This window comes from Molothrus aeneus, chromosome 6, assembly GCF_037042795.1.
Source record: "Molothrus aeneus isolate 106 chromosome 6, BPBGC_Maene_1.0, whole genome shotgun sequence".
In the NCBI taxonomy this organism is placed as follows: Eukaryota; Metazoa; Chordata; class Aves; order Passeriformes; family Icteridae; genus Molothrus; species Molothrus aeneus.
In genome coordinates, this window is record NC_089651.1 from 39193776 (window position 1) to 39428162 (window position 234387).

The 234387-nt window shown below is 40.5% G+C and overlaps 11 protein-coding genes across 20 annotated transcripts; 6 read left to right on the forward strand and 5 right to left on the reverse strand.

The window, feature by feature from the left end:
- The first annotated feature begins 1374 nt into the window (after positions 1 to 1374).
- GEMIN2 (gem nuclear organelle associated protein 2) lies at positions 1375 to 9530 on the forward strand. Its single transcript, XM_066551882.1, has 10 exons — positions 1375 to 1519; positions 2044 to 2128; positions 3314 to 3403; positions 5346 to 5405; positions 5564 to 5674; positions 6255 to 6299; positions 6988 to 7056; positions 8370 to 8480; positions 8688 to 8746; positions 9069 to 9530. The coding sequence occupies exons 1-10, from the start codon at positions 1398 to 1400 to the stop codon at positions 9106 to 9108; spliced, it is 792 nt and encodes a 263-aa protein (XP_066407979.1). The 5' UTR covers positions 1375 to 1397; the 3' UTR covers positions 9109 to 9530.
- Positions 9531 to 10392: 862 nt separating this feature from the next.
- On the reverse strand, positions 10393 to 15747 carry TRAPPC6B (trafficking protein particle complex subunit 6B). Its single transcript, XM_066551883.1, has 6 exons — positions 15203 to 15747; positions 15055 to 15122; positions 13898 to 14015; positions 12381 to 12464; positions 11259 to 11352; positions 10393 to 10575 (listed from the first exon to the last, which is right to left on the reverse strand). Exons 1-6 carry the CDS (start codon positions 15281 to 15283, stop codon positions 10544 to 10546), a joined length of 477 nt encoding a protein of 158 aa, XP_066407980.1. The 5' UTR covers positions 15284 to 15747; the 3' UTR covers positions 10393 to 10543.
- Positions 15748 to 16219: 472 nt separating this feature from the next.
- Positions 16220 to 26196, forward strand: PNN (pinin, desmosome associated protein). Its single transcript, XM_066551997.1, has 9 exons — positions 16220 to 16377; positions 16675 to 16746; positions 17411 to 17479; positions 18607 to 18679; positions 18762 to 18856; positions 20707 to 20788; positions 22395 to 22550; positions 22633 to 22771; positions 23800 to 26196. The coding sequence occupies exons 1-9, from the start codon at positions 16265 to 16267 to the stop codon at positions 25083 to 25085; spliced, it is 2085 nt and encodes a 694-aa protein (XP_066408094.1). The 5' UTR covers positions 16220 to 16264; the 3' UTR covers positions 25086 to 26196.
- A 6912-nt stretch (positions 26197 to 33108) lies between these two features.
- MIA2 (MIA SH3 domain ER export factor 2) lies at positions 33109 to 69600 on the forward strand. Of its 4 annotated transcripts, XM_066552391.1 has the most exons (29): positions 33109 to 33223; positions 34764 to 34897; positions 36168 to 36254; positions 36569 to 37721; positions 40840 to 41043; positions 41198 to 41298; positions 44481 to 44612; positions 47047 to 47068; positions 47186 to 47274; positions 47657 to 47728; positions 48412 to 48522; positions 48857 to 48928; positions 49338 to 49442; positions 52952 to 53074; positions 53606 to 53729; positions 54548 to 54594; positions 54779 to 54869; positions 56082 to 56220; positions 57804 to 57905; positions 59230 to 59290; positions 59611 to 59646; positions 60561 to 60628; positions 61280 to 61362; positions 61717 to 61848; positions 63378 to 63530; positions 64858 to 64989; positions 67513 to 67589; positions 67988 to 68243; positions 69036 to 69600. In XM_066552391.1, exons 1-29 carry the CDS (start codon positions 33109 to 33111, stop codon positions 69182 to 69184), a joined length of 4170 nt encoding a protein of 1389 aa, XP_066408488.1. In that variant the 3' UTR covers positions 69185 to 69600. The 4 variants fall into 4 exon arrangements, with proteins under 4 accessions (XP_066408488.1, XP_066408489.1, XP_066408491.1 ...); XM_066552392.1 differs by lacking the exons at positions 33109 to 33223; positions 34764 to 34897; positions 36168 to 36254; ... (1 more) ...; positions 40840 to 41043; positions 41198 to 41298 and adding an exon at positions 42980 to 43087 and having other exon boundaries at positions 54545 to 54594; XM_066552393.1 differs by lacking the exons at positions 33109 to 33223; positions 34764 to 34897; positions 36168 to 36254; ... (1 more) ...; positions 40840 to 41043; positions 41198 to 41298 and adding an exon at positions 43404 to 43494 and having other exon boundaries at positions 54545 to 54594.
- Positions 69601 to 72770: 3170 nt separating this feature from the next.
- FBXO33 (F-box protein 33) lies at positions 72771 to 92401 on the reverse strand. Its single transcript, XM_066552395.1, has 4 exons — positions 91893 to 92401; positions 85396 to 85506; positions 79164 to 79849; positions 72771 to 75172 (listed from the first exon to the last, which is right to left on the reverse strand). The coding sequence occupies exons 1-4, from the start codon at positions 92399 to 92401 to the stop codon at positions 74901 to 74903; spliced, it is 1578 nt and encodes a 525-aa protein (XP_066408492.1). The 3' UTR covers positions 72771 to 74900.
- Positions 92402 to 96222: 3821 nt separating this feature from the next.
- Positions 96223 to 114148, forward strand: ZNF410 (zinc finger protein 410). Of its 2 annotated transcripts, XM_066551222.1 has the most exons (10): positions 96229 to 96254; positions 97432 to 97641; positions 106350 to 106485; positions 106776 to 107009; positions 107296 to 107487; positions 108332 to 108491; positions 108810 to 108991; positions 111654 to 111743; positions 112851 to 112976; positions 113525 to 114148. In XM_066551222.1, exons 2-10 carry the CDS (start codon positions 97609 to 97611, stop codon positions 113707 to 113709), a joined length of 1338 nt encoding a protein of 445 aa, XP_066407319.1. In that variant the 5' UTR covers positions 96229 to 96254; positions 97432 to 97608; the 3' UTR covers positions 113710 to 114148. The 2 variants fall into 2 exon arrangements, with proteins under 2 accessions (XP_066407321.1, XP_066407319.1); XM_066551224.1 differs by lacking the exon at positions 97432 to 97641 and having other exon boundaries at positions 96223 to 96254.
- A 474-nt stretch (positions 114149 to 114622) lies between these two features.
- FAM161B (FAM161 centrosomal protein B) lies at positions 114623 to 124044 on the reverse strand. Its single transcript, XM_066551221.1, has 8 exons — positions 123732 to 124044; positions 122004 to 122566; positions 119959 to 120296; positions 119439 to 119566; positions 118986 to 119153; positions 118398 to 118497; positions 116867 to 116997; positions 114623 to 116648 (listed from the first exon to the last, which is right to left on the reverse strand). Exons 1-8 carry the CDS (start codon positions 123878 to 123880, stop codon positions 116558 to 116560), a joined length of 1668 nt encoding a protein of 555 aa, XP_066407318.1. The 5' UTR covers positions 123881 to 124044; the 3' UTR covers positions 114623 to 116557.
- A 180-nt stretch (positions 124045 to 124224) lies between these two features.
- COQ6 (coenzyme Q6, monooxygenase) lies at positions 124225 to 133549 on the forward strand. 2 transcript variants are annotated; one of them, XM_066552827.1, is made up of 12 exons: positions 124225 to 124384; positions 126172 to 126306; positions 127007 to 127065; positions 128172 to 128295; positions 128728 to 128858; positions 129225 to 129332; positions 129422 to 129484; positions 129802 to 129909; positions 130306 to 130508; positions 131635 to 131750; positions 132115 to 132281; positions 133393 to 133549. In XM_066552827.1, the coding sequence occupies exons 1-12, from the start codon at positions 124225 to 124227 to the stop codon at positions 133420 to 133422; spliced, it is 1404 nt and encodes a 467-aa protein (XP_066408924.1). In that variant the 3' UTR covers positions 133423 to 133549. The 2 variants fall into 2 exon arrangements, with proteins under 2 accessions (XP_066408924.1, XP_066408925.1); XM_066552828.1 differs by having other exon boundaries at positions 130306 to 130478.
- Positions 128297 to 156758, reverse strand: ENTPD5 (ectonucleoside triphosphate diphosphohydrolase 5 (inactive)). Of its 5 annotated transcripts, none has more exons than XR_010783879.1 (15): positions 151721 to 153337; positions 151340 to 151617; positions 150059 to 150138; positions 148651 to 148794; positions 148221 to 148296; positions 146600 to 146635; positions 145667 to 145755; positions 143020 to 143099; positions 141756 to 141817; positions 140271 to 140372; positions 139285 to 139425; positions 138890 to 138946; positions 137305 to 137420; positions 136988 to 137139; positions 128297 to 129264 (listed from the first exon to the last, which is right to left on the reverse strand). XR_010783879.1 is itself a non-coding variant. In XM_066552830.1 (14 exons), the coding sequence occupies exons 2-14, from the start codon at positions 151554 to 151556 to the stop codon at positions 137053 to 137055; spliced, it is 1287 nt and encodes a 428-aa protein (XP_066408927.1). In that variant the 5' UTR covers positions 151557 to 151617; positions 156397 to 156758; the 3' UTR covers positions 134072 to 137052. The 5 variants fall into 5 exon arrangements, 3 of the variants coding, with proteins under 3 accessions (XP_066408927.1, XP_066408928.1, XP_066408926.1); XR_010783880.1 differs by lacking the exon at positions 128297 to 129264 and adding an exon at positions 132967 to 133144 and having other exon boundaries at positions 151721 to 153338; XM_066552830.1 differs by lacking the exons at positions 128297 to 129264; positions 151721 to 153337 and adding an exon at positions 156397 to 156758 and having other exon boundaries at positions 134072 to 137139.
- A 5771-nt stretch (positions 156759 to 162529) lies between these two features.
- Positions 162530 to 172991, reverse strand: ALDH6A1 (aldehyde dehydrogenase 6 family member A1). Its single transcript, XM_066551685.1, has 12 exons — positions 172916 to 172991; positions 172683 to 172745; positions 170539 to 170613; positions 169036 to 169197; positions 168377 to 168455; positions 167527 to 167829; positions 166699 to 166820; positions 166262 to 166451; positions 165401 to 165582; positions 164810 to 164989; positions 164522 to 164620; positions 162530 to 164057 (listed from the first exon to the last, which is right to left on the reverse strand). Exons 1-12 carry the CDS (start codon positions 172973 to 172975, stop codon positions 163953 to 163955), a joined length of 1620 nt encoding a protein of 539 aa, XP_066407782.1. The 5' UTR covers positions 172976 to 172991; the 3' UTR covers positions 162530 to 163952.
- A 229-nt stretch (positions 172992 to 173220) lies between these two features.
- LIN52 (lin-52 DREAM MuvB core complex component) lies at positions 173221 to 213886 on the forward strand. Its single transcript, XM_066551584.1, has 6 exons — positions 173221 to 173315; positions 173398 to 173472; positions 173658 to 173695; positions 174160 to 174226; positions 175573 to 175656; positions 210934 to 213886. The coding sequence occupies exons 1-6, from the start codon at positions 173297 to 173299 to the stop codon at positions 210987 to 210989; spliced, it is 339 nt and encodes a 112-aa protein (XP_066407681.1). The 5' UTR covers positions 173221 to 173296; the 3' UTR covers positions 210990 to 213886.
- Positions 213887 to 234387: the final 20501 nt, after the last annotated feature.

Consider the following 234387-nt stretch of genomic DNA (forward strand, 5'->3'; position numbering starts at 1 on the left):
ATATATGGATTTCCAGTTTCACTTTCCTCTTTCTCCACTGAGTCATATTTGCTAGCCATTGCATCAGCATTGTTGGTAAGACGTGTTAGGAACAATTTTATTACCTGTGGAAGACTATCTGCAATAATTAAAAATATGTTGCTTTGCTTAACAAGTATCAATTGGAAGTTCCAGAAAAAGTAATCTAAAGATAGAAAGTATATTTAAAGTGGATTTATATCTGTGGATTCTCTTTTAGTTCATAGTTCTGGACTTTACAACACATAGGAAAAATAAGTTCTGAATATTACTAAAGTATTAGAAAAGAACTTTATATAGCTGGACTCACCAAAGTTTTTGTCTTGATCATCAGCCTTCCCAGAGTTAGCACTGTGGGCTTAAGTAGGAAGTTTTATTTTAGTGGTGACTGCAATTGCTGCATACTCAACTAGGATGTTAGATCCGGGTTTGAGGAAAAAAACTCCCTGGTACACGTAGGTGCTTTTGGAAACACCTTAAAACAAACAAAAGCCATTGGAGAGGAGGAGTTAAGGTAGATGTTTATTTAGAACTACTGAAATACAGACTTGCAGGGGATTTAAAAAAAAATTTTGATTTTTTTTTAAACTTATGTCAGAAGTATCTAAAACTACTCTGAAATATTAGATCTAAATAGACTTTGCATGCAGAAGTAATTGGAGAGGTAATATACTGATGGACATTTTGTGTAACAGGAATTTCATAATACACAATGTAAACAATTACAGCATCATCCTTCTGCTTTTTATTTTACCCGGGAAACAATGCCCCTTTCTGCAAATGCTACCTTGCTTTCTGCCATGAGGATGCTCCTGCATTATAATCTTCAGAAAAACTCACACAGCAGCAACTCAGGCATTGACCCTTCCAGAAAGGGAACTCTGTGTAAATTTATAATCGTTAACTTCTATGTAACTGACTTTAACCACAGATCTCAAAGCATTTCAAGGAAGGGACAATTATGAATACTGGATGTTCACAGGTAAAATAAGAGCGTACTAATGGGTGAGCTTTAAAGAACCTTTGGCAAAAACTACAGTGTATTAGAATAATGGCACAGAGCCTAATGAAGGACGTTATTAAAGGTTTACACCTATTCACCACAAAAATAGGCCTAGTTTGGTGGGCAGTGAATTGGCAAACCCCTTTCTCCCACTGCTCTTTGGCTGTATTTCCTTTATTCCCCTCCGGTGGTTTCCAGGGCGCCCAAGACGCCCGGAGCAGACCGTGACCCATCAGCGCGCACGGCCGAGGCTCCCGAGCGGGGCCGTCCCGCCCCGAAGGCCCCGCGGCAGCACCGCCGCCCCGGCCGGGCCCGCCCCGCCGCTCTCGCGAGAGCAGCGGCACCGGGCGGGCTCTGCCGCCGGGGCGGCGCGGCCATGGAGCCGGGCATGGAGGAGCTGATGCCGCGGCTGCTGCCCGTGGGCGACTGTGACCTGGCCGAGGACTTCGACCCCACCGTGCCTCCCAGGACGCCCCAGGAGTATCTGAAGCGTGTCCAGTGAGTGGTGGCGCGGACGGGCCGGGGTCGGGGTCGGGGCCGGGCCCGTCACCTCTCCGCGGGAGCGGCGCGGCAGCCGGTGCTGCCCGGGCCGGGCTCCGTGTCCGGGCGCGCCAGGGCGGCCGTGGGGAGCTGCCCTTCGCCGGCATAATCGGTGTTTTACACACCTGCAGGAGGGGCGGGTACCGATCTCTTCCCTCTCATGACCGGCGACACGAATCGAGGAAACGACATGGAGCCGTGTCAGGGGAGGTTTGGGCTGCATATGAGGAAAAGGTTCTTCACCCAGAGGTGGTTGAGCATTGGAACAGGCTCCCCAGCGCAGTAATCACAGAACCAGGCGTGACAGAGTTCGAGAAACATTTGGACAGCGCCCTGGAGCACAGGCTGTGATTTCTGGGCTGTCCTGGAGTTCGACTCAATGATCTTGATTGGTCCTTCCATGCTTTTATGAGTATTTCAAAGACATCCGGTATGTATCAACCTGTTACAGGAAAGAAAAAATGCAGCCTACTGTTTTGTAGGATTGAAGCAGCTCGATGTCCTGACGTGGTCGTGGCGCAAATAGATCCCAGAAAATTGAAAAAGAAGCCGACAGTGAACATTTCAGTAAGCTTGAGAGCTTTTACGTGTTTTGAGAGGAAAAAAAAAGGGGGAAGATGCTACTATAATGATGTTGTATTAATTTGGGGGGGGGGGGTCATTGGCATAACTAAATAGCACTGCTAGATTCTAAAAGCATCTACAGAATTAAATGTCTGTGTTTGAAGAAACCCCTGCTCAACTGCTGGGTAACAGCAGTCTTACTAACGGATTAAACTGATAATCCCCATACTAGTCAATATGCAACAGACTATTTTACTGTCTGAGGAAGTCAAATGTTGCATTAAATTTTACAATTATTTAATCATAAAACCTGCATACATTTTAGAAGAAAAATATATCCATACCTGTCTTTGGGTTTAAGTCTATATCTAGCATAACCGTAGTAAGTACAGCTAAGCTTTACTAAAGTTAGATGAAATTCTAGCACCACTTCTTTCCTTTTGGGAAGAATATTTTATTGGAACTTCTCCTTACTTTTCCAACAAATCTGTTGAAGCAGATTTTTCCGTTGTTGCATTGCCTGCCAGCTTGGGTTTTAATCTATTTTCAAATAGTTTGCCTTTCTCCAATGACAATGATGTAATCTGAAATTTCACTATTAGATTTCTCAGAGAAAGTTTCTAATACTGATCTGACCTTGTAACTTTTGTAGCCATTCTCTTCATCTGTCTCATCTGTGTGTAGTGACATTCTTAAACACTTGTAGAAAGATTTTGTTTAATAACCCTTTCATGATAAGCTTTAAAGAGGTTATATCTACCTAACTATCAAACAATTTTCTAGATGGTTTTATGGTCTTCTGTCTTCCTCAACTTACTATCTTGACAGGCAGAATGCCTAAGATTGATACTATCTGTCGCAGATAAGGAAACAGTGTCATGTTTTTTATGAGCAGGGAGATTAAAGCAGAACAATTGCTGAAAGGAAGACATTAAGTAATTCTTTGACAATGTATTTTGAACACTTAGTTTTCCTCCTCATGTACATACAAGAAGAGTCAAACAAAAAAAATTTCTCTAAACCAAAATCTTAACTCGGCCTTGGATATGGTTATGAAATTACCTTTCTTAGATGAAGATTTCAAGGATATTATTTACCTGACAGTAAACATTTACTGATTCTCTTGTTCTTAAGGATTCTTCTTATAAAGCTCTCTTTACATTATAATTATTGCCAGTGTTTTCTCAGATTTCTGGATGTCAGCCTGCTCCTGAAGGATACTCTCCAACGCTCAAGTGGCAGCAGCAGCAAGTGGCCAATTTCTCAGCTGTTCGTCAGGTACAAGATAGTCTGTGAGGAGTCTTGCACTGTCTGGATAGAACATTTCTGTGCTTTACAGGGGATAACTTTATATCTAGTATAGAAGTGTTGTGATTTTGTAGCAGGATAGATGTTTATTGGCAAGAGTTTTAAGTTCTTGAAAGCTAATTGAGCATATACTGTGTGGCTTTTAAACCTCTGATAAAACTCTTGAGAGTCACATTTAAGAAATCCTCCTTCAACAAAAATATGTCTGTATTTAGGTTAAATGCTATGGTGTAGTTGAGGAAGGACAAAAACCCCTATAATGTTATGCAGTTATATTAAAACACAGTACTAGCAGGAAATGTTCTGCAGAACTCAACATGAACTAAGAACCAAGTGGATTCTAACCCATCAGGAGATTCATAAAGTCCCTTCATACAGTCAATTTAGGGACCTGTTGACGGACGTGGCAACCCATTATGAGGAGACATACTGATTTGGTAAAACGTATTTGTAAGGTTGTAGAGTTAGCACAGACTTTAATCTTTCCTGATACATTTGCACCCTGCTCGAAGTAACAGAAGAAGAATAGAAAATTAAGCAGTCTCAAAGGGTAAAGGTTCTAAGTTCAGCTAAGCTTTACTAAAGTTTTAAACTGAAGGAGGGTTGATTTGGATTAGATATAAGGATTTTTTTACAATGAGGGTGGTGAAACACTGGCACAGGTTTCATCCATCCCACAGATAGGGATGGATGCCCCATCTCTCAAAACACTAAAGGTCAGATTGGATGGGGTTCTGAGCCTGATCTAGTTAAGATGTCCCTGCCAATGGAAGAGGGGTTGGACTAGATGGCCTGTGAAGGTCCCTTCCAACCCAAATCTATGATTCTTCTATTCTCTATGCACAGTTCAAACAGAGTGAAATGGAAAATATAATAAAATGTAGGTAGAGGTCATTTGTGACTCCAGTGCTGCAGACAGCATGTTTACAGTGCATTGATGCTGCATTGTAGGAGTACCTCAGGTACTGAGGTGTGACCAGCCATGAGCTCATCACTAGCACTGAACTCTGCAGGAGCTCATGTACCATGTCTTTTGCAGGAAGGAAAATTTAGTGAAGGAGGAGATCTGTACTACTGCATCTACATTGTAAACAGTAACTGAGCTACCCCTCTTTCTGTAAGGGATCACACTGCATTCTGTATATTAGGCTTAGTCTAAGGTTTTAACAGAACTAAGGAGACTGACATCTAAAGGCTTATTCACTGAATAGGTATTTCTTTTATGCTCAAATCAATTGTCTTATCTGTGCCAGAATTAACACTGTAAAATATGAGACTACCCTAAAAAGTATTTTAAAAAGAGCATCAGAATTCACTTGTTCAACCACTGCATCAGCTGCTGTTACTTTGAGCATTTTTAGTGGTCTTTTGTACAGCTACAGGAACAACCAGAGTGGGAGACAAATTCCTTCTGCTACAGAACATTTACAGCTCTCTACAAGTAACTGTTAAGCAGGCCAGTTTGTCTAGCCAGGTAGAAGAAATGTGCTAAGAAAGCACACTTGCCTTCTTTCATACAATTCTGTAGACCTCTGATACAGATACAGACCACTGTTAGGAAACAGGATATTGGCTTTATGTGTGCTTTTGGATTAAATCAAAGTGGGTTTTTTCTTAAGATTGTTCTAACAAGAAAAGTCTACAAGACTGTTTAAGCTTACTATGTCAGCTTAACCTTCTGTAATAGACTTCAAAATGCCTTCAGCTTTAAGGTTACTTCCAAAATCCCAGCATGAGATTCTTAATTACATTTCTGCTAAGAGGCGTGGGAATTATTTAGCCAGTTGTGCTGGCTACATATACATATTCTACTGATTTATAGAAAGTCATAAAATATACTTTTCATACATTTGTGACTAGGATAAAATATTGCAGAGTTAAACTGGGATTTGACTTTGTTTTAATTACTCAGAGCCTGAACAAGCACAGGAATCACTGGCGGTCACAACATTTGGACAGCAATGTTACTATGGTGAGTAGAATTAATAACACTGCTCTGTGGTTTGTTTTCCCGGTTATTGAAGCCACAATTAATCTTGCTTTATAGTTGCATGCAACAATTTAAGTATTTTCTCCAGTGTCTTCAAGACACAGTATTACAAAGTTTTCATTTATTTTTATTTACTTCAGCCAAAATCAGAGGATGAGGAAGGCTGGAAGAAGTTCTGCCTCGGGGAAAGAGTATACTCAGAAATAGATGCACTATCTGATAATGAAAATTTAGGAATTGATTACTTGAAGGTAAGTATAGGACTTCTAGTTAGTTTTCAGCAGCTATTTTCTAGACTAACTGCCAGAAACAATCCTACTGTTTATTACCACTTTGTGCCAAGTAGAAAGTAAGCTGTGGTGAGCCCATAAAGTGCCAGTGTACATTCTTCTTATGCAGAAACCAAGTGAAGCAGGAATTGAGTCGATGTTTTCAGTCAAAATTTGAAACTTCCTTCATCTCTTATCAGCTAAAGTCATTACTTTGTTCTCACTGAACAGAATGGAAGCTTTCTTCATAGTCTGCTTTAGTGTTTTGTTGCATAGTGATATGCAGTTACCCTCCTCATATGTGATATCCTACAAATATGTTCTTTACTATGTCATTTTGTCAAACCAAAACTTTAACAAGTAACAGTAGACGCAAGGTGCTCTGATACTTCACTGGACCTTCAACTTTCTTGAAGATACTTTTTTAATAAATTTCAAAGCTCAGAACAGACTTTCAAATCACTACCATTGTCTGAACATCAAATTAAAATATTAGTATGTTCTAAATTAGAACAAAGATGTTTGTGATAATGTTTGCATTTTCCAACTTGCTTTTTTTCAGGTGGGCTTTCCCCCTTTGCTAAGTATTGTAAGCAGGATGAATCAGGTAAGCCTACCTCTTAGAATCATATAGTGACATTGCCTAAATCATTATGTCTCATGTTCTGTAGCAGAAGGCTTACCTATTTTTCTTTGCCTAAAGTAGGCATTTGTTTGTTACAAATTCTATTAACTGTACACTCAGAAGGAATGTATTCGTTTTCTCACAATCAGTTACAAATAACTTTACAAGCAAAGATTTTTCATGACTAGTTCTGAAAGTATTTTGTTGTGTAGTTTCTCTATAGCACATTTAATGTTTGAATTTTTGCTGAATACCCCAATAGTTGCTTTACAATGTTTTTAAATTTCTCAGTGTTTTAAGTGCAGTTCTTCCATTTGATTGTGAACTTTTATGTACATTGCAAGGCTAGAAGAATCACACTTATCTTTCCTTTACTACATTTCCCACTTGCCACCATTATACGCAACCAACCAACCGGTCAGTGTGATGCTTCTTTCCTAATCTGTAGCTACTTACCCATAACTTTTCATTAACACAATTAATTCATTTCATACAAAGTTCTTTCCAAATGTGGTACTTTAACACTTACTTTAGCCTTACACGTAACTTCAAACTGGAATAAATACTGTGGAGTAGAAATACTTTTTATATAATAAATCCTTCAGGTAGAAGAGCAGCAAAACAAAACATTGCAGATACTATATTGTCTCTTTCTGTTCCTCTTTTGAAGGCAACAGTAACCAGTGTCTTAGAATACCTGATAAGCTGGTTTGGAGAGAAAAAATTTACTCCAGAACTGGTAATTTTTAATTTATTCTAACTACTTGCACATGAATGCATTAAACAAAGAATAAATTGTTTGCAGTTTTCTATTAAATTATTTTAATTTTCTAAAGAGTTCTGTAGATGGTTGTATCATATTGTTACTTTCAAAACTTTCTTGATTAGATACTAAAATGAGTATTCACATTTGTTCTAGGAAGGCTAAAATTACAAAACTTAACAGATACAGACATAAAAAGTACTACCCAAGCTCCCTCTGTATCCCTCCCTTTGTATCACTCACCCCATAACTTCAGCCACGAGGCTCAGTGAACATCAAGCTTTAGGAGAGGAGAGAGATCCCAGCTGCTTTGGTTCTGTCAGGGTGCTGCACATTATTTACCAATACCTCCAGTTTAGTTTGGAGGCACATTACAGTGTGCTGACAAAGACACATTTAATTTTTGCACATTAAGCACAGACCAGAAGGCTTAGCTGCATTCATGTGGTGACAAATCAAACCTAAGAACTCCTGATTGACAGGCTACATTTGGCCACAACTAGATTGACCAGCAGTGTAAGGGCACCATATCTACAGAAGACCTTGGTGGATGCTTCTCATTCCTTCAGTACCACAAAGAAAAAGAGTAATGAAAAATTACATGATGCTTAGCATAATTTCACTGGTTTTTTTCAGTCAACTAAAGACCTTTCATGTTCTGTCCTTTCCTGTAGAAGACTGTTTTCTTTTTAACCAGTATGTACGTGGCAGAGAATGTGCACAATGACTTTTAGGTTAGGTCCCAGAATGAAGGCCACTAAACACTGTGATTAAATTATGAAGTTAGACTGGTACCAGAAATTAGGTTTGTAAGAATGCAGTAGAATTCAGAGATGTAAAACTCAAAGGACATCTTTTCACAGTGGTGCAAATCTTAAAGCAGATCTAAACACTAATTCCATAAAGATCTGAGTTCATGCAGTCTGTCTTCAGGAATGTTTTTTTCACAGATTGTGAAGTTAAACATTAATAGCCAAGTAATAGTTAAGATATTATTAAAATAATCCTTCTTTCAGACTATAATAGCATCAGCTGTAATAATTTATATCTTAGCCAGCATTAAAAAAAATGCTAGGAAACCCAGGAGTAGGGCTCACAAGAATCTTATCTAGAGACACAGAACTCTCTACCATGTAGTGTCTAATGTGGTTTTGAAAATTTAATTATTGCATATAGCACTTCAATGCAGTTTTGAGACATACACTTCAGTCCTGCTCTATATAACATGAATTGCTTGAATCTTCAAGGAAACACTTAGAATTCAAACTCTGTTATTTGAATCCTCACAGGGTAGATGGCTTTATGCACTGTTGGCATGCCTTGAAAAACCTTTGCTACCTGAAGCTCACTCCCTTATTCGACAGCTGGCGAGACGATGTTCAGAAGTCAGGGCACTGGAGGTAAGATTTAATATAACTGCACAGAGGACTTGGTGAATTTAGCAGGTAAGGAGGATCACTTTTCAGAAGTCTTAATAATTAATTTTTCATGTCTAAAGTTTGCTTGAGAATGTAGGGAAGACTACAAATACACATAGCATGGCTTGTAACAGCTTCTCTATTTGACACAGCTAACAAAAGAATTGCTGTAATATTTCTCTTTTCCAGGAGAGCAAGAATGAAGAACAAATATCAGCTCTGAACTTGATAATCTGCTTAGTTAGTAGGTAATGCAACTTATACACCTCAACCAGTAATCTATGTCCAGCATAAATGCATGATTATTTGTACTAACCTAAACCCATTTAAAAGTGAAAGTAAATAAAAGTACCCTGGGCCAAAGCAGCAAATATACTTAGCTGAAAGGATTTAAGATACACCTAAGAACAAAGTAAGCTTATTCCTGTCTTCAGATGAGCCCCCTGAACCATGAAGCCATAATTATGATAGAAACACTAGAAGAAGAGCTAGAAAGCAATGGGTCGGACAACTTCAAGTAAGGTCTGTGTTGCATTGGAGGTTTCTTACCATATTCCACTTCATTCCTAGGTACTTTGATCAACGTGACCTGGCTGACGAGCCTTCCTAGGCTGTTTTGAGAACATCAAGTATTTTGCATTGCCACAGTACAGAGAGCATTATCAGAGTTAACAGCAAGACACTGCACTGTTCAGACCTCGAGTATTACACAATCCCTTCAGGACACCCTCACACTAATGCATTTGGGACAGCTGTGAATAACTTCAGCTGAGTTTTAGCTGAGATTGTCAGTGTCTCCAATACCATCATCACCATCATTGTAAAGTGGTAACTGAAGTGTCCAGCATCATCTCTCAAGCTCCTGTCTTTGTAAACTACATTCTTGGTTAGAAATTTCTACAATCTGAGTAATCTATGGACACTGCTATTAGGTGAAGTCTGAGGTTACATTACAAATTATTATTCTTTTTCTAACAGACTTATTGAGGACTTTTTTAATAAAACGAAAGGATTTTAAAGACTGTTCTTAAACATTGTGGGTTTTCTTACTCCATATTATTTAACAGCAGCCTTACTGTAGAAATCTAGAGTTAGGGCTGAATGTGTTTTTTCAAGTTTTGGTGCCTGAGCTCTAGCACTGTGTAGCAGTTGAACAATAGCCAGCATGTTACTGAAACAATTGTTTCAGTAAAACATAAACATTACTATTTTTTGAGTAGTACATTACAGAAGTAAACCGTAGCTAGCAATTAAAAACAATTACATTAATATTGAATTTATACACAAGAAGATAGAATACATTTCCTTCTTTAGCCAGTATAGACAACCTTAGGTATAAAACATTCTGACACAAGGAACAGTTGCTAATTTAAGGGACAGGAGAAACTCCTGAACTATGCAAAAACAAGTTTTCTTCTACTGCCCCAAACTACAACCCTACAAAGGTCTCCACCTAGTATCTTTAATGATGTGTGAGCTGTTGGCTCACATGTTAGCAGGCTCCATCAAAGAAATACAAAAGCTGTCTTAAAAACAAAGCAGGGATGCCCATGTCTCGTGACTAGCCAAGTTTTTGAGCCACAGTGGTACAAGTCCAAACCCCACAGTGAGAGGTTTGTGTCACCCATTTTGCAGCCCTCCTTCCAGGGCTGCCTCCCAGAGTGAATGGGGAAAGGTAGCACTTGGGCATTCAAGTCAGGCAACACCACACACATTCATTTCTTACTCAAATTTAGTCTTGGTCAGGATTTTTCTCTATTCTCAAACTCTGTCTCTGGTCTTCCAGGCTCTTTTGGTAATTGAAAGGTTTTGCTGAATATGTAGAGTACATGGTTTTTACCATGTATAAATTATTACTTTAGTATAGAATAAATTTCATACCAAGACACAAGCGTAGTGTTAATTTATTTCTATGAGCATTTATTATATATTTTGGAATTGTGCTGCACACTGCTATAATTTACATGTTATATACAAGACTAAGCCAAGATATTGAATCCACATACAAAGGCTTTTTAAAGTAGATACCCAGATTTGAATGTGCTCTACATCTTCTGTATCATCACCTGAAATTTACCTGCAGGAAAAGCAGAGTCAGATCATGTTATTACCATTAGAATTATTTCTCCAAGTAATTATTTTCTTGTAAATTTTTTTCAAAGAAATAGTAAGGAACATTTCAGTCTTAAATTACAGTTTAATTGTAAGCAGTTGAGCCATTATTTAAATTTAGCATTAACTAATTGAGCCATTATTTAAATTTAGCATTTAAATTTTAATTCCATGCTGAACAGCTTCTCTCTTTTCTTTTTGTCTGTAAGTTGACCATGTCCCACACCAAAGAAGTTTTGTCAGCTAAACCTAAAATATGTGCTAAATCTGTGGAAACTTTTAATTGAGCAGCTTATATAGTTACAATGGTCTTTACTTATTAACATCCTAACATCCTTAATGAGTCCTACAGAGAAAGAGCTTGTGCAAATAACCTTCTGGACACACATCCTTAGACATTTGATGCTTCTAAATGTAAACACAACTTTTTAGTTTTACTTTTCATTCAACATCATGGAGGCTTATCCTCTACCAGTATTTTCTAAATACTAAGGGATATAGTAGCAAGCCATATCCTGAAGTTCACATGGACTCCTATGGCCCAGCAGCTTCAAACAAATCCCACCTTGAAAAATGATTATAACAGCAACACAGAATCAGGAAAGTTACCAAGTGAGCTAATAATTGAATACTCCAAGTACTACTTACATGCAGGCATTGATGAAACTTCAGCTGTTACAATACTCTTTATTCCCAGATTTGATAGGCCTCCTCTGATTAGTCCACAGGTGAATGCTAAATACTGAATAAAAAGTTGCACTTCAAGTGAGTGTCAACAGTGAAGCTTGTTGATAAAGATTGAAAACAAGTACTCAAGAACACAATACTTGGACAACAGAAAACCATGGAGGTTTTGAGAGACTGTCAGGTCTCTAATAGATGAAAGCTCCAATATTTGGCAGAGTGGAGCTCACTACACAGATTGTTCTCATTATTTTTTATTTTGAGTCACCTTCTCTTTCCATTCAACCTATAGGAACTTAATATCCTTAAAACAATTATTCCCAAGACTTGGCTGAAATTAGCAACTGGTATTGAAGTCAACAAAGGAGAAACAGTCCAAGACAGCATTCTTGTGCAGGCCATACCTTAGAATACAAACACCCGCAGATATTTAAAATACGTGTTGCAAAATAAAAGAAACATTTCACCAAACACAAAAAAAAATCCCAAGGACACAGCCAGCTGGGAGGACTAAGATCAAGAATTAAGAAACCATAAAACAGATCTGAATGCCCCATTTTTTAATCCACTTGAGCCAAAGTGCTCTATGATAGGTTTTGCAGAGGGACTGACTTTACCTGAACTATTACCATAACTCAGCATCTGCACTCTAAACTATTTTTAATTGGTAGAAGATCTTTCTGAACATTCACATCATCTCAGAACCTTGTTTTATGTAACAAATAGCATCTTCCAAGTGTGTTTTGGGAATTTTAAAGAAAGTTTCTGAAAACACATACTTCCTGAAGAGAAAGAATCTGTGTGACAGTGGCAGGTAGTGGCAGACAAGCACTTGCACCATGAAGTAACTCAAATGTAACAGCAGCAAGTTTCACAATAACCGAGACCATTTTCTGAACCATAAATCAAATCCACTGTTCTAAAACAGGATGCCTTTCTAAGAAGCACACAGCTTCTGAACGCATATCTTTAGGTGCCCTTCAGAAGAGTTTGTATCTATTTAATTACAAAATGTAAAGTTATTAACAGATGAAGGTAATTAAAATGAAATTGGTAGACCCTCCCCCACATAGAATCAAAGGGTACCTTTGGTGCATGTTCTAAATACTGCTTTCCTGCAGACATTTGTGTCAAGAGACGGAATTTATTGTCTTGAAGGACGTAAATACCCTGTTTAAAAAGAAAAAATTGAGGGGTTTAGTTAAATGTGCAGTAATATAAAACCCATATTTTCTGTGAATGGATTTGATTTGTAGATAAAATATATATGATCTCAGGCTGAAAAATAAAATTGTAGATTAAGACATATGTGATTTAAGTTTAGATTGTATTATTTACTTACTTACTTTACTTAAGGAATATCAAAAGAAAATTTTCTTAATTGTGAGTATACCAAAAAAAACCTCTAGATAATAATATGATCAGTTACCCCTAAAAAATGTTTATGTACACTTCTTCTAGAAAGTCTTTGGTAACATATCAAATGCATATTGATTTTTACAATCAAATATCCATCTTCACTGGGTTTTGCACATCGCTATTCTTATTCTCAAATTCAGTGGGAATTATTTTCTTAATAGCAGTACAGGCAACTACATCCAGCAGACAGTCAAAGTAAAAGTGGTGTTTTCTACAATACAATTCAGTGCAACAATATGCATCTTAATAAATTAAGTATAAACACAGTATGGCTTTAGCTACACCTGCCATTTCCTTGCTACTGACTGTGCTACTTCAGAATTTCATAAGACTTGAACTTAAATTAAGGCTGCATATACAATTAAGACCCTTAAGCTCAATACTGCCGCTTTTTTGAATTTAAACCCCAGATTTCTAAAGTAATAATTATCTCTTATTACTTGATAAGTCACTGAAAAATATTTTACTTGGCACAATCCTAGTACAAATTCTCTTCTTCCTAATTTGACACAACAGGGAAATGGCCATAAGGAAACCAAGTGATTCAATTAGGAAAAAGATTTTTTACTCTAGTAAAATGGCTCCTTAAGTTATTTTGATCTGGCTTTAAGAACTGTGGCTGTTGATACAGGAAAGCACATGGATACAGCACAATGTCACCACCATGCAAATCTGAGAAGTTTCTCCACTGTTTCTTATACAAGTATTTTCAAAAGATTACAACTGTCTCAACTGCTGAAAACTCTTAACATTCTTCAAACTAAAAAAATCACTTCACTGCAGCTATTTTATTTAAATAGGTGTTTAGAGAATAACATCACTTTTTCACTATTTTTACTAACATTTATTAAGAGACAGATTAAAAAGTTCTTGTTTAAATGTTAATCAACTGTAATCATTACTGTCCTTTCTGTCACACTGCAACAGTGCTCATGAAATTCAAACCATTTAGTCTTTTCAAAGAGGGTGGCAATAAAAACATCATAGGCAATTATTAAATTGTACTCTAAAGTTACATGATAATATAAATTTTGAAAAACAAGCTTTTTAAACAAAACAAATATGGAACATTTTGGGTTTCTTATCTGGTGATTAATTTTAGACCAAGAAAAACAAAAAATGCACTAGCAACTCAAAACTCTCACCACCTTTCTAAGTTAAATCTTAATCTACAGCATTAGTACCTGGTGATTAGTCCTTAGGTTATCTATTTGTTTTTTGAATACCGTTGTCCAAAAGTCTTTGCAAATGAACTTCATAATATCTAATTCATCCTTGAATCTGGCAGTGTCTTTTGTAAACCTAAGAGAAAAGTGAGAAATATATCAATAATGATGGTACACATAACCTGACCAATTAAACATAGAAATATTTTTAATGGTACTATACAACATAATTTTTGAGGTTATTATAGAAATTAGTTTTCCAACCATTGCACAGTATCATTGTAGCCTCACTGTCCATTCATCAAGTATTTTAAGAGCAACACAGTGTTATCTTAGTATCTGCAATATGCTAGCACAATAAATTGTTTTAATTCCATGATTATCAAACATAGTTGACATACAGAAAGGTGGAAAGTGCTCCATTAGTTTTATCTTCAAAAAAGTATCTAAATAGAAGACAAATAAAATGCTCACACCTATACTACTTCTTGAAAGGTGTCCTTCAATTAGGCAAAAGAGCTCTAACATAGGACCAAGTATATAAAACTTGTTCCCGTTTCTCAGAAGGGACTTCTTTCTCTTGCTTATTTCGGATCCTCACTGAGGGTATTTATCTGGCACCAAAGGACCACTTTATTCAACAAAAGCATGATTCAGAAACCCAGGAGTCTGCACAAGACCTCGGAACGAGGGCGCTGGAGTTGCACCGCCGGTCCCCAAAGGGCCCGAGCTGCTCAGTCGTGGAGTCACAAGGGCTGAGGGCACTTTACAAAAATGAAATAGACTCAGGACCAATCATAAAATTATGCTCAAGAAGTAAATCAGAAAAAGAATGAAGTCACAAAACATACCAGAAGCAGGAAACATGCAAAAGTCTACACAAAGTAGAATTAAAGATAATTGTAAGTATTAAAAGTAACCATGTACCCTGACTCGGTTTTCATGACGGGAAGCACTAGGAAAACAACACACTTCAAAACTGTCCCGCGATACACAAACACAGGTCCTCACAAGAATGAGATACGAAAAGAGGAGATGCCAGAACGACTGCTGGTAAGAGGAACGCACTCTCCGTCCAGCCAAACCACCGCACCTTGCCCGGGCAGGTGTGCTTTACCGGCGAGGTGAAAGCCCCGAGAACGAGCAGCGGCTGCCAGGGCCCGGCGGGGACTCACCTCTCTATGAGCCCCTGCCCGACGCGGAAGCCCATGCTCTCCAGCTTGGTGGTGCAGCGCCCGTTCTCCTGCAAGACACAAGGGCCCGGCCACAGCGTCAGCCCCGGCCGCTGACGGCCGGCCCCGGGGCGGTCCCGGCCCCACTCACCCCTTCGCCCTGCTCGGCGGCGCGGTACAGCCCCGCCACCATCTCGCTGTGCAGCAGCAGGAACAGTGCCTCGTCCGCCATCGCCAGGGCCACCGCCCCTTCCGGGCGGGCCCGGACACCCGCTGGAGATCCCGGCCGAAGCCCAGCAGTACCGGCCGGGCCGGGGAAGCTCTGGGAAAGGGGCTGTCAGGTTAAGGCTATGTAGAGTGCGCAGACTCGGGCGCCCCCGGCAGCGCAGGGTCCTGAGCGAGGGCCGGAGCCGGGGATCAAACGCGCCCCTCCGGCGGAGCTGCCCCGCCCACCAAACTGCTGGAGCCAGGCGGAGCGCGCGTGTGTCACTGCCTCCGAGAGAGCGCCCGTGCCATCCCCTGCCCGCCGCGGGGAGCCGCAGAGCGACGTCGGCTGCAGCCGGGGAAGAGCGTGGTTTAACGCCTCGCCGCCGCCCCCGGCGCCACACCTGACGCGCAGCGCAGAGCTGCCCTGCCACGCCGCTCCGGGCGGGATGTGAGGGCAGCAGCGGCCCCGTCAGGCCGCCACCGCAGCCAGCGCCAAGTAACGGCCCCGTCTATTGGCTCGCCGGGCACAAGCGCCTCTGGTAGCTCAGCGCTGATTGGCTCTCGCCCGAGTCCCGAGCGTGCCGGCTCCTCGGCCCCATTGAGGAAAGCAGGATGTGTTCTGGGCGGGTGGGAACAAGCGGCCTCGAAGTGGTTTTCTGATTGGGCTACAAAGAAATGACGCTTGAGTTCTTATTAGCTCTGTGTCGTGTCACTCCGGCGGCCCCCTTCATTGATTCGTCGAGCTAGCAGGCAGAGCCTTCCACTAGTTGGGCGGCCGGGATGCCAGTCTGCCCCCGGGCTCTGTGATTGGTGGTCGCTTTTGGCGAGCCACCCTGGTGGGCGTGCCCCTTCCTCTCGTGCCCGGTGATTGGCGGTCAGAGGGGGCCACCGAGGTGCGATTGGCTGTGCCGTCCGGGCCCGCGGCCGCCGGAGTGGGCGGGGCCTGTCCCCCCTGTTTCCCAGCGCTGCCTCGCGCGGGGCCCGGCCAGGCCGCGCGGCAGGCGGGATGGCGGTGGCGGTGCGTGCGCTGCAGGAGCAGCTGGAGAAAGCCAAGGAAAGCCTCAAGCACGTGGACGAGAATATCCGCAAGCTCACGGGCCGGGACCCCAATGATGTGAGGTGAGCGAGGCGGGGAGCGCCCGGCACGCCGCTGTCCCGCCAAGGAAGGGCCGGGCGGCGGGGGGGGGCGCTCGTTGGGCCTGCAGGGCGGGTGGCGCGCAGATGGCCGCGGGTCCCCCGGTCTCTGCGCGGGCCGTGCCCGCCCCGTTCGTGCGGCGATGGGACAGCTCTGCCCCGCGGGGGTGGGCCGCGGCCGCGGAGCGCAGGACGGAACGGCCGCAGGCCCGTTGGGCCGGGCGGGCAGCAGCGCCCCGGGGTTGGGCAGGCAGCACTAACAGCGCTCACTGTCTCTTGCAGGCCCCCTCAAAACAGGCTGCTAGCCCTCGCAGGCCCCGGTGGAGGTAGAGGGCGTGGGAGCTTATTGCTAAGGTAAGGAGGCGCAGAACGGCCAGCGGAGTTTCATCCATCCTTTCCCTGACAGTGGTTCGTGCCATCGCGCTGAGTGTCGTGCGTTCCTCGTTTACATCCGCTGCTCGCTGCGGTACTGTTCGAATGAGCGCCAGAACTACCCTACCAGGCCTTGGGGGTTAAGTTTAAAACAGCTCTTCATTTTGAGTTGCAGCATGTCTAAATGGGTGGCTTTCCCCGACCTTCTCAGCTGTTAGGCTGAAAAATAAAGAGGAAACGTCAAAATGAAGGGTGATATTGTGTGGTGGCTGCGACCTTGTCTTTGAAATCGTTCAAAATCAGTCTCTTGCTGATTTAAAAACTGGTAGGTGTTTTAGGAGGGATTTTAAAACACATGTAGATAAAAGCACATCCTGAAAATTACTGCAGATAAGATTATTTGAACACAATGGGATGCTTGTTTCATTGTAGCTACTCAGTTCAATAAGTGCAGAAATTCAAGGTGAAATTAGATGCAACATGTTTGAACATTTCATTGCAGTGCTAACAGTAAATGGTGATAGAGCTGAGTAAAATTTATGTTTCATTGTGACTATAAAGCAAAATTATAGTTCAATTGTGCAGACTTGAAGTGGTCTAGGGATTAATTTAGCTTGTTCTAAGACCACAAGTGTTTTCTTTCTAGGCGTGGATTCTCGGATAGTGGAGGAGGACCCCCAGCCAAACAGAGGGATCTTGAAGGTGCATCCAGTAGGTGAGTGCAAAAACTAATGCAGCCAACTTGCTTTTCTGAATGAGAATTTGTAAGAGTAAACAAAAAACTGGTAATAACTGGGAACTTTCACAGTCTTCTTTGGAGATTACTTACTGAAGACTTGTTGGGAATAATTTGGGTGACAGCAAATCACTCCATGAAATCTTTTTCATACCTTAGAGCAACGTAAAGTTGGTAGCAATAATATAAAGATATAGCAATACAAAGGTATTTGTAATTTTTTGGTTTTATTTGGCGTACAGTCTGCTATATTACATTCTTCTTAGTTGTGACATTTGTTTGAAGTGAACACAAATTTCGTTATGACTGAGACCTGTTCAATAAATTGAATACAGGCAATGTGACAATGGACTCAGGTTTTGAGCTTTCACATTTGGTTGCAAATCCATCAGATGTGAGTGATAATTGTGAGTTTAAGTGCTGTGCACACTTAATGTGCAGTGGTAGTTCTCAACCAAAGCAAAGCTTGCTTTGGAATTTTTGAGTTAGCAGAAAACGAAGCTGGGAAACAGGAAAGTGCTGTGCCACAAATCTGAAAAGGAAGGCTGAAAATTACTTCAACTTTAATTATTTATTTTGGGATTTATTTGATTTAAATTATTTATTTTAAGTTGTTCTTTGTTAAAGCCTTAGTTCATACATGTCTCAAGTGGTAATCTGTCTGCCTCTCTCCCATAGGTATTTGGTAGGTAACTTGAACAGCATTTCCTGTTTAAGAAATTATACCAACCTTTCCATGTCAATGCATTTAAATCTGTCTAGTGAGCCCTTTATATCAGTAGACATTTTAGAGATTTCTGGAAATGCACAAACATTTAAAAGAATAAATTCCAAATGTATTTTTTTAAAGTCAAATATGGTATTTGTGGATTCTTCTGTTTTTATTGCTCTGCAAGTTGTATTAAAATTTAAACTGTTCTGTCTCACTGATTTTCATCAACAATAGATTCTTTCTGTAAAATGTTACTTACTGGTTGTTGGAACAGTGGGGAGATTTTCACCCAAGTGTTGGTTCTTATGACTAGACACACTTGTGTTTTTCTCATGCTGGAAGAGATTCCCTCCTAAATAAACATTCTCTAATGGCCACTGGCTTTCTTCCTCAGGCTGGGTGGAGAACGTCGGACAAGAAGAGAATCACGCCAAGAAAGCGACGCAGAGGATGATGATATTAAAAAGGTAATGTATAGTAAATGGAGCTGTGCAAGAGGAAACCTACCTGCAGCACGATGAACAAAGTAGTTTGTTTTCTGTCTTGTAGCCAGCCTTACCATCTTCTGTTGTTGCTACCTCCAAAGAGCGAACACGTCGAGACCTTATACAAGATCAAAATATGGATGAGAAAGGAAAACAAAGGTATGCAGAAATCTCTTTTACACTAACGTGGTACTTTTGAGTTCCAGAAAGTCATAGAAAGTAGCTTTAGATTTTAAAGATATTGCACACAAGCTGTTGTGTATCAAAGATTATGTTGAAGAGTTACCATTATGGTATAAAATTTAATTTAAAAAGTATTCTCTGAAAATACTTCACAAGCAGCAACCTGTGCATTGTTCACATAACTGACATGGATTCTACTTTTCAGGCTACCTACAGGAGCAGGTTTGCTAGTGCTAGTGTTTTAACATCATTTGAGTAAGACAGAAATATCTGTAGTTTCACTGGTTGCTTCATGTCTTGGATTATTACAGCTGTCTTGGCTCATCATTTATTTTGTTGGTTGAAGTAGGGTTTTGGGTATGGTTCCTCACTCCCTCTGCCTCTCTTTTTAAATGAAATGGGTCCATCATGTTTCTTTTCTCGTACTATTTTGATTTCTTGTTGTGTGTGCAGTCTTGCCTTCATTTCACCTACTGCTTTTTAGATTCCTCCTATGTATATCTCCTTTTTCCTATATTTTATTTTTCTCAGGGCTATTAAAATCCTAACTGAAATGCAGCTCTATTGGTAAGAGGTATTGGAAAATCAAATTTGCAGCCGTGTTTGACCTCCTGGACTCCGTCCATTTCAGATTGCAAGTCACCTGGTGCAGTAGTAATTATACACCAAATAAACAGAAGAATTAGAACCAGAATAAGGAACTATAGAAATCTTCTCTGATAAGTCCCCACAGATCAACTGGCATTTTGCTTATTTCTTTTAATTATGACCTCACTTAGGGTCTTCCTTTACTAGGTTCTAATTGTTTCCCATACAGGGAGACTTCAAAATTCTTAGTGAACTTCCTAGAGCTTCAGGCACTATAAGCTTGTTCCCTCAGAATTGTAGTTTTACTTCTTTTCAGTTTAGTAGTCTCTAGGGAGATGAGAAAACCAGTATTAGTCCCTATGAATTGTGGTGGAGGAAGGTTCTTTAAGAGGACAACATCCCCTGAACTCCTGATTTTGCTCAGTGTCTTCTGGGATGTCATTCATATACAAATGCACTTTCAGTGATCTCTGGCTTTCAATTTTTATCTGTTCCCGTTTCTATTACTTAATATACTTTTACCTTTCCATGTGAGGTTTGTGCCACTGTAATAGAGTGGTAATTAGGGAAGACAGTAGCATTTCCTTTCTCACTTTATCAGGTTCAAGGCAAATAAGAAGGTCTCCATCAGGTTGTAAAGACTTAATTTGGGATTGAATAAAAATAAATTGAAGGTGGAAGTCAAGAAAGTTCTTGCTCAGAAGAAGGGAATTTGTTGAAGAATTTTACTTATTTTTCTCAAAACAACACCTAATCAGATGAGAGCAGTTCTGTTTTCATCCCACAGTGCAGTGTCTCATTGTTGGGCAGCCCTGATAGATAAGTTTTCACTCCCCTATGGCTCCATTTCTCCTTAGTCTAAGCAGATTGTGGAGTGTGTTTACTTGACTTTTTTTCTTCAGTACTTTCTGCTTTAAGATTTTTTTTTTTAAATCTTATATTATTACTTCTAGATGAAAAATGTGCAGGCTTCCAGTTTTGCCAGTGCTAGCTGTTCTGTGTTGCACATAAGAGCTGTGTCTTACTCATAAGCAAAATGATCTGTCACTGTAAATTATATCCTGGACTGTTGGCACAGTCAGTATGTCTTCTGTTGCTAATGGCCTTGGGTACTATTGGGCCTTTAAAAATAAGTATCCTTGAGGTGGAAAGTTTCTCTGATTATTTATATAAATAAAAATCTTAGTACTTGAACTGAATCTCAAATTTCTTTTTGTTGTGGGTTTGTTTTTTTTCAGGAATCGACGTATATTTGGCTTGCTGATGGGCACTCTTCAAAAATTTAAACAGGAGTCCACAGTTGCTATTGCTACTGAGAGGGTACTTACTTTTAATTCTATCAGACTGTAAATAATAAAGCAAAATTGTTTGGTTAAGTTATTTCAAGTAAGAATGAAAGTTCCCTACAGTGTAGGTTGCAGGTGCAGCAAATTGTGAGATTGTGTGTAGGTTTTTTTTGGTCTCAGTTCAGGGGAATGAGGGAGGGAGGCAGGAAAGGCATTTTTACCATGACTTTGTAACCCTGTTTCTGACCTTCATGGAAACAAAAAGGCAATGTTAAATGGAATTTAATCAGGTAACTATTTAAGAAATCATAGGCTATTTCTGGAAATAAAAGTGATGCAGTATTGATGAAGCAGTGCCTACCCTTGTGTGTTCCAGATGTTTAAATTATAACCAAGTATACAGAAATCTATGCTTTATTATGCTATCTGTCTAGAAATCTCTTTTCTGTTCCAGTACAAATAACCAGAATTTTTGATGTAATAAATAAACGTGTGTTTGTACTGAAGCAAAGCCTTTGCGTAGCTTAGGGATTACTTCAAAAAACTTGTATATGGGATGGTGGTAACTTTATTCCCTTTTAATTTGTGAAGGCTATGGTATTTGTTTACTGTTGCACTAAATGAGTTATTTAGTTAACACTAATAACCTTTAAATTAAAAACAATGTTTTAAAGTTTGCATTTCAGCAGTCCAGTTGAAGCAGAAAGATTTAAACTTTAAACGTTTTCTGTATAATGACAGCAGAGCTGACTCACAGTGCTGGTATTGATTACTTTCAGATGCAGTATTTGGGTGGCTTACCTACCTTGTCATGTGGCACATAAGACCAAAGTTCACTTTTGCCTGCTTGCATTAGAACAAAAAGCTGTTTATCAGGATGGTCTAGAAACATGGAGTCCCTGTCTAATTTATAATAGTATGTGTTTGCACAAAGAGACTTGGAAGAATTACTGCTCCTTACAAAATTTTTCTGAGAGTACCTATGGAGATCTTTTTTTGTTCATACATATACACTTGCTATAAATCCAGGTCAAGGCCTGAGGAGTTTTACAACACAGCTATTTTGTTGTCCAGGCAGTAAATTCTATTTTTTAATGAACAGTTATTGTACGATCTGAGCACATGGCAGTCTAGGGTATACAAACAGCATTCCTGGATAGTAGTAATATATATAATTAGCAGTTAATATACTGGAAGTGTTCACAATCTAATTTTTGTTGGTCACAAACACCAGTCTGCAGTCCTTCATTTGTTTCTGGAGGAATTTAGTTCTTTCTCTCCCAAGTGGGAAATTTACCTGATTTCCCTGATAGCTCAAATACATTCCTTTTATTTTTCTGCCATTGGGGGAAAAAACCCAACTTATTTAAGCTTATATTGAAAATTTAAGTCGAAACTGAAAGATAGTAAAGCACACAGAAATTCACAGGACCCCATAACTAAATAGTTAAACCAACAAAAAATTAGGTGCCAGCAAGCAGTGACACTCCTTTCTTTCATTAGCTGCAGTTTAGGAGGTATTTCCTAATGTGTTTTTAGGAATGCCTTTAATGGTGTAAATAATTGAGGATTTTTAAGTGGATCAAACTGGAACACTTTCTCTTGATATAGAAAAAAATATTTTATTTCATTTATTTTAGCAAAAGAGACGACAAGAAATTGAGCAGAAACTTGAAGTGCAGGCAGAGGAAGAGAGAAAGCAAGTTGAAAATGAGAGGCGAGAACTGTTTGAAGAAAGACGTGCTAAACAGACAGAGCTGCGGTTATTGGAGCAAAAGGTTGAGCTTGCTCAGTTGGTGAGTTTTTGTTTCGTTCTTGATCTTTCTCTTGTTTAAACTATTCTTGTGTATCTCAGCATTATTTTCTTTCGTTTCTCAGCAAGAAGAATGGAATGAACATAATGCTAAAATAATCAAATACATAAGAACAAAGACAAAACCTCATTTATTCTACATACCTGGCAGAATGTGTCCTGCTACGCAGAAGCTGATGGACGAGTCACAGAAAAAGATGAATGGTAAGGCTCTTTGTGATACAAAGGTCCTTGTTCTTGCCTCCCTTTGTTTGCCATACAAATTTATTTTAAGTCTATGCTTAAATACATGAATTTCATGCTTAGGACAAACTATATTCTTACATGGGTGTTCATCATAAGTGGAAATTACTCTTTCAGTGACTTATTTTTATATTGAATGGGATTTGATTCTCTTTCAAGAAGTCAAAAGATGCGTATGCAGAATTTCAGAGGTATGTGTTTTAAACAGTCCTTTATATTGGCTTTTGTATCCAGATATTTCCAAGTGCAGCAACTTCATTTTTGAAAAGGCAGATTTTGTGAAGACACAAGGAATTGCAGGTGTTTACAAAGCATTTGAGAAGTACTTTCTTAAGCATACCATTCGAAATTTCTGATAATTTTTTTTACCTCAATGTGTGTTCATTTCTGTTTCACAGGATGACTATATTTTTCTTTTGGAGAACAATTTAAAATGCTCCGATTGATGGTAGTCTTACTGTTCTTTTTTTATTAAACTAAGAATGTACTGGGTTGGTTTGGTTTTTTTTATTAGGCGCTTTTCTTTATCTTGTGGGGTTGGGAGGCAAGAGAAGATAGCTCACCTGTCTGGATCGCCTACAGTAATTAAGCTTTCTTAATACCTAGCTAGCTTTTTGCTTTTTTTTGACTGTCTTTTGTTTGCCTTAGGAAGTATAACCTTAATAGGTAAATACTGAGAAATTAAGGTATTCTTTTGATATACTATTGGTTGGTTTGATTCTAATGAAGTCAAAAAGTTTTTGTTAGCTTAGATTTAGGGCTTTACTTTTCAAATTCTCAGCTGAGCTTACTCTTCCCTTTGCTTTGTTTTCTTAAGGTAACTAGCAGTCTCTTTCATTATGCATTAATGGCTTGCTACTCCAGAAAGGACAAGGTTGCAATATTTATGAGTTGAACAATTTGATAACTTACTAGCTCTTAGTTAAAGGGTAAGTAGACCTCAGTGTCTGTAGATTATCTTAACTATTATGTATGCATTTATTCCCTAGCGCTCTTTGAAAGCAGGAGAAATGAATTTGCAGAGCAGATTAACAAAATGGAGGCCAGACCCAGAAGACAATCTGTGAAGGAAAAAGAACATCAGGAGGTGCAGAATGAAGAAAAGAAGGAAGAACAGAACAAGGAGCAGGAAGAGGGTAAGGTGGCTCAGCAGGTGGAAGAGATGGAGACAGGTAATCAGCACAATGATGTAGAAATGGAGGAGGTAGGGGAGGAAAAGGGAAAAATAGGTTCAGGTTCAGGGCATAGCGATGCAGAAAAAGAACAGGAAGAGGATGAGCAGAAACATGACGTAGAGATGAAAGTAGAAGAGCCTACTGAGGTGAGGGAGAATGACAAACAACAGGATGGTCAGCATGAGGAGGTCACAGTTGTAAAAGACGAAAGTGAAAACATTCAGCCTGTGGATAATGATCAGGATGTGGCTGAAATGAATGAGGCAGATAGTGTAGAACCTGTAGAAAATGAAAATGGCAGAGAAATAGAACCAGAAACAGAGTGTGATGCTCAGCCAGAAAAAGTGTGTAATGTTCCTTCTCCCAAGAAGGAGAAAGGTATCAAAACAGAAAATAATGCTGAACTGGAAGAAACACAAGAGAAAACACCTGAAGCTCAGACAGAATCTGTGGCTGAGGCTCTGTCTCAGCCACAGTCTGTGCCACTAGCACAATCACCTCAGTTGTCTCAGTCCACTCAGGATACAGAGCCCCAGACAGACAAGGATGAAAATGCTGTGGTGTCTGTAAAGGTGGCTGAAGCCCAGGCAGAGCAGAATCAGACACCGAGTGCAGAAAGTAAGAGTAAGACTAGGAGTGGAAGCAGGGGTAGGGCAGGGAACAAAACTGGTCATACCCGTAGCAGCAGCAGCAGTAGCAGTAGCACATCCAGCAGTACTACCAGTGCAAGTAGTTCCAGCACTGGCAGCAGTTCCAGTCGGAGCAGTTCCACCAGCAGCAGCACTACAAGTGGGAGTACGAGCAGGGACAGTAGCAGCAGCAGCTCGAGCAGTAGTGAGAGCAGGAGTCGGAGCCGAGGCAGGGGCCATAACAGAGATAGAAAACGCAGAAGGAGCACAGACAGGAAGCGAAGGGATGCTTCAGGAGTAGATAGAAGTCACAAGTCCTCAAAAGGTGGTAGTAGAGATACTAAAAGCTCAAAGGATAAAAGTTCAAGGTCTGACAGAAAGAGATCTATATCAGAAAGTAGTCGGTCAGGCAAGAGAACTTCACGGAGTGAAAGAGACCGTAAATCAGACAGGAAAGACAAAAGGCGTTAACAGAAGAGACCAAGCTTCCCTAGCCTAATCTTTGCAGCAGAAGATTATTTGAGTGAAAGGATTCCTTGTAAGGAGGAAGAGAAGGCTGCCTTAAGAATTGCATGCTGTAAAAAATCTTTTGGAAAAATGCAGACTGTTTACCAGGCATTCTTGTACTTTTTACATAATTTTGTAAAAGGTTACTTACCAAAATTATGTGAAGTTCCTGAAAATGTAAAAATAAAAGATTAACACTCCTTTGCATCTTTTTTTTAAATATCCTGTACTCATTAAGATTCTCTGTATATTTTAATAGGTATACCTTTAAAGTAGATGTGATCATTTCTTCTGTATCATACACTTTTTTTTGTAGAAATAAATGTGCATTTTAAATAAATTGTTTGAGATGTCCTGTTGACAATTAAATTCCCCTTTTTAGATTATATGTAGGAAGGCAGCATTGCAGGAAATACAAAATTTTGTCTTTCCCCTCTATTCCTTGCAAGAATGAGAATTTTAAGACCTAGTAAAGCAAATAATCTCTCCAGTGCTGGGTAGGAAGGCAAAGTAATCGATTTGAATCTATAGTTTTTGTTTTCTTCTGTAACTGCAGGCTCTTAGTCAATTCTGTCTATCTTCCAGTTTTATAAAAATTTCTTATCCATAGGCAAGCAGTAATTAAATGGGAATGTTAACACTGGCCAAGGTAGCTCAAGTCAGTCTGGAAAATCACTCTTGCCTGCTTTCTGCAGGTGCTTTGGTAGTATTTACAGCTATGTTCTATATATAGATAATCTCTTCAATGATGATCCTTGTTTTGGTGGCCAGTGGAAGAAAGACTTCAGCTTGCTTCTCAACCAGGATTCCTTTGGTTTTAGTTGCAGACTAATCTTTGATCCCTTCATACCACTATGAATAATTACATTGCAGTGTTGGAGTTACATGGGACTACCCAATACTAATGTTGTGTGCGTGCAAGAATGCTTTCTGAATGTATTTAATAAACCTAAGGTGGTACAGTGTTATCTATGAAGGTGAATACTGTTTTTATATAATTTTGTATGGAAAACAATAACATCTGTTGCTTTGTTCTGTACATGTGCAAATAAATGTGGCTTTGTAGACTACTTAACTCTCTTGTTGCCTATCATCTTTTCTATTAACAGGTGTATTACCTTAGGCTTTCTGCATTTAAAGTATGAATTGTAATTGCAGGTGGCTGTACCTTACAAGCTCTGTATCCAGAGTTATTCTTAAAGCTTTTAATTGTCTGTTAACTGACTTTGAAACTGTAGTGCTCTAACCTATGTTGTCTTGACAGGAAGAGAATTGTGTTATCTGATCCACCAAATCACAAACCAGGAAGTCTTAGAAAGATTTCAGTATGGAAGGACACATAAGCTGGATTTAGTATACGAAATGCCATGTACACCCTGTTTTTCTGGAAGGTAGTTGCCAGGTTCTAGCTTGGAGTGTGTCAGTTTTCATCTGAACTCAACACTAGTGACAGATTTATGTGTTCTGAAATGCTCAATGTCATGACTTCAAGAAATGTGTCTAGTAAGGAATGGAGTGCAGCACAAATAGGCAGGGGGAAAACAGAGGCTTCCCCTTTCTCTAGGAGTTCAGATTCTTCGGTCCATTTGCTACTTCAATATCTTATCTGCCTCTGTCTCTCTACAACAGAGTAATTTTTATTCTTGTCACTATTTTCCAATGTTTTCTTCAGGGAATCTTGTGGTTTAATGTGGTGTCTTTTCTGAAGGACAAACAAAAGTTTGTAAGTTCAAATGCCTTATTGGAGATGTTAAACAACGTTCTACCAAAAAAAACCTTAATACTGAGTAACTGAGCAAAATGTAACTGGTCTACATATTTTGACTAATTTCAGGTTTCAGATTGCCTTTGGAAGCCATTGTAGTGTTTTCAGTTAATTACACTTTTTTTGTAACATTGAATAATTCTAATGTTTCTTATTTTGAGTTTGTGTGATTCACTGCTGTAGTGCATTTACAGGTTTAAATGGCTGGTACTGGAGTCAGTGTGCAAATCTTCTGACCTCTTGTTTCAGAGCAACACATTACCAGGGTTTATGAAAACAATAGGACAGTGGGTCTGGTTGCTGAACTAAGGACTGGATTGATCGCATTGTTTTAGGTTATATTCCCAGCTGCAATGTATTTTTGACTGTGAAAATGCAGGAGCTTTGTTGCTGCATAGGAAGCTGATGATGTTATTGTTAATTTAATGTTTGTTAGAAGAAACTTACTAACTACCATTGGCAAGCAGTGCCATTAATTGTTAGCATTCCTAGATCTAGGCAGCTCAGTGTAATGTGAACATCAGTGTGTGATAACTTTGAAGTTTTCTAAAAGATAAATACTCCAATGAATATTCCACTACAGAAATAGTGCAAGATGGTAATGTACTATTAGCACCATAAAGCAGTAGAGTGTATAGTAATTGTTACATTTTCCTTCAAGGTTCCCTCCTCTTATCCTGAAACAAAATCAGAGCTGTGGATAGGAATGAGACCATGAAAATAGCTGACAACTTTAAGACGTAATTTGATGGAACAGTTTGTGTTTTCTATGTGTTTAGTGCAGATAGCATAGAGGTAGGAAATGATTGAAACATTTTCTTATCCCTTCCCCACAATGGTGAGTGAAGATCAAAGGAAAAATGCCTTGTTCACTTTTCACTCAAGTAAAGTGGACAAAGCAACAATAGTTTTTCCCTTTTCTAAGAATGAGGAAGAGATGCTTTATGTGAGCAGGGAATATACCATACATGTTCTGTGCCTGTCTTTTGAAGTGTTTCCATCATGTGCTCCCTTGTAGCTTTCAGTATAGTTTAAGAAGGCAGTTGGTGGTTTGGTTGTTTTAGAACCTCTGCACTATGCACTGACTGTACTATAAGTTGCTGGGTTTTTCTTCAGTCCTGATGCACAGATAAGCTGGAATTCTCCAAGAATATATTTTTCCACAGTGCTCCAGTTGGAGTGCTTGTCAGAGTAGATGTTACACAGATTGTTCATTGAATATAAGCTGAAACATGACTTTAAGTAAAAGGCATACTTCTTCAAATTCCTGTTCCTCAGAATGATGTCTTTGTGCTTGGAACAGCTTCTTTATATTTTATTCAAAGGAAACCTGAACATAATTTTTCTGCAGACAGTAGGTATTAGAGAACTGAACAACCCCCCTCCAACAAAATTAATTTCAAAACCAGTAAATTTACAAATCGATTTCTGGAACATCTTTGATTCTCGGGAAAGTAATGGTCTTGTGATTAGGCCCCAGATATAAGATTCAGGTTCAGCTGCTGATTTTATAGCAATTGCTGTGGTACAACAGGGTAAACATACTCATTTAATGTATGTCAGAGATATTCAAAATTATTTGCCTGGTCAAAGAAGAATTTCTCTGAGAATATGTGTATTTATGATGGGATGAAATGCAGCAGCAGTGCTGCATTAGTAATGTATAGAGATCTGTGTTATGGAGGATGTTCAGTTTTGGGGTTTTTTTCTCCTGGTTCAGGCAGTTTTTATTACATGACAGTATTCTATTATATGGCAAAATGTGAGGCGTTCAAAGCTTGGAAATGTGTTCTCAAGATTCAAAGTAATAAAAGTCACAACTTCCATGACATTTTTGAAATGCGCTGTCAGTTGTCATGTTTGTAACTGTCTTTGTAATAGAGAAGTAACAGTGGCTTTTTCTTGCAACTTGTTGTTCTGATTGAAAAAGTTGGTTTGGGTCTGGGTGACGAATTACTGTTACCTGCTTAGATTTGTCTAACTGGAAGAGTGAATTAGTATTACTTCCTCTTGCTTATTTCTTAAAAGATACTTGTTTAAAGAAACAAAATTTTTTTGACATGACATTTTAAATGTAAAAGTCAATTTGTGTTTTAATTCAAATATCCAAAGTCAAGAGAACTATATTGTTAAACGTGTTTTACCCATGTACTATAATCTTCCACATATTATGCAATATTCTACACTGTGAAACTGCATTCTGTGTGGAGCCCTTTGGTGCTACCAAAACAGTATAGCCACAGATGTATATTCTGTTCTTAGTATGAAATAGATATTAGGATAACTTCTACCAACTTCTGATATGCTTTGGTCTTTATTATCAATGCAGATACTGAATAGTCTAGGAAATGTAATATCTTCACTTCTACAAAGCCATGTCTTAAAAGAGCCATCCAGTGTGCCATATTCCTCAGATTATTTCAATTACTCCATTAATTCTGATCCTTCTTTGAATTCTACTATGCTTTAAGAGATGTCTGCCTTTCTACTTCAGTAGTTACAGTTACTAAGGTGTCATTGCAAATAAAAATAGTTCAGTTCTAATGAAAGATATTGGAAATAGATCTTTTTCATTATTGTTGTTTGTTTTTGCATGTGCAATAGTACTCACATTCATTGCTTCAGTTCTCCAGAACAGAAATTAACTGAAGTCTCACTCAATCTGCTATAAAGCTTTCAACTTTGTCCTTTGGAATCTAGCTACAATAAACTCCATGAATCTTTGACTTCAGTTCAAAGGTGATTAGAAGTCATGCTTGATAGCCTATGCTATCTATAGGATTTGCACCCAAAAGATTTACAAGTAAAGTTGCTAGAGGAACAAATAACATAGAACAGAGATCAGAGCAGGGTTTGTCAGCGCTTAAGCCTTGAAGAATGCTTATAGACAGTAAGCAACACAATAAGCAGTGCCCAGAATAACTTGAAAATTTCAAATGCAGTTTTAACTGAGTAGCTGAGATTTTTACCTCCACGTAAACATTTGGACTAAGTTTGGCATCTATATGAAACTGAAGTCAGTGCCATTTTCAGAGGTATTTTCACAAATACAGTAATATTGTGCAGACCTCAAGGTGTGGGTCTGATTGTTCTCCCCCACAAACCTACTTAAGTACGTAAATTTAGATGTCAGAATACCTCACTTTTCTATTTTTGGGTGAATGGGCTCCATGTTGCCAGGCTTGAAAAGGGACTGTTAACCCTTCTAGGCCCATTGGTGTGTTTTGTTCCATGTTCTATGGTTGGTGTGCAACACAATGAAAGACTTCTGACCAGTTTGATAAAAATGTCCTTTTTTTCCTTTTTTTATTCTTTATTTAATTTGTACTACACTAAGCACATAGAAAGTCCTTTCAATATAAATTACTTGTATATTTCTCACCAATCTTTTTTGTAGAAACTTGGGAATGAAAAAAAAAGGGGCAGCATTAAGGTTAGTCAGGAGTGACAGGGGTGCTGATCTGCACTGTATTCCTTGGTGCTCTGCACTGGATTACCTAACAGCAGGGACAGCTGGTGTGACAGGTCATAGGATAGGCTGCCTGACTATCAGCTCATGTGGCAAAGGAAGGGCCAAAGTGTTAGATTGCAAGTGGGGGACATGTCGTTTCTGTGAAGTTCTGTTTGCAGGCCACTGCTGGTTAAGGTGACCCTGGCTCACTTTGTGCCCTTTTTTGCTGGCTCTGTAGATCAGGCTAAGCACCAGTGTCTGGCAGGTTTGAGCTGTGGAGCAGAAGCAAACTATGCTGCAAGTAGGATACAGCTTAGGTTTGTAGAAAGAGAATACAGTGACCTCTGCATGAGTCATACTCAGGACTGAAGGAGGGGCAGGCTTACTAGGAGCCATAATGACTGCAAAGATCAGGTTGGGAAGTAATGCAGATTCTTGGGGTGCTATCTATAAGGCAGGAAGAAGAGGCTCCCTCATGCAGGACAGTGGGAAAGGAAATGTGAAGTTTTTTTATAGGTTAATAAGATACTGTGTTTAGCTCACCAAAGAAGTCTGGGACAATTATATGAAACCTCTGAAGCAAAGCCTGCTTCTGATACAAACAAAGAAGGTGGAGACTTTTTCTTTTTACAAGTAGTCACATGTAAAAGATAATGAGAAGAAAATTCAGGGGAGATTCTGATTAGACAGAAGAGGAAAATATTTCACAGTGAGAGCAATTGGCCATGGGAACAATCTCCCCATAAAGTGGTGGATACCCTATGTTTTGACACTTCTAAGATTCACGTAGACTATCTTGTTTAGACCATGTTTTTACCAAGAAACGTTGGACCAGATAAACCTTAGGCCCCCTCCCAACCTGGTATTCTGATTCTCTGCAGGTTTTAATTTATAGCAAAACTTCATGCCTATATAACTATTGTACATCTCCCTGCATAATTACTACTTTAAAGTATAACAAATTTGAGAAAAAATATTTATAACTACATTTTGGATAATAGGTTGCTAAGAAACAGGCTATTCTTTAAAAAGCAGGGCTTGTCGTTTGCTTAGCTTTGCTGTATTGCTCTGTGATATATGATGCAGAGATAGCATATGGATTTTCTACTTGTCTTACAAGCCTGAAAACTGCCAGGCACCTTTAAGACTTTGGAGCCAAGTAAGTTCATAATTCCCCATTCTAAAGGATGGACTGTACTTAGATGTAGTGCATGAGAAAGCTCCAAAAGAATATGTGTAAAACATTGCTGTTCCAAGTTCCCAATGACCAACTATAAATTATCTAAAACATATCAGTAAACAGAAAAAAAATTAGTTTATTCTAGAAACAAACAAACAAACAAAAAAGCTAAAAGACTGTCAGTAGCTAGGTTAGTATTAATGCAAATCAATATAAGCATAAAATTGATAGTTCATCTATCATGCTAAGGATATAGAGATTGACAGAAAATCACAACCTCTGCATTCTAGCTGGACCTTAGAGATCAGAGGGTCTGAATGTGGCTGGGCTTGATTTATAATTATAATCAGTTTGGCACTATAGGTCTGGTTGTATTAAGTAAGAACTTTCACAAGCCCAGATTCACAAATTTACCATTTACCAATCCAAAACTGCAGGTCAAGCTGTGCTCAGTAAGAACCTTCACTGTCCCAGACTCACGTAGCACACAGAGTTTGGTTTACTGAAACAACAAAAACACAGACTTGGAATTGCTGTTGATAAACAGCACTAGATGTGACAGAGCTCTAACAATAACAATAATATTGTGTTAGCCTGGCTAATGACAATAATCCTATGCAGAATCTTACCAAGCAAGCATCTCTGCTTGTGAAGAGAGGAGAGTAACGCACCAAGATCTTACCAAGTTAGCAAGAGTAACTGACTCCAAGATCTTTTTGAGTCTTTCACTAACTACATGAAAATTCTATCCAGCTTACATACAGCCCCATCTTATTCTCCTCCTCCTTCTTTACATGTAGCATAATCTAGACAGAGGATTGAGTAGTATAGTCATGTATGTGGTAGCATGTACTTCAATAATCTTATTAGCATACTTAGGGTTGTGCTTTAATATTTAAATATTTAAACCCTTACTGAGGCAGAAGTTACTTTCTTGGCCATGGTGTCCTTCAAAGTTCCCGTAATATGATTTTGTTATTTTCTGTTCAGCTCTTCAGGGCCAAAACAGGACCATCCTATCTCCACCGGGCCTCCTCCAGCCCACTCATCCTTTCTTGACGTCAGCTATGCAGAAACACATCTGCAGAGATAAAGCAGAAGGAATGTGGTGTAGGCTGTAGATAGTAGGCTGTCTTAGACCTTGCCAGGTTTCTTGGTCATCACACTACAGCATCCTAAAATCACATGAAAGAGGTACATTAAAAATGCATTCATAATCCAGAAATAATCCTAATACAATTGCTGTTGAATTTCCCCCACCACAATCTTGTACAAACTCAGTACAGGAGAATCTATCTGAGAGAGGCTAAATTTTTATTTGACCAGAACTACTTTCTTTGTATTCAAAACATTAGCCTAGCTATCAGAACATAGTTAATTATTAATGCATGTGTATAATCAGGACACCTGACTCTGCAGATTGTTAGTAGGTTAGCACAGTGTACTTCTGTTTAAGCAGATCAGAGAAGGAAAACAGGATTGAAAGTTTACTTGCAATGCTTTGTTAGGCTAAGGAAAATGTAGAATATTCTTGCTAACTGCACATCCATGCAGTTTCCACAGTTTCAGTGCATTCTGGATTTAATCTAAAATGTCAAGGATCTTGGATCAGAGAATTCTGGTTTTAGTAATTTCATTTGCAGCAAGTGTGCAGAGCACAAAGATACTTTCAAAATGGAAGAAGTGTGGTGATCCGGAATGTGAGAGTAAGTAAAAATTTGTTTTTTTCAAAGGGAGTCTGTGGTGTATATGTAGCTATTGGGAATCATAATGTCGAAATTAGCAATGAAACAGACTGAAAATGAGTAGCCATAGCAAATGTTTGTGGTTAAGTTTAAGAGAAATAGGCTTAAAATTTTAAAAGAAAAAGAGGGAAAAAAAGACTTGCTGGATTGTTGTGTAAGGTTATACAGATCAAAGTTCAGTAAAAATATTTTTGAATAGCTCGTTTTCCTCAGGTGTCCCCAAAACGGGCAGTATAAAACAGCTTTAAAGTATTTTTAACTAATTCTTTACAGGTACAAAATAAAATAAACAAAATATAAATAAAATGGTAGGTTATAAACTGAGAAAGAAGACCCTTTATCATGTGTTTATAGTACATTCATAGCCCATCTGCAGAACTCTTGAGGTTTTTTTTCTACCGGCAAACTGGTTTGGGATTTCTTTTGTAATCCTTCTTACGAAACACCCTTTACAAAACACTGTTAATATTTACTCTTTACTTATTTTTTATTCTTTTACATGAAGTAAGTGCTGTAACTATTAATTGTGGTTCTCAAAGAGTAAATAACTCTGCAGGAGGCAGAGCCACTGAGTCACAAGTGGACAAATGTCCTGTTTACTAACCACTGATTACCATTGTGAAACCTGTCATAATCATAGTTGAAGCTGTTTCTAACCTGTTTTCATTTGTTTAGCAGACTTAGGTGTTGTATTTTCAATGTCTTTTCAATCTTCCATTTCCCCTGAAGTGGGAGAGACCTTAAATTTCCTCTGATAATGGATTTCTATTTTCTTGTGGGAGCCAACTTCAGTACCAACTCCAGTAGGTTTTGGATGTTCAGAAGGATGTTCCTCAATCTTTGTGAAAGAGCATGTGAAAGGGGCTCCAAACTGACCAGAGCACATTACTACTGAGTGGTTTCTGTGGGGAGACTGGGGTGGAGACAAAGAAAACTTAAAATAATTCAAACTGAACTGGAAACTTCAATTTTAACAACATGTGTAAGGTTTATATTCCTAAAATTTAAGTATTTTCATAATAAAATAAATGTATTCAAAAAAGAGGACAAAATCCCTAAAATAATTACCAGATCTAACTTAGAATTTCTGAAATATAAAATTACAAATATCCCTGGGAAATACTTTTTAGCTGTTTAGCCTAAATAAATGTTAATGTTAATTTAATTACTTTAGTAGATTAGTAATTGCTAATCCTGCATACATTCTTTCTATTTAAGCATTGAAACCTTGGCTAAAGAAGCACCTAAAAATGTCCATATAGGACAAAAGCTTTTCCCCTTGATGTCTGCAGTACATGGGAAAGAAAACAAGACAGGGCTGCTTTTTGCGTTAGTTGATTTCCACGTGATGATATAAATGGATTAATACTATAACAAAGCACATACATAAAAATGTTTGCTACTGCAATTCATCAGTATTTGATATATATCAGATTTCTTCAGTAAAGTGACTTCAGATAAAATGGATGCTGCAGTTGTTTATTTCTTTCCATTATTCCAGAGGCAATGAGCCGAGTTCAAGCCACTACCGACTACTTAGGGCCTGACTGCCGGTATCTTAACTTCAAAACAGGGGAGGAGATCATTGTATACTCCAAACTTTCAAGGGAAAATGAAAACTTGTGGACAGGAAGTGTAAGTAATTCAATCTGAAAGATTTTCCCCATAAATATTTTAGATATAGTAATAGCATAACAACCACAGTCTGCTTGCTTCTAAGGATCTTCTATCTCTTTTGGAATATTAACCAGCCATGGATGAATATAGTATTTGGGTCATTGTTACCATCTTTATACAGAAAGAGAAAATCCAAATCCTGGCAAAGATCACTCATAGAGAAACAAAGTCAAGATCCAAATACAAGTTTTCTGCTTCCTTCATCTTATCATTTGGCTGTAATTATTTAATCTGGTTCCCTTGAAAACACTCAGATCTATCAGGTCAGGTTCCTACCTATAGGTCTGTGGGTAAGACATCCAGTATTGGGACCTGACTTCATAGTTCAGTGGTTAAGGAAAGCTCCCAGAGAAGTTATCATGCATATTTAATAACTTGGAACAAGTGTCAATGAAATTAGAACAGTCATTTAAGAAGGAATGGATGCATTGATCCAAATCAAGTTTTATTGCTAGTAAAACTGCCTAAGTGCTTCAAAACTACCAGACATTAGTACATTTTTTGGGCAGGTTTTTTTTCTGTAAATAATCTGTCACATCTATTGTATAACAACGAAATTCTGTCTTCCTTTCTTTTTCATCCAAGTGTATCTTTGCAAGTACCTCACTATTCCTTGCTTGCCAAGATATATCCCTCCATTAAAGGCTACATGCAATGGTTTGATGTAAAGACAGCAGTGTTTTTTTGGCCAGAGGGACTTGATTCTTCTGGCCTCTATCATTAACTTATTTTCTGTAGTGTTGCCATCTTCTTTGTAATTTTCTCTTGAGCTGCAGCTAGTCTCATATCTGAATTTCATATCCTATTTTTCTTGTAACTCAATATGGGTCATGAGTTATTAAGGCATGACACTTTTCCCACTTGAGACAATGGGAAATTTGCAGCCAATTTTAGTAGGAGCTGGCTGTGACCCTTGGTGCACACAGCACGGTCTTCAGCTGTGTGCTTTAAGGCTACTGCTTTGGTACTGCACAAACACATGTTCATAAAAATAATACAGAATATAATAGCATGGAGTAATATCCTTCCTTTTGCTTTCTGAAATGGCAAGGGGAACACTTCCATGAAGGAAAAATAAACCAATTATTTGACAAAACAGAATTAAGGAGATAGGGGGCTGTTCTATAAGCTTATTGTTCGTCCATACTTTTCCAGCATAGGTGCAAATCCCTAACATATATATATCACTGAAGTTTAAATGCTCTTATTAGTTTTATATTTTTTACAGAAAGGAAAGGATTTTGGATATTTCCCAAGAGATGCTGTGAAGGTTGAAGAAGTTTTAATTGGAGAAGAAGTTGAAGTGCTCACTAAGGTAAATCAACATCACTAGATTTTCCAATGTAGTTTACAACAATTGAAAATCTAATATCCAGTTAGAAATTCAACTGTTGATGGATTATTTCAGATTATTCAAAATGTGTATTTATAATTGTTCCAGTTGCATCTTTATTGTTCTCTAAAATAATTTCTATAGATATAAATATATCTAGATCTAGATATATAACCTTTAGGAATAATACCATTAATTACAGTTCTTTGTGTAAAGTTATAACAGAAAGAACAATGATATATTTTGCTGTAGAATTGCACATTAGAACATTCTAAAAGTTAATATTATTCTTTTAGGAAACTGATTTCCTTTGTCTTCATGAAGATAAATACAATTTTGAAAATGAAGATAACACATTACATGATCACAGAAAAGAAAGTGAATATTCATTGTCTGATGCAGAATCAAAACTGCATGAAAACAAACTCTTAAAATATACAAGAGACCCCATACAAAATGAAGAAAGAACTGAATCAGTTTCTGAAAATGACTCAGAGGATTATCACATTCAGGAGTCTGTAAACAAAAAGTTGGTTAGAAAAGATGATACTGAAGAGCCACAAACGCAAAACAGTCTCCCAGTAGAACCTGTTCAAACTCAATCTAGTTGGATTTCAGGATGGTTCATCACAGAAAGTGAAAATGATGAAGAGCCCTTAAAACCTGCTACTGAATCTTCAGAAGCAAATAATTATCAAGGGAGAAAAACAGAGGCAGCAGCTGAAAATTACAGTTTCACAGATTTACATGAGTCAAGTGATAAGGAGGAACAAGAACCCCCTGCATCTGGTTGGTTTGAAGGTGGACTGACAAGCTTTCTGTATTTTGGTGAAAAGAATGAAGATGATGATTTGGCATCAGAAAAAAATGATCCACAAAACCATGATGTCTCTGGTGTGCCTGAGCACTCTAGTACTGAACAGGAAACAACAGTCACTGAGGTACTGCCAGAAGAAGAAAAGAGTGGAAGCCAAGAATCCAAATCAAATTGGTTTAATTTGGGTTTAAGTAATGTTCTTAATTTTGGCCATACTGAGGAAGCTACAATTGCTACAGAGGACCAGAGAAGCAGAGAAACAACAGATCAAGCAAATAAGAATGAGGAAGAGCAGAGTTTAGACCAGAAAGAATTACATATATGCACAGAATCAAAGGAAATAGTTAGTGCGGTGACAGATGAAGGAGATGAGAATATTGCACAAGAAATAAAAGATTCAAACAGTAACAGGCCATATCCTGGGGAGGTACCAGCATGTGCACATGCTCTTAATGACACCAAAAACACCTCAAATAGCAAAGAATCATCTTTTGATACACTAACACGTGACAAAGAGAAGCCAAATGAACTTAACAGTTCAGAAGAAGACTTGGTATCAGAAAGCCAACTGCTGAGAAATACTGAAGCTGAAAAGAAAAATCAGGAGTCAGAAAGCAGACATGGCAAATCAGGTTGGTATACAAATATCTATGATACTTTTATTAATTATAATATGGGCAAACATGATAATCAACAGGAACATGAATCAATTGCATGAGCCCCTCCAAATTGTGATCCCTCAGACATAAAAAATACAGGAGAAAAGCCTGAAATATCTGAAGAACAAAGCCATTGCTTCTCTTTTAGTCATTTTGAGGACATACTGAAGTTTCTGAGTTCAACAACCAAAGAAGGGCAAGTACAGCATTATGGGGAACTACCAAGAACTACAAATAATCATCTGGGCATCAAAAAGACCTCATGTGACAGTGAACCGAGTCTTAGTCTGAAAACATCCAAACTAGTCAAAGGTTATGGTGTACAAAAAATTCAGCATCCAAAAGCCATTTCAAAATGGATAGTGCTGTAAAAGATGAAATTCACAAATCAGAGAATAAAAGTGTCTCACAGAGTTTTTATGAAAACATCAAATATTTCAGTCAGGACATTTTTAATGATGAACATCATCAGAAATCTGGGGAGTCCCAAGAACTGACTCCAGACCACCCTCTCTCTCCTCACCTCTCATTGAATGGCCTCAGTTTAAAAGGTAACAAAATTTCCAAAGAAACTGGCCATTTGGAAAAATATGGAGTTTCAGAATGGAAGGTAAAAACTGATAGCTGAGAAGAATTAAGTTTCCATAATAAAGACAGAGTTTGGTAAGCCTTGGTAAAATACCACAGGGCAAAGAAACTGAAGGCACTTCAAATCAGAAGGTTAAACATAGCACATCAGGTTACAGTAACACAAATACCTCCACAGAGAATGATCTTTCCTGGTCAGCTGGCAGTGTGAAGTAATGAACAGGGCAGTGGAGAAAAAACTTCAACAAAATCTACCAAATGAGTAGAAGATTGGACAACTTTTGATGATCTTGCTAATAGCTTGTCAGAGAGAAACAATAAACTGAACAAATTCCTATAAATGTGCAACACCACCAGGAAGGTGGAGGAGAACTAAAAGAGGAAGATTCATGTTCCCTACATCAGTTTCTGGTAACAGAGAATGGACAGTCTTAATCTAGATCTCAGGAAGAAATATAAAAATTACCTGTGACATAGTAAAACAAAATATTACTCTACATCCTCAGATTTAGGCCAGTCAATTCAAATCACCATGACAGTGCAAGATACAAAAGCATAGAAAACTAATCTGAGTTTTGAAAGGCATACTACTTCAAAAGACAAAGTAATACTAGTCTTCAGCTGAATTCATGTCCAAAAAAGTATTTCTAAAGCAAACTTATTGAGAATAAAAGCAACAGTCATGTGATATAAGTCTGACCAAGTGTAAACTTTGACCCTTGGAGCTCTCTAAAATACAAGACATTTTTAAAGAAAAAAAATAGATAGCTAGTGTCTTCTAAAGCCATTTAACTAGAAAGTCAGACTGCTATTAAAAAACTGGATTAATTAAATCCTGGCAACCTGGGATTGCTCGTAAACCTGGCTGATAGAGTAGACATTGAAAAAGAAGATGATGGTGTAACTGAAAGGATGAGTAATGCTGAACAAAAAATTGCTGCTACTAAAACTAGTTAGGAGAAGAAAAAAGAAAGATTCTGAAAATAAGAGTCAAAATCCAGAAATACAAATAATAGCAATTATATTCTAACAAAAAGGATTTCAGTAGTATTTTTACTAGACAATCAGAGTTCTTTGAAAATACATTTAGTAAAACTAACAATTAACCCTGTCAAAAAAAGTCTAAGCATTTATGTTTGGTCAAAAGACCCAAATGAAAATAGAAGTGACATTAGGACCAGTACACTTGAATACTACACAGAAGAATGAGAGGAGGTTGAAAGGAATCTGATCAATGCAAGATACTATTACTAAATATAGATAAGATGCAGAAAAAACCAAAACCAGGCAAATATTGTATGATAAACAGATTTACCAACCCCATTAATTACATTTCAACAATTTTATTTGAATTAAAACAAGATGTTAAGCAACCCTTAGAGTATCTCTGTGATGGAAGCAAACTGCTGCAGCAGCACCAGCAATTTGAAAAGATTCACAGTGAAATCACAGCTTACTCACCTAAAGATAATGCTGTGTGGAGGGAACAGGTCATTGTGTCTGCACAAAAGGGGCACAATTTGGACACTGAGCAGGAAAATTATACAGAAAAAAGGAATGTTCTTCTAGAGCTGCCAGAGCTTTTGTCTGCTATAACAATTAAGTGTGCTGTCCAAACTGCAGCTCAAGTTACTAGAGTAATGTTTCACTAACAGTGATTTAGCAAGAACAAAATATCCTTTGTTGGCAAAAATAAAACCACAACAGATGGAACATTGTCTCCTTCTGGTGATTTAAAATGAAGAGGTAGTGAGCCTAACTCATAACAGTTATGGACTGATCTATGATATTTCGAGGATCTGATAACACAAGTTGAGTTAATATAATGGTAACAGTTTCAGAGCAAATTACTCCTCTTGAACTACTGGACTACTTCTGATGTGTATCTTTGGCCAGTACTGTCTTGAAGCACATGACTAAATTTAACAATCTGGAACTTTTTTTCTTTGTGGGTAAGCACGGTGTGGGGTTTTTTTTGCAAGCAGTATTTAATTGGCTTCAGGCATTTACTCCAAGTTACTAAAACTGAGGCAGCCAGGTGCCTTCAGTCATACTTCTACATGAACATGCCTGTGGTTTCTTGTATTTTGCAGGGAAGCTTGGTATCTTGGAATTTGTTCATTTTTAATCCGCCATGGTATTTTCAACTGTTCTCGCTCTAAAGCTTACCACCCCACTTGTATTTGGATATAAAAAAAGAGACCTATTAATCCTGACCAGGGAATCTACAGACTATCAAAACCAAACATATTTTTTCCTGAACACTTATTTTTTACTTACTTTACTACAATGTAAATTTTGCTTAAAGCTCTGTCCTTCAAATTCTGAGATCATTATTTGTATAGTTTCTTAAGTCATACATCTGTAGCCCATTTACTCTAGTGTTGGGCTTTGAGGAAAATAAAAACAAAACAAAAAAAAATCTCTGTAAAAGTTAATATCTTATAGGAGTAAGTTGAATCCTCTAAAAGTAACCATGATTTCCCTTCACAATTATGTGCAGGAGTAGGCAGAAGAAAGCTACTAGAAGAAACACCAGAGAAGGAGCATGAAATGTATGTAGCTGAAGACAGTGATCAAGATTCAAAAGCAACAGCCATTGCTTCAGTAAATTCTGAAACAAAAATGGACAGTTCAGCATTTGACTCTGAGGCTGATGTCAAAATGTCTTTCTCTGATGCCATCCAGAACTATGTTCCAAGTAATGGTAAGTGCTACGTTCCATAATTTTGAGGAAAATTAATTTGCAATCTTAAAAAAAAAAAAAAAGCAAAACAAAAATAAATTAATCCAGTTGGAATTACATGAAATTGACAATAGGAATGTAAAACCTCTTGTTTTATTCCTCATGATCTAACCAGAAGGAGGCTGGATACAACAGATACTTCTGTGCTTGAATGTTCTGGAGTTCAGAGAAACAATAAAATCTGCATCGTCGGCAGTGGTGATTATCATCCAAACGGTAAGAATTCTTTCAAGGTTATAACATCAACATTAGTGCAAATTTAAGCCAGCTACTAGTTATGTTCTGCAGTGAAACTCCTAAAAATTTTTTTTAAAAAATCCTTTTAAATAAACCCTCCACAGTTCCCTGCTTCCAGGGTTATCTGATGCCAAATGAGACAGAGCGCAATGTTAGGTCAGCTGCTCATCATCTGCCCTTTTGCAGGGCAGAATCTGATTAACTTAGGGTATGAGGATTTGGGGTTTTGTTTTGTGGGCTTTTTTAACAGGCAGGAAACACCTGAGTGGTGTTTTTAATTTTTTGTTTGGTTTTGTTTCTTTTTTTGTTTTTTTTTAATGAAACTAATAGCTCCCTCTAATAGTTTCATTAACATATGTTTCATAAAACTAATATATAGTTTCATAAAACTAATATATTAGTTTCATTTAAAATTCTCAGAACAGTACTCATTAAATTTGCTTAGACTTAAAAAACTGGGCTTATGATGAATAAAATAACCAGACAAGTTCCCTTTTTAAAGCGTATTTTCAAAACCTTGATTCACAAATCCTCCCTCATACGTAATTGCATTAAAGATACGTTTCTATGCAAAACATATATATAAAATAGAAATGGGGTTATTATTGCTATGGAGGTGTCTTAAACATCGAAATGTAGTGCAGAGTGAAGGTGAACCTTAAGGGTCACAACTGCACAAGAAACAACGCTGCCAGAGCACCGCGAGGAAAAGGCAGCTGTTCCTGCACTGTCTGCTCTAAATAAGAGAATGGTTGCCGGTGAAGTGCCATTTGGTAAACTTCACTGTGGTGCTTTGGTTGAATTTTGTTTAGATGGGGTAATTGAAGTTTAAGAACCACATAAATTTATTTCTGATTTCCAGTGTATGTATATAGAATACAGTTAATTTGTAGTTTAGGATGAGGAAAACGGAGGGGCTTTGTCCCTCCTGACTGACTGCAACTCACTGACAGGTCACTGCTATGGCCAAACTCGTTCTTGTACTATTTGATACAGATAAAAAGCTAGAAAAGGCACTTCCACCTTCCACCTATCCTGGTCCCTTAGGTTCTTTGCAGTCCAGTCACTCACCTTACATTGTAAAAGTCGCTAGCACACGGGGGTTTTTTTTGTTTGTGTTTGGGGGTTTTTGTGGGGTTTTTGGTTTTGCGTTTTTTTTGTATGTTGTTGCTGTTGGGGTTTTTTTTGTGGGTTTTTTTTGTTTGTTTGTTTTTTGGGGTTTTTTTTTGTTTGGTGATGGTGGTGGTTTTTTGTTTTGTGTTTTTTGTTTGTTTGTTTTTAAGTAGTTAAAAAACAAAACCCAAATCAAATTAGCGTTAATCTTAGTGAATGAGACGAAGAAGAATCCTTTGCTATGTGGCATTGCATCTCCCCATACACCTGCTACCAGCAGCCCGCTAGGGTCATTTTTAGCACAGGCACTCGGCAGAGCTCGGGCCCGCCCAGCCCTGCGCACCCGGGACCCACCTGCGGCGGGGCCGGCAGTGTCGGGCAGGGCCGGGCCGGGCTGGCAGTGCCGGCGGGGCGGGGCGGGGCGGGGCGGGGAGGGCAGGGCAGGGCAGGGCAGGGCCGGGCCGGGCCGGGCCGGGCCGGGCCGGCAGTGCCGGCGGGGCGGGGCGGGGAGGGGAGGGCAGGGCCGGCCCCGCCGCCCGGGCCGGGACACGCGCGGCGGGCGGCCCGCCGGGAGCCGGGCCTGCCCAGGGAGCTTTATTGCCGTGCCACGGCTGCCGCCCAGGCGGGCATGGAGGCGGCCAGCGCCGCACGGGAGGTGAGCTTCTCTGAGCGCAACTTCAGGGAGGAACAGGAGCAGGTTCCGCGGGGCCACGTCCGTGTTGGTGGGCGCACGCCGAGTGCAGCTGCCGGTGCCTCCGGCCGGCGGCCCCCGCGCCCGGGGAGGGTCTGCCGGCGGAGGTCGGGAGCGAGAGCCGGGCCCCGCGGCTGCCACCTGTGCCGTGCGCCCCCCGGTAGCAGTGGTTCCTCCCCGCCCCCCCGGCGGGCAGTGGTACGGGCCGGTTGTCAGGCGGCGGGCCGGAAGGGGCGCGCGCCGCCCGCGGGAAGATGGCGGCGGGCGGGCGGCGGGGGCCCGGGGCCGGCAGCGGCACGGCCGGGCTGTGGCCGGGGCTGCGGGACAGCGCCCGCCGCTACTGCGGGCTGGCCTGGGAAGGGCTGCGCTGGGTGAGTGACCGAGTGACGCGGGGCTCGGCGCAGCCCCCGCGAGGGCCCAGGTCTTGTGCAGCGCTGCTGCCGAGGGGCTCGGGCAGGGGAGAGACCGAAATTAAGGCTTAAGTGCACAGTACCGTGTCCTTAGGCACGGGTCACGTGTAGTAAATTGGAGCCACATGGAGCACGTCGTATCTTTGAGCAAATAGATCCGTTTACAAATGAAACGCGAGTGTATCGAAGTGTTTAAAATGTGTTAAATCACCGTTGTGTTGAGTATGTTATTTTAGCATGAGGTTGGTTGAACAGGTTTTTCTACCAAGCAAGTTTTCTAGGAGAGAGTTAAGAAGTACTTGCTATTGTTGATTCTAACAGCAGTGAAATGTGTAAGACAGCTCAAAGGAGAATTTTCCATAGTAAATTCTCAGTACCTGAAGAGGCCAACAAAAAGGCTGGAGAGGCACTTTTTACAAGGGGCACGTAGTGATAGGATAAGGGGGGATGGCTTTAAACTGGAGAAGATGACTTTAGGTTAGATAAGAGAAGGAAATTCTTTGCTGTGGGGGTGATGAGGCACTGGAGCAAGGTGTCCAGAGAAGCTGTGGATGCCCCATCTCTAGGAAGTGTTCATGAGCAGGCTGGATGGGTTTTGAGGAAGTAGGTCCAGTGGGAAGTGCTCTTGCCACTGGCAGAGGGATTGAAACTAGATGATCTTTTAGATCCCTTTCAACCCAAATAATTCTGTGATAATTGATAGTCACGGAAAGAAAAGGTTTCAGAGCTTTATCTGCTGGTTTTCATGTCTTGTGGGAACTTTCTTCCTTCACCTGGTAAATCTGTCATTTAAAAATCAAATGCTTCTGTTAACCATTTTCTCAGAGTTTTGGAAAAAAATAGATATACAAGCCTTGGAAGTAAACAATGTCAACATGTAATGTCTGTTTCTGTGGATAATATTAGCCTCTTTTCCTTTAGCTGAAGCTTTTTACTTTACTTTTCAGGCTGTGGCTTCACTGCCTGAAGATATGAGACCTGGGCCTGATCTGTATGGTTTCCCGTGGGAAATAGTGATTTGTGCTGGCATTGTTGGAGCCTTGACAATTCTGCTGTTCCTGTACAGAAGTTATCAATCAGTAAGTGTTGTGGTCTAACACCAGAGAGCAACTAAGCACCACACAGCCACTCTCTTGCTCCCTCTGTCAGGTTGGAAAGAGGGAGAGAATCAGAGGACTAAAAGTTAGAAAACTTGTGGGTTGAGATGAAGACAGTTTGATAGGAAAAGCAAAAGCAGTGCACGCTACAAAGCAAAACAGAGAATTGATTCACTGCTTCCCAAGGGCAGGCAGGTGTTCAGTTGTCTCCAAGAAAGCAGGGCTCCATCACATGTAGCAGTTACTCTAGAAGACAAACTCCATCACTCCACATACTCCCCCTTCCTCCTCCTCCCCTTAGCTTTTTATGCTGAGCATGATGTCAGCATGGTGTGGGTTATCCCTCTGGATAGCTGAGATCAGCTGCCCTGTGTCCCCTCCTAGCTTCTTGTGAACTTGCAGCCTCCTTGTGGGTGAGAAGCAGAAGAGGTCTTGACTCTGTGTGAACACTGCTCAGCAATATCTAAAACATCCATGTGTTTTCAGTGCTTTTCAGCACAAGTCCAAAATACAGTCCCATGCCAGCTACTGTGAAGAAAATTAACTCTATTCCAGACAAAACCAGCATGGAAAGTGTTCAAGTTACTTGCAGATACATAGAGTGCATTAATAGTTTGCATTGAAGTTGTTATCCTTCCTGTTCAAGATAGATAATGCTTCAGAGTTTTAAATCTATTGTGATTGAATTTAGAATTTCACTAAAACAGAAGTTGAAAAGTCTGTTTTGTCAAGATAATAAGTGTTTGAATATGTAGTGAGTGACTGTTGTAAGAGGAAATGCAATGAAACTCGCTGCAGTAAGGCTTCCTCTTTTCTTTTTAATTTCTACACTGGACTTTCAAAGTCAGCCCTTAAATTATTTTCACAGGATACAGATGTCTTCCCTAGGGTGTATGTATTGATATCTCTGTGACTAGCTTGACCATGGCCAGAGCAGCTCAGGTCTTTCAAGCAAAAGCAATCCATGTGGTTTCCTGTCAAGGGAGGCATTTTACAACTCTTTGAACAGTGATGCCTGGATTCTGTTTATTGCAACACTGGAACACTGAACCAATTTAACTGCGTGCTCTTTGTGAGCACTAATCTGATGACTTTGAGAGTTGCAGTACTGAAACCTTTCAATGCACAAATCAGATTATATTTTTGAGGTAATGCCTATCTTCTCTCGAGAATAAGTAAAGATCTGAGTAATAAAAGTTGCCTACCGTACTTTCCCTGCTACGGAAATGGGGTCAGTATCAGTAATTCAGTATTCTAAACTTCTTCCCATTTTTCACATACTCTGATACAGGCATTGTGATTTGGGTAGTAGGTGTAATGACACTCATGTTTTAAGACTGGTTTCATAGCTGGTTAGTTTTTCAGTTATGAGCAGCTGCATTTTTAGGGTTTTAACATGAACTAACCTTCTCTGTAAGGGGATCAGTGTTAATGTAAGTTAAGTAACTATAATTTGGTCACACCTTTTGTTCTCTAGAGGCATCCCTCTGGGTGATACATAAGGCATTTGAGCTGAAATCATGCAAACAAGCTAACCTGGTTATTGTTTTCCTCCTGCACACGCCACTTAAGGCAGGAGATATTACAGAAGTTATTGATAGCATTTTCAGTCATCCATACTTAGAACTGCACCGGCTGCTCCTTGAAGAATTGATGGTTACTGAAAAGTAATGGAGTAATTAGCCATCCATTGGGGATGATAGGATAAAAGCATACTTACAACTTTCTTAGGCTTTTTTCGTTATTTGGATTCCTTGGCTTTAAATTAGGAGGAAACAGGGAAGATCTGAGGGCCCCATTGTTACATTAGGCACATGACCCAGGCCCAGCCTGAGAGAAATGCTGTGTTGTAACAGTTCTGTGGGTTCAGCCAAGTTCTGCATCCTTGTAGAGGCCATTTGTGACAGATTTTGCCCTGCAGTTTGTTAGATTTTGATTCTAGTGCACTAGACCCTACATGGCAGCTGCTCACTTGGCACTTGAAGGATGCCCATCAGGTTGTACCTTACTGCAGCTTTTGCTGTTTTATGTTGTAATGTGTGGGAGATCTTTCCCAATAGGAAATCTGAGCTCACGTGTGGAGCTTCCCCCTCCCTTCCCTTTCCTACTCTTCTGACTATTTGTTATGTGGTGAATATACAGAGGTGTGTTGTTAAAGTGATCCAGGTGAAAACTAATCTCCTTTCCCCTCTTTTGTCTGATAAGAGTGGGAGAAGGACAGGGCAAACACACAGACATGGAGAGGGTGAGAGCAGCGGATATGATTGCCTGTTTTTAGTAGGAGCCATATTTATATTCCTTTTTTAAGTTCCATGGTTAAACTTGGCATGGAATCACAGCTTAAAAGATTAGTTTTCAGATATTCTGTGAGAGTAATTGATCAGACATTTTCAATATTTATTCTCTTTTTTTCCAGGTTAGAAGTCGACTTTATGTAGGTAAGCTTATTTTTGATACTTAATTCTTTATATTTCACTGGAATATGACTTTATTATTTCTTTTTTCACCTTTGATTATTTGGATGATGCAACATTTGCTTCTCTTTCACTTTTTAGGAAGGGAAAAACAGCTTGCCAATAAAGTTGCTGAACTAGTTGAAGAAAAATGCAAAATTCTTGAAAAACTCAGCCTCTGCAAAAAAGAGGTAAAAGTCCTCATTTATTGCTTTCAGATGTGTTGTAGAAATGGATTCTATCAAGTAAAGTATTAACTTTTCTAAAAGTAAGATGTTTTAAAGCTTTCAAAGGGATTCCTCAAATGTTTTTTTCTGTCAATGTCTTTAAGAGCAATTAAGGTGTTGGCAAGTTTTGACTTCAAACTCTCAGTACAATATATTTCACTGGAAGCAATTTCAAAATGTCTTTTTTTTGTTTATATAACTGGGATAGTGTAGTAGGGTTAAGGCTTTCCTGATTTCCAGCAAAGTGCATTTTGAATATTTAGGTGATGTATGTGTTTCAGACTAGAGCATTGCAAATTAATGCTGGTATTTACCCATATTCTGACATAAAGTAATTCCTTTTCAGTTTGAAGATTTACAATTGTCTCTGAAGGATGGTAACACAACGAAAGAATCAACAGACACATCTTTTTTTGAGGTAAACAGATGAATGGAAATTGTTACTTCTACAGTATAAGGCAGTATTTTAGGAAAAATGTGGCCCATATTAAAAAACACCCAAACAAACAGAGTAAAAACAGTAGCAAAAAAAGTAAGACAAACCCAAGAACTCCAACGCAATAGTTTTAATTGGGTTACTGAAAATGACTTAAAATCAAATCATTTAAATTAAGAAAAGCCTTTTTTTAACAATTGCATTGAGGATGAGTAATACTAGAACAAATGACATATTGGACAATATTTAAGAAGTAAATTGTTCACATTTCTAGGAGAGAGGGTAGTGCATGAATTATTTCTTTTCTCACATCTTATCTAATTCAAATAATGTCCACAGTCTACAGGTGCACAGTTTTAAAGAAAAATTCCCACTACTTTGTTTATATCCCCCAAACTGAGAATATATTTGTAAAAGAGTTCTGGATAAGTGAATCAAATACCTAATAGACTCTGTTAACTTCATGTTAAAAAAAAAGCAAGTAGGTTTATTTCATTTTGCACCTCAGATCCTGCAGAGCTAATTCTTAGGGCTTTTGTTCATGCAGGAGTCTCTAGAGTATTTGAGTGAAACATACTTTGCTGTCATATTTAAAATATATTTGTTGTCTTCATATGTAATTAATATCAACTGTTTTATTAACTCACAAACCAACTTGAATTTAGGAACTGCATGAAAAGCTGAACAAGTCAAACTTGAAACTCAACGAGGAAGTAGAAAATCTAGAAAAAGAGCTGGAAGAAGAAAAATCGAAGCAGTCGGAAAATGATACCTTGGTAGGAATAATTAGAATCCTGTCTTTCTTTCTATTCATTTAAGAAAAAATTCTCACAGAAAAAAATCTCTGCAGATAAGACACACTATTTTCTTTGTGTGTTCTGAAATAAAAACTACATTTTCCATTTTGTCTTCCCTGTAACATTAGAAAAATGATAAAGAAAATACTCAAAAGAAGAAAAGCGGGTTTTGTTGCAACATGTTTTTACACACATTTTTACTGACTCAGCAGTAGAACTTTCTCAGTTTAAAAATAAAAATAATTTTATCAATTGCCTAGACATTGTCAGTCAAATATGTGAAAGAAGGTGTATGACAACTAATAATTTTCAGGTGGCTGAAATTCAGGAGAAAGTGGAGTCTTTAGAGAATGAAGAAAAATCTATCCAGTCACAAATTGATGAGGTATGTCTAACCTTTGTAGTTTCTGTTTTCAAATCTTTGCAATTTCTATATTCGCCATGTAGTTACTGCTTTAATTTTTTTTTTCTATTAGGGGTGCAGAGATCATATGCTGTGTAAACCAAAAGAGTTTGTAAACTTAGTACTTTGGTGTGGGCAACTTTTAACTTCATATAGTGATTGGCATTTATTGAGAAGTAGTTACCTTGTCTTTTCTTAATTTTCTTACTCCTCAATGATACATAGTATTGTAAAACTACAATCAGCAAAAACTGTTGAAATTGTAGAGAAAATGTGAGAATATATATGTAGCACAGCCAGAAAACCTAAGACAAGTCCGGTAATACCATCATGACCCTGCCTATATCTTCACCAATACCATTTAAGCAACAGACTTTTTAATTTCATTTAGGCCAAGTCCACCCTAAAAGTGTATCAGATTAATACTGAGAGACTCAAGACATCTGTTCAAGATGCGGTAGATGAAAACAGCCATCTCCAGGAAAGTGAGAAACAGGTAGGTTCTTCCTAGTCATCCTTAGAAATACTGTTTTCCTATGATACTGATAAATATGATTTCTCCAAAGAGCTCATCTTCAATAAGTGTACTAACCTCTTGTGTGTTTTAGTAAATGGAATGAGGAAGAGGACATGGTTTTTAAAACAATTTTATGTTTGTCTAAAATAATTCTGTTTTAAAAGAAATGCAGTAGTTACAGTCTGTGGGGAATCATGCATGGAGCTCAGTGGAAGGAGAGCATGTGGTAATGTAAGTTTGGTAAGAACTTTGCTGAGACCTGTTGGAAAGCAGAAATACCTGAACAAGTCCACTGCTAAGATTTTCTACAGAGGCAGAGAGAAAATTCTTTTACTTGGTCTAGAAAACCAAAGAAATTGAGGAATTTCAGAGTATTCAGAAGGCAGGTAAAAAACATACTTTGGTACCACTGTACCACTGTATTAATTGAAAGTCAGGTACGTAATAGAGAGGAACAGAAAAGATTGTTACTTCCCAAATTTAATTGTCTATTTTCCTCAGTGCTGTAGCCAGATCACAAAGAACACTGAATATTTTAAAATATTTAGTATATGCAATAGTTGTCCTTTGCAATAGGTTGCTTTACAGTGTAGCTATTTCTTTTTTCCTAATAAATAGATATTTTCTATGAACATTTAATGTTCTGTGTAATGTTGGTTTGAGATGGTTTGTTGTGGTTTTAATGGATATGTGCTTATTTTCCTGACTGATTGGTGATCTGGGAGATATTATCACCCTGTTGTCTGAGGAATAATCTGATAAGATATTTGCATGGGGGAAAGAGTAGTGATGGGAGTGGAAGTACAGGCCTGTTGCTTTTTAGCATATTTAGTCTTATAAAAAGCTGGGGAGTGCTTTAGTCCTCTCTGTCAAAACATGGTGTATGTCAAACTTAGTGGTTCAGGAGAAAAGAAAGAGATACATGAAATATTTTTTTTTTCAGTTCTGCACAACTCTGTTAGTAAAACTTGGTCTTTTTCCCTAATTCTAGAAGCAGTCTATGTTTGTGATTGGCAAAAAAGGAAGACAGTTTTATTAAGAGCTGTGGGTGGAGTAGAAGTGGATTTGACTGTTACAATTGTGAGATTAAGTTACTTGAGAATTATATTCTTTCAAGAGTCTTTTTTTTTTTCTAATCTCTACATCCTCTTTGTTTTTGTGAGGAGGAAGGATCTGGTCTCAGTGCTATGTTTCAAATGTGACAGTATTCTTATGTAATAAATTTTGAGAAGCAATACATAAATTTTTAATAGAGAGGAGTTTTCTTTTTTCCCCCCCTATGGTCATTTCTTGGGTTCAAATAGAAATGATCTAATTATTTTTGTGTGACAAAAATCTTCACTTTCCTTCCTTTTTAATAAAGTAAAAAAAATAGTACTTAGAGAAAGATAATACAAAGTGCTGGCAATTGCCTATATTTCTTAGGGAATCATTTTACATCAAGGAAAACCAGGGGGGGGGAAAATCAGTAAAAACAATTTTCAGTGTTTAATTGCCATGTTCCTAGATGAAAAAAATTCTTTTGTATTCCTTCCAGACAAAACAAAATATAAGTATTTCCTTAACCACATTATTTAGGATTAATTGCTACACTTTGTTGTTAACTGAGGTTTGTTGCAGTTTTTAGTAGTTTGGGAATATTTTTGCATATTGTAGTTTGTTCTGCTTTTTAGTAGATAAATAACCTAATATTATTTGTTGCTGGAGCCTGATAAGGAAAAAAGAGAAAGTGTCTGCTTTATTTATTTGTGTTCTCATTTCTGAGGTGCTTTCTAACTGAGTGTTAGTTTACTGTATCAGAATATACATATCCTACTTTGTTTTTGTTTCTTACTTTTTTTTTTCAAAGATGGAATTTCACATATGCTCAAAAGGTAACAAAGGTGTTATTTGTTCACAGAAACTAGAGTCCTTTCTTCCTCTGTTCATTTGCATAAATGGGTCATAATCTTCTGGCACATCATAGCTTAAACTTTATAGGAGATGTGCTGTTTCAGGTTTGTTATGTGTCAGAGGATTGGGCCTTTTAGGTTGAACAAGGAAAGTGTTAATGAACTTCTCTGCTTTGCTGGTTTGTTTTTCTTCTTCAGGATCATTAGAAATACATATTGCTTTAGCTCATTGCAAATCCTTGCTGTTTCTCTTTATTGTAATTCTTACAGGTCTATAAAGTCATGTAAATTTATTTTCTCATTGGCTTCATGAAGAAGAAATCTCTTAAAAGTCATCTTTTGATGATGGAAATGATAAAAATAGTTGTCTGTGTATGTCTTCTAATCCCTATTATGTTGTTTGCATGATGCTGCAAATTCAAACGTGGCTTTTATGGCTTGGAAAGTGCAATTGTGTGCCAAGGGGCAATGTGTGTTAATTCAATTCTAGTCACATACCTTTTGTTCTGTGCTGTCTGGTTTCTCTTTGATAAGTGTTCAAGCTTGCTTGTCTATTTGCATGGCAGTTCCCCTGTTTAATTACCATTTTCTGGTTGTATTTTTAGTATAACTGCCTGTTATGTTCTTCTTGCTCAACTTAGTTATTCTTTTCTGTACTTTTACTACTCTTAAATTGATAGCCTGTTCTGCAACTTAGAGCAGTATTTTTTGACAGACTCTTAAGACAGTTTGGTTGTACTTTACCCCATGTTGTGGTAGCACGTGTTTTGTCTTAACAGAAATTTGCATCTGCTCAATTTTGTTCCCACAATGTCATGAGTTAATATGTTGCAGTCATTATTTTTAATAGCTGGTGATAAGGTGTTCTAATCCCTTTACTCAGTTAAATATTTTTGTGAAGTGAGATTTTACTAGGGAATATCTGTAAAATGTAACCTTGGAACCTACCTATCATTTTAGTTAAGCAGAGTCAATTGCAGAGATACATACTAGTAGGTGTTGATTACACACAGCTGTGACTTTCATTAATGGGGAAGCTTTCTTAAAATAATATTTTAAAACTATTTCAGGAGGTATGGAGGAAGAGAAATAGTACAGTATTGCAAGTCACATGACTATAAATAACTGCCTAAAAGCTTCCTGTTTTCCCTTACTTTTCTGACTGTTTCTAAGTTGAAAAGACACAGGCACCATTTCAGAAGTGTGTATTCCTGTTGGGGTGTGTTTTCCATCCATTCTCCAGTGTATGTCATTGTTAAATAAATTGTCACTATTTTATATTCATTGCTACTGTCACGTCAAGGTTTTTAAACTTCAGTGGAATAAACTAAACACGTGCTATAAATGCTTAAAATATCCTAACAACTAATTACAATGGACAGCTATAGCAGCTAAAGCAGCTGAACTAAACATAGAAGTCTTAATTTTCAACTCTATGGCTATAACTTTCTTGTACTCTTATCTCTGTTAATTCTTACTGGTGGGTGAGAGGTTTAAATCCCACTTATGTATAGCCAATACCTGTAACTCAGTACTATTCATCCTCAATTCTTGGTTTTGTAGACAGTCACACTAATCTGGTATTTCCCTTTTTAGCTTTTACAAGAAGCTGAAGGATGGGGTGAACAACTTAGTGAACTAAATGAACAAACAAAGATGTTTGAGTCTTCTAAAACAGATGTAGAAGAAGTTTTGAAAAATAAAGAGAGCCAAATTAAGGTAAATTAGGACATTTAGGATTTAATCAAATTATTCAGACTGATGCTAATCATAGAGTTCCAAGAAAGCCTGACAACCTCTCTTTGTCTCAATATGCCTTACACTGTTTGGGGCTTTTGTTTGCTGTCTCTATTCTCTAATGTAATGTTTCTGGCTAAGCAAAAAAAGGTTGCTTAGCACTACAATGGAGCTGTCTGGAAAAACTCTTTTAGTTCTGATAGAGTATTGGCTTTCCCCCCTGTCCCCAGTTTGTAGTGTGGAACTTGAGTGTATATTCCTCTAGTTGTGTACCTTACATATACAAGCCACACTAAAATCATCCATGCTTAGAGCTGTCTGAAAATTCTTCACAAGGATGTGCCTGTTGACCTGCAAATACATGCTTTGATAGAAAAAGTATTATCAGACATCTAGAATCTTGTATGTGGGCCTGACTTAATCTACTAAGGGACCTAAATAAAGAAATTGTAATGATAGCTACATTTTCATTGCTTTTATTTGTTTGTGAGGTTCTTGTGTGCTTTTTCTTAGTCACTGACACAATATATACTGAACATGAAAGACTGGAGTTCAGCAATACAAGAAGATGGTGACACTGAAGACAACCACTGGGACACAGATATAAAGGGGGAAACAGAGAATGGAGAGCACTTAGGTATGGTTTCCCTATTTAAATATTTAACAGATGTTTTAGAAATACAGAACTGACTAACTGCCAGAAAAGTTGCAAGATTAGCTTTATAGAAGTCAGATTTTTAAATCTCACCCAAGGTCATTCATGTTGGACAGTTAACTGATGCTTGGACATCTCTGGAATAGCAACCTATTTTCCTGTTCAGCACTGTGTGGCATACAGACTGTCATAGAGCAATGTAAAGACTCAGTGGCCAGTCTCTTGCAGAATTCTGCAATACATGTCTGTATATTAAGCAGTGACTTTGTGGCATTTCTAGGTGGAAATCCTGCTTTTATTTATTCTTCAAGTTCCTCCCAGCAGTAGTACTGAGGGTCCTTAGAGCCTAATTTTTTCTTCCTTATCCTTACAGAGGTGTTGCTTGTTGCAGGCAGTGTGGTAGCAGTGTCATCTAAGGGTGTAGATGTGAGTCCCCTTAAACAGCAACACAGAAAAGCTCTTCTTCCTCCTCTTTCTTGCTGCAGCTTCTTTTTGTGCTGGTACTTATGGTACCGCAGGGCACAAGCCCATCAGTCTCGGAGCGTGTATTCAGCATCTCGCTGTTAGCATGACCAGTCTGAGTTGTGACTGGCAAACAAAGCACTACAATGGCATATCTTCTACTCACACCCCTGCTTTGGTTTTGCTCCTTTATCCTCCAAGTATGCTGTGCCTGTTGTTAGCATACCTATGTTGTATGTTGGCATTGCTCTTGTATAAAAACCAAATAATAGCAGTAAGCTCTGTCACAAACCCTTTCATGCTTTTTATGTGATTTGTTGTTCTATTCCTTCAAGCAGATGATGAGCAAAAACGGACTGTAAAGAAATTGATCTATGCTGCAAAGGTATGTGATTTTAAGTAGCTTGTGGGTAGAAGAGGGGAAACTAACTAATATGTAGTTATTCTGGTAATACCAGTATCAGAGTTTAGCATATTTTAAAGTTTAATTAGATATTTTTGCATGCAAGCACTTTCTTAATCTTGTAATCTTATAATGTTCTCCTTTTTTTTTTCAATTTTGATTGTAGTTAAATGCTTGTTTAAAGACCATGGAAGCAGAAAGAGACCAAATGTATTCAAAACTGTCTGATGAAAATAAAGCTAAAGAGGAACTTATGGGTAATTAAATTCTTTTTTGGCTTTAAGATGCTGCTTTGGTAAAATGGTATTACAGGCTGCAAGTATTAATTCCAGTAAAAACTGAATTAAGTTTACAGTAATAACTACTTGATTTTTAAAATTAGTTTTTAAGTTGCTTGGCTATTTTAAATACATGATTTTAGATGTGGAGCAATCAAAGTTGTAATTTGATTGTACTCTGTTGAAATATTCTGTAACTATAAAGTTAGCTATAGAATCTTAAAATACAAGAGCAAAGTAGTGTTAATAAATACATAGTACGTTCTTTACATAATTTCTGGACATGAAACAGTGAAGTTTTATTCTAAATTTTAAAACCATCTATTAAAAGGGTGGCTTAATTATAGTTAGTTTGTAATGGGTGCAAGCTCAATCCTTAAAATATAAAGTACTGCATTTAGAGAATTGAGCTAAAAAACATCCTGCTCTGTTTCTTTTCCTCTGTTGTGTAGGACATAGTGAATTAAACCTTAGGAAATGAAAACAACTCAAGTTCAAATTAAAACCTGTAATTAGCTATTGCTTTCATAATCATAGCTGGCAGGGTAGCCAGCACTTGTGAATGTATGGCTTTGTTATTTGGGTGGTGAAATACTCTGTCAGACTGTATTTTTCAGTTTCTTTACAGTCCTTTAAACATGTTCCTTGCGCTGGTGTGTTCTCCAAATTGACTGTAGCTCTGTCCCATGGAGATGTTCAAACTTACTTGAAGCCTTGTTACATTTCTTGAGAAGAGACACAGGAATAGTAAATAGGAAAAGAAACATGAATTTGAATTCAATTTGGAAAGATAAAGGTAGTTTGACAAATCTGAGTTATCCATTCAGGCTGTTGAGGAGGACCTTGTATAGGTAAATCTGCAAGAGTGTATGGTGGTGCTAGTTGTACTCCTTTAGTGAAATAATTACAATAGTAAGAGCTCTAAATGAAAATTTAGATTCTGAATTACAAAACTGAGTTGTTTTCAAAGAAGTTAGGTGGTTTGGAGCAAAGGCCTGATACACAGGGCTGCACTTCATGGCAGGTAGAGAGTATAATTGCTGGTTTCTCATTTTGTGTCATATATTGAAATATGTTAACTTTGTATCTTATGTTACTAAATCAACATAGGATCAAAGGTTTTTACAGACTTTTGTATACTGAAATATTGCCAATGTGTTATCCCAGTATAATTATTTCTAATTTTGACAGAACGCATAGAAACCCTCCAAAGCCAGCAAGCTTCCTTGCAGTCTGAAAATGAATCTTTTGAAAGCGAAGTTCAAAAGCTTCAGCAGAAACTTAAAGTAATGACTGAGCTTTATCAAGAAAATGAAATTAAACTACACAGGTGCTGGTTCCTCTTCTTATCTTCAATGCTTGCTGTTGGATTTGAATGTCACTCTGATTTGGAAGAATGAAAATTATTGAAAGTTTGAATACTGCTTTCCAGAATTTTCTGCATTGTGAAGACAATTTATTATGCTTTCATGTACATTTGTGTTTACAGTAGTTTATAGAAGCTGTTGGCATGAAACAATTCATTTTAGGACTTTACCACAAGCAAGTACAGAAACAAAGAAGTAACAGATTTTTAATCTATGAAATAAGGCAATTAAAGTAGGACAGCTTGATTATTTTTTCTTTAATTGAATTATTATATGATGTAATACATGTATCAAAGTTGCTAAAAGAAAATAAGTTGGTGCTTTAACTGTGAGATATATTTTATATAATAGAGCAAGGAATGTCAGAGGAATGACAATACTTATATAAAACTAAAAGCATAGGCAAGCTCTTGGTGGTAAGCAATATAGAGCCCTTGTGAATCAGGCTTTCTTCACCAAGAAAACCAGAAGCTGAAGGGTGTACTATCTGCCTCACAGTCAGAATGTTAGTAGGGATTATGACCTAGTGATTGAAATCAGAAATATGTTTAGGACTAGAAATTAAATTTGGTCCAGGGCATATGGTAATCTTCAGGAGTGTGTGTGTGGGGCAGCAGGGCACATCACTTCAGGGCATGCATAAAATTACAGTTTTGCTAATCAGAGATTATTTCTTCAAAGGGTGGGCATAATCTTGAAGGCAGCAAGAGAATCAGCACAACACTAGATCCTGTACTGAGCAGTGTGCGGGACCTTTTTGAAGTATTACTTTCAGTAATCTGCTCTGTAGCATGTATATTTGTGTAGATGTTTAGCATCTTTGTAGATGCAATAAATCCTAGAAATCACTGCATTAGTATTTTGATTTTACAAAAAAGAGCAGGGAGGGAGTGGGAAGAAACCTGTTAAAAAAAAAGATACAATAAGCAGGCAGAAAGCAGACTGTGTGGATGATATTTAAAAATACCCTTGCTAAAACTCAGCAAATGTACAGTGCTTATCAAAGAATTTTAGAAAAGCCAAAAAGGAGTGGGGAGAAGCAGGTGGGGTGATGTAGCAGCACAAAAACCCCTTGGAATTAATTAAGGCAACATTTAAAAACTTGGTCCGTTCAAACAGGGAAAATGAAAAAGTAGGTAATGAAGATTGAGTAGAAAATAAATTTAAATCATGTTCATAAGATCCACAATTTAGACAGCTTGATAAGAGCTGCTGTTCACAGGAAAATGACTAGTTTATCCATTCAGGGCTGTACTCAGCAGTGTATCCATGTGTGTTCTGCAGAATCTTATGCATGAGTTTTTTCTTCTGTAATGACCAATAAGGCATTAGGACAAAAAAGCAGGACCTGGAAAGACTTCTTTTTCTTTAAATAGCTAGTAACAATCTTTTTTTTCCTCTAGAAAATTATTTTTAGAAAATACCAGAACAAATCTCTGACTGTTCGTGTAGTTTGGGTTTTAGTTTGTTTGATATGATTTGTGGCTGCTTTCAAGATTGTTGACTTGAAACAAAATTAACCATCGTTTTTGAATTTTGTTTAAAGGAAGTTGACAGTAGAAGAGAGGGAGCGTCTACAGAAGGAAGAAAAGCTTTCTAAAGTAGATGAAAAAATTATTCATGCTGCTGAAGAACTTAACAGCTACAGGTAATTGCAGATTTTAGTTGTTAATCACTTGTTCCAAAGTGAAGAAAGTGCAAATAGAGAATTTTAAAAAACCACAGTATATGCAAATGTATTTTCTTCCAGTTTCTTTGTGGTATATGTGTGTTAGACACTGGTTTGTGTGTAATAATACAGACTAATACAGGGTGGTTTTACTTTTAAAAAAAGTTAAAATGTTAAAACATTTGGGTGTTGAAGATTATGGCATCTGCTCTTCCATTAGAATCCTAATTGTACTGATACAGTAGCTTTAATGGTGTGGTAGAAGTGGGTCTCTAATCTAGTTCCTTTTACTGAACAAAGCTAAAAATAAAAAGTTAAGAGAATGTGAAATAAATGGTATGTTCAGTTTTCCTACTGAGCTAACATTTATGCTTTATAGTTATAGTATTCTATTTCTATTTCTCAAAGCTTTTCAGATAGTCCTGTTGCTTAGAAATTATTAACAAAAATATTGTCATGGGTGAATATTTGCTGTAGCTGTTTCCTAGCTGCTTTGCTCTGGTTTTTGTTACACTAGATGTGTACCTCTGGGTTTTTTCTGAATTTCCTCTAACTGTGCATAATTTTTCAATATGTAATGTGTATTTGCCATTTTACTTCATTTTTTATGGGGGTAGGGTTCAGTTAGTTAGGCCTAACTGAACAGTAGTGATCAATACTTCTTCTTTGTGGAAATTCTTCACTATCCATACAGGAAGACAGAATTCACTCTTCCTGATTTATCCAGAAAATGGATTTTGTAGGCATCCTAATTTTAACTATAATATTAATATTGCAAATTGAGTATAACCAAGCATTGTCTGTGTCTTTGGCCCACCTGCTGAGAAAGTGTAGAACCTAGAGAGGCTGTGCACAGGCAGCTGGCAGCAAAGGTGGCATCAGACATGAGGTCTTGAAGTAACTTCAGTGCAGGTGCTGCAGGGGCCTGTCCCTCGGGACTGACTGTGACAGTGTGGTGCTCCAGCCCCATCAGTTCCTGTGCTGAGCTGGGTGAGGCTGGCTGATAGGGCATGTGAGGAAGGACAGCCTTTATGCTGGAAACATCACAAACCACTGAAAACTTGGGGGTGTGCTGGGGTTTGGGTTCTGTTCTCTTGTTTGCATCCCTGTTTGCCTAGAATGTAAGGTCTAGAATGTCCACTGTTAGTATAACTTTTTGTATCCCATGGGCCTAAGTGACAATACTGTCTTTTGGATTTAAAAAAAAAAATAATTACACCTTGTGGCTATTGTTGAGTTTATTGTGTTCAAAACTTTCCCTGGCTGCTTCATTGCAATATCATAAATTCTCATTTTGTTACAGAGAGCGAGCAAAGGACCTGGAAGAAGAGCTGGAGAGAACCATTCGTTCTTATGAGAATCAGGTATTTTGTGCTGTGTGACAACATCTATGCCAGTAGGAGGGATTTACTGCAACTGGAATACCACTTGCTGTTAGCTTGTGAGCTGCATTTGGCTTGGCTTTGTTGGGTGTCTAATTTTGCCTCCCCCTCCCTCTTCTTAATGTCATCTGGTTTTGACTGACACGATTTCATAGCAGAGATCACTGGATAACTTTATTGAAAAGTTGAATTTTCAGTTTAGGCACCTCATTATAAATTACCTACACACATTAAATTTATAAAAAAGAGTATATAATCATAAGTTTTGGGGTTTCGGAGAATGATGAATGTCTCTTTCACAGATTACTTCACATGAGAAAAAAGCTCATGATAATTGGGTAAGTTCCAAATACTTAATTTTCTGTGTTTTCTGCATCTTCATTTTTCATTATTTGTAAAGTTTGCTTTATCACCTTTTGGTTCAGACTAAAAACAGATCATCAAAATTATCTCCAACCTTTCACTTTGAAACATATTTCTTGCATAAATACACAAAAGCATGTTGAAAACACTTCTATTATATAAAATAGTTGGAAAAATTAAACTGGATACTTATGAACACAGTAGAATGATAATCTTATATCATTTGTTATAGCAATAAATCTGCTGGAAGAACATGACACCATATAACAAATGTGCGACATTTTGCTAATAATGAAAGCTTTTGGCCTTGTTTCAATGCCATTTGGATATTTTCTTTGGGTATACTTCACTTCTTTTATCAACAAGTAGAACACATTATGTCCTGTGAGAACAGTATGTTCCATTGACAGCTTCCTAACAATGTTTCTACAAAATTTGTTTTTGCCTTTTTTTTTCCAAACAGGAAAATTTAAAATATCTCCTGACTAATGCATTCTTCACTTTCACAGAATGTCTGAAATAAAATCCTGCTAAAAGCTATGGTGCTTTGTGGTCATAATTCCAGAGATTTTATCTATCTGATTTTAAAATACAACATTCTTACATAGAATTTGAGACTTCAGATCTGTAGATGCTTCAAAGCAGGTATAACCAAAGAATTTAATTTCTGAAGTTTTAAGAACCTGCAGGAAAGCCTTATCATTCCTCCAAAATTTGAGTTTTAGAGCTGCTAATATAATTTGCTGACATATGTGAGGCTCTGTACATGAGTCATATCTTGTGAAAATATATACACTTCACATGTCTTGGACTTAGGACTTACCATATTTGTGAAGCATTTAATTAAAAAATAGCAGTATCTAAGCCTGGTTTTTGTCCTTTCCCAAAGCTGACAGCCCGAGCAGCTGAAAGACACCTCAATGATATAAAAAAAGAAAATGCACATAACAGACAAAAGTAAGTGCAGTTCTTCTCTACTCCTAAACAAATGCAGTTTGGCATGTGTTGGATTTAGGCAGATTGATGTTTTCTGTTAATGTATTGTGGCCCAAACACAGCAGAGTGATCACAGTGTTTGAGTTCTGAAAGAAGGGGAGTCTCTTGAGTTTTCCTGTAATTATGACATGCAAGAAAGTAAGAACTGAGGAACTATGTGAAGTACTGAAATACCTGAGGAAAGAGCAGAATGTAGTACTAGAACACAAATCTTGGAGGGGAGGGGGGGGGGATTGATTGTTTGTTTGTTTGTTTTAAGTGAGTAAAATGATTTCACAGCTTATCTTAGAAGTTAATGCTGAACTAACAGTTGGTGGTAATTGAGAGGAACTTTCAGGTGTGAGGTTAACTAATACTTGGAGGGCAATTAGAGTGATGTCATACTAGGAATGTGACATCTAAAATGCAACTTCAACTTCTGAATTACGGTTTAAACTCAGCAGCATAGAGAAATACTTCAGGCATAAGTTCAGAATACTGTGACAACCTTTGTCATATTTATTTACTTGCTTCATTAACCAGTTAGGTAGAAAGCCTGGCAGTAAACAGTGTAGTCTGGTAAAGCTTTTGTGTTTATTAGTTACTTACTACTTATTTGTTGTCTCTTTGCAGATTAACTGAAGCAGAATTTAAACTTGAACTTTTAGAAAAAGACCCTTATGCTCTTGATATTCCAATGAGACCATTTGGCAGAGGTACAGTATTGAATTGTAAAATAGAGCCTAATTCTTTTGGTTTATGGTTTTGTTTCCCAAGACCACACATATTTAATTGTTTGAAAACTATCTTAGCCATGTGTATGTACAATACCAGTCATTTAAAAAAATAATTGGGTCATAAGTGACTCTAGGTCACATCAAGTATTTTGTTGAAACTAAGAGCATTTATAGTATTGATGAGAGTAGACTGGGAATATGTTACACATGGTAATGAGAGCACAGTTTTCATTTTAGTTACACAGTTTAGTTTTTAACTTCACATGAGAAGTTATTTATACAGCTGTTAAACTAAGTATTGTGAACTTGAGTATTTTGTTTTAACTGTTCCAGAGCATTCCCCATATGGACCCTCACCAATGGGCCGGCCTTCATCTGAAACAAGAGCTTTTCTTTCCCCTCCAACTTTATTGGAGGGTCCTTTAAGGCTTTCACCTATGCTTCCAGGTGGAGGAGGAGGAAGAGGTACAATTCTTAACCTTGAAAATGTATCTATTCTGGATTTCTCTCTCCTCTCCTATAAACCTGTTACACCTTTTCCTCTTGTTAGTGACAAAAAGTATTAAAGCATCCAATTCAACATCAACAGTTAATTGAACAAACTCTTCCTGCTTTACAGCTTGCTTCTAAAGCTTTTTAATGTGTAACAATGCAATTGGAAATCTAGTTTTTATTGGTAGGTTGGTCAGTGGATTCATTTTAGAAGCATAAATTAAGAAAAGTAAAAAGCCAGACTTATCCCTTGTCTTTTCTTTCTTGGACAGATTGGGTTCTGCTGAAATAAATGTGATTGTAAAGTAAAAGGGAGTCAATTATTTTTCTGAAGAAAGAATACCACCCCTTCCATCTCATTGGTCTGTAGTCTGTGAGAGAATGTTGTCAAAACATGAGGCAGTTTTATTGGCGGTTGTGGTATTAGAAAGTTACTGGTTCAGTAATTTGTTTCCCTTCCCTTTGTTCTAAATATGAAGTAGCCATCATACATAGAGAGTGTTTCTTCCCTACTGATAGAAGGGACCAGGAAGTTTGTGTGTCAGGAGTACAATTCAGAAATTCCAGAATAGGTGAAAGTAAGCTGGGGTAGCATAGGTTGTAAGGGAAGAAAATTACCCTCCGTTCATATTTCTTATGCTGATGGAAGCAGTGTAGGTAAATGCTAGAGTGAAGTTCAGCATCTGTTGCAGGTAACAAAGAAGCTACTGTTTAATTTATTTTTACCATTGCACCCAGTGAAGCCTCTACTTAATTAGTGGGAAATACGTCTAAATTTCTATTCCATAAGGATTTCAGTACGTGCAATTATAGTACTTATCTCAGAGTGAACAAGACATACAATGGCTTCAAGTTTTAGGTTGAATTATAGCATGGAGAACTAGGGAATGATAGCAGAATTCAGTATTTTTGTAATTTTTCAGACTCAGTCTGTTTTAGAGAAAGCTTGCCATTTAAAATCACTCATTTTTATGGTTCTTAGTGTGCACTTGATTATGTGTTGACCTGGCCTTAGAGGATTTTTTTTTTATTATTTGGTTCGGATTTTTTTGGTTTGTTTTTTTTCCTTCTTCTTGAATAAAGAATTAGACCCAGAAGAGTGTTGAATGCAGATGGGTGTTTTATGATACCGTATTAACTCTCAGCCTGCTAATTGCTAGTTTGATTAGCAGCAGGTTTTTATCACTGAGAAGATTATTTATCATGAGGGTGCTGGTGTCTGGTTCACATTAACTGGAACTTGTACAATGATTAGTTTTTTAAAAGCATTGCAGGTCCTCTGTGCTGTGCTGTTACTGAGCTAAGACTTTTCACTGCACACCTTTGAACCCTTCTCGTGGTCGGTAGCAAACAGCCGGAGTGTCCCGTGGAGCCAGCACCTCCCGTGTCCTGGCAGTGCTGGCATTCCATGATCTGTTCCACTGTTTCCAGACTGAATGAGGAAAGCCATGGCAGGGGATTTAAAACACAAGGGTGAATAACTACTCCATTTCTTCAATTAGGATCCAGAGGACCAACTGCCATGTACGAAGCTGGAAGTGAAAGAGGAGAGCTGAATTCTGATAGATTAACTGATCCCCACAGACCACCATCAGATACTGGATCCCTCTCTCCTCCTTGGGAAAGAGAACGCAGGATAATTCTGCCTCCACCAGGTAAAAACTCTGCTTAGCTACTGTATCCATGGAACAGAGCATTTACTGACTTGCAGTCTATATATTTAACTATTTGGGTTTAAAAATATTAAGTGTTTTCTTGGACCTGCACGTGCAACTGAACTGGCTTTTTTTAATAGTAGTTTTTTCCTCTTCTTGAACAGTGTGATTCACTTGCACTTCTCTGCTATGTTTTAAATACATATTGGTATTATCAAGGGCCAATCAACTGTTTGGTTTCATCATTTTACTGGGAGTTTGTTCAGTGCATTAAAAGACCTGTCTGGGCTGGATAATTACTAAGAGATTTAAGAAGTAAAATTTATTTAAGTCTAATTTATTTAAATAAAAAATAGACAATGTAAAAAAACATTTTTTTTTAAAAAAACCCATTTATATTAATAGTACAGGAGTACCATGGTACATTCATCCTGTCTGGCATGTGTTTTCCTGTTGATATTGTCTCTTCAATGATTAACAGCAGCAAAATCAGTCTTCACTCTCACTTCTTCAGATAAATATCTGTTTTGCACTTAACCACTCAGGGAAAGCAGAGATGGGTTAATTCTGCTGATATTTCTCAAGGAAAAACTTGGGGGTATGGACAACCTTCCTGGATACCTGTAATAAAGAAGAAAAAATGTTACAAGTTTAGAAAAAAAAATTTAGGTAACCTCAGTTACTACTGCAGCAAGCAATACACATCTGTGTGAAAGCCTGGTAGAACTCAGGGTCCTCTCAGGCTGCAGTTTCTCATCTGGCAGGTGTGGTCTGTTGACAGGATCCTGTAGAGAGGTAGTTTGGTTTCCTTGGCCTTTCCTTCTTGTTCTTAGCCCACCTTTGCCCCTGGATCTCACTGATGCAGTTTGTCTTGTAGCTGCATGACAGATTGCTAGATCTGATGCTGGCAAGTTGGTGGAAACATATTACAGCACTATGAAACATAATGGAAAACAGTATTCTTACCTAAGAATGGCTTAAAACATACAGTTACTTATTTTGTCTTCCATCTTTGCTAGGTTGAACCTTTGTTTCAAGGCCCCATTGTTTATAACTTACAGCAGAATTTTGAAAGTTATGATTGCCCAAGTTAAACCAAAAATCAATGAACTTTTTCTTTTGCAGCTCTTTAGAAACATAAGCAATTGGATATACTTAGTGGGATTCCTCTGTATTATTTAAGATTTGTTTGCTCACCCTGATTAATAGACACTTTGTATATTTACAAGAGCTTAAGATACCCAGAGAACCTTTCTGGTCTAAAATTGTGTGGAATGGAAGGAATAAATCTTCACAGACCTGGTTTTTGTGATTTCTTCAATGTTAGGTGACCCTTACACTGATCCAGCTCTTCCTGCTCGAAGACAAGAAAGATTTTTCCCTAATCCTCCAAATACTGGAAGACTTTCTGGACCAGCAGAACTACGAGCTTACAATGTTCAGTCTTTTGATAAAACAGGTGGGAGTTGCTTCCATGACACTCTAGAATGGAAAATCCCAGTGTAAGCTGACTGTGCATGCTAAGCTGTGGCAAGAAGTCAGGTTTTTAGCTACCACAGACGTGAAGTTCCATTGTGTAAGAAACATTTGAACACCTGCTGGCCTTGATGCAGCCATTCCCTTTTGGAGCAATAGCCCTCCCTGCTGTCAGGTGGGCAGGATTCTGTCAATGGCACTCATCAGGTATTTTTGTGGTCTACCCTCACTGTTCTGTGTGTTAACCACTCATAATTGGTTGAGAGTCTGTTTTGGTCCCTCCCATGAGGCTCATCACAGCATTAAAACATCACAAACCCATACTTGCATTTCTGTACCACATCTGGTAAAGTTAGAAAGGCTTAGACTTACAGAGAGTGAAACAGAAACAGCCAAATGTTCAGGTGTCCACTGTCTTGGTGCACAGAGGCAGAAGGTCTGAGGCCTCTTCCTTCAAAGTGTTCACCATAGTGGCAGCTTCTTGTAGGTCACAGTGAATTGCCCCCAGTTTAATCACACCTTTCACTGGCCCACTAGTTTTGAATTTGCCAATTATGTACATTTTAGTTTGTGACGCTTGGCAGCTGCCAGAAGCTCATAGGTAAAGTTTGGTCACAGAGCTTCATACTTACTAAGCATTTTTCTTCTTTATGTAATGCCCTAGTAAGTCATATGTGTCTGATTCATCAGTGAAGTGAAGCCATTAAATTCCCAGCAGAAACTTCACCACCCAGGACTCAGTTCCTGACAGGATCCAGTAGGAAGTTTCTATCTCCCTTGCACCATTTCTGGCCAGAGGAGAGAGAACCTTTGCTACTCGGTGTCACAGTATGTGAGAACTGGGAATGCTGAATGTAGTTTCAAGTTGAAGGTTCAGGTTTCAAAGTGAGTTTTCTTTACTGGAAGACAGTTCTGTTCCTGTGCAGCTACTGACCTTCCCCCTTTCCCAACCTTCTGGCAGTTGCACTTCTGCTTTCTCGCTTCTGCCTTCTGATACTTCGTGTTCCACTGAGCTCGTTCTTCTAGCACCTGGCTGCTGACTGAAGGACAGCAGAGGTGCACTGTCTTTGTACTTATTAATGCATCCTTTTTTTACCCCTTTCTTCAGTCACTGCCAAGCAACAATTAATTTTTTTTAAACGTCGTAGTCAGTTCCTGGGCAATTCAGAGCTTCTTGAATGGAAACAGGGTTTTGGATAACTTTGTTGCAAGCATTTAACAGGTTATTAAGAATGTGTGAATGTTGCTTTTTAGAGACACATAATTTCACTAGAGTTGGCTGAGTATTTGTAAAAAACCCCAAAACCCCAAAAAAGCCCTTCAATTAAAAAACCAACCACCAAAAAATAGCCCATCCAGCATATCTGACTTCAGAACAGCAGAGTGTCTCACAGTACTGAAATCAAGGCTCCTACTCATTAGAGTTAACAGGTTACATTTCTTAAGAAGATAATCAAAATGTTATTTAAAGTGAAAAAAAGAATATGGATTTTCCTAAGATGGTGTGGTAAACTATGAAAACTTTTCACTTGAGGAGGTACCTGGAGCAGGAAACTTCTTGTCAGAAAGAAGAGTTAAAGGCTGACAGAGTTTGTGAGGAACTTCTAAGGATCTAAAATGTAAAGTGTTATGCAACATAAATATCAAGGCATGAGTATTCTCTTTGTCTGTGTGACATAGGAGTTGAAGTGTTTTAGATTAAGCAACAATATCATCAACAAGGCTGGGCCTGCTTGAAATGACAAGTAATTTAGAGTTTTTGAAAAGACCTGTCTGTCCATTGAGAAAAAAAGCTTTGTTTCCTTTCAAGGAGTAGAAATACAACATGGACATAAAAACTCTGTCACTAGTTAAAAGGCTTGTTTTGGTTTGTTCTTTTTCAGTATAATCATCTCTATTCAAGCTGAAGCATAAGAAAGCAATATTTTTCAAATCCCAGATTTGGGGGGTTGTTTGTTTGTTTAAAGAAAGTGTATTTAGTGTATATATTTAGTGTATTTCTATCCAGTCAGATTCTACTCTCTGACAATTCCCTTTAATAGTTTTCTCTAGTTGTTATTGAAAATAGTTGTTCCTAGCAAAGTTAAAAGTAAAAAGACTGAAGTTTCTATTTATCTCTTTACTTATAAAGTAAATAAGGCTAATGAGAGGAGGAGGAGGAGGATGATCATGATGATGGTTATTATTATAATTTCTTCTGACTACTCATCCAAAACTGATGTAGTTCTGGAAGTTTCCTTGATATTTGTGAGCCAAGGAGGAAATTGTTTTTAGTCATACTTGAATAGGATTGGTGTGAAGCTGTGTGCCAAAAGCATATCATAGCCCAGCCATTCCCAGCATGGGGCTTACCGAAGAAATAAACTATTAATGGGAGGGAGGGGGAAAATGGAACTGCTGCTTGCTGTTGGTTTTGTTGCCAGTCTATCCTGATTTCAGAAAAAAATACTGAAATCAGTGGAGAGAAAGAGATCAGCACTGAATAACTTTAAACTTTTGCATACAGATGGACAGACATCTTCAGAACATAGTCCACGAACAGAACCGAGTGGAGAGGGAATGAAGGATCATTCTAACCTTAGTGTAAGTAGCTATAGAGAGGCTTGATTTAAAGAAGCTTTAATTTTCTGCAAAAAACATAGAAACATTTGTCTGTAGTCCATTGGTCACATTATATTGCACTCTTCCGTGCAAATTATAAAATTATATGTATACTTTACCACAACAATTATTGTCTTTTGAATTACTTTGATGTGTTACTAATATAATCCCTGTTGAAAAGTAATTCTATCCCAAAAGACGAAACTATGCTCAAGCAGATGGTCAGTACATGTAGATAGCCTTGCTCAGGATCTTGCTGCAGCTAAGGCAGAGTTGGAACTAGCTCTTAGCTAGTGTCACAGCCACATGAAAGTGGGCCTGATGGCACTGGAGATGTTCCCTTTCCCTCCCCTAACTTCTCTGGTTTCCTTGTGTTGCAGAACTCGCTCCCTGATCAGTCGCTGGCACCTGAAAGTGAAGCTGTGGGTTCAGGGTTTGCACCCCCACCTTTCCCTCCAGTCAGACCCCCACTGATGCCTGTGGATCCCAGAGCACCACCAGTACCTTTCATGAGACGAGGCCCTCCTTTTCCTCCCCCTCCTCCTGCTGGCATCTACGGGCCACGGGAATGCTTTCCAGGACCACGGGAATGCTTTCCAGCACGAGACTTCGGGCCTCCACGCCCCCCGCTGCCAAGTACGTGCCTTTAGCCAGCCTTTGCTTCAAGCTGATGAGCATTTGTGCTTTGTGCAGGTAGTGAGGTACCATAGGGGGTAGATGTGTACATATTTGCACAACTGCTTCTCAGTTCAGCTAACAGGGAGCACCTTTTCTGATTAAGGTTCGTTGTGTTGTACACTTCCTTTTTCACAACAGCTCATCTTGATCTTGTAACAAATACTAACTTTGGCTGGAAAATATGGAACACGTACTGTTCAGCATCTAAAGGATTCTTTTTGGGGGGTAGGAAGGCAAGTTAGTAGGTTACCTTAATCATTTTCTTCCTATGAAATTGCATCTTCCATAAATCTTAAAAAGTTTGTGAAGTGTGCTGGTGCCCTGCAAAGGGACAGTTCCAAAACAACTGTTTTCCCTTGGAGTTTGCACGACTGGAGCAAGGTGTAAGTATCAGACTGCAGGACTTCTTTCAGACTCTTGCTGTTCTCTGAGTACATGTGAAGAACTAAGCAATTTATCTGTGAAAATATCTGTAAGGTATGGCATGTAAGGGTTGCTGTGGCAGACTGAAGGGGCAGCAGCAGCCCAGGAGCTGGCAGTGGCTAGCTGCTGCTTTGAGACTGTTGTGGGTAACTACTGAGAAAAGTGATGGTTTTGCCCTCCTCCTGCCTGGCATCTCTGTCTCTTTGGATCCTGACATGTGACTTCTAATTAGATGGGCCTAGCTGAACAATAAGCTAGCAAGAGGAGCAGGTGTACATGTTTACTGTCATGATTGATATTAACTGCATTACTCTGATTCTCTCACAGTAAGAAATCCATTTCCAATGAGACCTTATCCTCACTATCCACCTCAACGACCTGGATTTTTGCCTCCACCACCTCCTCCTGAAAATAGAGTTGAACCATCTCAGTCAAATCCATCAGCTGTAGAACCAGAACCACAGCAGGAGACTTGACAGTCATTTGGGGAATGTCCTGAACCAGTTTTGTGCTCTCCTACTGGCATTTTTCCTTATGTTAAGTAACCATTGTTACTTAGGTCTATACAAACTACTTCGCTCAAATTGAAGCTTAATAGGAAAAATTCTCAGGATAGTATTTTGTAAATAAAGAATTAAATACCTATGAATATTGTGAATAAGTGATTTCCACTGTACAATAGTCATTTAAAATTACACATTTCTAACTTGAGTAGTCTCTTCAGAGGTGTATAAAATTAAATCATGTGAACCTTATTGTAAAAGGCCAGCTGCTTTGTGCTGGTTGAGCTGTACAGGGAGTCTCTCTGCATGCCAAAAGTGATGCTTGCTGCTTTATGAATAGGATGTGAAAACAAATGGAAACAGTTAATAAAAATCTACAGAACATGAAAGCAATGTCACTGGTAACATGGTATAATAGATAGGTAAAGATGAATAACCATGATTCTCCACTCGAGTCCCCTCTGTTAGTGGCCTCCTGGGTGATCTTTCAGCTCTCAAGCTTTACACTGTGGCAGTTCTCCTGCCATGACACTGAGGGGGAAGAGGCAGCAGAAAAGCTGAGCAACTCTCCCATTACTCTTCAAAAGCTGGAGTGGAGTAGTGTTTATTGAAGATGCGTACAGGGGGTTTTTATGACCTGGGAGCAAGGAGTCAGAGCTAGGATGTGCTCCAGCACAGCCCAGCCCTTGCTTTTGAAGACATATGTCTGCAGCAAACCAGTAGGAGGGGTGTGTTTTTACTGTCTCAACATGAGGTTGGTTTATTAAGCTTCAGATTTTAGCACCAGTATTAGGAAAATGCTGGGCAGGGCAAAAGCAGAATTAAAAAGTACAAGAAGGAAGTGGCAAACTGCAGCATTAATAAGTCTTTGTCTTTGAAAGGAGTTGGTGTGGTACCTGGTTCACCTCCTCAGGTTCCTGTGTGGTGCTTCCCTGGCAGGAGTGGCTGTCCCAGCAGGCACAGTGCAGGGCGGGGCTGCCCCGTGCAGACTCAAGCTCAGCTTTCACTGGTGGCTGTACAATCTAAAGATTTCTGCTAGGAGCTGGTGGCTGTTCTGACAGTTTGGCTTCAACTTGAAAATAATGTAAGGACTCAGTTCAGTCATTTGGTAAGGGACTCCTCTAAGACAAAGAAGCAAACTGGTTTTAGCAAGCCCCAACTCAGCAGCAGTTCAACCACCAGCCTCCATTCTCTGCATGCACACACACATTACACACAGTTCAGGCTTTAATGTAAATGCAGCCACCACACCCCATAATTAGAAGTTACCAAAAAAACCTCCAGCCCACTTTTTTTGTAATTGCTTAGGTAGAGTCTGCCAGAAGAGCATTTTCTCTTGTAGCTCAGTCTTCCTGCTCCTACCATTGTTTCCACGTTGGCTTGTTTCAGCTGTAGAACTCTTCCATGGCTCACTCCTTTCTTTATCCCTTCTGCTTCTAGCACTCAAAGCATTTAGGTTAAGTATTTGTACTCCAGTGATTCAATGACAGATTCTGACAACAGACATTTTAAAGCATCATCCATGTTAAATTAACCATGTAGTTTAACGTGGCTGTTGCATCAGCTTTAGCCAATTATTTGATGGCTATGAGTTTGCCTGAGAGACTTCACAAGGATTCTTGAAGGAATTACTGAGTTTTACCCTTGTCCTTGTCATCAGCCCTAGGAGCAACCAGAACTGCCAAATACAGCCTTGCCCCTGCACAGAGAACCAGGGTATAGCACAGAAATCCTGGGCTGATAACACTGCCATAAACCTTTTTCATTCCTTGTCCAACTCACCTGGGAGGTGCAAAAACTATTTATGAATGTATCTCAGTTTTCTGAGCAAACACAGTATTTTCTCCACATGGGTTAAATATTTGTTCTACGTTAACTCTAAAAAATTCTTCCTCCACCAAAACAGTCTATGCCCACAATGGTACCCAAAGCTGCAGGCAAAAGGAAAGCTAGCTGAACTAAGAAAATGCAGGAAAAGCATGGATTGAATCATCCTGCAGAGAGAATGGCATAATTTGAGACATTTTTTCCCCTCCCTAGTAGCAGTCCACAATTTTATTTGCAAATTTGGAAGCAAGGTCAGGTTTATGTAATAGGAAGCAGGTAGATGGTAACCTGTCAAATGCAGAAAGGCCACACAAAAGTGTATGTGGGGAAGTCCCTGTTCTGCCCACCCCCAAAAGAATAAGCAAAAGAATAAGTTTTGACAGGTGAAGGCCTGAACCTAGCTGAACCTTGTGTTCCAACAGCTGAACCTAGAATGCAAAAGACTGACATTGCCATCTCTTCAGCAAATACAAAGAAACAACAAAAATAAAATTCCTTTTGGGATCGTGCAAGTTCAAAGCAATTTTGCAGTATTTTGTAAGGTCCCACTCCAAACGCAAGAGAATATTAAGATTATCTTAATTTCCTAACAATTACAGACCACTTCAGCTTGAATCCCTTCATCCTGGTATCACTAATAAAGATTACTGCTGAAAATACAGGCAGACAACAAACCTCACTTCTATCTATTCCTAAGAGAGGAGAAAAATCAGGGGTGCATTTCTCCACCACTGCTCAAGGTATGGCTTTCACCACACCCTCCTGCTTTAATGGAGTCCCTGAAATTTCCAAGATAGATTCCAGCCAGGAATCTGTTTTAGGTACAGTGATTTCATCCCTGAACACAAGCCACACCCAGTGAGCAGAGTCCAGGCTGTATGAAACAAATCAGACCTGGAGCATTCTAACAATGCACAGCCATTGCTAAGAGCCAGCTCTGGCTGCAGCTGCAGTGAGTGAAAGGGCTGCACACCCCCCTGCTGTAGTCAAGTGAGCTGCTTCCCCTGCTCCTCATCATATCTTTCAAGATTAAATTAATTAAAGCAGAAAATAGGTTAGACCAAACAGATTAAAAACACATTTATATAACAGAAAGGCAAACAGGTTACTTCCCAACTCTATTTAGTAGGGCAGTTGCCCATAAAATGCCATAGCTTGCAGAGATGAAATTACCATTCTGCAACTGTTTAAAGCAGAGGACACTGAATTTGCTTTATTTGTTTCTGTGTGACTTCCTGAAATCTTGAAACTTTCAAAACCAAACTTCACGTTCAGATGCTGCTGAGCAATCACCATGAGATTTATCTGCTACATAAACGTCCCTTCTCAGGCCAAGCCCTGAGAGGCACCAAAACAAGTCCCAATATTTCACTTTCCTGGAACATGAAAAGCTGTAACTGTATTTACCTTATCTTAATCCCCCACAGCGTCTCTTCAGTATATTGGCAAACGATCCTGCTTACCAAATCTGGATGATCCAGGAAACTGCTTGAACAAGCAGTGCACTTTTCACACTTGGCAGCAGTTTGGGCTATGGTAACATGAAGTTCAGAAGCTCAAATCAAGTCCGTGCTTGGCACGCACACACTGACCAGCCACTCCGACAAGCCTCACAGCACAGTCAGCCACTGCAGGGCACAGCAGCTCTCCAACAGCTGAGCAGACATTGCAGCTTTCATTCAGAAGGCACAGCTGTGTACTCTGAGTACGGATAAAACGTCAAACTGAAGCGTTGCAGGTATTCATAATCTATTTAATAGTGGGACACCAAAGAAGTACTACACATTTTTCTTGAGCACATTAGATTTTGATTTAAGCAATTGCAATTGATGAAGTAATTTCTCAAAAAATAGTCTTCTATATTCTACAGTCCACAGTTTACTGTATCAGTCTAATAGGTCATATAACGATATCCTGTTTGTGCTAACTGGTCTGATCTTTAGCAAAGCATCCTTCCCATTCCTCCACCACCCCAAAAAGTGTTGACAAAATTCAGCCAAATTTTAAAAAATTGTGTGACTTATTTTAGATTTTTCTGCTGTCCTAAACACAATGGGAGCTACTAGTTATACACATCTTATGAACGATGTTGCATTTTAATTCTAGAAATCTTCATGCTGATAACAATAAAGTATTTTATACAGCGATCAATTTTTAATGCTTTATTCATTGATTAAAAGAATATAACATTTAACATAAACCATACAACATCAGTCATCAATTCAAACATTCAGCTGGTTTCCTTACATTTTCTGTCAGGAGTTTTTTTTTAATCTGATCACATTTATAAGATAAAATCTCACCACATCTGGCATATACACACACTGTGCCAGTGGATTCACTCTACTGATGTACATATAAAATCCGCATGGTATGTGCTCACTGGAGACAAAACAGCGCACACCTGTCAAAAGGTCATTTTAATATAAGATGGTAAAACCATTTGTAAAACACATATAAACTTTTTCCATAAATAGAATCATATCTGGACATCTGTTGCATAAATTGTGTTTTCCAAAGCTTACAATATAGCAGCCAGGTCTCAGCACTGCTGGGCACCCACGTTGGCCACTTACTTTATTATTGCAGACTGTCCTTTAAACATTAAATGCACAACATTCGTACCACTTAAAACTGGGGTCAGGTGGAAGTCTCACAGAGACCACGTCTGTACCGCGGTTGCCCTGAAACAGTTACATCGGCTTCTAAAGCCTCTCAGATATAACAAGATTTTAAAACATACTTCATGGAATGTTCTTCATGCATCATAGCAGCTCATACCTGTGATAGAACAAGCTTTGTATTTGTTTCCTTTCCTTCCTTTACATTCACTATTCACAGTGAAACAGGTGCATGTTTGTTAAGAGTTCTGAGGTTGCTGACTGAGCCACAGCACAGCTGTGTACCACAGGTCGAAATTCGACCTTATATATTACAATCTAGCAGTATCTGGCTGGCCAAAAGTTGGCCTGCCCCTGCCAGCATGTGGGCACTTCTTCGTTTTTAATCTATTCTTTGGCAGCTGACACAGGCGCTGACAGAGAAAATCCAGTGACTTGGTTGTTAGGGATTTCACGACTAATGTTTGTTTGCAGGTGTAGACCTTTGTATTGAAATCTTCACTGTTATGCGTTTACCTCACCGGAGCGCACATTTCTTGCTTTCTCCTTTTAAACTTTGGCCCAAAGCTAACTTTTAAGGAAGATGACAGAACGTGAGAACAAACAAGGAGGAGCTTGCAAAGAATCCAAAAGACTACAGCTTTATGGAGTGGATGTGTAAGTGCAGGAACCTGAACCGCTAGTGTTTCACACCGCCGCTTAGCAGCTAAGGAAAGCCGAGAATGGAGTTAAGCCATGCTGCAGAATCCGCACGTGAAATCAAGCAAGGTAAGAGTCTTACAGTGAACAGCCCTGGACAGACTTCTCGTCCCTTAAGCCTATTAAGTAGCATGCTACTGGATTAAGCACACAATGACAGCATAGAGATCCACTGGGCTATGGATATGGGTATTAAAAACAGTTGGCTCCCAAGCACAGGACTCCAATAGAATAGCAAAAGAATTCAAAATGCAGTTACTCAATTAAAGTAAAGTTAGCCGGCAACCTCTGACAGCCTTTGGCTGTATCTTTGCAAGGTTTGGTAGACAAGTCCATTAACCGTGAAAACCCTAAACACTGCCACTTTCAGCTTCTAAACCAATACCCGACTACGTTCTTTGATCAAGAAGTAGAATACACATATATAATTCTATATAGCTAATACTGATTAAACACAGCACAAAAGGGGTTAATTCACACTACCGAAAAAACATAATAGGACCCTACTTGCATATGTAACCACAGGAATTGTAAATAAGGAGCTAAATGCCTTCACTGAAGCTTTGCATCTCTCTGTAAAAGTGACGGGTTGGCTCAGTGAAGACACTGAGCAGCTCTATGTCCATGACGGCGTGCCAAGGGCGACCCAATCCAAGAGATACTTGCTCAATGAAATTGTGTACTGGATCCACATCCTGATCAGCCAGTTCTCCTTGGTCGAATTCAATGCTTTCTTCTGTGACTTCCAGTACTTTCAGGTCAGAGCCACGAAGACGAGCAATTGCTATAAGATTATGAGCCCAGACTGTGTAACCTATGGGGAAAGAAAACAAAGTTGTTCTGTCATTTTCCTACAAGGTATTTTCTTACTCTAGTACTTAATACCAGACCAGTATCTCTCTGAACCTATTCCATCATGTTCCATCTGGCAGAATTCCCCTAGGGCATGGCGGGGGCTTTCTGGTTTCAAGTGGGGAAGCCCCCATTTTACACTCTGAATAAGTAAGTATAAAAATATTTCAGACAATTTAATCAACCTTTTCTAGATCTTTTTCTCCTACTTGCAGAGCAGTGGACTACTGTAAGTTTATATAAAACTTCAAACCTCCTGTGATTTACTGTGTAGTAAAATTAGAATGAAAAAAGCGAGTTATTAATTAACTGAATGCATAAAAGGAATGCTTTAAAACTCTGCTTATGCTAGAAAAATATTTGCTTTCATTGCTTTAGAAAGTAGACTTATTAAAAAAAACCAAGCCACCACCAAACAAACAAAGTCAGCACGCACACAAACCGAAAGCCTCTGCAGCATCTTCGTGTCACCCCAGTGTGTGTGTTTATCTACATATTATATATATATATATGTAAGATAAACTACATGTATCTTGTTATTCTGTCTGAGATAAAATATAATTACAAAGCTTCCCTCTCTTGACCCTGTATATTAGCATTTCTCTTTAAAAACTCCCACTCCCCCCCAGTTACCTGTAAGCTTTCTGCGCCCTGGCTAAGAGAAATGCAAAGTTCCTCCCTATTCAGATGCAAACCACAGATGGGAACGTCCCTTTTGGGGAGCTCTGCCAAATCAGCCCTTCCACTGCAAAATGCAAGGCTCATTTTTGCCATGATCATCATTCTTGCAGGTGCTAAACTTCTTGGTGAGATGCCCAAGTAGATTCCAAGTAAAGCTGCAGTCTGCACAATATTTGAACTGGGAAAGATGAAGTGCTGAGCAGTAAAACTAACTGTGGTTTGGTCCTCCAACAATGCAGTTAACATGCTCTACATCATAACATATCAAAATAGATTGTCAGAGAATGAAGAAAAGATGTCAAAGTAATAAATAAAAGAAATTTATGTTCTGTTTTCTTTTACTTTTTTCTATTGTGTCTCTGGAAGTATGTTGGTTAGGGTAGGTGTTCAACAAAGAAGCCTGCACATATCTGTAAGGCTCATTTCTGGTATATTAACCATTACAAATGCATGAATTCCCACAATCTTCATCTGCTGGATACTTCACCTCCAACACAACCGTCCACAGAAGATGAACCTGTTTTAATTCAGGCAGCTTAATTCAGCGTCCCTTCCTTAATAGGGACATTGAACTCAATGGAAAATTCCTCCCTGTATGATGACACACTCCTGTCAGGACATGGAGCTCACACCACCTTCCAGTTATCTCGACTGTAAAGGAACTTACCAAAGAAATCTTTGAAAGCAAGTGCAAGAATAAAGGGAAAAAAAAAAAAGAAAAAAAAGCCCAGTACACAAAACTCTTTACCATCATTTGGGCAGGTATATGGCTTTTGCTGTAACTTTTTATGGTGAGGTCCTCTATGCACCAGAACAACCATCTTATTCCCAACTTAATCTCATTTTAAATGAACTCTCCTTTCAAAAGCTCTGCCTGAAACTTCTTTGTGACCTCCCAGCTGCCAATAACTCTCTGTCCAGCTAAGTATTCAGAGGTAAGAGGAAATGATCACTTCACTACTGGTATCACTGAACAACAAATTTACTATGAGCACACTGTAATTTATTCTTCCTTGCTAGTAAAAATTTCAACTTTAGTTTTGCTCATGGACAGAATAAAACTTCACCATGACGTTTATAACACAGAGTCATAAAAATCCATGTGGAAGTATCCTTCCCTTAAGGAGGAAGAAAAAATAAAAAAGGCCTTTGTTCTCACAGATGGACCATGCTTTTTATTCACCGTGCCAGATCATACCACTATGATATCCTACTGTCTCCATCCCATCCCAAATGGTCACACACTCTTTACAACCCTTTCTTCATTCTGCAAGAATGTATTTAACATCTGCCTTCCTCTGGCTCCTGGACATTTCCACCATTTGTCAGTGGCAAGACAATGACTTCCCCCAAAATACAATCTTGAGGCAGCCCATAGAAGTGTCCTTAGCATATGTTTTCCCCTTTCAATCAATGACAAGTGGCAGCCACAAGTAGATGGAAATAAAAGCTTTTTCAGAAGTAAACTTATACCAGAAGAAGAAACATACATACACACACAAAAAACCCTGAGAAGCACTGGAAGCTGAAGAATAACCACTTCAGGAGACAGAAGAAGAAACCTGAGCGCTTCAAGCAAATTATGGCACCTTGAACAAAACCACCTTTTCCTGAAGGAAACTTCACAATATAATATGACAAGTGGAGCCAGAAAACATTATATGGTAAATATCAGGGAATCCAAGCATGAGGCTAAGATGCTGTACTGGATATTTCTTCCTAATAGTGTTCCATCTACAGCTACTACTCTCCAAGAATGATGCTTGCAGTACAGTACTAGAAAAGTTATGTCCACAACTTAGAAAAGATCAGGAGGCATTTAAAAGCAGCTTAGCCAGCTTCTGCTGCAAGGAGGGGGAAAAGAAGGGTAAAGAATGCAAACCCCAATGTAACAGCGAGGTGATATTTGGCCATTTTCTCACACAGGCAGACACAGCATCTCTCCAAAGAAAGGTGATGTAGCAACAACCATTTGCTAGACAGAAGCGTAAGGGATGTTTGCTTTCCCAATACTCTGCACAGACTAATAATTTCTACTGAATAGAGACACATGCTGATATGATACTTACACTAGCTTTTAAAGTTAGATAATATATTAGAGGGCTTTTCTGTAGCAGGAGGATAATTTAAGGTAACACAGTTTTAATTTTTTTTAAAGGTCCTCAAACATGTATCCAAATTCTAGAACAAACTGCTAAAAGCCACACCTAGATTGGCACAATCATGTACCAGCAACCAAAATCTGTCTCACCAGGAAACTATTAAGGAGAGACAGCCCAATTGATCATACCTTCCCTGCCCCCAGCAATGATTTTTCAGTAAAAGACCACAGGAAAAAAAAAAAAAACAAACAAAAGAGCAAATAGAGCAAATTCAGCAGGACCTTCTGACTTCAACTGATGGAAATCTAAATGTCCACCTCCTGGTGAAGGTTTCCTGTTTGCACTGAACAACTGGAGATTTACTCCCCCAAGCAGTCTGATGAAACACATTTATTCTTATGCAACACAATAGCCATTGCTTTAACTCCTTCATACATCAGCAAACTTGGTCTTGGTAAGCTGATTCCAGCACAAATAAAAAAACATTATTCTGCATTATTTCAGTTTTGGGTGCCTTAAAATTTGCCAGACTGCTGTAACTTCTACCACCAAGTTCTCTATTGATGACAGAGCTGAATAAATTCTAAAAGTTATTTGCTACTATATGGCAAATAAATAAGTGGGATAAACTTAGCTCTGGTATTACTGGTGAAACCAACACACTCAGTGAGGCAACCGCCTCTACATATTTTTCAGCCTTCATCTGCTGGTAGTCTTACCAAATTGGTAACACATTTCTTCTTCTCAGCTTTGGGGCACTTAACCAGTGTTATTTGCAAACAGGAAGCAAAATCATCTAATCTTGCCAGCATATGAGCTCACAGAAAAACAGCAAATGTTTTCAGTTCACGTACACGTAACCAGTCACTTAATGGAACTTGCACAGTGCAGACCACTTGCAGGATAAGCCTCCTGGAATGCTCACTTCTTAAGTTATCCTCATTTCTGTGAGGAGTTTAATAAAATCCTATGTGACTTCTCAACAGAAGTTAGTAAGACACAAGCAGGTTTAAAACTCATATATATTAAACACCTTCAACAACAGCATGTATAGCAACAGTGCAGCAGCCTTTTGTATAACATGCCACTAAAACACACTATGATTAGAAAGGCAGAAGGCTTGTAAGCATTTAAAAGTCACATACTATGCCCATGCAATGTGTTACCTACCATGAACAGCTAGGAGAGACAGTCTTGTGCACCTCCAGGCTAATAAGACAAGTGGATCTTCATTCCGGTTGTCACTGAGATCTGGGAAGGCAGACATATCTATCACATCATTCATTAGTATAAAATGAGTGAGGAACTTGTCATACTGCCTGGATATGAGATCAACAACAGCTCCTGAAACACAAGTGACATAGCTGTCAAAGTGAATCCTCTCTAGGGGGATACTGGGCTTAAGAATCCTTAACATATCATCACTCTTGACATCAAAAGCCATTATATAGACCCGAAGATTAGTGCTGTTGCGAGTCAGCGCCTGCCAATTCTCATCTTTTGGCATATTGTCCAATGACTTGTGCATTATGGAAACACTGTGGACCAGGAGAGACAGTCGATGCAAAGGCACATGGTTGCTGTCAGCCAGGACTCTTGCCATTTCAGCTGTAAAATCACAGAAATCCAAAGCGAGCGAACGCAGATTCACAAAACGCTCCAATTCGACCGCAGTGATAAGAGTGGTATTACCAGGGATGTGGTTGTCCAATAAGCTCAGATGTTCCATGGTGTTGGCTATGGGGTTTGATAAGGAGGACAATGATGTGGGAGTTACTATTTGCAGCATTAACCCACAAGACAGCCATTTCAATTGCCTGCTATTGCCTAATATCTCTTCAAACAGCTGTTGGATTCTGTAAGTAAACAAAACAGACAATGATCCTATTAAACATGGTTTAGTCTTACCAACTGCATACCATTCAATTGTTTCATTCAAGAATTACTCTTCCCTCATTTATAGCCTTATTCTGCAGGAAGATGCTATTATTATAGTTCTTATAAACTGCAACCAGATTGCAGACCTCCCAGAGCATTTCAACATCCACTGCACTAAAAAGGTTAAAATTGTAAACTAAAAGAAATAGGTACTTTGTCTTTCAAAAATGGTGACACACTATGAGCCTTCACTTCATGTATTTTCCAGCATGTATTTAACACCCTCCCACATACATTTTAAAGTTATGCAAATAAGAAAACCTGTAATGCTTTTCAAATGCAGCTCTTGTTTTTAAAAACAGCTTTTTGTATTTCCTAACTTCTCCAAAACTGCAAATTTAGTATGGAAAAAAAGTAATTTTCAATGAAAGGTGACAAACTTGGTTTTGAGAGTAAGTTAGAATGATGTGAAATTACCCGCTTGATTTGCTCATCAAAGGGTAAGGAACAAACATACAAGAAGATACTTTAAATAATTCCAAACGGACCAACTAACTGGATTTTCAAGAGCCAACAGGTTCATGTTTTACCAAAACAACTTGGACCTAGTAACATTTCAATCTCAAATTATCAGTGCCAGATTACTATGAACTTATTCTGATGCACTCACCTCTCCTACCCCTTTTTATAAGTGAATAGATGTTCTTTATGTTAAGATCTTTTGTTCGAGAATGCAACAGAAGTATTTTAATTTTTCAATATTAAATTCTAATAGTACAGTCACACTCTAAAAACTTTCTCCATGTAAGTATTTTTCCAGTCTCCATTCCAAAGCTGTAAAGGTCCAAAAGAGTCCTCCTGCCCAAATGACAAGTGTTCTTTTAGCATATTAGACACATCTGTAGGAAAGTATTTGATCTCAAGCCCTGGCCAGCATTACAGAGAAGCAGCTGAGCCAGGCTATGACATCAAGAAATAAGATGCCATAAAGCCATAAAATATCAAGAAATAAGATCCAGTATAAAAACAGCAGAAATTTTTGTTCCCCAAATCAGGTAATGGTTTTGCACAGAACACTTCTTTTACTGCTATGAGGATCTGTATAGTTTATACATCTAAGCAAAAAAAAAAAAGAAAAAATTTATTCTCATCCACATAACTTTAATAGAGATAATATCCAGGCAAAATTAAAGGTTTAGGCCAGTATCCTGACTGACAGCAGAGAATAGTTCTTAGCACCTTAGCACCTTAAGGTGACAGAACAAGGAAAGCACATGGGGCAACTTATCAAATACCTCTCTAGTTTCCAAAACTTTGTAACTCAGTTCTGAGAAGAAGTGGCTTTATGTATTTTGCAACTCTCAGAGACTTCACTTCTACAAATTCATCCAGGTTCCCCCCTTAGGGAAAAAAGAGTTTAGCAACCATAATAAAGAACTTTGCAGTGTGATTATCTCCTCTTCTTGCTTGCTCTGAACCTGTCACCTACTACCTTTGATGCCCCATAACCCTTCTGTTGTAATAAAGTTGAAAGATCAGTGCTCACTCATCCTCTCTCTTGGCAAATCCTTATTCATCCCCTCCCTTGCCTACATGTTCTTTCTTCCTTCTCCTATGAAGTTACTGGGTTTGCAAGGCCTGGCTTCACCCAAATGGAAAAGCTGGTGTGGTTACTGTATTTATTCTACACCTCAGTTCCCAAGGTTTTACCTAGGATAGTCATCAGGTAAAGAGACTTCTATATTTCCAGATTTCTCCAAATATTTTATTTAAAATTGAGGACTCACAACTGTGACACAAATGAAACTGTTTTAAACAACAGGTAAGACCCACAGAACAGTGCAGTTTTTCCATTTTATTCCTAGATTTATTTTGAATTAAGAAGAAACTTATTTGATCCTGGCAATGTTTGTTTCATCATTATTCTTGCCAATGTTCAATTGAAGGCAGATTATCTGACAATCCCCCAAAGAAAAAGATTCTACCACAGCAATCCCAAATTTCTTCCAAAGACTCTTCCCTCCCCCCATACACATCTACAAAAGGTGCTGTAATGGTTGCAGCAATGGTAGGATTTATTTTGTAATAGCCCAGGTAATCAATCTTAGTAGTGCTTTCAATATTTTACAGAACTGTCGATGACAAGTTAATTTTGAGGTGTTCAGTAGAATGCTACCACCTATATGCCTCACCGCACTAAAAATCTGTTTAAATTGGGGTTCTCATACACCTTAAACATCTGAGTTTAGAAAAATATTGTTTTAGTGCCAGCAAAATTTAATAAAGAGAAATATGACACAGAACTCTGCAACTCTAAGGTAGCTTTTTTCCCCAGTGGGAACTGCAGTAAAAAACTTTTTAAAAGAGAGAAAATGATTTAATGCAATCAACTTTTTATTGCAAGCATCACAGTATTTACACAAGTATGCAGATTTGCGCTGCTACTCTAATGACCTGTAGGTCCTAAGAAAACTTTCTCCAGTTTTTAGCCAGACAGAGATCAAACATGTCAATAGAGAACATTTAACAGCAATAATTTCTGAATTGTTTTTAATACCTACTTTTTAAAAAGGCCAGACAGAAAGCACTATATAAGATAGAAGTAATTAATTTTAACATATTTCAAATAATTTTTTTAACAGCCTAGCAGATTTGGTTTTTTTCTCCCCTGCAAATTCTTATGCACATTCTATTTTTCATAAACAGACTGCATCTAACTGGAGTTTGCAAAAAGAGCCTGAACTGCATTCTGAAAAATAGACACATGAATTCTTGGAAATTAACACCCACTCTATTACCACGTTAATTTTACCCCAACTGCCCAGCACGTACTACAACACTCATGCTAACTTAACACAATTATTTCAGAGCTCACTTATTAAACCGAAATTTCAGCATATAACAGAAAATCCAAGCAGAACTCACTCAGCACATGTCAAAAAGCAATGCAGCCTACTTATGTCTCAACAAGTGCCATCAGCCCCCTTTGCTCCCTGCAGGCAGCAATTATGGGAAGGTCACCATTGACCTGTAACCTACAAATTATTATACTGAAACAAACAACTTAAAAATATTTTTTTTTTTAAATATACTTTCACAGTTAATGTCCCAAATGATGCTTTCATCCAGAGGACAGACCAAAGCCTGACTAAACAGGCACAGTTAGTGTTTAAGCTCCCAAACCAGTCCTAACCAGGACTGAAGCACATCCATGGTCCTGGACAGGAAGCAGACAGATTACCAAGGTCCATATGGAGGCCATTTGTTTAATTAAATACTATCAATCAAAATATTTTGTTTAATAACAGAGGCTAAACTGGTTCTTTTGGAAACCAAACTATCTGAACCACATGGATCAATCATGAGAAGCAGATTTCAGAAAGCCAAAATTTCAGACAACTACCCTTTATTAAACTCAAGACAAATGAACTGTTTACACCGAGCATCCCAACACTAAGAAACAGAGTTGTAAAGAGAATTTTAGAAAGTAACCAGGGACACATATGGTGTATAGAAAAGGAATAAGCATCACAAACTTATGCAAACGTGTGTTTTTGAAAATATGCTCCAAAGCCTCCTCTGCCTCAGGAAAATCCTTAACCTAAAACCTGAGGAAGCATCCTAATGGCTCTGTAATAGCTGAGATTGCACCTACAGTCTGTTACACCCAGCTCAAAGTCAGATTTCGGGAATCAACTTTTTTTTCCCTGACTGCAGGAAGTTTCTGAAACAGCTAATAAGGTTCATCACCATACAGGTTCCAAAAATCCTTAACTACCAGTAACACTGTCTCCAAAGGTTGCTTACACCTTTCACTGTTAGTTATCAGCATTCACATTTTGCAGCTTACTGATGCAAACCCCACATGCACAAAACAAGGCTAAGAAGCCATAAAGATTTACTTTCTGAACTAAGTCTGCTACTAGCTCTCAGACTTCAGACAACTGAATAAAACACTGTCAGCTTTCCTTTAATTTATACAAGTATGGCAGGTCCAAATACACTGTTCTAGTCTAGAAAAAAAACCAACCTACTAACAATAACCCCCCCACCAAAAAAGAAACAACAAAAGAAAACACCACCCCCACCAAAAAAAAAAAAACAAAAAAAAACCAACCAACCAAAAACTCACAACAAGAAACAAACAAACACAAAAACCCAACACCAAAATTAACTAAACTAAAAAGAAGTAGCATTTATTATTTATTTGCTCATTCCAAAATGTGCAAAGGTTAGTATTAATCTAAAAGACAAACAAGTTAGATAATCAGTTTTGAATGGTTTATGGCTCCAAAATGTGAATACTGGTTTGAAGAAATGTTTGACCATGCACTCAGCTGAGCAAACATCTGCTTAGATGGCTCTCTTCAAGTCCCTTTGCAAAGATTTGATAATATATTTATATTTTCACAAAGGGTATCAAATAAAGGAGCTTTTACCAAATGAGCCTTTTACCTGCACACAGCACTACAGTACATATGTTAGACAGAATCACAAATTGCCCCAAGTTCTGCACTGGAAACATAACAGATGAAAAAGACACAGTATGTGACTCACAGCTCTATTTGCACTGGTTTGCAAATTTAGGTCAGGACCAAACATTCAGTTTGATGACTGTATTCACATACATACATTAATCTGATAATATACCTACATTGGTTCTAAAAATCACTCAAAACAAAAAATAGTAAAGACCTAGAGTGGCTGTACTTACTCTACTCCCAAGCTACTGGGTGAAAGATGCTTAAACTGACACAAATTAAAATTATGGTATTCAGGTTTTATTGTATCAGAAGTTTTAGCAGTACTGCTAAAATAGTTAAGTCAGCATCACTCCCTCTGTGGTAATTTATTCCAGAAGTCAGTAGCTGTTTATAGTGTATTTAACCTTTTCCAAAGAAGAACAAATAACTATTTGGATTATAAGCATTCAAGGACTGTCCTGTAATGTAATAATGGCAAGCTAAAATACACCTCTGAACTATACAAGCACACTAATATTCTGAAAATACATAACCTAGTTTTCAGATGCAGCTTGAAATAAGTTGTAGCAGTTCAACAGTTTCTCTGTTTCTCTCTCAAGTTTTGAGCAAACTTGAAAGAGAACATAACACAAATATGTTTTTAACTCTTGTGAAATACAACAGATTACTTCCTTTTCTAATTTTTTTCATGTACAGCAATAGTAAGAGGTGCTGGTAACAGCTCCTCACCCCTCCTCCCCTTCTGTGGCATTAATATAATATTGTTTCTAGAACACAATGAAAAGAGAAAAGAAAGGATTCTCATCCTACTGAGAATGGAGGGAAAAAAACCCAAAAAATACAACAGCCAAAAAACCAGACTACTTCATGTAAATATCAGGAACAAGAACTTAGATTTTCACCCTGGTAAAAAACTTAAAGCTTCTCAGTCACGTATTTCAGGAACTTCTGAAAGTCCTGTCATCTATTTTTTTTTATTTTCATTATTATTATTATTATTATTATTATCCTGTATTTGATAATTTACAAATATAACTTACTGCTTAATCTTCTTGCCATCAGGATCAACCTTTCCAAGGTAGGTATTTGATATGGTTCCATGTTGCTGCAGAATGCTTATATCCCCAAAGAGACTTAACTTCTGGAGGTTCCTAGGAAACAACAAAATAAAAAGGAATCTGTACACAAAACTAAAATGGTGTGGGAAATCATTCTGGATAAGACAAATGCAGGCAATAAACCCCAGTATTACGTGGAACACATAGCCTGTGTTGGGAAACTTATGCAGGCACATAGGGAACTACAGCAAATGAGACTAAAGGGGAAGAGGACTACACCAACTGCTGAAACCAGCTCTAAGATCAAATACTGCTTTTCAGTCAGCACTGGAGTATTTTCAGCAAGCCTGTGGCACCACAAAGAAAACTCAGGAGTGGTTTCACACAATTTTTAATCCTTGTAAAATGTGTGTTAAGTGTCACAATGAAAACATCAAATAGTTACTCCTTTCAACATTTAACACTGCATTTAATGCCCAAGTAGAATACAACCACAAACAACCCTGCCTGAGAACTTACGTCAGTTGGGTTACAAATGGGAGCCCAAACTTGACTCCATCAAGGCATCATAAACCTCAGACAGGAAAAGGAAAAGCTCCCCACACCCTAATCAAATGTCTAATTTCTGTTGTATCAAAGTAGGGGAAGCTTTTCTAATATTCCCCATCAGTAAGGAATAGTGCTCCACCATGACATATGATTTTAACCTTTAGAAGGGATACCTAAAAAGAAGTGAAAGAAGAACCTCTGAGTTGATGCTGAACATGACACAGTGCACTAGACAGTCACTTTTCCTTTCCCTACTTCAGTTTTCTGACTTGCATCTTTTCTATTCCTAAAACAGATCAAGAAAGAGGTATGCAAATGACTGCAGTTTTAAAGTAGCTGTGTAGCATTTACTATTATTATTTTTGTAGCTGACTAAGTTTTGGGTCAACATTTCTTTTATTTATATAGCCTATAAATTAGATTTACTCCTAACACACAAGGACTAGTCTGCAATTGATAATTAACAAGGCAGAAACTCCAGTTTCACCACAAATGGACACATAAATTAAATTAATCCTAAACAGTAGATGCCAATTAACCTGTAGCTCACAATTACATGGGTTACCATAAATCCTTATTTCTTCTGGCTCACAAAGCATATACTAGTATTTCAAATCAGCCTTGAGGAAAATGCAATATGATTACCATGCTCAAAGCATAGGGAAGCTCTGGTACAGTTCACTACCTCCACAGTACAACCTGATATTCTACCAAGAGAAGACCGGGGCAAAAAAGGATTAAGTAGCCAAGTTTTACATTTTTAGTAGGTATGAGTTGCAGTCTGTAATTGTTATCTACCATAAATCAAAATTTACCTGTTGAGAAGTTCCTGTATTCAAAAACAGCACCCTGATAGCCTCAAATCTATCCACTGTTGCACCTGCTACTTTTTTTCTATATGAGAACAACAACTTAATAGCGAGATCCATGAGCTCCATATAAAGTCTGACAAATACTGGAGTCAAATACCTAGAATTTACAACTGAAATTCCAAATATTTAATATTTTGTATTTTAAATACAGGCCTATTGTACTGATGATACACTAAAATAAACTAAGCCTTAAAATATGATCAATATTCTACATATCTCACTAAGACATTGCCTGACCATACTAAAGAATAAGTTTGGCAGGGAAACCCAAAACACTGGCACACCCAACTTGAGAGCATTTTGAGCTCTTTTTTCCTCAAAAGCTGTAAGAGATAATCTGGTATGATAGGGAAGTAGCAGAAACCTCCACCAGGTTTGAAAAGTAGTGTTCACAGACAATGCTGTAAGTAACCTTTATCTTTTGATCTTGGTGACTTATTTATGAGAGTCAAGAGCCAAAATGCAGTCTCAAGAACAGTTCTGAAACACCTCCATATTCACATCAAACACAGGTCTCAGTTTGTGCCACTCATACCACCAGCCAATGCTACAGTAGATGTAGGCAGGCATTAGGAGGACCAGTAAAGCATAGCACACATGGAACACTAATTGCTAGCACCCCACATATTTTTACTTCATCTTTTTGACTGCCATTTCATGCAGTACAGAGACAAATGGAAAAGTTCTCTGCCTGAAAACTTAACCAATGACAATATCCAATTATTTTTCCATTCACAGCACAGTTATTATCATCTACAAATCTGATCACAGTTCAACACAATGTTAGATTTTTGCTACTATTTTCACTTTTATACAACTCCATGACATTCAGCTCACTGCTCATCTTCATGTCAGAGAGTTCATAAAGTGATTGCTATTTAAAGAAAATTATTTTAAAGTTATTTATCTTTGGCTAAAAGTCATAATGGCATCTTAATCCTGTGTAGTATCCATACATACAGCTGGGGGTAAAACTTGTGTTTTGGAAGGATTTCTAAAACATTTATTTTCCGCTAGCTCAAATAGCATACTAGAAATAAAAAACTCCTTACTAGGCTCCATCTTCAGTTTTGGTCGGTCTTTTTTAATACCCAATTTAAAAAAAGCACAAAATGTCCTTGCTTACATTCAAGGCGAACAAAGTGGTAAGGCACATATTGTATTACTGCACTAGTTTCTGCCAGTTTCAGCTGCCTGTTTAGACCAATAGAAAACAGTCATTAGAAAACATCAAAACCAGATGCAGCCTACTGCTTTGAGCAATTCATCAATTTTTGGTAACTCCAAGAGATACCATACTTCAGCAAGACACCACAGCTTTATAGCAATCTGCATTTTTGTTCCCACAGCAAAGATCAAACAAGTCACACAATTTAACATGCTGCAGAGGAAAAGAGGGGTGTGTGTGTGTGTGTCACTACCTTCCTATCTTCCTTTGTAAGCAAGGAAGGAGGAGTAGACGAGACAATACTTTGGTATCTTAGAGTTACATAAAAGAACAGGATTTTCCTACTGAATGATCACAAAGTGCTTATTAGCTGTTGTATGCACATAAGTGCAAACAAAGTTTGTCACACTCCCACCCTGCCTTCTAGAACTCAGTTTTGAAAGATCAGATCAAGAAGGAGCAGATCATGAGGACTTAAGAAACATCATGCCCACCCACACCCTTTTTCTCAGTAGTAAGTAGAACATCAGCTTTTAAACAGTTATAAGCTTTGTTATTTTGCTACATTTGCTATCATAAACATAAAGGCTTATGGAAAAGTTACAGATCACTATAAGCACTATTTTAGTACCTTTTCATTAAATAAATGATAGATTCTTAGAGCTCATCAAGGTCCCAATCCTATTGCTTCATATGCTGCCACCCACAAAACAACTTGAGCTCTGCTTCAAATATAAGACAGACGTTGAACATACCTTTTTGGATGGTAACTGGCTGGCAGCAGGAATATTTGTCAAAAAATTTTCAGTTGTTTTTAAAACAAGTTGTAGACAAGTTGTTATTTCCTTAATTCCATCAGAACTAGCAAAGGTCACTCCAAAATATTTTTCTAGATACTTAACATACAGATTTGCTTAGAAACTAGCAATTTCATGTTGTACAGAAAATGCTCTTAGTAGCAAAACCATACATCATTCTCCTCTAGCCAAGAGAGCATTTAGAAATTTCATTATTTTTAGTAATTACTTTTCTTAGGTCCTGCAGTATTGTAAATCCTCAAGGAAATCTGTAGCCATTTAAAATACATGATTTTTCTTGCAAGGAGGAAGGTTGCTACTGCATTGCTTAATAATAAATTTAAAACTCCAAAACAACTCTACACAGTTAAGAAACAGCATCACAAAGGCAGATTTCTTCCTTTTCAGCTCTGAAGTGTAAAACGGAACATTTTTTGAACTTATCTGCCAAAAAGCTATCACAAGGGCTGACAGGAGTTTTGAAAGACTGTCCTGTTCTAAACTTAATTCCAAAAGGAATGCATTTACAGTGATTCAGCCACTGAAGAAGTTAAAAATTTCCATTTACATTATTTTGGAAATTACAATTGCTATCTTGCATACAGTGAAATACAGTGAAAACAAGAAGGAATTATTAACAGCCCTTGAGTTACAGATAAATAAAGAGAAGCAGAGAAATTAATTATGGACTGCAGTCCCTCCATAGACAAAACTAAGCATCAAGCAGGTGACAAGGTCTCTGGTTTAGACATTAGGTGGTCACAGTAAGAACTAAGCAGCAATTTGGCACATGGTAATACTCCTCCTCACCTCTTTTCAACCTCAAAAGTCTACTTAAAGAACTAAAACACAGTGTTCTACCTAAGAACTAATAATTTATAGGTAGTTACTTTGCAAGGAAAAAAAACCCTTAAACATCACAATAAACTAAAAACCTAGTCTGTTCAAGGAAAAAAAAAGAATCTATTCTGAAAGTAAAACTCAAAAAAGGTCAAGTACTTAATGTAAATTATGACACTCTTCCCCCAGTTTTTTAAATGCTCATTAAAAAAAGCCTGCTGTAATAATCAGGTACCCTGTGTTACCCAGTCATGCATCATTCATTTCAAGCCAAAAGAGCAGCATATAAACGATTTAGAGACAGCAAGAGAGTATGGCAATGCAAAATCCTATCAAAGTCGGTAACTTTTCTTCCCTGTTTTACCACCAAAATGATACTAATCTACCAGAGAACAGGTACTGGAGAAACAACTACTTCTGCACAGTGTTTTACTGCAGTCCTGAGTCCCACTGTGCATACAGAATCTGTAAAATGAGCTTCAGAAAGGAAGTATCCTTTTACAGATTTCAGATAAGGCTATGGAGAATTTTTCAAAAGAAAAAGTGTATCAAAAACCTTCTCACATCGCAGTTAATTTTGACAGTCTCGAACTTCAGTGAGGAAAAAAAGAAACAATTTAGTTTTCTAACAACATCCCCGTGGAACAGCTCCTATAGATACTACTTATTTTAAAATTCCAAGCCCATGTCATATCTGCCTCAGATCAGACAACCACCACAATCACCTCAACATTTTTTCCTCTTATAATACTAACTGGATTTCCCGCAGAGTCAACAGTTAAGTGAAAGCTCCTGAAATGCAAGAGGAGACCAATCAAGACAGACGATCACGATTCACACACCAAGGATTCACAGGGCAAGAAGTAAATTAAGATAAAGGTGAGCTGGACTAACGAGCTGTTTTCTGAAGTGAGGTCTGTAACTCTCAGCCATCGCAGCTGCACCACAGGAAGTACCTGCTGGGGGCAACAGAGCAGAGGAACTGAAAGCGAGACTTCACACACCACATTTGCATTCATCTCAAACCAACGAGGAACTGCATTTAAAGTTCTCTTGCTTCAATTCAAAATAAAGACAAGGAAGGCCTCAAGCTACTCTCTCATACCTCTGGAATCAAAGGAGGCGGTAACAAGATCATGACTCAGTTGCAGTTAGTTTTCTAAAGGCCATCTACAAGGTTTAATTCATCCTAAAGATGCCCTAAAACACTTGCAGCTTTTTTTCTTCCCTTGATAAGTGAAGCTACAGGCACACAGAGGGGAAATAATATTAACTATTTCCTATCCTAAAACCTACATGGCTTTCCAAACTCATCATAACCTAACTGTAATATCCTTGCTTTCCTTACATGCTGACTAGAGGCCATACATTAGGATATCTGATTATCATCTTATTATCTCTATCACACCCCCACACAGTGAAGAGAATGCAAGTATTTTTGTCTTAAGGACCTCAAAGCTGAGGAAATTAGCTAACCTGCCAAAGTAAGTGTGTGAAAAACACATCTTAACTACAAACCACACGAAAATATTTCTACCATTTAAATTCAATTGGGCCAAGAAAGTCCTACACGTGAACATATTTTTCAATAAACAAAAGAACATAAAACCTCCTCAAACCTCAGACAGCCTGTTAAAACGAGAGGTGGCATGAAAGCTCAGCTTTTCTACAGCAAAAGACCTCATAGTTGGAAAGGCAAAGGTATGTTATTGGGGCAGTAATTCAGCGTGCCAGAGCTGTAATTTTAACTCCCCCTTACTAGTTTCTCATACTTTTTTGCAAGCATACACAAGGTCTAAGCTCTGTCCGTAGTAAGGCTTATTTTAAGTGAGAAACCTGTCTTGGTATGCAGCAAATTCAGACTCCTGGCTCTCCACTTGCTCCGTTAGAGCTGCATTCCCCGCTTCCATCCAAAAGACGAAGAACTTTTTATTACTGCAGCTGTATTTGTTTTGCGAATCGATCAGCCCGCTCGCCGACTGGACGTCTGAGCGTCTATATTCCTCCTCAAGCCACATTATATGATAAAAATTAGGCAGCTTGAAGCGGCGCGTCCCCGTTCCTGCCCAACTCAGAGACTCTCTCACACACACACACAGAGCAGCTCCAAGCGCAGCCCCAGCACGAACCGGCCGCCGCCGGCTCGGGCGTTGTTTCCGCCCGCAGAAACCGGCGGGACGGCCGGACCGGGCCCCGCGCAGCTCGGGGGCTCCGTCTGGCCCCCCGCCCGGCACGCCGCTCCCCCGGCCGTACCTGTTGTTGCGGACGCTGCTCAGGACGCACAGCACCAGCTCCAGGTAAGTCCTCAGCAGGTCGAGCCAGCGCGGGCTCAGCGGCGGCGGCGCCTCCCCGTCCCCCGCCACCGCGGCGCCCTCGCCCGCCGCCGCCCCGCCGCCGCCGGTGGGGTAGTTGTCGGCGGCGAACTGTACGCGGAGCTCACGGACGAACCAGCCGCACTTGCGCATGAGGAACTCGAGGCGCGGGCGCTCGGCGGGCGAGACGCGGAGGCTGAGGCGGAGGCGCGGCCAGAGCGCCGGGTAGAAGAGGCACTCCCGCCAGTGCGAGCAGGCGGCCGAGGCCCGCAGCCGGTCGGGGGCCGCCAGGAAGGAGAAAATGTGGACCACCAGCTCGCTGGGCAGGGAGCCGGCGCCCACCGCCTCCCTGCACACCGACATCCCTGGCGCCGGCCCCAGCCCCGCGGCGGCGGCCCCGGGCGGCGGCCCCGGCCTGGCCTGCGGCTCCTGCGACACAAACAACAACATCAATGACACGGCGCAGGGGGGCGGGCGCCGGCCGGGACGCGCCTGCTGCCGGGACGCACCACCCGCGCCGCCGCCGGCGGGGGAGGCGAAGGGGCGGAGCGGCCGCTACCACTGGCCGGCACGGCAGGGAGAGGTGGGCCGGACCACTCAGACCTGAGGGCGGCGTGTGAAGGAAGACACCGCCGGCGCCGCGCTCTGTTTCTGCGGGGCGGCCGGAGGCCGCCGCGGCGGAGAGAGGAGGGTTCCCCCGCGGGGAAAATGGAACGTGCCGGCGGTGGGCTGGGAGGCGGAGCCGGCGCGCCCGCCCCGCGGGGGACGTTGGCCGTTCCCCCCGCCCCCCCCACCCCGTGCCGGCGGCGCGGCCCCCCCGCTCCCCGCCCCTCCGGCGGCTCCCAACGCAGTGCGGCGGAGGCTCTGCCCGGGGCGCGGCCCGGGACCACATTCCCTGCGGGCTCCACAGGGGGAGCGGCCGCCGCTGCCGGGGGGCAGACGCAGGACGGCCCCCGGTGTTTAGGAAAACTTGGGAAGGGTGTCTGGTGATGTCTGGTGGCGGCGGCGCCGAGGCCCGTACGGGACCGCACGTACGCCTCTGAGCCATCAAAATTACCTCAGCAGCATTCCTGCTGCTGCCGCGGGAAACGCGCTGACTACGCAGGAAAGGTGGAGCACGGCAGAGTCCGACATGTGACAGAACCGGGTGCGAGCCTGGGGCGATGCAGGAGAAAATGCTCCAAATCTTATCACTCTTCAGTTTCTTAAATCTCACACGCTTTTATAAAACCCGTGCCAACATCCGCTGTAGGTGTGTAAGGGTGACTTCTGTGCATACAGAGTTTTGAAAGAATTTAGGTCTGTTACGTGCTGATGCTGTAAAGGCTGAACAACAGTGCTGATAATTGCATACATTTTTATAATTGAAAAACAACTTATCGAAATAAAATTGAGTACTGCCAGTATCTTGGAATAATGGACACAGTTTATTTAACAACTTTATATCTGAGTTTTCAGAAATGTACGCACAAAATAATAAAAGATGTGCTAATAGAAATGAAGTCTAGACTCCCCTCTATACGGAGTAGGCAGGCATTATAACCAGATTCATTAACAACCAAATCTAAACCAGCTCTCTCCCTTTACTCCATGACTACCCTTTTCTGCTGTCTCACAACAGGGGTGAAAAAACAGCATCAGTTCTCTTTTCTTGAATCTGGTCCTGGGGGAAATGTGTCTTCCATTTCCCCCTGATTGGAGAGAAGGAGCCTGTAGAGGCAGATGTTGCTATGAAAGTAAAACTACAGAAAATTCCCAGGGCCAGTTCTCTCATCAGGGACCAGTGCTGCTTCACTCACCTGCACAAGTGACTTGAACCAGCATAAACAACTCGGGTAATTGCTGTGCTACTCCCACTGTGGATTCCACTAAAATTCCCCAGGCAGTCAAGGTGCAAGTTCTGCAGCAGCCAAATTCATCTGGCCTAGAAGGATGCAAATGAAAGGAACTTATGCGCCTACATGTCTCCATATTTTAATATCTACTCAACGACTCCCCATTGTTGAGCTGGTGATGATTCAAAGGACTTCCAAGATTACTGAGCATCTTAATGTAAAACAGCATCAAGCTTTATGACTCAGTTCCTTTGGATTACCAAAGTTGCATCAAGAAAAGTTGGTTTATGAAGTTAGTAGTTCTGCATTTGTTGTTAACTTTGTTGGATTGTATTGGATCTGTAATAAAATGGCATGCTGAGTTAGGGAAACTTTCCTGTCTGACCATCCAGGACCTACTCTGGCAGTCACACTCTCACCCACCTAAGCTGGGACTGAAATCCCTTCCCAGTGGGCAGCCCCAGTGAGCCTGACTCCCCACACACCCCCATACTCACACAGTCAGACAAGGTTTCCTTACCATCTCAAAGCCAGATTTCCCACAGCAGTCTCACTGGTCCCAATCCTTAAAATAATTCAATCATGATTAAATAACTAAACAGCTTGAGCTGGGATCCTGAACAAAGGAAACCCTAGGTTTTTTACCCTCACAGTCTAAGCAGGGAACATTTGGGGGCCCTTGGCTCCTGCCATGTCTCTGAGTGTCTGGTCACCTGGTTGGGCCACAGGTCCCTGAGCTTGTCAAAGGGTTGGCAGTTCACAGCCTCTTACCTCCAACTCCAGACATCCAGAGAACTCAATCTGCAGCTTATACTGCAGTGCAAACCAAGCTACCTGCACTGAATATATTCCTCAATATATTTCCACAGTACAGTGAAATGGTCTTTTACTGTTACTGCTGCGTAGCCATTTAATGAGCTCCAGCTTTTGGGGATTGTGTTAAAAAATTCAGTCTCAGAAGCTATTACTTTCATTTTGGTTAGCTTAAATAAATGAATCTGTCTAAAGCTTCAGGCCACCACAACTGTGGCTAAGTGGTCCAATATGATAAATGCCAGACTTTATAGATTCCCTGATAGAATCCATCTGCAGGGCCAGTATGGCACTGAGGCAGCCCAGTCTCTGAGGCTGTTGATTCTGGGTGTTGAATCACTTTTCCCTGCCTTGTACAACAGAAATGTGCTTCAGCTTGACTGAAAATTGATTTCACAGTGCAGGCTTTTGTTAATATTAATGCAATGCCTGCAAGCTGATGGGATAATTACCTCAGAAAAAGACATGCATCTAATTTGCTTGCAGACTTTATAGAGTGACCAGGTGGTTCCAGCAGGTAGCTGGTCAATAGTCTTTTTGCTGAAGCACTAGGCTGTCAGTATGACTCCTCCATTAAGCCACTCACTGCACATTTAAAGCTGAGGGAGATAACTGTGAATCTTTATGCTGCAAATCAAATTTTCAAATGTTCTGAAAGGCCGTGAAGCCATATTGCACATCTTGGAGGGACTGGAAAAAAGAAATCATTCCAAAGTAGTTCAAGGCAAGAGATGACAGACATTTACCAAGAAGTGACCACAGATTTTTTTCACGGTCCATTGTGGATCAGAAGAGGCAGTGTTCTGAGGGAGCCTCAGGAAACCTGATTTTGCTAGCCTTGACAGCTGCTGTTGGGTTACTTCCATAGCATGAGGGTTTTCACTGCCTATCAGCACCAGGAGTGTGCCACGAGCAGCTGTGCTGGCACGGGAGTCAGGAATCACACATGGCTCCAAAGCTATGGGTTAGCCATAACCAAGTTAAAGTTTACAGGGCCTGAAGGTCACTGATTCAGCTGCTAAGGTCAGGACCAGAGGCTGCCAGCTTCTTCAGGTGCCCTGTCCTGGTCATGTACAGATAACAAGCTAAAACCAAAGTGCAAGTTTTTTTAAAATTACTCAGTCCTTTATTGTTTTTTTAAGTACATTGCAAAGACATGTATGTTTCTGGAATTAGTAACTTGGTACATTTTTTTTGGTGAGCTACAGTGAACTCCAGGAGTTTTCCATCATTAGCAAGAAGAGACAGAGCAGCAAGTCAGAGCAAAGCCTAAACAGAAACAAAGTATTAATAGGAAACCGGTGTTTCCACGTGCGCTGTAACAACCTGGAATAATGTCTTCCGTATTGATTTATGTGGAAAAAAGGAGCTCAGCAGATTGAAGGTTTCCATAAGGTTCCGGCATAATGTTCACCGGTACGGTAGCAATCCATATAAAAAAGGTTTACTCGAAGAGAAACCAGGCTGCAGCTGAAGACTGCAGTCCTGGTAACAATCCCAAGGGAACGGGGGGATCCCAGGCACCGAGCTGTTCTTGTCTCTTTTCGGGGCGATGGGGGAGCAGCCGGCGGCAGCGTCGCCCCGCCCCGCGCTCGCCCCGAGCCCGCGCGGTGTTTCCGGCCGGGGCTCGTCACGTCCGGGCGGCGGAGATGCCGGTAAGGCGGGTGCTGGGGGTGGTCCGGCCGCTCCTGCGGGACTTGCCGACCCCCGAGGGGTGCGGGAGCCCAGCGAGCCGCGGGGCGCGGGGGGACGCCCCGGCCCTCCTGTTCTTCCTGTCCCCGCTGCCGGGGCCGCCCCTCACGGCTGCGGCCGGACCCCCGCCCTGGGGCGGGTGGCACCTGCCCCGCCGGGCCTCGGCGCTCCGCCCTGCCCCCGTTCCTCCCCGGGCCTCCGCAGGGCTCCTCCCGGCCGGGGCGTGGGCAGCCGGGCCAGGCAGCGCTGGCTCTGGTGCCCGTGGGTCGCTCGGGGCCCGCCCTGCCGGGCACGGGCTGGCAGGGGCAGCGGGCGGCCGCGGGGGTAGCGCCGGGCCCGCTGCGAGCGTAGGGCTGACTTACTCTGCGCTCGCTCGCTGTGTGCGGTGTCTTGCCCCTCCACGGCAAGTGAAGCTCCGTGCTGCAGTGCTGCTGTCAGGAGTGTGAGAGGGAGGCTTTTAGGTTCTCTTTTTAGCTGATCCAGTATTCTCGTTACTTTTTAACATAGTCGATAGACTGGTAGTTGTGTTGGAAAGGGGAAAAAACTGTATGTAGTTCACATTTTTCTCCCATCAGCAGTGTGTGAGTGTTTTCCTGGCAGGCAAGAAAAGCTTGTTCTCATGTTCCCCTTTTAGCACAAGCATCATATGTGTATTTGTGAAATAAGTTCTATTTATCTGGGCTCACCAAGAAATTAAATTTCTGATTCCGTGAAATATCTCGACTGACAGGAAGAACTGATGTTTCCTGCTGACAGGTTGTTTGTATATGGCTCCCTTTTATCAATAATTTGGGTAATTCCATTGTGTTGTGGACTGGGAATTCAGCTTCCTCATATCTTGCATACTTTATGTGATTTGCAGTTGATCCCATAAGTTTCCAGAACAAACAAGGCAATTATCCATTAAAAATTAGTGATTGCAAAGAAAATGTGGTAAATAACATCTTAACACCGTGAAATTAATTTTTAAAGGCTATTTTCTTGATTCAGTGAAAATAGAAATCCAGGAACCTCAGTTAATGAGTTTTACCAATACCTCAAAGTATATTTTACAGTTGCATCAACACATGTTCACTTCTTTTTGCTTTGCTCTTGTTTTTCAGTTCCTCTTTCTTTATGTTTCCTTTTTTGTTGTTTTAGGTTAAATTAATTATTTCCGCAGCAGAGCTTCTTGCAGAAGGACCACCACACTGGTTTGCACTTAGGAAAATATGAAAATAAGCAGGGAGTGTTGTTCTCTCTGAACTAAAAAAAAAAAATTTAAAAAAAAATCTGTGCCTTGCTGAGAACAGCTGCAGGAGTTGGACACTTGAATCAATGTTATCGGATGAGTTAGAATCCAAACCTGAGGTGAGCAATTATGAACTGAGTTTGGTTCCCAGGAATGTTTGTGGGCAACACTTAGAGTCAATGAGTTTACTCAGATTGCTGCTTACATACTAATTTTCCAAGTGTTTTCAGTGACATCTTCTAATGCTTCCATGCTTTGATTTAAATGGTAAAAAATTAGAAAATATTGCAAGTTTTTTTCACCTCCTTTCAAGTATCAGCCAATATTCTTGCCTGTTCTCAGGTTACATTTTTTTCTACTATTACAGCATTCTTTTGTTATGAGAATAAAATAAATTAACGAATTGACTATTTCTTTCCTTCAAACCAAATTGGCTCTACTTGGTTTTGGACAATCTGAATTATTCTATCAGCATCAGCCAGTCCTGTTCTTCAGAGTACTCCTGTTGCCATTCAGCAGTTGGCAGAAGTGGTAGGCAGCAGCACACGGGGGATCCCGGCTGCTCGGTGTGAGGCTGCTGGACTGTTCCAGGTTCAGCTGGGCATGAATTGCAGGGACATTTGTGCATAAACAGCTGGCCACAATCAGGTAAAGCATGAACATACAGATTATGACATGTGCAGGAAAAGCATGAACAGCCACGGTTTGCTGGTGGGTTATAGCTGCACCCTCATCACTCGACTCTTGTGCATACTCACATTCACATCTCTGCCAGGCCTATAGTCCTTCTGCCCAGAGCCAGGGCTTTTAAGCCAGTTTCTGGCTGGAATAGTTTTTGGTTTTTTTTCCAGACTGTGGGAGCCTCCTACTTGCATTAGTCAACTAGAAGCTCACTAGCAGTGGACTCACTTGTGGGTAGAATATTTAGGAATGTCTTTAGTAATTAGGTAGGAGGGGCTGCAGTGATCAGTCACAGCAAACATATGTTTGGAGTCTCTTCTCTCCCCCCTACCCCTGGTTCTTAATTTATCTACCTTGATTCCTCCTTTGATCTTCCCCCTAAATATAGCATAATAAGCTTAATACATCCTGATGTCTTTGTGGTATTGGATAGTAAGTTTGGTCTCTCATATGAGACCCATTCTGATAAGCCACAATAGCATTTCTTCTTACCAGTTAAAATTTCTGGTTGAACCTTTACAAGATGTCTCTCTGGCAGTGACTCACTAATCAGTTGCTGAGGAGTTCCGGGTTTTGTTACTCTTACCTTTAATGTGCTAGATACAAGTGTTTGCAATTTGTTACATTCAACACCACCACCACCACCTCCTGCCTCTCCTATTTCTTGCCCTTTTTTCAGGTTGAACGGCCATTAGCTGGCTCGCTGTGCTAGAGATCCCCACTTAAAGATGCAGGGGTTTTATCACTTGGTGTTCTTGCTTTTCCTGGTTCTCAGCTTTACCTCTGCAGATGGCTGAAGTCCTAGAGCAGAGGATATGGTACAGCTATGAAATACTTTTTGGGGAAGTTTGCAAGACATAATTGAATGGTTTTTGTTGAGTCTTCTGAACAAAAGTCTTGAGTTTCTATCCCTATGAACTATGCAGCATGTATCTTAAACTGGTACTCTAAAAAGAATGATGATTACATGCTGGTAATTCATTACAGCTCATGTGATATGTTAAGGCATTTGTTTCTAACAGAGCAGCCAAAGCCCTTCCAATTACACAGTTCAGGAAAAGTAGCTGCAAATTCCTAGCAACTCTGAGTAGTCTCAGCACGATCTGCAGAGTTCCTCTCTCTTGCCTTGTCACTGATATATCTCATACATTCTTTCAATTTCCTTCTGAGTTCTGAACCTTAAGGTGGGAGGACTTTGTTACTTTTGTCTGTGAATGGGTGGTTTCCCTTAGGTTATTTCTGACAGTCAAGGACCAGGACAGTTGGAATGCTCATTGCTCATTCCTCAAATAGGAGCTGTAACTGGGCCTTGTCTTTTCTCAACTTGAGTAAGGTCTTAGTTAATTAGGCCTGTTTACATAATAGTCCTATTTCCTCATGGCAGAGTTGCATTTCCTTCCCAGCAAGCCCATAATAAGAGTTAGCTGTTTATTCTCCAGAAGAAACAGGCCTGGTAAATAAAAAAAGTTACAGTGGTTGTTGCAGAGGGTATCCTTTCTGTAGATGCTGTCTTCTAAGTCATATTCCTCAATCTTGATTGAAGCTATTTTATACTAAAAATTTTGATTTATTTCCATGTATATATACCCTTTTTTTTTAGTCCTGATTATGAAACTTGGGTGTTAAGTTAGTACTATTTTCTATTGCTTTGATGTGAAACTGGTAGATATCCTTTTTACACTTTTCCCAAATAGCAGTTCAAATGTCTCTGAAAGTAAATAATGATTTTATATCCTCTAGTGAGCCATGGCACCACAATTCTTATAGCCACAGATGTTTTTTCATATACCCTACCATGTGAGAAGTATATTAATTAAGAGCTAGCTGTATTTCTGTGACATTTAGATGATAAGAATCAAAGCACTATGTCTCTATTGCATAGACTTCTTTGCTACTGGTTTTATCCCTAAAGAAGCCACCAACATACCATTAAATATTTAATGCTTGAGTAGAGGTGAATCCTCCTTTCATAAGAAGTTACAAAGTTGCTTGGAGACAATTGTATGAACAGATGGATCTGCTTTTTCCTCTGGACTCCCTGCCCCCAAAGCTATGTAACTATCATCCCTCAGGGAACTGCTAAGATTTGCATTTTGCATGCTTTAAGCCTTCGAGGTGATTTATCATATTTACACGTATTTCCAGTCACCTCCACCATACTGGTCCAGTACAGGGTTCTTTCTGCTCTTGGGGTAACTCCTAGCATAATCAAATGAATTACAACTCTGTTCTGTGAATTGAATTAGTTATTGAAAAGGGGACGAAGAGAGGTATTTTAGCCTCTCCTTTCTCTCCTCCTCAGCGCTGCACAAGGAGAGACACTTGTGATTTAATTAGTTCCCCAGAGGCTGTATGGGAGGAGGACATCCCGGTTTCTAGGTAACAAGCCTTCTGCCCTGCACACCCTTCAGCTCCAGCCCCTCCTTTCTCCTCTCTCTCCACTAAATTTTCTTTTGACCTCTCTATTTTGTTGTGGTTCACTGGTTAAATTTAGAACAGGAATGGCTTTGATTAAAGACATGGTCCCTGCTGCTCTGGCAATCTAGTCTAGCTCTCCAGCTGTCTAGTGGGAGGATAGATCTGAGGTTCTGGAGAACCTTCTTACTCTGTCCCTCCCAGCAATCCCCACTTCAGCCAAAGCAGCTGCCTGACACTTCTTGTCTTTTGAATCATCTATTATGGGACAAACTTATGACCCATCCCAGGTGGCCATGTCATCATTTGTTTCTGGTTTTGTTGGGTTGATTGGTTGTGGTTTTGGTTTGGTTTTGTTTTTGGTTTTTGGTTTTATTGTTTGTTTTTGGTGGTTTTTTTTTTGTTTGGGTTTTTGTTGTTGTTGTTTTTTGTTTTGTTTATCTGGTTTGATTTGGGGTATTTTGGATTTTATTTTGTTGTGTTTTTTGTTGTTGTTAAGGATTTCTAGTAGAAGTTCTCAATTATTTGAACAGTTTTTTGGTTGTTGTTTGTTGTGGTTTTTTTTTTCCCCTCTCAGGTCAGGGACATTATTTAAGTCTCTTGGTAACACAAGCATTCTACATTGCTTGTAGTGATAGACCCTGGCATAATCCTGTCCAACCATTTCATATTGACCAGCAGGGATAACAAGTATTTGCTTAGTGACCAGAGCCAAGAAATATTTTACATTTTTTAATACGTTCACTGTATTATTTACAGAATTTTCAGTTATGTGGCATTTCAGCTGAAGTAGTTAAAGGAGAGTATATTCAAGAAGGTGATATGGCAGAGCAAAAATAAAGTTCATCATATCAATATCATTCATTATATCATTCTATCATCATATGAACTTTGCCCTCCAAGGATTATAGATTCTCTCTGTATGATTCACATCTGTCCCATAAAGTTTCAGTCTCTTAAGGATGTCCTTTTGCAATATTAAAATTTATTTCAAATTCCAAGGGATGTCTTAGCTATAGAGTAAAGCCACCTCACACCTCTTATTGTTCCTTTGGTAATCTGTCAATATTCTGTACATTCAGTTTCCCTAACAATGCCTATTCTGGTGTCCCAAGATGACCTATCTGCTTTGTTTACTAATTCTAGCACTTTGGTCATAGTGGATCAGTCTCCTCCCTATGGAGGGATTCTACAGTGACCATCTCAGGAATATTTACAGCCCATTTGGGGCCTGTTTGTGACGCCAGATGTTATTTGGTTATGGGATCTGTCAAACTGTATCATCTAGGAGGCTCCTGCCTTCCTGGTCTTTCAGACATGAGACCACCAGAGTGTTCCCAGGTGCACACAGAAGTGCACCTGGGCCTGAACTGCAAAAATGTGCCTGTGCACACACAGACAGTACAGACATTATGGCTGTGTGGCAGGATAGGGCTTTTACCAGCACACTCAAACACAAATGGCATTCCCATGGAAAAGAAAGGCCACAAATGGCCTAATCCTGTCCCTTCTTATCAGGTAAAAAGGCTTGACATTTGCTAGCATATCACACGTGCCCTCCCTTGGCTGACATGCATGCTTGTGGTCATGCATCTGTCCACTCTTTGCCAAACCTTGAGTTCTTCCAGTATCCATCTCCAGGCCTTGGGCTTTTTAATTCAACCTCTGGCCAGGATCTTGGGTTTCCAGATGGTGTTTTTCTCTATTTCACAGGCTATGCCAAAGTGAATTTAATCAAATGAATGTACTCAGTAACCATTTAGGAGCAGAAAGCATTAGAGATGATGAGATAGACCCCAGTGGTGATGCAGAGCAGCAACCTGCAGCCTGCTAATGTGGTCAATCAGTATTGTCCCCAATCCCCTTTCTGTTCCCAATAGTTGTTTCTCACCTATGATCCCTCCATTTCTTTGCCTTTGGTCCTTCCCCTAAACATCCATAAGTTTTTCACAATCCCACAGTCTCCACTCAAGATACCTTGATATGTTTTACCCAGTCCCAGAATTTCCCCCATATCCCATAGGAAGTTTGCTCTTGCCAATGAGATATGGGTTCTGGTAACCCAAGATAGCATTGTTCCTCTTCCTTACAAAGTTTCTGGTTGAATTTTTTCAAGGTCACACTCAAGTTATTCCTGTACTGGCCTATCCACCAGTGTCCCAGGAGTTCTGGGTATTTTTACTCTCTCTTATCTGCAGTTTGCTGGAGTTTGTTAGTGTTTGTGTATCTGTGCATTTAATTTATCACCTGTCCTGTTCCTAGATTTCTATGCTGAATAGCCAATTACCAGATACCCTTATAATTTCCTATTTACTTGCAGCTACAAAACCATATTGCAAGAAGCTTAAGACAGCATGACACAATGTTTGTAATGATTTCTTTCCTGTATTCCACTTGCTGTGGTTGTTCACAAAGGTATTCAATGATTTTGAATAGGAAGGTTTAGGAAAAAATCTGACAAGATAGAACTAACATGAAAACTTTTTATTTTGTCCAAATTATTTGAGTTGATGATTGGTTTGCTTTAGTTTATATGCAGGGTTGAGGTTTTTTTATTCCACATTTTAATAATGGGCATGATTCATGTTGGTTTGTTTCCTTCTGCTTTTTTTTTTGCCCTCTCATAATTCTCTGTACTAGTTTGTCATTACTTTACAAAGCAAATTAAAAGGAATTTCTTTCTTTTGACCATCTGTTTGTGATTGCTACATTTTGCTTTTCTCTAGTGGCTTAATATTGCTATGTTGAAGTGGAGGGTTTGAAGCAAAGCTTTGTTCTTGTAGGAGGCAAGTTTCATTTAGGACTTTTTGTATAAAAATAGGCAAGTCCATAAAGTGGGTGTTTCATGGTGGTGTGAGAAGCGGTAGGGCTCATCAGTATAAAAGACAATCCAGTAATTTAAATCTTAGTGCTCACAGTTTTTAGTCTCTACTTCTTTTTTCTACTTGCCTTGCACATTATTCCTAACTTCTTTTTACTTCTCTTTCTCCTATTTTTTAATCCTTAATTAGAATGCATGGCCCTGGGTATGGGGGGGGGAGAGTGTCTCTTATTGCCTACATGTTTTTTTGACAACATAAAAATAGATTCATCTTCTTGCTAGGTCCTCTGGATACTCTAATATCTAAGATGAAACAATTCTAACCTTTCAAACTGCCATCTGGCTTGTGGCCTAGTTCAAATGGCACATTGCCATCTGAATGACTGCAGGACTTAATTTGTAGCTTCATAATTGTCAGTGATGACAGCCTGCTCCTAAGGGAGGGGTGAGCAGGGAGTCAAGGGTGATCCCAGCCCAGGCAGTGCCCTCACAGAGCAGGGCACAATACTGCAGCATCTGAGCATGGAAGGCAGAGGCAGGTGCTGGAATCCACAGCCCTCAGCCCTAGATAAGGCAAAGTGGTGAACCAGTCCAGGGTCTACCCAAAGGCCAGGTAGGAGCAGCAGAAGATGGAGCTGCAGACACAGATGCAGTAAAAATCTGAGGTTCATGCAGCAGACAGGGCTTGAGACAGGTAAACCTACAGAACAACTCAGGAAGGAAATGACTGGCCCAGGCTGAGCTTAAAAAGAGCCCCTAGGGAGACAGTGTGGGTGCAGGTCCCAGGGAGACCAATCAGGGCTCTTAAAGCTTCAGGGTTCCTACAGCAGCAGCAACTCTTTGATTAAAAGTGTTTGAGAAAGCATCAGTATTTCTAGTGTTTTTGTGAGAGGAAATGAACACAGAGAAATCAGAGCACAAAATACAATTTTGTTTGTTTTCTTTACAGTTTCTTTGATTTAACAGACTTTTTCTTGATGTAAGAGAGACTCAAAAGGCTGCTGTCTGCCACAGGAATAATTTGGAATTAGATGCCAATAGTTCTGAAAAGGAAGTACTAAGACAATCACAACATACAGAATAAGAATCAAATTATCTGTGACTGTTGGGTTTTAATCACAAATATACATTAGGAACATCAGGATTTTTTAGTCTTTTTCTTTTGACATTGATGAACTATCTCCCTGCATGGACAACTCTATCTGGGCTCTCTGTGACTGCATGTTAAAATGTGTCACAATGAGGGTAGTAGCTTTTGAATAACTATCTTGTACAATTTCCATCTAAATGCCAAAGGTAAAAATTTGCTACATACAGTTGTTTGCTAGACAGCAGCAGAATCCGCAGAATGCAGGATTTTTGTTAAGGAATTTTGTAGAGATAAGGAACTCGAGGTTAAACTTTTTAGTGTATTGTTACTGTCCATATTTCTTCATTCAGTGTTTTAAAAAAACCCTGAGAATGTGAGTATATGAGTTAATTTGTTTGACAGAAATTAAAGACAAACAAATAGGTCCTACGTGTGGGGTTTGAGCAGTATTTTCTCTGAAATGTGGAGTATGTGACTGGGTGTGTTACAACTGGCCCCCTTCTGTGCTTCTAAAGTGTAAATCCCTACAGGGGAGGGATTTGAGACAGTGTTTAAAAAAGCTCATGCAGTTCACAGAATTTGTTCAGTTTATTGCAAAAGTTAGACTGTGTTATCTCCTAACTCCCAGCAGCACTTCCTTTGTTAAATCAAAATGAATACAGGCTGAGTGCTTGTAGCTTTATCCTCAGAAACATGGGCGACACAAAGTACCTGGTTGTGTTCAAGTGTTGCTGCCTAAGGAAAACCTTCATGGATTTCTTTGGGATGTATCCCCACACTTCTCATTTCACTTGCTAACTAGGCTGGCTTGGGGTTCATTAGCATATGACACACACTAGAAATTAGTGTTTGCCACTGGAGACCCACTGGAGAGAGCAGGACCACACAGGAAGCAGGTAAGAATGGAGTTTAATAAGAAGACAGGATGGAGTGTAAGAGTTAGGCTGTGCCAGACAACTGAATTGACCAACTTCCTGCTTATGTGCAATGGGCCCCTTTTATCCTTCCCTCTCCATTTTCTTATGTTTGTTCTGCCCTGATCCATCTTGATCTTTTCCTTTTCCTGCCTTTGGCCTTTCCCTTAAACAATGCCCTATAAGTCCTGTACAAATCCCCCCAAATCTTTTGACCAGTCCCAAATTCCTCCCCAGGGAATGCATCTCAGTTTAAGTCCTGTACCTCTTTATGCAATAGTCCCCCTTGTTTTGTGTAGTATTTTGGAGAGGGTTTCTTCTGTTAATCCCCTTAGTGGGTGGGTTGGTTGTCCATCTTTCATGGTTTTAGGAGTAGTTGATTTGGATGGGTAAGGCTGTCTGTGTTCTTCCCTTTGTCATCCCAACCGTGTTTCTCTGACTGTTATCTGCTTTTGAATAGCCATATGATAGACATCTTTTTCTGATTGCTTTTTTTTAGTTTAGAAAAGGCCAGCTTTCAGTTAAGTATTTAAAGATAATGATGTAAAAAAATACCTGTACCAAAGGCTGAATGTGGAAAACATTACCTTGAAATGTTAGACCATAATAAAGTATCAAGTGGTAAAAAATTAAAAAGAAATATAGCCTACCTAGACTTACTTTGCAATGATCCAGAGCTGTTTTATTATATGTTGAATGAGAAGTTTGTAGGTATTTCAGAGATGACAAACAATTCTTTCCTTGTATTAATGTAAATTGAGAAGTTCACATTTATATCTGTGTGTATTCATGGTATTATATTCAATGTCTCCTACAAGACAGTAGGGACTACTGGATTGACTGGATTTAGTACCTTTTTAAATGATTTGTGCTGCTCTTGACCTAATCTTCAGTATGTTTTTTCAGCTGCTGGTTCAGTTTGTTCAAAATACTTCTATTCCACTGGGACAAGGACTGGTGGAGTCAGAACCAAAAGACATCACCTGTCTCTCTTTGCTTCCTGTTACTGAGACCTCAGAATGCAACAGACTCATGTTGCCAGGTAAGATCTATGTGGCAGATCTTTGTGACCCTGCCCTTCATACAACTGTCTTTACTTCACCACTTGGGCCCACTGTCTCTTGCTGATACGACATGCCAGGGATGGAGGAACAAGTCCAGCAGAGTGACTGAACTTTCTCATTTAATAGTGAAGTCTGACTAGTTAGAAACTTCCTCCTCCCTTCTCTCTCAAGTTCTGGGTTTTTTTTCTTAGAAAAATAATTTCATAGGTGTCCTTTAGTCACGGTGTATTTTTACTTTTATTTACTCTGGTTTCACTTTCCTCATTAGATGATGAAAGAGATCTCACTTCTCCAAGTCACACTAATTCTTCCAAAGATGTTTCTTCATCTGCTGTCTTGAGAAGTCTCCAGGTAAATGTAGGCCCTGATGGAGAGGAAACAAGGGCACAGAATGTACAGAAACCATCTGAACTTCTGTCAACTCCAGAAACTTCTAGTTTATTGCAAGACTTCCAGCCCAGCGACAGCACTTCATTCATTCTTCTCAACCTAACAAGAGCAGGTAATTGTCCTTCTGTTTATCATCTGGCTGGATATGTCTCAGCAGAATGCAGGAGATAGAAGTACAAATCTGTCCCTGCTGCTTATGAAGAGGAAAGATCATGAAATTTGCTGGGCATTATTGGACATTTTAGGGGCACTTAGTCATCAACATCTTTCTACAATGTAGAGGTCAGTGGAGACTTTTTCAGGGCAGCTATTTCATCCATGCTATGAGCACTGATCTCTGAGAAACAAAAGAAATTTCCCTCTGCTGCATTATTGTTTCACAAATTTGTCTTTTCTAGGGCTGGGGTCTCCCGCAGAGCACTTGGTGTTTGTTCAAGATGAAGCAGAAGATTCTGGCAATGACTTTCTCTCCCATGATAGCACAGACAGCAGTACCCCATGGTTCCTACGAGTGCAGGAATTGGCCCATGACAGTTTAATTGCTGCCACTCGGGCACAGCTCGCAAAGAATGCCAAAGCAAGCAATAATGGTAGGAGATCCACAGATTGTGGCTCAAAGTTGAATGTTCCGTACAAGACTCCTAGTTTCACATTGTCTCTTTCTCTATTTCTCTCTTGCTTTGAATCGCTTATGACATCTTCATCAGTGACAGAATTATACAGAACAATTATGCTTTTTTCTTCATTATAAATAGGCTTCTCATTTTTTCTTGGGGAATGAACTCTAGCGGAACCATCTGTTCATTGTAGCCTACTAGTTCTCCAGTACATGTAAAGAATATCTTGCTGACTGTATCTGCTTGATTTTCAACTTTCATTTTCATTTTTAAGAGCCTATTTTTAATACATACTGTGAATAATACTTTCTTTTTAGCTCCACTGAGCTTGGAGATCAGTTTTCTGGAGAATTCATAATTGGATTTAGTCGCAGGCTTCAGACTTAATTATTTTAATAAATAATTGCACGCAAATGCAATACCTCTTATTTTAGCTGAGGTGTTTTTAAAAGCAGCTTAGCTAATAGGTGAAATTGGCTGCTAGTTAAAATTGGTTGTTTGATATTGATATAGAGACCATTTTTACCATTTCTGGTGCATTGGCTTTCTATTCTTTTTGTGATAAGCCTTATCTGGTAGCAGCTGATCTGATCCAGATGGCTTGTTGGGAATAGTTTATGGACCTGGTAGGGTTTGCAAATCTGTGTCTGATCCCTGCTATAGGCTAGGCAGCAGCATGTAGGACATCCTAAACAGTTAGTAGCCAGACCCACACGTGATTTACAATCCTGTATCGTATATGATGCTGTTTTTTCTATTAAACTTGACCCATTATAGTGATCTTTTTTTTTTTTTTTGGTGGGCTTTTTTTTTCCAGGGGAAAATGTTCATCTTTGCACAGGAGATGGGCCACCAAAAGATTCAAGCCCCATTCCTCATTTATCTCGTGTGGAAAGAAAGCTGAAGTGCACAGTTGAGGGCTGTGATCGGACATTTGTATGGCCAGCTCACTTCAAGTATCATCTGAAAACACACCGGTGAGCAGAATGAAGCTATTTGTTGTTATGGCCTTGAAAAAATGCACTCTGTATTTGAGATAATGTTAGGTTTTGACATTAAGAAGCTGTGAAAGCCTGGCATTATTCATAGAAATATTAGGTCTGTTGAGTGCTTTAAGTCAATTATGCTGAAAAACTTGGATTAGATTTAGATAATTTTGCAGGTCCTTGTTATGTTTGGTTTAGAATTTTTGTATTTTAACAGGTACTCATATTTAATAAAAGAAAGAAGTCAAGTGTTCATGAAAAAATGTGTTGCAGTAGCTGGTAATGAAACAGCTTTTTGTTGCTTTGCAGTAACGACCGCTCCTTCACCTGCCCAGCAGAGGGTTGTGGGAAAAGTTTCTACGTCTTGCAGAGGCTGAAGGTGCACATGAGAACTCACAATGGTGAAAAACCCTTTGTGTGCACAGAACTGGGCTGTGGTAAACAGTTCACAACAGCTGGAAATCTGAAGAACCACCTACGAATTCACACTGGTGTGTTTTAGACCTCACCTATTTGTGATCTGCTGAGGTGGGGTCTTTCCTGAGGAATAAACCACTTCCTCCTCTGTCCTCAAACTATTGAAAGTATTACGTTGTTTACCTCTGCCCTCCATTAATGTCCCTTTTCTGTCAATTCACCTTGATCTGTAGGTCGGCCAAATCAAGTGCTAATCTCTTTTACTATCCTGTACAGTTTCACACAGGCTTTACCTTTCAAATGGTGTGTGGTGATGCTGTATTCTGCTCAGAACGTACTCTGAAGATTCCCTTCCAGTAGTGTGATGGAGGGATGGGTGTGTGAAACTAGACTGTTACCAAGGGAATAGTTAGTGAACATGACTTCTGAAATTGTGTTTTGTAAAGAGGTTATTTAAAATTCCTGAAAGGTTCAATAGCTTAGATAGTAGGGGCTGTGCTGACGTCTGCCTGACTGACTAGCTTGTGTTACCTATGCTGCTTCTAGAATGACTACATTTGGGACATATGGGGAAATGAGGAATGCAGTGGAATGAGTAGCAAAAATATAGGAGCAAAGAAAAGTAGAAAAAAGCGTTAATTAGAAGGTGTGCAAACTGCTGTTTGTGCCAATGCTATTTTGGGATGTTACTGTATACTGGAGCCTGTACACTCTCAATTCATGCTCAGCTTTTTATAGTAAATAAAATAAGAACTTTATTTCGTAGTGCTGTATTTTATACATGGTTTGTTTATGATGGCTCCTCTGGAGAATATGATCCTGCCTGTCAGTATTTTTAGAAGTTGGTATAGCAGCCAAAGTGCTTTAGGTATTTTTGTACTAGAAAGTTGTTTGAGAGAGGCACAAAAGTTACTGTTGAAATGACCAGCAATATAATAATGACCAGCAATTTAATTAATGACCTGCAAAGTTCATAGTGAATAATCTGGTGATTTTGTTTGTTTAGTTTTTTAAGCCTCAGGGTTATCGCAACACTCAAACAAATGGCCCTGTTCAGGCTTCTTGGAATATTGTTAGAGATTCCCTGATGGCCTTGCAAGCATTGTATTACAGTTGGTTAACATTTCAAAATAACCTTGACAAGTGTGAGAGAACAAGGCCTCCCTGCTAAAATGAAATTACAGATTATGTGGGTCGCCAGCAGCTGTTTGTGCCTTCTGCCTGCCTTAAACACGACCGTATGGTATGTGGTGTGTCGATGCACATAGGAAAAAGCTGCTATTTTAAAGTATGTGCAGTCTAGCTGGAACACATGGTCTGGGGGCAGATGTTGGGATGTAGTTAAAAATTGTGTATCCCAATAATAAAATTTTGAATGTGTAGTAACAGCAGCCATAGTTTTTGCAGTTTTCTTTTGCATTTACAGCTCCCAGCCAAGCTCCCAGATTAAGTTAATAGGCCCAGCTGATACATGCACAATCCTCCCTGATAAGAGAGCATTCTGCAACCAGCAGAGTAATAGCTTCTGGAGGAGTAAATAGTAGCTTTCTAAACTGCAAACGGATAAAGTGGAATCAAGAGTTTGATCAGACCAAAGGTGTTATCAAATTGCAGGTGTAAGTAGCTCCAGGGTGTCTTATAGATGGAACTGTGTGCTGTTGTTTAGGTCAATGGTAGTTTTTCCAAATTTTTAAAGATTTTTAGCAAGCCTGAAAGTACAATCAGTGTTTGAGACTCTGCTACATATTTCAGCTTTGTAACACCAATTGGAACATGCTGTGTTGATCCTTTTTGCTTACAGCTGTCAAATACTATTGTAGATAAGAGGCTAATAAATGAGGTGTTGGGAGAACAGTTCTAAAGGCAAAGTCACAGCAGAAATATCTTTAAAAACAAGTTTACTCTGAAAGAACTACATATATGTTGTACAATAAATTATTAAAATAGCTTGCTTAATCTCCTGTGGTCTTGCTATTACTCTTGTACAGGGGTCCAGTTAAAGACTTGAAATCATAGTGTTAAACATGGTATATTGAGTTCTTTAGTGGGATGTTGCAGGCAAACGTTATGTCTAGCTTTATTAAGAGAGTGTTCAAAACAGATTAATTTTATTGCACTGCATTAATGTAGTAACCTCCCAGTTTATCATAACTTAAATAAATCCAAAATAGCTGGGATATAAACTTCAGCCCATGAGAACAATTCGTGCCTTGAATTACAGTTCCTCCTCACATAGATATAAATGACTGACACATCTCTCACAGGATTTTGGCAAGTTCAGCCTGATCTGAAACAAAGTATAGAATCTGATATGAAGGGAAATACAGTTAATGGGGTTTTTGGCACTGAGAGGCAGAAAGGGAGTAGGACCCTGTGAGTGTGTGGAACAGAGAGCTGGTGGTTGAGAACTGCAAATAGAAGATACATCATAGATCAAGTAGTTTTATATTACTCTATTATTATTCATATACTTGGAAGATTATCTAGAAACAGTGCTTCAGTTTCGATGAATGATGGTCTAAGAATATTTTAAAATAATGCCTCTGTTTCCTCTGGTGAAGTGAATGCTGTAAAAGCCTTAGGAAACTTAGGAAGGATGTGCAATTTCCATGGAACTCTGATATACATAAGGCCAAATGGGAGAATGGAGTAGAGATGTCCAGGCTGTTCTCAGGGACTTGGGCAATCAGATTAAGTTGTGATCCCAAAATCTAAGAACTTACTTTTCCCTTGTAGGGGAAAAACCCTTTCTGTGTCAGGCACAGGGATGTGGTCGCTCCTTTGCTGAATACTCCAGTCTTCGGAAACATTTGGTTGTCCACTCAGGTAAGAGTCTTCATCTGATATTCTGTGATTTGTCTGAAAAAAGACCTTTATTGTAGGACTTTGATTAGATTTCCTTAGAAAAATCCTGGTTTCTACAGAACTTTTGGTCATAGTGTTTTTTGACTTCCCTTTTGTGGTGCCTGTAGCCTGTACATTTTAATTTTTTAGGTTGTATCTATTTTTAAACTGAAATTACATTCTAAAAATTTTTTCTAAAATGTCGTTAAGTTGAATATCTTTTTCATAGCTGCCATTTGGTTACTTAAAAGAGAGACTCTAGCATCTCTGTATATTAACCACAGCCATTTGAATCTGAAATCTCTTTAAATTGGGTAGGTTTTCCTTGGTAGAGTTTTCTAAATGGGTAGAGTTTTCAATTTTTTTTTCTACTACATGCTTGTAATTGGACAAAGATTTAGGTGGAAATGTATTTCACAAGTGTTTCAAAGCTTCTGCCTTCTGTTTTGATTGATCTGTCATAAATATCATCAGCACACAATGAAAATGGTATGTTTGGGGAATGGGAGATTTTATTGAGGTAATAACATTTGGGATTGAGTTCTCCATGCTCTTTCTGTCCTGTCTCCTTGGCTTCCATGCCATTGAGTCAAGAAGTATGGAGAGCATGCTTATATTGTGAAAATGATGAACTGCTCTGTAAAATGAAAATCCTTTCACAGTGACAAGTCATCATCAAGTCTCTGCTCAGTAATGTAAAGCAGATGCTGCAATTCATTGTGTGATGGCAGGAGACAGCTTCCTTGACTCTGGTCATTTTATTCTATATGTGGGACATCAAGTATTTCCATATCAATGAGTAAATGATTTGAAATAACTTGTTGCTTCTCATCAGTCTGACTTGAAGACTTTGTTACTCTTCAGACTTGAGTTATCCAACAACTGCCATTACTGATATCTAAACCTCTTCTATTCTAGAAGCTTATGGCCCTCCAGGAGATGGGAATACGTCTCATTTGGTTTTTACTGATAAATTACCACCAGTGGTATTAACAGCCATTTCAAAACTGTTATTAGTTTCCTAGTTGATGAGGTCTCTTCTCCCAGTTTGGTAATTCTTGGGATATTTCTTCCCCCTTTGACTCCAAGGAGTGAAGCCCCATCAGTGCCAAATTTGTGGGAAGACATTTTCCCAGAGTGGTAGCAGAAATGTGCATATGAGGAAACACCACTCCCGAATTGGAACAGCTGGCAGCAGGGAGCGAGAACAGCCAGGTAAAGAAGGGAGCACACTCACTCTGGGGGAAAAGTGCAGGAAAAAATTAGTGGTTGGTTGAAGAAGAGATGTTTGTCCTCATAATATGAGACCACAAGCCAGTAAGAAACAAAAGTCCTCTTGGAGATAAGGACTGTTTACCTTTCCCTTTTCTAGGACAGAAGACAAAGGTGTATTTTTGTATGGCGGTCAAGGGGCAGATATGTTTATTGTTTTCAAAATCAATGGGAATCTAGTTGGGGTTTTTTATGTGTATTTCTTCCCTTGGTTATGTTTTCTTGTTGCAAGCAGCCTGGGTTTTTACACAATGTGAATTATTTAAAGATAAAGACAATCCTGCATAAGATCCCACCATAGTAAGGTTCAAAACAATAAATATAGTATCTTCCATCCACTGGAGCACTGGCTGCCCAAAGAGTAGGAATGGATAAAGTAGGTGTCTAGGGAAGAATTCAGTACAACTTGAAATGGGGCAGGGATTGTAGCTTATATTGCAGTGTAATTGCATCATGGGAATTCTCTTTTGCCCTTTTTTTTTTCACAATAGAGTCACTGATGGGCAGCAGTTTGCTGGAAGAATCAACAGTGCATAGTAAGAATCTCATCTCCATGAACTCTCAGCCCAGCCTTGGCGTTGAGTCTCTGCACCTGCCAGACACTGAGTCAATTATTGGAGTAGAAGAGGGTGAGACCAGCTGCTCTTTTTTCCGCCCTCTTATATGTGGTGACTGAGATGGGATCCATCATTCCTCTTGAGGCTCACCATATTGCAGCGGGATGAATGAACATTGCTTTAACTGTGCACAGAGGGGTGGGTAGATAGTGGATGAATCCTAAAACTGGAGTTGGAGAAGATCTGCTGGACCAAGTTTCTCTCTTGCAAGGTTTGAAAGGTGAAGTCTGCTTAGGTGTCACTTAGCCCATGTTGTGGAACGCCATTTCAAAACTGCTTATGCAGTCCATCCCCCAAAGCCTAAAGTGTTTGTTTTGCTGGAGCACCTAGGAGCCCCAGCTAAGGACCAGGACCTCATTGTGCTAGGCACTGTTCAAATATTCAGTATCTTGAGCAACAGGCCTTCCTTCCACCCTTTACCTTCAGAGACTATATTCTAATACATCTCACTGTCGGAAGCTGACTTACTATATGAAATAAATGTACTACTTGATATCATTTGGTTACATTTCATGTGTTCTGTTCCTGCTTTTCCCAGTAATTTTTCTCCAAAATATTTTTGGTATATCAAGCTCTTTAAATGAGTCTTCCACATGGTGTTCTGAATATTTTGTTAACTTAAAGAGCCTTCATAACTGGTGTTACTGAGAATGCAGAGTTTTGCTAAGGTACTGTGTATCTGTAATAGCTTCTATGCAAAGGGAATGCCTAGAGTTTATATTGCTCCCTAGCTGAATGGAAAGGTAGTGCTGCTGCTGGTACAGGTATTGTAACCTGGAGGTTCCTGCAGAAGCTCCACCAGGTACCTGGGAATCAAAGTGATGCAGTTTGGCTGCCATCTCAGCAATTGATGGGAGATACTCCAGTGAGATGTCTTCTTTTCTACAGTATTTTTGTAGGTTAGCTGAACAGGCTGTAAATCTTGTAACTGAATATAACCAAATACTTTCATAAAATGCAAAAGTCCAGAACCATAGTTGAAACTCTTTATTTCCATACCATTTTTGAGACATATTAAGAGACTACAGCTCTCTTTTAGGATTACAGAAACGTAATCCTCCTTTCAGAACAAAACTTTGTTTAGCAAGAGAGATGTGAGTTTCAGTTACTTAGTTTGATGCTTTTACTTTTATCACATTTCTGCAATTTCAGTTTAGGGACCAATATGAAGGCTTTAATTTATTTGTTATTATATTCATGCATGTCACCTTAGTATTTTTTAAAAGGATATGGCATAATAATTTAAACTTTTGTTCCTCCTTTCTTAGGGTTTCCCTTTTCACATCACATACTTGGAAATTTCTTTTTTCAGCACCATTAACTATTATTATGGAAATCAGCAACCAATTTTAGTAAATACCCTTTAAAATGTATGTATTAAAATTTCAGTCCCACTGCTCCAAATATATCCATACAAAGAGGCTTTAAATCACAGACTTAGAGTATGGAAGTAATCTTCTTTCCTTCCTCCTTCAATGTGGCGAGGCACAGTGACAATATGGTTACATCACTGCTCCTTTCCAGGGGGTACCCAGAGAAAGAACAGCTTCTGGATGTCCTACACAATTACACCTGTGTAGGAACTGGTACACTGGTAACAGCCTTTCTGGAACCCTCCAAGGAGCTGAAGCCTGTTCTCAGTGTGGAGACTGAGTCACTAATGAGGATGTTGCAGTTTGGTGCATTCAGTCTGTAACGTAGCAGTGTGAAACCCCTGGGCCACAAATCCTTGGATTTAGTACTTTGTTATGATTAAAAATGTCATTATTTCAGTTTTATATCTTTGTCTAATGTGGTAGCTCTGACAGGTACTGTACTTCTGACTTGATGATAAGGCTGTGTTGTTACAGTGTAAGGAAAAAAGGATTAAGGTGATAAAAAGAGACACATCTTGTATTTAAGTAATTGAGGAAAAGATAACTGATGAGGAAAATTGAGCAATATGGAAACATTTTATCTGTTTGAAAATATTTTAATGTCAAAGTGCAAAATTCTCAGAAAACATTCCAGGTGGCACGGATTTTTATTTTTGAAATGGTTATTAGTGTCAAGCAAAGGAGGATCACTAAAGTGTGAAATACCCCTTTCAAGGTGCACTAGGCATTTGAGTGCAACGTCCTGGCAGGCAACACCTAATCTTTTTTCTTCCCAAATATATCTTTGATATCACAGTAATCATACAATTAGGACAACAATAATTCAGAGTGATGCATTCAAAGTGTTTAATTACAACCTTCTTCATAACTTTGGTTGTTTTTTGCGCCAAATTAATGACCTGAATTGGTAAGATGTTGAAACATTTTCGAATCATGAAACATGGGAGATTTTTTAATATAGGAAGATTATTGCTTCTTACTAATGGGGGGAAGAAGCCGAGCTGTAGTGGGTGAATGAAGAATTAACACCAGAGAAAGACTACCTTTTGAGTCTTCTCCCAAGATAACTCAAATCCTGATACTTGTTTTTGTAGAAGTACGTTGTTTGAAAGCATTCTACCACACGTGTCTAAAAAAAGCTTTAGCACAGTAGAAGGCATTCTCCCTTTCCTGTGTGCTTCTGTGGCATGAATGCAAGGAGCTGACAGTAGAGGATGCACCTCTTCAATCCTTCATATCTACTTTTATCCAAAGGGAGTGCTTCAACCTCTCTAACTTGTTTTGTTGCCCATTAAAGGGAAAGAGCTCACACAAGGGACACTTTTGAAGACTATGGGAGGCTGCAGGGCTTGCTGGGCTGAACAAGACATGCTCTAAACAGCAGTTGTTTTTTTCCCTTTACGAAATTCTCCCATCTCACCCCACAGCAATTCTTAGGTGTCAGCTTAAACTATTAAGTTCCTGAGGATGAACCTGGAGAATCTTGAACCAAAGAAGTCAAGAACTGATTGATGGATTCTTCTGCAAGCTTTTATGTTGCCACTCCCTTTGTGCTCAGTTCCTCCTGAGGTACTCCTTCCTGTTCAGTACAGTCATCCTTTTCACCTCGAGGCTCGGGCAGCCTGCAAAAATAGTGATGGGCTAATGGTAGAAATGGTTTGCCCTGTGCATATGAAATAGGGTGCAGTCATACGAATTCAGAGAGAGAAGCCACAATGCTTAATAAGAGCAGTGAAGTTAATTTAGTTTTTCCTACACTAGATTATAGAAATTGGAATGCATTCATGAACAAGGAAAATATTTTTAGTCACAGACAAAAGAGCTGTACTGCATTTAATACCTGTGAACATCAGAGTCTTCTTCCAGCAAGTCAGTGGCATCTTTTCCTTTTTTCCTTACAAATTCTTCGCTTAGGCCAACCTGCTGGAGGGTGTGTCTGTAGCGACGCTCTGCTCCTTGACGAGCATCATGCTGTGAAATCGAAACTTAAACAGTAAATGCAGAGAACTGGGGATTCCCCATAACAGTCAACTGGTTCTGAAGTGTACATTTGATGCTCCTGATGGGGACAAGAGGACAACACAACCTCCTGTCCAAAATTTTTGTAATCCATACAGTACAGTACCAAAACTGAACACTAGGACAGTATCTTACATCTCCCAAAGCCAGAGCTCACGTTTTCCTGCTTCAGTTCTTTTTTTTCTTCCTTCTTCTGTTCTCCTCCTTCTACCACATTCCAGTCTTACCAGACTGGTATACTTGTGTCTGAGTCCTAACTCTGACACTCATATCAAAAACCTGTGCAAAACCCAAGTTATGTGAAACTCTGTAAGCACATTTGCTTGTAAGTGGTAAGAACTAACAACAGTGAAGTTAATAAATAGAGACTGCCTGTGAAATAGCTTCGTATCAGCTCAATTGAAAAACAAGCATCTTGAGTCCTATATCCTCACTGTTTCCAAGTGAACCTTGCAAATCAATGTAGTCTTGAGATTAGGGTTTTCCAGAGGGACTGGCCAGTCCCTAAAGATTAAGGTGTTCTATATGGAAGGATAGAAACCTAGTATGGACATCAGTGAACACTATTGATAATGGTGAATTCTTACCAATCTGGTACATGGAAATATTACCAGTATTTATCACACATGTGTGTTCTCTGCTTCCATTATCAGAACAGAAAGCCTGATCCAGGAGGGTACTTTCTGTTGAGAAATTTTAAATCAGCATATTGTCAATGTATTGTCACTGTCTCTAACCAGCTGCAGTTCCTGCAAGGAAATAAAAGTGAAAGAGAAAACCCAGGGAAAAAGATACAGTACAGATTTTATCTACACCTCAGGTGCAATAGAGATTTGCAGCTGGTACTGTGTGATGGTTGAGATGTGCTGAATGCAGCCCCAGATTGCAAAGCCTACAGGTGATAAAAGCGACATAACCATCATTAATGTTCTTCTGCAGCAGTGGATGTACAAAGAAAAAGTGCTTAACTGGAGAGGGTTGTAAGAAAAAATTTTGCATCTCCTAAATGTACTCTGTGGTATTCAGGTGCAGAATAGGTATTTATTTAATTTCTGGTGTGATAAGGCCTTGATTTTCATCAGACCATATATTGTGATTGCAATATATACTAAGAACTGGCAAGCTCCTAGAAATAAGCCTGAATGTTTTTTTCAAGGAAAAAATAGGAAGGAATTTAAAGTACACTTCGGTGGGTTTTCCATGTATTATTTTGAGTGCACCCCAGAGACTATGAGACCGTTTGTACCTTCTCATCCATGAATTAATTTGAGACTAGATTTCTTAACGCCTGTCTTAAATGAAAGACAATTTATCCTATTGCCCAGAAATGTTCTGGGACTTTGACCACTTACCTTGGTGACCTGTTCAAAAAGGAATGGTCTGTTCTTGACTCGCAGCTTCATTTCTTCCAGCTCCTTTCTGTATTCTTTTGTTCTGTCTTGCATATTTTGCCTGAAATGGAAAAATTGCCTGTCTACTATAGGTTACCTCTGACTGTAGCTGATCAGGAATGATGAATTCTCAGTGAGTATTCCATTCTTTAAATCACTTTGGTAATTCTCTTGATTCTGAATGCTGGGAAAAAAAACCCTATTGCTGACAAGTTATGGACCTATTAGCAAAGCTCTTCTAAACTGCAAGAAAGAAACAGTGTTCACATTTTTAAAAAAACTTGTCTCATGTGTTCTTTACCAAGCTACACATTACAGTTTACTGGCTTGTACAAATTAGTTTCTACAAACGTTAATCTAAAGGAAACTGTTCTTTATGGAAGGAGAAGTGTGGAATTGTCAAGATATCCAAATGAATGTGGAATGGATACAATAACCAAAAAAGGTTAGGCTAGGAATGTTTTTATACCCAATCTGTCCTAAAGAATTATCTGATCATCTTCAGTTAGTAGAGCAAAAGGTTATTTTTGTGCAGAGTAGGATACTGACCTGTTCTGTTTTAACTTCTCCTTTTGTGTTTCCTCCAGACTTTTATGAGGATCCAGTGCTTTTGCTCGGCTGTTCACAGACTTTTGCATAGCTTGACATTTCATTTTCTGTTTCTCCAGCCAATAAATTCCTTCTTTGTCCCCTTCCTTTTTGTTATCTTGGGCATATCTGTATGGAAAAAAAGTTACTGATGAGCCCATGTGGACTGCCCGATGCTAGGTGGGAATTTCAGTTTTGTAGTCCTCCAAGGAGAAAAAGTAAAATTTCAGCTGTACAAGTGTGCATTTTCCAAAGCAACTGGGAGACAGAGCAACACTTAACAAAGAAAGAAGACAGAGAAACATTTCGGAAATGTATTGTTGATGTAGCTGATGTGATGAGGGAAAACACTGGGTTTTTTTCCTCCATATTGGTCAGTAGTGGTACAGTCTTGTAGACCAACTTTCTACCTACCTAATAGCTGATTCCCTCTTTCTAGTTGCATCTGTAATATGCACAGGAAGGGTGTTGGAAGAGAGAGAGGAAAGTCCAGGCAGAGAGTGACTTTTTTGCACTGAAACCTTGGAAAGCTTCTGAGAATCCTGAAAGAAATGAAACTTTATTGAGTGTATTTGTTCACAGACAGTTGCTAGTACAGAATCTCCTCTGTTATTTGCCTACCAAAGAGAACAACTGGGCTATGAGAATGCACTCACTCTTCTCTCTTCCATCAGCAGAGATTTACATGTGGATGGGCTAAGGGACAAGGGGAAGGAGACATGATTAGAGCTATGAAAGGGTGACTGAGCCTTAGCTGTCATAGCTCATTTTGTGTAGAATTTTGTTCTCTTGTTTGGCCTAGAATTCTGCAGTACTTTCAATACAGAGGCAGATGTCACAGGATGTTAACCATTAATAATTAAATGCTATAAACTTGAGAAGTTGGTATCTTGATAGGAGAAAGCAGTACCACAGAAATATCCAGCTATCTCACCTTTATCTTTTCATTAGCCTGCCTCTGCCTGGCATGGAGATTGGAGGTTCTCAGCTTGAATGGCTTATTACGAGTTGGCTCTTTGATTTCTTGTCTCCTTACTGTTTTCCTCTGAAACGCCCAGTAAAGTTCTTCAAAATCTGGTATTGCTGGATTAATCTGTGGTTTGAAGCTGAAACTTGTGTCCTGTAAGAAGCCAAGTTTTTCCTGCTTAGTTCTGGTGGCAGTTCGGGACTGAGGCTCCCTCCGACAGTTGCTGGTGTCTATAGGAGCTACAGAGCTCTCCAGCAAATCCTTTGCTCTCATTTGAATGCGGATTTCCCTGTAGAGTTCAGCTTCTAAAGGATCAAAAGGAAAGCAATGAGAACAGTGTGAGTGACATAAAAGGCTGTGAAATTGCCACTGCCCAAGTCTAAACTTTCCATTATTATGGCAGCTACAGATATAGGAGAGACCAAACATCCTGTGCTCTCCTTCCCCACTTTTTCAGCCCCTCTCTTCTCTGCCTCCCAGGGAAAAATAATTCAAAGATGCCAGTAAAACCATGGTAGGGTGTCTTTCTTAGGCATTCATTTCTATATATCTCTTTTACTTATTGGAGCAATAACTGAGCAGGACTTCTCCTATTCTTAAAGGTACCTGGTAACTTGTGTCCTTTGTCTCCTTTGTCTTGCAGAAATGTTAATCTTCCATACTAGTCCCATACTTTTTATATGGGACTTTCAGCCATATTGACTGTGTGATACAAATGTGTCATTCAAGTATACTTGTAACAGATGATGGCTTTTCTATGTAATCTATATTGGAAAAGTTTTTAAGTAAGGAATATTTGATGGATAGATCACGTTTTGTGACTTTTGTGACAAACTTTCATAGAATATGCTTTAGATTATAGCATCAAACTGAAGTCCTTCCCTGTGCAGCACTAAATATTTATAAAAATGCAGACAGTAGGCTGAGGGTTGGTTTTTTGCTTTTAGGGAAAAAAAAAATCAATACTGCTGTTTGCAAAATAAGATGGTTTTGAGTTAATTTATAGTTATTCATTGCCTGAAGTATGAAATGTTAATTTGTCCTCCCTTCTCATATGCCAGATAGAAATAGAACAATGGTTTGTCCTTTGCTGCTTTTTACCTTTCTAATCTATTTAGGTTAAAACAGAACATTTTCTGATGAAAACTGAACTGGTGTATCCTCAAGAAGAAATCACAGAAACAATAAAAAAGGAGAAAAGAATGAGAAAAGCCATGAGAATTATTAAGGACTGGCTTAGTTCCCACATTCAAGCATGAAGTCTGAATTGCTTACTTCAAACTTTCAACTGCGGTGGCTTAAGCCCTCTGAAAACATGCAAGCATCAGTAACATTTCCTTGGCTACCCTGACTAGAATGGTCCTGGCATCTACTTTCCCTGTTTTAGCAACTGAGCCAACTGAGTGCAAGTGGGAAGGCCACTGGAAACATCATAAAATGGCAGGAGAGACTGGACTACTACACCATCACTTAGAACCAAACTAATTGCCTGATTTGGGCTCAGGAAATACTTGTCTCCTCTCCTAGGGGTTCTGTGCAGAATGGATCACTTGGGTAGGAGTAAAATTGTCAGATCTAAGATACTGCATGGACCTTGGAGACCTATGGCACTACATCTGTCTTCATGTTTGTGCCACAAATCATCTCAGTCCCTTCAGTGTAACCAAAGGTATGGAATCCAGTGCAGGGAAAGATTCCCAGACTGTGACGATCGGCAGCAAAGTGGATATGGAAATCTGTCTGTAGAGCTCAATGTGCCCATGTTTTCTGGGGAGTGGAACAGAACTGCTGTTGCTGACACTCATATAGGACTACTGAACTTAGGGCACTCTACTGCAAGGGTATCTAAACAAAATGCAATGATCAGTGACACACAGGAGACTCAACAACACCAGGGGACACTGGCCTTAGGCTCAAGTGGTTCCCTACGAGCCATGATCTTACCTCCCAGCATGGAGACAGCAAGGGACAGGCAGGGAGGTGCTTTTACAGAAAGAGCCCTGGCATGTTACCTTTCAGTTTATCTCCAAGAAGTGAGTCATAAGTAGATTTAGGAACTTTTTTACTGGCTTGCTTCTGTTTGGAGCTCTCATTTGGGGTTGCTGCTGCCAGGAATTTTTGTCTGATAGCTTCTTTCTTTTTCTCTTCCTTCTCCAGAAAACTGAAGGGCCGCTGTGTTGAAAGTAGCAGCTCCTTTCTTTTCTGTGTTGCTGCTTGCCTGCGAATCTCATTCTGCTCCATTATTTCCTGATAAAGGGGCAGAAACACATGGGCAGGTACAGGCTGTGCCCGGAATTGTTTCTGACATTCAGCTTCATCCTGGCTTTGCCTTTTGTCTCTGTGTGTGTCTAGTTCAAGGAACATGTATGACTTCATCAACTCGGACTTTTTGCGAGCTTCCCGCAGGGTCATTTTGAAAGGCTGAGGGATGGTGATGGAAGGAATCCAGGGAGATGAAGCACTTTTTGGCCTCAAGCGGGACTTAGGAAACAAGTGAGGCTTTTGCTGATCCCAGGTACTGTCTGAGGTGAGGTCGGTCAAAGAACTGGACTGCCTTATGTTACCAGATGTGTGACTAAGACAAACACATTATGAAGGGGAAATTAGTGACATTATTAAAAAACAGAGTTAAAAGAAGGGAGACACTGATTAAGAGAAAGACACCGCAGGCTGAGCTGGTTGTTGAAAGACAGGCCTAGGGTTTGTCATTCTCAGGCTCTATATTTTGCTTTGCTACCGAAGTTTGTGAGCAGAGCTTTGCTTGTTTTGTTTTCCATGTATAAAATGGAAGTTAGGCCCACTTAGCTTTATCATGCAATTTATTATGCTGAGAGCACTCTATTGCCAGAAAGGCCACAAGCAAACCATAAAGCTCCAGCTTTAGGGTTATCTTGCCAATAGCTACTCAACAGACAAATGCAGGAGAGGCAATCAGGCACACAGATGCACAAATCCCAACAAACAGTACCAAACACTAGCATTCCTGGGATGATGATGGGAATGTCATTACAAGAAACTGCTTTAGTGTGATGTTTGAGAGGTTCAGCTAGAAACTTTGTACCTGAGAAGATGACCATATTATTGGTAATAAGAAAACCCATCTGAGACTATCCTGGGTCTCATTAAAATGGCAAACTTCTCATAGGATGTCTGAGGGTGATTGTGAAAGTGAGTGAAACTTAGGTTTTAGGGAAGGAATAAATGCAGGCAAAAGGAAGGATCAAGGTAAGTCAGAATGGACCAAGAACAGCAAAGGGGAAAAAAGTGGAGGGAGACAGAAGGTGCAGATCATGTGTGAACAGACTCCTGGTCAATACACTTGCTGGTAATTGCTGCAGTCTCTTCTTCTTCATAAACTATTTCCTTTGTAAGAGTGCACGTGTGACCTGCTAGTGAATGCAAAGCTAGATTAACCACAAGGAAAGTCATCTGAGAGCTCGACCTTGGAAAGCCCACAGCTCTGAAGACTGGATACTGGATAAGAATGTGTGTCATCTGCTGGCACATTGTAAGCATGATTAGCTGATGAGTGAGGCGGGGGTTTGTGCTGTTCGTGTTTTAGGTGAAAGCTGCTTACGTGGGCACCTACTGACCCATCCTCCCTGCTGTGACTACACCTGTGGCCAGTGTTCTGGCACTATACACCCGCATTTTGGGACATCATGCTCCGCCTCCTCCCTGGCCAGAGGGAGAGGGAATCCTGCACCCCATCCTGCCATCCGTACCAGGTATCGTCCTACCTGAGAGCCTCCCTCAGCTTCTCACGCAGAACTTCCGCCTCCCTCCTGAAACCCTCCAGCTCCTCATCTTCTTCGAACACGCCGAGGTCACCCCATAACTCTGCCTGGCACGGTACGCCCGGTTCTAACGGAGACCGCCGGCCCCCCATCCCGATAGGATGCTCCCAGCTCCTTGCCCGGCGGCGGGAAACGCAGGAGTCGGCGCGTTACAGCCTGAGGGGACGTCGCGTAACCTGGAAAAAACGAAAGGAATTGGGAAGTGCGGGATCCGGGGCTGCGACCCCGCCTCCCCGCCCGGGAGCGCCGCGGCTGAGCCCCCTCTCGTCCGCGGGCCGCCGCCTCAGCCCGCCCCGGCCCGCACCAATCAGCGCGGCCAGCGGCGCTCGGGCCCGCCCACTCTGCCGCAGGCAGCCAATCAGACGCGAGACCGGCGGCGCGCACAGCCGTTGTCATGGCTCCGCTCGCCACTTCCGTCGCCGTCAGTTCCGCGGCGATGGCGGCGCTGCGCGGGCGGGCGCTGCTGGCCCCGCTCGGAGCGCGGCTCAGCGCCGGGCCCCGCGCTCCGCTCCGCTCTGCCGCCTCCAACCCGCCGCTCTACGATGTGGTGGTGTCGGGCGGGGGCATGGTCGGGAGCGCCATGGCCGCCGTGCTGGGTAAGGCTGTGACCCACTCTCCCGCAGGGTGAGGTAACCGTGTATAGGATCTCAGTGTCCGGGGCCTGCTGAGGGATCCTTGATCCTGCTCTAAAGTTCACCTGAGGCTGTTTGGTGAGCCGGTCAGTGATGAGCCAAGCCATATCTCTGTGTGTGCACAGTGTTAATGGGGCCGTTAACAGGAGTTTTATAGACTGTAGTGTTTCTGTCAAGTATGCTCATCCTTAAATAGCTGATGGATAATGTCACCCTTAGCTAAAATGCTTTTCTGATTATAGAATCACAGAATGGGTTGGAAGGGACCTTAAATATCACCTAGTTCCAACTCCCTACTGTGTGCAGGGACACCTTCCATAGACCAGGTTACTCCGAGCCACATCCAGCCTGGCCTCAAACACCTCCAGGGTTGGGACATTTACAGCTTCTCTGACATTTACAGCTTCTCTGAGCAACCTGTTCCTGTGTCTCGCCATCCTCACAGCAAAGAACTTCTCCTAATATCTAATTTAAGTCTACTCTCTTTCACTTTGAATCCATTTCCCCTTGTTCTGTCACTACATGATCTTGTAAAAGTCCCTTTTTGTCTTTCTTGTGGGCTCCCTTCAGGTACTGTAAGGCCACAATTCAGTCACCCCATAGCCATCTCTTTTCCAGGCTGAATAAACCCAATTTTCCCAGTCTTTCCTTGTAGGAGAGGTGCTCCATTGCTCTAATCATTATTATCTGATCCCAAGTTTCATTCTCTAACCCAGTATTTTAAACACTGGAATACCAAGTTAAAATGGATTTCTGCTTGCTTTGTGTCATTAGAGATCCTGAGAGTAGTGGGTGCTCCTTTATTTACAACATGGATTCAGAAGGGTGCAGTAGTGACAGAAACCTGAAAAAAATAGTGCCCAGAAGATCAAAGATGCTGAGCAATAATAAGTGCTTTGCAAGTGTAAGGGCTTACCTTGCAAGCTTAAGTTCTGCTTGTATTGTTAAACAAGGGCCCAGTGGATTTGAGATGGCATAAGGATGTCCTCCAGGGGTGGTACCTAAGGCTGACAAGCAGGTTTGGGACCTCTCAGGAGATGAGGTTATTACTGTGCATAATCTAGAGATTATGCCTAGGACACTGCTGTCTCTAGGGCTGCTGTAGTAGTAAACTCTAGATGATGAAGGACACCACTTCTGTCCTCCGTGCCTTCTGCATCTGTCGTGGTTGGGATGCTGCAGGTGTGGCCAGCTCAGCTGCAGGGTTTTTTCCACTTTACTTGAGTCTTCTTTTTCTTTTCAGTTCTCTTTATGTGGAAGTTTAAAGTCTAAACTGCCTGTGCTATTCCATTGTCATAATGAGAGGACAGGGAAAATATTAATGTAATTGCTACATATCACAGAAGTTTTATTTTGATCTCTTCTTCTATAAGGAGAATTTATGTTTAAGCTCTGGAAAACGTGTTCTGGAGTAAACATGGAGTAAATATTGCAGATTTCACTTGATAATACTCCAGTAATAAATTTTCATTTAAAAATGACACAAATTTGTACAAAAATGTAAGCTTTATGTAGAAGGGAAATATGTAATCCTTGCTTTAGCTGCAAAAGAGTTGTCCATCTCAGTAACAGGACTGTAGTCATAAAGCTTTAACATACAAAAGTTTACCTGCCTGGTCAAAATCTGTACTGTCTACGTAGTTCTTTATTAAGTGTTGCATCTACTGTGTCTTATTACAAAAACTCAGGTGTTTTGTTTTTGAGATTTTTGGCAGGAGCATTGTAACAAAACATGTATTTGCTTATTTTAGGGCATGACATCCACTTCCATGATAAAAAGATTGCTTTGCTGGAGGCTGGTCCTAGGAAAGAATATGATCACATGCCAGACAGTTACAGCAACAGGGTCAGTTCCATCTCCCCAGGATCAGCAACCCTCCTAAGCAGTAAGTATGATTTTGTTGTTTGCATTTTTAACATTTATATTTGAGCTGGTTTTGTTGAAACAAAAACCCTTTTGACTATGTGTTGCCTTCAACCTAACATCATTAGCATTATTTGCCTTTGTCTCTACATGCTGAGTTGTGGTTTTTAAATCCAAATTCTCTTGATAACAAGGATCTGTGTTCTGGTATCTTGGTCTGATTTGTTATCATATAAATATTTGTGACTTTAGGCAGTGAAAGGTTGTAAGGTGCTCTCTACAGCACCTGGAATGTTCTGTTCACATAAGAAGCTTAATGCTTTGTAGTCTGGTAACTCAGTCCTCAATTAATGAGGATTAATTGTCATTTCAAAGAGATATTTGAGCCTTGATTCCTTTTGGAGAAAGAAATGTTCTTTACAATAATGGCTGTGCATTTCTACATCTGTTTTATTACCTAGTGATGGAACAGTGAGAGCTGTCTGTTAGGTCAGAGGCTCATGGAGAGCTCTTGTTTCTTTCCTGCTGGCTTGTGTTAACAGTAAAACAATGTGATTCTGGAGCTGTGATAGCACCGAGGCAGACCTGGCACTGTCTAGCCAAGCCTGAGCATAGTCAGGGAAGAGTGGAGGAGACTGTGGAGTGAGCTTCAGTTTAGTTTTGGTTTCAGTGTGCCATGTGAACCTGTATCTCTGTGTATTTCTGTCCTTTTTCTGTTTCAGGTTGTGGTGCCTGGGATCATGTCTGCAGCCTGAGACTCAAGCCCTTCCGGCGAATGCAGGTGCCTTAGGGCTGCAGATACACCTTGTGTCTGTCTACTCTGAATTCTCAAAAGTACTTGCATCAATGACACAAAGGTTTTTATTTCTATGGTAAAGGGCAGGTCATACTTATGTTCATTTCTGTCTCTTTTCTGTGGGTAGCAGTCTGCTCAGAAATACCTGTCCTCAGGGCCTTGATGTTACAGGCTGAAAAGTGGATTCCTAGTGGCAGCTGTAGATAGCGAGCCTTGGGTATTAGCCAGGAAATAAAGGTAAAGGGTGTATTGGTTTGGCTGGGATAGAGTTTCTTCTCTTAATGGTGGCTTGTATGGGACGGTGTTTCAGATTTGTGTTGAAAACTGTTGATAACACAGTTTTAGGGATGTTTTAGCTGTTGCTGAGCAGCACTTACACAGTGCCAAGGCTTTCTCACACTGTCTTGCCAGTGAGCAGGCTGGGAGTGCACAAGAAGCTGGGAGGGTACACAGGCTGGACATATGACCCTGGCTGATAATCCATACATACCATATGGTGTCATGCTCAGCAATAAAAGCTGAGGAAAAGAAGAAAGAAAGATGGGAAGTTTGGAGGGATGGTGTTTGTCTTCCCAAGTAACTATTATGCTTGATGGGTCCCTGCTCTCCTGGAGATGGCTAAACACCTGCTTGTCCTTGGGAAGCAGTGAATTAATTCCTTGGATTGCTTTGCTTGAACATGTGGCTTTGGCTTTTCCTATTAAACTGCATTTACCTCAAGCTATGAGTTTTGTACTTTCATCCTTTCAGTTTTCTTCCCCATCTCAGTGCAGGGGAGAAAGGAAGCAGCTGTGTGGGGCTGAGCTGCCTGCTGGGGTTAACCTACAGCAAGGCTGTAGCATAGCTTCCTATGTCAATTATGTAACAGAAAAGTAGGGATGAAAAACTTGACTTGGAATTACTTTTTGAGCTTAAGCTAAATCATTTAATGAAATTAGTTATGTGGTGCACTTTAGTAGCTGGGAATCAACAGTAATCCAGGATGTTTCGTCTAGTTCTATATTTCTAGATTACCATGTCTTTTTGCTGTTAAGTCCCTGAAATGGACTTCTTTATCACATAGCTTCATGTAATGTATTTTTTCTTCGTAGGTGTGGGATGCTTGTTCAGAAGCCATGATCGTTTTTGAGAAAGATGACTTAGATGACATGGGTTACATAGTGGAGAATGATGTCATTATGTCTGCTCTCACAAAACAGTTAGATGCAGTAGCAGGTAGAGAACAACTTCTCAAATGTTTTATTTCCTGCAGATAGCTTTCAGTTACTTGCCTTCTATTGTGTGCTAAGTATTGAGAGGGAGAAATTTGTCTAACAAGTCATTCTTGAGAAATGGGCACCTTCTGGAATTGGGAAGGAGGGAGAAATTTGACTTCCAAAGGCTACAGAACAGGAAAGCACTTGGATATGTAGTTCTCCAGAATACTTCAAAATTGGACTTAATTAAAAAATCTGTACCTCCTTGTCCAGAGCAGGCCTTACAGTGACAAGGGATTGTCCATATCTGGTTTTTTGGGGTGCCTTGAGAATTGTAGAGTGAACTCCTAGGGTGCTGTTAAGACACCTGCATGGCCTTGGCTGTTGTAGCGACGTTTCCTTTTCCTTGTCCATGTTGTACTGTGACCATGGTACTCTGTGTTCCCATCAGACCGGGTGGAGGTCTTCTACAGGAGCAAAGCAGTTGGGTACACCTGGCCCCTTCCTTCCCATGGCTGTGACACAAGCCCTTGGGTCCAAGTTGAGTTAGCTGATGGACGCAGACTTCAGACCAAGCTGCTGGTAACTAACCTCTTTATTTCTGTTGATAAGGCATCATCTCTAACCCAAGTCCTTTCCACTGGTTTGGTTCCAATTCCATGTGTGCCACTCCACCCATGTGGAGTGCTAGAGTGACATGAGTGGCTAGCCCTGTCTATGAGGGTGTGGGACACTGGGCATGGCCTTCTTTCTGCCTGCTGCAAGGAGATGCTGCTGAATTTGAGAAGAGCAGAAGGGGCCACCTCTTCTGGTTTTGGGGGGATTTTTTTTTTTTCTGAATAAGCAGACAATAAACAGATGCAGTCTGAGGTTTTTAGAGTGAAATACTAGCTCCTAATGTTTCTAGGAGCTGCTGAAGAAGTTGCTGTGCATCTCTTTGTTTTACAGATTGGTGCAGATGGTCATAATTCTATGGTCCGGAAGGAAGCTGAAATTAAGAACATTGAACATCAGTATGACCAGTCAGCTGTGGTGGCAACTCTCCATTTATCTGAGGTAAAATTCTGCTAAACTAACTCTTCCATAAGCAGTAGAACCTAAGAGGGTGATCTGGCTTGCTGCCCACTTGCTTCTTTCCACTATAGGCCACAGACAACAATGTAGCATGGCAGCGGTTCCTTCCCACAGGGCCAATTGCGCTTCTTCCGGTAAGGCGTTAGTATTTTTTTAAATGTTTTTAAAAATTTTTGTAGTCTAGTAACTTTATTTGTGTCTATGCCTTTCTGTGTTGGTTCTGTCTCTTAAGAATTTGCACATCTGCCCTTCACTTTTCATTTATTGCATTTTCCCCTCCTGCCGTTTTATTCTATCCTTGGCGTTTCCCACTTGTAACAAGTTGGGCAGGAACTGTAATTTTCAGAGGGACTGACAGTGTGAGGCAGGGCAGTGGAGAAGTCTTTGCACTGAATGTTTATTTTTGTTTCTTTTTCTCTTAATATTTACCCTTTACATTCTCTTAAACTAGCTGTCTGACACTGCCAGCTCTCTGGTCTGGTCTACATCTCATGACCATGCATCGGAACTTCTTGCCATGGATGAGGAAAGCTTTGTGGATAGCATCAACTCTGCCTTTGTGAGTATCAGCCTCATGGCAGGGAAGAGGCTTTAAGAAATAGAACAGAATTCTGTAGCTAAACAACAGTAATGGGAGAGGTGCATTCTGAAGTTCCTTCCTCTGGCAAGAATGATATTAAAGAGGCACTTAGCAAAGAAAAGATGACCCCTTGGGACTGAATTAGGTTAGTTTTGAAAGTCACAGAAGTTAACTTAAATTTCCAAAAGGTAGGAAGAGTAGGCTCATCCTAGTTGGAAATTTGTATGTCCTAAAATGGTGAAGTTAGTTTTTTCTACTGTATAGTTTTGTCCAAGTGGTTAAAATTTAGTATTGGAACTCAGATTTTTTTTTCAGCTGGGTTCTTTTATGGGTCTAGTTTGGGTCAGCTTCCAAAGATTTGTTTGTCTGTTTCAGTGGAGCAACGTAAACCACTCTGACTTCATTGACACTGCTGGGGCCATGTTTCGTTCTGCCATTTCGCTGCTGAAGCCCTCAGGGACTGCAGTCCGTCAGCTGCCCCCAAGTGTTGCTGAGGTGGATGCAGAGAGCAGAGCCATGTTCCCCCTGGGACTGGGCCATGCCACAGAGTACGTCCGGCCCCGCGTGGCTCTCATCGGGTAAGGTGCTCAGTGCCGCCCTTGGGTGGGCGGGTGGCACGTGGTTAGAAATGACCTGAGGACAGCAGGCTCCCGCCAACAAATAGATGTTAGAAATGATACATTGTTCCAGTCCGACTTTACCCAGATCCGGTTTGTTCTGTGTGCCCTCCTGTCCTTTTGTATGAGTAGCTTTCTGTCCATTATCTCTGCTGTCTGTGTAAATTGAAAGATAATTATTTCCCTTTCCTGGTTTGTACAGTCTAGTGAAACAATCCAGTATCTCATGCTGGATCTGTACTTCCCCTTACATTATACCAGCCATTCTGAGCACCACTTTGAGTTTTTAACTCACCTTTTTTGAACACAAATGACCAAAATTACTCCATGTGGGATGTCAGACACTTTTATATGGTGGCCTATTCAAACAGGAAAATACCTCATTTCTTATATTCTAAGGTCACATGTATACTTTCTTCTCTGCCCCAGCTGCAGTATGGTGGTAACTTTCAGTAATTCTTGGATGCTGTGCAAAACTTTTGTGTAGTGCACTTTTCATCTTACCAACCTATGAACCACTCTATGCTTGGGAGCACTCTGTGCTTTATAGCTTGGTAAAGCACATGATCTTGCATTTCATATCAAAACTTAATCTAATTTCCTTTACTTTGTGACTCCCACAGCAATGTTTGTCTTTGAGCTTTACAGATAAGTCTGTTCATAGAAGAGCCTGATTTTGTTTCTATTCAATGATAATCCCACCACTCCTTTATACTCACTTTATCTGTCCACTTTGTGTTTGTGCAATGTGCCATTGACAGAGCTCCTGTTGTGCTGAGGTCACTTACAAAAACATAAAGGCCTGTTCCACATGTAACTGAGAGGACTTTGGCTAGTCACCTCTTTATAATTTTTCCTTTCAGACGTGCTTTTTGTTACCTCCCCTATGTCTTGCTTCTTACAACTGGAGAGGCAGTCAGGTAGTTCAGCATAGCATGCAAGGAGGTACTGGATAAAGCGCATATGCTGCTCTAAGGTGGTTCATTGCAAAGAGGTGAGGAGTGCTACACTGATCCCTTCTGGGGTTTGTCAGCCACTGTGGCTTTCTTCAAGAAGGGAAATAAATTTCTGTCTTCTCTTGCTCCAGGGATGCAGCACACAGAGTCCACCCACTTGCAGGACAAGGAGTGAACCTGGGCTTTGGTGATATTGCATGTTTAGCTCATCACCTCAGTGCAGCAGCCTTCAACGGGAGCGATCTGGGTAAGGCTCCAAGCCAGCATTGGGGCAGTAAAGGATTAGTCTCCCAGGTCTTTGCTGCAGTACCTCTGGTTAGCATTCTGCTGTCCTGTGTTTGAAAGCTTTGTTGAAGTGAAGCAGTTCATGATTCTTGGATGCAGTTTCCATCCCATGAATCTTAAAGCTGCTTTAAAAAAAAAAAAAGCTCTGCAGGATGGCAGTTAGAGATGTGGTGAGATGAAGAGCACTAGCTGGTGGAAAGAGGTCTTTATTGAGATGAACCATTTCTGTTCTCTTTCAGTTCCCAGAGGAAACTGCTCTATAGATAAGATGCACAATTGTTTGTGGCACATCAAGGGTAATAGAAACATTCAATTATCTCTTCCAGGCTCTTTAAAACACCTCCTCAAGTTTGAAACAGAACGTCAGAGGCATAATGTCTCCTTGTTAGCTGCTACTGATGTGCTAAAAAGGCTGTACTCTACCACACTGGCTCCTCTGGTGTTGCTGAGGACATGGGGATTGCAAGCAACAAATGCCCTGCCTCCTGTCAAAGTAAGGATCTCACTTCAGTGAGGGCTGTAGGAGTTGTCCAAAACTATTCATGAAATAAGCACAAGATGTAAAGATCTTTGTTTGTTTAAAATGAAACATTTTTGGTTGGAAAATATTATTTTAAACTGGGGGGTTTGTGTCCTGAATGGGCCTGAGGAGTTCCTAAACAACTGATGACTCAGTAGAGACTTTTTTTTTCCCCCCTCCAGCAGAAGGGATATAAAAGATCTAAGTGTCTTATATTCTGTATCAGTAATTAGGAGTTAGAGGCCATCAGAAATCTTTGGCTTTATTTTGCTATGGAATTAGTGTCAAACCTTGAATTGTATTCTAGCAATGCACAGAGAAAACAGGCCTGTGAAGACACATCTTCACTAAGAGATTGGGTGACTTCCCAGATGCAGTGTGCAGCCTACACTTAACTGTTTCTGTGCTGTTTTGCCTTGTGAATTGTTCCCTCATGGCAGAAGTTCAAGTTTCTAAAATGGAAATTACCTGAGGAAGGCTGTGGTGAGGAGTTTCTGTCTTAGACCCTCTGTTTGCAGCCCATCTGCCTGAACTTCTCACCCTCTTGACCTAGTTGCTGGATTTTTGTGAGGTTCCTTAAGCCCTCTGCTCTCAAAGCTCCCAAGCACCAGCAAATTAGGTTCTCATCTTTGGATTTCAATTTTTACTTCATTTATTCTCCATCTTTATATTAAACACAGGTGCCCTGTTTCCTTTGTGTCATGGTCACAGTTGAGACACTTCCTCAACTAAAAATCAGTACGTTCCTAAGGCAGAGCAGCTGCCACAGGTCCACTGTCTTCATTTAGGAAGACTATGCTGCTGCTTCAGTGCTCACAAGTTTCTTTTCTCTTTCTCTGTTTAAAAGAAAAAAACAATTGAAGATGTCTTTTTCTGAGCACAGAACCCATTGGTAATACCAGTTTGTACTACTTGGGAAGGACAGGAATGCTACAATTTTGTTAATTTTCTAGGACAGGGATAGGTTCTCTGCGTGTGGCTAGAAAGACTGGCCAAGAACTGTTGTTCATTTATATGAATGGGAACGTGCCTAAAGGTTCTTTCTAAAACACATGCTTATGAATTACTTCTCTTTTTCTTTTAGGAGCAAATCATGGCTTTTGCCAGCAAGTGATCTGTTGTCAGTCTGCCTGTCAGTGAGCAGCTTGCCTATGAATGCCTTGCCCTTAAAAGGACTGTGACTTACTTGAATCTTTGAACTTTTATTTTAATTTACAATAAAACTGAGAGATTGAGCTGTGTATTACACCATCCACTGGTTTATGCAAAAGCTGTCACATTTGCCCTCCTCAAGAGGATTTAGGGTTTCTTCCCTTAGTACCATGATGTCTTCAGTCACAGAACTAAGTATAGTATGTGCTATTAATCTGGGCCTCCTGAATTCAAGATTGAGGTGCAAACAGCTGTCTGTCTTTTGGCAAACACAGTGCTGAATTTTGCAAACTGCTGGCTAATTTTTAACAGATTTTGCTGCTTAATTACTTTCAGTTTCTTCTGATATGATTGCTAGAGCTGTAACATCACTCCTGGCTTCTTGGCACTTCAGCTCAGACAGAAGGGGTAGTTTGCAGCAGAGAGAAACAACACATGGTGGCAGATATATTTTAAAACTCTCTCTGTTGTTCTTTCACCCTTTTCCCTGCCTTTCTCTTGGTGCTTTATTTAATAACGGTGTTTCTTGTGGAACTGGCTAAGGGCTCCATGGAAAAGATACAAGGCAACAATAATATCCAGCAAAGAAAACTATACCACAACATCTTCAATATTGTTAAAAATGCTTTAATTACTAAAATAGACAATTCAAGATATTCTGTCTTCGGTTCCAAACACCAGCCTCTTGCATTAGACATTTGCCATTCACAGAATTAAACTAAGCACTGCCCATGGGCAAGATTTACACATATGGGTGACCAGTATCAGAAATGAACATCAGAAAGAATGAAACCTAAGTTTTGAAGTGAAAGCTATTACTTGTGCTTCTGCAGTCACTCATATTAGGCAGTCCTTGTTAGTGCCTGGCTCAAAGACATTACGAAGGAGGAGATAAAAATCAGGGCTGCAAGTAGAGCTCTTCTCTTAAAAGGCTGCTTACTCTTTAGTTTAGGTAATAAATAATCTCATTGCACTAGGGTAAGTGTGAGGACTTGACTGGGTTGTCCAGATCCCCCACCCACTTGGGTTCAGGTGTAAACAGCAGGGGCTCAATTCTGCAAATTCTTGCAAAAATAAACCTTTTAACAGAGTTTTTGTTTCTCCCATAACTGAAGGATCATGCCAGTAACAGAGAGCAGAAGTTCTGCTTTAGTTAATGAATTGTGCCACTGACAAATGAAGGCCCTGAGCATTCAGATTAAATGCAACTTTGGTACTGGGAAGCAGATGCTATCCCCTAGCATTTGTAGTACCAGAGTCTGAGGAAAAGAATGCAGAAAAAACAACTTCCTCTGCATGGTACCCTTCTTCTAGCCCCTCCTTGCTTTAGACAAAACCCAGCCCTCAAGCCCTCCTCAGGGCTGGTGTGTTTTCAGGGGGCAGATAATGCTGCTGCTTTTCCCTTAGGTAGAGCATCCCACCTTCAAAACACAGCCTCACTGCTGCTAGCTCTTAGCCCCAAGATCCAGTAAGAGTTTGTCATAGCACTGGCTCAGACTGAAAGATGATTTCTGGATTATTAAATTAGCTTGTTCTCAGGTAACACAGCCTGGCCAGTAACCACTGCACCCTACTTTGTATATTCTGAGAATACAGAAATGTTCACTGAAGACATAATGAATGCATTTGCAGTCACCTTGTTCTGCAGACCAGACCATATACCAAGTTTTGACAACGGTAGGAAGAGGAATAAGAAATGTTTATGGTTGAGAAGAGGCTGCAATTACTTCCTTCATGTTCAAACAGAAACTTCTAGAGAGGAAGGAACAGAACTTTGGTGTGACACAGGAATTTCTCAATGTGGATCTCAAAAAGATTCTGGTAAGGACCCACACATGCAGGATGAGCATGTCCTGTTTCAAAAAAGGAGCCTGAATTTATGGCAAAGTGTCAGTGATGAGATAAGTATGGACGGCTCCATCTGCAACCCTTGGCTTCTTGTTGCTGACTGAACTTGTTCAATCAAAAGCATGCCTTGCACCCTCGTGCTGTAAAACCTGAGATATGAGAAGCGGTAGCTTAATCAGCCACAGGCAAACTTGCACTGCTAACTAGAGGAAAAGAATTAATGTTCACAGTAAGGCAAATTTCTAAGTCTCCAAACTGTTTGGCAAGACCATTGAAGACATGAGTGCACGATTTCCTCCCCTTGCTGGGAATTACCAATTATTTTCAAATCCAGTTTGCAGAGAAGGCGGCGTGAGGGCAGTCTTTGGTTTGACAGAAAGGTGTTTTAGAGCAACTGGGACACTTGGGTAACTGCAACTGCCCACCAGGGAAATGTTCATCACAAGACATCAGTGGCTAGAAGTTTCCCTTAGTCACATGAGCAATACCTCTTTGTTGTGATGGGTAAGTTCACCTGTACCTTACACATTCCTTGAAGAGGTGAAGACAGTAGCAAGCTGCCAATTATTTCATAGTGGGGGGGGGAAGACATCTCTACAGCTGTTTTTACTTAGGGCAATGGATGGGTTTTAAATGGGAGACCACACCTTAGAGCTCACTCCAGCAAAAGGGACTGTGGTGCTCAGACCTCTTGCTGGCCCAGCAGGCCTTGCTGGGCTGTGCCCTGCCTGCTGTCCTTGGGATAGCACCAGACTTGACTCTTGGGTGAGCACCACCTCAGGTCAGGTGTCCTGATTCATCCAGAACCTGAGGAGCACCAGCAGCAGAGGGAAGAAGGCTGTGAATGTGCCTTGCTGAGAGCAGAGAAACAGAGCTGGCTCTCACAGCAAAGTGAGCTGTCAGATCAGCCATTTCATCTGACTGCAATCTCCTTGTGGGTGGCATATGACAAGCTCATCTTCTGGCAGTTTCAATAGCTGGCACTGCTGCCTCGTTGTGCCAGCACAACTATGTGTTATGACTACATGCTAAATGAATAAATTTATCAAGTCTGGTAGTCAGATGTACGGTGGAGCTGCACAGACTTGGAAAGGGCAGCAAAACTGAAACACAGGCACACATTCTGCTCAGGAAATGCCTACTGCCTAAAAAAAATGCTTGGTAAATGACTGTTTTAGCCAGCACCTTTCCCAAAACCATGCCCAAAGTGTACTTAGAGCAGGCCCTTGAAAGACTGGAATATTCTTGCCATGTATTTGCTAAGCTAGCAGCTGGATTTTTGGAACACTGAGGTTGGCAGCATCCAGTTGTTCACTTTTCTCTGCATCACCGTTGATGCTATTCCTAATTTCTGTATTTAACATCTCACAAGCAAATTTAAGTTATTTATGGTTAAAATAGAAGGGGGTAGGGGAAGTCATGTGTCTGTAGTCTGCCACCACATCCAGGAACTCTGTGCTTCTAACAAACTTGCTGGTGAAAGCTGGTTTTGAGCCCCTTGCTTATTCTCTGCTGGAGTTTAGACCTTTTGACTTTCTTAAGGCAGATTCTGAATAATTTATGGCAATCACAGTTATAAATCATACTCTCATTAGGCACAATGCCAATCCAGGGTAAAGAGCTGTCATATATTTTTGGTCCATGTTCTGCTCTGTGACCAGTCCAGCTGAACACCATACCTGGAGATTGCAATTCACTTTCTCAGCATTTTCAGAAATGCTGAAGTCCACAGCAGTATCACAAGTCAGTAAGTCATCCCCAGAGACTGCAGCAGGTAAAAGGTAGCACCCAAAGTCCAGCTTGTCTCTATGTTGTTTACTTTCTTTGTCAACTATAAAGGAAGAAAAACAAGTTATTCCTGACAGTTCTCTAGATTCATAAGTTACACAAATGACAGCAACTACATGTTACAAATCTGGAAAGATTCAGTAGATAATTAGTCAGAAAGATGAAGTAATGCACGTTAGTCAATAGGGATTTAACTGTTTTTTCTCACCTTTAAGACTGTGTTGTCCCTAAATCCAAACCCTTCCTTTAATAAAGCAGCGATGTAAGTGAGATCCATGCAGAGGAAAGGGCTGGCTGAGTTGTACCTCTCCATGTTATCACAGACTAGAGAAGGAAAAAAAAACCAAAAGGGATCTCAGCAAAATAAGAACTTTTATGCACATTGTACATTTGAACTGAACTCAAGCCAAAGTTTACTAAAACAAGCCACCCTCTTCTATTACTGGTTATGCATGACACATGGTACACACTACAAAGCTGTTCTACAATGTTGGGAGTACATCCAGTTTCTCTTAACTACATCAAAACTACATCTTTTATTACAGCAACATAATCCACACAGCTCTTTTGAAGAACCTCTGCTCAACTGATAACTAGCAGGGTGTTGGATTACTTATTTTTTCAGGAACACAGCATCACTTGTTTTCATCATCTCTCCTCCATGGATGGATCCAGTAATGGATTCCGCTTTCTAGGATGGCAGTTTATGTTTTCCAACCGCACTTGTCTAAGGAAATGGAAGAGGCTATTGCCCAACCACCCACTCCCTTGCTGCAGCTAAGTCAAGATTCCATAGTCAGGGTGACAGTGACTGGGAAATGTATTTACACTAAGCATCATTTTCTAGACCTTCTGTCGCTGCCCTGTTCTACCAGCAGCAAGAGCAGAGTTCACTTCCTCATAAGAAAAGATAAGCACCATCCTTCTACTATTGAAATGAGATAGAGAAGAATTAGTTCAGGCTCACAGAATTGATCTCCTGATGGTCTAAAGCTAAGTAAGTGGTTTGATAATGTTAGGTAACATCTTAGCTACGTCTTTGGAAATAAGCTCTCTCACTATCCAGGGAAAAAAATAACAACCAACCCACACTCAAACTTTAGAGCCTAATCCCCCTATTCAAAGTCATCCAAGTTTCCAGGAAGATTAAGTTTAACTGAAAAATCATTAAAATTTAGGCCTTATTTTAGGAGAAAAGTCTGTCCTGAACTACGTGATTGAGCATCTTCTGCTGAAAAATATGGTCTTCTCATTGTCTTGAGAATGATCACAGTACAGAGGTAATTTGCTTTTAGCTATCAGCAGCCAGGCAAGGTGGGAGCTCTTTATCCACAGGAGGTACAAAACTAGAACAAGCATTCAGGAAAAAAGACAGGGGGAGGTAAAGGAATGTGGAAGAGGTTGCCAATCTTAAAAACCCTCTCCCTCCATTTTGTTAGAGATTAAATAGGATTTAATGTGACAGACTTACAGAATTCAGTGCTCTCTTAAACTCAGAGAGTTGCAGTTGGACAGGAGCCCTTGATGCAGCAAATTCATTTTCTTTTGTAGTGACTCTATGAACTACCTCCTTCTCCCGAACAGAGCTGTAAATCCACCAACCCCTCACTGCTCTATCAGTATTGTCTTCTGCATTAGTTAGAGTCTTTGACTAATAAAAGTAACATGACAGGTGTAAGTGCAATAAAGGTTAAATAAATTTGCTTTTCTTCCAAGTCACATTATGTGCTGCCTACACATTGATATTTTTGTTATTTCTTGCCCAAACCAGTTTCCCAGCTCATGACAATTACCTTCTTTGGCTTTTCTTTCAAAATCTCTCACTTCCAAAACACCTCCGCGTTCATAATCTGAAAAAGATGTGAGAAAACATCATCATAGACCTGACAGCATTTGAATTCTTTATCCAAGTTGACCCTAGAGTGCAACTCAGGGATGCTGCACTAGGAGTGAGACCTGCTTGGAACAGAAGACAGAGCTGCAGATGTGACTGGAGCCCAGAGCTTATTTCATGTGCTGAACACCAAACTGCAGTGACAGATAAAAGTCATTCCCTCGAGGCATTTTGTGTATCTCCTCTTTCTCAATAACATTGCTTTCTTCTGCTCCCCATGGCTCCAGCCACCAGGGTTCCTCTGTCTACCTTCTGGAAGACATGCTCACATGTAGGAGATTATCCCAAATTTACCGATTAGGTTGGTGTCAGCTGCTCGATCATAGTAATAGGAGAAAGCATAGAAGGAACTTCCACGAATCTCCTCTGGTTGGTGAAGTTTCCCTTTGACAACCTTGAGTACTTCCAAGTAGCAAGGCTTGAATCCTGTTTCTCCTGTCAGGAAAAACACAGACTGGGTGAGCCAAAGAGCATATGCAAGAGATGGAAGAAATAGTGGCAGCAGGATGAAAAGTTAAAGAAGCAGCGGTTAAAGCATCAGGACAAGAGCTTACATATCCCCTCTGCAATCCAACATGGCACCTACACAGAGGCAAGGACTAAAAGCCCCTCATCAAGGAGAACTGGTTAGAGCAGATCACTGCTGGGTCTGAAAGAAGGGCCACACAAACTACTTCCATGTCAGGCAAAACTCCCATTGACACGTTCTGTGGCCAGCAGAATCTTCTACATTTTCTCCCACTTGTTAGATAAAAGCTTGCTTTCTCTCCCCAGCCCACTGTAATTTTACCAACCTACTCCACACACATGAAATCTGCAATTCAGCTCTCATGTCTCCAGTCTGTTCAAGTCTATGATGGCAGCAGACTCACCCTCTCTACACAGCATTAGAGACTTACTGTTATTAGAGACTTAAGAAACAGTTCCACGAGTGAGATTAACTGGTAGGCCAAAATGTTTGTACCCTAACACAAACAGAATTTTTGCACTTTGCTCAAAGCTTCACAAAAACCTCTCTTATTTGCACAAGTAATTCTAAACATCTCCTATAAAGGTATGATTTGTAACAAGAGATCACAGTCAGAGGACAGGGGTACAGGTCAGCTACTCTTACAGCTTCAGATTTTAATCTGGATTTCTCAGAAATCAGCCTTTGCAACTGGACAGATATCCTTCATATCCCAATCATCATCGGTTAACTGAGGAAATATTTGACAAGGAAAAACTCAGATTTCTGGAGATAAGACTTATTGTAAAAGAAACAAGTCTCCTTAATTTACCTTCTTTGTTGCCACCATACTGATATTTCACTCCCCCGAAGTGCCACTCTGCCTCCAACTGCTTAGGCAAACAAGAACTGCGGAACATTTGTCCATCCACAACTGGAAAGAGAGCAGAGAGGAGAGTCAGGAAGCACAGAATTTTACATAGCTATAAATCAATAGCAGAACCAGAAAAGGCTGAAAGATCTTCATTAAAGTCTTTAAGTGAAAGTACAAAAATCTGAATTGATGGATGTGGCACTAACTGATTACAAATGAAGGACCAGTCTCAAGTCTGGAAAAGTTGTAAAGTTGTGTCTGTTTTGTCCTGCAAACAGCAGAGCAGCCACGCTTGTCATTTTTTAATGAGATAAATGGTACAAAGGTATCTGGGTAATGGCTATTCACCACGAAAGACAAGAAATGAGAGGTGATAAACACACAGATGCACAAACCCTAATGACAGCAGATAACCAAGACAAACAAAGCAACTGAGCAATGAAGACAAATGATCTCCTAAGACAGAGATCAATGGCCACTAAAGGATCCACTGAATGTAACCTTTGAGGGGTTCAACCAGAAATACTGTAACTGATAAGAAGAAAACATGATTATTGCTGCACACACAGGTCTCACAGAAAAAGCAAACTTCTAACAGTATGCTTGAGGCAGACTCTGGTTTGCTATGAGATACTTAGGGAAAGACTCAAAGGCTGAGAAAAGGGGGAATTAAGGGATCAGGGAAGTGCAAATATGGCAAACCAGAGGAGACTATAAAACAAGACAGTCACAAGTAAGCAGGTCCATGTGTTTTTCTGTCTGAGCCTTGTGACCAATCATTGTAGTCTGTCCTATCTTCTTCTCAATCCCTACTCCCAACTATTTCTGATTTGAGTACATTCCAGTAATTATCACAAGTCCATCTAGCTGTCAAGTAAGAATCCAGAAGGTGGAAAGACCCCAGTTCCTGGCCAGAGACTAGACAAAAGGCCCAAGCTCTGGGTGAGGGACTGACTCAGGAATGTGAGTATGCACTCAGGTTACTGAGTGAGAGCATGTGATGTGCTCCTGGGCTTCCATCTAGACTAGGGCAGTGCACACAACAGGTCTGGGGAGCACCACAGACCACGCAGATCCTTCAAAGTGGTTTGGCCTAAGCAGCAGCCCTAAGGAAAAGGATCTGTTTGTGCTGCTCATGCTTCTGTGGATGTTTGTAAAGCTGTGAGTTTGTGGCTGGCCACGGTGTTTGTAGCTCCCACATGTGCATTTCTGGAATTTGCACTTGAATGTCACTGCTGGCTGATCTCAAAAACAGGGAAAAGCAGCTGTCCCACAAGACAACCCCTTAACAAGTGGTAGCTGTTTTCAGACAAACATATACCATCAGCAACATAGAAAAGCACAAGATACAGAAGTGAAGACACACAGGAAATGGGCTGCTGACACAAGGCTAAGTCTAAGCATCTCTTCATAAATCTTGAATGTTTTAGTATATGAACATACCTTCCATGTTCAAAGCTCCAAGCGTTGCCAGTCTTGCAGCTTTTAGTCCAAACCCCAAATAGCTGTGAACAACAAAAGACAGATGTTATAGTCTTGATTCCTGCACATCTGGTATGCTTTACCCATAGCCCTCTTCCTAAGTCCTGGAACACCCAAACCAAATTTCCTTCCTCTGATTCTCAAAAGGCTCCCTCTCTAAAACAGAGTTCCCTTTGCCAGAACAACCCTGAGGGCCAAAAGAGTGACACAAACCCAAGAAATATAGAGTTGTAAAATGGGTGAATCTAAAACTGCAGGAAGTGGTTAGAGCTGATGTGGCATTTATACAAGATGATCATGAAAAGCAAAAAAGCACCACCTTAAAAATGAGGGAGGAGGAAGGGTAAGTGCTGAGTGCATGGAGAATAGGGCAGCCACTCTTATGCAGCACACACAAAACTATGTGCTCTTAGAGCAGAGTGCAGAACCTCCCACAAAATAGGAACCGTGGCTTTGTGTGAAATTCACCTGTTTTGACTTCACTGGTGACTGCTACATTCATTATAAGCTAGAATATGAACAGTGCTTATGAGAACATCATCACACATTGCAGCAACACAGCTAGATTAAAATCCTGTTGACCCTTTCATTCCCATCTCTGTGTTTGGCCACTTACCACTTTTGTAATGTCATTTTAAACATTTCCAGAATATTCAGAGTTAAACTAACCTCCAGCTCTCTCTCAACTTTTAGGAGATGATTTCTCAATCCCAATTATTTTAGGTGATCTAATGAACTGTATCAATGACTACAGCAATTAGTTACATCAGCAAATGTAAGGAGTAGGAGAGGATGACTATTAGACCAGCTCTGCTGTCAAGTAAGCAGATTCTATAACTGGCTGAGATGGTAATGCTCACTCCACTAAGTCTCAGGAAATCCTCTTTCCAAATCTGATCGTTTTTAGTTCTGACTACTGGCATAATATCTACCTTTCTGCTTGTTTCAGAATATTTGGCTTGAATCCAGTATTAAGAATTCTTTTCCTTAAATATGGGCTCACAATGCTGTCCCTTCATTTGAAAGACTGCCTAATACTCCCTTGCACTGACACGAACCATGATCCTGGAACGCTTCCAGCCAGCTAATGTCATGTTCCACTTCTACTGTTCCATGTAGATAAGTAGTAAAAAAGTCATGGTCTCTGCTGCTGGTACCAGGATGATGTGGCTGTTAGCTCAGGGGCTGATTTCCCCAGTGGAAATAGCAGTCTTTTGCTCCTCACCTGTGGGTATAGAGCTTGTACGTGCTATTAAACATTTCAAATGAGGTAAGAAAATCCTCAGGGGTTTCCTTCAGAGTTTCCTACAAGTTAAGTAAAAGAAAAAAATGTTTTCGTTTATACTATGCAATAAAGAATAACCAAGTTTAATGTAATATCACAGATATACCCATAAAGTTTACTGCACACTCATCTGACCTGCTTTGAAAACAAAGTACAGCTTTCCAATGCTGCCACTGCTGTAATATCTGCAGCTTTTAACACCAATTTTATTTATATGCATCTTTGTGCTACTTCAACGTATAACAGGGAAGCACAACAGATCAGGATGAAAACACTTTCTAATTCAGGTAACCTGAATTTTTTCAGAGTACTTACATGTTACTCTACATGTAGAGAGTCCCCATCCCCATTACCAGAAATCAGCTGCACTACAAGTGCTATGAACTTTCTGAAGTCACGCTAGGCACCTAAACTGAAGTACTCAGAAGAATTAAAAATACAAGGTATAGGCCCCATTTTCACCATGTCAAATGCCTTGCTGGTACTCAAGGAAACACTGTGACCACTCACTCCCAGTCTTAGGGCTGCTTCACCTAAATTAGCCTCTTGTCTCACCACCTCCAGTTTCTTCCTCTCAGTCTTCTCTCTGTGCACACCTCCATCCCCCTGGTACCCTGCCCTAGCTTCCTGACAGACTAACTCACACTCTTGCAAGGCTGAACTGCTTCAGCAATCATTTACTGATTCTTTGTGTCCCCTCCCTAAGCTCTCAGTCTCAGTTTCTGTCTCTCCTCTCCTCATGGCCCCATCCTCCCACCCCTTCTTGGCTCCATGCACTTTTATCACCCGTGGTTATTCTGGGCCAAGCAGCAGAGTCAGAGAGAACTGAAGCTGCACAGTCCTGCAGTTGCCATGCAAGTAAGGAGATCCAGATCTGAGTTATTTTTCCTAGAATCCTAGACAGAAGCCTGCTCAAAGCTGAAAGGAATTTGACAGTATTCAGCTTGAGCGTCTTCTGAGCAAATACAAATCAAAATTTGTTTTGGGTCTCAAGTTGATTATCACTGAAATGGCAGTCACATCCTTGGCCTTATACACACAGACTGACATATTTTGAGTTCTGTTACATCACAAAAACTATTTAAAGGAGAGATCCCCAAAAAAAATTAGTTTGGAAAAAACAATTGTCTTCTTTATGCCCTACTTTCACAAAAAATGAGGCAGACACCAGACAGACAATTTCATAATTACTATGATTGGTTTTCAGTTGCTTTTAGCTTTGGCAATAATGCCATGAAATTAAAATCAGTTCCCTGCAGTTGTCATTATATGTTCTTTACTTGCTTGTAATTCATATTTAATTTAAAAAATCTCTTACACTATTTTGTTCAAAACTAATACAAGAGCAAGCATGTGACTGTCTCAGATTGCAGGAAGGAAAAATCTCCACTGCAAATCAAAGGGAGGTATCCCCACTAATTCTGTCAGATGGGAAAAACTCCCAAAAACATACTGAGCTTATTTATTTGAACTTGACAGCACAGGTGAGAAGCAGACATAGAGTACAAGCATGAACCTTGACTCCACACTGCTCTACAAATTCACACCATTAGTCCTAGTCAGCAGCAAACACTCCAGGCCTTTTCCTGCAAGGCTGGAAGGGGACATTTGAATCCTGAGCTGCAGTTCAGCCTATTTCACAGTTCTATTTATTCTCCAAAACCCTGACATGCAACACCCTTTCCTGTTGGTCCAGTGCCCACTTTAGCAGGTGTTATCAACACAAAACAGAGGACAAGCCCACTGTACACTTGAGGCTTTGCTGAACAGGATAAGGTTGCATGTCATGTTTCAACATAACACACAGTTGCAGAATTAGAATATCCTGATGTGAAAGCCATGTGTTTTGTCGCCACCAAACATCCTTTGATAATCTCAAGTTCTATTAAATAAAAAAGGTTAAAGAAGTTACTCCTTCAGACAGAGCAACATAAACCCATCACAATATGAAGGTACAGAATAGGTAATTTTCTCATGCAAACCGCAGACTTGGGTCACAGTTCAAACTGTTTCTAAACAGCTATGGAACTACTAAAAATTCCAGCAGAGGTGTCTGGGGGACAGAGAGCAGAATGTTTAAAAGGAATGAGAAGAAACTGATAAGAAAACAGAGAACTGACTGTGCTGCTATTAAAGAAATTTACCCTATACAACACTCCTCCCCTCCAAAACTTAGTGAAGATCTGTTATCAGACTCGAATGGGGGGAAAAAAAAAAAGATAGACCAGCCCCTACATCTCTTCTAATATTCCAGAATACTACCAAGAAATGTTCTATATTTGTTGAATACACAGCAATATCAACATTAATGAGGCTTTCCTAGCCTGAGTCCAGAAAAAAAAAAGCTGTTTCTTTTTGGTTTTACTCATTTGCTTTCTTTTTATTTCCTCATGATTCAGCTCCTTTGTTTGCAAGTGCCTATCAGCCAGCTGCTGATCTCAAAGGGAACAGAAATACAGATGTTCTGTAAACCAGGGATGTTCTGCTTGTGCCACTGCTGACAAAGTGGCACCAGAGAGTGCAGCAGTGCTCAGGTCTCTCCACCAGCCTTGCAGTCCCAGCCCACACACTTTTAACCACTCCTCACCTCAAACCGTGGCAGGAATGTGATTTGGGTTGAGGCTCCTCCCAAGTCCAGAATCCCAACAGTTTGCTGGTTCTGGCCAGACAGCTGCCCTGCAAACAACACCGTGCTCAGAACAGCCCCAAGTGCACAAATGCTGAAATGCAGATACTGTGTGGATGCTCAGGCAGCCACCAGGTGATCACAGCAATACAAGGAGGGCTGAGCTGCCCTTCAAAGAAAAAACCTCAGAGAGAACAGGCAGGCAAACAGAAAGTATTACAGAATGAGACACAGACTTTCTTCCTTGATTCCAATCTCTCCTCCAAAGAGACCAAAGCAGATAAATCTCCAGGTATCAAGCAAAAGCTGAAAGTAAGAGACAAAGTATCTCCTGCAGAAGACCGTCAGGGAGAGTACACAAATTTTGTAACCACCATATAGCTGGGCAAAAGCAGTAGTAGGTAAAGAAGGGCAGTAAGAGCCAAACCAGCTATTGTAATTTCTCTTCACCCAGAGCAGCTTTTTTGCTTGCTCATCTATCTACTAGAGTACTGATTTTCTTTTCACTAGATTGCACTCCCAGAAGCTCTCAGAGCCAGTAGTGCTAAGGCACCATGCCCTGCAGCACCACTGTAGCTGCACAGCTCACACTGGGATGAAGAACACTGCAAGGCCTTGTTTCCCACACATTAGCAGTACCACTCCCCAAAGCACGTTAGGGAAACCAGCCTGCCAGTGCCTCCAAGATCTGAGTAAATTCTGGCACCTTCAGGGTTAAGACGTCTCCTTCTTACTACAGACTCTGGAACACAGTCTGCCCAAGGCAATCCACTGCTTCAGCACTGATGAGAGAACAGGCAGGAAAAGCATGGCCAAGGCAGAGGAACTTAGGGTGACCATCTCCACAGAAGTTACTCAAGTTCAAGCTTAGAGTAGTTATACAGAAATAATTACCTGTCAAAAAGTTTACAGTGATCCAGGCTAAAATTCCTGCAATGAGTGAAAAAAAGAAAAGAAAAAACAATCACCATTAAATACTCCCACAATCTCCTGCCCACTGTTACCAGCCCTCCACAGGTTATTTATTTACCTGGAAGTCATTACTAGCTTAACCCAACCACCCCAGACTTCAGGGATTAATTAAAACTCATAATTAAATTATATGATAAATTATTGATTCATACAAGTCTCATGAGCTGAAATAGGTAGGACTTTGTAACATCCATGCAACTGCAGCATACATAAATCATATATATTATCCAAACAACATACAAAGAAGTAATGAGCTGACACTGCACAAGTATCCTTGGGCCTCTTTTTGCAGTCCTGCTTTTCAATTCCCAATCTGAAAACTGCATTCACACCACTGTGTTTTAATCTTAAGGTTTCTATAATTACACTACAGACAGAGCACAACCAGTAAAACACAAACAGCTCCTTGATTCCAGTGGCTTGCTTGACACTTACATGATTCTCACCCAAACATGTGACAATAGAAGAGGTAGGGATTTTAAATAAACTTGGCAGGCTACCCTGTGCTCTATTATGCCTCATTGGTCCTGCCCCTGTCAATGCAACAGTTCTCCCTACTGTACAATTCACCCATTAATCCATAGTGACAAACTATGCACTACACCATACTTATCAAATACTTCAATACTTTATGATACTTCTTCTTTTCTCTCGGCTCATGTGGACAGATTTTGCTCTTTAGTCTTCCTCCATTTATTAGTTGTGTAAGCACTGTGATAATTCTTGCTTTCCTTCAACACCTTCCAAAGTGGCAATTTATCTGCCATAAGGAAGAGTTCTGAGCTGAACATAACATGATAGGATGGCTCTTTTCATCAGGCATCCATACAGGTGATTATTACTTGCCCATTCTCCAAGGTAGTATGTCTGGATATGTAGCCAGAATGTTACACTGTTTTTTTCTGCACTGCAAAATCATTGCTCACTCCAAACCTACAACATATTTCATCTTTTCTTGTATTTTAAGTACTTGCTTGCTACTTTACTACAGTATTTTTCCCAACAGAATATTTTTTAACTTTCTATTTTATTAGTCATCTGTTTTTAATACTTGTCAATTATCCTTCATTCTCCTTTAATATTCACAATCCTCCCAATTTTAGATTGAAATTGATGAGCTGCTCATAATAGGTTATTTTTAATGCTAATATTGCAGAATTTACAAGGCATTTTCCATAAGCTTCCCAGCCTGCTATATATTGTCATGTAGCCTTTCAGAGGTGGACACCACCTCTTTTGCACCAGTTCCTAGGAGGAGGCTTCAGCTGCTAGGCCTGCATCAGGCAATGCTTATTGTTGAGACAGTTTTTGTTCCAAAACTTGTGAAATCTCCTTGTATAGCTGCATTTGTAGCCTAACAGGTGACCAAGCAATTAACACCACCTCAGAAAGGCAGAATTGCATTGTTTCAAACAGGGCCAGAAACATTTTATTTTTTTCTGCTTGGTTTAGGGACCATTTTTCTTTCCCTCTCATGTTCCTAAGATATCCCTCTTTTTCCCATTTCTCTTTGCTTTTACTTTTTACCCCTCCTAAAACATACCTTCATGAGATCCATCCATGATGCCAACACTGTCCTCTGGAACCAGGAATGGTGATTCCTCAAAGACTTCTTTCACCTGAGGAAAGAAATAGTGATTAGATTTCTTGGTCTTCAGAGACAAGCTCTGCTCTGAGGTTGACAAAGCTTTGTTTTATGCAGCAGCAGAAACTAAGACAAGTGTGTGGAGTAGGGGCTAGGAAAGAAAGAAAAGAACTATTGTACGTCTCTCTCCATGCCTTCCACCACAGCAAGACACAGGATTTCAGGACCAGACAAGATACTCTGTGAGTTTTATGCTATCATGGGATTACAGTCTCTTTTCAGAGATTAAATTCTCTTATGCTAAACAGAATAGAGAGCTGAATTTAAAAAAAAAAGAAGATGAAACAGGGAGAACAATACTAGTGCATCCAAAGCTACTCAGTGCTACCTCTGAAAGCAGAGCTTGAGCTTTCTCCTCCGACAGCAAGCGAAGTCCAGCCGTGGCTTTTAACACCACTGGGGTCTTTTTCCAGAGATGAGGTGGCACAGCATCGACAGCCATGTCCAGCAATGTTTTGACAGTTTCAGCGCCCTAAAAGGAAAAATATGCTTTTTATATGGTTTCCTTCTACAGGCCATCAGAGAATAGGCCTCTCAGTTTCCCCTCAAAACTTGTGAGAACAGTATTCAATAGCAGAAGATACCCACACCCAAGACAAGTACAAAAACCATGCCAGATATCTCATTAGAACATTAAACAGAACATCTGCATTGGAAGGAAAGGTGTATTCACAAATATATTTTAGGGAAGATAAATATCATTGTTTGTGGAAGGTATTTTTTTGAAAGGATGGAGGGAGGTGAGGGAACTGACTACCTGACAAATCTAAACATCTTCCAGTATGATGAAACTTAAATGGTGCAATTACTGACTGAGGCTACCATAGCAAGGGGAAACATCTGTAGATTTCACTAAATGCAACATAAGAATTCCAAGTGTGTCCATAGCAAATATTGTAAATAAAATGCCAGCTGTGCAATGGTTACCACACAAGGTACAGACATCACTGCTGGCTCTCAATTATTTCCACTGCTCTAACAATCACAGTTTAGCATTAGCAATAAACATTCTCCTGTGAAATGCCTAGAAATTTATTTTGGGCTGAGTTCTCCTCTCCTACCCAAAAAACAAGTTTTACTGGAATCATAGGTGATCTTATAAAAGTTTTTAAAAAATCCCAAATCCATTCACTCTTCCATGAAGTGTCACACTCAAATTCCTGTAGCATGGAATCCAACTGAGCAAAATGAGAAACCTGAAATCCCCATAATGCTAGCCCCCAACTTCAAGGCTGCTGAAGCACACAAAATAGTGTATCTAATAATTTCTCTGGCACCTCCTTTAGTTTGTGAAAGAGCTTCCTGTCAGCACAGGGGGTCTGGAAAATGGCAGCTTACTTCAGAGCTAAGAAAATTATTTCTAAATGAGACAGAGTATGCATTTACTCATATTTGGGGTAGCTGTAGAGGAAATAAACACTGAATTTGGATGCTGCTAGAGACAAAAATCACTTTGTCTTTGAAATTCTCAAAGGCATATAGTCTAGTTATATAAACATTTAAGCAATTAATTAATCTACTGTTCCACTGATGAAATATGTAAAACATCAGCTCCTATTTCACCATGTTGAACTTAACTTACAAAAGTAGAGGAACAGGTTTAGAGAGACAGCAGCAGAACTTTCACATTTCTTCTTGAGTTTTTGCAATTGCAATCAGTAATACTTGAACTTGGTAGAATCTAATGATTATAACAGAAGCACGACCAACTCCCAGGGAATGCAGGCCAGTCCTACCTTTTCAGGCTGATCAGCATATGCAGACAGACCTGGCTTCACAGACTCAAAGACTTCCCCTTCCACCTCTGGAAGGTTTTCTGCACAAACAAAACATTACATGATACAGTCAACAACTCAAATCTTATTCTTTAATTTCCAAAGTGAAAGTGACTATCCTTGATTCTCCTTGCAAACAAGATTATTCCTCTCCTGAAACAAGCCTTGTTCCTTCACTTCAGGAATATATTTAGCAGAAGCTTGCCCTTGTACCCTCCAAGTTCACAAACAATTTATTAATAACATGTTGTTATAATTAAAAGTATGTTCATTTAGCATTTGTGAACTACAGTAAGTTACAACTATGCAGCATAACTGTCACCTATTCTTAATAAATTTCTTTCCCTTTCTGTCCTTACACAAATTGTGAAATACTAGTGCATATTAAGACACACACCACCACATCAATTCCCAATTATCCTTAGGTGATTCATCCAGCTGAGATAGAACAGAGCTGACTGCGCTCAAGTACTTGGCTGAAAAGCCAAACAAGTTAGACCACTGCTCCCAGAGCAGTTTGGGTGTAGAAGCTGTCCCTGAGTATTGCACACTGCAATCCAGGCTGAGTCCAACAGAACTGGACCTTGTACCAGTCCTTCCAAACCATGGATGAAGTCATGCAAAGACACATAAGCACTATGTCCCAGCAAGCAACCCTCAAGCTTTGCAAACCTGCTGGCTCACTGTACCCAAGCTACTTCATCCTCCTGAATCCATCCTGTCACACGTGCAGCCAAAATTGGGCACCTCTGCACCATGTGAGCACCAGATACACTGGAGTGTGGTGCATCTCAACACACGTCTCCTGGAAATGGCTCAGACCTTCAGTACTTAATAGCTCTTTAATTTACTGATTTTAATCTGCTACAAAATGTGACATAAACATATGCAGGATTCAAGTATCTCGTGATAAAATTTAAGGTAACATGCAACCTGACAAAACCAACCTAAGTATCTTTACATCTCAATGAGATATTCCTTTTAAGCAGCTGTGTAGATGAAAATGTTTGAAAATTTAGAATTCTCCAGTATACCCAGAATTGTATCTCTGAGACTCAAAAGACCTACAAAAAAGGTATTTACACAGCAAAACACCATGACAAACGGACAACAAACACCTGCAGGAGGACCATTTGAAGGACAAACTGTAGAAATCTTCAGCTGCTCCCAAATACTGAGCTGGCAAAAAACAAAACTGTTTTGAGAAGTTGGAACCTAAGTCAACACACATGGGGGTCTTACCTGGGCTCTTCTGCACAAAGGTGTAAATATGAATACGGGTTCCAGTGCTTCCTGCGTCAAACATGATGCCATAAAAAGTGTTTTCTTTGGCATTTAGAGGGCACACATTAGGTGGAAAGAACTCCTGAAACCACATTTCCCTGTTTGAATGTGAAAGAACAAAGGGCAAAGAGGAAAATGCCAATGCTATAAGGATGGGAAGTCTGGAAGATGCCATCTTGCCAGGACCCCTTGAGGCTGTCAAGCACGTATCAGCAATCACAGAGCTGCAGAAGGTCCTGAAGAAAAAAAGAAAAGAAAGAAGGAATGGAAATTACCAAGAGCTCTCTCCTTTAAAGCTCTGTTAAAGAAGAAAATAAATAAATCATTCTGTACACTTACATTCTCCCTTTAGGTGCTTTCCAACACCTCATCCAAAAAGAGCTTATTGCACTTAGTGCTACAATTACATCTAACTAATTTGTTCTTTCAGGGTAAAGGTCTCTCCATTTCCCAAGCGCAGAAGAGAAGGAGTAGTTTGCTTTCAAGTTTGCTTTCTAGTTTTCACTTTTAGACAGTTTCTTTCTCTTATTTGTCTTGCAGATTTTAAATATTCAGACTCTCCAGTACCTCCTCCCAAAAGCCCAGATATTATCTGAAAAACAGCAGTGCCAGAGGGGAACTCTGGGCAGAATCACTTTAACATTTGCACACTTGAGATGCTGTGGCAGAACACAAGCATTATTCAGAGTCACAAACAAAGAGAATTTCATCTCAGGCTAAGAACAGCTGCTGGGAGAGATTAGCACACGGAAAGAATGAAGGCATATCCTTCCAGCAGCATCCCCATCTCCGAGAAATGCCTGAGCTGCACCAGAGGGGCTGAACTGAAGTGCACCTGAGCACTGTCTCGCCGTATTTTTTCATCTTTTTCTTTTCTGTCTTTTTGGTTTGGTTGTTATTTTTAGAATTATAAACAACAACAACAAAAATCAATCATAGCAAAACCCACACACTCTCACAAACCTAAAGCAGTTGCCCCAAACACTCAGGTTGCTTACAGAGCTTTTAACAACAGTGTCCCAAAGCTGTGTTACACAGTATTGGATATCAAGATACAACTACATCGTCCCTTAAGACCTATCCCATTGCATGTATTTTTCCTAAGATATGCTAATAAAAGACATGGGCCCAGAAATCATGGGGTGCCCAGGTAAAAAGAAGGACAAAATCTGGGCATCTTTAGGAGCAGAAAAGAGCATGTGGCCAGATGTCCCACCATATGCAGTATCGCCTGCACCAACCCACACACTGAGCACTCTGCACACAGAAGGTGCAAACAGCTCCTTATCACTTCCCAGACACTTGGTAACACATGTATCCACCCACAGCACTGCAGATTTTACTTTTTATGGCTGTTCATCAGCTGTGCCCAAGACCTCTGCCCACTGCTTGCTCTTACATTTGACTGTCTTTTAGCAATCTGCTCAGCCCCACCATGTTCATTCTCTTGAAATCTTCACTTGCTGTCTCTATCCTACACGTATTCATTCCTAAACCCTCTCCTTTCCTTTCTATGTGTGTTTACTATAGCCTCTATTTCCTCACACCTTTTTCCCACACCCAAAAAGCTCACTTATACTCCACTTCCTTTTATCCCAGATTCAGCCCTTGTAAGACTTTTATGATTTCCATTCTTCACCTTTGTCCCCAGTTACAGCAAAGGGAGATTAACTTTTACCCATTCCCAGCAAAAAACATCACATTCCTCAGGCACCTCTCTAACTCCAGCATTCTGCCATGTCTAGAGTCAAAAAGTGCACAGCCCACTGCAGATGGGTAACCTCACCTGTCTGCTGTGACCTTTATTTTTATCCTGCTGTTTCAAACAAATGCAGAAATGCAGGCAGAGACTCCTGATCCTCTCTGCCTTAGAAGCACACTCTGAAAAGAAGTGACCACAATTCCACCAGCAGACAACAGTCCTGCTGTGTCTGTGACAAATCAACTCCAACTGCAGTAATTTCTAAAGTATACACATTTTATGTGGAAAGGAGTAAATAGGTAGTTCCGTAACAAAGTGCTCTCCTGGAGAGGCTTGATGAGAAGTGCCAAGCAGTTTGGCACTTTTGTGGCTATGGATTTGTACTAAGATGCAGCTGGCATCACCCAGGTTTGCTTCATCACCGCAAGGAGGGCCACTGAAAATCCAAGCAGCTGCGCTGTTTTAACAGAACATAAGGTGCCTTAGTGAGAGCCACCTTCCAGCAGGTTCAAAGAGATGTTATTCTATGCAATGCAAGGATTTTGTTTAATGAACTATCACAAATGCAACCCAAGCACCTGTCTTAAGAACAAACTCCAGAGTCCTATTACAAACAGCTCATGTGACAGTTATGGAGGCCTCAGAATCTCTGATGATCCGAAAATATCTGAGCAACTGCCATCATTAACTCATACTTTCCTTACCAGACCTCTGAGAACCTTATTTCACATGAAATTCCCTCACAAAGTTTCTCTTCTCTATCCCTTCTCAGATATACACCACTTTCTGTTTTCTACATTTCCCCTGACTTTTTTCTTTCTTCTTTTATACCTCTAAGGACAAATAAAATCCCAACTAAACAACAAACTTACAACCAATCACCATGGGATTTTATTTTTCCTCTCCCTCATTAAGAATGAAAAACACACACTGAGCCCCTTCAATGACTGGTGAAGTCCATTTATTCAAGCACACCAGCAAAACAATATCCACAAGAAGAATGACAACAGATAAGAGTAAGAAATCAGAGCAAGAGAGAGAAGTCAGCAGAGCATAACAAAAATGGAAATGGAAAAAATGTGGAAAGACATAATCAAAAGTATGGAAGAAAAAATTCAGGGTAGAAATAGACAAGGCATAAGTTACTGAGAAGGAAAAATATTTTCAAAACAGTTCCTCTCAAACAACTTAAAAGTCCTAGCTGGTATCAGAACTCAAGGGGGTGGAGAAAATGAAGAATAAACAGAAAGGAGAAAACAGGGTAATTGTTGTGTGAGCACAAGCTTATTAATGCAATCAAGCAGTTCAGTGAGGTAAAGCCTACGGCTCCCTATCAATAGGCTCAGTTACTGTCCTTCAGGAGCAGCAATAATCAGCACTGACCATGAACACGTTAGGCACACACCTGAAGCAGGATGGAAGCAACAACAGCTATTCCACTCCAGGGACTCGCAATGAGAACCAGCTCCAGAGCACCATGGCAAGAGACACCTGCCTGCACTCCGTCACCGCGGCTGCCAGCTAACAGCAGTGGACTGTGTATCAGGCAAATTATAAGGTCGTGAAGGCACATCAAATACCAATCGAGTTGTTTTATTCAAATTTGAGTTTATCATTACTCAATGCAAGCAGTGAAACATGATTATATAACTACACAGGATGAATTTCAAGAAGTTGAAAGTTAACTTGAGATTGAGTTAGTAAAACATTTACACAAAAGCAGTCGTTGACCTCAACACTACTGAGGCCTGAGCCAGCAAAACAGCACAGAATACTCATTTCTCAGTGCAAAGAAACACATGTAAATGTCATCTGTACACAGCAGATTTTAGGTACCAAACGAAAAACATCCAATATAAAAAATTTGGGAGGTATGCAAACTGAATGATCCAGAAATACTGGGATGTTGCATAGAGACTTCCAAGACTGAAAGCATGAAAAAGAAGAAAAAAAACCCCTACAACCAAAGTCTCCCTAAACAACAAAAGTAAAAACTATACCATAATAATAACTAACCTTAAGACAGCAAAACACAACCTTACTTAGAGCCCACCATACACAGAAACACTGGTAATTTTCAAGACAAGAAATATTCTGTACTTGACTATTCTGACAAAATAGCACACAAAACACAAACCACACAACAGAAGCATCTCCCTGTAAAAACAAATGTGATCTGAAGAGAGGGAGAAGCAGTGTACCAGAGATACACAAGAATTTCACTTCTGTTTCCTAAGACAATATTGGGAAATATTTGGAGGTACACAAAAATATTCAAAAATAATTATAAATATTAATTATATAAACACAGGCAAATATTTTACAAAAATAACTATTTTAGGAAACAAATAAAATTACATAATTCAATTAATATTCTTCCATGCTGAAGCACACCAGAAATCATTCAGAATGGAAACTCTTCTGTGCTAAAACAGTAACAAAATCTATTTTCCAGATGAGCAGCTCTTATGGTCACAAAATCTATTTCCCAGATGAGAGCTTTAACACTTAACACTCATGACTAAATAAATACTTTTTAACCTTTTTTTCCACAAGAAAAAAGTTATTACATTTTTTCTGGAGTTACTTTTATCTATTGAAAAAAAAATAGCTTTATAGATTGTTTTGAGAAAAACTTAAGCTTCTTAAAAGCACACTGTTTAGAAGACTCAATAGAAGGAATAACTGAATTCAAAGGCAGAATTTCTCAGTATTTCCATAAAAATAATGGCACATGTGCACATATGTTTTCAGTAAAATGCTGGCTCTAGAGCGTTAAACTCCAGGGGAAAAAAGTAGAACCAACTCGCAAACATGCGTTATCAGAAGTTTTAATCTTTCTTCCCCCATACTGAGGCTCCAAATGCACATTATTTATTTATTCACATTTCTGGCCAAGTGGGGTTTCAATTTTCCTCTTTAATTAGCCCAAGGCTAATTTCCAGGGAACCGCTACCCGGCGGTGCGGGCACCCGCGCAGAGCGGCGAACGCGCTCACCTGCGGGGCTCTAACGGCGCCCCGTCCTTTCCCTGGCAGAGCCGCTATTCCTGGAAAACAGACCTTGGCTGCCGGCAGCCTCGGGGCGCCCAGGGCTCTGCCTGCGTGCCGGGCTGGGAGCGCTGGCTCCCGGGAATGCCGCTCCCCGGGAATGCGCCGGACACGGCGCCTCAGGCCCCGCCGGACCCCGCCGCCCCGGGGCTGTGGGCTCCGTCCCTGCCGCGCACCCCGGCGCCAGCGCGTCCTGCCTCCGCTCCATTTCCCTCAGCCGCCACCCAAACCCCCGCGCTGGGCACGCCCGAAACCCTTCCCTACCTTCCTTCCCTCTGCCCTGGCAAAAGCCCCCGCGGCCCGCCCCGTGCCCCGGCGGGGAGCGCGGCCCGGGACGCGCAGCTCTTCCCGGAGCCGGCAGCGGTGGCGCTGGGCAGGAACACCCGCAGGACCGCCCGTCCCCGCCTCACCGGCGGCCAGCGCTATCACTCGGCCGGGACGGGGCGTCCTCCCGCCCTCCCCTGGGGATAACGGGGACGCCGGCGCAGCTTTCGCGTCTCCCGCTGCCTGCCCGGCCTCGCACCCAGCGGAGCGCCCTCCCGGGACGCCGGGACCGAGCACGGCTCGGGGACGTTCACCCAGCCCGGGAGCGGCGCTCCCGATCCCGGCGCCGTTGGCACCGGGGGGATGGGGGGGAGGGAACGGGACGGCGGGCGCGCGGTGTCCATGGCAGCGCGCGGACGCTGCCGCGCCCCTCCCCCCGCCCCCGCCGGCTGCGCGCGCTCACCGGCCGCTCGCGCCGCCGCATCCCGCCGGCCCCGCGCGCCGCGTCACCGCCCGCCCACGTGACGCGCCGCCCGTCGCGGGAGTTGCGCGTGGCGGGCGCGCGCTGCCCGGGCTCCGCGGGAACGGCAGTCAGTCCCTCCCGCCGGGCCCCGACACCGCTCCCGGCCCGCAGCCACCGGCGGCCAGCTCCCGACGGCCGGCACGGCCCGGCACGGCACGGCCCGAGCTCCCCGCGGGCAGCGCCCGTCCCGCCGGGGCCGTGCTGTGGGGCGGCAGCGCCCCCCGCGGGTGGGAAGGCGCCAGGCGGGTCGGGCCGCCGGGGCGAGCCCCGTGCCGCCCCCGCTCCCGCCCCGCTCCTTCGCGAGGGAGCGCTGAACGGCGGAGCGAGCCCGGCGGCGCGGCACGGCACGGCACGGCACGGCACGGCACGGTGATCGGGGCCTTCAGCACGCCATGGCCAAGGAGAGGCTGGAGCGCTCGTTCAGCTCGGAAAAAGAGAAAGCTGAGAGGGAACGTGCTGGATTTGGCTCCTTGGAGGAGGCTTTAGAGAAAACGGAGCCAAACTCTGCTCAGAACACAATGAAAAAGAAGCCCTGTGCTGTGGTTCCCATTTGCTCGATCACAGATTCTTTCATTTTACCCTTATTCCTACTTTTCTAAATCCAAGTACCAAGCAAATCCCTTTTACAGTTAGAAAAAAAACATGAAAATGGAAACGAAAGTTCAGTTATTTAAACATCTAATTTATTGAATAACAAGATGCAAAGGTCTAATCCCCAGACATTGATGAAGTGAGTTTGTAGGAAACTATTTTTGTTCGTGTGCCAGTGCTTGCATTCAGCCTATCTAGTATAAAAGATCTTACTTGGACCTTTCTCCAGAGGGCCAATTTTCTTTCTGTATCTGTCATTTTTTCTCCTTTTCTAAACTTCCTGAGCACTGCACCACCATCTGTAGCACAGACCAGACAGCTGCAGTATAAAGTGGAAACACTGGAAATGGCCTTGCAGCACATGACCAGAAAATCTGTGAAGAGAGACTGATAAAACTCAGCATCCACCAAGTATGGTGGGGATCAAAAAACTGCAGCAACTAATAGAAATGAAGGATTGAGAGATGGACAGAGTGAAAAACATAGCCCAGAATATCTTAAATGAGGGGACTGAGGTGGAAAGATTCTACATAGATGCTCTGTGATGTGAATCAGGAGATCATATTCAGCGGAAAGCATTAGAAGAAAAAGGCCCAAACTGCCTATAACAAAAAAATATGGAGGCATGTGCATCAAAGAAGCAATTTCCCCAAATCAAAACATTCAAAAGCAACAGAAATAGGACAAATAAAATGCACAGAGACCTAGAGGAAGCACATAAATGCTGCTCGTATGCAAATGTTGAAAACTAGTGTCCATCTTCCTAGACAGATGCCTAAAAAGTCTTTTGCATGATAATATTTTTTGTATTTGGAATTTCTGTAGTGAGAATAACTGTATGAGTTTCAGTATCCTATAAATTAGCAATGACTTTGTGGGAACCTAATTTCAACTAGGTTATCACTTTTTGGTCCTTATTTCTATGGATTAAACTAAAGGTAAACTCAAAAGACTTATTTGCATATTCTGCCATGTCATGTGGAATTTGATAGAGAACTTCCAGTACAGATGGGCTTCTGTAGTTTCATTTTAATAATTATCATTGCTTCTTTTTTGTTTTATAGGCATTTCTTTTTCTGGCATTGCTCTTTTGCTTTTTACTCACTCCAGTGAGCTAACAGTGAAGCCTGAAAAAATTACAATTAAGGTGCTAACAGCTCTTTACTGTACTGCTGATCATTTTAACATAAACATACATTAGATGACAAATCCAGTCTGTTTTCCACTAGTTTTACATATCTCAGAAGCCTCTGCTTTGCATTGTGCTTTCAAGGCTGTTTTCCTCAAGCTTTCTAATAATTTAAAAATTAAGTAATTACATGAAACAGACACTGACATATTGAAAACAGGATCTCATGCAGTGCAGTACTGATTGACAGGATTACATTTTATAGTGAATAAAACAAAATCTCAGATTTACAAGTGAATCTCAGAATTTCTGTTAGGATGCAGTTTAAATTAAATTAGAGCTACACATGCTGCAGGATGTAGCCAGGATTGCAGGTCTCCAGCCTCATGCTAGACATCTGTACCCACCAACTGCAGCAGTGTCTGAGCACTTGGATTTTAAGCCAAAAGAGTTAAGGTCCCCCATAGCAGAAGCTTTCATTCATCCTTGGTGAGAGATTAACATGATCCTAAACCTCAGAAAAATGTTTGTTTAGGATGGATTGGCTACTGAATAACTTGGTGACACACAGTCAGTTGGAATGCTTTGTTCAGGTTATCTCAAAGATGGTAGAGCAGAAACACTCCCTGAAAAACCAGGGTCAAATCTGTAATTGAGGTCCAAGGAGTCTTGTCCCCTGGAGAAGAAGGGAGAGACTGGAACTGAGAGAATTGTGCATTGACCCTTTTATGTATTGATCCTTTTATGTATTAACAGGAGAGATAAGGAAAGGACAATGTATTTGAAACTAGTTACTGTTAGTACAAGGCCTCCTCCTCCCTATTTATAACCACTAACAGAAGAGAAGTCATTGGTTTGTTTTATTTACTTTAGAGAGCCTTAGATTTAGATGTTGAAAACACAACACTGTGCTTACAAAAATTATGTGCTATGAAAAGCCGAATAAGAGCAATGCAGAGCTAGAATTTTAAACCTGCTTTACACATACAGAATCCATGAATGATATGCCTTTGAAGTTTTCTCCTAATATATTGATCTTTTCCATGTTTTTCAAGGGATTTTTTTTTTTTAAAACTGGGTATCAGTAAGCTGACATAAGAAAAAAACCCCCATGTTTTGTGATTGCTTTTTGTCCAAATGAATAAGACAAATCCATGGTAATATTTTGTTTCTTCAGTAGGTGGATACTGAACTGAGCTGATCCCAGGATTCTGGTAAATTCTAAATCTAACATAAGAATCTAGCTGTGTGGCTTGGTGTGAGGTACTTTAACTTTTTCAAAAAGTTGGTACACTATATACTGATTTTGTACATTCACTAGACTATACTGTTAGATCTTTGTGTATTGTATCAAAAGAAGAACAAGTGGAAATAAATTTTGATACTGCTAAGGTCAAGAATAGAAGTCAGAATTAACTTTGCTCAGTGCAGTGGGATTTATTTTGTTCAGTCATTAATGGAGCCCTATCCATCTTTACCAAAAAAGTAAATAATGTCTATTATGACAGTAGCTCTCCCCAGGTATATTTCCTTATAAATATATTGTAAAGCAAACTTTATTATATTGTAAAGCAAACTTCCCAGTATTAAAAAGTACCAATATCTGCAGCCAGATTATGAAAAGTTTACTTACTCTATGGTTCATTGCTATCTGCATAAGAAGTGTGGGAGCAGGACTTTAGAGATACTTAAAATATGGCTTACAATGAAAATTCCAAGTCCAAGAAGCATTAAGTATATTATAAGCTGTGAATTGGGATATAAGATTATAGTAAGGTATCTATATGCACATGAATGTGTGACAAAAGTGAGGATTATTTTATTAATTTTAAGATTTGTTCTCGTGTTGATCTTTCAGCAGCAGGCATTTAGACACAGTTCTCTCACAGTTTTTCACATGGACAAAAATCTCATTACCTCCTAAAGCCCTCTCTTGTTGAAAAGCAGGTTTATGTCTTCTAGAGGATGCTCTTGTGAAAGTCCATGATCATACAAGGAGGTGCATTTTCAGCTATGACAGTGAGTTTTGACTAAAAAGGCAAAATCTCTGCAGCTGATGTTGCATTCAGTATAGGATCACAGAAGGTAGACCATGATGAAGATTCATGTTCCTGATTTTCAGATACCAACTCAGATACAACTTTATTGCTAATTATAACACTCCAAGGCAAGCAGTGTCAGCTTACCCTGGAGGAATAGGTAGGGCGGGGTTCTGGCATGCACAGCTTGTCAGATGTGAGGCAGCCAAGCACACGAGCCAAAATGCAAAACTCAGACATCAAATTACCAGATAAAGTTCATCAGCAGGAGCCCTGGAGGCATTTATACATAAAGATATAGAAAGATGTGAGACACTTCCTTTGGAAAGGCAGGCTCCCAGTTTCCAAAATGGACATGGAAGTGGATTGGAGCCTTTTTCTTGACATAGACAGGAAAAAAACCCCTCGGAGTGGAAGTCACAGGGCCCAATTCTCAGAAGTGGTTAAGCCATTTTAAAACAATTTTTTGATTTTAAAACAATTTTTGGACTGGAGCATATTAGATAGCTTTCAGAATCTATATTTTAGTGCTTTCTGAGCAAAAATTGTTTTTAATAGTCTTCAAAGAGTTGACTATGAAACTGTATTTTAATAGTCTAAAGAAATTTATTATTAGATACTTTAGACTATACTTTTGTATAACATAGAAGATACATTGTTTAGCTTATTTTTATGTGAAATATTAAATAAAAAGGAGAATAAACAGATGAGTGGAAAGCAGTAACAGCAGTGAGATGAGGCAGGTAAATTACAATCAAATAGCATCTGCATCTTGATCTAAAAAAGGCAGTTCATTACTAGAAAAGGAACACACAAGATTTGTATTTCTAGTTCAATTATTTAAAACTATCTGTGTAAAAATGCTGTTGGAAACGTAGATAATTAGAAAAGATGTTTGCACACAACTGAAAAGATCATACAGGTGTGTAGAAGATATCTGGAGAAAGTGCAGGAACAGTCCTGCAGTACCTCAGGGAGCAGGTAACCTTGATAATAGACAGCTTTTGTTACAGGAGAATATGGATTTTAGAATTTCTAAAAGGTTACAATGGACAAGGATACAAGGACAACAGCAAAATCAGAATAGCAATGCTGATTAGGGAGAAAATGAAAGCATTTTGAAAGTAAACGACTGTAGACAGTACTAGAGGCTGTTAATTAGTATTTGTTTCCTAGGTACTTGAGTGAATGCCAATGTCTTAATAGTGACTTATCTAGAATATTTTACCTTTGCAACACAGAAAATACTTATCCCAACCGAATATTTATTACATAGCAAGCCACATTATCAGATTCATCCTCTTCTGCAGTGATCCTTCCAAATGTTCAGATGTTAAAAGCACAGACCAAGTAAGGCAGCTATATACTTTCCATGAACAGCAGCCAGCAATTAGCAACTCATCTGCACTTTTCATTTTGAAAGTTGGCTTCAGAGTAAGGCTGTGAATTCTAGATCCCCTGTCTGCTGCACTGCTGCTTTGACTCTGTGTCTGAAATCCATCTGAAATATACTTCTTTTTCTTCTTCTTAAAGACCTATTTTTTTCCCAAACCAGGAGCTTGCAAGACCCTGTACAAAGCACTACCATTTGGACTAGTGGTTAGAACCTCTGTATAAAGTGTTGGTATAACTTGGTGGAGATGTCTGTGATCAAATTATATGTACATGGAAACAGAAACAAGGCATTCCTTGAAATGCAAGGAAACTGGTACAGAGGTCCCTGAAATATGGTAAAAGGAAAATGTATACATGGCTTACAGGAGTTGTAGACCATCTCCTGTGAAGAGGGGAATAAAATCAACATCACACCTATGTAAGGTCTTACCAAAGAACAGTCATGCTCTGCAGAAATATATTAGCATGTTTTTAATTTGTAATCAAATTGCAAGGTGAGAATTTCCCTCTAGTGTATAGCAGAGGAAAAAAACAAGATACAAACATTAGTGAATGCACAGCAATTGCACTAATATAGAGCTGTCAGTTACAAGGCATCTTTACCAGAAGGCAGGATAAAAAGTGTTCATATTCAGATTGTTTAATTAGAACACTTAATGGTTACAATCATTAGAAGAATATTATTTTCCATGGATGTTTGAGTGAGATCCCTGCAGATCCTTCATGGCTGCATCATCTTTCAGGAACCAGAAATAAAAATATAGGTTCTCCAGCTCCAAATGCAGAGATTCTTAAAACCACATTGTATATACCAAGTCTTACTCCTCTTTATGAATAGGAACTTGCAGTCCCAAGAGTACATGACTGTGTTTGAGCAAATGTGACAAGGAGTCAATCAACCAACACAACAAATACAGCTACAATCAGGACAGCTGCGATCAGGAAACCAACAGACAAGGCCTGGCTGCTTTGTTATTAAAAAATGTGTTCTTTCTTCCTACTGACCTGTCTACTTGGGCTCCATTTTATTCGGACGCACATGATGCTGTGACACAAAGATACACATACATGGTTATGTTTCTGCTTCCACAGTTTCATTATGGTACAGGACGTGTAGGCTTGTATCCCTTAGCACAGGGAAAAGGCACCAAACAACTTTCAGCTATAATGGAATTGCTGGCAAGCTTGAGCATACAAGCCCCAGACAGAACAGGAACAGAAGTTTACAAGCTGTCAAAGGTACAGTGAAGGTCACTGTACCATACAGAAATTTCTTTCATGCTCAGACAAGCAATCAAATATGCTTTCCTGAAAAATCCATACAAAGCTATTTCCCAGTGCTTTGGAAACTGCTCGACAGGTGAAAGACTGACAGCTTGCTGTTTTCATCATATGTAAAGTCACTTCTGTGAGACACTCAAGATGTCCCAGTTATGTCACTCAAAATGAGTACTCATCTTAGAGTAAGGTGAACTCAGAATCTTAATATGCAAGATAAAGAGATAAATAATCCTGCTACAGGATGTAGTCAGGAGTGAGTCACTAAGGCTAAAGATACTGAAGTGAAAACCAGAGTTATGTTCAAGTTCACGGGGTCTGGAAAGAAACACAAACTAAGACCTATGTCAGTGGCTGCCCTTTCAGTTAGATAAGGTTATTTAGTCTTTGATAGGTTGTATGGAAAAAATTAGTTCAGCTAACCAAAAAAAACCACTGACAGCAACAGAAAATCCAGACCATGAGTCACATGAGCCCGCACAGTAAGAGATCCTTGAGACAAAGGAGCTTTCTATTCATTCCCAAGTAAAGGTGATAGTCAGGACAAAGCTGGAAAGTGCAGCATAGAAGGGCACCAGGAACAGCATCTGCAAAGACTGGTTTAGTTTCCCATAGTTGGCATAACCACAGCAGGCTTGGCAATGGTGGCATCTTCCTCTTTCCATTGAGAAATGATAGTTTTCAGCTGTGTGTAGAACTGCACTCCCTGGAGGAGAGATCCACGTATCAGATATTTGGCCTTATGAATTCCTCAGGTCTACACTAGTGGTATATCAAACAGTTTTTTCTTTATCTAAACAGGAGTGAGTTTTCTTCTGTGGAAACAATTCTTGTCAGCCTGTTCTTTTTACCAGTTTCACAAAGATTCTGATCCTGTGAGAAAGCTTGCTAGTTATTGCTCCCTTCTCAAATATCCTAAAAAGACTTGCATTTTTTTTACTTAGAGGAAAAATAAAGAGGAATGGGCTATCTATGATTGTGACATGCATTATGGTGCTGTGATCACTGGCTGGTTTTCAGTCTCCTGGTTGAAATACCTTCAAAGTCTCCTCACTAATGAGGTCTGATGACCATCTGCCCATTGCCTTTTATAACACTTATATCAATGATTATCACAATTCAGATTTATCACAATTCAACCCAATGGAGTACTCTGAATCAGAAAGTTACCTGTTTGCCATAGAAATTGGTGTCCCCTCTGAAAGAAGCACGAGAGCCAGTGAAAGAGAACATGGGCAGAGGTACTGGGATTGGAACGTTGACACCCACCTACACAAAGGAAAGCTGCCATATTAGTCACAAGAAATAGCAGATTGCAGAGCACTCTCCAAATGCTTCTGCATTTTGTTTTCTTATGTCTGAGGCTGGTACTGCTGGCTGAGTGGGCAGTGATTACAGCTGAATGGTTACCCACTGTAAATGGTGAGGGCTAAAAGCAAAATCCTAGCTGGAACATACCTGCCCCACATCTACTAAGTGAGAATACTTCCGAGCTGTGGCTCCATTGGTGGTGAAGATTGCAGTTCCATTCCCATAGGGGTTATTGTTCACCATCTCAATGGCCTCATCCAAAGTGTCTGCTTCCAGCACCACTAGGACAGGCCCAAAGATTTCCTCCTTATAGCAAGTCATGTTTGGCTGCCAATACAAACAGCAGAAAAAGCAGCTTGTATAAAGGATATAATAAAAATATCATAGTATATAGCATATAAGAAACACACGTGCTCTTGGTACTCATGATATTCCTAGGATTACTGATCATACTGCATTGCCACAGGCCATCCTTCAGTCCTCCTTACCTCTTCACCATTTCCCATGCCCTGTCCTCTATCTAGTACACTAAAGAAGGCAGCACTTTTCATCTCCAGAGTGCTTTCTGCTTTTATTGCCTGCATTACAAGGAGTACTTCATTGACACTGTGCAAGGGAAGGCTGAGCCATTTATGGCCTTTCTACCTGGTGATCATTGATTCCTGACTGATTTGGCCAACCCATTTTTCAGCTGACCCTGCAATACACCCTTGCAAGCACTGATTTTGGTCATCTTACCTTGACTTTGGCAAGGATCGTTGGTCCAACAAAATTGCCCTTTTCATAACCCTTCACTTTGACATTACGTCCATCCAGGAGAAGGCTGGCACCTTCTTTTACTCCTTTCTCAATCAGACTGCAAACCCGTTCCTTAGCCTGGGGGCTGATTAGAGGCCCAAGATCTGCTCCAGGCTGGTCTCCTGTGAAGAGGCAGAGACACCAAGTTTTTAACTCTGACAACTTCCTCTTCATAGGCATCTAGGGGATAACTACACTGGCAGGAAAAATCGGAAAATCCTGATGTTTCTGAGACACAGAACACAGATTTGAGAGATTGATGAACAGGAACAATAGCCTGCAGCTCTCATAATCAATACAGAATCACCAGAAAGCCAAAATTCAACAATAGATTCTTCTCAGGAAGGAAACTTTTCCCCTTTGCAGCACTTTATTGAATATAAATGAAATATAATTCCCCATGAATTAATAACAGTCTAGCTTTTTCAAAGTACTTGTTTCCATTTTTCTTTTTTTATTGTATGCTTACTACAAATTGGAAGGATCTTCAAATGAGGTTGCTATATAAATGGCAGATATGAGTTAAACATAGAAAAATTTAACCTCAAATCTCCAGTTAAAACAAGACTGATCCTGTAAACATTGCATCACAGTCCCACCAGCAGCTGAAAACATATCCCTACCTCCAAGTCTAGGGCTGGGTTTCCCAATCCAGACAATCTGCTAGCTCCTACCCCTACACATCAAACCGGTGGTGCCAATAGCTCCAAGGGTCACAACACGGTATGGCAGATAAGCTGACCTAAAAAGCCATGGTTGTACAGAAGTGAAGTACCTTGTAAAAATTATCTCAGTCTGTACCTGCATTTACTCGAAGATTTTTGGCTCTGTCCACAAGCTCTGGCAGCCATTTCTGAGCTTCTCCTACTAGAATTGCTGTAGACAGGGCCATGCAGCGTTGGCCAGCTGCTCCAAAAGCAGCTCCAACCAGCTGGTTCAAGGTGTTCTCTTTATTGGCATCAGGCATCACCACACCATGATTCTTGGCTCCCTGAAAAACAACACACACAGTCTCCCATTATAAACCACCCCAGACTGGTTCTTCTCCAGCCCTCTGGCAATGATTTCTTATAGTGGCTATGATTCTGCTACCAACAGGCTGGCAAGAGAGCAGCCTTATCACTTAGTTATCAGCAGCAAAGTCAGCTTCTGCTGCTGAGTGGTGTGGTGTCTCTTAACATTCACAGGTGACAGAGGTGGTGTATGTGCTCAAAGAGTGCTCTGTTCAGAGACATTACCATGTTGGCCTGGACTCTCTTGCCATTCCGGGATCCTCTCTCATAGATGTACTCGCCAGCCTGATTAGATCCCACAAAGCTGATTGCTCTGATATCCGGATGGTCACAAATGAAATTCACAGCTTCAAATAGGAAATAATACATTGTAACTGTGGTGCACAAATGCTTCCTTCCATTCCCACCCCCACAGCACTAAATCTATGTATCTTTCTTCTCATTGAAATTATTGCCTCTGTGTTTCCTACATCTGAGTTCCCTGAAAGCCTGTCTGTGTAACTTTTCACTCACTTCTTAGGACACATACTTCTGCCCTGCCTTCATTCTCCTGGCTCTCTTATATCTCTTCATGCTTTGGGCATCTCCCAGGCTGTCTGAGCAATGTCAAAGTGAAGTTACTGTTCTCTATTGGTATTATCATGTCCTGAAGCTACTTGTGTACTGTAAAAAATAGCATGTTATGAGCCAGGATACTGGCATCCACTGTATAGTCAGTGAGGCACTTAATTCTTGTTTAGGCTTCCTTGCGAAACCAAGATGATTTATCTACTTATTTTAGTTGCAGTTTAGGTTGCTAAATAGAATTTGAGCACTTACATGCCTTGGGAACTCTGACCCCAATCCCCAAAATTTTGTCCACTGTATCTCCTAAAAGATCTGGTGCAAGGTGACAGAAAATCTCCTACTCACCTTTCAGCTTCATCAATAGAGCTGAAGCATCTGTCCAAACCCATCCAACAGCAGCAGTCTCAGACTCTCCAGCTGGTACCTCCCACTGAGCACACACCACAACACATACATTTGTCATCTCCCAGGAAGGGTTGTTATTACCTTCATGTTGTCCATGGATAATATTCAGGGTCCCATCAGGGGCACCAGCATCCTGAAACAGCTTGGCAAGGAACATTAGTGCTCCTGGTACACGCTCAGATGGTTTCATCAAGAAGGTGTTTCCACAAACCATGGCCATGGGGAACATCCAAAGAGGAATCATGGCTGGGAAGTTGAATGGTGCAATGCCAGCACATACGCCCAGAGGCAGGCGGTAGGTGTAAGTGTCCATGTCTTTAGTGATGGAGGGCATGGTCTCCCCAAGGATGAGGGATGTCACACTGCAAGCGTGTTCAACCACCTCTGCAGCAGAAAGGGCAAATATGCTGCTGGATGATCTGTTAACAATTACTCCCCAAACTCCCTTTTCACTACTGCCTTGACCCACCTCTTTCTTCCAGCCTCTTCTCCCACAACTTAAAACTCACTGTGCTCCATAAAATCTCTCTGCCAAGCATTGTGAACAAATTTTGAATGGATTCCCTCTTGATCACACTACACATCATTATGATAGAAGCACAGACACAACAGCCCCACTACAAAATGCACAGGTATAGCACTATTGTACTACCTGGGACTCAACCTTAGATATCTGAAAACAGGTGAGAAGTTCTTATCCCCTTTTAGCAGTTTGCAGTCACTCCTAGAAAAAGCTCTAATGACTTGGAAGTGATTTAAAGATACTCTATCTAAGAAAACTCTTCAGATTAGAGCTACAATTGACACTTTTCTTTGACTAGGGGGCTATAAAGGGATCAACATATACAGAACAATCAGTTGCTCAGGAGACCTCATCCCTTCCTGTGGGTTCTCAAACCCCCTTTTTTAACAGGAGGAGCCAGCAGCTTACGGAGGCCTCGGAAAACATCTCCCTCAGCATCAGCCAGGGTCTTCCCTTGCTCATAGGTGATGAGTTTGGAAATTTCTTTCTGAAAATGGAAAGCACAATATTTATGAATGTTAGAAAAGTGCCCACCCATGAAATAGATTGCAAGGATAAGACAGAATTAACAGAGAGTTGAACATCACAATGAATAGACTGAACAGAATCCAGAAAAACCTATGCTGACTGATTTGCTCCTTATAAACAAGAAGCCAATAACCCACGTAGGTGACATTTTAGAAGAAATCATCCTAGGATGGCTTGTATTCTAATGCTTTCAGGTATGACACCACATACACACCAAAAAATCCATTAGGGAAACCCAAAAACATTGTAACATACTTGTCTTCATCAACTGACACATGTTCCATCAAGGCTCAAAGTTCCTTCCATGGTCTCTTGGTAAAGGGACAAATTCAGAATAATATTCCCTAAGAAGTGCAGCCTCTCTGTTACCATTGGATGGGAGGTGTTTTGCTGCAGCTCTCAACAGTGTCTCAGTTGGTTCCTTGATCATGGCAACACCTCATCAAGAACTCTGTAAACCCTGAGTCTCTCAATTTAGTTCCTAAAATCAGCTGCAACGCATTCAGCTGTAGCCATCACACACAGGCATGGTGTCTCACCAGATTGTCTTTGATGAGTTGTTGGTAGCGCAGAAAGATTTGCTGGCGACTCAAAACAGATGTTTCTGACCAGTTCCAAAAAGCCTTTTTGCAAGAAGCCACAGCTGCCTCCATCTCACTGGCTGTGGCTTTCGGTACACGGCCAACCACCTCATTTGTGGCCTGAAACAGAAAAATTGCATCAAAACTCAGCTTTTCCCATCTGCTCCCACCAATCATTTCACAGCACACACCTAATATTCTTGTTCTACAAGGAGTTATACTTCTGAGGGCAGCGCACAAAGGAAATGTCTTCCCTGATTGCACACAAAAGGCCTGGGCTACAACTGGAGTAGTTCTGAAAACCTGCACTCCAAATATATCAAGTTAGGCACTCAGAAAACTACAAATGCAGTGCTGATTTCCAAGCTGGAGTTGAAGTGACTTGTCTATCTTGAAACTTCTAGAGAGTATAAGGCAAAAGTTTCTGTGGGCTATGGTCTTTTCCCTCTCCATTGTCTTGGTTCATCTGGCTGTCCCTCTTGCACACTAAATGAGGTAAAATTCCTTAGTGAAAATCAGTACATGACTGTGGAATTGCCATCGATGTTAGCTTACTCATACCCCTAGGCCAAAGTACTATATTTACATGCAACCTTAACTCAACAGTATTTTAACTTCAAGCTTTTTGTCACTTTAACCTCCTTCTAATGTTCTCTTAAAAATTAAATCTGCTTTGACATGACAAAAATTTCAGATATCTCACTAAGAGAGAAACTACTCAAAACAAGAGGAAGAAAATTAAACAAGAACACTGCTTGCTATGTAGTGACCAAATGAGCTTCCTGAACATGACTTGCTGCTCTGATCATTTCCACAAAGCAAATGAAAATAGAGCTTCACAGAGAAGATTTAGAAACGGCTGTTTGAATGCTTACTAGGGAGGCCAGGAGGATCAGAATTCTGAGTGCAACTTCATTTCCATTTGTCTTTGGTGGAATACATAGACAATACAAGTGCTACTTATCTATTTTGCACTGCATGGCATCCAGCTCTGTGACTATTGTGGGTCAGAGACAGAAGCTCTCTGAAAGGAGAGGAGCTGTCAGGATTTTTCACCTTTTTACTCTGAGAGTAATATCAGCCTCTATCATGACTTCACTTTCAGCTGGCATCAAATCACACCCAGTTGATTTCATATACAGGGTGAAAGACACCCTTCAGAAATTTGACATAATCATCACAGAGGCTTTCTATGAAAAAAAAAAAAACAACAAAATTTACGCTTCCTTTCTGGAGATCAGAGGCTTACTACGTGAGAGAGGTAAAGGTGATAGTAACTTATTCTGAGACTGAGATTTCATGTGAGAAGGAAACTGAGAAGCTGTAGTCTGACTTAAGCTCCAAGTCTAAACCTTTCCTAAGAAATATGTGTATGTTTTTCTTCTGCCACATCCCTGAAGAGAGGCACAGACCTTTGTTTCACAGTGATCACGTTTACATAAGATGAGACCATTCACTTACTGGGTTGTGGATATCAATCCATTCAGTAGTTTTGGACTCAATGAACTTCCCATCAATGAAGAGTTTGGTTGTTGGCTGTGGAGGGCAAAATATTGGACAGTGAGTTATTTTTGTCTCAATGTGCCTAAAGACCTGTGTGCCATATTACATGCAAGCCTTCATCATTTACTGCTATGTGAACCACTACAGTCTGGATCCAGTCTTCACAGCAAGACCCAGCTAACTGCTCTCTGCCCCATTTTGCTCTCACTTTACACCAAAATGGCCAAAATTCTTTCTAAAAGCAGTTATAGAAAAAAAAATACATTGCTCTGCTTATGTTCAGAATTGTTCCAATCTATTTAATCAAAACCTGAAAAACTGCAACTCATAAATGTTCAGAAGAAACAGTTAATAATTCACTTCATGGGAATTCCATGAACCCAGTGCAGACTGTACCACTGTCCCATGTGCCTCCTTCCCATCAAGCCACTAAGCAGGTTCATCTTTGCAGTTTATGGCTTCAAGCAGAAAATTGGACTTTCCCCACCCCCCACTGGGTCTTGCAACTAAGAGCAAGAAACCTGTATCTGTGGACTGTCCTGGCTGGCAGCACAGAAAACAGAACCTTCCCATTCAGATGAAGAGAAGGGACAAGGAAAGTTTGGAATAAGAAGTTCAGGCAAACATTGAACAGAACAGAAAGCAGAGGTAAATGCTGTGATTAGCATTAGGTAGGCAACAAAACTCTACCATGCAGGAAAACAAATTGTGACTGTATAAATTAAGGAACTAGAAAAGATGAGTTGACATTGGTAGGTAAGGAGAGAACTAGGAGAAAGCAAGAACCAGTTAATCATGACACAAATCCATGACTTGGGGAGAAGAGGTAAGAGAAAGGGGAAATGGATCTTCTGCATGAACAACAGAAATGGGACAGGTCAACAGAGCTGGGATATAAGCCCAAATATATCAGAAAACTGAAGAAATTATGATGTGGAATTATGAAAGGGAGATGAGGACTTGGATGCTATCCAAAGTGTAATGAAGAGAAAGAGAACAGAGGAAGAATCAGGAACATAAATGGTATTGGGTGGACAAGTAACGACAGTGAAAAGTGGATGAAAATGAAAAAAAATAAGCAGCAGTGTTAGTTGGAACAAATTGAGAAAGCTTTCAGATGAGAAAGCTAGGATCAGAAGTATAAAATAAGTCTGTTAATGGACAAGCAAAACTTAATGATCTGGAAAGCAACACTAGAAGAGAATTAAAATTAAAAAGTTGCAGATGATTATGTAGCTGGAATCACACTTGGGGAAGAGAGGCAGGAATCTGTGCCTATGAAAACACAATCTCTAGAACCTGGAAGGAAGCACAGGAAATCTGAGTCCCTTGACCGAATTTCCTGACTGTCAGAAAAGCTGCTGGTCTAGTGCTGGTCTAAAAAATGACAAACTCCTATGGCTGTCAATCACTCCATTAGCTTCACTGAGGCTAATGCAATGGAGCTGCAAACTCCAGGGCTTTAAGACCCACACAGACTTCAGTGCAATGGAGTTAATGTTTTTTTTTCAAATTGCTTAGAAAGTATATCTCAAACATTGCACATGCAACAAAAAATACTTTAAGCAAGCCAGGAAATGGTGAATTAAAATTAATTGCACTTTTTCCATAAGATCGCCACCCTTTTTGTATGTAGGGAATGCACCGGCTGTGGAAACATGGACGGTAGCAAAGCAGACTACTTATGGAATCCTGGTTTGGAGTTCGGAGACAGAGCAGCCATGGACAGCGGAGGAAAAAAAGGCAGTATAACAACTAAAGCTGTTTGATACTGTCCGAAGGAAACCAGATCCTCTCTCTGTCGCAAACAGATGCATGAGGCCAGTCCAGAGCCACCGGCAGGAACGCGATGTGACGGGCGGCCCCCGCTCAGCTCCCAACTCTCACAAATCGAACATGGAATTTTTTTCCGTCCCTCCCGTGGAGCACGGGGGCAGTGCCGATGTTCGTTCCACCGGACCCACTGGGGTTCCAGCCGAGCGGGCGGGAGCGGCCTCAGCGGAGCCGCCCTGAGGGCAGTGTCCGGCGGGCGGCGGCGCCCGGGGCTCTCCCGCGCCTCCCTCCCCCGCCCACCGGCTCCGCTCCGCGGGATGGGCACTCACCACCGAGGAGGAGAAGGACGCGGCGACTGAGGCGATCCAGGGGGCACCGGCTCTCCGCGGCAGCTGGACGGGGGGAAGCACAGAGCACCTCAGGGCGGGTCAGGCAGCGCCTCCCCCCGACCCCCCTCCGGCTGCTCCCCGCCCGGGACCGACCCCCCCGCGGGGTCCCGGGGCCAGGTGAGCCACGACCCCCCTGCGCCCCCGAGCGGGCCGGGGCCGGCCGGCCGCCTCACCCTGAGCGCCACACGGCGCCGCCCGCCCCACACTCCGCGCACCGCCGCCGCCGCCGCCATCCCGGCCCAGGGTCCCCGCTCCGAGCCCCCGGCTGCGCCCCCCGCCCCCCCGCCCCGCCTCGGGCCCCGCCCCCGCGCGGACCGCGGCCAATCGCCGCCAGCAGCCGCTCCGGTCCCGCCTCCCGCGGCCCCCGCCCCCCGTGCCGGGCCGCCGATTGGCGGAGGGGGCCGAGCCGCCCTCCGAGCGTCGAGGCCCGGCCCCGCCCGGCCCAGCGCCGCCCCGCGGCGGCCGCGAGAGCGGCACGTGGGGATCGGGGGCGGGGTTTGTTTTCCGCTCCCGCTCGGCCGCGGGCGTGAGGGCGGTCACGTGAGGCGCGCGCCATGGCGGCTCCGGCGGACGGTGAGGCGGGAGGACTCGGCGGCACCGCCGCTGCCCCGCGCCGCTCCCCGCCCGGCCTCCCCTCACTCCCTCTCTGTTACAGGCGCCGACCTGGAGGCCTCGCTGCTGAGCTTCGAGAAGCTGGACCGCGCCTCCCCGGACCTGTGGCCCGAGCAGCGTAAGTCCGGCGGGCCCGCGACCCCGAGGGTGACAGCTCCGGGTGGGGTGGGGAGAGCCCGACCGGGGCCGGGCCGTTCTGGGGCAGAGTGGGGAGAGCCGCTCTGTACGGGCCGGGCGGGGCGCGGTGGCGGTACTGCCCGCAGGGACGCTCACCCCCCGCCAACCTCCGCTTTCTCTCCCCAGTGCCCGGCGTTGCCGAGTTCGCCGCCTCCTTCAAAAGCGTGAGTGAGCGCTGCTTTGCCTTTCGCGTTTCCTCCTTCCGTGTAATGGTAGATCTGCAGGTTCTCTTGCGGGCTTTACATCTTCTATGGACCGTATCTCAGTAATAACTCCAGTGTATGCTACAATATACCTTTTGGTTTTAATGTATATTTTATATATGTGTTTCTTTTTTATACTTTATGCAGTTCACTGTGTATGAGAATTATACTTTGGAAGTAATAAAGGGTTTTAAACTTCAGAAAATCTTATTTTTCATACTGATTTTTGGCTTGTGGATAGTGGTATGCCGTTTTAAACTCTAAAATGTCCAGGAAGAAACAAGATTAAACATAAAAGTATTTCTATGGAGCGCACGTTCATATTTTTGCTGTCGGCATAACTAGTTTTCAATACAGATCATACTTCACTGTATAATTCTAGAAATGGACTTTTCTGAATATGAACTTCTATTTTTTCAAAACAGCCAATTACAAGTTCTCCTCCCAAGTGGATGGCTGAATTAGAAAATGATGATATTGATATGCTGAAGGGTGAGTATGAATATTGGGGCAGGAATCGAGGTTGCCAAATGTCACTGTCAAGGCGGTCACGACATAAAGCAGAGACTACAAGCAGTCTCAGTTGGCAAGACTTTATTATTGAACATGGCTGATTTTTATACACTTTCTAATTGTTTATGCTTCTTTTATCTTTACTATTGGCCACAATAAATCAACATAATACTATTGGCGAGAAGTTATAGTGACTTAACTAACTTTCTAAAAATGCTTCATCCAGCTGCAAAGTTCTTCTAACTTTCTTCTCTCGGTCTCCTTGGTTACAGCCTTGGAGAGAACTCTTTATCAGTTTCTTCTGACTTCTCAGCTTCTTCTCGCTCCTTTAGCTAACAGGCCTGCTGTTAGCCCCTTCCACAGCCAAAGCAGATGTGAATTCACTACTTGCTTAAGAGGCTTAAAGCACTTGTTCTTTAAATGTTCTGGTGGTGGCCCTATGGTCTGAGATCTCTAGCCATCATGTTTGCAGAATCTCCAACTCAGAAGTCTCTTCATCTTGCTAATGATAGCCATTTTCATTAAACCAGTTATTTCCAAGAGCCTATCCAGATGTCAGTGGCAGGCTGATTTTTCAAAACAGGCAGTGTAACATGTTTGAGCCTTTTTTATCACTGCATAAGTATAATGAGCATCTCCTGCATTTTGAGAAGTAGCATGGATTTTTTGGAGGGGCTCAGCTGATCAGGTGGTGAGTAGCTTAGACGTGTTAATTGACTTGTTCAGAGATGCTCTACATGTGTGTGTGTTCCCTCACAGATCCAGGAGCTCCAATGCAATGGTGAGGCTGCAAGGGCAAGTTACAGCAGGACTAGCTAGCATGTACACTTGCTGCATGTTGCAACTGTTAGTTTGCAGTAAACATCCTTCAGTGTGCTCTGCCTGTCATGAATTCTGGATGGTGATGTGTGATTGTGTCATAGTGACATGTCACAGCTGCAGAGTGAAAGTGAGATGATTTAACTCTCACTTGCTCCAAGAAATGTGCTTGAACTCATGTTATTAATGCAAAGTAAGTACGTTCCCTTACATACTTTTGTATAGTTTATTCATGTTGCAATGTGACTTACAGGAGCTTCCAAAGTATGGATCAAATTACTCTTTGCAATGGTGGCAGATTAAAGCATGAACTAGAGTCATGGGTGTCTTTTTCCTTATGTTAAAATTAGCAATGGAGTCAGCTTGAATTTTGAACATATACTGTTCACTGAAACAGATCCTAACAGAAGTATGGCTTGAAAGTGCTCTGTGAAGTACTAAACAGGTGAGCTGCTCCTAGAGGACTATAGACAGTGTTAAAATTCACCTTCTTCTCTCTTCTTCAGAGTTGGGAAGCCTTACTACAGCTAATCTGATGGAAAAGGTTCGTGGCCTGCAGAACCTGGCTTATCAACTGGGACTGGATGAATGTAAGTGCTGTACACAGATATGACTGACTGCATTCCAAATCTTTCCACTAAAGCATGTGCTTGTACATTGGTAGCTGGAAAAGTGTGTTGGCAGATTTGGCAAGTGTTTGACAGTGACCTCCTGCAACAGGATGAGAGATGAGCTTACATCTCCAACTTAGAGCCTGCCTGCAGGGGGGAAAACATGTATGTCAGTCTGGTGTTACCCAGTGGCACAGAGACTTCTGTTCCTGAGTTAGCATTGTCTTGCATAAATCAGGTCACTTTGCTTAATTTCCCACTCAGATAGTAAAGGTATTTCTCAGAGTCCTTGTGGCAGTACTACTCTCTAATTCCATGCACTGCCTCCACAGGGAAACTTGCACTTGTGTATAGGATTCTCCTGTCACTTTGCTTTTCATACTGTTTTCTGCTTCTGTTGCTGTTACTTTTTTCTACACTCAGTTGTGGCAGGCAGTGATGTCATTGAGGAATAAAGATGACTTTCATCCCAATTGCAAACAGCCAGCTCTTACTGTGGTTTTTTGAAGAAAGAGTTTCTTCCATTGTCTCGTTTTTAGAGCTCTTGTTAACTGGTTGATCCAGCTTTGAGGATTTCAAGAGTATTGTGGTGTCATTTTTAATGCTACCCATACATACCGCCACATTTATTTTTTTTCTGTTTACTTATGCTCTAACATAGACCATGGTTGTAATTACTCTTGGGCTACACAAAGCACCAAAAGTTTCAAGTCTTTCACCTTCCTTTCAGTGGGTAACACAACTTAGTAATAAACCTTTAGAGTCTTTCTGATTGCAAACATAGGATAGCCTAATGCATTTTTAATAACAAATCATTAAGCTTGTTTTAACATACTTCAAGTTTATTTTACTTTCAGTGCTAACATCTGTTAAGACTGTGTAAAGCATTTGGTGGAGTAGCAGTTAAAGTATAACAGTGTAAAACTGAGTCAAATGCAAAGGTTGGCTGATGGTTGGCTTTCTCAGTTAAGCTGCAGGCTCTGATGTCAGACAGTGTTATTCTGCTAGATGGACTTTAGCAGAGCCTGAGTTGCAGTAAAGTTAGGGAGGTAATTGTTTCCTTATTGCATGTGCAATATTTGTTGCATGTGGTTCCATTTATTTTTAGTGAGAACAAGTGCATAAGTAAAGAAGACAAAGTGAATGAAAACTGAAATACGAGGCTCAACAGTTATAACTTAAATCTTGAGTTTTCAACCTTTATGAAAGGTTTCCATGCTCGTAACTTCTTGTCACTGAAGGCAGTTTTCCTTTACTGTAATCCATTGAATACTTTGTGTGTTGTAATATAAATTTATCTTTGGAAAATTTTTACCAAAAATTAGTTGTGGAATTTGAACAGAAGCTGCTCAGGACTGTTTTTCCTAATACTGTCTTTAGGTTATTTTCTCTTATGAAGTTAGATGAGTAAGAGAACAAGAAAAAAATCCAAAATATCTGTCCATTGAAGGTAAGGGACTTGTGGTTTGGTCTTGGACGTATATGAGTTGCTTATATCTCTTTACTGAAATTTACTCCCTCTTGACTTGGCTGGTTCATTGAAACTGGCTGTCAAAAGCAGGACCAAACCTGCTGCTGACCTGTCTCCTCTAGATGGCAGCATGAGGCCTCCCGCGGAAGTTTTGCTTCTTTTTTATAAAACTCTGACATTTCAGTTATGGTTTAAAGCTGTTCTTCCCAAGATTGTTTTTTTGTGATTGTTTTTTTTTTTATTTTCCTTTCAAAATCTGCACTGTCTTTTTTAATGGTATTTTCAAGTGTTTAATCAGCAGTGAGGTTGAGAGACAATTCTGCGTCATTGTATTAACTTACTTTTCCTTCCAACTCTTCTCTTCTAGATCCCACCTCAAATCCTTCATATTTTCAAAGACTTTTATTTTCATCCAAGTTATCAATTGTGTACTGTGCAGGACCAGGGTGATTCTTGCAGCACTCCATGAAAAATGTATCTATTGAGTGACATTACAATCATGTTGTGAGATCTGTTATTGTTATACCCAGTTCACAACATACTTTACATCAATTTTGCATTAGAATTCATTAGGCAAAGTGCTCTGGGACAGGGTACCTTTTTAAAAGGTTATTTATTGAGGTACTATTGCAACATTAGCATTGAAATCTGAATAATTGATTTGGCATGATGTAGTTTGATAAATTAATAATTACTGACTTACATGTCTTATTTTTTGAATTCATATGAACTCTCTTACTATTTTGTCTGTATAAGAGGACTTTCTTGACAAGTTTGGAACAGATGTATTGAATGTTTTGTCCATTTTGATGAGACATCTGGATGGCTTTCATCTAGGAACAGTTGAATGCTGTTATCTGAATCCCACATTTTATTATCTACAATCCCAGCTGTCCAAACTTTTTGGCCATGGCTTTCTCAGTTCCTCTTTGGTTCTGTGCTTTTCACAGATTTCCTTTCTATACAACTAATTTCCTCCCTTCTTTTTCCCATAGGGGATTCCCGTTACTTTCTGAAACCCTCTCTAGTTTGTTGACTGCCCCATGGGTTCTGTGAATCAATTTAATTTATCAACATATAATTTGGCTTTTCTTCCCAGCTTGTTCTACCATTTTCTTCCTGTCATGCTAGTAGTTGGGTTCTTGCACAAAATATTCCTTACAGAATATTCTTCCCTTCCTTAGCACAGGATTCATGCCAATAGCTTTCCTTGAATGAAGCAGAATTTTTGTAGCATGAACCATTTAAAAGAAAATTTTTACTTTCCTCTTTAAGGACAGGCTTGGGTCTCTTTTGTGTATTTATTCTTTGTTAAAAGATGATTCTGGAGTTCTCTGAAAGCTTCCAGGCTCAGGTCCTTGTATCAAGAAAGTCTTTTAAAAATAAATTATTTTTCAGCACTTCTGAGGTTTCAGCTTGTGTTTCCTTGTCAGCTTTTAAAGGTCTGTAAAATTTTACCCCATCATTTTGCTTGTAGCTGCTTTTCTCTTTTTGCTTTGGTTCTAAGAATCACAGAAACATTTAGGCTGGAAAAGACCTCCAAGATTATGAAGTCCAACCTTCTCACATTAGAGCTTCTATTTTCCTTTGGTTAATTAATTATTTTATTGGTTAGAATAATCAAAACAATTTTTAGTATTTAAAGTCCTGCTTTGTGTCAATTTTACTGTTCCTGTTAATGTGGGTATTTTAAGGGAGGAGGAATTGGGCTCCATGAATACACTGACTTTTAGTTGTTCATACAGTTAGGGTGACTTTGGGAGGCATAGTAGCTCTTCTAAATGTGGGCTGCAGCCACTCAGTGAGTCTCATTTTTGAGTTTGGGGAAGAAAAAGATATAAAAGTCTTGTTACGAACATTTTTCCACTTGCAGGCTTTGCTTGGAGTGGAGTAGTGAGCACTGCAGAATGAGCAGACCCCAGCTAATGTGGCAAGCAAGAGGGAAATAGTTCTTTTTTGAGATCACAGTCACAGGCCCTGACTCAATGTTTGTGGCCCACAAAGCAGCAAGTTTCAAAACACTTAATGTAAATAATTGCAAATTTAGGTTGGAAGCTCTGTTTTTCCACTGTATGACCCATTGCACCTTTGCAAAGTCAACTTTGACTTTAGAATTTTGAAGTCTTGGTTTCATGAACTGACAACTCTGAGAAGTCCATGCATTTAAAGATATGTTCTCTCATCCTTTGGGATGTAGGTATACAGAGAGAAATATCTGAGAACTACAAACACAGAGGAAAATGCTTTTTTTATAAAAAAAATACTTAAAGTGTGTTTTTTTTCTAAACAGAAAAAAACTTATGTATAAAATATATGTAGGATGGGAGCATGGGAAAGGCACTGTGTCACTGAAGATATGTGGTTGTCCAGGGACTTTTGAAGGCCCCGCTATTGTTTCCCTGTGAATCTCTGATATTTTTCAGATAACACCTGCTACACTGGTTCAGAAGTCCTGAAATGTAAATATAGATAGCTGGTATCACAGCCATGTTTATAAAATCTCACTGCTGCCAGAATAGTTATTTAGCCACTGTGGTATCATGGTACAGCTCCAGTGGTACTGTCAGTGTGAGACTTCTGCAAAACTGTTCTTCTTAAGCCCCAATATCTTTGTGAGGGTAATGGTGCCTGGGTGCTGTGTGTGCCTTAAATATTAGAAAATGTGGGATAACTGACCAAACAGATATGAATATCATTTATAATTTCCTTGTCAGTGATTTTTGCTAATCTCTTGTGTTAGGTTAAATTTTTATTTGGAGTTGAAGGTAGTTTGTAATGTTCGTGCTGTAAAATTAGGAATGACTATGTTATCCAATATCAAATCCTCATACTCTTTCAAGAGGAATGGGACAGTTCCCAAATATGCTCAACTAAGTCTCTTTATTTATAGTTTCCCATGGTTTTGTGCACCCTGGCTTTCACTAGGTTCTAGCACCTTTGCTCCTATGTTCTTTGTAAGGCTGATTTATTTTCCATATACGTTCAAGCAAATAAAAAAAAATGTTGTAGTTGAAGAGATCTTTAACCAAGGGCCCACAGATTAGACCTGGATGACCTGGGAGATTGCAGGTGAACACCAAAAGGTTGGTCATCTTGTAGTACCAGACTTGTAGAGGAAAAGCCAGTCCAGCTTAGTCAGTCAGTGATCATTTTCTTTAATATGAGGAATAAGTAAATGGCTAGGGTTTTTTGGCCTGGAGAGAAACAGCTGATGTAGTATGTGAAAAAGGTCTGTAAAACATTAATGCACAGCAAGTGTGACTAGGGAATGACTCTTCATGGTTTCTCATAGTATGGGAGCCAGAGAGAATGAAAGAGTGTGTGGGGACAGACATGAGGAGGTACTTGTGTTGTGCATTGAAATCGAACACATCACCACTGGAGCTTGTGGTCATGGAGTTTCTCACTCAGTAATGAGAAAAATGATTGGAAGATAAATCCTTCCACGATGTCTGCTGAGGAGTCCCCAGTGCCTTGGACATCTTGGAGATGCAGAAAGCAGAGAGAGATTACTGTGCAGGTACAGCTGGGTGCCTCCCTGCACTTGCATTCTTCTACAGATGTTTGCCATTGGCATGTCAGTCAGGGTGGTGGGTTGGAAGGACCTTTTGTTTGACAATGGATATTTTCATTTATTTATTTTAGTAATAGACTAAACTGCCTGGTAGTTAGGCAGCCACTAGCAGAAATCTCTGAGGGTTCCCTGTAATGGAGGGACTCTTCCAGAGACAGCAAGAGACGGATGGGCACATGAATGAGGAACAACTACCTTGCTCTCAAGTTAGGCTGTCATTGGGTTTGAATTGTAGTCTTCTGCAACCTCAGCAGCCTCTGAAATTTCTGGAAAATCATAAAGGAGTCCTTCTGAATTCTAAGCTATGTACAGATCACCACTTTTCCTTAGATTGGTAGTCTTCGGTTTTTCATTTTTCATTTCAGATAAATGCTGCCTGTTGTGATCTCTTGCCTGCAAGTTCAGCTTTTTTGTAGGTTTGGAGGGGCAGAGCAGTTAATCAAGATTTAACTGCAGCATTTTTTGAGCATACACCCTTAGTTCTGTCAGTGATCCTTGCAGGCTACTGTCATTGAGTTTTGGATGTTGTTTATGTTTTTTACTTCTTTTTGATGCTGATCATAGGTAGGATATGTTTAAATTGGGCTCCATCCTTGGTGGGATGGAATTTACCAAACTAGGAAATAGGGCATGACAGTTGCTACACTTGAACTTTGTATATACAAAGTTGCTGAATTAGAATCAAAATAAGTAAATTAGGGAAGATAATGTACCCTTTTACTGAAATATCTTTTTCCTTTTGTGTAATGGATTGCCTGGGTGTGTCTCCATGTAGCATGAACATGATTTTTAGGCTCCATGCAAAACACCTGGCCTTTGTACCCCAACAGGTTTCTATCAATTATGTAATTGATCAGATAAAAATATTTTCTGATCATAACCACTTTTTCTTTAGTTCTGGCAACACAGAGGCTTTTTAAGCTCAGAAGTCTTACTTTACATTTGTGAACACGGCCTTACTTCTGCATTATAGTTGCCTGGTGCTCTTTCTGGTGTGTATGTACAGTTGTTTGCAACAAAACGTTTCAGGTTCTTACATTTGTAGGAAACCAACATATGAACAGATGTGCAAGTAAAGGTTGCTTTAAATGTCTTATGACATCTTCTGAAATCTGTTGTTGGTCCATTTTAGTAAAAGCTGTATGTCCATTCTAGTCTGGAGACATGTATGGAAAAGTGAATTGGACTCTTGTCGTTTCTTAGTAGTCAAAATGAGGTTTTGAAACTGTTTAGAAGAGCTGACTCTTTCTATAACATGAACTCTTTCTCTATTTCCTTGGGAAATAAGACTATCTAAAGTGTTGTGGTGGAGCTGGAGAAAGAGAACTGCCTTTTGGAGAGGCAGGAAGGAAAGAAAGTGAAAGAGTAACGTGTGATTTGGATCTACATCCCACAGCAGTCTCAGTGCCAGTTATGATGAAGATATAGCAGTGTTATTATCAACTTGACTGCTGACAAAAGAGTGAGGAAGATGCTCACTTTTTCTTTTTTAAAAACTGGCATCTCCAGAACTACTGTGCTTTTCTAGCATTTGTTTGCTTGTATTAATCTGAAACATCATAGAAGAAAATATGTTTTGGATTGCCTACATTGTTCTAAATATGTTGGGCTTGGAAAAGAATAATGTCTGCCAAGTCTAGTGCTTGTTATATTCTTAAACAAAATTTTGTTTACATGCAAGGTGAACTGTCCTGCGTAAGAAGAAGCCGTTTGAGGTGTGTGTGCTTCAGTTATTTCTGCTCTGCTTAGAATTTTTTTGCAGCAACTGTTTTTTTTCTTGGTTAGTTTTCTGCATTCCCTGCCTTGCTGAGTGAATCTTCATCATGTTTCACTTTTGCTTGAAAGCATATTTCTTACTTATTTTGTTATTTAGTACTGTGTTTGACAAGGACTTTATGTGAAATAGTATACTTCATGTGCTTCAAAGCTCAAAGGCAGAGTTTTACATCTGCACAACAAAATTATGCTCTTTGGACACAGAATTTCTATAATACACAGTTAGCTTGAGGTGTTACTTAGAGTTAGTAGACTTCTCCCATGCAATGGGTCACATTTTGGGTAGTTCATTTTTGGGTTAGGAGATGATGACAGAGAATTTCAGGAGCGACAATCAGCTGAAATGGTTGCTTTAGTTTTTCACAGTAGGAAAAATATAGAGGCTGTTTTCAGTTTACATTCATAGTAATTCTTGGGCCTTATTTGATTGTTTCAGAGAGGTGAAAAGAACACCTAAATTGTCTGTTAAGATGTTTATATGGCTTGTCACCGCAATATCCAAGGTGCTATGATTTCCATGAGAAACCTTGGCCTTTCTCCTGATTCTTTTTACACTCTCCTCCCACACTGTAGATCTACTGCTTCATTTTAATGCACATTGCTCTGGTAAGAGATACTCTGCATCTGCAGAGGGACAAGGAAATCACCTTTCCTTATACTGTTTGCTGGGTGGCTTATTTACAGGCAGGATTTTTCGGGGGCATCTCCTGTTGGAAGAGAGAGACATCAGAATGCCAGCATGAAATTGCAATTCATACATGATCTGTGAATTGGCTAATTCTGACATGTAGGTAGTTAAGAAATGATTACAGTCAGAGGAGTCATGACCTCAACTTTTCATCATCTCCATTGGCTTGTGCCCCAGTTTGGAAGTGAAGGAGGCATAGGAAGTTTTAATTGTACCTGTGTGATTTATCCTCAGTCAGCTCTTTAATTTCTTCTGGCTGTCTGAGGTTTCCGACACGCTGTAAATTTCTCCCAACTTTTTCATTATCTGCAATTTCTTTATGACTCATGAATCGGAGTGGAGAGAGAGTGTGGATTTACAGCAGAGATAAACATGTCCATAAAGTCAGTATCTGTGTCAGTAATTGTACTGCTGTCAGTGACTGTCCTGTTTTACAGGTCTCTCTTGGGAGAGGAACACACTTTGCTACCAGTGTCAGAGAAGTGTTCATTTTGATTTGCATTAACGTGCCAGGAGATTAGGTTGCAATGGTGAGGATGGAAATTGAGTTTGGACCATGGCTGCTATTGTTGGGGTTTTTTTAAATAAGTGGGTGTGTATTTGAGTTGCCCTCTGTGTGCAAAAAAAAAAAAAAAAGGCAGATTCAGGTTATTCTTAAATATAAAATCAGGAAGAGGCAGTATACTGATGCTATCAGATGTGATTCTACCCATATGCATAGGTAATGCATTCTTACCATAAAACAAATGCTGTGTCTAGGTAACTGTCATATGTGGAAAGAAATACTGCATGGACCCTTAGGGTGTTCTCTGTCTGCTGGTAAAGTAGAATGAATATTTTGGTAAGTTTCAAGAAATTTCTGCATCTTTGCCTTCTTGCCCTTCCCTTACCCTTAGGGAAAGATGCTATGGTGAACATGGACAGTGAGTACTAAGGCATCATCATAGTCTCCAGGCATTGATGATTCTGATTGCTGCAGAAGGAGGTGTAAACTTGTGAAGTTTGAGAAAAGGAAAAAAAAATCTCTTAAACTCTCCTGTATGTGTTAGAAGTTCAAACTTCTATAGTTTCTCTGTGCTTTTATTTTCTGTTTGATGCCTGTTGTAGATAATCGTCTCTGTGGAATGTTCTTTGTTAAATTCTACAGTTTAGGTTGCTTTTTTTTTTCCTTAATAATTTTTTTCATAATAAGGTAATTATTTTACCACAGAATTATTTTAAAATATCCAAAGTGACCGTAAAACCCCAAATTTCCATTTTGTCAGGTATTCATTGAGACTCCTAAATGCAGCTGATTTCATTTTTCTAATTCTGATGGACACCTCTTACCAAAGGGAGATTATCATAAGCAATGTAAACTCTGTGTTTGTGTAGATAGCTTTAAAATGTGGTTAGGTATAAAAGAAATGCTGAAATGACACCTGCCATTGCATGGTTAATTCTGGAACCTGAAGTTGGGAGTACAATGGGGAGTTTTTCCAGTGGTGGGCAGAGTCCCATCTCTGGTAACTGAGTTTCCAAAGCTATATATATAAGGATTACATGCTGAGTGGCCCAAAAGCTGGCAGATAATTGCTGTTGAAATGAGTGATGCTCAATGCAACAGCTAAATTCTAAATAAAAGCTGAGTTGATGAGATACTTTTTACCTGATATTTTTTGAAATGTGGTTTTTTTCTTCCTTTTCTCGTCCTCCTCACCATTTCTACGTGTCCATACCTAGTTTGTGAATCTGATTTTGTTAAAAGAAAGGCTACTTCTGAAAAGTACTTCAGCCAGAATGTATTACTTGCTCTATTAAAACAAGACAAAAACAACACCTTTGCCTCCACCAAAAAGAAAGCCAGGACAACAAATACCAACAAACAAGAACTGCAAAGTAAAAACACCAAACCAATTAAAAAACCCCCATAAAACATTTCTTATACCCTGGTATTTGTGTCTAAGAATGTCTCTTCTCAAAGTCCCCGTTGTCTCCTATAGTTTGTTGAGTAGAAGGAAGAAATTCTGCAATGGTTTGATAGTTTCTGGAAAAGATTTTTTGAGTTTATGTTGATAGAGTGAAGGTTGATCTAGATACTTCCCGTGGTTAAGAAAAGGGAAGTGTTAGTGGGGAAGAGAAAGAAATCTGATTAATCTGAAAACTGACCAAACTGCTCTGAAGACTGTGGAATCAGTCATCTGATTCATCACTATTAACTTCTGCAGGATTTTTGGTATGCTACTCAAAGCACCAATTTGTGCTTTGCAAAGACATCTGGAATATTAGCACTGGTCAGTCAAGTAGTGGAACACATTGTGCAGTCACCAGTTCTGCATTCTCTGTTCTTGGAGGTTTTCCAGACCTGACTCAAAGCTTTAAGCAGCATGATCTACCCTCATAATCGACCCCACTTTGAGCAGGAGACCTCCTGAGCCCTTGTAACCCCAATCATGCAGTGGCTCCATGTTTCTCTGATCTGTGTTCTCCTTCTAGAAGTGCATTTGAAGCCTGCATTCCCCACAGCACCAAACAGTTCAGCTTATGAGCTTTAGGCAGGTGCAGCTCTCTGATCTGCCTCTATGGGAGCAGCTGATTAGGAACAGGAAACCTAAGGATTCCTGTGTCACAGTGATGGCTTTTGGGCTTTGGGAGGATGGTGAATGGACTTTCAAATACTTCCATCAAAGAGCTGATTACAAGTCTGTGCAGTGTGGGCTGCAGAGCCCATATTTGTGCACAGGGAGGTATAGGTATAGTCCATTCAGTACAATTCTTTAAGCAGAGTAGAAGAATGGTCCTCAGCATACACAGAGGTTCTTGTGTCTTGGCTGAAATGAACAGTGAAACCACCCTCATCTGTCTAGACAAGTAGAGGGTCAATGGGGCTTGACTGAAGAGCTTTTAGCCACAAAAGTAAAGGAATGGGCTGTCACATTAAAGCATTTCTACCTGCCACATGCTTGGCACAGAAAGAAACATGACTACAAACAAAATGTTCTTACATTATACTGTCAGAAGCCTATTTTTTGCTACTCTTATTCTGACAGGATAACTTGTAGACTACTGTCAGTGGAGGAATTGAGGATGGGGAAAAGTTTGATCAAGCATAAGGTTATGTGCATTTTTCTATTACCATTTAAAATCACAAAAATGCCTAACAAATCTCAGGAGTCATTCTAGCAGGGACTCTCAAATCTTTACAACTGGTCTGTATTTATTATTTAAACATCTTTTGCTTTGTCTATGCCTTTATTCAATTAAAACTTTCCACTTCTGTGTTACTAGAACATTTACTCTGTACAGATAGTGGAAAGATTATCTGTATGCCATCTCTGTCTGAAATGTTTTCCTATAAATTTTGGCTTCTGGCAGGAATGAAGAGAGAATTTTCTTCCACAGTATGGGTTGCTGGACCTATTTGCAGAGCAGCAGCTGATCCTAGTGAAAAATCTCACTAGAGTGTGACTTTGGAGACTTGGCTGAGTTTCTGTTACTACCCTTTTCTACTTGGTTCACTTATTTGCCTTCTTTTGTACCTCTTCCTATCTCCCCAGCTGTAAGGTGGAGTTCACGTTAATTTGGTTTTGCAAGGCATTGAAAAAATAATGAATTTTTAAAAAATAGCATATAAAGCATTTATTGTGAAGTATTCTTTGCTGTGTATTTCTGTTTGTTGTTTCCCCCTGCTTGCTGCTATTATATGCCACAGGAAGGTATCATTAGAATATTGTGTCAGTCATCAGTAGTAAAATGAGAATATGATAATAAAACAGATCCCAATATCAAGTGCTCTTCAGCCTGGGACCCAAGCAGGGTAGCTAAGAAAAGCAAGGCTATTCTCAGCCATTTGTAGACATTTTATAAATAAAAGGATTTCTATTTGCAAGCAGTATAAAGGTTAGAAATTATTAGTCTGTATCTGTTCTAATGCCAAAGATTATTTACCTGTTTGGTTTGCTATATTCCTCTTCAGTTTCCTCCATTTTGGATCCAGTGATAATGCATACAAAGCTATGTGAAAATTTGCCAAGCATTTTGTCACTTTATTGAGTGGTTTCAGTCGTTCAGAGCATGAAGTCTTCTGTAAGATCAATAGTGAACTTGCCACCTTACCTCTTGCATCTGCAGTAAATGCAGCTTCGAGCATCTTCTCTGTACAATGTTGCTGGACCAAGTCTGATAGTATCTGTCTCTTATTGCCTCATTAACTTGTGAGTATTAGAACAAGATAAAAATGCCCTAAAGCCTCTTATCTGATGATTGTTGTAACCTTCTGAGTGCCATTAGTTTAAGTTTGCAATCAAATGCTTCCCCTGAGAATAAGGAGCACTGATTAAACCTGAAGCGTCCCCAGAGGCTTTTACAGCTGTCATGGGGGTGGTGGCTGCTTCTGTCCAAAAGGAAAGGGGGGCTGGAGGTCCCAATGGGAGGGCCACTCTGCAGACATCCACGTGGCTGCCCCAGCTGTTCTGCTTTGCCTAATGAATTGTTTTACAAGGAGAGGCTGGATATTGTCATCACAAGCTGCCTTCCCCAGGGACTGAAGCCAGCCTGATAATGACTAATGTTAGTGATAGTAATTGAAGTGTGATGGCTCTCCAGGGACTTGCACACACACAGAGCTGTCAGGCACTTGTGGCTGGTACAGTCCCATGAATACCGCAGAAATGCTTTTTAATTGCTTGACTTTCATAACTAGTTCCCATACATATCCTGCAGGAATACACATTTTAAGGGGATAAGGAAAAAGAGCTCTGCCATGGCTCTTGGTGTACACAGGTAGTTACTGTCCTGATGTGTTTCCAATGCCGTGTTCTTGCTCCCCTTAGTCTTGTGTGGACCTGCTTGGTGTCTGCACAGGCATGTACAACAGATTACACCTGAATGTACCTTTTGTGTCTAAGCCTTGTCTTCTTGATGCACAAAGATTGTACTTGATTCCTAAAGAACACAATAACTTTATTTAAGAATATTAAAGGATTGCTGCTGTTAATAGCATGGAAGCAATGAAAGCTATTTGCATTTTCTTAGGCATTGAAAACTGAATGTAAGATAAATCTTGTAAAAGCATAGTATATCCATGTGTCCCAATATGACTGGAGTTTATGGCCATGAGATTTTGGAAGTCTAGGGCAGAGGAGTAACCAATTTATGTAAAATAGAGTGTTTTTTGTTCTGAAAATGTTATCATTTAGAAGTGCATTGTTGAATATAGCAGTGGGCCTGAGATGAAAATATCCCCAATGGGGTACTGTATTCCTGACTTCCAGGATCCCAACATGAACTTGTCAGGGTGCTGAGATATATTGATTTGCCTCTCTCTCTACAGGAAGGTTTTACTGTGGCTTTTTGAGCTCTAGCTGGAGATCAAAAAAGGAAGCTTGATGCTGTTGCCAGCAGGGTAGACATACTACCTCTTCTCATCATATTCATTGCAAGTTTGTTCTTCACCTCCCCCCTCCAGTGAAATGTTGGCTCTTAGAAATTTATTTTGGTAATAAAACATTACTTTATACTTGCCCATGAAAGCATGTTTGAAGGCTGTTTGTGGATTCTTTAAAGGGTCCAAGAGATTGTTGTTCCCTGAGCACACTGCAAACTTGTATCATAATTAAGTCTGATGAATTAATGTGCAGAAAGTTAAGCTCATAACTTTAAGTGCTTAACTTAGGCTCTTAAAATGTGAACCCAAACCTATGGTTGGTGTGCTGTAATTTGGTTGTCAGTCCCAAAATTGTATGCTTCAATGGGTTTTGGTTCTGAGAAAATAGGTGAATTTATTCTTGCTATTTTTGGTCACAGTGAAGAGATAATAAAGTTGCACTTACTGCTTTTCACAGTTTTAAGTCTTGACAGTAAAGCTAAAGAATATAATTTAGTTATTTTCTTGCAGTTTATCTTACAACTTGTACTGTAATTGAGGAGGTGGGAATAGGAAACTCCATGCTGTGTAAGAAGAGAGTTTCAGTTTGTAATTTATTTATACTGATTGGTTGCTACAGCACAAGCACAAGAGTGGAGATAATTGAAAGACATCTAATAACTGATTAAGTAGATTTCATTTATGTGCTGTTTTGAGCACTGTTTTAGTGAAGGCTTGTAAACTTTATTATAATATGTTCAGCAGAATATATTTCCCACGTAGAAATTATTTTAAATTGATAGGGCACTTTCATATGGACAGCTTTTTGTGCTATGAGGAATATATCCACATATTGTTTAACTTCACAAAGTGACAATTATTTTGGTATCACTATGCACAGTCATGTAAAATTTTGCTTTTCAGGTATTTGATGATTTTTTACAAACATGTATTATAAATAAGTATCTCTAAGTCCTTGCACAACTTCCCCCAAACCTATTATTACATTTTAAAGCTTTCCAAGTTTACTGGCAATGCAATAAATATTATCTCCCATATTTTCCAAATTAAAATGTGACTTCTCTTTTCTCACTTTGGAGTTTGATGTCTGTTCTACTGAACAGGTAAAGTCGGGTTTGGTCACTAGCTGGAGGGGTTTCCATGAAGAGCCCAGGTGTTGCATTAAGCAGCATTGATGCCCTTCTCCTGGAGGGTTGCTGAACTGTTATCCTGTGGTAGCTCTAGAGGGCTCTCTGCTGTTGGAAATGTCACATTTCTAATGATTTTATGACAAAGGTCTTAATAACCTGTTGGTCGTTAAGGAACTCATAACACTTTTTTTGCAAATGCTACCCTCATTGTCATCAGCAAAATATAGCATATGCAATTAGAATCTAATTTTCTCCAGTGTCAATTAAAGGGTCTCATTTTTATTCTGAACTGTGTTGTACTCTGCCTGTAAATGTCTGTCACTTAAGTTACAGCATTTAAATAGTGTAGGAAGTAATTTTTGTATGTGCAGTTTGTGACGTTCCTTGTTAAGTCAGTAAGAGTATGATGTTGGTGGCACTGACTGTGCAAGAAAGAGAGAAGATAATCATCCCAGGCTTTATTGTAATCATGCAGTTCGTTACTGTAGTAGCCTTAAAAGTATACAGGCATTGTTTCAGGAGAATTGGAAATAAATGTATAAGATGGAGGACAAGATGGGACAGGATGAAAATATACGGAGTAATTTTCAGCAGAGTAATAGCTGCTTGTCCTCAAGTTCTATGAAGGCATTAGAAAGGGAGGACTACCTTCTGGTAATATTTCTGCTTTTATTTTAATACCCTTTGGATGTTATACAGGGACATGAATTCCAGTTCTGGAATTCTTGGGGGGTGGGCATTGGTGGGCTGGGTTTGACTGGGTATCTGCATCAGACTTGGTTGCATTGAAATGGACTTCAAACTGGTTAGTTGGAAAGTCAGTCAAGCAGTTAAAGGTTGTAATGTTGTTTTCTCTGTTGTAATAGTAAATTCTATTTTCTTACGGTTTTGTAGGGTTTTTTCTGTATATGTGCCAGTGCTACATTGCTTTCACTCAGTTGTGTTTTGAAAGCAATGAAAACTAGAAATAACTAGGAGTAACATCTGTAAAAACTACAAGACTAGAAATAACGTCTGTCTACACTGGAAATAACTGCAACATGATTGCAGATTACATTTTGCAGCACCTTTGGGCATCATGGGTTGGATGTTATGGACAGTGCTGCAGTGTGCTGCATGATAAGGAGCTTACATATTGAGGGAGTGAAAATAACATTGAGCTTGATGCTCAGTGAGCTTCCCAGTTGAAAACATGCAAGAGTGTCCTATTTTTACTCGGTGGTGAGTTCTGTCTTGGGTATTCTGCAAAGCCCTCGTTTGCAATCACCCTTGTGAATTTACTGCTGAAGGGGGAAAAGGTGAAGTATAGGTAGACTCAGGAAAGGAAGGTTGTTTTATTTTCACTGGTAGCATTTGCAGTTCCCCAAGCAATGCAGGCTGCAGAAACTGGCTTTTGAGAGCCACAACTTGATTAGGTGTTTGGGTCTGTTGTAAAATCCTGTGGTGTCTGCCTCTTGTGCCAGGTGAAAATCCTCCTTATACAGTGGAGGAAAGGGGTTGAGAAATCTTTCCTGTAAATTCTGTGTCTTTTTCCTTCTTCTAGGAAGTACATTACATAGTAGGAAAAATACACGGAATCACTCTTATTTGAGGAAAACACAAACTAATAACAATTAGGCTATTGATTACTTTTTCAGGCAGTAAAAAGATGCTTCTCCCAGGATTCATTTCCCCATGCTATCCTTGACTTCAAACACCTGCAACTTACAAGTTCTGGTTGTAGATGAATTCAAACACTCAGTCCTCCTAGCATTTTGGATGTATTTATTGCATGTACTTCATCTTTTCATGTCTAACCACTGTAATTTGAGAGGTAATAATAAATTTTTTATTTAAGGTTATGGGTTGTACTACTTCAGTGGAAGTGGGGATTTTATATATTTTAATGCACTACTGCAATTTTTGTGTAATGGAATCTTATATTAAAACCTTTTGTGTAACTATTGAGATTTTGCTTGTAAATTTAGAAGATATAGGCATAGCCAGTTTTAAACTACATAAGATTTTGCAATGTTTTTTGGAATATATTTTCCAGTAATTGTGATTGAACTGAATTTTTTTTGTGAAATACAGTATTGTCAGTGGCATCTGCATCCTCTCTATGCATTGACTTGTTAGTTTTGAGTACTTTTGTAGTCAGTTAATAGTGTGATCAGAATACTAGAGTTGCTAGACAAAATGTCTCATAACAGTGTCTCAGAATTAGTGTTAACAGAAATGCTCTCAATATGTTTAAACATGCCTCCATCTCTGTTTCATGTAACACTGTCTATTGTTAAATCCTATCAGTTTTGAGATCAAAATATTTTAGGAAAGAATAAGTCAAAAATACTCTTTTGGCTACTGCATCTGTGTGAGGGACATCCACCACATTTGGAGCATTTGAAAATAGAATCCCTGTATTTACTGTGTTTACCTATGTTTACTTCCCTGTAGAGCTATTCAGGAAAGTGACCAAAGGCAGAGGGGGACACATTGAAATTTACTGAGTACAAATTTGTATTGAGAAGGAAAAGGAAATAAACATGTTCTATAGTCTTCCATTCCTAGTTGTTTTGTGATTAAGTAGCTATGGTGGGTAAAATTCAGGTGCATGTGAGTTTTGGAGATCACTACACAGCTGGCAGGGATAAAAAAGTTTTTCACCAGTGGGAGGCTTTAACCTTCAGAGGCCCATGTATTTAAGCTTTGTGTTACATGAAGCTGTATTCTAAATGCCTTAAGGTATATCTAGTACATGTACAAGTCTTTTCACTTCAAGGTCTGCTTTTTACTGATTACTCCATATCTCTTTTTAAAAAAAATAGAGAAATGATTTGTTAAATTGTTTTTAGCCATTTTCACTTTTTGGTAATCAGCAGCATCACTGACTTTTTGTGGCTGAGTTTGAGTGTACAGTGGTGATGTTCCATTTTAAAAACTATCATTACTAAAACTAAACATTTTAATCATTTCAACTAAATTTCAATTTAGTTGAAATGATTATAGCAGAAATAATGTAAAGGTTGTAACAGCATGCAGTTTTCAAAAAGCTGAACTTTCTGTGTAAATGCATATATTGATGATGTTACCTGGCAGTTGTTTTCAGCTCTGGTCTGAATGTTTTATTCAAACTTTTGAAAATGCATCTTTTTTTCTTTATTATTTTGCCCTAGTTTTGTTGCACTGATGGGTCTGTTTAGTGAACTTTCTGCAGCTATTCCACACACTGAGCCATCAGTGGATGGTAATTCCCTAGTTGCAGTGGGTGGCAATGCCTGCTTTCTGAAGAGCTGGCTTGTGAATCCTTGTCTGAGGCTCTGGTCTAAATCTCTTGGTCGTGCTGGGGTCACCACAGTGCATTTACCAGGCTGAAGTTGCGAAGTCCTCAGTGCCCAGGTTGCCTGGTGCTTCCCTGTTAGAATTCAGTGTGCCAGACCCACGGCACCCCTGTCTTTCATGAATGGAATTCAAGAAGACACTTATATTTCCATAAATAAATTAGGAATTCAGTGGCTTCTTCCGGCTAATCAGGGCAGGCTGATAAACCTTGCTAGCTGTTTAATAAATGAATTGTGACTGATTACCTATTAATATGGACGCCTCAGGAATTCACCCTGGGGGAAGCAGAGCAGTGAAATAGAGAGGGGCATGGCCCCCTGGGAAATCAGGGCTTCATGTTTGCAGCTTAAATATCTCTGTGAAGTATCAATAAGGAGGTAATTGAATTTTGAACACAAACATGAGCGCCGGATGGATGAAGGAGAGGGGGGCCCTGATCATCTCTTCATGCCCCTTCATACTCCCCTCCCCTTCCCTTTAGAGACCACTCTAGTGAAGATAGATGCTAAATCCATTAAATAAAGATTAGACTGTGTCGTGGTAGAAAATGGCAGCTTAGCTAGATCCCTGGGCAAATTGGGACCTTTAAGCAATACAGAAAATTAAAATATACATTTTTAACAAGTGTGCTGTCGACACAGTAATAATGACAGTGTGGCTTGTGGGGTTTGCTCACCTTTCAGATCTGCTTTTGTTTGGTTATATCACTTGTTCTTGTTTTGAAACCAGCCTGCTTGGTCTCTCTGAAGCAGAGAAGACTTAGGGGAAGGAAGGTTATTTTCCCACCTTGCTTTCTTTGGCACTTTTTATTGGCTCTTATGCTTATAATAATATAGAAGATCAGTACTCTTCTATTTGAATACGAAAATAATTAACTTTGGCTCTGACACACTCAGTCGCATGTTCTGATAAGAAGTTGGAAATAGTCTAAGGGAAGTGTGGAGATGTAAATGTGATCATACTTTTTAGAAATAGTTTTTATTTTCTAAGCACATGGCTTTGTTTTTTATTTACTCCAGATCAATTTTTCTGAATTCTACTCTTATGGGAAAGATTAGTATAGGGGTGTGCATTGTAAAAGGTCAATATTCTTTTTTGTCACACAGTGAATTGTAGAAACACAGCTGAAGTGGTGTTCAAAGGGTGACAGTGTTTCTTTTCAATACTGTGCTAGACATAGAACACAACCAGGCCTTCTTCACAATCTCACATAACCTATTGTCTGTTGCAGAAAGTCAACAGATTTTCTTGGGTTTTGCAGGCAGAACCTCATCTGCCTGTACAAGTAGAACACCTATTGCTATACTGAAGAGACTACTCCTCCTACTTTTTCCAAGTAAGATGATCATTCTACAGAATAAAATCCAAAATTGTTTCTGTTTAATTATTTGGAATAAGAAATGAGCCTAAACCAGTGTTTCCCTGGAGATAACTGCGGTTCCTTCCATCTAGAATTTTTTTTCTTTAGTCTAGATAGTTTGGAAAATGGAAAGAGAAAAAAAAGGTTTTGTGCTTTACTGATTGTCTCAGTTTAAGACAAGTTAGGAGGAAATCCCAAAACACTGAATTACGGTGGTCTGAGACAGTAGTAACATGGGGACTTCTATCTGTTCTTGCACACCATCTCCCTGATAATACCACTTTCCTGTTTTCAGACTTCTCTCAAATATTAGCACTTGTGCCCAGAAAATCCTTGATGCTGCATCTTCAGCTTTAACTACTAAGTGAACTCAGCATGTTCATTTTTTGTTTAAAAAGAACAGTAGATATTATTAAGTCCAAAAAAGTATTAACACGCATGTGCCATTCCAGAGACAGTAGTGAGCATATTGGGAATGCTTTGTCTTCCATTAACTTAGAGCTGCATTCAGACATGGTTTTCTATTTGTTTTCCAAACTATGATCTGCATCCACATCCTAGCAGTTTCCTCACTTGTTTTTTGTGACAGTGTCTTGCACTGGGACACTGTCACACACTTTTGTGCATTGTCTTGTCTTGTGATGGTGTTTTGCATTGGGAATGTCTGTATTCTTTCATCCAGCCATGCTTCTAGGAAGAAAAAAACTTTGTAAGCTGGCTTAGCCTCAAAAATTCCCTTTCATAGTGTTGAGACCAAATCGAAAATGAACAGGTACCACCCCTTAGCTAAATTGCAGTAATTGATTGTGTATGTGCTGGAGCCTGTCTCAATTGAAGAAGCCAGATCTCAAGCCTCCCTTGGTAAGGGGAGATTACACCGCTGGGTTTACCTTTGGTCAAGCATGTCAACCATGGGCTTCTTTTTTTTTGGGACTTCCTGGCTGTTGTTCTCCTTGCAAGGGGACACTTCCTTTCTTGAACCCCACCCCTCTCTCCCCAGTTCTGAGTCTGCTGTTTATAATACATCTACTTTCCTTAACCTTAGCTGGCCCCTTTCAAAGAAGTTACCTGTACTTTGACAGCCTATGTCCTTTTTTTCTTCTTATGCTATGGGCATTCCTTAGCCTTATTGTATCATCTATGCCTCTGCCTGTTTTGGAGATTTTTCTGCCCTCTTCTTCCTGCTTGTACACTTAGACTAATTTTTTAGCTCAGGAGTCTTCCTTCCTTTATATATCCCAAATTTAAAAGGAGTCTCTTGCTAATTTGTTCTGTAGCTTCTTCTGAAGGCAGGCATGTGCCAGGAACCTCACAAGCTTATGGCTTTCCATATTAAGGCACTTAGTGATGCAACATTTTAATTAAATTAACCAGAATTCGTAAATTGTAGATAGACAGATTTTCCAGATCATCTCAATATGAGCTTTTAGAGTGATCAACACTCTGCTGGTGTTTAATCCATCAGACTGCCATATGGAGTGTTGAAGAGTAGAATATCTGTTTATTAACAATTGTTGTTTTTTCATGTCAGCAAGTACGATTTTTGTATTTGAGGACCTAGGAGTGCAATCTGTTCTCGCATCTCTTACATGAGTTATATCAACCTCATGCCAGACCTTATTTCATGCCAACCCCTCTTTTTTAGGGTGATCCAGTAGGCTGTCTAAATGGCATAATAGAGCAAGAGGGTCGTTCTGCCAGAGTCTTCAGAAGTCCTTTGGTTACACTATCACAAGGGGAATGTGTTCAGATGTCCTTTATGAGAAATTGCAGATATCCATATTGTCAGTGATTTCTGTGAACATTTGAGACACATTTAGTGAAGCTTTGCAATTTGATTGACCATAATCTGTCATAATTCACAAAAGCCAGAAAATTGTTCAAGATCAACCCAATATTTTATTTACTCTGAATTAATAAATGCTTGTTTTATTCACTCTGAATAACGAAATACTTGTTCCCAAATCCTAGGATATCTGGTGTTGGACTACGCTGGGAATAGAATTTACCCGTCTCTTTAGAGCAGTTGGCTGTTCCATTTTATTGTGAAATACAAGTCTGCTTCTACTCATTTTGCTGAGTGAATGCTTTTCATTGTTGGTCTTTCCAATGGGAAAAATACTCTTCAGGCAAGAGGAAAAAATCTTCTTGTGTTCTGATGTTTTCATTGCTCTTCTCAGAAAGAAGTACTAGCTCTTCTAGAATGGGAGATGAGATTCGTGCCATAAGTCCAAGCACCCAACCCATAATCTAAATCTTCTTCCATTTTTTGATATAACACTTATGGAATAAAACCTTTCCTATATATCCACACAGTGCTTATCCAAGTTTTTATAATATTATACCTTTCTCAGAGTCTTTTACTCTGATCTTATCAAATCTTGTTCCACTCACAAAGATGAGCTCCATATTTTGACTGTAATCAAGATCTCCATACATTCCTACACATACTTCACTATTGTATCAGACCATTTCTCCATTTCTCTTTCTCGTCATGTTGTTTTCTTTATTGTGCTGATGTTCTGTATATTGTGGGCTTTTACATGACTTTTGTGTTTTTGGATGAAAAACTTGGTCTCTGGCAGAATTGTCTTGACAAATCTGTCTGAACTTGCTTAAGAATTTACTCAATTACTCAAAGTAATTGAGTTTGGGTTTGTGCACAGTTGATGGATGTGGCGGGATTTAATAATGTTTTGCATGTGTCCCTTAAACCTCCTGAGCTCCTGGGATCATCCAAAACAGCCAGGTCCAGAATAGGCAGGTCCTCAGCATGGTGAAGCTGAGCAAATTGTTCTTATCCTGTATGTCTTCAGGCTTGAGTGAATCTCCAAGTCACAGCAAATTATTATGCTATCTCCCACCTCTTCTGTTTGAATTTAATAATTGTTTATAATTTACACTGTATATTTCTGCATAAGGTCTAATAATCTTTTCCTAGGAAGGAAGTAAGTCTCATTCTCTATTTTGTAACTTTGGATACTCTGTCACTTCAGGCAGTATTTTGGTAGGAATAATTTTGAGATAGTGTGGTATACACTGTTCACTTCTAGAGAGCTGCTTATAAATCAAATGTTTTCTTCATGAGAATGTGGTGGGAAAGAGGACTTCTTTTATTTCTTTGATTTTAAAAGGTAGTGCAGTTGTTATTTTACATCTCTTCAATTGAGAAGATAGATTGAAAACTCCTATTGACTCCCAACCCTGAAAAGAATGAGAGGGGAGAAAATCAGAAAACAAGTAATGGAAGCTAGTCAGATTAAAATTAGCAAAAATAAATGCTTTTTATGTGATGAATTATTTGATATGGGACTTTCTGCCACACTGGGATTTTTTTTTGACCAAGTACTTAGCAGCAATTGAAAAGGAATCAGGCAATTAAATGGACAATGAGATCATTTTTAGTTAGAGCAGAAAAAATCTAAAATGAAGTAGGAAATATCAGCTGTTTCAGGATATAAAACAAGCACTTAAGAAGAGGAGGAATCTTTCAGTAATAATTATTCCATATGTCTTCATGATGTGGCTCCCTAATTTATCTTTTCCTGTGATGCTTCTGATCTTGGCTGCAGTCAGACAGGATATCTGACTGGGTAGATTACTGATCTGCCTTGCTCTATCAGTTCCTGTGCTCATTTACAGTTTTTATGACTGCAGAACACAGATTCTTGTTTAATAGGAAATAACATTTCTACAATCTCTTTTAGCAACTAGTCATAGATCCTATTTATATATAGGATTTTGTGTACAAGATTTTAGTCAGTGGTATAGAATGCAAATTCTGAGCATGCTCTGAGTTACATCTCTAGAGAGAACATCATTATTAAACCTTTTTGAAGGTGTCCCTGGTGGCAGCTCCATAGAGCAGGTGGCCTGCATGGCACAAGCACACAGAGAGTCAGGAGCCTGTGTCTTATCAGACCATATAATCTAAAAATCACTCAGCCTGTTTTGGTCTCCTGGGGAGATGATGACGATGACACAGGACTCTTATGCTAAAAACTAATTGTTAACCTGCAGAGGACATCATTCAACACAAATCCCAGCAGAAAAGGGCTGGGTGATGGATATTTCTGGGTAGCAGGCCAAGCTTTCATTTGGTTTTCAACAGACAGTTCTCTGGGTTGCCCCAAGATTTTCATGTCTAGTATCTGGCTTACTTGAAAATAAAAAGCACATTAATTTAAAAAAACCAAAACAACAAAGCTTAAAATTTTTGTTTATTAATGTATGCATATAAAACTGAAAGGAGCAAAGAGCTCCTTCCCTGTCTCAGGGCATAAAATGCCCTCACTCTTACCTATGGTACTTGGGTTTCCTGGAACATTAAGCAAAGCAGTGGGTAGGTAGAAGGTTAAAGGCAAGGAAACAGTGTTGAAGATGAATACAGCAAGTAAGTAGTATATGGAAAAGGAATGTGGGATTGTACATACATCTGTTGATTGAAACATGGGCAGAAGATCCATGAAGTGATTCATCTGCATCTGCAATGCCACATCCAGTGGTGTCCTCCGTGCCTGAGCATGAGGAAGACATTGGTAATCTGGAGTGAGTTCAGTGGAGGGCCAACAGGATGATCAGGGGCTGGAGCACCTGCCCTGTGAGCAGAGGCCAGGGGAATGGGGCTCATTCAGCATGGAGGAGAAGTGATCTCACAGGGACCTGATAGCTGCCTGCTAGAACATGCAGGGAGGTTACTTGAGAAGAGAGTCAGGCTGTGGGAGGACGAGACAATAATTGTAAATTGATGCAAGAATGTTTCTGACTGGAATCAAGAGAAAACTTTTCCAGCATAGAACAGTCAAGTATGGGAAGGATTGTCAAGAGAGGTTGTGCAGTCTCCATCTGTGGATGTTTTTATGGCTTGACTGGATAAAGCCTTGAGCAGTGTGTCTGTTCTGGACAGAGCAGTAACTGGAGACCTGCCAAGGTTCTATCAAATCTGTACAATTTTCTGTACAATTTTCCTCCTATGATATTGTACTGTATACCTTGTTTGATATGTTGTCTTCTGGTAGATTAAATTTTTGTCACTAAGCACTTTTTCCTTGTATCCTCATTTTATTATACCTCTTCTACTCTGCTGTACCTTCCTAACTCTAAATACATCTGATAATTCCAATGTCACTGGATCATGGAGTCTTCAGAGTTGTTCTGACTTCCAGAGTTTCTTCAGTGCCCCTCAACCCTCAGAGCAGTGCTTCCAGTCACCAAATCTGCAGAGACTCTTCATGGCAAAGCACAGCCAGTGCCTTCTGCTTTCCTTTCTGAGCTGTCCTGTAGAAGGTTTGCTGTCTGCTGTGCTGCAGTGCCTCTGTTCTTTCCTCTGGTAGTGGATAAAAACCAATTCTGTGCTCATTAAAAGATAGCAATGTCACTGCCTTCAGCTTTCATAGGAGAAGTACCTAATGGTAGACATGGCCTGACCCATGGTATGCATAGACTGTAAATAAACATGAAGGGATTTTTGGAAGCAGATGAGTACCAAAGCTTACTGGGCTACTCTCAGTAGACCTTCCGGAGAAAAAAAGAATGATTTTTTCTTTTGTAAGGATGTTTTATTTGGCTTTATTTCTGGGTTTCAAAAAATGGGAGTTTCTTCTGGCCTCTACTCTCAGGAGATATCTTCAGACTCCAATGGCCTCTGTATTTCTTGGATTCTTAATATTTTTTTCAAAACCCATCGATACTAAAAGCATGAGGATGTTTATGAAAAATGTTCTTCTCATATTTCCTTTTGGATCTGGGAGGGTATTTTTGGGTATATCTTTTACATCTGCTTTTACAGTTAAGCCTTGCCTAGTTGCCTTTAAGCTTGTTAGCAGCTAAATTGTAATAATTGTAGTAGAACCTACATTGTTTAGATTTTAATACCCATTCCAAATAGCCTTATTTATTACAACTTACTACGGTTTTGTTATCAAGTAGATCAGATTAGCACTAGTCACAGATTCTCTGAGTAATAACAGATTTTTGCTATTCATTCAAGCTTGACTCTCCTAGCATTTGGATGCTGTAAAATCTGTAACATTTCTAAATCAGTGCATCTCCTCAGGTGTCTTGTGACCAGCCAGGAGTTGGTAAAGATGGTTTTGAATTTCCTGAATCCTCTTCTGGTCTCTCAAATTCTCCTCAGTTCAGGGTATTGCTGCCAGAAGAGTACTGTAGTGGGCAGAACACATGAAACTTATCAAGTTAAAATGACTTAAATTATACAACTATACCTTAAAGCAGGCAGTGAATATACTGGGAAGAATGAGGATAGGGGTAAGGGTAATAGTTACATGAAGTACCTTTGATTCACACAAAGGAAAGAATAAAATGATGGAGGCAGTTGTGAAGGTTTTCTTCTGCAGCCCACAAACTGCATATTGCTGTTCTTCCATAATTCTGTCTTAACAAAGCCTGAGGCTTTGACCTTGGAACACTGAGATTTCAGTCATTTGCATATATTTAGCTATACAGACTTCTTCCTTGGATTTTTGGAAATATTTGGAAGTCTTAATGTTATGTGTTGTATCGTACTCATTGCAAAAGGAATCTTGGTTTAATTAATGTGCAAATCAAATAGTATTTTTCAGTCAAAACCCATAAATCTTTTCATAGAGACCTTCAATCTGATAATGCATTGTTCTGTCAAGGGCTGCAGTCATCTAAACAGAAAAATGTCTCAATAAGGAATCCTGGGATTATAAAACATTTTAAAGATTTAGTCTGCTCTTTAAAGTAAAGACATACTTCTGGACAAATAAATACAGATGACCATATTATGAGCTCCTTTGATCTAGATATCTCTTTCCATTAAGTTTGTTGACGGAAGTTAAATTTTACAATTCAGTTCTTCTTCACAGTTCAGACCATTAGCTAACCTATTGACAAGGGCTAGTTTCTACCTTTAGGAGGTCAAGGAAGCCGTACCGTTCTTGATCCAGTGCTGCAAGCCTCCCTGTAAACAAGCCTTGATGTCTTCTGATTGGATTTGTGTGCCCTGGCTTGCATAACCATACAGCTTGTATCCCAGCGTTATTAGCCAAAAGGAATATAGGGACTTACATAATCATTACACGATTATTTTTCAGTAACTGTACTGTAAATATGTAATTCTCTCTGCTCCTAATAACTCTTAATCCCCTTGTTTCTATTGGCTCCTGAGCTCAGATTTGGCTGTGGCCTCCATGCCTGGCCACTGATAAAACTTGAAAAAATTGTTACTCTCAGGGTTCACCTGCTTTGCTCCCAGCAGCAAATACGTGTTCCCCAGTGCAGGCAGGGGCACTGTGTTGTGGGAGCGTGCTCAGCACTTCTGCCTCTGTTCCCTCTGAGAAAGGCCCATTCACCTCCAGAAGGCTTTCGTACCTGGCTCTCTGTGTATGTTCAGCACAGACCTCTTTGCTGAGCTTCTTCTTTGTGTCTGAGAATGCCTGAGAATTCTAGTGCAAACAGTTTTGATCTCATTTCTGCATGTTGTTTGAGAAAATATTCTTCCTTGAGATCTTGTGGTGAGACAATCTAAATTATCAAGAACTCTTGATCCACTGCAGGTGTTGGGAGCCAGGAAGAGGTTATTTTCCTTTTGGTACAAGCAAATAGAAGGCCCTTTAGAGTCCTTCTTGTAAAAGCATGGCCCTATTCTGCTGTTTAGTTGTGATATCTGTGGGATTTGGTGGTCACAGCTCTCCCAAGTTGTAGAGCTTCAAATGATAACTTATGCTAGTAAAGTACCTTTCAGGTATATTTGAAAATATCCTCAACTTTGATGCAAAATTGCTTTTCTTACTGCTTTTAATATTAGAAGTATAACTCGTTTTGTTTTTTGTTTTGTTTTTTTTTTTCAGCCTTACAAAATAGTTGAAAATCATTTTTCTGTGTTTAATTAGCTTCATGAGTCAGTGCCTGGTCTTAGGTCTTGACATTTTTGGCATGCAAAATTTTCTTGTGTATTTGACCTTGGCTTTATTCCAGAATAAATATTTTAAGCTGCTATTTGTGTGTAGTTTTTTCTTTTCTTGTCTTTGGTCTGAGTCTAGGGGGCAGACATAAGGAGCACTGAGGGAAGTGAAGTGTATAAACCACAATTAGAATTGCAGTGCACAGGTGTCTGTAGATCTTACACAATTGCCAAGCTATTTGTTTCTCAAATGATAGGGGCTTTGGGAGGGTATTTTGGAGAATAAAGGGAGCAGAATGCCTTCAATTTGCATGTTAGGGTTGTGAGTTTGGTTGTTTGGGGTTTTTTGGTTTTTTTTTTCAAATCCTGCTTTAAATTCTTCCAGACTTGATACATTTGATATCTTTACAGAACCGGCATATTGAATGGTTGAAAGTGATCTACAATGGCTGGGGATGCAGTTTATAACTGCCTTCAGAGAGGAATCAGCTTTGAAGAATAAAAATTTCTTGCATAATAGCTTTTCTTTGAGCATCAGATTAGGTCTTGTGGTTTAAAAATCTGAATGCCAGCATTGAAAATAAGATGACTTGTAATAATATTAAAAAAGAATGGCTTTTGCATCAAGGTTATGGGTAAGTTCTGCTGCAGGCCCTTGAGGATCTTTTTGGGAAGAGAGGCATCTTAAATCTCTATGCTACTCATACACAAAATATTATTGCAATGAAAAAATAGTGAAGTGAATAAACAGCAGCTCACAGTATAAGGATGCATGATGTATCAGGAGTCCTAGTGTTCACTGTATTTTGCAGTTTAATGCACAATAATTTTTTAGTTCTGTATTTGTGTATGCTCCACTCCTTGTGTTGGATCTGTATTCTTAGGATGTGAAGTTCCATTAAAAAATAAATAATAATGGCAGCCCCCGCTCCCCCCACGTGCACTCATTTTCTGTAATATGGTAATGATATCACCGTAGCAGTAATTACGGGTCATCTTCATTTCTTTCATCTCTGCTGCTTCTGATGGCTTCATTCCTTTGACGGAGAAGATTTGGCTCTGGGTGCTGTGATTATTTTGTTAAGCATTATTCGAATAGACAGGAGTGAGAGAAATTAATCAATCCAAATGCAATTAGCATCATGTTTAACCCAGTGATGGACGTCTCAAGGTGAAACAGCCAGGGGAGTTTCAGACATTATTATTCAATCCAGTGGCTCTTATCTAAATTATAATCAAGAGGTTTTTATTGGCTTTGCAGAGAGAAGATGTAACTCTTTCCCTGCTTTGAGGGTCAAAGGGATCAGATATTTAGCACTACAAAATATTGGCTGCAGCAACTCCTAGAACTGGGAGGTACTGTAAGAGTTAACTGTAATATCAGGATCACTCAGGACAAAATACCTGCACATCCTAGTATCTGCGGCCTGGAACAGAAGTTTAGTGGCTCCCTGGTCATTGGCAGGGTTGTCGTTGCCCCTTGCATTTCATTGAGTGACTTTGCCTATCTGTATGTGAGTGAATATTGTTTGTAGTTTCAGCATTCGAAGCTCGGTGAACATCACAGTTTGCAACTGAATGCAAACAGAATGGTAACCTCTTTGCAAGGTAGGGAAATCTGGTTAGGAGAACCAGATAAATTATTCTGAGGGAAGGAATCTAATTTTTCTTACAGCAGATATAATGTTAATATTTATTGATAGCTACAATAACATTTTTGAGGATTTATTAATCTGCAGCAGATATGTTGTCACTGGATAATCCTGAATGATCTCTAAGATCTCTTATCAGGTATAAGATAAAACATGAGTACTATATGTGGAGAAAAACAAGGTGGAAAGAGGTCACATGAGGATTCACAATTCAGGAAAGCATTAGGTATTTGATTACAATTCTTAAGGCTCTAGCTAACATTCACAAAACTGTTTCAATGGTTTAAAACTTTCATCAGTCTCAGCTATTTACCACTTCTCTGTCAGAGAGGACTGTTCTCATAGCATACTGGGAGGAGCAGTCCATGTGCTCACCTGCTCCGATTCACAGCCTGGCTTTGTGCAAGCTTTCACCTTCTTTGGCATTTCAAAACAAGCCATGCCAGACTGTGAAGTACAGCTGACATAAGGGCACATTTTGCTGGCTCATTCACCAAGGGAAGGACACTGATGTTTTGTACCAAGGGGGTGTTATTATTTAAAAATGCTGCAGCAAGACTTGACAGCTCATCTTTCAGAGCCTGAATTCTAGCACAGTTGCTGAATCCTTTTGCATACATATTTTGGCTGGGGTAGAGTTAATTTTCTCCACAGTGGCTGGTATGGGCCTGTGTTCTGGATTTGTGCTGCACACAGGTTGATAATAGAGATGGTTTTGGTATTGGTGAGCAGAGCCAAGGCCTTTTCTGCTTCCTGTACTGCCACGCTGGCAAAGAGGTGCGTGGAAGGCTGGGAGGAGACAGAGCTGGGATGGGTGATCCAAACTGACCAAAGGGATATTCTAGACCACATGACATTGTGATCAGTGGATAAAGTGGGGGGGGGGGGGGGGGGAAGGAGGGAGGGGAGGGATGTTCAGAGTGGTGATGTTTGTCTTCCCACGTCACCATTATGTGTGATGATGCCATGCTCTCCTGGAGATGCTGAACACCTGCCTGCCATGGGAAGCAGTGAATCAATTCCTTGTTTTGCTTTGCTTTCTCTGTTAAACTGTCTTAATCCTGACCCACAAATTTCCCAGCTTTTACCCTTCTGATCCTCTCCCTGATTCTGGTGAGGAGTGAGCAAATGGCTGAATAGGGCTTGGTTGCTTGTTGAGGTGAAAGCACAGCAATCTGTACTGAGGCTGTGATCCCATCTGTAAGATGGGTATTAAATCACTGTATGTTTCAAGAATATTGTGAGGCTTGATAAACTTTGCAAGTGCTTTGATACTGACTACTGAGAGATGCCATGGTAGTGCAAACTTATTCCACCTGGAGGTTTACACTGATTGTGTTGTCTTACCTGAGGAATGTGTTTCAGGAGTGTTAGGTGATTGCAGTCATCTTCAGTTCAGTGTAACAGTTCCTGAAGCACAGCTTAGAGTGTCTGCCTGTGCCAGTTGTGCCTCCAGTGAAGGTGACTGACCTTGTTTTCACTAGCCACTGCTCTCCTGAGATGGCAGTTCAACTCTCTCTGAAATTGGGCTTGGGGTAGCATTCACTGGTAAGTATTGTCAAAGGCCAACAGTCTTCAACTAGCAGCTCATTTGACACTTATATTAGGAAGTAGACAGCAGATAGCAGAGTAACTGAAGCTCTTTCCATGAAGAAAGAGGTGTGAGCTGGTGCCAGGTGGTGATAGGATTTTGGGGGTCTGGTTTGAGATAGATCTGCAGGGACCAGCTTCTATCTCTCTGACAGAAGTTCAGATTATGTTGTCTGGGTAAAAATATTCCCTTGGTTTTGTTGGTCATATGCCTCTTTTTTCTTTGAGGGCTGTTCAGTAATTATGTCAATCTGAAATATTTTTGCTGATTTTAAATTTCCTTTTCGCCTTCAACCCTCATTCCCTGACTTACTTTTCAATTTTCCTTACACATGCAATATTAGTTGAGCCCAACTGCAAGGTGTGACTTTGCAGTTGGCTTTCACAAGTTCAGTCAAGCAAAACAGTTGTTCACAGGCAGGTTCCTCTAGGCATTTTTTATGTCCTGCCAACTAAGAAAAAGAATCATTGTGTCTTCTTATCCTCACATTGTATCTCAGCACATAAGAAATCATTTCTGATGCAACAGATTCTTGTGATAGAAGGTTAAAAACCAGAGAACTGTTCTGCTGTCTTTCTGCAATTCATATTCTTTGCCATAAAATGGTAATTTGCATTGACAGTGCTTCAGAAATAAACCTTTCTAGTTTTGTTTTCTGTGTAGTCCAAGGACACAGCAGTATTTGAGGGTACATGATTAGTACTTTAAAGGAATCCTTCCATGCTGAAAAACAAGTTCTTTAGCTACCATAAGTACAACTGCATGAGAGGAATAACTGATAAGCTAACAAAGTATAACAGTGCCTAAAATAGCCTTTTTGTAGGCAAGAATGTAGCATTCAAAATGTGGCACTGCAGGTCATTTCAGCACTAAAAACATTAATTGTATTTCTGGGTTTTATTAGTAGCAATACCTTTAGATTTCAGCAAGACTACATTTTCAGGTCAGAGGGGGATCACAGTCAAATTTGTCCCATAAGTTGTACATCTGGGAGAGAAGCTAAGAAGTGCTTCTTTAGCAAGTGACTTTGTATTAAAATATCTATAATTTGAAGGTACTCGCAGGCTTTGTTTTGAGATTTTTAGATAAACCCAGAAGTGGTAAGCAGTGAAGGTATGATGTTCATGATGAATGTGTGATAAATACAGTTTGTCACATATATCTTTTACATAGACTTTATCCCCAAGTATGTTGTGGATATATTTAAGTGTATATTATGTTTAAGAAGTGTGCAAGTATGTGTGTTACTTAGGATTCTCCTGGGTGAAAGTTGCTTATATAAGTCACTGTTTTCCTTGCTGATTTTAAAGCAGTAAATCCTTCCATTATTTCCTGGCTATCCAGACCTTATGACACAGTATGTCCTGTACTGTTGTATGTGTGAGAAGGCTTTTTATGGGGAGCAATCAGGCTGGACCCCAATCTCCAGTGCAGTGGTTTTTTTTCTAATTAAATTGTCAGTGGAAGGAATATCCGGAACAGCAGTTTTCATTTTCAATCGAGGAAAAAACATTATGAGTCTTTGTCATTTGATTAAAAGTTACTTAACCTTTAAATTGCTACAGATGTAAAGATAGCTCTGAGTTTCCAATGTAATCGCTTCCAAGTTAAAATCAGGAAAATCTTTGTGTAATGAAACCCATATGTCATAGTGAAAGGATGCAAAGCACTGGCAGAGTGGGCTGCTCTAGCAGGAGATTCTGCACCCAATCTTGTTAACCAGGACTGCTTTTGGTAATCCCTCATCTCCTCACTTGTAGGAAATCAATCTGTACCACTGAATCTTTTCAGCCAGCAACTATAAAATTTACTGCGGAGAGGGAGCTTGGGGACAATTGTAGTAAAAACGGAGCCTGAGGCAACAAGGCTAAATGTGGGATTGAGGGATTGAAGTTCTAAAGAGGAGATTATATTAAACCTTATTCTGCTCCCCTATCAAGTGGAAATATCTCTTCCTCCTTTCAGCCCCAGCCTTTCCTATCCAGTACCTGTTCTTGAGATCTGCTCGGCAGATCTTTGCCAGGCAACAAACTTAATTCCTACAGTACAGCATTCTCTGTTAATTATAATAGCCTGATACATTTTTCAATACATTTATCTGATGGAGTTTATTCAAGCACTACTTCCAGAGCAACCAGTGCTGTTATCAACCTAAACTGTTTTTTTTTCTGTGGAGTTCAGTGTCTTCCTTCTCCCTAGTAGGTGGGGTTAATTTGTATCCAAGCTATTGCAATGGTATCCATTGTTGATTTTTCTATTGTCGTAGATGCACAGCATAGGCAAGGTTGTAAATCGTGACTTGTCATGCAGATTCATGTTTCTGTTTTGTGCTGCGCAGCCTCTGTAGTGTGTCTGCTGCTACAATGAAACCTGTGCTCAAACCCTCTCTTCCAATGAAGTCCATGATTTAAACTACCATTGTAAAGAAAAAAGTCCCCGAGGTTTTCACTATAGTTTTGTCCAACCTTTTAATTAAAAAATCCACCTCTATCTACTATTCAAATGGCTTCTGCTGGTCCCTTGGGTAGTTGCTTAAAGCTGGTTTTACCATCTCTCTTAGCCTGCAATCGTATTTGGAATGTGGGTGATGGTTTCTTCATTCACAAGCTCTTCCCTCACTCCAGAAAACTCCATAAGACCCCAATGGAAATGATATTCCTATTATTAAGAATTCATTTCTCAGAAGCAATATTGAGCAGAGAAGTCAGTTTAATATTAGAGCCTTTTACTGTGCAAAATCCATCAAATCATATTCCAGCGCAGATTAAAAAGAAACAAAGGTGAAGGAATAGCCAAGATGTTTGAAGGCAATACCATGTAGTAGAAATTTGGCCTGTGTTTACCAGGAATACATGGAACTGTGGTTCTTGGGCAAATAAGAGAAGCAGCTGAAGCAGGGAAGATGAGATTGTTGATGCTTGTGGAAACTTGCCCTTAGTTTGGCTGTGGTTTTTCTGTCAAATGAGGATGTTACTTCCTGGCCATTTTCATACATATACAAAGATAAAAGGTCCTTTTTCTTTCTCAGTTTGGCATCGTATCTTTAAAAATAAAGCCCTGCTGCAAGCCTGAGTCTGTGAGGAGACGAGGAATACAGAATAGCAGAAGGCTGTCTCCTGCTCCTAATGGGATTTTGTAGCAGCATGTGCGAGTTTGTTTCAGAAGTCAGAAATGAACAGATGTTGGTATAAATTACCTCTGTGTCTGATGTCTTGCAAATTAAAAGCGCGGTTGGCATCACTAAACAATTTCACCAGGTTGGGGGGGGAAGCGGGTGGTGATTATCGTAGCAGGTCGGTAAGAATCTTTAAGCTGCAGTAGAACAGGATAGCAAGGATAAAGGAATGAAGAATAAAATGAGAGGTCTGTGAATTAATCAGAAATGTTAACATCTCCGATGACAAGTGAGCAGGCAGGCACGTGCTCTGGAGCAACCTCCAACCCACAGTAATTTCACTCAGCACACAGAAGGAGTGTGTGCTCTCTGCCTGATTTATAGGGTGCAGCCCTCTTTGGGGGAACAGAATTGTCATGCATTTGTATATCTCCTCTATGGGACTTGCACTCTGGAAAACTTTTCACTTTATCAACTGCAGTTCAGCTTACGTACTTTTCTCGTTAAGAGTGTTTTAAAACCCTGCACTATTGTTGGAGCAAGGCAGAGATGTGTCAAAGAACTAAGAATCTATTCCAAACTGAAATTTTAAAAATCTTTCCATTTTATTTAATCATGTTCTTTGGGCATAACAACTTAGTTCCTGACAAAATACCAATCCTCTCTGTTCTTCTGCAGCACTTTCTACCCCTGTGTCACTTCAGCAGCACTTAAGACGTACAGGTTATCTTGGGGTTAGGGAGCTAGAGGTACAAATGAGTACTTTTGTGGTAGCTCATGCTGGCATCGGAAGCAGGATCCCAGGTGATGTAACTCACAGCTGGAGGCCTGAGGCAAGAAAACAGTGCAATGATCTGCTTGAACCTGCAGCCAGTCTGAAGCATGTTCCTCTCAGGACAGTGGACTTTGCAGCCTGCAAGTATCAGCATGTAACAGACAGCTTATATACTCTTAAATACAATTAATTGTTTTACAGGAATTTTGCTGATGACAAGACCTCGTGATAAAATTTTGTGTAAACAAGTCAGAATGTAGTAATTTAAAGAAGAGGCCTTAAGACACAAATTCTAACTTTTATGTAAACAATAACAAAATGTCTTTATCTGAGTGCACACTGAGTATTGTAAGCTGAACATTTTAATTACATTTTAGTTCTGTTCTGACAGACAATCAATAATGTCAAAAGAAAACCCAACATCAACAAACCCACCTCCAGTTTTTATGCTAATCTTAACTTCTGGTGTTTGTCTCAGTAGAGAAATCAGGAGTTGAATGGATAAAACAGAAAATTAATTCCTTTCTCCTTCTACACTGTCTTTGAGACTAGGTGTGGGAAACATGCATGCTTTCAGCATTCCTGTGAATAAAACCCTCCATGTTTTGATGCCTGCCAGTCCAGCACAAATCTTACACCTCTATTGAAAAGAAATGGAGGGGCACCAGTGGGAAGATTGTCTTTCTCCAGGCCTCAGTTGCTAATGGTGCTGTCTTTGATGCATTCTATTGTTATTGCAAGACAAGAACAGTATGAGACTGCTCTGCCAGCTTCTGAGCTTGTGGGTTCTCAAGTCAGAAATGTCTCATGCAGAAAAGTGGCTGTGTAAACCCTGCTGTAATACAGCTACCAGAGATTGATGGTACTGAGAGTGAGAGAGAGACATATAAGCCTTGCCTTGCTGTATTAAACATCGAAGGACTGACAACACAGAGAGAAAGAGAAGACCAAAGCTCTATAAACTTTACTTTATTACCCTATCCATAGATGAAGTACATTGAAGGAATATAAACCTCATTATATTACAGCATCCAGGGACTGACACTGCTGAGAGAGAGAAAATGCTGCCTAATTTCTGTTGAAGATCACATCATCCAGGGACCAATAATCCTGAAACAGAGAGAGTTCCATAATCTCTGACAGATTATAACATACAGGAACAATTGTGCTGAGATAGAGTGATGGAGATTTGGATTTCACCATTCAGAGATGGATAGTACAGGGAAAAGGAGGTGCTGCAAGAGCATTATGCAGTAGGAATAGAAAGCATAGATTGTATGTAATGAGACAGCCTGTGGGAATTATTGCTGAGTATAGAAGATTCCAGACCCTGCCTGCATTTGTAGCATGTCAGGAATTCAAGCTGAAATGCAGTTTTATTTATTTCCCACTTTAATAGATAAATGAAATAATTCTTAGTTTTGGTACAAGCACAAATCTAAATTAATTTCTTGTCCTATGGTTAGATTATGTTATACAATTATACAATTGTTTGAGTTTCTTGGCTTTTTAAAAAATACTGATTTCTTTTTCCTCCCTTGTGATTTCAGCCAGAGAAATGACTCGAGGGAAATTCCTGAACATCCTGGAGAAACCCAAAAAGTAGCTGCATCTAACATTTGGATGAAAATACCCCAGCTAAGCCATTTAATGTACTGCAGATCCAGATGAAGCCCAGAAAGTCTAAGAAGAACAAAGCTCTTGCTCTACACCTTCAGAAGCAAGCATCTCTTTTTGCTTCCACAGCTCATCTCTTTATGGGGGAAATGTACAATATGCACAGGTCACAAAGACTGCAGTTGGTTGCATTGGAATTCAGACTTCATCTGCCCACAGGATGTCCAGCAGAAGGACTTGGCTCTGACATGCTGTGACACAGTTACCTGTTTCAATCAGCAGTTCAAGGTGAACAGCCAGTGTCCTTACTCAGCTGCTCTCAGGGGCAGCCTGTTTGAGGTACACAGCAGATCTGATCCTGGCCAGTGTCCACCATGAGGCCTTGACCCTTTGGTGTGTCTTTTGTCTGAGATGGATTTCCTGTGTGCAACGCCTGTGCTGAAGGATTTGAGCATAGTTTGGGGTGTGGATTGACCAGGAGCACTGGCTCAGCAGGAGCACATGCTTTTAGTGTAGAAGCCAAGTGCAGTCTCTGCATTAGATTCCAGTTGCCCACTGCCTTCAGAGAAGCACATCTGGTACCCCGAGGAAGAGCTCCAGACCTTCGGTGTGCCTGGAGCTTCATTTCATCTCTGAGTGGTTCTCTAAGTGAAATTGAAACTAACAGACCACGGGGAGTGAGAAGTGTTACTGTGTCTCCAGGAAGGTATCCTCACTGAAGCTTTGGCCAGTACACAAAGAGACAGATTTGTCAGTGCTCTGCAATTCTCTGCTTCTTGCAGGGCTAGAAACCTGAAAGAGTTCTAAAGTTGAAAGATGGTAATGTTTTAAGTTATCACTCCAAGAAGTGGCATCAGGACTGTTAGCCACATTGTGAAGATGGTCGGTCTATACAAGATCTCAACGTTTCTGAAAATAATGTTTTGTGGTATTTTTAATTGCTTAACAACCAGCAACTCAAAATTTTCTTCTCCTACAAACCCAGAATTTTTAAGATAGAAACTTCTGTGAGCTGCTCCCTTTCAGAACACTGTGATTACAGTTTAATGCCTTTTTCTTCTGTTCATGCACTTCTACATATTCAGCCCTTGGAAGAGGTATAGAGCATGTTCAGACTTTTTGTTTTATTTAAGAGAAATTTTTTTTTCATTCTATCGTCTTTCCTTTTCCTAGAAAAAAACATTTTAAGCATTAGTAAATATGTTCTTTTTTAAGATAAACATAATGTTGAAACATAACATTACATACTGTTATTTTTACCATGCAGACTTTTCAAAACGTGTCATTTCTTAGGCTGTAGTCACATATGAGAGGAGAAATTATTTGGAAATATTACATGTAACAGGCTGTCCTTACAGCACTGCATTTTTCTGGCTTTGCAGAGAGAGGAGACTCTTTTTGGGTGTGCAATAAAGAGGGGGAGATTTTTTTGATAAAATAGACTTCTGAGTTTTACTGAATTGCTGGTGACCCTTTGGTTTGCAGTCTGTGGTTTTTGGTTATTGTCAGTCAGAACTAGGCTTGTTTTGAACAGCTCTGGTTAACTAAGTTTAAGTAGTTAAATTCTACATCCTGGAAAGACCCTGCACAAATTTAGAAATATCAGGAGCCTGATTTAAGACTTAACAGAGTTATTTCTGTCCTTCACAGTTTATGCAGGGCTGAGCTTAACAGGAACTCCATCCCTTGAGAACATGAGAATTAAGACAGATGAATGAAAAGAGAAGCTGAAAGTGGTAGTTCAGGAACAGAAAAAAACCCTATGGTGCAAACTGATCTTGATGTAGCTTTAAGCATTGAATTATAGATTTGGAATGCAAATTTAGGTTTGTATACTATATATGTAATATATGTACACATATATGACATAATGGGATACTTCATCTGTATCACCAGTATTTTAGAGAAGTTTCTTAGTCCTACACATTAAGGAATTGAGATCTGAAAGGAGGATAAAGGAAAATATATGAAAGCCTGTCCTGGAAGTATATGTGTATTTTCTGATATGTGCAGTAAGAAATTTCAAACTCTCGGTGGTTTTTAGTAACATACATATGTTTAAAAAAAACTAAACAACAAGATGAAAAATCTCCTTTTGTTATACACAGTAATCAACTTCTATAGGGCAGCCATTAACATATGCTTTAGAATTGTGATATTTTTTGATTTTCTACTTATCATCTGTAGAGGTGAGTCAATGATGTTATTTTTTATTGACAATATTGATATGTATTTTTTGTGTTAGCCAGAGAAGTTTTTTCTGTCTGTTATTGCTTTTTGGTTTAATAATATGCAAATGCAAATCTCAGAGGTTTGTTTGGGTTTCCAAAATTGCCCTCTGAGATGCAAAAGCTTTTCCTTGGCCACTTAGGCAATACTATTCTTCAGGCTCTTCTTATCTGCATGACACCACCTCAGGGTTTGGCCTGTGGATGTTCCATTCCCATCAGTAAATAAATATTTGTCAATATACAAATGCTACTAAGAGTTTTTGTACCCTTTTGAACCCAATTTTTTCCTTCAGTGCTATCCTTCCTGACATCCATGCAGTTATCTATCTGTACAAGAAAAGCTGAGTGACTTTTTGTTACTGATGGGAATGAAGAGTGTAAGAAAATCAAGATTTGGTAATATTAATCAAGCTGATGCATTGTTTTATAAAGTGTTTTCATGTATTGGTATATTAGATGTTACTCTGAGTTTCTTGGAAGGCAACTCAATATTTATTTGGTTCCTTTTAAATGCCAGTGTTACACACATTCAGATATAAAGGCTGTTCATTTTGGTCTTGGATTATCAAATGCTTTGCTATCTAATCCAACTGAGAAGAAATTCTTGTTTGTAATGTTAATCATTATGAAAATAAAAGTCTGTGTGCACTGGCAATTGAATAACGTGATATTCCATTTAACTCTGTGTTTTGCCATTACAAAATCAACAATTTTGTAACAGTCCCGTAACTCACAGTTCTCAACTTTGATTAATATTTCCCTCAAAAAGATACCTAGGAATGACAGATTAGTGAAAATTGCTTGGAGATAACATTTGAATCTTATTCTGGTTTTACTGATTTTTATGTTATGTAAAAATGCAAGGTGCTGTTACAAGTCAAATCACAAGCCAGTCTTATCTGTAATCTTCTCTTTGCTTATAAACAGTTGTAGAAGGATAGGGAAGGATATAAACAAAAGGCTTACACAGTGATTTTGTATTAGGGTAACTTACACAGTATCCAGCAATCTGTTTTAGTTGAATCTGGTCCACAGTAGACCCTACCCTCCATAAATTTGTCTTAGTCCTAATTTTTCTGTACTTCTGACCTGAAAAATTGCCCCAGGATAGTGAGTTCCATAATTCAGTTATACAAAGACAGGTTAAAAATTAAAAAAAAAAAAAAAAAACCAAAAAAAGCTTGGGGGGGAAAGTTGTTTTAAATCTGCTGATAATTCTGTTTTGAAACTTTCACTTATTTTATTGTTGGCAACAGTTGTTTGGATTTTTTCTTCCTCACTGTCTGTGCACTACTCATGATTTTTCAGGTTCTACTATAGGTTTTTTTTCTGTGATTATGTTCACTTTCCTTGTGTTCACAATGTTCAATGGTTTGTCTTCTACTACAGCCTGAGCTGGCATAATCAAAATTGCAGAGTAGTCATAGTGCAAGCATACTGTGAAGTGTGTAAGGCCTAATTGCAGCTCATACTTTGTCACTCTGCTGTTTTCTTTCACAGCATCTGGGCCTAAATCTTGTCTTGAGTATCTCTAAGAACAGGATCATCAGCCAGATTTGCAGCTGATCTCGTCCATGTCACCTGCAGTAACTAGTGCTGAGCAAACAATGATTTTTCCAAATCACAGTGACAGTGATGCCAACCATTCCATGCTGATAAATTGACACCTGGCAATTCCATCATCAGCCTATGCAGTATGAGAAAAAGGTACATTTCATCTTTGTCACGTGGTCTGAAATCATGCCCTCCCAAAAGTTCAGTAACTTCTCATAAACATTTTTATAGTACTTCTAAACTAATATAAATGTTTAGATATATACAATCCAAAGAAAAAGACAGCTTGCAAATTACTGTTGCAGGAAGTCCACAGCACTGCATAGGCTCCCCTAGAACCAGCATCATTCAAAAACAGCAGATACAATCTCTGGTGTAGCACTTCAAGCATCTTCATGTTTGAGTTTCTCCTGAGTAAGAGCCTCAGGCAAGAAGGGTACTTGTAGTGGGAAAATGAGTCATTTCTTTGAGTGAGCTATCTGAACATGGCATACAAACTTCACAGAGCATGAAAATAATCCTCACTTCTTAGTGTTGTATCCCCATCTTTATATACCAGTCTGTACTGACACTTTTGAAGAAGTCATTAAATAATCTTTAGTAGAAGGTGATAATACATTGAAAGACAATTTTCTAGCAGGTTGTCTCAGTATCTTCAGCCCAGGAAAATTATAGTTGGACAGAAACTTCTCATGGAAGAACAAGTCTGAGCTGGATAAAAATGATTCAAAGAACAAACGCAAATGTTGTAAACACATTTCTGTTATAGCAAAACCTTCCCACTACAGAAATACCAAAACCTACACCCACTCCTACATGTACATCACAGCACATACATCAGCCAGGGTGCCAGATACATCCAAAAGGTACTGCATGTATGATGCCAAATATACATTGCCCTGATAAGAGATGCACCTTGGTATTTTTAGAAGGCAAGAAAAGAGAAAAAAAAAAAGTCTAAAAAGAGAGACAAAGAAAATCAAGGATAAGGAAATGAAAAGGACTGGATCCTTTTGGTTTTACATAATGCTGTGCTTCTTGGAATCAAACCTATTCTAGAAACACGTTATTTCTGCAAGCCAATCTTTACACCAGTGCTTTGAGTTTCTCTCAGGAGGATGTGAAATGCAATATTCTGAACTCAAATCATTGTGGCCAATCATAAAGTCCACATAAAGATAGTTAAAAGGTTAAGTGGCCAGAGATCCAGACTGACCCAGTTATAGAATGTAATCCACATTCTGCATAGAATATGTGCAACAATGCCAGTTTTATTTAGATTTTGCTAGATTTTCAGCATGGCAGGATCCCTTTGCATCTTGACTTCATCATCCACTGAAAGTGCTGGTTTTTAGACTTGACCTTTTCCAATGTGTCTCTTTGAGGAGGATGACTGACTCCAGGCAGCTGATAAGTGTACAGAATAGGCGTTTTCTTGTTGGGTTTGTGTGGTTGACCTCTGCCCTGCCTGCTGATTCCTATAATACAGATCAGTGACCAGTGAAACCAGAATGCTCCCTGCCTGTCTCTGTTATAGACACCTCAGTAAGGAAGAGAAAAGAGGAAGAGGGCTGAGCTTGAAAGCCTTTACTTAATTGCTAGTAGAAAAAATGGGTAATAAGAATGACCTTGCACCTTATTTATTGACCAGATCTCTGTGAGGACAAAGTACTTGACTTGGTTCTGTATCACTTGAAAGGCTGGCTCTGTGGCCCATAGCTGATGAGTAGGCGTAATAATATAGGGTAATTAAATTTTGCACTTGCAGACACTTACATGTGAGGGAGGATTTCCCTCTCAAAAATAACAGGCTCTGTTTTCTTCATAATCACAGAATTTTAAGCTAAATTTGAGGCAGCAGAAATTTGCCATCTTCCACTTACCGCGATAGCCCAAAATGCAGGAGGCTATGTATGGAAAGGCAGGAAGAGAGCTCAGCAGCTACATGAGAATGAGGAATGAGACCAGCAGAGCAACTCAAATGGGCACAGGTGCTCAGGCTGCCTGGTTTTGTGGCCTTCAGTTTGTTTTCCTCTCTCTTTAGTACAGTAACTTTTTAGTTGTAGTTAATTTATTTATATATATATATATATGTATATTGATTATTCCAAATTACCTTTCAGAGAAAGCAATGGCACCTGTCTTTCTCTTGTACTCTGCATGGATCAGCTTGTCATCCTGTCTTAGGTTTTCCCCCTGCTTTGCACACTGAAGCCAAATAGCACTTGTGAAAACAGGACAAATTGCTTCTGTTGAGGCTCATTGTGGGAGGAATCAGGGTGAGCCCTGATTTGCAGAAGGGATCAGTTTGTAATCAGCTGCACAGGAGGCAAGTGGATCTGCAGGCTGTGAGTATCCTTACAGGATCAGCTGTGATATTTTGCTCAATATGAGCTTGTAATCAAAAATTAGGGAAAATGTTTTTGCTGAAAAATATTTGGATGATAACAGTTTCTGAAGAAAGTGTCAGGTTGAAAATTAGAGGGACTATATGTCTTTCTTTGCCTTGTTTTAATAAGAGCGTTTGAGCTGGGATCTCCTACCCACCTCCCAACTCATGCTTTTAATAATTTTGTGAGAATCTTTAGAAACCTGTCCTGTGAGACCCAGCACGTGTTCCTTTACATGAAAACTGAGAGGATCTTATTTACTCACATGCTCCTTCCCAGCCTGAGCTCTGGGGCAGACCCATGGCAAGGCCTCCCTCACTGGAGAAGAGCCCATGCCAGCTGCAGCATTTCTCTGAGGGCAGCTCGCAGCAAGCCTCAGTGGAGACTTGAGGCAAATCTTTGCAGTCAGACGTTTGGGTTTGATGGTGCATTTCTGCATGGAAGCGCAAGTACCTGTGTACCCCTGGAGATGACAGAGGATAAGACAGTCTAGAGCTGAATTCAGGTTTCCACCATGCAGGTGGATGGCAGAGATGGAGAAAGGATGGAGAAGGCCTATGTCCCCAGCACCGTGGCTGATGCCCAGCTGCTGGCCCCGTGCCATGTAGCTGGGCCCCAGCGCCTGGACGCTTTTCTGGCTGTTTCTCGCCGTCCCCCTTCTCCTGCCGGTGCCCGGGAGGCGGCTCCCTGTCCGTCTGCGGCGCAGGCAGCGCTGGCTGCCGCTCGTTAGAAGAATTCCCCCAAGTCAGACCTATGGTACGAGCCGTGTGAAGCGGAAGACAATTAGGGGCTTATTAGTGTCCTGGGGAGACGTGTAACTTGTGTTGCTGGGACTTACCAAAACAGCGAGAGTCTTACCGGCAAGCTCCAGCCGAGAAAAGACTGAGGGATTGTCTCACCTAATTACAGGGAATGGGCCTCTTTGTGTTTGTGATTCGGTACGGTTGTCCGATCGCTTTTCTCTGGCTGCTGGCTCAGGCCGAGCTGGAAGTGTGCTAATTAGAAGAGAAATGGACGTAGTGATCCTGTCAGCTCTCGTTACCGGCGTGCACAAAGCCGAATATTATTCTGAGGCAGTGTTTTGTGAGTGTCCCTCTTCCAGCTCTCATTAAGGGCAAGGTTGGTGGACGGAGAGGGGACTTGACCACATGGGTTGGCTAATGGAGCACAGTTACCGTTACTGTGCTAATTAACGGGCTCAGGAGGCAAATGTTTCTCCAACCAGCAGTCCCAGCAGCTGCACCTGGTGCTTCCAAAACCCAACCATCTCACTGGGCAAGCCAGGCAAACACTTGTGTGTATGAGTGGAAAGGGGGTTATGTATGATGCATCCATCAGCCATCCAAAAGTGCAGAACCAGTAAAATGGCCATCAGAGAGATGGGAAGGACGTAGTGCTGCAGTAGCAGCAGGTCAAGCTCCAGCAGTCCCCTCTCCCCAGTTACCCTTCACATAGAGCACAATGTGTCAGCTTCTGCCCCTGGAAAGTGGGTAGCAAGGAGAGAGCTGAGGAATTGCCAGGACCTCCAGGTGCCATCAAGAAAGAAATCTGAGAGTTGTTACAATCATCACAGCTCTCAATATGGCCAGGAAGGGGAAAGTTGGAAAGATGAGAGGTGACATGGAGGTGAATCAGACGATCCCTCTCTGTGTTGAAGATGAGATGCTTCTGGTCTGAGGTGAAAAGCAAGATGTACATACATATCAGGATGATTGTTCTGCTCCAAAAGCCATTTAGGCAACAGTGAAATGATGCACAAAAGTTAATGTAGGTGAAGATGATGACCAAAGGAGCCATAGAAAATGCTAAAACCAAAATGTGTGTTTTTGTGTCATTAGCCTGCAACTAATACAGTGAGAGTAAAGAGAGTGACAGCAGATAGTTGTCGCAGACATCTTTCATGAAAAATCTTTTATTAAGATTTTTCCTTGTGAGAAGCTGCAGTTTCAGCAACCAAAGTAAACAATGGTTATCTGCTGCTGTGGAATGCAACAGGTAGACCCTTGATTGGTCTCCTGTGGGTGTTTAGATTTCTTGACCACTCATGGCAGAGCTGGCTCTTGCTCTGTCTGAGACACAGATCTTTGTTATTCATTCTTTTCTATTCTTAGCTTAGCTAGCTGCTGAAGAAACCTTTTCCTTTCTATTGCCTTTTAGTATAGTCTTAATGTAACATATATCATAAAATAATAAATCAAGCCTTCTGATCATAGAGTCAACATTCTCGTCTCTTCTTCATCCTGAAAACCCTTGTGACCGCAGTCACAGATAGTGACTTACTACAGAGGGAGTAGAGAGAGACAGAGGACAAAGCAGGAGCCAGAGCAGGTCTGTAGTGTCACAGCAGCTGAGGTGGCCTCAGAAGGGAAGGGGAGAAGAGAGTGTGCTGAGGAGGCTCAACGGAAGTAAGTAGTTTTATTAACTCATCACACAGACTTTCATTTTAATACATAGGTGTTTTGTAAACAGAGTAACTTGCACAAGTTAATTGCTGGTTGATGTTTCCAAAGTTATGGGCATGTATTGGTGATTAAGTCTGATTTGGATGTTATGATCATTCTAAAGTCCTTTGTATCTTTGGGCTAAATGTAGTAAAACATACAACCATGTCTTAAACGTTTTGATTTGCTTTCTCTCTTTTAACAAGGTATTCATTGCATGCACATAGGCATGTTTGGGTACTGTTTTCAGACAGCCTTTGTCAAGGGTTAAAGTTGCAAGAGGTTCCCTCTTTAGTTTCATAGTTTATTTTTCCCTGGTGGTGAAGCTGTTCCAGCAGGAGGGTTTATGTCCTTCCAAGCCTCCAGCAACAGTCTCCTGTCATCTTGGATGGAGTTTGAACTCTGCCTTGTGCTTGTGCCTCATTTTTTTTAATTCTGTCTCCAATAGCTGTGAACCAAACAAGGACCCTTTTGCCATAGCAGCATGTTCCCTATGTGCAAGCCCCATAGTCCTGCAGAGCTGTAAAAGCCTTTCCCTTTTAACTGGGGTTCATTTCCTACTGGCTGCTGTGATGGCTTGAATCTTAGGAGTCTTGATCTTAGAAGCCTGATCTCCAAAGAGGGCTTGAGAAGTATCTTCTCTGCAAAGAGGTTTATTCTAGAAGGAGGAGATGTATAATCCTCTTACTAAAATGCAGAGAGGAAAGGAGAAAAGCTTTATTGCTCCTGCCTTACCCCAGTGAGCTGGCAGCTTTTATGCTGCCTCATAATAGTAAGAGACAAAGGTCTGAGCACAAGCACTCTACCTGAGCTGAGGCTCTCTCCTGGATGCTCAGTGAAACCCATGTCTGCACTGCTTTTCAGTGTCTCAGCAGAACAGTTTCTGAAAAGGAAAAACAGCTGCCTGTTACACCATGTGGCCACTTCAGTCTTGGTCTAAGGGGGAGTCACAAGTCACTGGCAGAAAATTAAAGACCATCATACCCATCTTGATTTTTGTGCTCTGGAAGCTCAGGAGTTGAGTGGCCTCCTTGTGTAAAGGTTGTGACACTTCCCAGGCCTTCCTCAAGAGGAGAAAAGACACACTGCTGGTTTTGCCAATTTATCACTGTTTCTTTGCCCAAGGAAGTATTGGTATTCCTGCTTGTAACATCTCTATCTGACTGGCCTGCCATCTCGCTGTATGGATAATATCATGTCAAATTTCTGACTTCCAAATGCAAATAAGAATCCACTGACCATAAAAAAGTTGTTGGTTTTATGTCCTTGTGAGGATGGCATTCTGATAAAGAGCATCCATCATACAGATTAGCAGTACTCAAGAACATTGTGAAGAGAGGTGAAAATATGCAGATGGAGGGAAAGGGTGCAATGGCTTCTTGTGGCCTTCACCGAGACCTCCTGGCATTCATGTAACCCTCACTGGTTGGGTGGTGCCTGGCCCGTGGGCTGGAGTGGTGCTTGGAGGACATCTCTTCAGCAGTTTGAGTTCTCAAGTGCACCACCAAAGTCCTTCAATTCATGGTGACCTCAGCAAGTATCAAAACTCCATTGTGCTGTGCATCATGGAAACACATAATTAGGCAAATATTTCTGTCCTCGAGAGGTTATAAGAAGATGAAACAGTAAAAGGATGGGAGAAGAAAAGGAGATGTCAGGATGTAAAGTCTTGTTAGAAGTTATCCAGCACAGTTCAAACCCTGTAACTTCTTAGCCACAGTCGAGTGGCCCTTCCACTGCTTCCCATCTGCTTTGCTGTTTCATTATAATAGATGTCGGTTTTAAAGTAAATAAATAAAAAAATGCAAATGCCTAAGCAACCAACAGGAATAAGAAATTTAAATAACAATAAATTACAGTGCAATACCAGACATTTTAATATTTTTTTTCAAGACCTGTAAGAACTATTCTATGAATTTAATTTTGAGTGACTTTGTGCAGTGTTAAAGATTTGAGAATTTAAAAATAGAAATGAAGGTTTCTCACAGCACTGTTAAATGCCACAGTGTGCATGTTATACACACATATTTAGGAGAAAGCTATGAGCATTATTATAGAGACCCTACAAATAATCATAACATCTTCACTGATGTAGAACACTTACTCTGACTTTGCTGAGCCTTTTACACTCGGGCACAGAGGGTGTAAGTGCTACTTTGCAGATTTCATGTAATTCCACACTTGATTAGTCCAAATGTTTGCTGACAAACCAAGGCAGGAAAAATGTAATTTTCCTAATTTTACCATGTTGAAAATCTTGCTATTGCTCTGATGATCTGTGGATCTGATCCTGCCTTCACACAGAACATTATTAAAATGATCACTGCAGCTCTCTAGGGAGCATAAAACTATTTCCTCTAACAAAAGAGAGATAATTTTTCTCATTCACTTCAATAATTTGGAGAGGGAGGAATTTGCTACAGTAGATATTAGTGTACCCCATTTGTGTATGCATCTGGGTAAGGCTTACAGGAATTTTACTAGCACGTATCAAAATATTTATTAGCAAGTTTTTTTGGTGGGAGAGAACTGTGGAAATAAAGCGATATGGAAGACTGAAAGAAAAATACAGGCAAGTGAGAAGAATTAGGGACTTAGAAATAGGAACTTAGAGGACAGGAGACCAAGACAGGTAAAAAAGTACATTTTGAAAGACAGCAAGGCATGGAGAGGAGGTTGGAGCAAACGCAAAGGAATGAAGGAGGCAGAATGTTATAAATGCAGTATAAGAAGAAGAATAGTGAAAAAATCAAAACACATGGGAAGAAAATGGGAAGAGATGGTTGTTTTCAGCAAGAAGGAGGTCAGAGAAAAGCAGAAGTTTCATGAATAGTTGCACCAGCCAAGGAAGTGTGGTTTTCCTTGTGGATGTGTCTCTCAAGACTGCATCATGTGTGGATTCTCTGGTGCCTTGCAGGAAGTATGCTCCCACTTCAGCAAAGGCAGTCACTGCATTTCTTTCTTAGCCAATTAATGTAAAAAATGTACAGAAATGTACAGAAATGCATTCTCTACCTGGAAAGTTGTCTGAAATTAGCTTACAGGTTCAAAAGTCATTGGGACACCCATGTACACCTGTGGATGGATGCTAAGATTAGATGATTAATAGCTGAAATTGCAAATGGACAGAGTGAGTGATAGAGAACAGGAAAACATTAGGAAAATGGGGATTTATGTCTGCTGTTAATGCATTTAATTTGCTTTACTGCCATTTCCTTTCCTGGTTTTACAATTTCTAAAAAATGAACAAGGATCTGTTTAAAGCCCTCCTCCCAAATCAGGCTGACTTCTCTGTATCCATACTGATTGTTTCTGGGGAGAAAAATCTCAGAAAAATACAGCAGTTTTGTCTCCAGCATCAGACAAAAGGTTCCAGGAGCTGCCCTACCAGCTACACCATCAAAACCTGCCTGGGACCTCACTGACAGCATATGTGGGACAAGATACTGCAAAAGCCTTCTGGTCTTTCCATACTGGGGTGAATTGCAGCTCTATTACTCAAACACTTTGGCTGTTTTTCTGCTGTGCCACGCAGCTAATTCCTATCTCATAGGTTCCTGCTGCAGTTATTCTCATCTGGTGTTTTCTAGGGACCTCCTTGTGACTGTGACTGTGGTTTGGACAATACTTGTATTTTTACTGGCATTTTCAGCTGCTCTATCCCTCATGTCCTTCCATATTTCAGTCTTTTTAACAAAATTTCCTGATTTTCAGGCAGAAGGTGTCATGTCAAGAGGTGTTAAATAGGACAGAGCTGACTGCTGATCTCTGGGAGGGAGATCTCTCCCTCTAGCACAATACCTTTTAATGCATCATTATCCTTTATTTGTGGGTCTCCAGCCAATTTTTCATTCCATCTAGTGGTGTAGCCAAACCCATTTGCATTAATTTTGAGTAGGATTTATGTATCAAATCTTTACTAAAATCTAAATGTATCAAATCCATTGTGTTCCCATCATCCACTAATTTTGTAATTCTATTTTAAAAAGCAATCAGGTTTCTCCAGCACAATTTAGTCTTTAGAAATCCCTAGTACAAATGCTTGTTTTCTTATCTCTGGGTGGCTAGCAATTTTTTCACCACTTTTTAAATTTCTGTTATTTTGCTAGCCATAGATATTCCTAGGAACTCTAAATTTACTTATTTTTTGTTTTGTTTTAATGATCAATAGCCAATTCCTTTTCCCTAGGCAGCATCCTAGTTTTTGTAATTTAACAAAATTATTGTCCATGACAAAAAAGTAACATTTGTCATTTTCCTTGCAGCAAGTGGAGAGATGTCTCTTTTGTCCTGAACACTTAAGTGTACAGGCAGGGTGTTATATAGCTGATGAGCCACATATGCTGTCAGTGAAACAAATGTGTGGAAATCATTGACTTCTTAAGTGAATCCAGTCAGGCTTTTTGCCTGATAATATCCATTCTGGTCAATTGTTATTGCCTACTGAAGAAGTATCAGGAGGGCATTTGTACATGATTTTATTATAATATTCATAAAAGTCTTAAACTAAGATGAAATAAAAATAGCATCCAAATAAGCTACATCCATATTTGTATACATATGTAAGCTATAAGTATTATTGAGGGAAGCTAACAAAAAGAACACCATATTATCAGAACAGTAAATGAATTTTGTCTCAGCACTGGATTGAAGACTGGTCATCAAAATAATGCCTAAATCGTCAGCTCCTATAAATTCTGAGGAGCTGTCCTACCACACTGGTCATAAATCCCAGCTTGGAGCTATACCAAGTAAACAGTCTGTACTTTCAAGGGCTGAGTATCTGATGTCTTTTCATGTCTAGCACTTACACAACTTCAAAATACCTTTTTTGGGAGAAGGTATGGATAGATGCTCAGAATCAGCTGTCCCTGTGCTCTTTCCTGAGTCACTTCTCCAGATCTGCAGGAGGTACTGTCAGTGCTTTAGTCAGAAGTCAGGGGCAAACCTTTTGCTGCTTGTTGCCTGACTTGTGCTGTTGGAGGGCAGCTCATCCGACACCCCCATGCCAGTCCCAGGTTTGCAAAAGTGCCCTCTTCACTCTGGACTTTTGGTCCTTACTTGGAGGTACAGAGAGATGCATTCTAGAAAGGAGGAACTCACTTGGTCTCCTTTCAAGGTGACCAACAGCTCTGGAGCACTCCAGGAGATTAATACTCCTGGAGACTTGCTGATATAAAAAGAAAAAGGTTTCCTTATCTTTCATCCTTGTGGTTCACACTGCCTTGCAGCATCTTCAAACAATTAGATATAAGATCTCCCCTGTGTCTCTTCAGTTTAATTCAAACAAGTTTGCAAGAGATCAGCACTGCTGTGCATGAACATAGTGTCATGTAAGCTAAATGTTCAAAAATATTCTTTATTTTCTACAGCATGGAAACTGATGGCTTTTGGTTCTCTCACCTCAATATGTTAAAATGGAGGACACGCAAGGTGGTCTGTTTTTATTTGGTTTGGTCAAATATCTTCAAAAACTCCAACATTTAATGGAAAATTTAATATAAAATTCCTACAGAAATAATGGGAACAACACCAGCACAAAGGTCAGGCATTCAACATTTATTCATCAGTGAAATAAAAATACATTTGGGCTAGTGATAACTTTCACAATTTCTATTCCTTCTGGTAACCTAAAATGAAATAAATGTTCTTATTTTTCTTGCAAACAAGATCATTACAGTAATCCTCTTACTCCTGAGCAAGGCAGTCGATCAGGCATCTTCTCCTCTGAAACCCAGATACTGATAGAGAATAGTTACTTATCAGCTCTTTAAGGTAAAAGATGTTTGAAATTATATAAGAAGTCTGTGCACCTGTGTACACTCTTCTGCTAAATGGCTTCTCAGGCACATGAAGTTAAGTATGTGGATCAGAAATTTGTGCATCATGTACTGCATTTGGGTAGGAACTGTAGAACTTTGATCCTGAGGTCTCATTTAAGCTTAAAATACAAGCTGGTTTTCTGCTGATTGAGAGCTATGTCACTTACATAGGCAGCACCAAAAAAATAACTTTCTTTGAACTTCAGAACTGGAGGTAGACCTGTTTGGTGTAAACATGGGCTATGGATATTTCTTAGTTTCTGAAGATGTTTAGCAAGATCTTGACCTAAAATTCAGCCTTCTAATTGCTTTGGGAGAGTTGTTACCCAGCCTTGCAGAGAAGATGCCAATATACAGATGTACAAACACGGGTATATACACAGTAGTTATGACATGGATTTTAAAGCAACATTTCACCAAGCTTCTGTTGTTTGTATCATAATTTTGAGCTACTTCACACAGGCTCTGTGTATGTAGGAAAAAAATTGTTTCTGGAGCCAGACTCAATAGAAAGAGCTTAATTTTGGTGGCCACGCCCTCCATATATTACAGAAGAAGTTCTTAGGTATGAAAAAAAGCTGGAAATATTTCAGAAAAATCAGGGCTAAGAAGCTCTCCCTCCAGCCATTCCTACTCCTCAGGTTCAGAGCAGCTCTCTCAGCCTGTTGTATTATCTCTTGCTGCAGAGGTACCCAAATTAAATGGGGACACTGGAGAATCAGCAGGTCACTCTTTTGGAAGTCACTGATTACAGATGGTGGTGAGGACAGGTTCAGAAACAGCTTCAGCTGCACATGCAGTTATGAATGCCTTTGTGGCTGCACATGTGCTGCAGGGATGTTAGTGCTGGAAACTGCTTGTATCTGCCAGATCCGAGAAGAACAGATGTAGTCAAGAAAATCTTAGTGTTTTACATCTAAGGCTCTTCCTCCCTGAAATGGCCTGAGCCATGTCCAAAGAGGAAAGCAATAGGAAGGCTATCACAAAAGGAACAAGCTGTGTTGCCATCTGAGCACAGTTCTCATCCAGTGACACAAATGACTGCTTCAGCATCTTGTGCTGGCCCAGGTGTCAGCATCCATGTTACTGCTCAGGTAATCATCTTCTAAAAGACTCCAACCTGCTGAAAGTCCAGATTGCTTTCCAATATGGTAGTCTTACTTCCCTCAGACAAACAATTTGCTGGGACTTCCTCCCTTTTTTTGGATTCCCAAAAACAAGACAATTCCAAAGCCAAAACTTCTGAGATTAAAAGTAAATTAAATTCAAATGGGTTACCCTGTCGTTGATCACAGCAATAGTTTCCATTCTGCTAACTGACTTAGAAAGCTTATGTCTAGTTTGTGTAGGGATTACTTGCACTTTTACATTGTAAAACAAACTACTGGTATTACACACTGCCAATTTTTTTTTTCTCTACCATCCACAGACTTAGTACAGAAAGGAATTTCCCTAAATTTAATTGAATTCTGGGTGTCCAAGTGACCTGTATTTAAATACCAATAGCTTGCTATATACCAATAACCAGTCTCCCTGGCTGAAATGACATCAGCCTAAGTCACAACATACTGTTATAGGATGGATTTCTCTGAGGAAACATACTGATTCTTACATCAGCATGACAATCCTAGTGAGGCTACTTACCACTCCCTCCCAAAGATCATATATGATGCTGCTTACCCAGAGCTTTAGAGCTGTGTAAAATTTCCTGCTAGTAGAACTAACCCCCTAAGACTGGACTCAGCAATTTCTGTACAGACAGAAGGAGCTCCTGGCTCAGTTACCACAGAATCATGAAAGCTGGAAAAGATCTCTAAGATTTAATCCAGCCATAAAGGCTCTCTGACAGGTCTACCACCATATCCCTAAGCACCACATCTACATGCTTTTGGAACATTTCCAGGGATGGTGAGTGGTACTTGTGGCTTCCAGATACTTCTTGGCAATTCAGGCAAACATTCAGTATCAAAAAAGAAGTTTTCTTAAAGCTTTGATCTCAGAAAAGTCATGGACCCTATGAAACATTCCTTCTTCTGGAAGGAACTCAGCATGACAGTGTGGCATTTGGTGGGTGAGGCTTTCTACAGCAAGAGAGCTCTAAAGGTTCAGTGAGTCAAAACATGCAGAATGCACTTTTCCTATCTGGATCTACCTCAGACATCCTGTTAAATGGGGGCAAACACTTAATATACCTCTGTCCTAGCACTCCATCTGTAAGCTGATAACATTACACAAGCTCATAGAAAATGTATATAGTTAAATGTATCCTTGCTTATGAGATTCTTTCATCACTGTTGATGAATCTGTGCCAACAGAGAAAAGAGGAAGAAATTCATGAGGAGGTGACCCAGTGCTATGTGTAATGCTCAATATTACTGCACCAATGTACAGTCTTTGTATTTACACTACAAGGTAACAGCCTTGTAATAGTCAAGATGAGAAATGGCCAAGGTTTAGCCAATTTCAACAATGGATTTAGAGAGAAAAAGAGGAAACTACTTGTCTGGGCTCCTCCCAATAACTCCTCTCCCAGGTTCTAAATGATAAATGCCACTATAAAAGTTGTTGGGGTGATCTCCTCTCAAATGCGACTTAAATTATGGACACCTTCTCCTGAAAGAGACAGGCACGGGAAAGGTTCTAAGCAAGTGAGCAAAATTTATTTGTCACATGTGTTCATTTGGCCTCTGTACCATGAATCATCACCCAGGCCGGGTGTGTTTAGGGTAGAAAGAAGGAACAACAAATGGGAGAAGGGCATTAAATAATAATTGCCATAGGGACCAGTCAGCTTTACCCAACTCCATGAAATTTAAACAAGAGAGTTTGAAAATGAAACATCAGTACATTTCAAAGGGATAAAGGGCACTGTACAAGTTAGCTGTGGAATGTAACAACAGAATATCAAAGCAAGTTGTTTAGTCAGGTTTCTAAAAGCCACTGTCAGCAATATTCAAATGAGACACCTATATTTTTCATCCTCTCTGATCACACCAAGAATGTGAGGATGGCATAGCACTTTCAGAGGAGCCAGAGGCAGAAATAAAGCTAAAATAAGGCAGTGGAATGATGCCAATGTGTGAAGGGAAGTGTCTGAGAAGGCTTCAGTTGCAATGCACCTTCCTGTGGCTGAAGAGCCCCAGTGGTCGGGTCAAACTGTGATTTATGATGATTTTTTAGATTCTTCACCAGCCTTCCATATGCTCACAGAAGAGTTGACTGCAATTTTGCCAGGGGATCCATTCCTTCGATTTCTGTTATCCAAGCCTTCATTGCCCATAGCAATGCAAAATACCTTGGTATGAATGAAGCCTGTGTCTGCCCTACAGTCCAGCTGTTACTGTGTCCTGTAGTCATTCTGCTCACCAGCCTAGCTTACTTCTCATTCCTCCTCTCAGCCACTTTCTGTATCTGCTTACCACTGAATCCAGATCCAAGCTTACTAACCAGGCATTACATTCATCATGTCTGGGGCAAGACTTCCTGAAGATGAGATGAAGTCTGAGGGTGGTGAACCCTCCCACAGCAACAAGAAGCCATCACAAACCTGTGTGACCTTTCAAGCACATTTCTCCAGCCACATCCTCTCTGACATAATTAGACAGCAGCCTTTTAAAAAGGCATCCTCTGCCCCTCTCCTCAGTATTGCCAAGAACATCCCAGGTCTGTGAGCTGCCGGTCCCCCAGGAGAAGAGTAGCCATAAGGCCAAACCTCTGGCAGTCATCTTCAGGTAACCAACCTTGTGCTTGTCAAAAATGGTGAAGATGGTTTTATGGTCAAGGCCTGGGGTGTAGGGCTTGAAAAGCTAGATCCAGCTTAGATTTTCAAAGTAACCTTGGTTGTGTCATTTAGCCTCTCTCTATGCAGGGATTCCACCAGTTCTAGAAAGGTGAGATAAGGATACATTTGTAAATCCAGAGGACATGCCTGAATTCTCCACTGAGGGAGATCAATAGGCTGTTAGGTAAATAGCTCTCTTGCTGTCCTGTGATTTGCATGAAGAGCAACTGAGAAAAGTTGTACTGAAAAAAGATACCCTTTTTTCAATCAGTAGCTGTATGATGTAAACATGAAGTGACTAATAATGTCTTGCAGTACAGCAAGCATGAGTGCTTTCAGCCTGCCGGTAGCTGCTGTGGATTCCTGTTGGAGTGATGGACCTGTGGCATCCCTCCATCACCTCGGACACAATGCTGGGGCCATGGGCATGGTGCGGGACTGCTGGCCCAGCCTACAGGAAGCTGCAGCCTTGGGAGCCTTTATCCCATGCACATCTCTCTCCCTTTCTGCCTGCATGCTCGGCTTCTTGTCCTCAGCCTCCAGGCCATCACCAACCTCCAAACTCCTCCTGCTTTATCACCACAGGGAGCCCTCCTGCCCCGCCGCATCCCTCCTGCTGCGTCCCCTCTGGGGCTGGTGGTGCTCCCGACGCTCTGCGGCCGCGGCCCCCAGCATCCCCTCTCCCGCCGGGCAGCCTCACTGTCCCCACCCCGGGCCGCCAGGTGAGCGGGCAGCAAGCGGGCACCAGAGGGGGGCTGCACATCACCTGACCCCCTCCAGCTGATTCCCTCAGACAGGACGTCAAGTTAATGAGCCCTCAGGCCTGTAATTAGCTGTCAATTACCTCAAATTAATCAACTCCTCGCCTAATTAAGCATAATCGGCAGGTGGGCAGAAAACGGGCCATTGTGCGGGAGCCATGAGAAAAGCATGGCTGGCAAACTTGTTTAGGATCAGCGGCGCATTCCCGGACGCCGCGCCACCGACACCCGGGCGCCCGCCCCGCTCGCGGGCGCCCCGGCCCCCGGGACCCCGGCCCCGGCCCCCGGGATCCCGGCCTGCCGCGATGGGGCAGCGCGGACGGGGCCCCGCCGGGCCCAGGAGCAGCAGCGCTCCCGCCCTGCCGGCCTGGGGCGGCCCCGGTGCTGCCTGGGGGCCCGGGCCTGCAAAGAGCCATGGCCTGGGCTTGGGGGGGGAGTTTCTTCTTGCGAAATATCCGCACCACCAAGCCTCCATGCACCACCTCGCCCTCCGCATCTTCTCTCCCCGGCTTGCCGTGCTGTCTGCGCTCGTACCCCCCTCATGTCTCTCTGAGAAAGGGACTGAAACACGCGCCCCGTTCCCTGCCCCGGGCCCTCCTCGGTTCTGAGCGCAATAGTTTAACGGCGTGGAGATACATCTGGTCGGGAAACCGGGTTTCAACAGGTGCTAATTGCTACCTATAAAAATGAGTCATACTGAATTACTTTTTGTGTGGAATTAACACAGTCCAAGAAAGTCCCCATCCATCCTCCAGAGCTCTGTTTGGCGATGGGGAGACATTCCCCGCCGAGGCCAGAGAAGGAGCAGCGCTCCTGCCAGCTCTTGGATGTCACTGGAGCGCAGGACGCAAACTGCTCTCCACCGTGCCGGGGCCGGATCCCGCACCCTGCCCGCTAAACCCCAGTGAGCACCCGCTTTATCTGGAGGCAAACAGAACATGATATCCTTCTGAGCTGCAGAGAAGAGTTGGGGAAAAAGCAATTTCATCGTAAAAGTATTACACTCAATATTAAAGTGAAAGGTTTTGATTATGCCTAGAAAGTTTTTTTTTGTTTTGGTTTTTGTTTGTTTTTGTTTTTTTAAATGTATTTATTGTTTGTGTTTCAGGGTTTGTTTTTTTTTTTCTTTTTTATGTAGCCAGATTATCACCCAGCGTGCTGGATTTACACTGCATTAGCGATTGTCAAGATTAGAGCAGAATCCCCAGATAACAAACAGGAACACAAGATGTCAATTTATGACATAATAGCAATAGTAATGCAACAATAATCATAGTCGAAAGAAGGATGCAATGGAGGGCAAGTTGAATATCTTGGCTATGAAGGGAGAAGCTCCCTGCATGGGAGTAGCTTTGATTAAAAATCCCCATTATGTCCACAAGTATAATTTTATACGTCTTTTTCCTAACAGAGAGGAAAAACAACAGCCCAGCACAGGTCGGGCAAAGTTGGTGCATGAAACCACCAGCAATTAGAGGGACAAGTTAGGCAGTGCAACCTTCCCCTTGGACCCTGCTAAGTGTCTATGCAGGTCACAAAAGCTTCCTGGACCTCCCAAAAGAAGGTGTACATAAAACTTGGCATTCCTGTGCCTGCAGCTATTTGGAACACAAGCCCCAAGAGGAGAGGCTGCAGGCTGCCCCTGCCCTGCAAAGGCTGTCATCGGCTGGTGTGAGAGAGGCTGTAGAGTTGCCGTGCTGGGGAGCGAGTGGGATCCTGGCAGCTGCCCTGACCCTGAGGGATTAGAGACTCCCCACCTCCCCAGCTCACACGGTGGCACACACTGCAGCCGGGCCCAAGAAGCCCCTTTTTATTTCCTGCCTGCCCTGGTCTCAGTCAAGCACTCATTACTGCAGCAGGAGGCTTGGGCAGGGACCCCTCTGCACACATAATGCAAGAGCCATGAGATGCTGGGGAACTCAGTGTCCCCCCTATCCCCTTTTCAAAGCCACTGTTTTCCTGAGCTTCTCCTGCACCTGCCATCTCAGGGTGAGATGGGGAAAAACCTAGATCCTAGATCCTTCTGGGGAAAAATCTCTCTTATTTGCGAATCAGGAACTCCAATATCCTCCCTTCCCTCATTTATGAGCATTGTTTTTCCAGACTCCTTTCTCCATCGTGTGTCTTCCTTTGGCTGAAGCACTGATTCTCCTCTTTGGAGTCCATCAGCACATTCACAAGGATCAGGCTGGAAGGGATGCACTGCATGATGGTGTCAGGGATGGTGACATGAGCTGCAGGCAAACAGCACTCTCCAGCAGTTCCCTGCTTATTTGCCAGCATGCTGCACACTGGTTTCACCTGCTCATTCCCATTTAGAGCTGGAGCACTCAAATTACTTACATCAAGGCTGACTACCCATTTCTACTATTAGCAGCCTTCTTAATCACACATAACGCTTTTGGGTGGGGAGTGTGAAGTTCTTCAGATCTGATCTCTATCCAAGGAAGCAGTGATTGCTTTGACTGTGCTGTGTTTGAACAAAAATGGCCCAGGGATTTATGACTTTAAGTGCCCAAGCCACAGAATCCTTATCCCATTATAAACCAAAACTCTATCTTCATGGAAATTAAAGAAAAAACAAACCAAAACATCAGAGAAACAGGCTGTAGAATTCTGTTAGGACTAAAATGATGAAGCAACTTTCAATGACCCATTGAAAATCCATTGCAACAAGGGCTGAGTTGTTACAGGTAAAGAAATGGTGCTGAGAGAGGCAGTGTTACTGCTGCTGGGGTACTGCTGCTGCTGCTGCTGCTGCCTGGAAACCTGCTTGCTGAAGGGACTGTGTGGTGAGCCAGTGTGCAAGGCACTGCACAGCTGAATGCTGCCCCACAGGGAAGCCAGGGGCTTGACTGGGACTGCACATGGCCACCTCTTATGGGAGCACATCTGGAGCCTGGCTGCTGGCTGCAGAGCCACCTCTTGGAGAGGAAGAGGAGGGGTACAGGGGCAGGGTCAGAGCTGATCAGAGAAGTCCAGCAGCTATTCAAGTTCAAGTTGGAAAAATATATCTATTCCTATCTCTGACACTGTTTGAACTTGACTGAACACTCAGCTGTATCAGACTATGCTGTCCTGCAGGTAGCTGGGAACATGCTCTTCCCTTCCTTCGCACTGTCATAACAAACAGCAAAAAGAGCTGGGTAAGCAGTGAAGCTGTGCCATTCTCTGAGTATGAAAAAGCAAAAGCTATAACTATTTCATTAATTATTTTGGCCAATGAGTTGGAAACAACAGCAGGGAATTCACAATCACTCGCCTGTCATTCTGTCTGTACACAATACTGTTTGCAAGGATCATGGTCACCATCTCATTTACTTTGTGCAATGCCGTAACACTGAGGCTGGCCATGTTTTGGTTTGGTCGTTCCTTATTGCACTGCCTTGGCAAGCAGCAGGAGGAGTTTGAGGGGAAGGCACTGCAGCTCTAAACAGTCGTTTCTACAAAAGCCATGAGCTTCTGTGGACTTAATAGCTAAGTGGAGCAAGATGGAGAGTAAGATCTTCCTGACCAATCCCTCTGTGCAGCTCTACTTCATTATTATAAAGGACTCAGGTTGGAAAGTACTTGCAGCATGCATAATTGTTTTAAACATTGTGATTCTCCTACATGTGTTCATTATAACACAATCTGCGGTCACAGATCTGTAGTGTTGCAGTCTCTTCCTGGCCATGCATGAAACCAACTTCAATAACAGTTGGGTGACTACTGAAAACAGCAGCCACTCCCCAAGGCCAAGGGTTTTGGACTAACCTTGAGCAGGCTGCCTTTCCTCAGCTCCTGCTTGCCCTGCACCCCATGGAAAGGCACATCAGGATTTAAGAAAAGCGTGAAGGAAAGTCACAAATTTCAGAACTGTTCATTGTCACACCTGGTGAACAACCTCATCCTGAGGGTATGCACACATGAACACATGCAAGTCTGCTTAACAAGGTGCAAGCATGCTATGTACCTGGGCAGGAATCCCAGGGTCTAGGAGCAGCTGTGCCCAAGCCAGGAGCCTTGAGGGTGACCAAGACAAGAGGCTGGGTGTGGAGATGCTCCAGCACAGCTCCATGCTGCCAGGCAAGAGTTAGCTGCCAGGCAGAGCAAGCCACATCTGTCCCTGCTTGTCTGTGTAGACACACACTGAATAACCGTGGCTGCTTCCCAGAGCAAGTTTCTAGGCTTCATTATATTTTTATTTGTCTTGCAAGGGACAGAGCAAGCACTCTGATAAATGAAGAGAAAGGGCTGCTTGCTTTACAGGAGATTTATGTGACAGTCTCTCTCTCTCTCAGCCCAAGAAATGCTGTGTGCTGTTCCTCACAGTTGTCATCCCTAGACAGCTGTAGACAAGGTGCACTGCACTTGGGGAGCCAGCAGATAAGCATGCTGTCACTGCCCTGCTCCAACCAGCAGCAT

Bases quoted from the DNA above. Each gene is read 5' to 3' on its own strand.
- GEMIN2 (XM_066551882.1), top strand. From the start codon at position 1,398: ATGGAGCCGGGCATGGAGGAGCTGATGCCGCGGCTGCTGCCCGTGGGC. The intron at 1,520-2,043 runs GTGAGTGGTGGC...ACTGTTTTGTAG, and splicing joins GAGTATCTGAAGCGTGTCCA to GATTGAAGCAGCTCGATGTC. The intron at 3,404-5,345 runs GTACAAGATAGT...TTAATTACTCAG, and splicing joins ATTTCTCAGCTGTTCGTCAG to AGCCTGAACAAGCACAGGAA.
- TRAPPC6B (XM_066551883.1), bottom strand. From the start codon at position 15,283: ATGGCGGACGAGGCACTGTTCCTGCTGCTGCACAGCGAGATGGTGGCG. The intron at 12,465-13,897 runs GTACTAATGCTG...CTTTTTAAACAG, and splicing joins ACCTAAGGACTAATCACCAG to GGTATTTACGTCCTTCAAGA. The intron at 11,353-12,380 runs GTACCCTTTGAT...CTTTTTATTCAG, and splicing joins ATTTAGAACATGCACCAAAG to TATTTAGCATTCACCTGTGG.
- PNN (XM_066551997.1), top strand. From the start codon at position 16,265: ATGGCGGTGGCGGTGCGTGCGCTGCAGGAGCAGCTGGAGAAAGCCAAG. The intron at 16,747-17,410 runs GTAAGGAGGCGC...TTTTCTTTCTAG, and splicing joins CGTGGGAGCTTATTGCTAAG to GCGTGGATTCTCGGATAGTG. The intron at 18,680-18,761 runs GTAATGTATAGT...TCTGTCTTGTAG, and splicing joins AGGATGATGATATTAAAAAG to CCAGCCTTACCATCTTCTGT.
- MIA2 (XM_066552391.1), top strand. From the start codon at position 33,109: ATGTCAAGGATCTTGGATCAGAGAATTCTGGTTTTAGTAATTTCATTT. The intron at 47,069-47,185 runs GTAAGCTTATTT...TTCACTTTTTAG, and splicing joins TAGAAGTCGACTTTATGTAG to GAAGGGAAAAACAGCTTGCC. The intron at 64,990-67,512 runs GTGGGAGTTGCT...TTTTGCATACAG, and splicing joins TCAGTCTTTTGATAAAACAG to ATGGACAGACATCTTCAGAA.
- FBXO33 (XM_066552395.1), bottom strand. From the start codon at position 92,401: ATGTTGTTGTTTGTGTCGCAGGAGCCGCAGGCCAGGCCGGGGCCGCCG. The intron at 85,507-91,892 runs GTACGGCCGGGG...GTTGTTTCCTAG, and splicing joins AGCAGCGTCCGCAACAACAG to GAACCTCCAGAAGTTAAGTC. The intron at 79,850-85,395 runs GTAAGTTATATT...GTTTACTTACAG, and splicing joins GATGGCAAGAAGATTAAGCA to AATCCAACAGCTGTTTGAAG.
- ZNF410 (XM_066551222.1), top strand. From the start codon at position 97,609: ATGTTATCGGATGAGTTAGAATCCAAACCTGAG. The intron at 106,486-106,775 runs GTAAGATCTATG...TTTCCTCATTAG, and splicing joins CAACAGACTCATGTTGCCAG to ATGATGAAAGAGATCTCACT. The intron at 107,010-107,295 runs GTAATTGTCCTT...TGTCTTTTCTAG, and splicing joins TCTCAACCTAACAAGAGCAG to GGCTGGGGTCTCCCGCAGAG.
- FAM161B (XM_066551221.1), bottom strand. From the start codon at position 123,880: ATGGGGGGCCGGCGGTCTCCGTTAGAACCGGGCGTACCGTGCCAGGCA. The intron at 118,498-118,985 runs GTCAGTATCCTA...TTTCCATTTCAG, and splicing joins GAGAAGTTAAAACAGAACAG to GCAAAATATGCAAGACAGAA. The intron at 116,649-116,866 runs GTATTAAATGCA...CTATTTTTGCAG, and splicing joins GAAGACTCTGATGTTCACAG to GCTGCCCGAGCCTCGAGGTG.
- COQ6 (XM_066552827.1), top strand. From the start codon at position 124,225: ATGGCGGCGCTGCGCGGGCGGGCGCTGCTGGCCCCGCTCGGAGCGCGG. The intron at 129,333-129,421 runs GTAAAATTCTGC...TTTCCACTATAG, and splicing joins CAACTCTCCATTTATCTGAG to GCCACAGACAACAATGTAGC. The intron at 131,751-132,114 runs GTAAGGCTCCAA...TATCTCTTCCAG, and splicing joins CTTCAACGGGAGCGATCTGG to GCTCTTTAAAACACCTCCTC.
- ENTPD5 (XM_066552829.1), bottom strand. From the start codon at position 151,752: ATGAGGTGTTGGAAAGCACCTAAAGGGAGAAT. The intron at 141,818-143,019 runs GTGAGGAGCAAA...TGTTGTTCACAG, and splicing joins TACAAGCTCTATACCCACAG to CTATTTGGGGTTTGGACTAA. The intron at 137,421-138,889 runs GTAATTGTCATG...TTCCTTCTCTAG, and splicing joins TGAAAGAAAAGCCAAAGAAG to TCTGTGATAACATGGAGAGG.
- ALDH6A1 (XM_066551685.1), bottom strand. From the start codon at position 172,975: ATGGCGGCGGCGGCGGCGGTGCGCGGAGTGTGGGGCGGGCGGCGCCGT. The intron at 166,452-166,698 runs GTAATGTCTCTG...GTTGTTTTTCAG, and splicing joins AGAGAGTCCAGGCCAACATG to GGAGCCAAGAATCATGGTGT. The intron at 164,621-164,809 runs GTATGTTCCAGC...TCCTTTGTGTAG, and splicing joins ACTTAGTAGATGTGGGGCAG to GTGGGTGTCAACGTTCCAAT.
- LIN52 (XM_066551584.1), top strand. The intron at 173,696-174,159 runs GTGAGTGAGCGC...TTTTCAAAACAG, and splicing joins TCGCCGCCTCCTTCAAAAGC to CCAATTACAAGTTCTCCTCC. The intron at 175,657-210,933 runs GTAAGTGCTGTA...TTGTGATTTCAG, and splicing joins TCAACTGGGACTGGATGAAT to CCAGAGAAATGACTCGAGGG.